Below are 288,358 nucleotides of genomic sequence, written 5' to 3' on the forward strand. Positions count from 1 at the left end.
TATGTTCAAAATTATGTGCAAGATTAAAGAAAAAAAAATTCTCCCCAAGAGAATAATACATGGCAGTGATGCACTATTGCACTGCTTTGAATCTTTCCTCATAATGAAAGTACAGAATATTTGGAAAATTGCTGCACAAGTCTGTATTTCCTAAGGATCCTGTTATTTTTCAGAGAATATTTAGCTTTGTAGATCTCCAGGAGAAATATAGAAGGCTTATAATGAAGTCATCTGACATTGTCTTCATTAATCAAATTACAAATTTTGATAAATTCTTCATTGATTCTGCTTTAACTTCAGATCATTTCCTTCATTCTCAGTGCTTTATTCTTAGCCAATTTATCACTGTTAAATTTATACAGTGATTAAGGGGTGGTAGCATACAAGGTTGAAATAGGTATTTCCCACCCCCTTCTCCCCTGCATGTCTTATATTTTCAGAATGGTATTATCAGAATATTTTCACTCAATACTACAAATAGACAAGCAAAAGTAAGTATTGTGAGGATAAGTTTTTTCGTATAAGGTCCACATATGCCATTCTTTATCAGTTAAGTAGTTCTTTTTACAGGTAGTTGGGATCATTTTTACAAACATTAAAAAAAAGGCAAGATATATAAAAATTAACTTTCTTCTCAAAAGTTAGTAGTTGTTGAAGTAATTTATTAGACTGCTGATTAAGAAATAAGAACTATTGTAATTGTAAATACCACAGCAAGAAATTAATTTTAGAGGGAAAAGAATAGCATCTTTCTATAGGAGTTGCCAAAGAAATCACAAAGTGTGAACTCAAATAGTAAAAAATGAATATAACAGTAAAAACACCACACACATTCATTTTCCTCAGAAATATTGTGATGAAAAAGATAGAAAGAGGCTTTTCAATTATTTCCTAGTCTTATATTTCATTAGGGTACCATAAAGTTTGTGCATGGTCGTCAGTTCAGGTCAGATGACAAGGACCATCAGACCGTTCAGACGTGGCTTTGTGAGCAAACAAAAACCTTCTTCCGGGACGGGATACAGAAGCTGATTGCACGATACCAAAAGTGCATTGCCGTGCAGAGGGCATAATTGGAAAAGTGACATGTGTAGTTCTTCTTCTTGTGCGGAAATAAAGATATTACGTGAAAATTGCCTTTACTTTTTGATTTACCAGTATATACTGAATTCACATCAATGTTTATCTACACAGAGAGACTGAAAATTATACAGATGACCACTGAAGTCTGGACAATGGTTATCAAGCTATATCTTTTGCATTTTTTAATCACACCTGACCTTGGAGCCATTTATCTGTAATAGTAGTGTATTTTAGAGTGTACGTGGCAATCTCAATTAGTAAATCAGATAGTGTAGCTAAACTAAAACTGGCTTCTCTAAGGCATCTTTGCAAAGCATTGGTCCTGAACTGCTATTTCCTCCTGCGCTCATGAGGGTTCAGGAGCTTTTCAGCCACCCTCGCAAGGAAGAAAATGATGCACTTGCAATAGCTTTGGACTAGTTTTGTTTCGTAATGCCACCAGTGACGTTTAGCACTTTGGGATACAAAAGTAGCCAAGTAGCCAAACACAATTGAAGTGATCACAGATTTGTTGATTGCCAGCTGCCAATTAAAAGTGTGGCAGGTGTAACTTGGCAAGTACTGAAAAGAAACTGAACAGAACACTGCTCCAAGTGGAAGGGATGGTATCCTCCAGCTAGGAAAATCTATACAAAGCACCCCCCCTCCCCCAGCTTACAATTTCTACTTTGAGTACTGGTAGCGAATGGGTATAAAATGCATATGTTGAGTTTAAAACCATGAAAATACATGAACTTTAGTCAATTTAAAGTGTAATCGGTTGTGCTATCAATTTATATTTGTCTCAACAAAAAACAAGATCAAGATTTCTTATGTGACACTAATAATAGTGATTGAACCCCACACTATCAAGATAAGTCAATATACAGATGTATCAGTGTATTAGTAAATTTTCAGATACTCAGGGACATATCTAGGCATGGACGTCCGCAAGATTTTTTCCAGGGAGGGGCAAGGAAGGTATTTTTCTTTCCAGGGGGGGCAAACGAAGGCAAATTTTCCCCCAAAATAGGGTTGTTCCCTAAAAAAACATTGCTTAAATTTGAATTTATGGTGTTCATCCAATAATAAACACATATTGGTGTGGCTAAAATGAAATTATATGTGTGAAATACATATTTTTTGGTTGACTTTCATTTTCCAGGGAGGGGGCACGGCCCTCCCTTGCCCCCTTCCGACGCCCATGTATCTAGGCTGACGTACTTGGTGGGAGAGAGCAAATTTGAATATTGTGTATGACTTATAAATTATATATTGTTTTCAAGAGCCTTTATTAATCATATTCATTACATAATAACCACACTTGCATGCAATTTCCGTCATATTAATATTTCATTAATATAGAGCAGTAACCGGTGGCAGCGATTAGGTGGGTCAAGGAGGTAGTTTCCTCCGACTTTTTGCTCCCACAATGTGGCCTCTTGATATTAAGCCTTTTTTCTACCTTCCTCCCCCCCCCAGTTTTTTGGCTCGCAATTGCCGCCACTGGTAGTAGTGCAATTCATGCAAAGTTTTCTAAAGACATAAAATTTTACAATTAAAATTTTTAGCCGCGGAAAGCTAGGGGGAAGTCAGTGTCTCCCCTTAACGATATCCCTGCAATTCTAACAGTTTGATAATTTCTAAAAATCACACACAACTTTGTGCAAATTCTGCCAGATTTTCCATTTTTGTGAATATAAAGGTACAGTGGGATCCATGAGTATTACCGTGCAAATTGTCCATGACTATTTTCATTAATTTTTCTCTTACATCCTATGTGTTTTTAAGCGATGGATTTTTATGTATGCTGGTGAAGAAGTTGTCAACAGCTTGTTTAGAGTTTTCTTTTAATTCTTGAACCTGTTATTGGGTCAAATAAAGTGCACGAACATGGTGATGGACAATTTGCAAGGTAATTCTCATGGATCCCACTGTACAATTCATTCACTCTTGTTCCAAGCTTACAACAATTTTCTGGGTCATTGGGGAGCAAAGTAAAACATTGAAACGCACTGGCGTACGCAGAGGGGGCTGAAGGGGCTACAGCCCCCCCGAAAAAATTTAGGGAATAAAAAAATTCAAACGAAAGCAGTAATGAAATCGGTAAAAAAAACTTAACATGACGCCAGATAACCATTTTTGTATTTGAATAACTTTTAAAATGAAGGGTTAAAATGGTAATTGGAGCTCATATCTCATGAAAAAACTACCAAGGCCGTGTCCGAAAGGTGTAAGACCGTACTTGAAGCGAGCATCGTCCGAGTATGGTCTTGTAGTGCGGTCTTCAAGTCGTGGACCAGAAGTGTTGTCTTTCGAATTGCACTTCAATCAATACGATCAGTAGATAAAACTGAGTACTCGTTGTTTTCCTCGCGTTTTAAACACTTATTTTTCACCATAGAAATCACATAGCATTTTCAAATGCTCGTACACATACATTTCCACACATTAGAAGAACAATTCGCGATTAAAATTACCACCTGAGCGCTAGTGTCGCTTCCAATATGGCCGCTCTACATAGGATAGATCTTTGTTTACATTCAGTAGTAGTACGTAATAGCAGCGTGTTGTCATTGCTGGTATGGAAGAAACGTTTAAATTACGCGTTATATTTAAATATTGCGGATGCCATGTGAATTCCAGGAACTATAACGAAGGTGAAGCTGTGCTGAGAGCGAAGCATTTAATTATGATAAAAATAACACGGAAAACGCACACGAAACTAATGTATACGCACTGGTTTTTCAAAGCGGTGCTGTTTCATCTGCACTGCACCTCGGTTTAACTGCCTAACTGGGGCTCTCAGAAATGATTTGAAAATAAAGCAATTCACCTGTATTGCAAAGCTTGGGAGGAAATAAATGAAAACATGCTATTTCAGTTTTTCCCCAAAGAGGCAGGCTGGTTTAATAACAACACCGGATAATGATAATAATAATAATAACAATAACAACAATTTCATTGAGGCTATTTTCAGTCTTCACTGAAAATTAACATACTGAATGAAACAGCAACATTAGCATGTCAATTATGTTTTTCTGACTTACCTTTATGATTACGGACATTAATTAATTCTCAAACTATTATCATCTTTGCACTTAATCGACTTGCACATGTTCCAAATTACATACATAATACATTGTTTCGAAAAAAAATGTTATATTCATAAAGAACAATTTAAAACTTACTTTCATGGCAATAAAATAATCTTTCCGAAAGATTATTTCGGAAAATAGAGTGAACAGACTCGTACATTCTTCGTAATTTCCTTGCCGCATTTCAGTTATGCCAATCTTGTCAATCAGTTGTTTTCTCTGATTTATTTAAACATTTCATTTTGTTGATTCCACGGGGTGGAAAACACATGTAAGCTTTCCACTTGTCCTGAACCATAAAACGATTTAGAGCAAAAAACTAAACAGTATACGCTACTTTTTCGCATGTTCCCCATGCTTTGAACGGCTTCAACACGGCGAAGTGCAGCGAGGTGTCCTACGTGGAGTGATTCTTGAAAATCTCGCCAGATGGCATATCGGATAATTTTAATCGCGAATAACCAACAACTTGCTGGCCCATAACGTATATCTACCTGTGTCGCTTGCTTTCTACCTCCGTGATCTTAAACAAATGAACAACGAGTGCGGAAACCACATGACCTAGTCACCAACCATCTGCACTGTGAGCTGTGCACTTGCGTGCTTCTGTTCTTGGCGCTTTCGAACGTTACTTCCGCCAAGACCATCTTCAAGTCTGTACTTTGTACCTTTCGGACAGAGCCCAAGAACAGCGTATCACCGAAATTGATTTACGGCTTTGTACGCGTATTATGATGATCCAAGCAAATATTTAATCTCACTCTGATCAGTAAAGGTTACATTCATTGGCACTGAACCTGCGTTCACATGGTACAATCTCCATTGAATTCACGTAATATTTGAGTGAGGTGCTAATGCGTTTTGGATTTTCTTGCTTGCACATATGCTTTACGGTACATTAAAGTTCACCTGACATGTCATCACAAAACACACGTTCATAATCATCTAAATGCCATGTGTGTGCATTTATTAGGACTACATGCGAAGAGAAACCTAAGCCTTCAAACCGGCCATTCATATTGTTCACCAAAGATTGAAGAAATTGTTTCGAACATGTGGTTTTCCTCTAACTCCTGAAGTACCGTCCTCCTACTCAGTGAATCAATCGTTTTCAATGTTTCAAGAGTATAGCCATGTGAATTTCTTTCTTTGCTCTAAGAACTCAAGGATTTCGGTTTTGCATATTCAATGATAGTGATTTCAGTACTTGTAGAGATTTTTAAAACATAGAAAATTCCATTATAAATAACTATTTTGTCAAATGTTTTATCAACCCTTCGAACTTAGACCTGCCACGAGTCGATCGACTTATTTAAGAAACAACAAAACGATATAGATCTCAACTAACGCTCGAACAGGATTAAACTTCGAAGCGACCCAACATACGTCAGAGACACAGCCCAGTTTTAGTATTCGATACAAAAGTATTTGTGAAGATGTCTGAAAAAAAAAATACCGAATACGTGGCATCTAAAAGAGAGACAGCCAAGGGTGCCAACTTTTCAAAAACATTAGGTTGGCTCGGACCCACATAAATTGGGGCCACTGTACACAGTCGCCATAAATTGGGTAAAAAAAAATTTGTATACTAGTAGCTATGGTGCGGTAAACTTAATTGAATTGGAACACCATGTACGATATAGTTTACAAGTGGGTTGGAAATAATGATTTCTGGGAGATGTGTCATTCATAACCAGAGATTTGATAGTTCAAAATATATTGGGGGAGGGGGGTCCCTAATATTGCTCCTTCAAATCACACTTTGCATTAAAATTAATAGATGCATGTTTGTTCGCTGCTTTCAAATTACAAACATCATATTTTCGTTCCATCACATGCAAAGTGAGCCCAAAATAAGGTCTAGAGCTTTACATGTTTTGGAATTATCTGTTTTTTAAATAACCATAAATTCTAAAAACTAAAGAAATTCAATTTATTTCAGTAAACTTTCCATTAAGAAACAGGAAATCCGTGTGTGCTCTTCTAAAATGGAATTTCCCATGCCCCCACATTATACCGCTTGAGGCACCTAAAAGTACCACCTGAAATAGCGAAGAAACCAGAAACAGTAGCGATGTGAGGTTTGCGGGAAACAATAATATCAAATGGGGCTCGTAAATCGGAGGTATGGGGTGGGTCGAAAAATATCGACAAATGGGGCATCTGGAGCAAAGTCATATTTTTTTTAATGTAACGATATACAACAACATGCATAATATAAAAGAGCGCACGCAGAGAAACACAACGCCGTTGGTCTCATGCATCTACTGCACATAGGAACGAAGATATGGCCATGTGAAAATATGTAAACAAACTAACAAGTGGCCCACTTGACCGTCAGTACCACGGCATGTAAGACTTCTCAGGTGCCTGACAGAACTGCCTTTACGCAGAGCAAGTTTTGATAGCAGGTCCACGAGATCGTGTTAGTTCATAGCAAGCAGTCGTAGTGGTAAGAGCGAAGATTATGGTGTTCACAAACATAGAAAAAGTGGACATGATCCTGATTTATGGGGAATGCCGAAAGAATGCCTCAGAAGCCTACCGTGTGTACGCAGAGAGATATCCGGACAGACGACAGCCATCTCGACGTCTGTTTGGTAAGTTATTTATTAAATTAAGAAACACCGGAAGTGTAACACCACGAGCACGTGTGCGGAACAAGCCAACTACAGGTGAGGCAGGTGCAACAAATGTTCTCGCCGCTGTTGCTGTGAATCCGCACGTTAGCTCCCGTGAAATTGCCAGGGATGCTGGGATGAGTCAGCGAAGTGTATTGCGCATTCTGCACACACACAAGTTTCACCCATATCATATTTCCCTCCATCAGGAACTTCACGGGAATGATTTTGTGGACCGTGCTCGGTTTTGCACATGGATGTTACGACACGACACACCCGATTTGTCACGTATCCTCTTCACTGACGAGGCAACTTTTACCAATCATGGAAATGTCAACCTAAGGAACATGCACTATTGGTCGGTGACAAATCCACATTGGCTTCGCCAAGTGGAACGCCAGCGCCCATGGAGTGTGAACGTGTGGTGTGGTATAGTGGGCGAACATCTCATTGGCCCTTTTTTTATACAAGGGACACTGAATGCTGACCGATACATACAGTTTTTACAACATGAACTGCCTGTACTATTGGAGGACATACCACTTCAGACAAGGAGGGAAATGTGGTACCAACATGACGGGTGCCCAGCTCACAGTGCAAGACGCGCTACAGCATGTGTGGAAAATACATTTCCAAATCGTTGGATTGGACGTGGAGGGCCTGTCAAATGGCCGGCTCGTTCCCCAGATTTAACACCGTTAGACTTTTTCCTGTGGGGAAAGCTGAAGGACATTGTCTACCGGGATGTGCCAACAACTCCAGAGGATATATAACACCGCATTACTGCTACATTCTGTGAAACGATCTTTGCGTGGGCACCTCGTTGCCTTTATCGCAGCTGACGGCCACCACTTTGAACACACACTTTGACAGATTTTCGCTTCTTACGCAGTGGTTCTTCGACATACTGTCATGGTCATTTTCATTATGCTGTAACACTGTCAAATACATGGTGCTGACGATGTCTACTGTATTTTTTCTTCCTTTAACACGTTCTGTCTTCATCTTGTCCATTGGCTTCCGACATCTCATACTTGTACATGCCGTGGTACAGACGGTCAAGTGGGATACTTGTTAGTTTGTTTACATATTTTCACATGGCCATATCTTCGTTCCTATGTTCAGTAGATGCATGAGACCAACGGCGTTGTGTTTCTCTGCGTGTGATCTTTTATATTATGCATGTTATTGTATATCGTTACATTTAAAATAAATATGACTTTGCTGCAGATGCCCCATTTGTCGATATTTTTCGACCCACCCCATACCTCCAATTTACGAGCCCCATTTGATATTATTGTTTCCCGCAAACCTCGCATCGCTACTGTTTCTGGTTTCTTCGCTATTTCAGGTGGTACTTTTAGGTGCCTCACGCGGTATACGTAGATATATACAGGGTGATTTCGAACTCCCATTACAAACTTAGGGGAGTGAATCTAGAAGGAAAAACAAGCCGAAAGTGCCATGTGGCAAAATTACGAAAACGGCACCGTGTGGCTGCCAGAGCCGTGAGAAAATCGGTTCACACCTCTTTCAAAGAGCAATAACGTCTGAACCACGAAAGATACGAAGATCGGCTCTGGCGGAAGTGGAGGAAGTCGTATCCAAACAATATCAGGGCGTTGAAATTGCGGCGCTTTTCGTAATGCGCAAGGGGAATCCCCAAAAGAAATGGGGAATCCCCACTGCATGTGAGCGGAAACTCGCGCAAAATGGAGAAAGACGACGAGGGAACATGCTGTCACAGGACGGTCGAAAAGTGACACATGGAGGGAGTCCCCAGAGGAGCGCATGAAGTGCGACAAATGGAACATGCTTGGACAGTGACTGTCGCGCATCCCAGATGGTACGCAAAACGGAGTGATGGATGTACACGTGCATGCTACGTGGAACGCAACATGCAATTACAATTGCGATATGAACCACTACGTGCCCCCTCCCACCGGGAATTCGTTGAACCCGGGACCTCGGGAGTACAAGGTCAGCCGGAAGTCGGCTCTCTGAGGAGCAGCACCAAATATCCACGTGCCCCACGAATGCAGGGACACCTCCCTAAAAGGCTCAGCCACAAAAAAAAAGGAAAGAAATTGGCACGTACGTGAAGGGTTTCACATTGGAATGTACAGTATCACTTTGGCGGAAGGAAAACAGAGAGTAGCACAAACAGATAAAAATCAGTAACACAGATATTGACCCTTTGTCCTGAAAAATAGGCAACTTGTGCTAAATCTTGAATCATTGCTGTTTGATGTTTCTGTTCATTACCGATGGTATGAAGGAACGACGATGAACTCGGAATGCAGCACGTAAGCACTGCGAAGGACAGTATGAAAACATCCTTTGGCGTGTGCAGAACGGAAACTCACAACAGGGGCTCAATATGACGACTACCAACATCGATGCACACATTGTACCTTCGAAGAATGTTCTCATACAGACGATTGAAGACCAGTGGATTCTCTCGAATGAAGTCCGCTGCTGCCACAATCCTAGCAACCAGGTCATGCTCAGACTCGATGGGGGTTTCATAAATGAGACTCTTCATGCGCCCCCATAGAAAAAAGTCCAGGGGCGTTAAGTCGGGAGATCGTGGGGGCCACGGCACGGGCCCGGCACGCCCTATCCATTGCCTGTCATATCTGTGGGTCAGATGGTCCCGTACGTCCCGTGCAAAGTGGGGTGGCGCCCCATCATGCTGGAACCACATGTTTGGCCTAATGGCCAATGGCACATTTTCCAACATCTCGGGTAACGTCTCTTGGAGAAAAATCAGATAAGTACGACCTGTGAGATTGGTGGGAAGTACGTATGGGCCAATTAAACGACCGGCCAGTATTCCTGCCCAGACGTTGATGCCCATTCGCTGCTGGAACCCACGAGCTTTCGTTGCGAATGGGTTCTCTTCATGGCTGTTGCGGGAATTAAAAACACCCTCTCTGGTGAATTTCGCCTCATCCGTGAAGAGCACCAACTGTGGAAACTGAGGCGTATTCACGCATCGACGCACAAACCATGTGCTGAAGCGAACACGTGGTTCAAAATCTGTGGGACCCATGGCGTGCACCTTCTGGGGGTGATATGGGTGCAGTTGTTGATCATGAAGGACATTCCACACTACAGACTGAGATACACCAACATCCCGCGCTACGATTCGGGTACTCGTACCAGGGTCTTCGTGCACAGCATGAAGAATTGCCTCCTCCACCGCAGGCGTGCGCCTCGTCCTTGGGGCACCTGTGTCCACTCTACTCACAACAAATGTTCCAGATTCACGAAGACGACGGTTCACTTTTTCGAATATGGTGTGTGATGGCGTCACACGTTCCGGGAAACGTTCCTGGTACATCGCACGGGCAGCCCTTCCATTGCATCTCGCTTCCCCGTAAATGAGCATCATGTCTGCATACTCCTCGAAACTGTATTGAACCATCGTGGGAGTTTTCACATGCACACACACCCACAACGTCGTAATGTTCCCAGAAGATACGTCGTGTGTACGTACTCAACCAATGTGTCACGTCCAGCGCTCTCTCCATACAGTCTTGCAATACCCAGAGGGCGCAAGGGTCAACTTCGACCAGGGATAGCGAGTGACTCCTAGTATGACGTCAGCGCACACCTTCATGCATCACAGAGGCTACGAACGGGAAGGAACGTCAGTAAGTACGGGTTGGTCGCTCCCGTTCCATGTCCTTCACGTGAGAACGTTAATGACTAACGTCGGACTCGCATGGGATACCTCTACACGCTCTGCAGTAATGTAGTACAGAACTATACGAACGTGTCCCAGCATTCGTGGGGCACGTGGATACGTATTTGGTGCTGCTCCTCAGAGAGCCGACTTCCGGTTGACCTTGTACTCCCGAGGTCCCGGGTTCAACGAATTCCCGGTGGGAGGGGGCACGTAGTGGTTCATATCGCAATTGTAATTGCACGTTGCGTTCCACGTAGCATGCACGTGTACATCCATCACTCCGTTTTGCGTACCATCTGGGATGCGCGACAGTCACTGTCCAAGCATGTTCCATTTGTCGCACTTCATGCGCTCCTCTGGGGACTCCCTCCATGTGTCACTTTTCGACCGTCCTGTGACAGCATGTTCCCTCGTCGTCTTTCTCCATTTTGCGCGAGTTTCCGCTCACATGCAGTGGGGATTCCCCATTTCTTTTGGGGATTCCCCTTGCGCATTACGAAAAGCGCCGCAATTTCAACGCCCTGATATTGTTTGGATACGACTTCCTCCACTTCCGCCAGAGCCGATCTTCGTATCTTTCGTGGTTCAGACGTTATTGCTCTTTGAAAGAGGTGTGAACCGATTTTCTCACGGCTCTGGCAGCCACACGGTGCCGTTTTCGTAATTTTGCCACATGGCACTTTCGGCTTGTTTTTCCTTCTAGATTCACTCCCCTAAGTTTGTAATGGGAGTTCGAAATCACCCTGTATATAAAGGGAGAACGAATTTTGTACCTCCGAGATAAAAAATGTTCCTGCGCCACTGCATGCATCTACGCACCATTCAATTTCAAAAGTTTACCCTCCCCGAAAAAAAAATCCTGTGTACGCCAGTGAGTGAAAGCAATTTCACGAAATATTTTGGGCTGAGTCGTGCATGCTGATAAAATAATTTCACCCATAATAAATGTTTGAATATGAACTGTTTGGAATAGTGAATAATGATTCAGTGAACAACTTTTAAAAAGAAGTGATTGTATTGTCGCATTGTTATCAAGGAGTGCCAGGTTCATTTCCCAGTGGAGGCAGATGATACAGTGATTCGGATTACACATTAAACTGTAGGTCCACTTCACATCAGCCTATATGGCCATAAGTGACTTTAACTGTGACAAATTTTTGGACTAACATAAGATAAATACCACTGTCAACTAACGAGCACTGATATAAATTTTCGACACGAAGTTAAATTGGTTTCCGCTGGGAGACGCTACTCTCCAGCTCGACGAGCGATACAGTGTGACACAGAGACATCTGTTGGAAATGTTTATAAACTACTAGCTCGTCTTTCTTCTACTGAGGAATTACTACACGAGGGGGGTTATCTTGTTACTATTGCATCCGTATCATTCTGGTTTCAAATATTTATCTCGGGGGGGGGGGGCGATATTTGGTGATGGTGAATAGAAACAACTGATCAATTATTCTGAAAGCAATAGTGTGAATCTCTTGCCTCTAAAGACAGAAAACATTGGCAATGGAACTCGATGAGCTGACCCAGTGATTTATCCTCAGCACCTAACACTTCAGTATAATTTCCTCAATACTCCCCTACAATTTTTTACAAGGCCCAATCTATGGCCATTTTGGCTCTAAATTTACACTCCCTAGATACAAACTTACACATCCCAGATGGAAAATTCTGGATTAATCCCTGCGCTGACCACGCGTCACTCAATGACAGAAACCGTGTTAGCATGCCGTGACTCTCAAGAGAGCTGTTCCGTTATGGAGTTTTATTATTTATAGCATTCCGTTGTGTTTCAATGCTTCAGGTGCAAACTAGGGATGGCCAAATCTGGATATCGGATATTCTGATATGCGGATATCCCAGTTGTCCGGATATATGGATTATCTGAAATGTTCGGAAATCCGTATGTGTGCATTGTACGGACAGTTTTATACGTTTACCTGTTTTACGACTATCCACATATTATTTCATTCGCCATGTTCATATTTTCACTGTACAGGTTCTCTACAAATCCTTCAACAACTCTGTGCTATCCGTATATTAGTATTATTATTACGTTGTAGAAATATTTTCATCCCTAAAATTCCAAAAACCAAAAATTTAAGAGCTGTCCGATTAATAGAATTTGTGATATGTATAATGAAATTATGATTAATAATTATTAATGATTATAATCATTCCATAGATTTTTCAATGCCATTCTTGACTTACAAGAAAACATTAGAGTCAATTCTGAAAGTACGAATATGTGATAGTTAATACATAATAACTGTATGTATACTCAAGATTATATGATCTATTATTTTTTTTCTTCATTTCATTTATAAACTGTTCTGTATGTTTTATGTTTATGTTTTGAATACAATTTGTGAGTGGATGGCATATGTAGGCTATCTATTGCAGTGGCGCAACCACAGGGGGACTTCGACGGAAGTCAATTCAAGAGGGGCAAACATTGACGGCCAAGGGCACCTGCAGGGGAGCACAGAGGGAATTGCCCCCTTCGATTTCAAATTTTAAGCAAATAAAAGTAGGGCTACATTTCGTAAAATTTTGTTGCTCGCTTCGCTCGCAAACACTCCTTTTCTCACTTTCGTCAAGTTCAGAGCCGTAGCTAGGTGGCGGCGCGAGTCGGCTATGGGTGCCAAATGATCTAAATGGAAAAAAGTTGTAAAAGAGATAATGCCATGGCGTCCAGTTAAATTATTTGTGTCCAATTAAATCAATATTGTTTTCAATTGCAAAAATTGGATCTAAAAATTTTCTTGATCGCTTCGCTCGCAATTTCATTGTTTTCTGTAAAGTGATTTATTTTAATAATGTGTGTTGCATATATGTATTGAATAAACTTTGAATACGTACACAATTAATGTTAGCATGTTCCATATGCATTTTCTTATTTTATGTCGCTCCATGTTGCATATTGTAAAACATATGTTGTAAATTATAGTTATACATGTTATATGTACAAAATGAATTATCTTCGGAATGCATTTATCATTCATTTCCTGCCATTCAAAACTACAGTTTTTGTGCTTGTTTTTCATTATTAGCTAATGTGAAATTGAACGTGTTGAAAAAATATTTCAAATAGTTTGTTCCAAACAAATGCTTCAGTACCGACTTCTATCCCCTCTTTGCATAATTTATGAGGATAATATCGTTTTTGATACTACTACAAGCCATTATTGTTATTATTGTTGTTGTTGTTGTTGTTGTTGGTACGTTTATCCTGGTACTTGCCCCCAGACAAAAATTCGTGGTTGCGCCTCTGATCTATTGTAATTGTATTATTCTGTAATTTTGAAATTACTATTCATTATTATTAGTATTATTATTATGTACGCTTTCTGCCATTGGAGGATGACAGGTAATGTTTAAGGTAATAATAAATAAATAGTACGGATACCCGGATAATCCACAGCATCCGAAATGGATATCTAATAATTTGAAATCCGGGTATTCGTTATCCGGAATTTGTAGCCAACCAAATAGTTAAGGGGGGGGGGGGGTTATCCGAACCTTGTGGTTAGGAAAAGGGATGCTTTACGCAAACTATCCTAGCAAGAGGGATAGAGTCCTTAGCAGCCTCCACTTCGAGCACTGATTCACTTTGTAATGAGCTCACTTTTCGAGCTCTTTGTTATTGTTTTCTTTTTATTGATTTGCTTTATTTTACTTCGCTTCTTGTGCCACTTTTGGCTAATTTTCGAAAATGGGGATGATTGATGATATGATGAAATTGATGACACTCACAAACATCCATGCCCAGGTCGGGAATCGAACCCGGAATCCCTGTCGTCGTACCGAGATATTCTAACCATTCCGCCACGGGGGCCGGCTCTCTTTGTTAATCGCGACGTTGAGAATGGATGAAGAAATGATCAAATTGATGAAAAAGCACTACCAAAGAAACATTTATGTGTTTCCAGAACCACTGGTTTCGTGGCACGATATGCTTACCGTCTGAGCCCAGAGATGTTCACCATCCGGAGGGCGGACTACGCGAGGGTAGGTCTCACCCTCACTCTCCGGAAGACTTGTGACCGTGAGGGATGGCGAGGGCTGTTGCGAGTCGTGTGGGTGAGGGCGTGAGAAGGTGAGGACGAGGGAAAATCGAAAGGGTGAGAAGATTGATTTAAAATAAACATCCCTGTGTGAACCACAATATGAAACACTACTTACTTCACTGAAACTTACAGCTTTTTTATTTTACTGCATACTTTTCCACGACTTGCGGCTTTTCATTGGGTGACATGGGTGGGTGCATGGAGTCACATCGTCGCTGTTTTCTGTCTTACTTCTTTTCAAGCAACTGTCCTCAAGACGCTGGGTCAACACAGATTTTTTGAAGGGGGAGGCCCCCGGGAATCGAACCCAGGACCGCTGGCACTAAAGGAGAGAGTGCTAACCATTTGGCTACGCGTAAAGTTGTCATTACTGTTTTCCTGGTTTTGAAACAGCAGGTTTTGGTTTTGAGCGTAGCAGATTTCTGGATTGGTTTTGTAGATGTCCAGATCTCTCTTCCTCTGGCAACACGGGAACGGAGCTTGAGGAGTCCGGGCCATCTCCCTCGAACAAGAAAATTAAACGAAGGATTTTTTTTTTGGGTAAATCGTGACAGAGAGGATTAATGATACAGTGACGAAATGGATGATGCTACAAACACGCAGACACTGCAGCATGTTACGATGACCACTCAGCAACGGCGACGAATTAAGGTACTATGTACATATATAGAGCGACCACAAGGGAAAAAAAACCTTCGACGAAAAGTCCCCGCGCAGCTTTCCCTTCTTCCGTTCAGCTCGGGCCATAAGGAAGCATGGTCCACGCTCTCCCTCCCCTCCACGCGGGAGTACGGTGCACAGGAGTCGCGGGTCTGCGCAGGTTTTTTTCCTTGTGGTTCCACTATAGGGACACTACCCGTTTGTAACGATCCCAATGCAGTTGTTGCAACCCAGATGCGACAGTGACTGTACACACACCGGCAATAAAGATGTGACACCTAGATCGTGAAATACTCGCTTCCCCCCTAAAGGTATTACGTGTGTTGCCTAAATCTACGGCGGTGGCAGAAATTGCTATTAAAATCCACTTATCGCCTTGGAGTTAGGCAACACACCTAACGCCTTGAAGGGAACCGACCATTTCAGGATCTAGTGTCCTATTTTTATTGCCGGTGACCGTACATAGAAACTTTTATATGACTATAAATAGCACAATAGCTACCTACAGAAAGATTTTCTTTCTATACGTGACTTCTGAAAAATCTTTAATGATCTACTCAATCAGTATCTCTAAAATATTTCTCTTCACGTCAGTTGGCACGTAGCACGTAGTCTCGAATGATCTGTCCCCCGAACCGTCTTTCTTACATACATTGTAAACACTACTTGGCTACTTGAATGAAGACCCCTAATAACAGGGTGTATCCGGGCCCCTTTTGAATTGAATTGTTGTTTTAAGTCCACTTTATGCACAGAAAGGCTAATCGGAACTGGACCTACAGTTTAAAGTGAAATCCGAACCACTGTGCAATGTGCCTACACCGGATATCGAACCAGGGACCCCTTGAGTACAAGGCGACGACGTTACCACTATGCCATCGGTGAGGCCCCTTTTGCCCCCTTATAAATCCGGCTCTTGTTACGACCGACCTATCCGCTCAAAGTGGATATATATAATCCGTGTAACAGTGTACCGACTAACACCTGTACCTTGTATTGTGATATTTTCAGGTGGACAAGACTTTCGGATCACTCTGTACATGTTAATGAAGATACTGAAAGGTTTGGTTTATGCATTCGACGTTCTGAGAGCAAGGAAGGAATCCCCCAAGCGTCGCCAACAGGAACTGTGTTTGCAAACCTCCGGAATTTCTGATGAAGACGTTTTTCTTCGAATGTCCATATCCTCATTCCTGATCACACCTGGATGCTACAACAGTGGCAGGAACGTGCTAGTTGGCATTAATGAGGATATTATTGGCAGTTTGAGAATTGTGATGAGCCGAAAACTGAAATGAAGGGACAGCTTCTGACAAGCGGATAGTGACAGCTACCGCAACTTGGGGATATAATTCTAACATGTAACGAACCTGAGAGTTTAAGGTTTTATATTTGTAAGAAGTTAAGATTTATAAAATGTTTGTTACTTCAAATAATGTGCAAGTTGTCACAGACAACTATAGTCAGATTGATACAGTTGTGTTTGGAACTTGTATATATGTTTATAAATACGTCATAATCTGTTCGTGTTGACGTCACTTTCTCATCTCAGCAGAGGAAGTGAACGCAACCTGAATGTTTTTCACCTGACGACAGACTCAGTTAGAAAACAGGTGAAGGTGGGAGATCAACAGAAACGTGGTAACGGTTAATGGAATGCCAAAATAGTGTAATTGGTAATTATTTTCGTTTCATTCTGGCTATACTCGAAAATAATAATTAAGTACATAAACGTACGTGTATTTACGTTTGTTTTGTCCAACGTTAATTCTATATGCAAGTGTGTTTAGTGATTGTGATGTGATTTAATATGCTATAGAATTGTTCCTCTTCAGGCAGAAACGTAAGCGAATCCGTACCTTGCTTGTAAGTCCACATACTATAGGAAATATAAGTGATTATAAAACTACGTTTAACTTTGAATACTGTGTTGTGCTTCTTTTCTACCCAGCAAGCCCTGATGATTTGCAAAGATTCTCATGTTCCCGACTAAAGGAGTAGCTTACTAACTTTCTGACGACTGGTGTACAAGCGAGGAACGTTGCAAACAGCACCAAACCTGACTTGCCTAAACTACTCATCTTATATCCGAAAGAACAAAATTCAACCTGTCCAACCTATTTACATGTTCATATCTGCTATTGCATGCATATGTGAGTAGGTTAGGCAGGTCAGCTTTGGTGCTGTTAGAATATATCTCGAAGCTGCTATAGCTGACGCTAGCCCCTCGTCAGCTCCTGTCCCCATATAGCACACACGCCACGGATACATCACAAATACAGACGTGTAATGTAACTGGAACATCATAAAAGATATATATGCTGATTGGCCTAAGCTGCTGCTCTTCATGCGCCTGCCGAACGTTAACCTTTCAAATAGAAACCGTGCGGTGTTCTCGTCATCTACTGCCAACGTCACGTTGGGGTGAAGCCAGGCTTCGAACAAGCTACTCGAGAATGCACAAAATGTATGCACAGCACACTAACCAATCACGTGAAACACTGTACAAAACTGGTTGCGTCAACAAGACAAAAAAGTGAGGATTAAACTACGAGGTGGCAACACCGCGTGCGTCAGCGCTTCTTCCCCGCTTCCTATTCGCTCCTCACCATCCAGCAGACACTTTCCTCGTTTCCGATTGGCTCAGGAACTGTCGAGCGACCGCTAGCGCGGGAAGGAAAAACAGATTGGGCCAAGCGCGGTTTGCGTCGGTTATACTTGTCGTCCTGATTCCAACCTCACTTTATTTCAAAGAAAGTTCCGAAAGATCAGTTTTCCCCCCTAACAACCACATGTTAGGTCCACGTGGGGTCCAATAAATCGTCCCTTGAAACCTTTCCCACCAATAGCGTTAGTCCAAGAAATGACAGCTCTCGTCAAGTCCACATGGACTAAATGAGATGTTGCTAATTTAGTTTCTTTAGAGATTTTTGAACGCGAAGTTTCGGTTGCGTTATCTTTACTAGGTTGTGTTATCGTATTGTGCTACTTTTTTATACAATATAAAGATCTTGGGAGTACAACCTGGCAGGGAATGAATGGATGTCAAAACACTGCAGGCAAAAGTGACAATATCGCTTTACAGAAAAACAGGTGTTGGCTCGAAACCAGATACGGTTCCGGTCAGCTTCCTCTGGGGTTGGGTCAAAGATGCCGAACTGGCACTACGTTCAAGACTTCAGCTATACCTGCTCCTGTTTCAAACACTTTAAGAATTACGAAGATGAAATTAAATGTGGACTTGATTAGAATCTTACTACAGTCTATATGCCAAATGGTATAGCTTTTGCTATCAGCATCAGAAATACTGCCTGCTATCCCAAATAGTATACCTAAAGGCTCCTTAGAAATTCTCGACTGGTATGTCTCGCTGTGCCGTCGTATCGTATAGGAAATATTACTTATGCATGCGTTTTTAAATTTACTGTACGAATGAAATGGGACATCCCGATGGCTTAATGCTAACGCTGTGCCGTTGTAATCAAGGTGTCTCGCGTTTGCAGCTCGGTGGAGGCACATAGTGGTCCGGTTCCACCTTAAACTGTAGGTTCCGTCCCGATTAGCGAATCAGAACATGAAGTGAACTTAAAAAAAAAGAAGAATTAAACTAATACACACACACATATACCTGTCCTTGGGGAAAAGGGTATAATAAGGTGTATAAAAGGTATATATAAACCCAAAATTAGTATTGTGCATTTTCTGGGTCATTGAAGTGCCCTGCGTAAATGAGAAATCTTATATCTAACCCACCCTAACCAGTGACGTGCCATAGACTATAAGTTTACGTCTACATGCGTTGTCTACACGTAATCTACGCGTAGATTACATTGGTTGTAGTTTACGTCGACTACGTAGACAATCTAAAGTGCATTAAAATTAATTTTCAAGGGTTTCATGAAAGGAAAGTGACATTTTCAACTGTATTGGTTCCTAACGAAATGAAAAGAATCCTATTTACAACTAAATTTATCTTCTCTTCTATTATCAACTATGGAGGAAGATAAATAGTATGCAAAAAACAACAACAGATGGCAGTCGTGAGGCAAGAGTGGTCATTTTCCCATAAAACACTATATTAGGTTTCTTCCTAGGTGAGAAATTGTTAGTATTTGGAAGAAAGAGTATGAAAAGTTCTCACACATCAGCAATTGATACGCAGTATAATTTTATTTTAATTCCACAGTGTCCTTCGCTAAGTTATCACCTTTCGCCATGTTGTATACATAGATTACGTAATCTACGTGTATAAAATAGTCTACGTGTAGAATGTAGACTATCGTTGTTTACGACTAGATGCACATCACTGACCCTAACCTAATGTCCTTTCCTTCTGTAAAAATCAACTTTTTGGACATACAACCTTTTCCGCCCATGACAGGGGGCATACAAACCTTATTTCCAGCGGAAGGGGTCAAATAACATTTTTTCTAGGACCGATAAACAATACTTTGCCAGGGAGGTCAATGATTTACTTGAAAAGTGAATAACATTTATTTTCTAAGTTTAAAGCATAATGAACACAATCAAATTTCCACTGCTTGCTTTCCCCCTTGCCTCTCGCTGGATATACTCCTGTATGTGCCCATGCGTCGACAGAGCAATAAGTGCTGAAATGGTTCCGCGAATCTCAATGTGTGGTCTGGGTATGTTGCAGGTCAACGACTCAACGTCTCACAAGCAATTCTGCTCTGCATACTTAGACATTTCTCGTACTACACTCTACGAGTAGGCGTTACTTTTCTCTGCACGCACTCGGTGCTCGACGTGTGTGTGCTACAAGCTGTAAACAACTTCGTTCCTTATCTCCAAACACGAAAACCGAACACTTCGCTTTGTGAATTCAAATTGCATGCAGTGGGAACCTTTCATTCCCACTGTCCATGTCTTCTAATGGTGAGAACAAGCGTGGTGACACTTTCAGGGTTGATCAAAGAGTACTCCATCTCGGCCTCCCCGATGGCGCAGTGGTAGCGCCGTCGCCTTGTAATCAAGGGATCCTGGGTTCGATACCCGGTGGAGGCACATAGGGGTTCGGATCTCACTTTAAACTGTAGGTCCAGTCCGATTAGCCTTACTGTGCATAAAGTGGACTTAAAACACCAAAATCAAAGTAGTCCATCTGGTCGCAAGACGTGTGTCGAATACAATCTTACCGTTCCGTAGTTAAGCGCTTTATGGGATGTGGTCTTTCATGCCCCTATCACATGCAGGGTTCAACAACTCGATATTTCTTCACGGCAGCTTACATTAAGTACCAGTAAAGGTAAAGCTAGCCATTGCGCATTGCTTGATGGATTTTACTTCACTTTTCTGCCACGCCTGGCTAATCGCGAAGATGAGGATGAGTGATGATATGATGAAATTGATGAAAGTACACTCACAGATTTGCTGCGATATAGTAGAATCGGCCATACATTAGAATGCATTATTTAGTTATTTTTGGTGTTATCGATAGCAAAATTAATTACTTTTAATCCAATCTTGTATTTAGAATAAATTTAATCTTTTAAGGTCACATTTCAAAATCTAAATTAGAATCATGTCCTTTTTAGACTATATTTACACAAAAAGAAAGCCTGGCTGCTGAGAGAAAGGGGCGCTGGCTCTTGAATAATTTTTAGTTTTGTCTACACCTGGCTACTACAATGAAATTGATGAAGGGTCACTCACAAAGAACACCCATGCCGAAATTCGAACCCGGGACCGCCGGCGTCGTAGTACAACTAAAGTACAAGGAATAAACTTCAGGAAACCTAGACTGTTTGCGTCCAGTTGTGGGAGTTTCAAGGGAGGAAAAGCGGTGTTGTTACAATCCTGCTCTCAGTGTTGCCACATGAAGGGAAATTTCCCTTTTGCAGGGAAATTCGTACCGAAATTTTAGCCAAAAGGGAAAAGGCAATTTCGATGAAAGATACCACAATTGCAGGGAACTTTTAAGGTCATCTGACTACATTATTACATTTTATGTTAATTTCGAATTTCATATCCACATTTTTATGTTATTTACTTATTTTGCTCTATCTACTTGTTTCTGCTCCTTTAAGTTTATTGTACGTTGCTTTTATGCATCTTTGGATAAATAGTAACAATGAGGATTAACTCTGAAATGGCATCCTGAACAGGATTCAAACATGGGACATCTGGTCAGGAAGTGATGAAACTGAAATGTGAAATTTCTAAAAAAATATTTTTTATTCAAACGAATAACGAATTGAACGGAATACTCAACTACGTACTACTACTGCTTCCACCACCACCCTAATAATGCTGCTAATACTACTACTACTACTACTTATTATTATTATTATATAATTTGCTTAGGGGAAGGGAAAAATTGGTCCAAAAAGGGAAATTTTGCCCCTTGGAAAGGGAAATTGTGCCCTCATATTGTGGCAACACTGCCTGCTCATTGTCCAGTCATACACGACACCTTTTGCTGTCAACATGCACCACCCTTCGCTCAGGGAGAGGCAGGGAATCGGAGACCCACTCATTCGCTTGCTACGCGGCTTCGCCGTGCTTGGCCTTGTTGCGGGTGCCACCCATGAAGGAAGTTAGTCTTTCCCCACCATGAGTGCCACCTGTTTCGAAAACTACTTGAAACGAAAAATTTGGCAACGCAGAATACCACGAGAATTTCCCCTCGTCACGGCAATTGGACCAAGCCGATTGGTTCAGCGGTTCACGTGACCCTCTTTGGCTTTCGACAGAAAGGACAAAAAGAGAATTTTGAAGTTTATTCTTTCGCCGAACAGGTTTTAATTCTAATCATCGTGATTTTGCCTATATGAGCAAGAAAAACCACGTTAAATGAGGAAATACAAAATTAATTTGCATGCAAGTCTAACGCTCGTGCAGTCCAAGAGTATTATAGAGCTAATGTCCACCAAACCTCCCCAGTGGTTCCGCCGTTAATGATAGTAAGGATGCAAATTTAGGGGGTTGTTGACACCCCACCCTTTCCTCTCGGCACAAAGTGACTCATCTTTCTTAATCACCGGAAATCGTGCTCAGGAAGGGAACCAGGTTTTCGAGTACGAAATCAACCTGGGAAATCGAGGATGTCGAACAGGTTAAGTCTGGTAGGAAAGGTAGAAAAAACATCTCATGTTCTTGCGGCAGATCGTACAAGAAGAAAAAGTGGGGGAGGGGGAGTGCAAGCACAGAGGAGACCGCCGCACCTGCTTGCAACGTTCTTTGGCGTCCAGAGCTCATTTGCAGCATGCAAGTGCATTGCAGAACTAGTGTCTGCATTGTTTTGTGGTTTGTTGTGCATCAGTGTTGCCAGAACCAATCTGTACAATATCCTCTTGAATAATGCAAATTTCCCTTTTTTCGGTCAAATGTCCCCTTGATCTAAGATTTCATTTAATTTAGTAGCACTTCTCTTTCTTCTTCCACCTTTGGCTAATCGCGACGATGTGGATGAATTGTGATAAGATGAAATGGCTGAAGGAACAATCATGAACACATGTGGGCATCACAACACAAACTCCCCGAGAGTATTGCCCTGACCGTAACCCGGGCGCCAGAGCCTCGTTAGCTTGCAAAGATGCAGCCAAGGGTCTACTACGTGGAAGAAAGACATTTGAGTAGCTTCACAGAAGGTTACTCCTTACCATCTTGATATAATAATAATAATTATTATATTATTATCATTATTATTATTATTATAGAAGGATAATTACTCACTATTGTGTCTGCTAAATATTAGAATTTATTGAATTAGAATCATAATTTCTTGAATGGATGATAAAGGGAATAATGAAGCACATTGATAGCAAATTGTACGTTGTGAAAAATATACGAAATGTCAAAATTTTCAGTAAGATTAGGTTCATACTGAGGAAATTATTACAATATTTCTTCATAATTGGAAGATATTAATATTCGCAAGTCCCAAGTTTAAAATATCTAATTACTTTGTAGTGTAAATTAAGTCAATCAGCTTTAACTTTAATGCAAGTCTTGGGTTTTCAAATTTCCTGCAATTCCAATATTTCCCGTGAAAATTCCCTTTTCACCAAATAAGCTACCCGAATTTCCCTACACCGAGGGAAATTCCCTTCGTGTGTCAACACTATAGAGTGTATCGCACCCGCTGACTTCTTGCAGTTAAAAACTTCATTAAGTGCTTTCTTTACCAACTCCGTTCTATAAAGCGCAGTAAAAGCATTTTAGCCGACACGTGACAATCACAATAGACGTGTCGCGATGCTGAAGGTGTACCATAAAAAGCAAATAAAAGCTTGTGCCAACAAAAATAGGCATTATAGTGGAACCACAAGCAAAGCAACCTGCGCAGACCCGCGACTCCTGTGCACCGTACTCTCGCGAGGTGGCAGAACGTAAGAAAAACAATGAAAACACAAAATAAGGTAATGGGGAGATATTATAACACAAAAAGGCTAACAATAAAGTAAAGGAAAATCAAAGAAAATGAAATCGCAAAAGTAAAGAGAAGGATACCAAACAAAGGAATCGAAGTGGCAAATTAAACAGTAATTGCTTATAAATACGAACTTTGCAGGCGTGTCCATTTTCCCCGCACACTGCAAGGTTTCTTCAAGTTTCCAGATACATATATACACAGTAATGTCTAACTAGTTAGTGAACCAATGTTATTGATGTAGCTCAGCGTCTGGTTAGTACAGTTCATAAACATGAATAGGAAACAAGTTATTAGAAAGAATGAAGTAAACATACCTTCTTCCATGGGCACTTGCTGAAGCATCATGAGTAGGTCTCGGAAGTTGAGGAAAAATCCTTTTTTCCTAGTGTCCGAAGACGAGGCCAAACATAATATATGTTCATTTTGGGTCATTGTAGGCCAGAAAATGGTGGGTTTTATTTGTCCTTTTTTGCCTTTTTCGGCTTTTTTTAGCTTATTGGTCCTTTTTTAGCCTTTTCTTAGGTCTTAACAGCTTTTTTTTTGCAACTTCACCTTCTTTCGATGACGTTTTTACTGCCCATTCTCAATTCGATTCATCATCAGTTCATCACCTCTTAAACATTCCTTCTGTAGTAAAGAAATAAAAAAAAAGAAAGAAATATATTTGAACCATCTCTGAAACGAGAGAAAAACATTTTTGGACTGAAAGAAGATGCATTTCATTCATATAGTTTTTTCGCACTGTGTGTTCCATACCACCAGATTTTTTAATTTTTTTATTCATTAAATATGTAATTAAAACTGAAGTTATTAATTAATTTGGATCACATTTATACGTCCTTTTTCCCGTCTTTAGGTCCTTTTTTATATTTTTAGGAATTTTATAGGTCTTTTTTTGGCAATTTATAGAACTTCAACTTTCGAGCCATAATCATGAGTATCTAGAAATACAAAGATAAAATAAAACGAAATTACATTTACGTGCAACTAATATATACTATAATGACAATTATTGTTATAGAAATTGGTTAATCTCTTTAGCAGTGACATCAAGTGTCACTTTCTTAAACTGCAATTATCCCCACATATACAGGTTATGTACGGGTGTATGTGTCGTCATGTGTGTGTGTGTGTGTGTGTGTGTATGTAAACTACTATGCATTTTGTTTTATTTTCACTTCTAGTAAACCTTATCTTCTCCCAACTTTCCTTATTTTACTACATAAAGTTTATTATTATTACTATTCTACCTTCTATCTGGATTTGAATATATGATTACTCTTCGTTGCTTTTATACATTTTCAACCTAATCACGACGATGAGAAAATGAATGGTGAATTGATACAATTACGTGAAGAAACAACCACGCCGAAACGTTTTACTCAAGGCCCCGGATTCCACTGCCGTATTTTGAGACGTGGTTGCACTGAAAGGGCACATATTAACTTCTGATTTTACACCAGACATCGTATTTTTACTAAATGGAGTAATTTTGGATTTTCGATGTTCTCCACTTAACTGCTCATATCAGTCCTTTCAAGACTAAACAGGTCTAAGCCAAAAAAATACACATGTGCTCTTTCAATAATAAATGCTTCAATTATATTATTTTACTTGTATGTGTATAGTAGTGAGTGAAAATATTCTGATAATGCTATTCTGATAATAGCGAAACTTGGAGAGGGGGAGGGGGCTTCAGCATAGGGCACTCTAGATCCTGGCCAGAAAAACTAAAACAAAATTTGCAATAGAACAAGGACAATAAACAAGGTACCTCAAATGCCTTTCCCGGTCATTCAAAACCTCTATTCATCAATAGTATTAGGTACATTAAACTATGGAGTAGAACTGTGGGGGTTAAGGGGGGAACAACACAATAATTGGCATACAAACAGAATTTTATAAGAGAATAATGGGCGTAAGCAGAAGCACGGCGAACTGTGGGATTCTCAAGGAATTGGGCCTGAACAGAGACGCGGTACAAGCACGGATGAGGGTTGTTAAATATTGGATGCGATTATCACAAGAGGGCCAAACTACGCTGAGGGGCCAATGTTTGGAAATACAGACAAGGGAGGAAAACGTTTACAGCTGAGGTCTGGAAGTGAAAAATATCTTATAGAATAGAATAGAATAGAATAGAATTTATTTCCAGTATGAGCCTTACAGCTATACATACCATACAAGTTAAAAATTTTCGTGCACTTTCCCTACACCCTTCCTCCTTTTAGACTGCTTCCACCTTCACACTGCTTGGGAGTTCACAAACACTATTTCACTTCAAATCTTTCCTTCCTCCCCCCTTTCACACATGTTCGCTATCCCCACTGAGCTTCTTTGATCTCATTACCCAGGCGTAGTGTAGGAAAGTTCCCAGATTCCTTATTTGCGCCTCCCCCCCTCTCGGTCTCTCCCTCCTAATAACGCTTGTCATTATATTCTCAATGTTATCTTCATTTATTTCCCTGATATATTTTTGTCTTGCCTCCCCTGTTTCTTTGCACTGGAAAAGAATGTGAAATTTCGTCTCGTCTTCGCCGCATAACGGGCATTCTACGCTCCCGTCCTCCCGTTTAAGTCTAACTTGTGCCCATCCCCCCAGTCTGAACCAGGCCAATCCTGACCTTTCTTTTGCCCCACACAAATCTACGTAGTTCCTCCTTCCCCATTCTCGATCCGTATCTACTATTTTCGCCGATGTTAACGATATTTTTGCGTCGCATTCTGCCAAAATTTTCTGTTTGGTAATATCTTCCAGCCTGGCACGTATGGCCCCTAGCATCTGCATATCAATTCTCCCCTCTATTCCCTCTTCCCACACCCATCCTAGCCCTATACTGTATAATTCCGTCTTTATTTTTGCTACCCATTGCCTCCCATTAACCCCCCCCCCCTTATCTGTGATTGTACACAGAGTTTCTTCAAATTTCCCCCCTCCATGATGATCAGTTTTGCCCAGTATTTAATGCTCCTCATTTTGGCATCCACTTCCTCTCTTAATTTTCCCATTTCCCTAAGTGCCCCACATGTTGCCGTACCCCTCCCTACTCCTAGCCCTTGTTTTAGGAATCTAGACTGTATGACGTTTACGGTTTCCCCTCCCTCCCAGACCCATAGTTCGATGCCATAAAATAGTGTTGCCTTAACTGTGGCCTCGTAGACCCCCTCCAGAATTTTGATTGGAATAAAAATATCTTATATAATAGCGGAATGGGTTGGGTATGGGAAGAGGGAATAAGGGTGGGCATCTTAACAGAAAATCAAATCAGAGACAGGTTACTGGACATAGACAGACAAGAAATAATAGCAGACTGCCAAACAAAGACCTCAATCAGGGAACAGCTAAGAGTAGGAGAATAGGGGAAAGCGAAATATATCCAGGTTGTCGAAAAAAAATGAAAGAGGCGCGATGGCATGGTTCAGATTAGGGGGGTGGAAACAACCAAGAAAGAGAAACGAAGCAGGAGAAACGATATGTCCTTTGTGCGGTGGGGAGGAGACGGAGAAGCATATCCTACTGAACTGCCCTTCTACACGTGACCTAAGGGACAAATGGATGAAAAACTTAACAGGGAGGGAGGTGATAGAAATGGTAGACGACAGAATAAAGATAAAGGAAGCGGGGCAGCAAGTGGGGGAAATACCTGGGAGAAGTAAGAGAACGGCGGGGGAAAGCTATTAGAGAAGACAGCGGAATGGGTGATCATGCTCCAGACGAGCCATCTTTATAGTGTAAGTGTGTGTAAAGTAAAATGTATGCGTTTTTTGGTGAGAGTGCAGGAAAAGAGGTGGGGCGAGGAAGAAGGAAGAAAGTCTGGAAGAAGTACTGTTGAGGTAGGGGAAGAATGTGTATATAAGGGACAAAGTAAGAGACAGCTTAAAAGAAAATTAAATGTAACAAAATATTGTATAAAAATCAAAACTATGTCGTGCGTACAGCCTATAGCTCGCACAAAAAAATAAATCTAAACCATACTAAAAGATCCCTGGCTACACTAACCACTCATCCATGGTTAGGTCTGTTACCTTCCGTTCTTCAAAGTATTCTTATTTCCAGGCTTGTTTGATTGATTTTTGATTTGATTGATTTAGTTTTCTAACTCGCTTTTCTGCCAATTTTGGCTAATTGCGAAGATGAGGATGAGTGATGATATGATGAAACTAATGAATGGGCACTCACAAACACCCATGACCAGGCCGGGATTCGAACCCGGGACCCATGTCGTCGTAACGCAATGTGCTAACCACTCCGCCACTGGGGGCCGGCTTACAGGCTTGTACTCGAAAGCGGAGATAAAGGGGAATTCCTCCCTCTGGGTTGCACATTTTTGACTCTTGCTTCCAGATATGTGACACCGCCCCCTTCCTTGGATTTTTTTTAAAAATACCACACCTCTTACTTCTATGCCCTTTCTTTTCTTCCATCCTTGACTTCAAGCAATCAGCTTCCTCACCTGAAACCCTTTCATTAGCAACCTAGTAGAACCAGAACTTGCGCATTTGGAAGAATACGGACTTCCTTTTGAATAATGCATTACGGGAGAACCATTATGGTATAACATCATGTGTTTCTATGAAAATAAAAATGAAAAATTCTTGCTTAATTCATGTTGCAAGCAATTCCTTGTTCCCTATCCAAGTAGGAATACGTATGAAAAATTTATAGTAGAGATAAGTTTAATTGAGTTTCACGGTGATTTCCGAAATTGTAACAGTAATCAAACACATTAATTTTAATTTCTCTTTCAGTTAAGTGGCTTTTAACTTATTAGTGAATTATCTCATTTTTTTTAGCGACGCTAATTGACCAAGATGAGGTAATCGTGACAATTAATTAACCTACCACGACACTGCCAGTTTTAAAAAAAATACTCGAGTTAAGTAAATGATATTTAGAACGAAGACAAGAGAGGCTGAGTTGTGTTTCAAGTTCACGTTATGCAGAGAAAAGCTAATGGATTATATGGGGATACCATTCACTAAATGCCTCCGTTGGGATCGAACCCTGGAGTCCTTTACTAAAAAGGCAACGACGTAATCACTACGCCAATGGGGAGGGTAAAGATTGATTGATTGATTTGGTTTAGTTTAGTTCTTTTTCTGCCACTCTTCGCCAATCGTAAAGACGAGGATGAGTAATGATATGATGAACACTCACAAATCCAGTCAGGGAACACTCCGAGCCCAGTCCGGGATTCGAACCCTGGGCCCCTGGCGTTGTAATGCGCTGTGCTAACCACTCCAACATGGATCTGCGAATTCCATTTTCGGTTCCTGATTCAGGTAAGCGAATCTTGGTTCCGGATCCGTGTATCCAATTTTCCTTTTATAACCATATGCAAGGTGTACGAGTGAAAAGAAATAAATGTTTAGTTCGTTTGCCACTAGATGGCTTTAATTTGAAAAAAGGGGCGAGGCTGAAATTCCGGAGGTCGGAGGAAAGCGAGCATCGTGTGGGAACTTTACTTCCCACTGATTAGCAGAGGTTTAAGCACCTGTCTTTTGGGGGGAAATTAATATTACAATGAAATTACTATAATCTCTTTTTGGTTAAATAACTTTAAAGGAAGTAGAAAGTCTAAATTATGTAAAGATTTAATTGGACAATTTAATTGTTTCTTTATTATTTATTGTATTTATATTGGGAGTTTATACTCTTATAATCATTATTTATGCAGTATCAAGCCCTTCAGGCATTTTGTTGTTAAATAAACCTCTATACTATCAAGCCTTTTATGTATAATTTCTAAACCTACAATTTTACGGCTTAAGCCTTCCACTGCCATATCTTTATATTTCTGCTAGGTTAATGTACCGACTTCAGTTGCAAGCCTTGTGTCTTAATGAAGGACGCTATTTCTTAGTGAATAATTGTAAAGGAAGTGCAGTAAGAAGCTGGTCATACTTTCCCTATCCGGATCAGGGTACCCGGATCACACCACATCCGGATATTTGCGGATCCGTTTAACCGGATCAGAACATATTTGACCACCCTTAGATTTAAAGTCGAAAGAATAATGAGACACATATTCGAGACGAGAGCTAACGAGAAAGTATTGTTTGGTTCAAGACTTTAGTAAATTAAAAAATAGCCTAAGGCAGAGGAAAATTTCGCTTTACATGTTACTTTATTTTATGGATCGGTTATGCGTACTTTTTACAAAAAAAAAAAAAAAATATTTTAATAAGTATTTTCGTTAACATTTTTGAACATGTTATCTCGAGACTCAAGACGAGATGAACACTTTCCATCTCCTCTTGTAAGTATTGCTTTTGCTTTTGGTTACTTTTTCTGCCACTTTTGGCTAATCCCGAAAATGAGGAGGATGGGTGAACCCTAGATCCTTGGCGTCGTAGCGCACTGTGCTAACCACTCCGCCACGGAGTCCGGCTGTTCCTTCATCAATTTTATCATATCACTAGACCTCGGACTTTTTGGTTCTAAAAAGTGTGCTTTTAGGTTCCTAGAAAAATTCTCTAAAAATCCTAAAATACGTAGGTTCGAAAAACCTTAAAGCAGGTTCTAAAAATCCCAAAATAGGTCCTAAAATCCCAAAATAGGTTCTAAAAATCCTTAAATAGGTCCTCAAAATCCCAAAATAGGTTCTAAAAATCCTTAAATAGGTCCTAAAAATCCCAAAATAGGTTCTAAAAATCCTTAAATAGGTCCTAAAAATCCCAAAATAGGTTCTAAAAATCCTTAAATAGGTCCTAGAATCCCAAAATAGGTTCTAAAAATCCCAAGAGAGGTTCTAAAAATCCTTAAATAGGTCCTAAAAATCCCAAAATAGGTTCTAAAAATCCTTAAATAGGTCCTAAAAATCCCAAAATAGGTTCTAAAAATCCTTAAATATTTCCTAGAATCCCAAAATAGGTTCTAAAAATCCCAAAAGAGGTTCTAAAAATCCTTAAATAGGTCCTAAAAATCCCAAAATAGGTTCTAAAAATCCTTAAATAGGTCCTAAAAATCCCAAAATAGGTCCTAGAAATCCTGAAATAGGTCCTAAAAATCCTGAAATAGGTCCTAAAAATCCTTAAATAGGTCCTAAAAATCTTGTTAGGCTCGAAAAATCTTGAAGTAGGTTAAAAAACTTAAAATAGTTCAAAATTCCTGAAAAATGCTGATTAGGTACAGTCACCGGCAATGAAAATGGGACACCTATGTCCTGAAATACGCACTATCTTGCATAACGTTATGTGTGTTGCATAACCCTACGCCGATGGCAGAATTTACCATTGGAAATTAGGCTATTAAAATTCACTCTTCGCCGTACAGTTAGGCAAAAAAAATAATTTCATGTTATCCACAGTCAAATTCCGCAATTTCGTCTGATGAAAATAATATTTCAACAAAACATCAATGCTGAAATGTTAGTTTGCAAGGCGTGAATGCCACAAAGTGACGCGAAAGTGAGCAAGACAACACAGATCAGAAGTATTCACTTTGGATTGTACAGGTAACAGTGGCACCAGACAATTTTGCTTTGTTTATAGCTTTGAAAAATCACTATGGACTTGGAGGAAGAGAAGTAGACAGACAGTTTGTTTGAAACACTTCGTCACTGATTTTTTTCGTGACCAAACAAAGCAAATGCCTCTGTGTGACATAAAAAGCCTGTAAAACCTTTAAAAATATATAAAAACCTAAAAAAGGGGCTTGATTTAGGCGCATAAACCTAAAATAGGTTCCAAAAAGCAAAATAGTTTTTTTTAGGTTCTATAAAATTTCATCAGTCGTTGAGTTTTTTAACGAAACGCTAACATAACTTATTATTTCTGACATACCTGTAAAGGAAAAAAATAGGTTAAAAACCTGAAATCCGAGGTTAGCGAAAAGTGGCAGAAAAGCGAAGTAAAATAAACCAAACCAATTAATCAACCAACCAAAATGAGACCGAGCACAGTACAAGCTTCTACCTTTATGAGACTGCTAAATCTCGAATCCTATAAGGATATTGACCACTGCGCTATCGGGAAGGCTGTGAAACCAGAAGTCCTGAATTCGAATCCCTGGATAGGCACAACGACATATGTGTTTCTTCTATCATCAGTTTATTAATAAGGTAGAAATGATGCGTGTCCTGGGTTCGAATCCCGGTCTGAGCATGCGTGTTCTTTATGAGTGTCCCTTCATCAATTCATCACTCATCTCCGCGATTAGCCAAAAATGGCAGAAAAGGGAAGTAAAATAAAGCAAATCAATCAATGAATAAAGTCTATACGTGCGAGGGACACCAAAAATGAATTCAGTGTCCATCAATATATTCCAGCTGTATCTTTATTTTCATGTAGTTCGAGCACATACCACTTGCTGGTAACAAGGAACTTTCCAACGACAACAGCTGCATACAGATGATTCATCAACGTCGCCATGTGTACACAGCCGTTTTGCTACCTGTAACGCCGATTGTGACGTCACTACTCACACACCTGACACAAGGAAACATGCAAACAAGCAGACGAAAATAAAAGAGCTTGTAAACAAGGTAAGATAATGACTGGGGCAACGTTCTCATAGGATTGCTAGCTAGTCTTCTAATACTTAACACAATGTGTTCTTTTCACTCCACCGATGACGTGTTTCGTTCCAGCTCTCTTCTCGAAACCTGAACTTCTGTCTCGATCTTAGGGTTGGCAGTGTCTCGGTCTCGTCTCGACCTGTGAATGCCAGTCTCGTTCTCGGTCTCGTATGGAGATTCAACACACACAGCAGGAGGCCATCACACAAATTTTCACAGCGTATTGAAATCATTAAGGCGAACTACCTTCCTGAATAAAGTAGTTTATGTTTGATGCCTCGTTCAGCAGACGCTACGAACTCTTGGTAAATGGATCTTCTTATCCTGAATATGCCTGGGTGTGTGTGTTTGAATTTGAATTTAAAATTTTGGATGCGTCAGCACTAAGACTATTTTGCACCCGTCACATTATACGGGGTCCAGCCCCTTATCGTTACACACAACAACCCTAACGTTGCATAACTAAAATCATAAAATATTCTGACTTTCGTTAAAAGCTGAGGCTGTAAAGGAGCACTCAGCACAAATAAGGACAAAACACAGGACAACACAAACAAAATTATACTGGCCATGGGGCCAGCCGCCAGAGCCTCGTTAGTCTGCAGTCCAGGGTGTACTACGTGCAAGTGAGGTTGACTATTGGGTGCACTACGTGGAAGCAGCACTCCTTACACCCCTGTGTGTGTGTGTGTGTGTGTGTGTGTGTGTAATCACAGAGCACTGCATTAACTTTGGAATTATTATAAACCAAATGCACGACTCGTCTATAAATATTAATGTAGATATCCGCTTGGTAAGCTAGTATGTCTGGATCACTCCCATAGTAAAGTAAATTTATTTGGTTTAGGTAATATTTTCAACATCGTACACAAGTATGAGACACAGAAGACGTGCCCGGAAGGTGCGAGACCGTTCTTGAAGCGAACAACCTTCAAGAATAGTCACAGTTCAGTCTTAAAACCTTGGACTGGAAGCGAAAATCTTTCAAATTACAGTTTGACTGCAGTATATAATACAGGGTGGCTCAATAAGTCACTTAACACCCCCAGTACAAGGCCACTGCAGCGCGCAACATGGAAATGGTGATGACCAATCGTTATCAGGTCAAGGGGGGACCACATTGACGCCACCCACACGGTCGGCGGCCATCTTGATGTCCGCCATCTTGAATTCAACTTCAGAATTTTAAATGGGAAGGGGGTCGTGCGACATATCAAAATGGGCTAGAATTTCACGAGAAATGCAATGGTGAAGGGTTTTTCCACGTATCTTTAACCAGTAAAAAGTTATGACTGAATTCTTGTACCAATTTGCTCCTTTTCGAGGTGTTAGAAAAATGCCTTAAAATTTGTTTAGCGCTTCGGTAATGCATCGAGATCAAAGTGACGTCTATGGAGAGACGTTCGCATGCCATTGCACATTATTTTAATCGGATACATCCATGAAGAGCTGTGCATTATGAATGGTTGTCGCGAACAATTTACAGTGTGACGCTTCCATTGAATTAAAAGTCCTTCACAGTGACAAGGCTAATGTTTATGTTCAAAAGGAAGTTTATAAACAGAATATGTGACCCTTGTCATCTGATAACTAACTTTGGACAAAAACTGGTTCATAACGTTCCCATAAGTGTTCTGGTGTTCTTCCCTATTGAAAAAACTCTGTAAAAAGTACCTTCTTCCATAAGCAAGGATGAAAAAAACTGTTTATTTAACAAATCCAAGTAGCCCTAAGCATTTAAGGTTCCGTTGATGGAAAATTGACTAACCAATCGTGTTCCACACAGCACGCCACACCATTAACTTACCAACACTAACCATTCAGCTTTGATCTGTCGAAAATGGGTTATCAGATAAAAATCATCGAATATTCTGTTTATGAACTTCCTTATGAACATAAACATTAGCCTTGTCACTGTGAAGGACTTTTAATTCAATGGAAGCGTCTCCACTGTAAATTGTTCGCGACAACCATTCATAATGCACAGCTCTTCATGGATGTATCCGATTAAAATAATGTGCAATGGCATGCGAACGTCTCTCCATAGACGTCACTTCGATCTCGATGCATTACCGAAGCGCTAAACAAATTTTAAGCCATTTTTCTAACACCTCGAAAAGGAGCAAATTGGTACAAGAATTCGGTCATAACTTTTACTGGTTAGAGATACGTCGAAAAAACCTTCACCATTGCATTTCTCGTGAAATTCTAGCCCATTTTGATATGTCGCACGACCCCCTTCCCGTTTAAAATTCTGAAGTTGAATTCAAGATGGCGGACATCAAGATGGCCGCCGACCGTGTGGGTGGCGTCAATGTGGTTCCCCCTTGGCCAGATAACGATTGGTCATCGCCAATTTCAAATTCCATGCCGCAGTGGCCTTGTACTGAGGGTGTTAAGTGACTTATTGAGCCACCCTGTATAATCAGTAGATGAAACTAACAACACATTGTTTTTCCCTTGTTATAAACATTTTTAACCATAGAAATTACATAACATTTTACAAACGTCCTAACTTACATTTCCACACAATAGAAGAACTACAACCGACTTCCATGATTTCAAACATGCTGACAAGTGAACGAGTGCAGTAAACGAGTGTGCATCGTCGCTTACTGCATGCTACGAGCTCGATTGTTCGTTTAATTGACGCTTTGGAACTTCAGTAGGTGACGTCACTTCCGACAAAACCATTCTTCAAGCTTACTTTTCGGACACAGCCTAAGTCTTGGTCTCGTCTCGTTCTCGGTCTAGTCCCGACAAATCTCGAAGTGTGTGGTCTCTTTCTTGTCTCGAATTTTACAGGTCGTCTCGATATTGTCTCTACTTGGAATAATCCCTACGCAAGGTTTGAAAGTAGGACTTGCTTCACGGCACCCTAATGTAACCGTTAGACAAAGCCGCGGATTAAAATGTTACACACCGTGGCACACTAAACACTTTTCCAGAAACATTGTCTTGTAGTATTACAAGTTCATCACGGACACCCATAGCCTTCACACATAAAAATCCATTGCGTGTGGTTAACACACTATAACAGTAAGATTATTCTATGTAAACCGTGTTGTAATCGTACTTACGTTGATATATGTTCCATTATGATAATTCCATTAATGCATATGTTCTTGTGAGGAAGCATGTACGTACAACGGCAGAAAGTCTGTCCCAATATTCAAATCTTATGCAGGAATGGCCTTGAAATATTCTCATTTTTTCACAAGATTAAACATTGCGTGACTAAATCTGATTGCTAAAAGTCAACGAAGCCATTAGGATTTAATGAAAGTTACTGCAAAAGAATGCGAAGAAACATTCTGATAATAAGTTTGACAGAAAGAAGTATTAGTGATAGTGTAGTAGCTTGTTCCATTAGATAAAAATCTCAGCTTGATGTCTTATTTGCTTTTGACGTTGACAGAAAAATATGTAACTTTTATGGATTCTTGAACCGTGTGAATGATGGTAATTCTCTTTTCACTAGATTATTACCAATAATACTTTCATGTTCATCAGTCCATCATATTCTTAAAATGTTTCCCCCCCCCCCTTGAAACATTTACAACATATTAGAATGTAATCTGTACCGAAAAATAACAGGTAAATTCAATAATCGTATATAATAAAGGTTCAGATTCTAGATTCAGTTTATCTCTGCAAAACCTTTTTGTGTAAACAAGAATATTGCAATGTTGACCTGAGTTGTAACTGGTGACTTCCCAATCTGAATTTATAAACGCACATGCTGAAAAACAATTGACAAACGTAAAAATGAACAGTTAGTAAATACTCATGTGCTTGAGATGTAAGAATGCTAAGATAAGGTGCGTTTTGTGGACTTTGGACAAACAACTAAGAGCCTTGTATGGCGCAGTAATCTGGGTCCTACGAAGAAGTGAGGAAAAGCTCTTAGAAGCTTTAGAAATGTGGCTATGGTGAAGAATGTAGCACGTGAAATGGGCAAACAAAGTAAGAAATAAAACAGTGTTGGAAAGACTTGATAAATTGATTTTAATATTATCTACTTGAGCCCGTCACGCAATATGGGGACAAGTCACTTAACTAAAACAAAGTGGAAGACAGGATCCTAACAAGAAAAATATGTCTGTCAAAAACTTTCTCAATGAATTTCTAAAACTACACCGTCATAGACTACTATCAACAACTTAAGCTATACTGTCTCTGAGGATAAAATCTCCATACCCTATTAAAAGTTGAGGCTTTAAAGGGGGACTCTGCACACAAAGATAAACACAGGACAATACGACCCCACAGAGGATTGTACTGGCCGTGGGTCCAGGCGCCAGTGCCTCGTTGGCCTGCGTTGGAAAGAGTTGGTAAAGAAGAGCAATGCTGGAAGTGATCAAGAAGAGAAAGAGAAATTGGTTGGTACACTGGCTAAGAAGGATCTGCCTGCTAAAAGAACCACGGGAAGATGATATTAAATTAAGTTGATCCTACGAGGACATGAAGGTAGGGCACAAGATTGGAAAGTCTGGATATTGCAGTAAAAAACCTACCTATTAGGGCAATGGTTGAACGAATGAATGAAAATTGGGTTCATGAAAAGATCCAGATAGGCTATGTACCGGGGGGCCAGAATTAAAGTTACCCAACTCAGAGCCCTCTGTAGCCTGTTTGAGGCATCGTAGAACTCTCAAATTTGGTGAATCCACTATGCAGAACATGGGGAAGATGATGACGATAAACAATAGTTCAATTTTCAGCCACCAGGTTGAAATGTGGCGCTGCACTTCCATGATGGGTTGTAATAATGACGTAAACTGCTCCAATTGGCTATGGATTTGCCTTTACCTTGCAATCTTGAAATAAACGAGAGATCATTTTCTCGCAACTTCCAGCCACTAACAAATGTATTTCTAATTAATAACTCAGCTAATTCACTTAACGTGATTATCTGTACAATCCATCATTGAAGAACAGCGCCACATTTAAACCTGGTGACGGAAAATTGAACTATTTTTTTTCTTTATTGCCATCCTCTTCCCCATGGTCTGCATAGTGGATTCACCAAATTTCAAGAGTTCTACGATGCCTCAAAGAGACTACAGAGGGCTCTGAGTTGGGTAACTTTAATTCTGGCTACCCGGTATAATATGTATCAAGTGTGGAGAATTATCTCAACGTGCTAGCATAAAAGATATTATTAGTAAATCTAATTACTTAAGTTCTTAACATTTTTGATTGATAATTACTTTAAGACTTGAGCGCTCATAAATTCACATTATACAGTCATAAGTTAATACAGGTTAGGGAACTGCACTAAATCTACATTGTAGGTGTTGAAAATTTTGTTCCACTATCCTCCCAGAATTGACAGTAATACTTGTCCACTCAAACTACGGCAGTGGGATCCATGAGTGTTACCGTGCAAATTGATTGATTGGTCGATTGATTTAGTTTATTTTACTTCGCTTTTCTGCCACTTTTGGCTAATTTGCAAAGATGGGGATGACTGATGATGTGATGAAATTGTTGAATGAACACTCACAAACACCCATTCGAACCCGGGACCCCTGATGTCGTAGCGCGATGTGTTAACCATTCCGCCACGGGAGCCGGCGTTACCGTGCAAATTGTCCATAACTATTTTCACTAATTTTTCTCTTACATCCTATGCATTTTTAAGCGACGGATTTTTATGTATGCTGGTGCAGAAGTTGACAACAGCTTGTTTTAAATTTTCTTTTATTCTTGATGCTCTTATTGGTTCAAATAAAGTGTACGAAAATGGTTATGGACAATTTGCACAATAATAGTCACGGATTTCAACGTACGAGCGTCTCCGGCGGAATTTCAAAATTTTCGTGTTGATCCAGCATGGTGAAGACATCGTGAGAAGATTGATTGATTGATTGATTGATCGAGTTGGTGTTTTAAGTCCACTTTATGCACTGTAAGTCTAATCCGGACTGGACCTACAGTTTAAAGTGGGATCCGAACCACTATGTGCCTCCACCGGGTATCGAACCCGGGATCCCTTGATTACAAGGCGACGACGCTACCACTGCCCCATCCGAGAGGCCATCGTGAGAAGAAAGCTATAAAACAGAGTGAATGCTATTCGAGGCAATGACCATGTGTCACCCAATGTTTGGAACGGTGGGATAAGATTCTTCCACTACATACTTAAACCTCTCCCGCCCCCTCCTTAAGTAGTGGCTACTACCCTGGTTGTTAGTATTACAAGGCAACAGACATCACTTCTTTATCAACGTTACGATCAATACTTCCAGAAGCTTACCAATGCCTATAAATTTAGTCCAATCTTTATTTTTTGTCAGCGCATTCTTCGCATAACTTTCGACCAACCAAGCAACAGCTGCTGTAGAAGACTTATTAGCATATAAAGCACGTGCGTTAACTGATAGAAGTTAGTTTTGGAAAGAAGCATTGCAAATGGACCATAGTCCATTCAAATTTTGAACTGTTGGAAAAGATAAAGTAGAGGCATAACGTTCAACAATAAATAACTAATATACCCAAAATGTTTCTTAGTGCTAGTTTAATTGACAACTCTTATATGGTCTTTGCTTCGAAGAAGAAAAAATAGAACCAGTTCTGACAGTGTTGTCATCCTCAATAAAATAATTCCAAGTCGACTTTCGAAAGAAGTTTAAATTGCAAAAGAACTCTTAATAATACCTTGAATAAACCAGAATGCCAAATTCCATCCTAGCACATGTAATACAACAGAGCATATTAGATTGATTAGAGCCATTCCCCGCCACTATGTTGTTACGTAAGGTTCTTAAATTCACAGAAAATTGCGTGTAACCTCTTTTATAATTCATAACGAAGTCTCTTTAATCATGTTGTTTTATCTTTTATTTATCCGCTCGATAAGTGCAGTGTATTGGCTTTCATTCAAATTAACCAGATTACACATTCCTATTTACAAACGTGTAGTTGTTAAGTTGTACAGAGGAAGAAAGAAATATAATCATGATGAGGCAGAGGGGAAGAAATAAAGGTAATAAGGAGAAGAAAGAAAAGTGAAATAGAGAGGAAGAAACAAGGATAATTATAAGAAGAAAGAGATAGAGACAATGAAAAAGAGATATAGAGAAAGAAGGAAGAAGTGACAAGGATTAAGAGAAAGGAAGGGTTAGAAACGGCGAAGAAAGATGGGATAGGAAGAAAGGAGGATAGTCAGAAGAAGGGGATAGAGGAGATAAAAACAATCATAATAAAGAAGAAAGAGGGAGAAATACGGAAAGGAATAGAGATAGAAAGAAGAGGCAAGGATAGTCAGAGAAAGTAAGATAGAAGGCATTGGAGCAGAAAGATGGAAAAGTGAAAGAAAGGTAGAAAGACCATCAGAAAACAGAACAAAGAAGGAAACACACAGACACAGATATATCCCACCCGTACAAATTTCTCTGAATATATGCTAGACTGTAATCCAATACGATACACCATTGTCTCCTCGTTTTCCTTCATCCTTATTTTGGTCTAACTAAAGTTATCCTCTGGCCATCCGAAGGCGGTACCATCCACATAGAGAACTGAGGATGTGGATCACTGCTTATCTCATTCTTGCAGTCTTTCTGTGGTGAAGATCAAGAAACGATGCCCTTTTATGGTTCACTGGAAATCATAACTAGCCGCGCCTAGGAACTTGTCTCATCAGATACAGAAAGTAACTAGCAGATGTATTTGGTAAGATCATAAGGTGCAAAGCCGTTTGTCACATGATCATTGCCTACAGTCTGTGAGGTTTCTCATTTTCGCTACCTGTGTTCGCGCCCTTTTCTCAAGGCCCTTCATCTAATGTCTACCGCCAAACAGTCATGGTGCACATATTGACAAGTATCTACTTTCTAGTTTACTGCTACGACTTGTAGCTGTCGAAATAGATTTCGAGATATGAGCATTTTCCATCGAGAGCGAGTTCCAAAGAGGGACAACAAGTCGAAATAAGGCATTGTTAAGTTCCTGACATAGGAAACTTATCTCCTCATACAAGCCACTATACATTAGGTTTGTGTGTACGACATATGAACAGGATTCGAAGCGAGTTGCAATATAATAAATCTATTTAGTTTTTATGAACGAATTTGTAGTCTCAGCTTGAAGTTAATATTGTAAAGATGTACAGAATGCCAAGATGTGTTCCGTAGAACCATGTATTTTGTATTTTTGTTACCTTACCATAATGCTACACTAACACAAGACGCTATAACTAAACTCCAATCGCATTGATTTGATCTGCTAGTATTTACCATACAAAGGTTGCATAACCATACGAAACTGTGTAAACGTATTATCGTGGAATGACACGCTATGAGCGCCACAGCGGCCAAGAAGTCTACTACATCCTGTTCGCGAGAATACACGGGGATCAGTGGAAGATGGAAGAGACAAAGTATAGGAGGAGGCGATGCTATGAAGGATGTTCAAATGATGCAATTGATGGAGAATAAGCAAGATTTCTCGAAAGGGGGGAAGGGGGCGGGTGATACTATCCCTCAATTAAGGAAATTTATGTAAAGCAACCCCCTCCCTAGCTGGGAAAAAATTGCGTAGGCTTCCTCTCATCTGCTTCACTGACTCCCTGTTAAAATATACAAGCATCCCCCACCTAAACTCAAACTCGCTGAAGCATCCTTCCACGTAGGAATCTCCATTTGGAGCATTGTTTACAGAAGTGTAGACAAAAGCCCCTCATGGACGAATGAAAAGTGGGTGCAACATGAGATAGAAATTGATAGAAAGTGATAGGTGTAGATGGAGAAACAGATAAGGAAAGAAATAGAGAAGGATATAAAGGCAGAGAGAAACAGAGGTAAGGAAGGAAGAAAAACAAGAGAAGGAAGAAAGATAAAAAGATATAGATTGCTAGAGGGAGAAATAGAGGAAAATAGAAATATAAAGAAACAGCACGAACAAGATAGAAAGAGAAAGATAAGAAATATAAAAACAGATTTAATGAGAGAGAGGGGGACAGAAAAATAGAGAAACAGAATAAGTAGAGAGAGAGAAGCAGATAGACAGTTAATGAAACAAGATAAAAGAGTGAAAGAGGAAGATTGAAAGATAAAGAAACAGCATTAAAGGGAGAAAAATATAGAAACAAAGAGATATAGAAATATGGTGAAAGAGATAACGAAGAAGATAAAAAATATAAAGAAGCAGAATGAAAGAGAGAGGGGGAAAGTAGAAAGAAGCTAAAGAAACAAGATGAAAGAGAGAAAGATGAAGATAGAAATATAACGAATCAGGATCCAAGAAAGAAAGAGGAAGATAGATAGATAGATAAAGGAACAGGATGAAATAGATACAGAAAGGAAGATAGAAACGTAAAGAATCAAGAGGAAAATGCGTGAGAAAGATAAAGAAAGTAGAGACAGGGAAACATAGGGAGAAATAATTTAAATATTTATACAGTAGTAAGAATAATATAGAAAATAGAAATGTACAGCAAAACATGAAGAAAGAGGGAGAGAAAGGGAGTACGAAAGGAAGAGAGAGGAAGAGAAAAGAGAGAGAGAAAATAATCTGGATAGCCATGACCATCATAACAGAACCAACACTTGAGTCCACTCAAACGAAATTTCTGGGGACGCCACAGTAGCCAACTAGAACGTGTCATATTTCTTGTTTTAGGACCGGAAGTCTTAAAAATGAGCATGCTAGTAGTAACTCTTCCTAATGAACTTGTGTCAGTTAAATGGATCGTAAATTAACACCGTCATAGTTTTCCAGGTTATTGCGCCTTGTGTGTTCCTCGCCTGCAATTTATCTTGAATAGTTCTGGCAAGATGACAGATATATCAGGAACTATGACAGCTTTGTCTTACAAATGAATGTTTTGGCAGCCTACTTCATGCCGACGGTTAAACGTTTGTGTCGTCTGCCGAGAAAGAATCAATTGCTGTGAATATTGGAAAGATGTCACCCTCTGTAATATTTCTTTAGAGGCATGTATGTTAATTATTGAACTTTGTGGAACACAGAATATTATAGGTGTATACGGGTCGGTCATAACTAGAGACCGGATTTTAAAGGGAAGTTCTCTTTTATTTTTCAACACGGATCATGGAATAAATAACTACAGTGTTGATAATTATCTTCCACCAACAAGAATACATGGTTTTTACTTCCCTTCCCCCCCCTTTTTCAGCCCACATTCTCATTTTTTCCCCTTTTTATGAAATATTTTCTTCTCTGATCCCTTTATTGACAAGCTTTTTCAGCCCATATTTCATTTTTTAAAAACATTTCTTTCGTTCCTTTATTGACAAGATATCAAAAACATTCTACGACTGTATTTTCCAGAAACAAACCATTCAACAATCGTCTATTTGGTGCAGCCCAGAGAATAGAAAGAACAAACGCCCTCTACCCTACCTTCCCTCCATGGGTGTTGGGATTACGTTCGCACCGATTGTTGCCAGAACAGGCGTGCCGCTTACACCGCGTTAAGTTGAAACTTGAATGTGTTCTTCTCTGATAGATTTAGACTTTTATTGTGATTTTTTTTTAATAGTGTTAACTTTACTGTGTGACAGTAAATGCGGTAAGCTGTTTCAAGGAAGATTTGCGCTTAAAATACCGGGTGTCCGAATTAAAACGCCCTAATTTCAAATACTTATATTAAACATAATATACAGGCAAGAAGAACAGTGTGGTAGGTGGTATATGGTAGCATAGCTGTGGAAGTTTTAAATGGGTAATGAATAGTAAGGGTTCGTTTATTTTGAATCGTTCCAGGGGGTGAATAGTGAAAATGACAACCAATGCTGAAAAAGCGCAAACTGTGTGGTGGGACGCAGAATTGGGATCCATTATTGCAAGAAATCCGTTCGTACACAAAATTTGGGAGAGCGATCTCACGTGACGCCGTACGAACGGATTTCTTGGGACTTCGTGCAAATGCATCTGCAATGCGCTGAACGTTTTCCTCTGATGTTGGTGATCGGCCACCACCATGCCTCTTAGCGACAGATTCTGTCTCTAGAAACGCTGCTTTCCACGCCTTGATTCTTTTGCCATCGGGAGGGTCTCTGCGATACTCTGCAATAAACCGTCGTTGAACTGCAATAATGAATCCCAATTTTGCGTACAACCACACAGTTTCAGCATTGGTTGTCATTTTCACTATTCACCCCCTGGAACGATACAAAATAAACGAATCCTTACTATTCATTACCTATTTAAAATTTCCACAGCTAAGCTACCATATACCACCTACCACACTGTTCTTGCCTGTATATTATGTTTAATATAAGTATTTGAAATTAGGGCGTTTCAATTCGGACACCCTGTATTATTTTAAATGAAAACGCAATATATACCATTCATATATATGAAGTAAAGTAAACAATTGCAATAAATTTAATGTATCCCATTTTTATATATGAATGGTGTATATTTAGTTTTCATTTAAAATGATAGACCATAGTCCTTTTTCATGCCCCTTTTTTTGGTCCTTTTTAGAGTACAAATTTTCCCTCTAAAATTCTGTCTCTAGTCATAGCTTTAAATGCTAATGTCGAGAAAGGTTCCGTTACAGAAATATGATAATCTTTTTCTTCCCCGGTATTTACTTCAATACTACAAAGCTACAGTAATGGATAGCTATAGCCTAACTTAAGCATTTTGAATAAAATAGATGAGATGTATGCATGTATGAATGCAAATGTGTGCGTTAAGCGTTATATACATGTGCCTGTGTGTATGGGGGAGGGGGGCTTTCCCGTGACTTAATGTGGCAATATTCTCGCCTTGAAATCAAGGTGTCCAGGATTCGATACCCGCTGCAGGTACGTAGTGGTTCGAATCCCACTTTAAATAGTAAGCCCAGTCCAGGTTAGCCTCTCTGTGCATAAAGTGGACTTAGACACAATCTCAAAAACAAGTTGGAGCTGTGCTTACTACCTAACCGTGATAAGCACTTTGGATACTAATCAGAATGTTGGCTTTATCGCTCACATATATTTTTAAGAAACTGCTGATGAGAAATTAATTAACATTTGAACATTTGAAACTGATTTAATTATGCAAGATTTTGTCTTTCTGGCATTCATAGTTTCCGAAATATGCAAACCTTAGATGATTATTGGATTATTAAGATGAATATATTATTGATAGTACTATTGAAAGGTAGGTATAATGCACATTGTTGTCAATTGTTTTGGTTCTCATTGACAGACACAACGACAGATGGATTGAGATATCTTATACTCTGTCTCGGGAATGTATGGAGCAAGGCCGCGCATATGGGGAGAAATCGAGTGAAGGGAGCAAAGCAGTACGCACTGCTGCTAACAGCTGGTAGCTACAGTCACATTTTCCTCTTCATGCACAATTTTTCACATTAATATTATATATATATATATAAGGGAATATATATATATATATATATATATATATATATATATATATATATATATATATATTCCCTTATGTGAATGGCAAATTTGCTGAATGCTGATTGGTGTAAGCTTGTGTCGCCACCGTCCTCTTGCGCCAGAAATAGTTGTTGTGTTCACTGAAGAAGGGACGCATTGCTGAAGTGGTGAAATTAGTTAGGAAAAAAAACACATCAGGTGATTTTCTTCTGCGGTCACGATAAGCTGTAAAATGGTCGATCGAGAAACTTGTTGGTGTGTTTTCAATTTTGAAACACATAAAAACCTTTCCACTTTCATAAAATGAAGGAATCTGACATTTTACTTCTCTTACCGTTATGGATACTTTCAAGGACATTCGCCTCAAGTCATAATTTTACACTTGAATAAATCTCGTGATTTACCAGTTTATTTTTATTTTCAGGAACACTTTTATTTTTCCTTGATCGTAAAGTTAATGTGATTTTTCATGACCATGAGAGTCGTTAGATTTGATTTGTTGAGGGACTCATACAGTGCACAATATGTTTTCTTCTTTCGCTTACTGATGCCTAGGGTAAAATGTCTCAGAACTCGAGACAAAACCAAAGGCATGGTAGGGAATAATGGTTTAGTGTGATGAGCAATAGCTCAATACCTTTTCTTAAAATTTTACATGTTTACTTTGGTTATGAGCCGTTGCTGTGTAGGGCACGCCAAAGTTTGATTCCAGAGGTGGATGATTTAAGGTGAGATTCCCCCCCCCCAGCATTGGATCGGTTTTTGGGTTCACTCAGCCCGTAAAAAATAGCCAACCCTCGGCGATAAAGGCGGCCGGAGCTGGGTGCTGATCACATCACATCCACGAATGACCGAGAGTGTGAAAGTATGGGGGCTCTACCTGCCTTCGCGGCATGTTTCTATCTGCAAGGACCTACCCGATTGCGTAGTGGTAACGTAATAAAGTGGTTCCGGGTTGGATAACCGGTGGGGGATCCAACTTTAGACCGTACATCTAGTCCCGATTAGCTTTTCTGTGCATATGGTGAACTTGAAGCAAATACTCAAAGAAGAACTCAATGTGCAGGGAGTACCTTTGCATTGAAGAGGGGCTACTGCCTCAGAAACCCCCCTTAACGACGTTCCTGAATATAACGGGTGCTTACACACTAGACTTCCGGTATCGAACCCGGAACCTTAGGAAACAATGCAGGTGAAAGTGCTGTCATGTTTATTCCAACAGCCAAGTCTCAATTGCAAGCTTCAAAGTGCACATAATGCTAATTAAAAGTTATTTGTCAGCGAGAGGAAGTTCTGCCTTCAAAATCAACATTAAATGCATTTTTTTATTTTACTGGCCAATTCTTGAAGTGGTGAGGGAAGCTCACAAATCACACGGAAAGAAATAAAAGCCATTAAGTTGCTAACGAATGCAGTAAAGTCACGCTTCCATATGCCACGAAGGTCATTCACTCGTATGAAATGGCGAGTCACATTAAAAAAAAAAAAAGTGCCTTTACAAGATTGGCAGAACTAGACTTGGGAGAACACGACTGCTGTTTCCGTGCTCATGTGCATGTGGACGATGGATTTATTATTGGAAGTGTGTAACTGTGTAATGTTACGCTGCATAGCTCCGACGTGCTACGCAGCTATCGTGAAGACGATTTTATGAAGCACAACGTGAGGCTTCATTGCAAACCGAGGTTTCTGGGCCAGTTGGGCATTTGTGCCACACACGCATGAAACTGGAAAAAAATAAATACTTTTTCCTTGTAAGAGCTTGTTTGTGGGAGACTTCATTCTTGGTTGGACCTTAGTTGGGAGTTAGTGTTTTTTTGATACCCGGTTATCTGTTAACAGTGGTTTAGTGACAATGGATATACTACACCCATGTCTCGGATGGTATGATATCCTTCTGGAAGAGGTAAGTACATATTTATTGATACGTTTGATAACTGGTTGTTTTTTTTACATACGCCTCGATTCTAATCGAGGTCATGTGGGTTCTTGGTTCGCATCCCGTTTGAGGGCAAGACTTTTGAAGGTTCGCCAAGGGCAGCACTGTTGGAAGATACGTGATTGATAAGAAGTGGCTCACCTTGAACTTGAAAATCAGGAACATTGCATGCAAGACAATATTCATATGGCATATGAGTGGTGCTTCTATTTGGTTCCATCGAGTTTAACATTTCGACAAGGAACTTGAGCTTCTTGGCCACCGAGTGGAGCTTCTTGGCCACCGAGTGGAGCTTCTTGACTACCGATCAAAGCTTTTTGTAACCGAGTAAAGCTTTTTGTTACCGAGTAAAGCTTATTGACCACCGAGTGGAGCTTCTTGGCAACTAAGTGGAGTTTCTTGATCATCGCATGGAGCTTCTGGACCATCGTGTGGAGTTTTTGTCCATCGAGTGGACCTTCTTGACCACCATGTGGAGTTTTTTAGCCAACGTGCGGAGCTTCTTGGTCACTGAGTGAAGGTTTCTTGACCTCCAAGTGGAGCTTCTTGACCACCAAGTGGAGTTTCTTGACCACCGAGTGGAGTTTCTTGACCACCGAGTGGAGTTTCTTGACCACCGAGTGGAGTTTCTTGACTACCGAGTGGAGTTTCTTGACTATCGAGTGGAGCTCGTTGGCCGCTGAATTGACCTTTTTTGGAACCGAGTGTAGTTTTTTGACCACCCAGTGACGGGTTTCTTCCACCAGCGTTCCGTGTGTGTGTGTGTGTAAACTTATATTTGACTCAACATTTCTCTAAGAAAACATAAACTAACAAAATCGCCTGAGCCCGACCCTGTGGCCGAGTGATGTCGACCTCCGTGGCGAAGTGGTTAGCAGAGCGCGCTACAACGCCAGGGGTTCTGGGTTCGAGTCCCGGGTAAGGTATGGGTATTTGTGTTCGTCCAGTTGATAAGAAACAAAGAAAAATGTAAGAATTGAAAAGTGTAAAAGTGAGAAAAAGAGTGAATGGTGGGGGTATTTCCTTAAAAAAAAAAAAAAAGTGGTTAGCACATCGCGCTGCGACGCCAAGGGTCCCGGGTTCGAATCCCGGTCGGGCTTGGTTGTTTGTGAATGTCCATTCATCAATTTCATCATTTCATCACTCATCCCCATCTTCGCAAATTAGCCAAGAGGCACAAAACGCGAAGTAAAATAAACTAAATCAAATCAAATCAAAAAATATCGCCTGACATTGCTTTTCCCAGAGAGGGACAGTGTACCTGCACCTTTCCTGCTCTTCCTTCGGACGTCCATGTATGCAAAATTGCTAATGGTGTTATAATTAGTACAATATTCACATGCAGCCGTGCAAGAAAACTGCAAAATATTGCAAGTATAATCAACAATCATATCGAGGTAGAATTCCGTAGATAGAAATTTGTACTCGTGACCTCTTTATAAAACTACATTCCAACCCAAACTCTTTGCACTGATGAACGATCATCCCGTGTTCTAACACTTTTAACCAGATGGCCCAGTTTCAAGGTCGCTTAGACAAGATCAAAGCTTTCCTTTTTACAAACCAGAAGATCTAGATAAGGTGTCACAGTATTTATGGGATACTGATTTGATAACATCACTAAAATGGCGATTCTGAGTCTCCTTCGGCATGGACTCTTGTTAGAATTCCTATCATATCAGGCACTTCGTCACAAAATCACTTCACACTTGTCAGAATGGCTTATCAGTTTTTGATGGTCATCGTATCATCATTAATTGGGTGTGTATCCGTGACGTCTCTTCGGGGTTTAGTCACGGTAAAAATAATCCTTCTATCCTTTACCTTGTGGTCATATTGGATCCGGTTTCGGCACTTGTACACTTCCGTGTTCTGCCGAATTCGATTTACGACGTTCTGGCGATGTGATGGTCATATTGCATCAGGAAAATCGTGAGTGTGCTAGTAGAGTTTCATGTGATGTATCGAAACGATGCAAGTGTTTGAAACCCTTTCATGAAAATAATATGCTGGCGAGGGGGAAACGGGATTGGTTAATGAGATTTCGGAAGATTTATATTATTTGTGCAAATTTTTCAGGGGCGTGCGGGATACCGAAAAGTCGATAACGTGAAGGGTTAGCGTCAGAAATTTCTTTAAATTAGCAGTTTTTGTACCCGAAATGCAAAATAATTACTTGAAAGGCGAATGCTGAGTAGAATTCAAGATTTGCACAGTGTCTGGAAATTTCAATCATTTCTGTCCCAAACGTCAGGATTTCAAACATTTCTCCTTCCTATCCCCATCCGTATCAACAATTTTTCGTCCCACACACCCCAGTATTTTCAGTACTCATACCTTAATTTTAAGTGTCAGTTTCTTGACTCCCTATAGTAATAGTTCTTGACTGATGTGTAAGAATTAGCTTTGTAAACCAAGTAAATATATTTTTTGTTGTCTGTCCAAAATTGTCACCCAGACAAAGCAAGAGGTCAAATATACAAGCGCAAAGCACTACACTTCCGGCGAATTCGACCGAGAAAAGCAAAATAATTTGGTTCCATTCGGTGGCCTGCACGTCGGCGCGAGTGTGAACGCCCGCACTTATATACATGGTGCTGTTCTTCCTGCCGTTTTCTGCTGTTGAGTTTCTGTTTCAAGTCCATCTTATGCACAGATGGCGTAATCGGGACTGGACCCTACAATTTAAAGTGAGATCCGAACCACTATGTGGTATCGAACCCAGGACCCCTTGATTATAAGGCGGCGTTTTCTGTCGTGTAAGCCAGTGTAAAGGTTCGGCAGAATCGGATCCAATGTGGCCATACCTTCGGCGGCCTAATCTGAGGTTCACTGCTTTTCCTCTTTTTACACAAACTCTGCTATCGCATTGAACTATCCGTACTTCGCACTTCTTTTAATAAACAACGTTTCATCCGCTGGTCAACATGATTCTTTTCACAAGAAAACTAAATGGTGAGTCTGGTGGTTTTTTTTCGCCCTGAATTCAAATATGTAATTAGAATTTTTCCATCAGGCACAGCTTTTCTGTGACAGTTACTTTTGAAATTGAATTGTACTCTTCTTTATGGCCTGCCATGGGATACTTTAACCTGTATTTACCTTACATGCAGTGTTTCGTTTCAAGATGTATAGGTGTTGTGCAGTGGCGGCTGGCCAAGTGCAACAAGTGCAGATGTTTTCACATAATTTTCAAATTAATATTGACATTTTTCATTTGCTTGTTAAATTAAACTATTTCCCAGCAGAACGCACACGATAATACTCAAGTAGTAGCTCGCTCGGCGCTACGCACGTGAAGAGTTCGTCGTAGCATAAACAAACCAAGAGCAGACGCCCCCAGGTTGCGGAAGACTTTAGCCGGTTGTCATGGCAACGGTGATGTCACCTAGCGTTGGAATTGAACGGGTGTCGCCATCTAGGTGCAGCAGTTCTCTCGTCGACAGAAAACATTGCATCCAGTGGTTGTGGCAAAATTGTTGCGTTCTCGCGAGATCTTGTTTCGCGTGTGTGTTTCGCGTTTCTTATCGTGTGTTGTGTTCATGTGTTGAGCTGTGGTTTGTACAATGAACCCAGTAAATGACTTAGTGTGTAATTTGTTGCAGACACCATTTTCCAGATGGACGGATGAAGACAAAAAAGACGTTTTAAATTTTGGGGGCCCACTGATATTTACTACTTGTTTTTCATTGCCTATAAATGTACTTCTTCACCTGTTATTTTAGGCACCAGCCGCTACTGGTGTTGTGTTATGCTGAAATCAGGAAGTTAAGTCTCTGTAGATTTATGGATGTTCTAACATGTTCAATAGTTGAAAAGAAAGGGGAACTGGAGAGTGGGGAATACGCCGCGGACCAGACAACACGTCGCCTAGCGGTGGCGCTGAGAGTTAAAACTATGTCAAATAGTCCCTTAGTGAATCCTAAAATATTCTATTTACTTCCGTAATAATGAGACATTTTGTGAAAGCAGTGGATAAAAACTCTGTTGCATTTATGTACTTGAAATCTAAATTTCCCAACGTCAGTGATGCGAAACTGAAAGAAGAAATTTTTATATGGCCACAAATAAGATCACTAATGGCTGACGAACATTTTGAGGAACTATTAAATCCACTGGAGAAAGCAGCCTGGCAGTCGTTCAAATATGTTGCAATTTTCTTGGAAATCATAAAGCAGAACACTACCGTGACGTAGTGACTGATTTTGTCAATTCATACAAAGCTATAGGATTCAACATTTCTTCACAAATTCACTACTTGGGACTCCCACCTAGACTTCTTCCCGGAAAATCTTGGGGCTGTCAGCAATGAGCATGGCAAGCGTTTCCACCAGCAGATTTCTACAATGGAAAAAATGTGCCAAGGCAAATGGAGTCCCCGTATGCTGACTGACTACTGCTGAACCATGAAGAGAGATATCTCAAATGAATAATATGCCAGGAAATCATTATCTTGAACGTGTTTGGTACGCTAGAATAACGTATTTCTTTATTATACAGGGTGTCCCAGAAATAGGTGGCATAACTTCAGGAGCGTGTTCCTTACTTGTAAACAATGAAAAACGTTTATATGGACATAGGTCCGGAAATGCTTGGTTTCCGAGTTATAGGCTGTCATCTGCCAAACCATACATGAAGTGCATATCTGCTCGTTCCTGATTGGTGTACTTGGTCTCAGCAAGGCCCACTCAGCATGTACCACTCATCAAATAGCTGGTTGTGTTACAGGAAACTACCTGTGGAAGATAGACAAATTCAAGTGAGCACATGTTGTGACAGCTTACAACTCGGAAACCAAACATTTCCGGACCTATGTTCATATAAACTTTTTTCATTGTTTACATGTAAGGAACACGCTCCTGAAGTTATGCCACCTATTTCTGGGACACCCTGTATAGATGTACGTAAAGTACTCATTTCATAAACCTTTATTCGTCTGTCACACAAAAACCCTGCCTGATGGAAAAATCGAAAAACATATTCGCATTCAGCATGAAAAATACTTCTAGATTCAGTAAATTTTGTTCTTGAGAGAGAAAAAAAGTTCATTTTTGTAGACCAGTGTTACAGTAGCTAAAAGTCCACATGCAAGAATACCGCACATGTACGTTGCTCAGTCTCCTACAGTTTAGTCAATAATCACTTTGTGAAATTATAAAATTGCGTCATCTAGTAGCATTGACACCATAACACACTAAAAGTACTCTGCTTTAATCCTTGTATTTTAAATGCCCAACTACTCAATTATGCATAGGCGTAACAACTGATTGGCAAATGCTTCAGTTTTTAACAAGATTTTTATCTAGAAGGCCAGATAAACCCAAGCATTACTGGCAACTTAGATAACTTTTAATATTTCTATCAGGAATAATCTTATCTCTACACAATAGTCACATTTGTAAAACGTATTCGCATTCAAAGCTTAAGGCTCTTTATGAAGCGAATCCAAACATAATTTATCGTCTCAATTAGCCAAAGTAACAGAAAAGCGACTAAACAATCACAAAAATAATAATACGTATTCAAATGATAATTGATTATAATATAAAATATTGTCATTAGCAGTTCGTTAAAATTATGTAACCAATAAACCAGCAAATATACCAATTGGGGCCAGGCCAAAAAATAAAGGTTTTTTATTTGGTTTATTTTACTTAGCTTCTATGCAGGACACGAAATTACTGAAGACTCCGGGAGAGGGGGATCTTAACTTCAAAAAGGAATTTACTTGTTACTTTTATATATTTCAAATCTTTATAAAAGTAACAAACTATTTTTTTACCAACTGGTTAAAATGTCAAATTGCAAAATGGTTGAAATGGTATCATTATGTTTAAGTTTTATGTTTAAATTTTACTTTTCACTAACATAAATCATTATTCATTATATTTGTCTTGCATTCCTGTTTTACTTTTATTGTGCATATATAAATTAATTTTATTGCTGTAGAGTACATGTATCTTGTATGTGTGTGTGTGTGAGGGAGAGAAAACATGCAGTACTCATAAACACAACATAATCCTTCGTTATTTGTATGTGTTTTGAATATTTCCCTTAGCGAAGGAAAATATTATTTGAATACATTTTGAGTATATTTGAATTCAAAACTAACTGCTTACGTTTACACTCAATTCTCTGAAGTATTCGAATAGTACTGTATTCCGCAAATGAACGGTATTTTCAAATTTCCATTAGTTTTTGTTTCACCAGTACTTTTGAACTGCCATGATAATTCTATGTTTATAAGATTATATATTTATAAATTAAATTATACAGAGCATTCCCTGACATTCGCTACGAGACTCGGCGGCAAGCGGCCCGGCATCAGCGCTTGTCTTTCCCGGTGAACGGGTCAGCGACAGTCGCTAGAGTCGGCTATTAAAAGTACAGTTTTCATATTGTGTACTAACCTTGACTACAGAAAGTGTTGAAAATGATGTCCCTCTGCTGCAACACATTCCTGGCATCTCCGAAGAAAATTGGCATTTACACGTGCAAGTTCGTCTACTGTAATTCTCCCGATTTTTAGTACAATACTCTCTTTTAACTCACGGATGGTGTGCGAATTGTCTATGTATACTTTTTTCCCCCATTTTCCTTTCCACTTTTATTCAGAACTGACCCTGTTACGCTAAACTTTTTTACGAGGTTTAATATAAGCGATTATGGCGGACCCGTTCACCGGGAAAGACAAGCGCTGATGCCGGGCCGCTTGCCGCCGAGTCTCGTAGCGAATGTCAGGGAATGCTCTGTATGTATTATCAATGATTCTTACAATGAAGAACTTGTTTGAATGTAAGTTAACCCAAAAAACCGGGACGTTTTTGTATCACGATTGCAGTTCGAAAAAGGTCTGGCCAGGATTAATCATGATGATTACATGAAATTGTTGGAAGGACACATACTCATGACCAGACTAGGAATCGAACCCAGATAGATTATTGAATACAACATTCAACGTATTCAACGACCAACGAGGTAGTTACGTCTTAAACTATTTCGAAAGCAACTCATTTGCTGAATAATTTCCACAATATACGCAATTGCACCATTATTTAGCATGCATTTTCCCAAGTTCCACGCGTACCCACATTTACCCTCCACGTTATTAGAAAAGCAGAGATGGTTGAACGCAATTTTAAAGAATTTACACTCATCAGCATTCTTTCATTCATATATTGCAACGTTATGTCCTACAAGCCTGCCATAGATTGGTCAGCAATAAATGGGCATTGTCAACAAATTTTATTAATTTCTTTACACTGTACATGTCGACACATACTTGTAAATAAGGTTTGTATTATTTCCAAATAAATCCCTAAGGAAAACTCTGGGAATGTAACAATTTTTAACGCAGAACCCCCTTTCAATATATTTTCTTGATGCTGACACCTATGACTTAATTCAATATTTAAATATTTATTTAATGTTGCTGATTAAGAGTCTTTTATTAAAGTTATACAATAACTTAGCAGTGTTAGTAATAATGCTCACAATAACAAACAACACAGTGCTTATCTATTGGGTAAGAAGTATAACTGTTACCTTAACGCTACTACAGTAGACGAAGTGAATACGTCGGCAACAGCGTTCCGTGGGCCTCCCCGATGGCGCAGTGGTAGTGTCGCCGCCTTGTAATCAAGGGGTCTCGGGTTCGATACCTGGTGGAGGCACATAGTGGCTCGGATCCCATTTTAAACTGTAGGTCCAGTCCCGATTAGCCTTACTGTGCATAAAGTGGACTTAAAACTTCAAATCATTTATTCATTCATTCAAACAGCGTTCCATGACGATTTGATATTATTTATAAAAGTATGAACTTTTTACCCCTAATAATCCGTGGAACATATTTTATTTTGGCGTGTTTTTATTTAAGAATAGACAGCTATGAAAGCAGTAGCAGGTGTAGACTTCGCAGATCAGCTGGGGTCTGTGGCCCAGGGTAAAATCCGCAGATATACAATATAAAAGAAAATAGTGTTTTCAATGTGTCCTAAAAGTACATTGCAAGTGTTCAGAGAAAGTGCTTCACAAACGGAATGTTCTAAAATTCAACAAAACGTAGTTTCTTGGGAACACTTTTGCACACTTGTGGAACACATTTGAATTGAGAACACTTTTACTGCATTTCTTTTGTGTACTAAAAGTGATCAAAAGTGGTTTCTAGAAAGGGTACAAAAAGTGTACCTTCTTTTACAGTGTAGATGTTAGTTGCTTTAATTTACTGGCCATCTCTAAAACGGAACTAAAGGTTCCCAATTAGCTACCTTTGATGTAAAAATAGCTGTAAAACCGTAACAATTAAAGGGAAGCCATTATTGCCGTCAAATGCTCCACTTCCTAATTTGTTGTGTCTGTAAGCATCCAGATAGAAGGTGTCGAGGGGGAGCGGGGAGGGGACGGGGGGGGGTGCATTTGACACGCTATGCGCCCTTGCGTTACAAGCTCGTTGCAAACTCTCCAGGAGGCAAAGATAATTGCTCTGCTAAGTAACTGTAACGCCGACATCTGTTGTCGAACTGCGTGCAGCTCTTAAAGCTTTCTGATAACAATAATAAGGATGTTTTTATCACGTACACAGTACGCACAGTAACGTCATTTACTCACTGGCATCAGGCTTGAAGATTCTTCCAAGTTTATATGTTGAGTTTATTTCTAAGCCCGCTTTATGGACAGATAGGCTAATCGGGACCAGACCTACAGTTTAAAGTGGTATCGGAACCATTATGTGCCTCCGCCAGGTATCGAACACGGGACCATTTGATTACCAGGAGGCGACGGGACCTCAACGACATCGGGTAATCACCACAAGTTGATGTGCATACTACGGCAATAAATGTAATGCGAATAGGCCCTGGATTTTGGTAGGAAATGCACTTTCTACTCTCCCGAAATACCTTAAGAAGGGGCGGAGGAAATTTTGCCCTCCCTTCCTCTCTAGGGATAATACCGAGACCGAGAAGGGCTCGTAAAAATCGAGAACGAGACCTTTTCGATATTTGTCGAGGGAGACCAAGACAGTGTCCGGGACACTCGGTCTCCTTTCCGCCTTGCAAGAATTTACCCAAGGAGGCAAGCAAGGCAATTTTAAAACACAAAATAATGATAACTGAATAGTGTCCTCATAATGTTCCATTGTAATAAAAAAATAAAATAAATTTCCCTGTTATATCCGTATCCTGACAGCAGATTCTTTTAACCGTTTATGAACCTCCCCGATGGCACAGTGGTAGCGTCGTCGCCTTGTAATCAAGGGGTCCCGTGTTAGATACCAGGTGGAGGCACATAGTGGTTCGATCCCACTTTAAACTGTAGGTCCAGTCTCGATTAGCCTTACCGTGCATGAAGTGGACTGAAAACACAAACTCAATCAATCAATCAATCTTTTAACTGTTCATGTATGATGCGAACTTTGCGTTCGCGTCACGTTTTGCCTCCTAGGGTTCGGTTCTGGACAATGTGTAGCATGTAGCTTAAGTACAGAGTTTTTTGGGCTTGCCCTCTACATTGTTCCATATCTCCATACTGAACCAAAACTCTATCTACAGTTTTAAATTGAACAGGAACCACTGCGCAATGTGCCTCACCGAGGATCGAACCAGCGACCTCATTATTACAAGGGGAGAGCGTTACCACTACGTCATCGGGCTGGGTGACGAGCTGATTACGCTGGACTTGTTTCCCGAATCGACTCAAACTAAGGAACCGTGACATTTTCAACCGAGATCAACGACGAAGATGCGTGCATCTCGAATGGAAAAAAATGCCGCCGCCCAATGATTATTTCCTGCGCAACGACAACTCCCGTTGAAGGCAACGGAAACGTCGGGAGAAAGGCGGCAGGAGGCGGGACGCTTCCTCACGTGCCGCGGCGTCCAATTTACTTTCTAGAGCGAGGAAGACCCTCGTGTCTTCGCCATGGACCATGAAGGAACGAAATGCGATGCGCGTCTCTGAACTCTGGGTGCTGTAAATTCCCTCTCGATCCGCTGGGAACCGCAAAGAAACAAGGAACTTGGAATGTGGACGCGCATTAATCTCGAGGGCGTGGAGCTTCAAAATCCTGAAGCCTTCACCTTCAACACATGGGGTGGTTCTGAGACGATAGAAACGAGACTGTCTCGTTCCCGGTTTCATCCTGATCTAAACTCCGGTCATATCTTTGCTCTCGTAAGTTTTAAGTTCACTTTATGCTCAGGCAGGCTAATCGGGACTGGACCTACAGTTTAAAGTGCGATCTGAAACACTACGCAATGTACCCTATCATGGATCGGGCAATTTGATCACAAGGCTACATTAGTCACTACTTGCAGTAGATAGAATGTGAAACATCTACGATGTTACAATATATTTGCATGTAGATATTCAATTTTGTTGATTGTAATACAGCACTACTCCGTCGGAAAGGTAGATTTTTCTCGACGTTGAAGGCACAGTCTCGAGTTACACAAGGTCTCGTCTTGATGCTCCTGTGTTCGAGTTCCGGTACGGCATGGGTGCATTTTATGATCTCGCGATTAACCTTGAGAGATACAAAGTTTCCTTAAACAGTCGAAAATAAGGCACTTGTCTAAATGTTGCTGACAATGGTTCTTTATTAGTAGGGACATTGAATTTTCACGATGCGCGAAATCGCGAAATGTGAACCAAAGATGCAACTTTGAACATTCTGCACATAACTACACCCACAATGATGAAATATGCATGAGTTTTATTCGCGAAGTAATGCGAAATGTGTGCTTTCCACGAAATGAACGCTTTTTGGCGAAATAACCGTGAAATATCATCAAATTAAGTAGAAAACACGCAAAAACCGGCAATCGAGGTTGTGAGCGCAAACTGTCGATTTGTAACGAAACGTTTGCCTAAAGTTTCCTACCACTTGCAGCTGAAGAACGTTTTATCTTCAATCACATCAGGAAGACGCTGCAAATTGGGATTTCCCATGCACTAAATCTCAGTTCGAAAACTTCGCTCCCTGTCAAGCTGCATTCCTTTCTTCCCTCGAATGTCTACTCAACTTCCAGTTTCATTGAACTTGCTAGCTGTAGCAGCGATAAGATTAGTCTGTTCCCGCACGTCAAGGAAAATAATGGTGTCATTTGTGTTCAGTCATGAATTAATTTTGTTTATCAATCATGTGATTTTCAACATGTGTTTGTGTATGTGCAGTAGTGATTATTTTATTTGTTGGACAGCAAGGATATCCTTTAAATACATACAATGAATAAATCGCTTGAGATATGCAATTTAGAAATGAAGTGATTTTGTGTTGTTGTTTTCTTTTTGGTTGGACAGCTAAGTACTTGTGTATGTGTACAGTATATAAAAATGAAGTAGTTTATCAATTTATAGCTCTTTTGTATGTTGTTTTCTCTCATAATGAAAAAGTGTGTGCCAATTTTTTTTTCCAGCGATGGTATATACCGCTGATCTAACATTTTATTTACCGCTCTCCTCAGTTTTTATTTACCATAAATTTGTCTCCCTATTTATTAGTATGCAATGTTAATGGAACATTATCCATTGTCCAGCGCTTTTTTCCATACTTATTCTAACACAAGGTATTCTAACAAGTATATTCTAACAGAATGTGTTAGAATAAGTATAAGGAAAAAACACTAGACAAACCAAATAAATTTTCCTTTCACGCTTTTAAGATGTTATGAAATGATGAATGGCGATATGCGTCTTACAACATTTCTGGCCTTGTCATTTCTCTTTACAGCGGCCTACGAACGGCCCCGTATACACTATAGAGATTATTCTCCGTTCATCTTAAGAATGAAGTGAATGTAAGTTAACAAAATAATCTGATTTGTACTGTTTACCTATTGGTTAATTTAGCTCGAACATAGATAGGCCTTACTTCGGCTATACAGTTCATGAAAATAGTGACCCAAGACCCACAAGGTTCTTTGTGAGCTTCCCTTCACCAATTTTACTAATACTCATCGTGCCGATTAGCCAAAAGTGGCAGAAAGGCGAACAAGAAGAATAAAACAAATATAACCTATTAAAAGCTAGCAAGTTCGCCACATCAATTTCTTAAATGGAATCTTGCATGTATTGTGACACTATCCATTGAAGCTATAGGGTTATAGAAGCATTCACGAAACTTATAGATACTCTTGTGGAGCATAGGAGACAGACGTAAAAGTACAATTTGAAAACACCAGGTATGAGATGGATTTCATATTTGAAAGTCAATGACCTTTATGTGGAGCTGAGGTAGTTATAAACTAATGTGAAAGTGCTCAGGCAGCAGGAGTTTTGCCGACCAAGGCGACAGACACCCTGAGGTGGACAATCTCTTTATTGCTTTTCCTCAGACAGGAAAGAATGCACGGGACGTGAGGGTTCAGAGGAAGCAGAGCAACGGATCTCACTAGCTACGGCTAATATGTTATCGTAATACTAGAGAAACGTATACTACCGCTCGTACAACTTCACCCAGAATGGTATTTCTTATTCGCTTATGCAATCTTACGATCAATTCATAATACATTAGGCGGGATATTAACATTGCCAATATCAATTATTGCTTGGTGATTTCAAGTGTGAATTTTCCCAGCAATTTTCCTGACTGGAGCGGCACTGGGGTTCACCCAGCCTCTGACAAAATATGTACCTATAGGGCAATCCTGAAGTGTAAAAGCGGACGGAGCTTGGTGCTGATGACAGCACCATTTTCACAAATAGACGAGATTGTGAATGTGTGGAGCCACATGTCAGTACCCCCTGTATGCCTTCATGGTATGTTGCAAAGTGTATGTAGTACTCTTACTTACTTACACACACACGCACGCACACACGCACGCAAACCCACACAATGTGATTTATTGATTGATTTCGTTTATTTTAGTTCGCTTTTCTGCCACTTTTGGCTAATTATGAATATGGGGATGCGTGATGACATGATGAAATTGGTGAATGGACACTCACAAATATCCATGCCCAGGCCGGGATTCGAACCCGGGACCCCTGGCTTCGTAGCACGATGTGTAACCACTCCGCCACGGGGATCGGCTACAATTTGGTATTTAAAAATGTCAAGTGGCAGAAATTCCAGTTAAGTACTTTTTAAAAATCGGGATATTAAGTTCATATAGTTGCCGGCCCCTGTGACGGAGTGGTTAGCACATCGCGACGCCAGGGGTCCCGGGTTCGAATCCTGGCCTGGGCATGGATATTTGTGAGTGTCCATTCACCAATTTCATCATATCTTCACTCATCCCCATCTACGCAAAATTAGCCAAAAGTGGCACAAAAAGCGAAGTAAAATAAAGCAAATTAGATCAAAGTTCATACAGTTCCCCCCAAAGCCCAAAATTAACTACAAGAGTGGGGATCCCAGCCTCATCCCCCTTTTACATAACATGCTGTACACATATAAACAAAGTGATGGGTGATATGTATGAATTTAACGACAGTGTTCCTGCATGCGGCGGAGCTCAGGTTTAACAGTTTCTAATACAATGAGTATCTAGGGGCAACTTTGGAGGGTAAGGCAGATGGAGCACGATGCTGCTCACACCACCTTCACAAATGAGTTAGATTCTGAACGCATGTGCCCTACCTCCACATCCCATTTATGCCTTCAAGGTTCGTTACATTGCACAGGGGGTAGATTTATCTCTTACCTTCGCCCGCGCGCACCCCCCCCCCCACACACACACACTGTGTTTAACCTATTTTTGTGCACTTATATGTATGTGCTTGAGTGAGGGAGAAAGCTTTTTACTCTACCATTCAAAATAGAGTAATAGAGTCCCTTCTTCTTTAAATTGCATGCTTTGAAAGGTGGCGATTTATGTTAACATATGATCGATCCTACCTGTATAATGGTGTTCCCCTGCAGGGGTGCCCACAGGGGAAATTCATGACGCGCCTGCGTCATGGGAATTTTTTGGGGAGGGGGACAAAATATTATAGTTTAGTTACCATCTTCACACAAAATGGGGGGTGTGTGGATTGATTGACTTGTTGATATTTAGTTGTTTTTTTGCAATGTTTATAACTTAGATGAAGTTCAAGTTTTGAGCTGCAAGCCTTATTTATGTCTAACGGTCACCATGGACCTAAGTGATATTGGAGTACGAAAGTTCGAAATGAAACAAAAATCAATAACAGTAATCTCTTTGAACAACTGCTTAAATGAGAGTGGACGTTCAGGTACAGACGACATGACGGGTTCTGAAGAAGTTATGGATCTGCAGAAATGGGTTAAGAATGGCTATCTTCAACTATAGCATGTTGTTGTCCAGTTTTCGACCTTTTCAAATTTACAGGTATTATATAAAATAAGTTGACAAATTGCTCTGCAGAACGCACAATGAGTGTCATAAGAATAATTAATTACAGACTACGTTCGTGCATGGCTGATGAGTGGTTAATGTCTACCTTAATTCCATTCTGTAAGTCCTATATTTTAAAAGTAGTGCAAAATGAGGAAATTATCAATAAGCGTGATGCAACAACTTTGTACCGTCAGATGCAGTGGCGGCGATTAAGTGGGGGCCGTTGCCCCCCACACTTTTCGCCACTTTTGTCCCCGCACTATGTTAAATCTTATATATACAAAGGGAAATATACTGTCTTTGCCCACCCAGTTTTGGCACCTTGCCCCCCCCCCCCTCCTTTCCGGTTTTGGAACCCAATCGCCGCCACTTTTCAGAAGTTATCATCATTTGTGTAAAGTGTTATTTCAATCAATGTCAAGTAATATACAATATACAGGTAAATGTCTATGTTGTGAACCATAGAGTGAACATATTGCTTAAATATGTGCATTATATTGTTCCGTAAATTTTGTCTGACCAAAGTAATTTCAGTAAATAATTCGGCATAAAGGAAGGGGGCGAGTTCTACCTTTTTGGGGGGGAGTGCATCATAGGCCTTGGGGGGGATGGGCACAGTCAGACTAACAGTAAACATTTCGGTCAACGTCAATCCGTCGACCTGACATTGTGTAAAAAAATTACTGTATTTGGTGATTGTGGTCATTTTACCCACTAAACATTCTGCGCCTGAGTCCGGGAATCGTTGGTTCTTTTATCAGTTTCATATAATCATCAATCATTCCCATCGTCACGATTAAAGAAAAGCACTGGAAAAATAATTGATTGATTGATGGATTGATTTGTTATTTGTTGTATTTGTATTTTGGCTAATAGCGAACACTGTAAAATAAGAAAATAACAAAAGAAGTAATGATTGCACCATTAATTGTCGGAAACCCTATAATTTTGTGAAGCTGATTTGTAAGAAATTCATTAATATTCATGCGGCCACTAACGCATACATGCTGCGCATGCGTTCACGAGACGCCTCTGCCACTAAGTATTTTCAAAACTATAAAGTGTCCTGTCCACGAGTCCGAGTTTGAGATCAGTTTGCGGCACCACCAGTGGCGGATTACCAATTAGGCCCACTAGGCACGTGCCTAGGGGCGGCAACTCTTGGGGGCGGCAAATCTTTTTTCCAGAATATCAAGAATAATAAAAAGTGTCTTACGTACACAGTGACAATTTAGACCTATGAAACCAATGTTTCAAATCAACGGTTTGCAACACTTACGCTTCATACGAAAGAAACCTTGATGTATCTGATTTATGTGTTATCAAGAAATGTTTCGTTGCTCTGCCTCCTTCAGGCCCCAATCAATTTGTTTTTAACCCGTGCTGCGGCTTTTATCGCTTACAATGACAATGCAAGCCGCCCAGCATTTGTTGATTTGTTTTTGTAAATACATACTCCTCGATCTTCCACTAAGCGTTTGTTAATGGCCAGGCAGGAAAGAAGACTGATTGTTTGAAACTTGCATCTGTAACAATGCCAGTCTTTCGCGTGGACCGCAACTAGTTTTTGTCTTACTGGATTCTCTGGCTGGTGCATTCAGTTTGTTGCTAAAAAAAAAAAAAGTGCGCGTCAAATCTCCTGCATATGACGATAGCCAATAGCAGCGTACTGCAGCGGTGCCATGTCGAAATCTCACACAGAAAAGAGACAGCGTGGTTGAGCGAAACGCCTTGTCACGGAGAGCACGGCAACGCTGCACGTCTGTGATTCGCTGGTGCTGTTTAGCCGTTCAAGGCCATATGCAGGAGATTTGACGCGCAGTTTTTTTTTATAGTGCGTGTGCGATTTGGTGTTGTTTTTTTATGCAGCAGGCAGCATGAAACGAACAAAGTTAAGTGGGGCGGCTTATGTAAACTTGCAAACGAAAAGCGAAAGAGAACAGAAAAAGCTTGGTACAGTGGACACGTTTTATAGGCTAAAGGAACAAGTGATTTCCGAAATCAGTCCAAAAATTGAAGTGGAAGCGGCTACATCGAGTGAACTCTGTGAAACGCAAAATGTCGAAAACATTGTGGGTTTAGTGGAGGAAGAAAGTGCACCTTAGGTAGTGTTCCCTCAGTTCGTAGGAGTTCCTGATTGTGACAGTGAGAGTGCAAATTTCGTTAGTGACGATCCTGCCGAGTGGTGTCTGAATGAGTCTACAATTGACATTCTTCTAAGACGTGGGATTAATCAGAATGCTGAAAACTATTTTTCTAAATCGCAAAGACACATAGCAGGTTTGGTTTCGTTTGAGTTGTTGTTTTAAGTCCACTTTTTGCACAGTAAGGCTAATCGAGACTGGACCTACAGTTTAAAGTGGGATCCGAACCACTTGTGCCTCCACCGGGTATCGAACCCGGGACCCCTTGATTACAAGGCAATGACGCTACCACTGCGCCATAGGGGAGGCTCATAGCAGGTAAGACAAGATTTTTAAATAATAGTGATTTTTTTCGTAAACATGTAAATGGAGAATCAATTTTGCGGAATTATTTGGTATATTCGTGCAGCACTGGTGCCGATTATTGTGCATCATGCAGGTTGTTCAAGGGCAAGACAAACATCGCAACTCACGGCATTTCAGACTGGAAAAACATTTCAAATATTCTAGCATCACACGAAAATTCTGAAGAACACAAAAACTGCGAGTTGGAACTCTTAACAAGGCAGAAATCTGTTGGGACCTTGGGGAACCATTTTCAATCACATATTCAGACGGAACTTACGTACTGGGTCAGTGCAAATAAGTTACTACTGTTCTTTTGAGAAGGGCGCACATTAAGTTTGTGCCTAGGGGCGGCGAGGAAGCTTAATCCGCCACTGGGCACCACAAATATTAGTTGTGGAATTCAGGTAGATAGTCATATTTAATGTCCTTTCTGGAATTGTACCGGGTGGCCAGAATTGAAGTTGCCATACTCAGAGCCCTCTGGGGGCCTTTTGAAGCAACGGATTGCGATGAAACTCGGTGTGTAGGCTATGGAGACCATGGTGAAGCGAATGCTGACGAAAAAAAAGTTCACATTTTAACCACCAGATGGAAATGTGACGTTCAAGTATCAACATCCAGAATCGGACATACACAACTTTATTTTTTGTTTATGTCAGTACAGAAGTTCTCAATGTGTACTTGGAAGTGTAAAGCGCCTTGTACACGTAATCATGAACAAGTCGTTGAATTGAACGCAATTGCAAAGTCATTGAACAGCGTTCCTATTGGAAATTAGTCTGAAATTGCTCATGTACACGATTAAGGAAAAACTGGACAAGTTCATATTTGACCAAGAGGTGGCAGTGTGTACGATATGGAAATAAATAAATAGACTAGCTATCAGCCGTAACAGAGATAATTTTATTTCCAAAAGAAAAAGTAGGATGTATTAGAAACGTAAAAGAAGCGTGACGTTGATGTATTTTCTCGAGTCCGCTCTAGACGGAAGCATTTCCTTAACATATTTGCTAGCATAAATGCTAAGTAAATGCTTCAAAAAATCTTATAGCAGGTGGTACTTTGCAGGAAAGCATTTAATGAAACATGTCGATTACCTCCTTTTGCGATTACAGTGTATAGTACATTCAGCACGAAAGGCACATCTAGTGACACCATCTATGGTGAGTGCACGGTGTTTACAAGTGAAAAAAAAAAACCTAAAATATTCTTCCATGCGCGTACAGTAAACGTTATAAAGTATAACACCATTAAGCCTTGTTTCCATGATTATGAAAAACTAAAATATGCTGACCAAGGCAGTAATTTATTTTATAAAAAACATAAACTAACGTAACGTTTCAACCTTCTAGCAAGGTCTTCTTCAGACTCTGTATCAAGTACAAAAGACTTTTGTACTTGATACAGAGTCTGAAGAAGACCTTGCTAGAAGGTTGAAACGTTACGTTAGTTTATGTTTTTTATAAAATAAATTACTGCCTTGGTCAGCATATTTTAGTTTTTGTTATAAAGTATGTATTTAAGCAGCACCATTCTTTTGTACCTAAAACCATTCAATACGAAACCGTATTCCTCTCGGTTGAATAGTTATCGTCTTTTAAAAATGTGAAGTGATACATTGTTCACATGTCACGCAGCCGCCATTATATCTGCATTCGTGACCTAGAGGTCGCTTTCCGATAATCGATTTCAGTAGCATGTGCTCTGATTGGTCAGCTTGGATGGTGTTATTTAGAACCGTTCCTATTTAGAAGTTCTTTAACAGAACCTTGGATCCAACGGGAAAAATGGCGTTGTCTCTGACGTCATTTCCTTTGAAGCGTTCAATTCAAGGGCTTGTTCGTGAATTATTGGATCGTGTACAAGGCGCTTAAGACAGTGTGATCAACGCAAGATGTTGTTCAACGTGCACGTTCGCTTCACCATGATCTCTAAGCTTTATACCAAGTTTCACCTGAATCAGTTGCTTCGAATGGGCTCCAGAGGGCTCTGTATGGCAACTTTAATTATGGTTATCCGGTGTAAGGGATCCTTGAGATAGAGGCGCCCATTATTATTATTATTATATTATTTATAAATTGATTATATTATTATTAATTGCATTTATGTTACTACTATTATCGGCTTGTAAATACGAAAGAAATTAATTCAAGAACCACACGTTGCAGAAAGATATAGAAATCATTTCTTGTATTTTGTTCTTAAATAAACTTGTATCTCGAAGATGGTTTACTAAAGGCGTAACTTAACATAAGTTTTTGGGATCACTATCAGCATAAACAATACTTTATACATGTAAATATACATACAATGTATCCTTCTACGTGAATTTTGGGGGCAGAAAGTGCCTTGCCCCCCCTCCAAAGTCGGTCCCTATAATGGCCACAACTACATTCTCTTCAGCAAACCCAACACAGAGATTAAGACAAGATTGCTCTGGCTCTGTTAAACGGTGAGTCACAAAGGAGAGCCGCAACAAAGGGCAACAATTATTTGTACAATGCAAATGGGACAACAATGTCCAAGAGGGGAAAAAAAGAGAATCATTATCAAAGAACAAGAAGACCGCACGCAAAGATGATAATCGAGGAATTTCACAATATTGTTTTTAAAAAAAGACTCCTTCATGCACCAGGATGGAAGATAAGTATCTTAAATGTTCTACTGCTGATTAAATCGTGTATGACAACTGCATTTTTCCCATGTATGTTGCACATGTCAACCGAAAGAACACAATGGGACCATTCTGCATGCTTGCATGCAACATTTCTATTTACACACACTTTCACTCAGCTGCCACGTCTAACCTTAGTGACGCGACAAGGATTCGACTCCGCATGAACATTTGACGCTTTCGTGGAGCCGGGACCTGACCTTGGAAGTACAGCATGTCCAGATATTATTCACCCCATAAATGTTGTCCATAAATAACTTTCTATGCAAGTGGAGGTTGTTAAGCCAGTCTCACACGGCAGTTAGGTACGTCATCACTTCGCCATCGTCTTCTAGATCGTGTGAGAGCTTTCTTTTATTCAGTTCCCGACAGAATTAGAAACCGTCTCTAAATCCATCGTTAATACCATAGAACTACCAATCGGAATTGAGGAGCACACTGGCCAGCTGAAGTAGGAAGTAGAAGAAGAAGAAAGGCAATATATGTTCGACTGTTTATTCAAGGCGGTATAAAGAAAAAAGATTCGACCAATACAGCGGTGTCGTGTCGTTTGCGCCGAGGCTTCTTATCGGTTCATTTCCGCCGCGACATATGTCAAGACCTTCCTCGGCTGGTTTTCCCATAATCCAGAGTGTCATCACCGCCGCGCTTACGTGTGTTTATGGCCACATGATGCATAGTGCATAAAGTGGACTTAAAACATAAAATCAAATGTATGTTTATGACGTTGCACAGCTGTGTTTACACTGAAATGTTAAACCTGTCCACAGAGTCAAATATGACTTTTCTTTACTTATTTCAAAAGACGTTACACAGGATTATTTTATTCCACAACACAAAATACATAAATCAGCATCAGCCTATTAACTGTTAATCATTTATCGTTAATCGTCAAAAAAACATTGTAAATACAGTGTTATTTTTTGCAAACGTTATATAAGTAATAGCTACGTATATACGTATAAACACAATATTTCGATACACTTGCACAAGAACAGTACAAACGTTATTTGAATTCTTGTAGGTATGCAAATGCTCGAAGGCATCCTCGAAGATCGCCTGAGCTTCTGTACTTCGAAAGAACACTCAACACATCTGTTCATTTCGATGTATTAATATTTTCATATTCTCAGCCATCTTGTCGTCTCTTACAAGTCTCAGTTTTACATAAATACTAATTTCCCAAAGTAGATCCCTCATACATACTTTCATCTTACATTCATTTACCAATCACCTTCCATTTCAATCGAATATAAACTAAGCTCCAGCTGGGCAACGTCATAGACGCACGTGCGCGCGGCGGTAATGACACTCCGGATTGTGGGAAAACCCACCAAGGAAGGTCTTGACATATGTCGCGGCGGAAATGAACCGATAAGAAGCCTCGGCGCAAGCGACACGGACTCCAATACAGCTATGATTCGGAGGAATATTTTATTTTATTTGTTGAGTGAAGAGTCTACTAATTATTATTGTTCTAAATAAATAATTCGTATGTCTAAATTTCGTACTGTGATAGTGTTATTTTACTTTCACAACTGACGCGAATACTATTTTGAAGTAAATATAAACACTGAACAGCCGCATACGTATGTATGTTGGCTGTAACAAATATACTGTGCTGTATGTAGCACCGCAGTAAATTAATCTCCTAGTGTTGTAATGATATATAAGTTATGAATTGTAATTAGTTCTTCATGGACTTCAATGTTAATTTCACAATAAATATTTTAGGAGTAAAGAAGTGTCAATGAAATATAAATATAATATGGTAACTTAATGTAAACAAAACACCACAATTTTCGCACTTTCAATGTCGTGAAGTTTATGTAATTTAATTGACTAGTTCGTATTGGGGAATATATTTCAAAACCATAATAGAAAATCCAGAATCTGGGAGGGTTTCATTAGAATATGCAACTTCTATCGTAATATACGGTTAATGCAACTTTATGCTAGTGTGTCCGTGAAGTGGTATATCAACTTGAAATAACATATGTTATATAGTCACATTCACTTCCAAGGGTTACATGTGTTGCATTTTTTCAACAGTGCCAATGTTATTCTCTTATTCTTTTAAGAAAAAAACATTATTTTCCCAAATCTTCAGCAGTTATTAGCATCTAAACTTGCGAAGTGGTATACCGTGTTTGTGTAGTCGCCATTTTTAAAGATGCGATTTTAAGGATCGTGTGAGACACCCCCCCCCCCCCTTGCTGCCTTGGCGAACTGAAGACCTAAAGAATCTTATGGTAGTTTCGAGTCTGAGGTAGGTCGGGAAGTGGGGACCTACTTAACCATCGTGTTAGACTGGCTTTAGTATTAACATGAAGAATATCTAAAAAATCTTTCATGTACCTACTTGGCAACACTTGGTACCACTATACATTGCGGCAAAACAGTAAAACAGTGAAAATGGCGACGGTGCAGGAAAAGGCAATGTGTGTGTTGTGGGAAACAAAATCTCCTGACGCCCCTAGATATCTTTATCTTAGGTTATGTGAAGGACCTCGTCTACAGCATGAAAGTTACAGACTTGGTGAAATTGAAGACCTGTGGAGCTGTCTGATTCTTGCACCAACAGATAGAGCATTTTTTTTTTCATGATAGATTACAGCAAAAAAACAAGTTCTACCAAAAAGTGGAGCTGTCTAGTTCTTGCACCGGGGTCTTCAATTGAAGTCCAGGATCGAGGAGGCTGTGGTATCAATCACCGTGGATATGATACCCATTAAGTGGAGTGAATTCGTCAATAGACTTGATATTGTGAAAGCCACTCAGGGTTTATTGACAATGAAAAGTATGTTCACGAAAATTATTTGAGCCAATGAATCTAATTCCATGACTGTTGTTTCCAATAAACGTTTTACAGTAAATATATTATGATCCGTTATAGGGTGAATAATTTATGGACACCCTGTATTATTTTAAAAGGACATCCCAAATTTTAACTTCTTCAATGTTTCGACAGAGCTTTTAAGGTTGAATGTTCTAATCATTTTGGAACATGCACATACCTCTACCAGCAACAGATGACCCTCGGACTCCTTGTACACTACAGATAGACCTTCAAATCCAAATCCAAAATTATCCGAATCCTGAATTCCGTATCGAAATCTCGGATCCAGGATTCTGAATAGTAATATTGGATCCTGAATTCTGGATACGAACCACTGAATCAGGATACAGGGAATTAACAACGGCTCCATAATTCAGAATACAGACCACGTATTCGAAAACGTGTTCTTAAAGAATTTAGCTGCTACATTCAGCTTTAAATATCTAAATTTACGACAGTTGGTACGGTACTAAAATAGTATCTAACTTTATCTGCCTTCCTCTCCCAGGCCCCCCTAAATCACACATTATATTTTTGCTCAAACTACGATAGCCTAATTGATGACTTCTGTAATCGTTCTCTAAGCACCATAAATATGATCCAGAGTTTTGAAATTGTTAAAAATAGAAAACAGGTGGCGGAACTACATAATATTCTACCCTGTTGTATGATAATGCAAAACCATTCGTTTAACAGAGTTAAATTTAGTTATGAATTATATCTATTAAAATTCACTTTTCAGCACTTCTTTTCGTTTAAGTAATTCAAGACGAATGAAAAACCAGAGATCAAACTACAACATCCTTTATAAAGATATAAGAAGAACAACTATAAGTTGTGTGCCAAAAGATATGTACTGTATTCTTTGTGTCTGCAATTTGGGAAGTGAAAGTTCTTCAGAATAATCAACCTAAAGAGCTCAAAGAAGATATCGTACGCAGTGATAATAGATTAAATTATGATTAAATGCTACAAAAGCGTGGTTTGCAATGTATTTGCAGAATACAATCTTACCACACGGTAGCATAGCATGACGTAATCTCATTGATACGTGGCAAGTCAATTCAAATTTTCTCATTCTAGTTCTGATAACCCTCTATCGCCCGCAGCAACAAGTTATATTTGTATTTTTGTTTATAGGCAGAGCTGATCTCCATTTTTGCCTAATTCAACGATGAGAATGAGTGATGACTAAATGAAATTAAGATAGTAACTTGTAATGGCGAATATTACACAGAACAGCAGCTAATAAAAGTACTATTTTATGCATTTTCGTGTTCACTTCTACGCAGGTTTATGAACTTTAATTCACTATACTTAAGTAAACATATTCTTGTCAATCGACGCATTTTGCGTCCTGTGTGCACTTACGGGATTTTTTTTTTTTGCACAAACACGAAGTATTTACACAGAAAACTATTCCAAATTATTAATAATTAATATGGGGTTTGCTTCAGTTGTTGACATTCACCCTACGTAGGTTGTCTTATCATTAAACAAACGAGAAAATGCCATATTGGTATTGAAGCAAACACGATGAGTTGTTCACATACGTAAGCTCCACGGAAGAAAAGAAGCTGCGGTGAAAGCCAGTACGAGAAGAGGTGACTATGGGCCTTTTGAGTCTGCGACACCTGTTGCATTCCATAAAACAGTTACGGCTGGATTTTAGCTTCCCCCTTTGACGAGTGCGATAACGGCTTTCGTCGCCCTACGAAGGAAACACCCAGACTAAAGTCTCACTGTTTACAACATGCTCTGACGAACCTTCTTCAGCCACTCTACAAAGATCGAGACGGCTGATTAAAGATCGAAACAAAACCAGAACGAGGTCAGACTTATCGAGACGAGACCGAGAACGAGGCAAGCACTCTCAGTAGCATTTCTAGTGACTAAAGTATTTGGGCCTATGCCCTTTAAATACACCATAATAAACGTGTTTTGTTGCTATAAACGGAGTTTTAATGCACTTTCTACTGTTCTTTTATGTTATTTAAGTTAATCCGGACTTTCGTTAATCCGGTCAACTTATCCCCCCTTTAGTCCGGATTAACGAGGTTTTACTGTATATGAAATAAAAGAAACATGCAATTAAATAATGATATACACAACAATAAGCCCCGTCAAGTTGGAACCCGACTTTATTCCTTTGTGTTCCACAAGGAAAAAATGTGCACCCCTTCAAAATCACGGTACATGACGATTCAAAATTTTGGTTTCAAGTTGACGTTGAATCGTGATTTACCGTAATTTCGGAGAGACGCAAAACCTTTTCTTTCTGGTACTAAAGGGCGCACAACTAGTGAAAATCTATGGGCTAGTCGGGGTGTAAGGGGTGATTTTCCACGTAGTACACCCAACTGTCAACCTCACTTCCACGTTAGTACACCCTGGACTAAAGACTAACGAGGCTCTGGCGACTGGCCCCATGGCCAGTATAATTATATTTGTGTTGTCCTGTGTTTTTGTCCTTATTTGTGCTGAGTGTTCTTTGCAGCCTCAGCTTTTAACGAAAGTCAGAACATTTTAATATTTTATGATTTTTATTAAGCAACGTTAGAGTTGTTATGTGTAAAGATAAGGGGCTGGACCCCGTATCGTGTGACGGGTGCAAAATAGCCTTAGTGCTGACGCACCCAAAATTATAAATTCAAATTCAAATTCAAATTCTATGGGCTAGTCAAAAACCTAAAATTGAAAAGTCGGCTTCTGGCGTTAAATTGGAATCCGACTTTTGAATTGTGATTTACCGTAATTGTGGAGAGTTTCATGGGGATTTTAAAATGGTTGATATGATTAAACATAATAGTTTCAATAATTAATACAATTCTTATTGATAGTGGGTAGTTTAATTTGGCTATAATTGACAGAGAAAGAAAAGGGTGCAAAACTAGAGGAAAACTATGAACTAGTAAAAAAAAATTAGTGTCGAGTTCTACTCGTAGTGTTAACTTGGAACGCAATTCAAAAGTTACCGTAATTTACGAAGGGTGCAACTTCCCTTTGTGGTACGTACAAGACAATGCAAAACTAGTACAAAAGTTTAAATAGTTGCTGGTAAGTTACAAAGTGGGGTTCCAATTTGGAACTGCAATAAGAGAAACAAATATTCCATGTGAAGGACAAAACTGTGACATGAAATTAGATCCTAAAATGCAAAGGAAAAAGCCATTAAAAAACTAATATACTCACTAAAAGTAGTAAATAAGCAATATTAAAGGAATATAGCTAATTAAAGTAAGAAATATGTACCACAAGATGAATATAGCCATGATAGTAGAAGATGAATATACCCATGATAATAAAAGATGAATATACCCATGACAGTAAAAGATGAACATAGCCATGATAGTAAAAGATGAATAAAGAAAATTAATTAAGTCGTTATAATACGGAATAACAAATTAGTCAATCAAGAACAGTAGGTGTTATGCAGTACAATATGAAAAGTACAACTACATATACGAAATAACAACATCAAGTCCAATAAAATAATTACTCCCCCCCCCCCCGAAAACATCTAACACATTTCATACCATCAACAGTTAGAAATAACTACTAAAATATAATCAAACACACTAAAATAGGAAAATATGTACTAAATATGCAACAAGACAGTGTTGTGGATGGTGAAGAGTTTTCGTACATTAGCTATTTTTTCGAGTTACGTGGTCTGTCGAACTACTTTATGCAGAAATAAATTATAATTTGTTATTTCCGTGCATCATACCTTGCATATCTTCTTTGAGTAATTTCTGACATTGATATCTACAATCATAACAACATATTGAATTTGTTTCATAAATTTAGTCGTATAGATGGCAGCACGTGCATTAGTAAGTGTAAAATTAACGATGTAACATTACATGAGGCTACATACTAAAACACATATAACACTTTAGTGATCACATCAACTTCCATTTCATAAGGTAAGCTATGAGATAAGATTCATGTTTTAATCAGCTGAATCACCGTTTCCTTAGGATTATCATATGAGTAGGACTTGGTTTTACTTTATGTAAAAAGTGGCATATGGACTGATTATTTCTTGGCCCACATTCCTTCTCTTTTTCCCACATTCTGATTTGTGGAATTGATGCTTCTTGGTTTCGCTGGAAGGAACAGTTAACACAGCACGTGTTTCACAAGAATTTCCCAAAGAATTAACGAATTCTTATCGGCGCGTGCTCAACTAGGTTCCCTGTATTACTGAGCATCACGTACACCCTCGGGATGCCGCGTTCGTGTCCCGAATTTTAGCCACGGGTTATCACGTAAGGACCACAAAGTACAACATACCGTCTGTAGGTGGTATTCGTGATCGATGTGAGGTTTTTGGAATAGTTTGCATACCTCAAGTATTACGTGTTTAACGTTCAGGCGACAAGTTGGCATAGCTAAAGGCATGAAGAAAGAAGGAAGCAGAGGATAAGGGGAATCAAGCAGAGGGAGATATCAAGATAAGGGAAAAGCACAGAGACAGAAAAGCAGAGAGAACATGGCATGAAGAAAGAAGGAAGTAGAGGGAGAGATCAAGATAAGGGAAAAGCACGGAGACAGAAAAGCAAAGAGAACATGGCATGAAGAAAGAAGGAAGCAGAGGGAGAGATCAAGATAAGGGGAATTAAGCAGGGGGAGAGATCAAGATAAGGGAAAAGTACAGAGACAGAAAAGCAGAGAGAACATGGCATGAAGAAAGAAGGAAGCAGAGGGAGAGCTCAAGATAAGGGGAATCAAGCAGAGGGAGAGATCAAGATAAGGGAAAAGTACAGAGACAGAAAAGCAGAGAGAACATGGCATGAAGAAAGAAGGAAGCAGAGGGAGAGATCAAGATAAGGGAAAAGCACAGAGACAGAAAAGCGGAGAGAACATGGCATGAAGAAAGAAGGAAGCAGAGGGAGAGAGATCAAGATAAGGGGAATCAAGCAGAGGGAGAGAGCAAGATAAGAGAAAAGCACAGAGACAGAAAGGCAAAGAGAACACTGAGAACTAGAGACAGAGAAACAAGAAGCGAAGAGAAAGAGTGAGGCAAGAGGAAAGAAACTAGGAGGGAAAAAGCAGAGAGGGGGTAAGGAAAGAAATGGAGGGAGTGAGAGGGAGGGAGATAAAGAGATAGAACAGAAAATTAGAGTAGTGAGGTAGAAAATGGGAAAAGAGAGGAGAGAAAAAGAGAGAAAATGAAAGAAGAGAAAGAGAGAAGAAGGAAGAGGAATAAATAGAGTGATAGAAAGTCACAGAGAAAGAGGGAAGATGAGAAATACGGAGACAGAAGCTGATAGAAATACCATATTTGCCGGCGTATAGGGACTATCCACGAGTAAACAAAAATAAATCGAATGGCACAATCGATTATGGAATAACTTCTGGTTCGATCTAAGTAAGTGTGTTACCGTAGGTTGGCAATTCAAGCGCGTATTTCGTCGCGATTAATCCACATAATTTGAACAACAAAATAACAAAAAAACGTAAATGAAAGAATCACCGCATTTCTGCTTCGCTTTTGTTATTACAATGATGAAGAAGAACGATGACGATGATATGAAAATTAAATATAGAACAAACACGGTGGAAGGTCCATTATCTTGATGCGACTCGAACCCAGAACCTAGGCAAGCTTTCACGTTGCTACCAAAGCAGCAAATAATATAGTGATATGACATAACAGGGTTAGAATGGATCACTACAGCAGTTAATGGAAAACAACTTGGTATTGAACTAGCGCATAACAAGCCATAAAAGGTCTCTCTGAATGTTCTGATTTCACCGCATGTCATTATGCTGATCAGAACGTTGACACTATAGCGGCCAAGGCAGGATGTAGTACGCAGGTATTGTGCGTATGCATACAAATAGGCCGGGTTCTCTCACAGAAGCTAGGAGTCGATATGTCACAACACAGAAACCGAAGGAAAAGACTGGCACTTTCACTGTAGGAACCTTCGTTCGCCACGCAACAGGTGGGTCACCGGGTATGCAGATTCCTTCGCGCAGTGGCACTATTTGTCGGTGCGTAGGCGTGAACGTTCATAGTCGCGGAAGTGAGACTGCTAACCTGAAGAACCGCTGTTGTCTATGCAGGCAGACGTAAGTGTTTTGACAGCACTTGGATCTCTACGTGACGGTATTCGTGTCGCTTTCTTCCATTGCAAAGGTCGCACTTGGCGAGAAAATTTTTGTCTGTTTGTTTTCCCATGCTGCTGGATGATTTCCGGAGAAATTGTGACTAGTTCATCTATTAATTCTTGTCAGCAGTGGCCTTAATTGTACTGTTTCTTCACCAGGTCGAAATAAATCTGGTACAATTACAGCTCCATTAATTTTGATTCGTCTTCGGAGAACAGTGGGGTGGCTATTTGATATATTTTCTCACTTTACCTTTCTGCTTTGCTACTTTAGGCTTATCACCAGAGATGTCACAACTTATTTTGGAAAGGAGCAGATTTTAAAATCAATCAATTTTTTCAACCAATATATATTTACTGTACTTGTTTATTTGTGTGTGTATGTATGTAATTGTTAATATAAAAAGGTCGTCTTAGCTTTGTCTGGAATATTTTTTCCACCTCGAACTACTATCAGATACGGCGGACGTTCACTGACCCCTCACGCCGGTTTGGAGCCCACGTATCCATGCAATGCAATTGAAAATAGAAAATGAGGAATTTAAACTTGTACTTTGCCTTATCACTCCTTACCTGGGGCACATGCGAGTGCACCTGTATAAAAACCTCATAGACTTCAAAAGAAAACTGGAAACAGAAGCAGTGAAAAGATTACATGCTTCACTTGATTTGCAGACACCTGACTGATATTGTCATCTGCTTATGGATCTTGAATGCAAACAACAAATCAAAATTTTCATCGCAACCAAAGATAATTCGGAAAAGACGTTGTTTCATTTTTTTTAGAACACGACTGGAGGGCAAGTGTCTACCCCCCCCCTCTTTCCCTCAGTTCCGATGTCCTTACTAATCTCAAGAATAAATGATGGTTTCTGAAATCGACGAAGGGACATTTAAAGTAACATCCGGCATTTTCTGTGTTATGTGAACTTCTCTCTGAAGGAGTTCCTAGGTTTAAATCTTGAGTAAGATATGTGCTTTGCTTACTTATATACAGTAAAAACTGCATATCCCGGAACCTCTATAAGAAGGAAACCTGTAAATACGGGAAAAAAAAGTCCCCAGAACGGACCGATTTTATACCTGAAAATGACCTGCTTAAGGCGGAAACCTCCTTAACGCGGAAACGGAACACCATTTAAAGACCAACGAGATGTTTTTATTCTCAGTAAGACGGAAATTTCTTCCTTTATTTTTTTCGCTCGCAAGAAAACAATGCAATACTGTAAGTGGAACACGCCTCTGTTGCCACTCGCTTATCGGTAACATTGTCGATATGAAAGAATGCGCTACAATACTCATAGCTGTTACGATTCCGTTTCTTTCTTTCATCTCTTACCCTCTTCTCCACCTTTCTTCGTCTATTTCTTCTCTGTTCTTTCGTCATCTTTGTATTTTTCTTGTTATCTCTCTTTCTTTCTTCCTTTTTTACTTCACTTTTATCTCAATCTTTCTTCACGTCTCTTATTCCATCTTTCAATCTTTCTCTTTCCCTCTATGCACATCGCGCTACGACGCCAGGGGTCCCGGGTTCGAAAAGATACATAAGTATGTACTGTACGTTCTTACAATATTGTAAAAAGTGTACCAACATGTGCAGTTACATCATTGTATTCTCTGCTATGCTTATTGCGACTGTATGGCATTTTTATTCATGTACGTACATGCATTAGTACTCTACATTATAAGTAATGCGAAATGTAAATATGTCTTTCCATTATTTCCTGCAGCGCTCTATACTGTATTTAAAGTCAACCCTGTATAAGAAGGAAAACTGTTAAGACGGAAAATCTTGCTCGGAACCATCACGTTCTTGGATAGACAGGTTTTACTGTATTATGTTTCACTCTAACAAATAATAACTTATCGTCGAAGTGTTTCATCTACAGAGGGCAAAGAAGTAGGGTTGGATCGGGAACCCAACACGTAGATATTAACTGCGTAAGTTTTGGTAACTTGCAAACTGGAGAAACAATTTGTTGCCGACAGAAGTGAAAGTGAGAACCAGCTGAAAATACCGACCGGTTTCTGGCTAAGTCTGAAGTGAAGACAATTTCCTGTTTAGCAGTTTTGTCGAAACTCACTATGAACGTTTTTCCGTGTTTCATTGCTCTTGCGGTCGATGACATAGCGTCCTCCTATCCTATCTTGTCGATACTACAATTAAAAGTCTATTTCATTGTTTATTAGATAGTGGTTCACATTCAAAATGCGACCGGAAGTAATGTGTTATCACTCAGTTCATTATTCAATCTCGTTATCGTGATTAACCGAAACAAATGTAGGAAAGGCACAAATATAAAACAAATTTGAAATTAACAAATTATAAACAAACAAAGGCTGGACGTACAAACTAAGTTTGTTATCTATTTGCCTTGCACTTGTGAATGGATATCACTTAACTCGGCACAATAGGCTCACCGAAGGTAACGGGGGGGGGGGCAGAATCCCATTGGACTTCATTAAAAAAAATCATTATAATTATTTTGCTCCATTTTCTACTCATAATGCCATTCCAACACTGTTTGGCTGCACCTACGTTCGGAATCAGTACGAAAACTCACATTCTATTATTTTTTATATATAAAAATGGATGTGTGGGTGTGTATATATATGTTTGTTCCGGCATAACTCTCGAACGCCTGGAGCAAATTTCAACCAAACTTGGTACACGTATCACTTGCAATCTGGAAAGAATATTTTGGGGGTAAGACACCCCTGGCACCCCTAGGGGTGGGTTTGGAAGGGGTGGCATATAAAAATAATCGAGATCGACCGATATTAAATTCCGCACAAACAGACATCCGTGACTCTATGCAATCCCGCACAACGATAGTGTTTCTCGGGTTGACTAACATTCAGGCTGTGTTTCGAAAACGACCGATATTAGTGTGTAGTCCATAGTTTTCGTGACACTCCCAATGCTGTTCAACATCGAGTTCATCACCTTTCGGCATGGGGGGTGAGAGGGGGTGAAAAATAAAATGCCACAAATGACCTAGATTAGTGTCGAATCCATAGTTTTAGGAGTCGCTAAGCTAATTGGTGACATTCACGATCACATTTAAAATTAGTTACATTTTACAGCCTGGTAATCAGCTAGTTATTTTATAAATAGATTTCCGAAAATAATCATATATTTGGTCCTTTATTTAACAAAGGATTCCAAATGCAGCATTAGCCACTTTACATTGAATGTACAGTCACCAGCAATAAAAATGGGACACTTAGATCCTGAAATACTCTCGTCCCCTGCAAGGGGTTGTGTGTGTTGCCTAATTCTACGGCTATGGTAAAAGTTGCCATTGAAAAAGCCCACTTATCGCCGTAGAGTTAGGCAACACACTTAACGCTTTGCGGGGAAGCGAGTATTTCAGGATATAGGTGTCCCATTTTTATTGGCGGTGAGTGTACCAACAAGAGAAAAATAACAACATAAAGTAACATTGCGTGCGGTGCGACTTACAAATTCTTGCTCATCAGTCTTTTTAGAAGGTGCCTGTATTTTAAAAATCTCTGTTTAATTTGGTAGATTATTGTACAGGCTGGATATTCTGTGGAACAGGGAACGCTGGATGGGGCATAACCTAGGCTTCTGACAAGCGAAGTTGAATGCTTCGGGTAGTGAGAGAAGGCGCTCAAAAGTTAATTTCATGTAATAGGAATCAGTGGCGGCCGGCGGCAAGTATAATGGGTAGTGCCAACGTGATCAAGAAATCGAAAAAAAAAAAAACCTCCGCAATGCCCCCGCTCCCTCCTTGAGGTTGCCCCACTGGCCAAGATGTTTATCCTCGTTTGGTAACGTGGAAAACACTGTGGGTTTAAGTAATAACACACTAATACGATTCATCTTCACTCACTAACCTATCTTTATACACTACAGGACACTTCACTAAAAACACAATTGCAAGAGGAAGGGAAAACAAATCTTCTCACCTTCTCCTCCCCCATGCACACGTATTCCAACTGGATGTTGAAAATATTCTAGACATTTGATGTAAAAATAAATTGTCGAAATGCCAAAGAAAACTCGCATCACCATAAGATTTTTTACTTTATTTTTTAAAAGTCTGGATGGCCCTCTAGGCGCATCTATCTATTATCAAAATGTTCATTTAACTTTGGAAAAACACTAGGTTCGTTTCTCCAAAAGTTGGCAGAAAAGTAGATAGTACCTTTTCAAGAATTACTTCCCCAACGGGTCTTACAAATCCGTCGTATTTAGCGACTTATCTCTGAAGATGGCAACTGTGTCAACACTGCGAAAGTTCCCTCGCTGTGCCAAAGCGAAAACGGGCACGGCTGGTGTCTTATGGGCTAACCCCATTGGCTAACACCACCCCCTGCCACCTTCTTCCCGGCTCATGGTGGAAATGTTACTCACTGAGACATCTCACGTGTTTCAACTTGGTTAGGCCAGCTCCTGGGTGGCGCGGACCGCTTCCTCGCCGAGGGTACGAAACAGCTGGCGATGCAGTGAGGAGGTTGGAGCTGTTCATCAGTGTTGCCAAGTTAGCCCTTTTGGGGCCAGAACTGGCCCTTTTGAGTACGTACTCAGCCCCAAAATTCAGCAAAAGCCCCAAGGGGCTTTTTAGCCCTACAGAGAGAAATCTTGCTACAAATCTAGCCCTTTCAGTAATGAAATGTTTTATGGTATTTTCAGTAAAGTAAACTGCAAAGAAGAATTCACTTAACCGACCCTCCTCTGCACCTGCAAGCTCGTCCTCCGACCCCTCTTAGGGAGCAGGTAGCAAGTGCACATTGTCACTTTATCCTCTTGTTTCTGGTTTTGATATGCTGTGTAGCCCGAGGCGAATTACGGATAGCGTCGATTCCAGAAAATGCGAATCTCTGTTCAGTTGTATTGCATCTGGTCCTTGAAAGTTCACAGAAATGCGATGCGGAATCGACGAATCGTTCGTAACAGTGAGGCTCGACCAGAGACTAGTTCGTGTGTGCGGCCGTGTGTGTGTGTGTGTGTGAGTGTGCGTGTGCATATATATGAAGGAGGAATATGCCGAAAATGTGTAATGCTTTTGTGTAATTTACTGCACCACAATTTATGGAAAATGAATTATTTAAGGTAAGAAAATTTAATTTACTTGAGCGTATGCCCCTCATCTTGACAGTTGATTAGTTTTGGTTCTTGAGTTTCAGAAATTTTGCACCAAAACACCCAAGATTTGTAAATCTAGCCCCTTGGATGTGATTTTTAGCTCCATTTTGGGTGCGATTTAGCCCTTTTTTCTCTCGTGCTGTTGGCAACACTGCTGTTCATATCTAGTCTGTGGTTGGGGCGGTCGTCACGTCAGCTTGACCGATTGCAAGATTCGAATCTCCTTGCCTGTAAACTATCAATGTATTAATTTAACAATACTTGGGCTATGTATACATTTCTTCTGAGGGTAGTGCCATGGCACGGCGGCTCTCCCCCTTGAGCCGCCGCTTGTAGGAATCACTTCTTGCTATTTCACGTAGGAATATGTGATCTACAAGTCTGTCTTTCGTTGGGAGCGTGGCTATTTAACATTTTTAAAATTATGTCTTTGCAGGATCTTGTAGATTGAATTCGGTGAAGACCAATCGCTAAATTTAGAACAACATTTAGTCTATTTAGATTCAGGGGTGCCCATCACCCCATCCCCCAAGGCCGTGGACGCATCATCCTAAAGTCGTTCATCAAAATCACCCCCAGAAGAATTGTTCATCATACCCCGCACCCCAATACACACACGAATATAGTTAAGATAAACACGCTGTTGCGGCTCCGGACTGTTGTGGTCCTTCACCGCTGAGGTTATGATAAAAAAACAACACTCGCGTAATGATTACACGTGGATATATTGTATAGAAATATAAGCGAACTGGAAACTATTTATGATAATGCAGAGCGTTATGAACAACGAACTTATGCAACGCAATTTGTCTCTGTTTTTCACTCGACGACGTTCTATTGTTTTTAGTAATTCTTAACGCCAAGAGATGGCGCTGGTTGGCCTTGTACATTGTTTTGCGATTGACGGAACACACGCAGTTATTGATTTTTGTTTAAATGTTTGATAATTGGATTTCATTTTTTAAAAAATAAATTTTCGAAATATGTAAGCTTTAGACTGACAGTATTTTACAATTATCCAGTCAGTCGTAGCACAAGAACACATACAATCGAAAATAATTGTACCTGAAATTATCCAAACCAAAACTGATAGAAAACACCAGGTATTGCTGGGCGAGATGCCAACAATTGAAAGGCACATGACATTCGAAACCTTTCATCGCAGTTGAAATTCAAAGACTAAAGGAAGAAAAAGTACAGCTCACTTTCATGTTTCCTACAGGAAATAGTATTTATTATTGTGGAAGTTGTTAAATAATCTAATAACCATAAATAAAAATCAATAACAAGTTAATCAAACAGAACATTTTTGTGTGAAGCTATGTAGAATTGGCAGGTAAACTATAAAATTTTGTTCCCCCCCAAAATTCCCATGACGCGGGCGCGTCATGAATCCTCCCCGTGGGAACCCCTGTTTAGATTTGAGTGAAATGCCACAGACCAGATCAGTGAACAATACTCAATGTCTATGTATCAATTTTATGCCGATTTTGGCACAAAAAAAACGAAAAACAACACAGAATTTCTGGGCAAACGAACAATGATGTTCAGCGACAAGTGAACGGGTAGCACCTGTCTGAGCTTGCAACCCTCTAGCTATGGAATTCATATCTGCTCAGCAGGTATTTCGTGTTTATGCTGAGAAAGGAAACAAAGTGTCTTTCAAAAGTCCACGTTCGGAGGCTACTTGAAAAGGTAGGAAGGTCAGTGTTTCCATATCCTGAGAGCAGAAATTTTCTATATGTTTTCGTTTTTATGCATATCTCCCATTTTACTATAGTTAATAGTTACTGAAATCAAACACACATATGCAATGGCATAATACTATCAGTTTTTTTGTGGAAAAAAATGGTGCATCAGTTTCGACAATGGGTGATGGCTAGACCTCGCATTTTTAGGTTCTAAAAAGTGTCCATTTAGGCTTCAAAAATCCTAATATAGGTTCGAAAAACCCTAAAATAGGTTCCAAAAATCCTAAAATAGGTCATAAAAATAAAATCTTGTTTGGCTCGAAAAATCCTGAAGTAGGTTAAAAAAAACAACTTAAAATAGTTCAAAATTCCAGAAAAATACTGATTAGGTATAGTCATCGGCAATGAAAATGGGACACCTATATCCTGAAATATGCACTATCTTGCATAACGTTATGTGTGTTGCCTAACACTACGGCGATGGCAGAACTACTATTGGAAATTTTATATTAAAATCCACTCTTCGACGTATAGTTAGACAACAATCGTTTTTCATGTTACCCACAGTCAAACTCCTCAATTTTGTCTCTGAGGATCATCGTATATGCTGAAAATAATCTTTCAACCAAAACGTAGTCAGTGGTGCAAACTTCAATGCTGAAATGTTAGTTTGCAGGGCATGAATGCCACAAAGCACCGAAGTGACGCGAAAGTGAGCAAGACCACACAGATCGGACCACTTTGGATTGTAGAGGTAACAGTGGCACCAGACATTTTGCTTTGTTTAGAGCTTTGAAAAACCACCATGGACTTGGAGAAAGGGAAATCGACAGAGAATACGTTTCAAACACGTTCGTCATTGAAGTTTTCCGTGACCAAACAAAGCAAATGCCTCTGTGTGACATAAAACCTTTAAAAATATATAAGACCCTAAAAAAAAAAGACTTCATTTAGGCGAAATAGGTTTTTTAGGCACTAAAAAACGTCATCACTTGTTGCGATTTTGGACGAAACGCTAACATAACTTATTATTTCTTACATACCTGTAAAGGGAAAAATAGGTTAAAAACCTAAAATCCGACGTCTAGTGATGACTCATCTTGATCATCATTAACAATCATTGCTTTTATCAATCAAAGACTGTTACAAAAAAAAGTCACACCGGGTGCTTGTTGAGTTCAATTGGTGCTACCCAGCGCCATCTATCATGTTTGGCTACACTAGATAAGATCTTATTGCCAGGATACCGGCTTGTAGTGAGTGCATAATAGTGAATAGAAAATTCATAGAATCCACACATTGAAATTACATAAATAATTCGGAACATACGTATAAAAATTAATTAAATCAGTAATTTTATATAATTTTGAAGATTCGGATTTCTGATCCTAATATATAATCGGATAATGAAGATTCGTATGTCATATCCAAGATTGGAGATAAGAGCCGATCTGCGCCAGCGAAGTTCTCTTTGAAAATTATCCTGCTTTCGAATAACCGCACTGATATTACAAGTACTGAAAAATTAGATCTCACTTCAATTTTTTTTGTGGATCATAAGTCCACTTTATGCATGGATAAGTTGATCGAGACTGGACCTACAGTTTAAAGTGGGATCCGACCCACTATGTGACTCCACTGGGGATGAAACCCGCGATCTCTTGATTACAAGGTCATTACACCATAGAGGAGACCCTACATCTATTTAGAATTAATTCCGGAACATTCAAGTGAATATTTTTGTTCTTGCTAAATCTGTGATACGAAACAGGCTTGCGGTATTAGGAACCTGTCTCACACCAAGGATCACTTGAATGCTCTAGACTAGAAGATATTCTAAACACGTGTAATTTTTAAGAATTTGGAATATCGTATGAGTTTCTCGAAAAATGGACGAATTTTCGAATTATTTCAATGTTCGAACTTTGCACCTCGGCACCGAAGTTCACGTATTCGAGTCCCGCCCTTGGCATGGATATTCCTTGTCCTTTCATCATTCTCATTTGACTCATTCTCATCATCGTGATTAGTCAAAAGTGTCAGGAAAGCAACGTATTTTTTTAAGGGTAATTCTGATTCGGATTTGAACGTCCATTCTTCGTTTAATCCCACCCCCATTAAAAAGAAAATTGTATGATACAGGAAGAGTTATCAAAGTAGAGACTTGCTGTTAAAGAAAAATATGTTATAGCTCTTCACTATCAGCAATATCACGTTTATTACATTTCTACATGCACCAATATTCCTAATTACAAGGTTTTGTTTATTAATTTAATGTAAAACAGACACCTAGAAAGTGATAGTAATCTGAGTTCCAACGAAGATCGAACTCTAGACCGCTTGCACGTAAGGCGCAAGACGTGTGGATGCATGAACATTTAGTACCGTCTTGAAATTACCTTCAAATTTACAAGAGACAATTATTTTAGGTGAATTTCACTCATTATTGATACACTGAGCCAAGCCTCCACCCTGCTTCCCATTCACAACCTCCCCTCCCCCCCCTGCTCACCTTTCCTCAAAGCCCCGACCTCACCTGAACCTACCCGCAGGGATTGGGTCGGTAACGGCGTGCTCAGAGAGGGGAGGTGAAAGAGAAAAAGGTGGGGGCGTGACGTCATGACTCAAGGAGCGGTTCGGATACCTTCATGGAAACTCGAGCTTCGGTTTTTATCCAGTCCTGTCTGGCGCGAACGAACGATAAGCCTTCGCGGGTTTCCATTGTTGACGACCGAACAGTTCTGGGTGCTTTCGCCTCACAGAAAACGCCTCGAGATCTGACAATCGGTTTGTGGCTTCGGCAAATTTCCCTACGATACGTTCTTTTTATGAGACGACCTGTTTGTGGTTTACCCCAGGAATTTCGAATATCAGTTTTTGTGTGGAAAATATAGTGCATCAGTTTCGACAATGGGTGATGACTCATCTTGATAATTTTTTAGAACAAATATTGATTTAGTCAATCAAAGACTGTTACAAGAAAGTCACACCGTGTGCTTCTTGAGTTCAATTAGTGCTACCCAGCGCCATCTATCAAGTTTGGCTACACTAGATAAGATTTTATTGCCAGGATACCGGTTTGATTAGCGAGTGCTGTGTTTGTATTGCCTTCTATCGCTGCAAGATTGCATTGATAGAGCAGAACATGTGTTCGTGGAAACATTGTGAGGTCAATCAGGAAATATTATGACTCAGTTTTGTGTGATTCATAGTGGAATTACTTTATCTTGGAATCTTCTTTAGACCAGGTAAGTTCCTTAATTGTTTAGTTTACTCTATTGCGAGTGCACGTGGTGTTGTTTTGTTGCCATCAAGTTGTTCAAGTAATCATCATTTACAGTTTATAAAGGTAAGTTTATGTTAATTGTGCCTCAGGGCCGTCTCTAAATAGGGGGCGACAGGGGCAGAGGCATTTCTGTTCCATGTGGTTTATCTTCCTGTATTCTCCCTTTTATGATTTTCGTCCTTCTTGTATCGTTGTCGCTTATCTTCCTGTTTTCGTTGTATATTTTACTTCCCTTTCCCCTCCATACTTCCCTTCTTTCTCCTCTTCTCCTTTCCCTGTTACTATCTCCGTGCTTCATTTTCTCTTTGTTTCTTTCTAGCTTCTCTCTTTCCACTTCTTTCCCCCATATCCTTCATTTTCTCCCTTGTTCATTGTCTCTTTAACTAGCTTCTCTTTCCCTATTTCTTTATCCTTTAACTTTAGTTTTATATCTCGTTGATCGTTTCCTTTTCTATCTCGTCTTTTCTACATTTCCTCGCTCTTTCCCGTTGATTGTTCCTTTTCCCGGTTACTCTCCTTACTGCTTACTCTCTTCATCTTCTCTTTCTATCCTCTCTCCCTATTGCTTTCCTCTTTACCTTTAATTTTCTCTATCGTTGCTTTCTTAGTTCCTCTCTCCCTACTTCTCTTTCCCCTATCCCTTCGTTGGTTGTTCCTTTTTCTAGTTCCTCTCCCTATTTCTATTCCCTTTACCATTCATTTTGTCTCTCACTCACTGTTACGTTTTCTACCTTCTCTCCCGATTGCTGTCCTCTTTATCATTAACTTTCTTTCTAGCGGATTCTCTTTCTGTCACGCAAGAATGTAAGTGCTGATGTTCCGGAAAGATGCGTAGGAAAGCATTTTATTTTTATTGCTGCACTGTACTTAACGTAGGTTTTTTACTTGGTGTAGGGGTTGGTGAAGGGATGACAAAATGTCAAAATCCTATCTTTTGGAAGAATTTTAGAAGGGCAGGTTGTTGAGGGAGATGGGACAGGTGTTGATCTAATGGCTCTTCTATATACACGCTACTTCAAAATAAACCTGTTATATACGAGAATGAGTGAAGGCTTGTCTTGTTTTGTGTGTGATCAATCTCGTCTCATTTTCGTCCATCCCTTCTCGTACTATGCCTGTCTCGCTCTCGGCTCGTCTCGATATCTACGTCTCAATTTCGTGTCAGTCTAGTTTTGAATGTCAAAGTACCAAACCTATTAAAATTTAATTAGACATGAACTTCCCTTTGTCTTATATTTGAATGTTGCATAATATAGCTACGCATCTTAATGCATACAAACTATTCACATACCTTACGATCTATTGTAGTGTACTGAAGTCTCGAACAAGATGAAATTCTGAGTCTGTGCTGCGTTGTTTCATACATTCAGGAAAAAAAATCTTAGGGTTGGTAGGGTTACACTACATTTACGTTTCGAGACTCGAGAGGGACCGAGAACGAGACATGTATATATGACTTGAGACGAGACTGCCAATTCTCGACTCGATATCTCTATCAAGCTGCGATACCTGTCCCTGCATTCTGAAAGTTGCAAGAATGAACAAGAAAAGAACGATCGCCTTTTAATTTCTCAGCGTCTGAAATGCGCAAACACTGCAACTTCAACGACCTGCTTATTCGCAAACGCAGCCACAAGCAATAGGAGCGTGGAATTCCTAAGGCATTTTATGGTTAGGAAGCAGATTTTTACTACCGATTCTTTCTTCACTTGTAATCAAAAGCCACGAAGGACATTCCTAGATGTCGCAGCAACGTTGAAAAATGCAAATGACTTGCCTCAGTCAGCAACTGCTACTTATGTCAGAATGAAAATGCACATTAAAGAAATAATGATACAGAGACTAAACAAGACTTGGCAGCACTTCGTTTCATCTTGTGTTACATGTTTTGTCTCATTCTCATCTGGATCTCGAAGGGAAAGTCCTGACTAACTCCTTTAAATGATATACTTCATGAATATCGGATATGTACATTCTAGTCGTTCTTTTAATAATTTTTTTAGGAATTTTGCCATTTTCTTGCACTTTATATAAAATATAAATACTATCATTCTCTTTAATTTGTATCACTTATGAACTAATGTAACTCTGGACTCGGAAGATAATGGAACCACAGTACTTGGCATTTTTAATATGCATTGTTATATGAGGCCTCCCCGATGGCTCAGGGTCCCGGGTTCGCTACCCGGTGAAGGCACGTGGTGGTTGCGATCACTTTAAACTGTAGGTCCAGTCCCGATTAGCCTTACTGTGCATAAAGTGGACTTAAAACACCAACTCAAACAAACAAAGATTGTTATATGTTACATATACGTACTACACCAACGTTTCAGAGACAAGTTCTGTCTCTCGTCTTCAAGGTAGTGTATATGCGTTAACTGGTTCTGTCCCCGTCTTCAGGGTAGTTAACTAGTTCTGTATTCACCTTCAGAATAAAATATGCTCTACCATGAAGATGGAGACAGAACCAGGTGTATGTACAAAGGAAACCAAGAACAGTGGTTAAAAGGTCAAACAGTTCATCACAAATCAACCACAATTGATGAGCTACAAACATAGGCGTAACTTGGTGGGGGGGGGGGGCAAGGGGGCGCTTGCCCCCCAAAAATTCAGGTTTTTTAAAATTTACAAGTTAAGATCTGAGGAGCTAAGTAATAAATAATAATATTTATGATTTCGCAAATGGAACAGTTATTTAGCAAATAATCCTGGACACTATTTTTATGGGATTAAAAAAATTTCGACTCTGCCCCCCCAAAACGTTAGCCTCAAGTTCGTACTTGTCCCCCCAAAGTTAAGTCCCAAGTTACGCCCATAGCTACAAATAATAAATATTACTTACTAAGGTGTTAAACAACGTAAAACCTATCTATAAATAGTTACAGCACTCTTGCCATGTCTTAGTAAATCCCAATAGAAGCAAATTCAAGATTTTGGCGAAATTCACATGTACGTTATGTTGTACAAACGTAGTACACAAAACTCGAAAGTGACGATACCCTTCCGTGGCGGCGATCGGGTTCCAAAACCGGGAGGGAGGGCATGGTGCCAAAAAGGGGGGGGGCAAAGACTGTATATTTTCCTTTGTAGATAAGATTTAGCATAGTGCGGGGGCAAAAGTGGCGAGCCCCATTCGCATTTATCTCGCAAACAGTTCGTTTGCGACCGCATGTTCACTGAGACTTCTTTGTTTCTACTATCGTGTAGTTTTTCACCGTTTCTGTTTGCGCTATCACTTGAGGTAAATACCCTGTATTTACCTCAAGTTTTATTTCCCTTTTTCGAATTGAATACATACATATCTAAGCTGTTCTTGAATAATCTTTTTTCGATGGTTTCTGTAAACCAAAAAGCTTAATCGAGTCCAGAAGTAGGATCTGAACCACTGTGTCCCATCTGAATGGTAGCCGAATGGACAAATAGATATGAGAACTACGTTAGTTTCTCTCTTTGAGAGTGACAGGGAAATTGAAATGATTCCAGAAGTGTAGAAAATAATGAGGCACAACAACAAGCGGTGAAGCGAGAAGGTGAAAGTAATCGGATAATGAAATTCTGACTCAGGATTTTTCTCCTTTCTTCACACCCAGAGGGTGAACACTCCTTAAAACTTTCTTTCTTCAAGAATTCGTTCTTCGTTGTCATTCGTTATCCATTTCTTCATGTTGCTACAAACAAGACTTTCAAAAGTGAATAAACTATCCAAAATTTGAAAATACTGTTTCCTGCTCTTAAATGGAGGACTAATTCCAATTTTCTTACGTTAACTTCAGTGAGTGGTTAATGCAGAGTCTGACTAAATTTGACATGCAATTTAACATTGATTTCCAACCGAGTAGATACACGAAATATTTCTCTGATATGTGTTTTCGCAGCAAAATTATTTTAGTTACTCTGTAATTCTTGGAGCATTTGAGAATGAATGCTATCGAAGGTCGTTAGACGTTGTTGGCTATGTGAAACGATAACACAGACTCGACAAAAAATGTTTTTTCACTAACAGCCTTGAAGATGTTGGCAAGGCAAAAAAAAGGGCACATTTTACAGAAAGGTGCAAGATGGTTTGATTAACAAATATGGCCGTGTTCTTATTTAACTTAGGTACCCATTTATTTGAGGCTGGGTGGACTTCAGAGTCGCTTTATGAAGGGCAAAGCCAAACGCCGGCCGAAAACTCCCGAGAATCGAACCTGGGTCTTCCGCGTGGCTCCCTATCGACTGGATCACTCGGCTCCCTCAAAATTCATATGGTTTTTCTTAATAATCTCCCTATTTTTGCACGACAGTTCATTTATCTGTCCCTCGATAGGAAGAGAATTGAATTCTGGCCCCGAGTTCGAATCCCGGCCTGGGCACGGGTGTTCTGTTCTTTGCGAATCTCCCTTTGTAAATTTCATCATATCATCACTCATTCTCATCTTCGCGATTAGCCAAAAGTGGCAGAAAAGTGAAGAATAATAGACCAAATTAATCAATCAAGAAATGTCAAAGGTAATTGTATAATCGTTAAGAAAAAGGAAGGAGAAAGTCATCAGGGACTGCACCCACATACTTCATATTCCTGCATGCAATCTCTTCTAAGCCAACCACGTTTCAGAAAGGACAAGGAGAAAGGTCACTTGATTGGGTTCGCAGCTGAATTATGGGATTGGTTCGGGGAAAATCACATGTTGCCAGAACGCAGGAACGCGGATGAAAGTGGATAGTGACGATTCGGCAGTGACTGAGTGGTCTTTCGATGATTGATTACTACGCTTCTCCCTGTAATCTTCTTCCATTCGGATGGGAGACGAGTTGTGCCGGGAGGACAACAGATGTAGCAGCATTTGCTCTTTGCTGCATTAGTGCTAATCGTGTGCTGTATGCTTGAGTACAGGTCGAGAATTTGATTGTAAGATTTCTCGTGAGACAACAAAGCATCGAATTGATGCAATGTCAAAATGGGAGTGATCTTACATTTCAAACTACCAACGCGCTGCATCTCTCAACGATGCCTTTATATTGTGTAGAGTTATTAACAGACTTAACTGCTCCTAATTTTATAAACAAAAAGAGTACAGGCCAATTGCAATCACTGCTGTATCCAAAGGCACTAACTTTGAGAGGGTTAAACCTTTTCTATCCATAAATCAGGGATACTTTTCCGAGATCGTAAATGTGTGAGGCCGTCCCCCCGCTCCCTCCTTCCCCATGTCTTTATAACATACAGTGTGCAGGGGATGGCTGGCTTTACTTCTATATTTTCGAATGATTTCCATAATTTAGAATGGTTTGAAGTTTAAGTCCACTTTATGCACAGATAAGAAAATTGGGACAGGACCTATGGGATCCGAACGCCTTCATTTTTTCCCCCTTCATTACAAGGCGACAACGTTACCACTACGCCATCAGGGAGTTGCGTTCCGGATGGACGTGTTCTGGGCAAGATTTGAAATTGATTTGGGTATCTTTTAGAAAGAAGGCCTTTTCTCTCTTTAAATTTACATAATTGTTTTGCAGATGTAAATACGTAGGCGTGGAAAGAATAGGAACAAGAGCAAGATTCTAAAGACCGAGAACCTGACGATATCAACTAGGTACAAATCTAGGGTTTAGTTTAATCTTTGCATGGGAACAAGCATGTAGTAGCTGAATTCGATTCCCGTAGGATCCGAAGTCCTGGATGCCATATCTTAATTAGGACTCTTTGCCTCCCCGATGGCGCAGTGGTAACGTCGACGCCTTGCAATCAAGGGGTCCCGGGTTCGATACCCGGTTGAGGCACATAGCGGTTCGGATCCCACTTTAAACTGTAGGTCCAGTCCCGATTAGCCTTACTGTGCATTAAAGTGGACTTAAAACAACAATTCAATCAATCAATTCAATTAATTCGGACTCCTGGATTCCATATCTGAATCCCAAATCCTAGATCTCATATCTATATGCAGAATTCTGGATCCCATATCTAAATCCAGATAGTGTTGCCCACGAGACGAGACTTTGGCCTGTCTCGTCTCGTGGAAATGTTGTCTGGTCTCGAAAATATTCGTTTGTCTCATGACACATGGTCAATCTCGTCTCGTCTCGAATTTTTAAAAGCCTGTCCCGTCTCGTCCCGTGGACAACACTATCTGGAACCCATATCTGATTCCGGTATTCTCAGTATGCGCTTAACAAGGGAGATGCCGGGGATTCCTGTACTCCCCCCACAAGAATTTTTATCCCCGGCAAAATAAAAAAAAATGTAATCTTTGCCAGGGATGTTCTTATCCCTGCCACAGGAAATTGAATTGTATACCATTTCGTAACTATGGAACCAAACACCACTGAAAAATTATTATTTGAAAACAGTTTGCAGCCTACTTCGCGTCTGAAGTTCTGTTTTCAAATAGTTCATTGTTTATTTCTTTATTGCCTTCGGGTGCAGAGGTTTTACAAAAAAGCTTCGAGTGCGACGCCGTTGCTCTGTCCATTGTCAAATAAACTACGAAAGCCTACCGCCATGACAAGAAGAGCTGATTTCGTCTGGAGGTACGTAGATTACATTTCTCGCCGTCATTGAGTTGGTCAAGTTTTCTTGGTGTTACTAGTTCAATAACAGGGCCTCCCCGATGGCGCAGTGGTAGCGTCGCCGCCTTGTAATCAAGGGGTCCCGGGTTCGATACCCGGTGTAGGCACAAGTGGTTCGGATCCCACTTTAAACTGTAGGTCCAGTCCCGATTAGCCTTACTGTGCATAAAGTGGACTTAAAACACCAACTCAACCCAACTAGTTCAATAACTCTTTTTGTGTTTTGGTTTTCTTAGAATGTAAAAATACTGTTTATAAATTACGTGTAAATGTTTTCACAAGATTTAATGTCCTAGGCCATTGATTCCCAAAGTGTGGTTGGCTTCAAGGGGCGCCGCGAAATGTTCCAATATTTTCACTGAAGTGACACTTATTTCAAATATGTGCTTATATAGTACTTTTTACACATAAAATGTTTCTGAATTTGAAATATGTGTTTATTTTTTAACTTAAGGCAAGCAACTTAACCATACTAACTGAGCGTTGCAAGTGTTAGGCCTACGTCCTGACTAGGGCGCCGCGGAAAAATCTTGAAACAGTAAGGGCGCTGTCAAACGATAAAGTTTTGGAACCCATGTCCTAGGTACTTAGTACTGAAGGCAACAATAGAGTTTAATGACTGGTAATATATATAACGTTGCACGACACTGAGTGAGCATCCCCCCCCCCCAAAAGAAAAAAACAAGAAGCTTAATTCGCACAGTGGGTATTCTAGATCTTATGTGTGCGAATCTTCGAATACTGGATCTGATATCCGAGTTTGCATTGCCCGAAAAAAAAGGGGGAACAACATGAAAAAGAGTTCTGAACCTCTGTACTACGTAGATGAAGTAGGTCGCCTCATGACGACAGAGTTATTGAAGCCGGGGTCCTTCACGGAGTGCCAGTCAAACGCATTAGGCATCATGATATTTCTCTCACGTTTTATTACACGAACATCTATAAAGAAACGACGTTCCGTAAAGAGCTCAGCGTTTCATGGCCACCACAAAGGAAATCCTTTCAGAGCAACCATTCTACTTTTTTTCTTCCGAACTTGACCTTTCCTCTTCACTTTCTTTTTTCCTCCCGTCACTACTAACTTTCATTGACTTGTGTGCTGCTGGGTGAGAGTACAATACTCCGTGTAATTGCAATACGAATGTGGGCGAAGTAATGTAAAATGCGACATGCTTAATGTGCTTAATCTGTGAGAAGAAACGTACTTCATTTTCATAAGTATAGATGGCGCATTCTGATTGCATACTCCCTCGCCCTGTTTTTCCAGCAAGCTCGTTTCCTGCGGTTTCTTGCCTCGTTGCACTTGAAGGAAGACTTAACAAGTGGGACTAAAACATAAAAAGGATCTGCGTATCTGTACGTTGTGGAAGAAAGGATGTATTCTAAAATGATCTCTCAGAGTATTGTAAATGGATGATTAGTACAAATTTCATTTATAACGCGTTTGCATCAAATCAACTGTTTCCAATGCTCAATTTAGTGTGATCATTGAATTAAAAGCTCCGGTACCCCTTTCTACATCCTCGATTTCAGGCAAATTTCAAATATTTTCGTGAAAATATTTAGTTCTCATAACAAACAATGTTTGCAAATAGCGCGGAAGTTAATTTTTTAGATCTACGTGCTACGAAACTTACGTTTTTTATGAAATTAAAATTCCTTGCGTAACATCAAAAATGTTTTTCAGAACTTCTATGATGGCGGATGATGGATTCATGTCACAGGCGCAAGTCTGAGGATTTCGGATCATGGATTCATGTCACAGGCGCATGTCTGATTTTTTTCTTTTTCTTCTTATGATTGACTTGTGCAATGGGAACATTTGCGATTGCGATATGTTATTTGTGAGATATATTGGCGGGTTGGACATTTCAGACATTGGATTTCATTTATGCGACTTCAGAAATTGGAAATAATAATTTCTTTTTGGCAACTGCAGGCCGTAAAGGGAAGGGTTGTTTTTTCTAAATGACTTGTGGGATGGGATAATTTGCGACTTCTTATTTTTATGATGGGAAGGGAGTGGAGGGTGGTATTCTGTGGAAAAGGACAACAAGGACTTTCAACGTAGGAGTTACTTCATTTTTGGAAAACAGTGAGAAATAGTGTTGGGAGCAGGTGACTCCGGCCAATTTCTAACATGCCTTTAAAAGGGACTATAGATAAAGGCGAGTAGCCGGAGCGTAGCGGAGCGGAGGCGGGGCCGCGGTAGCGAAAGGGGGCGGTAAATCAATTACCCCAGGGGAGGAGCCCGGAATCGGTGGGAAATGTGGACTCAATAATTTCAAACGACAAAATCTCAACTTTAAATGGCTATACAGTTGTAAATACTTCTTTCCGCGCTCCAATTTTTTTATTCACAATTAGGATCACATAATCTTCATAATGAAAAATACAATTTTGAAAATTCGAGGGTGCAGAATAGGGTACCCGACCCGAATTAAATTTACTTCCAGGAGGGACATGTGTACTTGGACGATTAAACAAATATCTAAGCCCGTAGTTCACAAATTGGGCGCCGTGGCTGGCTTACAGGGGCGCTGCGGAATGTTCCAATATGTTCATTTAGATACAAAATGTTTCTGATTTTGAAATATGTGTTTATATTTTAACTTAAGGCAAGCAACCTAACCACACTAACTGAGCGTTGTAAGATAGGACTACATTCTGACTTGGGCGCCGCGGAAAAATCTTGAAACACTAAGGGTGCAGTGAAAGGAAGACGTTTTGGAACCCCTTATCTAAACAATGACTCCTCAAGACGTCACAGAGAGTGGAGACTCTGGAAATGTAAGCACCCTATCTGATTTTCTGCTGAAGTAACTGAAGATATACATACCAGAAAAGACGATAACACAGTTATGTAGACATTTCTCGCAGTAAATTTTTTAATGCTGCTATTTTAAACAAAACCAGGCTTACCTGACGTCGAGACGTAAGAGCCATTTGCAAAAAAATTGCAATTGCCTTCCGTCTGACGTTCTTTACGACGGCCGAAGAAAATGATTACTTATCTTTTGGATTATAGAAACTTCCAACTATTATCCGCAGTGCTGGATCTATAAACCGCAAAACCCCACTGTGGGGGGGGGGGATATTATCAAGGCTTTAGGGGGTTCTTGTCGTGCTTATACGACAGGGTTCGTCGTACTCAAGTAGGTGTGTGTATAGTAAAACAATAAACGTACAGAAAATGCAATATACTAGTATACAGTATACATTCTGCCAGCTTACAATTTAAACTTAACGTTAGTTATTAATGACGCAGTTAAAAGTGTCAATGAGGTAGCAACATTTTTCAGGATTTGTATGTGGTTTTAGTTGGATATTCTTCCATCATTCACTGCGAATTCCCAGGTGACTAAAATAAAAAAAAGACTAAAATAAAAAATAATAATAATAAAAAAATAATTCCACTGGATCAGCATCAAGGTACCAATTCATACTTGCTCTCAGGCTCACGTGTACGGATATAATGAACAGTCTGAGAGAAATCTTGCAGAGATAATGAGTGCTTCACTATCGTAGGGAGAACTTTTCTTTCGGAGGGGTTGCGTTCTAGGGGGAGGGGGATACACAATAAAATATTTCGTAATTATCATTTAACAGTCGTTTTGAAAGTTGTTCAGAGACAAAAATCGGGGGTCATTTTGAGGAGTATTTCCATTTACCACAGACACTCTGGCGTCTGCACCCGTGGCCCCCATTCTGTGGAATTGTGTGTCGTCTCCCGTCAAAGTGTTCGTGATTGTCCTTTCATCTAATCGCCATTCATCCTCACCGCCGCGATTAGCCAAAAGTGGCAGAAAATCGAAGTTAAATAAAAGAAAACAAATAATATATCTTCATAAGTCGCGTATCCTTGTTTTCTGCCACTTGTCTAGTAAAATAAATTGCCGACCTCCGATACGGAGTGGCTAGCATTTTGGGAGTGTCCCTTCATCACTTTCATCATATCATCATTCATCCCCAACGTCACGATTACCCAAAAGTGACAGAAAAGCGACGCTAAATAACAAAAATGAAAACATAATCAAGTATATTAAATTGCGTTAGGTAGGTACCGGAGAATGTATGTGTATGTGTGTGTGTGTGTGTGTGTGTGTGTGTGTGTGTGTGTGTGCATATATTCTGCTGGCATATGAAGACGTAGAGGTTAAAGGTAAGCATCAAAGACACCGAGAATGAGAAGTTAAACCGCTATCTTCAGCACCCATCATAACAGTTTTCTCTCTGCCGAATTGTACGGTACTTTTTCTAAAGAAAATACTAACACACACGCAATGAAAATGCCAACATCTTCTGCGTGAAGTCAGCATCTTTCATCTAATCTCTGCCGGAGAAAGGAAGTGATGGGGAAAAAATGTCAAGGTTGGAACACCACAAGAAAAGACAACTTCTACTCTTGCTCTGAGGAAAAAAAAGAATGAAAAAAGGGCCTTGTTATTTGCAGAAAAACTTGCAAGCAGTGTTGCTAACCGGAATTTTGAATTATAAGGTTGCTTGGGTTTTGAAGATTTAGTTGTCTGGGTTTGCTTGGGTGGTTTCCAGCCTTACCTTACACCTGTTGTCCAACTACACTCATGATCTGAGGAAGGGGACGTCGCTATGTGTTGAGATGGTAGCGAGACGACCTCCTAAAAACGAAAACTGACCCTACGAGACAGACTTATGCAAAATTAAGACGAGACTGAGCCTTAGTGCACTTAGGAAACTGTCAGTTTCTTTAGGGACTTTGGTTTGATATTTGAAAATTTTATTTAAACCAATTTTCCATTGCTATGCAACTTCTCAAGACATGCCAAGCAGATGGTTTGTAGGGACGTTTTATGCGTATTTTGTTTAATGGTAACTGTTGAGTTTTGGGTTCTTTCAGTTCTTCAATTACACAAGAAATGGAGTCAGGAATAAAACAGTATCAGCAACACCAACGTAAATGTATAATTTAGGAACACAGTAACATAATCAGCACAATAACTTACATTGTGATATGAAGATACCAAGTTGCGTCGCACAGGACGGCTATATCATATTGGACATGTTTGACAGGAAGAACGCACAGACTAAACACAAACAACATTTAATAATCAGGTCTGGCGTTCAAGTTCAATCAGCATACGACAGTAACTTCCGTGGCGGGGGGCTATCCCAACGCAGCTACGACGCCAATCAAATGATTTGTAGTAGATTTCGATATATACATCTATCTTCACGATCGTTTTATGGCTAGGACTGTTCCACTTTCAATGAGGGCTGAGAGGGGGGGTAAATCGTAACGTAAGGGAGAGGGCCTTGTCCCCACAAGAGGATGAGGTTGAGAGAGATTGAGCCAGAATAATCACCTTTGCTTATGATGGACAATCTATAAACGAAATGCCTTGATCCAACAGCCCTTTCGAGCGCCAAAGGCCTTCAAGCATCTTTTTAGACGAGAACTCGCAACCGAGTGGCGTTCTCGGGATAAGAGGCCCTTGTTTTTTCAGGATGCTGGATCAACCTCCATTTTGAGCGCGCAATTGTTTCTTTTCGTATCTCTCCAGTTATCTTCACTATACATAAGAAAAACGTGTTTGACTTTTTGGCAAAAAAAAAGAAATTTGTACCCTTTGAAAAATTGACAATTTTGAACAAATTTTTTGGTAACTGTAGTGTTACTATGTCACGGTATCTAGTGACATGCTAAACGCAGTTCGATATAAATTATTTTTTGTTTATTGATTCATTTTATGCACAAACAAGAAAGTGTGATGTTTGATTTTATTTTTGTGAATAAACTTGTATCCGAGCCAGACGTCGGGAGTTGGGAGATGGGGTTTTTCTTGAGTGACAGCCGCCGCCTAGAACATGACATATTTGCACCAACGCGGAGATAAGGAAAGATTATTTTCGCCGCTACCGGGCTCGAGTCGCAGCAGGCGTTCGAACCCATGTTCACGGATGACCAGGAGAACCAGCTGGAGCCCAACTCTGCAAGGATCCAGGACGCGTCGCTGACCGCGCCTTTCAAGACAATGGACAGAGGTCATTTCCATCCCCTGAGAAAGCGAAGCCAAGCCACTAGAGCGTCCTGTTCAACGGAAGAATTCGAATCTCTTATATATAGGCAGTACTATGATTCCAGACACAGTTTTTGCCCGGATTTCATAGAGAGAGCATCTCCGCGCTACACTCTCGCGTGATCATTGCTTTGTGTCCGTGAACTTTGTTTCCTTACGTACTGTGAGCCACTTGCAGATAGAGAGTTACCAGTGTGCTCCTTATTTTGGTGAAGATTACGCGGTGATTTGTTTTTGCCAAGCGTGGACTACGTAAGGATGGAGGGCTAAAGAAGATAGAGAAGGGAGGCCGTCGCTTCCCTGACACCCGCAACGATGCATCGCCATCTTCCGACGAAGCCAGTCAGCCAACGCCAAAGACGACACCAAAGCCAACACTGCCCAAAGCCCGAAGGACGTTTTCAGAACGACGCCGATCGAAGCCCGTCACCGGAGAGAGAGATTGAAGGACGACTCCAGAACGACGCCGATCGAAGCCAGAGGGAGAGATTGAAGGACGACTCCAGAACGACGCCGATCGAAGCCAGAGGGAGAGATTGAAGGACGACTCCAGAACGACGCTTCCAGAACGACGCCGAATCGAAGCCCGCCACCAGAGAGATTCCTGACCGGCGCGTGACCACGTACACCCGACGCTAGTGACGAGATGAACGCCCGAAGTTCTGAGGAGGTGCAAGTGCAACAGATCGTCGCAATTATTCTTCGTCGCGATCGACCTTGGAGGACAATTTCGCCACAAAGGAACCGTGTGCAAGTCCCGCGTCCAGGAGAGATGAATGACCACGCCATGTAGCAGAGTCTGGTACAGTATACTTCAGAGGGTCTCATGTACATGTAAACGTGCGTCGTTAGTATCAACACCGTACAGTTAACGCCGAAGTCTCACTTATTCGCAAAGTTACTCAGGAAACCCCGAACCTGATCCCCGCGTCTGATAATTTGTGGTATTGTTATAAAAAAGGGTAATTTCATGTTCAGATGTTCTAATTTAATTGTCTGCATTCAGCGTTAGAAGCTCCATTTCATTTCTTTAATATTTAGTATAAATGGTCAAAGTGTGCTCCATTTCTTGTGTAACCGACCGCCCCGTCGCGCCATTTAATTTGTCAATAGTTGACTGATGAGTCCTTTTTAATTGTGGAAAGCGTAGTTGTTTTTATTGCAAAGTCGTGTGCGTGAAATAGTATTATTTGTTGCATAGTGGTTTTTGATGTAATTTTTGCTCGCGCCGACGATTGATTTGTGTATTTCCGGCAGCTGGAGCCAATTAAGTTTTTGCATCACTATGTAATTGAGTAGTTGTTCTCATTGGACGAGAGAGGCTGGTGTGTAATACCCCCGTCCGAGAAACTTGTATAATGTCGTTCTTACGAGTCAACGCATACGTTCATTCGAACGAAAGATTTAACCACGCCGACCCAATTGTCTTAGTTAACCGCTTTCCGAGGGCTGGCACTTAAGTTAATTTAAAAGAGCACAGGAGCTGGCAGACAAATAACCTAAATTCACATAAAGGTTTAAAAATTAAAAGGAATGATATGTTAATGAGATCCATGATTTGTATCCATACTTCACAGGTAAAAATACCTCATGTGTGTGAAAGAGAGATAGAATGAATGAGAGAGCGTTTGAGGAGGCTTTGTAAACAGTTGTTGATTGCAATATTTTTGTTGTTACAATATATATTCACTTTTTACCGTTCGTCAGTGTTGTTATTTGACGTTTTTCAGGTACCAGATATTATGCTATTAGTGTTTTATGATTGTTCGAATCTACATATCAAAGGTAAACAATACTTTTCAAGGTATAGCTTGAAAATAGTATGACAATAAACGACCGTCTCAGTACCGAACTTGATAACTGGACCGTGAGTCACGACCGGTTTCCCGTACACATAACGACGTTTGGCCCCGTGCCGGGGTATGATTGACACGTCATTTCGGGGACCGTGAGTGCACTCGTTACAACTACACAATTACTAAAATAATTTGGTTCTGGAAAACAATTGGTTTCTCGCTTATTTAAACAAATGTTTGCCGTGTACGCGAATTCAACCCTTCCCACAGCAACGTTGAAATAAAATCGTATGCATGCAGTCGCAATATTCGAACATCAATTGTGGGGTTTCCAGATTTTAATCTGAGCTTAAATATTGTTATGTAACGTAACTCGTACAATACCTAGGGTGTTGTTCAGATCAGTTTTGCCACTTTGCACAATACAGACCCATATTTGCTTTTGGCACATGTTGGAGGATGCACCTTTCATCCAAGGTCCCGAAGGCGCAGCAGTGTTTATTGCGTACTGTGATGTCATTCATGCAAGGAAGTCGCCTTGAAATTCCATTGCGACAGCATCAAGTATTATCACAGCTAGACAGGATGTGTGGTTTCGTGCCACAGTTAAGTAGTCATAGTTATGTACGTCCACTTCTGGGCTTTACAAGGCTCTCCCTTATGCATGTGGGCTGCATGACTTAGGCCATACTGATGTGATTCGCACCATGCTCCGGCTGTCTTTACCTCCCAGGCTTTCCATTGATTAGAGGCTGGGCAGTACCAGAGCTGCTTTGTGAAAAGTCCCACCTGAAATAAGCTACTCCGGGAATCAAACCTGGTCTCAATCTAAGGCGACTTCATTTATTATTGCGATTTTCTGACGTCTGTAAAATTAAAACTTGGAAGGCTGAGTGGTGAACGGTGGGTCAAAAGGGACTAATTACTAGACGAGAACTGGACTAGAGCCCTCGAAACAGAAAATGAGGCAAATATTTGGTAAATTGAGACGAGGCCTGGCTTAGTCTTTCCTCTCTTCCGGAACTTTACTGACATATTCAAATATAGTCTACATCAAAATTGCAAAGTAAGACGGACAAATGATATCATTTTAGACTTGGAGACAAGACACGTGCTTAGAAATCGAGAAAAAGACAAGCACCCTCAGTCACAGACGATACGAGAATGTGCAGAACGAACACAGTCACAACACAAGTCTCAGCTTGATTTGCTAACAAAATATAGTTGTTAGCTGCATATGATATTTTTGGCCATCAAGAAGTGTCTCTATTCTTCCTTCAGATACGCCTTTCAGTCATCTTGAGGTTTTTAAGCAAATATTTTCATATTCCGAGTTATTTTCTGTTGCTGTTATTATGGATCAATAGTAAGATGGACAGGATTCTTGTTGGGAAACCTGATGGTAAGAGACCTGTAGGAAGGCCAAGACGAAGATGGAGGGATAACGTTGAGATGGACCTAAAGGAAATCGGTAGGGATGGAAAAGAGTATATAGATCTTGCTCAAGATAGGGACAGATGGAAGGCCTGTGTTGCTGCAGCCATGAACCTTCAGGTTCAAGAAGGCTAGAGAGTTAGTTAGTAAGATGGATACTGTGTGCTGTATCTGAAGCTTTCTCGACAAATAAATAATTCTTGGCTCTTAAACTGTTATCATCAAGTTGCCAAGAGTGTGTGTGGTACAGTCGCCAGGTTTCTTGCCAATATATCTGCATTGTCCTGAGCTCCAAACCTTCCTCTGATGGTCACTTCAATGTCAATTTATTTGTTTACACCTCAGTCCAAAATCCTAAGTAGCTTCAAGTGCCTCCCAATGGGGTAGTGGTCAAGTCATCGCCTTGTAAGCAAGGGTCCGTGGTTCGAAACCCGATTGAAGCACATAGTGGTTATGATCCCATTTTAAACTGTTATTCAGTCCCGATTAGCATATCTGTGCATAAAGTGGACTTAAAAAAACAAACTCAAACAAGCTAAGTAGCTTCTTTGATTAGAATGTGTTCTTTACTGATGTCGTTGGATATATATAGAGCGAGATTTTTATTACATCGTCCAGGCGATATGAACTAGACGATATATCGTCACGATATTTTGCCGATACACACACACACACACACACACACATATATATGTATATATATATATATATATATATATATATATATATATATATCGTCTCAGCGATATATCGTAACGATATTTTAGCGATATATATCGTCTCAGCGATATATCGTCACGATATTTGGCGATATGTATCGTGGAGACGATATAGCGCCGATATCACGACACGGAAAAAAATATCGTATCGTCTGTGATGATATTTTCTTGACGATATATCGCGATATCAAATTTCCGATATCTTTCATCCCTACTCACTACCTGGACTCGTACAGCCATCGAACAGAAGCAGTTTCCCCGGGCGAAAGGTAGCCTCAGGATTGTCCACGTCCGATGTTCTGTAAATGCCAACATGATTAGAACCGGAGCAACTTTCCCTTTCGTGAGTCCGGAGCCGTCGAGTGTGTGCAACATCCAAACCACGAAATTGTGTCGCTCGTGCCAAGGCCTGACTGCGACGCATGCACGCCGTTGGTCTTTCGTTCATGGAAGCTCTTTTGTAGTCTTTCTCGCAAGTCGACGTCTCATTTACGTTTGTAGGTTCGTTAAGATCAAAACAAGGCATGTTGTCTTGCTTCGTGCAGCAGTGATCTTGTCCGAAGGACTGTGTTTTGCCAGTAGAAGGTCGTGGTTGAGATACATATCTGCGAACCTGTCCTGATTCCTTTGCTGATAGCGTGCGAGAGGGAAATATGGACGAGAGTGGTGACAGTAATGCCTTGTATTCATTCATGCAAGAGTTTTGTTAACGTTGATGTTCTTGGAGATCTAGGAACAGGATTTTGTCGTAAAAGTCTGAGCAAGGAGATGGGTTAGGTATTAAGCAGCTTGCAGAAAATAACCATTGGCAGGCGAGGCTACCGAGAGTAGAAATCACATTCTCGTTCCATGACAAGAACGGTTGCCCCATTCTTGATCTCTTTCAACATTGTAAGTCCAAACTTGAGTTCGCTCTGCAAGGTAACACCAAAGAATATGAAAGAATCTGCTGTTAAAATAATCGTGAAGGCTGCATGCAGTGGCGGCGATTGGGTTCCAAAACCGGGAGGGGGCAACTGGCCCCCCCATCGCTCCCCCTAATCGCCGCCACTGGCTGCATGGAGTGAATTGAAATTAATTTTAGTTGGAGGAATAACACACGCACACAAATATCGAAGAAAGAAGTCTTGTTCTACAAGACACCTCGTTCTCATCTTGAATTTTGGTTTTGATTTCGTTATCTGTCGTTCATGGTGCAGATTTTTTGAGCACATTCTAAGAGGGATTTTAAAGCAAAAGTTAGCATGGAAGCAGTGGCGTATACTGAGAACAAGATCTGGGCTATCTCACTTGTCACGTGGCCCTAGTCTATGAATAGAAATAATTTTAACTCATAAGAAATCAGGTTGCCAACTCATAGGAAATCAGGTTGCCAAGTCATAAGAAATCAGATTGCCAACTCATAAGAAATCAGGTTGTCAACTCATAAGAAATTAGGTTGCCAACTCATAAGAAATCAGGTTGTCAACTCATAAGAAATTAGGTTGCCAACTCATAAGAAATCAGGTTGCCAACTCATAAGAAATCAGGTTGCCAACTCATAAGAAATCAGGTTGCCAATTCATAAGAAATCAGGTTGCCAACTCCAGAACCAGCATCATCATCGCACTGATATGAATAATAATATTTACAATTTCTGATCTATTTTTCCTGTATTTTATTATCTATACTACAGGCTTCGCAGATAGCCTAGAATATACGCTCCTGCATGGAAGAATACATGAGACTTACTTGTCAGCCAGTTTGGGCTTGGTTTATTTCAACACAGCAGTTTCTGTAGTGCTCGTTCTTGATGCTTCCATGTTAATGCACTGGATGCAATTGTTTTCATTCGAGAAATGTATTAAAACAAGCACAAGTGATATACTTTGATAAACACCGTAATGCATAATTAAAAATCAGAAAGGAGGAGGCAGTATTGTGTCAATGTATGAAATAACGAGAGACAAAATGAAATTCAAATAGGTGTACGGAAGAAACTGATTCGTTTGAACAGTAGCAGCGCCAGACTTCCTGGTGGATGAGCCACGGCATGGCTGCCAAAGATTTAGTTGAGCCACACCTTCAATTGCCCCACTCTCGGCGCCGTCCCTGCGTTTGAATAGAGCAGAAATGTTTGGTTGAACTTTTAGGTAACCAATAACAAAAAAATGTATGGTAGTCTTTAATTAACCAATCCGTTTGGTTGAGTTTTATGCTAACCATAAACAACAACAACAACAAAAAAATGTATCATAGCCTTTCAATTAACCAGTATGTTTGGTTGAGCTTCTAGGTAACAATGAACAAAAATGTACGGTAGCCTTTGAGCTGACCAATACGCTTAGTCTAGCTTTTTGATTAGCATTTTCTAAAATAAGTAATCTTAACTAAATATTTGGTAATTCTAAACAAACAGGTCCGAAATTGTCAGAATTACTAAACAAAATTGCTGCTTGTGGAGAATCATTTCTTTTTTCCAATTTAAGTACTTGTTTGTCATCATTGGGGCTAGTAGAAAGATTTACGAATGAAGAAAATAAGAGAAGGAGGGATGAAGGTAAAGACTCAGTAGAGAATAAAGAGTTCTAATAAAGAAATGGAGCGTTAAGTGGACATCGAGAACAAACTGAAAACATGCTCACAGTAGATAGTGATACACTGCTTATCCTCCTTGATGTATACATTCAGTCACGAATGAAGCCTCATGTTATCGAGAATTTTACCTCAATTCCTTCATTTTATGATGGCCATCATTTCTCTTATCTCTTCAGTTCCAAGTGAAGGCCGAAAGAACAGTGCAAAAACGTACATTAAGTGTTCACCGGTGCATAACATGGAACTTCCAAAGCAAGTCACTTATACATCAGTGTTTGCAACTCGGTGGTCACTGCTTGGCGTGGTTACTGGCTCTGGAGTTGTTTTCGAGTTTTACTTTTGCAGCGAAACTTTGTAAAAGGTTAGGTTTCAACTTTTTTATGATGACTATTCTTCAAAACTTTTGAGAATTTGAGAGAATGTGGCTGTAGAGAATGAAGGAAATACTATATTTTTCTATGCAGAGAAAATGCGTTTTTCAGTCACATATTGCATTCCTTTCCGCTATATGCCTTCAAACATAAATAAGGTTTTCCTGGTTAATGAGAAATACGAGGAAACTTTAAGTACTGTGAAGACATTCACTAGTGCAAAACCCTTTCTTGGAAAATGTGTGACATTTTACGACCTATCCTCTACAAATAAAGTTAAGATTATTCTCGTAATATATCTGGTTGTTCTGCATTTGGAGCTTGAGAGCGAGCCATAACTCCGCAGTTACCAATCAGCAAGTGAGCCGCTCACGTCATCTTAACCCAGAACCGTTTTTCTCACGCTCTTCACTGTTGGTAGGCTCACTATTATTATATTATATTTATAGCTAAATTCATGCGGTCAGACGGAGATGTTTTTGGTTAAGCTTTTTGTTAACCATAAACAAAAAATGTATGATAGTCTTTTATACAATACGTTTGGTTAGACTTTTTAGTAACCATAAGCAAAAATAACTCAAATGAACTAACTTGGAAAAGTAATAATAGTCTTTTGAAAGATCAAAACAACGAACTTGTAAAAGTAATAATACTATGTTAAAATAATAGCAGTAATTACTCGCATAAATTTATTCTAAAAGATGACACCATACCTCCATTCTTACACTCACGTACCTGAAGTAATTGACACTCCTTTTTAAATGTGCATAGTTCTTTTGACCTTAAGACTCAAATCCAAGTGATTTAATGGCTTAAGATGACATCATAGTGACGCCAAGAGTCGTCACCGATAAAGGAGCAAAACAATAGCATTTGCCGCGGCCAGGACAGGAGTAATCATGGCGATTTTGCATTTTTGTTGAAGTTTTGGCAACATTAGTGCCCTGCCTTCTAGTTTTATTATTTGTGGCCTTTTCGCCCTGTCTTGGTTTGCTTTATTTTGATATTTTCTCCTTTCGCACTACTGTCTTGCTAATAGGGCATTTAACATTGTATTACATTGTAGGAGTTAGTTATATTGTACTCGAATTAAGCTAAGTAGTTAGACCTGATCATTTCTATTCTATTACATGGATTTGCTTTTGTCTTTCTTCTGCCCTTGTCCTAAGTGGCTTACTCAATTTAGTGTTGTATACTGAACTAACTTGATATTGCGACGGCCACTTATCCGAATATCCAGCGAAGACTCTGCGTGACTTGACTTGTGTTCCATTAACCCGTTTGCGGTATGTATTATCTTATGCGACTTGCTGTTTCATATATTTGTTATTTTCAAGTTAATCTAGTCTCGCTAAGTTATTTCCTGGGAAAGACCACTAAGCTTTCCTCTTCACCCTATAGCTATCTTGCTTGCTGTTCAACTACAAGAATTTGTTGCTCTGGAAAAACCTGTGCTCTTCTGGTCAAATGAGATACAAAATACGCTAAAATACCTTTCAACTTTCATGGAACTCCAGAAACCGAGAAAGACATTCTAGTATGGAATTTCCAGCTAAAAGGAAGTTCATGTCAACCTGCTCACGCCAGATTTCACCTGACATTGCGAAAGCAGAAGCCAATTACAATTCAGACGACTCAAGTCGATACAAATTCTCAACTGCATACCAGGACTTTAGAAAAAGATGTCCTGTTGCGGGTTTGAAATATTGACCACCGGAGTAGAAAGAAGACTCAGCTGCGCTTACATAAAAGCAACCTTGACTCGCAAGTAAATCACTCCCAGAAGCAATTAAAGCCGCAATTGTTGTCAGACGAACCTTTATGCTTGTCTTCCCTAAGAACAGGGTTACGTCGTCCTTGACTATGCAACCGCAGGAACTGACGTCTCCTTTCGAAACGGTTCCATGCCCTCAGAAGTAATTCTTGTTGGAGACGAAGCTGAGGACGGAAGGTTTTAGTGCTGTACCAGAGAGTTGACAATTTTTTTTCTTCTTGGCAAGGTGAACAAACTTCACAGCCTCGTCTGGTGAGGATTCATGGGGCGTGGCCCTAATGAAGGAGCTTTTATCTTACTCTTTATTTGTTTTTGGATCATCTATATGGTGCTGAATGATTATGGTGTCTCCTCTTTCGACTTTAATCTTGATGGTGTTATGTATGGTGGTAAATCTGAGGCTGGTGAGACATGGGGATCGCCAGATTTTGTTTGTAGGGAGGAGTCAAGTCATTGTATAAAATTCAGTGCGAGGAGTAATAATAAAGCCATTATGATTATAAACTAGTACTCAGATTATTTTCGGAACATCTGCAGCAGAGTTCGCGAGTCTAACTAGCGAGCCTGTCTCTCTCCCCCTTCTCTATTTATTTCTTTATCTCTCTCTCTACCGCTTCTCTGTGTATTCCTTGCTCTCTCTTTCTCGCTTCTTTTTAATTCTCTTTCTGTCTCTTTGCCGCGTCTTAAATTCTTTTTTCTCTTTCTGTAGCTTCCCCACTTCTTTCTCTGTCTCTTTGCCGCATCTTTATTTCTTTCTCTTTACCGCGTCTACATTTCTTTCTCTTGCTTTTCTACTTTTTTCTCTCTCTTTATCTAGCTTTCCAACTTCTTTCTCTGTCTCTTTGCCGTGTCTGTATTTCTTTCTATCTCTTTCTGTAGCTTTCCAACTTCTTTCTCTGTCTCTTTGGCGTGTCTGTATTTCTTTCTCTCTCTTTCTGTAGCTTTCCAATTTCTTCCTCTGTCTCTTTGCCGTGTCTGTATTTCTTTCTATCTCTTTCTGTAGCTTTCCAACTTCTTTCTCTGTCTCTTTGGCGTGTCTGTATTTCTTTCTCTCTCTTTCTGTAGCTTTCCAACTTCTTCCTCTGTCTCTTTGCCGTGTCTGTATTTCTTTCTATCTCTTTCTGTAGCTTTCCAACTTCTTCCTCTGTCTCTTTGCCGTGTCTGTATTTCTTTCTATCTCTTTCTGTAGCTTTCCAACTTCTTTCTCTGTCTCTTTGGCGTGTCTGTATTTCTTTCTCTCTCTTTCTGTAGCTTTCCAATTTCTTCCTCTGTCTCTTTGCCGTGTCTGTATTTCTTTCTATCTCTTTCTGTAGCTTTCCAACTTCTTTCTCTGTCTCTTTGGCGTGTCTGTATTTCTTTCTCTCTCTTTCTGTAGCTTTCCAACTTCTTCCTCTGTCTCTTTGCCGTGTCTGTATTTCTTTCTATCTCTTTCTGTAGCTTTCCAACTTCTTTCTCTGTCTCTTTGGCGTGTCTGTATTTCTTTCTCTCTCTTTCTGTAGCATTCCAACTTCTTCCTCTGTCTCTTTGCCGTGTCTGTATTTCTTCCTCTCTCTTTCTCTAGCTTTCCCACTTCTTCCTCTGTCTCTTCGCCGCATCTTTATTTCTTACTCTTTCTCTATCTTTTCTATTTCTTTCTCTCTCTATCCTTTCCACTACTTTCTCTGTCTCTTTTCCGCGTCTTCATTCATCTGCCCTCTCTCTGTGGGTTTCTCTCGCCTCTGTATTTCACTCATTTCTTATTGCGTTAAATTTACCACTTCGCACAGAGACTGGCTAGACATAAACTCTATTTTTACAACTGCATCAGCTCTAGAACTTTAAAAGATCTTGCTTATTCTTATTCAGAGTTCTGCGTAGCTGGAAGGGTAAACAATGATTCAAATATTTGCGGTCGGTTCCATTCGAGTTCACATCTCCGCTGGCGTGTTTCAATAAGCGATACTTCAATTATAGTCACGTGACGAATCTTTTGAGGTTCGCCAAGGAATTTCTGACGATTGCATAACCGAAATGCGCTTCGACCTCCGGAGTCTGTCTCCTTTTGGTTGTTTGGCGTCTGGCGCTTGTCTGGAGATAAGTAATGGACTTGGCGACAGCCTGGGAATCATTGTTGACTGCTGGCTTGTTACAGTGGACGATATGCTTTTGTTTATTTTATTTTTACATTGTTTTGTCTTGCCCTTAGACAAGCTTGTTAATGGATCATATGGGTAACAACTAGTGCGGTCAGAATTTTTTTACATCTAAAATCTGATTTTGAAAAAAAAAAACTGGTATTCTATAAAATTTGTTTTCGCCTTTCGATATTGAATACCGTTTTCCAGTTTCTGTTTTTGAGAAAAAAAAGATTCTCTTGAAAACCGAAAACCGGACCTGTTGAATAATTTTCATAGCATTACCGCAAACAGTGTCGTCAGTTTTTCACTATTACAGAAGGGCACAATTTCAGAAATTTCCTTTTCCACATTTATACATATTTTATGTGTTTAAAGAAATTTGACCAGCCCAGTGAAGTTGAATTGAAATTTGATCATTACGAATCGAGGCGTAGCGGTAACGTGGTTGTTTTGTAATCAATGGATACCGGGCTCGATATCCGGGGGAGGCACATTGTGGGTTCGGAATCCGTTTAAACTGTAGGTCCAGTCCCGATTAGCCTCTGTATAAAGTGGACTTAAACAAAAACCTATGAAAAAATCTTTCTTCCTACTGGTATTATACGCCAGAGGTCCCGGGTTCGAATCCCGGTCTGGGTAAGGGTGTTCATTGTGGGTGTCCATTCATCATATCATCACTCATCCTCATCTTCGCGATTAGCAAAACGTGGCAGAAATGCGAGGTAAGATGTACTGTATCAATCATCAATAAATATGGTATCCTGCCCCTGCGTTGCGAAAATGTGGGTCGTTCTGCAACACATTGTCGTCACCTTAGTTCAGTGCCAAGCCTTTGTATGATCGTGAAGGGGAAAACCAACACAGCGAAAAGCAGAGATGTAATGATTTGGTTAATTTAGTTGATTTGGTGTTTTGAGACCACTTTATGCACAGTAAGACTAATCGGGACTGGACCTACAGTTTAAAGTGGGATCCGAACCACTATGTGCCTCCACCGGGTATCGAATCCGCGACAAGGCGACGACGCTACCACTGCGCCATCGGGGAGTCCCTTAAATTGGTTGATGAATTCTTTGGACAACGAAGCAGGGAACGGGGAAACGAGAGGCGAAAACAAGTGACTGCCCACTTTAATTCGCGAGTTTGGCGGGTTTTTCCAATCTTCGTCGAGCTCTACCATAAAGAAAATGAAGTATTTCTCTGGTCACGTGGCTTTTGTTTACATAAACGTCGTTCTTGCATTGGACGGAGAATAGTTGCCAAACTCAAATCAGGGTGGTGCACAAGCACCCCTCACACCACCCTCAATATCCAACTAAAGCAAATACTGATTTGCTTGCACGGAAAGATGCGACTGATGCTCCTGGCAGAGTTCCAGCCATGTCCACGCCCACAAGCTGATCTTGACTGAGTGACCCATTCTGGTATCAGGTCGAATAGGGTGTCGCGTGTGGGCACATACCATACGGCGACCTTAGCCGCCTTCAGCACAGAATGCGATGATTTGTGGATTCGCCGTTCCTATCCATTTACAAGTGGGCGAAGTAGACCAGCGCATGACCGTGGCTACAGCGAACAATAAATCACACAATACTACAATTACTACGAGCAACCACCGTGCTGAGAGGCGAAAACTAAACACAAGGCGTGTGTTGAACGAATGTACAGTTCTGGGTTTCTTATAACGTTCTTCGTTTCCTCCGTCCGGGGGAAAACCACAGCGTAACTCTTTGGGTGTAGTGCACACTGACAAAGGACGGCTAATTCAGAATTACCTAAGCGTCTTGCTTCTCTTCCCCAATTAAACCGAACAGGGGTTCTAACGCGCTATGATGCCAGGGGTTCCGGGTTCGAATCTCGACCTACCTGGGCATGGGTGTTCTTTGTGACTGTCCCTAGATAAACTTCATATTATCACTCATCCGCATCGTTGCGATTAGCAAAAGTGGCAGAAAAGCGACGCTAAATAACAAAAATAAAAATCTTCCTGTTCTTTCTCACTCTAGGCTGTGGTTATTAACTCTGTTTTTTTAGACACCTCTTGGAGAGTGAGGGAAAAATCTGCCCTACTCTGCTCTTAACACGCTATTGTTGCCTGAAAAGTTAAGATGAAACACTAAGATAGTTATGTATTACTCTATATATGCCTTGAAAGCAGAGAAAGAAAAAGGAAAGAAAGAAGTATACAGAGAATGGCAGAAAAAGAGTAAGACAAATAAAGAAGGGCATGATAACAAAAATGGAAATGAACAGAGTAAGAATGGGAAAGAAAAAAGACAAGAGAAAGGAATAGAGAGAAAGAAAACGGAAGATGGCAAAAAGGGAGAAAGAAAGAAATCGAGAAACAGAAATGAAGAAAGATAGAATGAGTTAATAACAGGAAGGGGATAGAAGGAGAATAAGAGAGTGAATGAGAGAGAGAAGAGAACGACAGAAAATGAGAAAAAGGAGATAATGACAGGAAGGGTAAGAAAGAAAATAACGTAGGGATAGAAAGAAAGTGAGAGTGAGAGAGAGAGAGAGAAATTGAGATGAGGAAAGAAGGAGATAAAGACAGAGAAAGATATAACGAAAGAGGATTTAAGAAGATGAGAACTACAGAAAGAGAGATCTAAAACAGCAGAGAGAGAAAGAACACAAGAGACGTAGGACTAGGAAGCCAGTTCCTACGAGTTTCCATTGTGTTTGTTGCCAAGCCTTGTAAAGAGACATCCAATCATTAAAACATGACGATTGCATTTTTCGCGCACGGAATCGAGGCACACGTCACGAGATGAGACGTTCTGGGTGGATACCGGAACTTCTTTTCACGCATCTTTGCCTCCATTACGTCACATCAAGCGACCTTTTCCAATTGTCTCCCCGAAAGAAACATGGCAAAATAAATAACAAGGCGCAGAAATCACACTCCTATCGCTGGAAGAAACAGCTTAAAACATGAACAAGAGCTGGAAAAAACTGTTACTTATTGTCACACTCTAACGTTAGTTATTGCAGCCGTCTGAAGGTCGACATCAAAAGCGATATTCACTTCCTGGTATAGAGAGTCGATGAGGTGGTAACCTTGGCAACTTTTAGCAACAATGTGGCAAGTTAAGTATTGTTGGTAATGAAGTGTAGGGTGGTCGTGATTGCCACATTGTACCTTACGAAGGACTGCATTCGTTATGCCTGTCGAGGAGATCAACTTAATCAATTTATCAATTAGGATGTGCAATATTTTCAAATTAGCCTTCGATTCGTTTAACGTATAAGGAAAGTTGACGAGGCACATGCAAATCGTGGGTGTCTTAATTGCAGGCTTTATACGAGGTGCCAACATTTTATCAGTTTTAGTATCAAAATCTTACTTTATAATATCTTGCGGTAGGAATTCTACACTGCAGAAGCTGGCTCTGAAGAGGTGGTGCAAAGTTAAACAGGGACGGGAGGGCTTACCTCTACCTGTAGAAACGTTGTCGCCTTGTAATAAAAATATCCCGTGTTCGATACCCGGTGGAGGAGCATTCGAATCCCACACTTTAAAATTGTATTTCCAGTACTAATTTATTTTATGCATTGAAAAGATAAAGTCGAGTATGGGAGTTTTTTTTTTTTAATACAAAGTCATACTTGCCATTAACAGCTCGTGCACATGTATATGTTGCCCTCAGAGCATTATTTCAGTCAAAACTTAATTGATTGATAGAATGACTCGGTTACTTCGCTTCTTTGCTTCTCTGTCACTTTTGGCTAATAGCGAAGATGGCGAAGCGTGACATTTTTATGTAGTCATCGCAAGATTTGCCAAACGTCAGGGTCGATCTTTCAACGGAGAGTGGGGAGCACAATATTTCTCTGCGATAAACGCCAAGGTTCAATGTAAAAGCTCATACCACAGACCTTACGACTACAAAAGACACATAATTCTATCCCAAACGGCGAGAATTATTAAATATGATGGAAATTGAAATGCAAACACCTCAATTGTCGCGTTTAAAGGTAAGAAGAACCTTTATGGTTCGCCGTCAATTGTTGTTTTGAAAATGAAAAGCATCTATTCATATCGTTGAATGTGTGCTTTTCCTCTTAACAAGTCGAAATAGCAGACATTCGAGTGGTGAGCCCAGGATTGTCGAAGAGGGGGAGGGGGTTACGTGTACTTTTTAGTAGTCATTTCCGAAGTCCTCATTTTGCCATCTTTTCCTCCTTTTTTTTCAAAGAATATTGAGCCTAAGCAGAATTATGATCCTCACCACCCCTCCTTGAGCACGCCACTGGACACTCGGAAGAATCTTGATGACTCCAGACAAACCCTGCCGTGGCTGTAAACATGGGGATGGGGCTGAAAAAAGGGCCTGTTATGACCCAGACCTTCAAGAGTGGGGGAAAGTACAGGTCGTTGGGCCAGTCTGCCTGTTCGGAAGCATTCGGCACCTGCAGAGACCAGAGAGATTCGCACAATTCTGCGATGAGCTGGGCCGACGAACACCATTGCCTTCAATAGGAAACTTGGCGGGAGGGTTCGGCGCAAGGGGTAGTACTGGGGCCTCATTTCGATGCGCTAAGATTAGCGAATCTCATGCGTATTTCGAACTGTTTCATGCTGTCGTTTGGCTTATTTCGCACAAATATGCGAGTATTCTGACTTTACTTTTACTGCTTCTCTAAAATATATAAAATGCAAAAAATTTCATTATTTTGCTTGGTCATCATGGCATCTAACGATGACCGGACGCCTCGCCTCTGAGTATGAGGATGAGTGATGATATGATGAGATTGATGAGGTACACTCACAAAGAACATCCATGCCTAGATCTGTATTCCAATCCGGGATCCCTTGCGTCAGCTCGCTGTGCTAACCACTCCACCACGGAGTTCAGCTTAAAACGTAATTGTAAGTAGAGAAAACCAGATTTTGTCAATACCTGTAGGTGAGACGAGTTTTGAGTGGTTAACACTTGACTTGATTATATATGCTTTTCGTCGCTCTTCTGCCATTTTGGCTAATGGTGACGATATCTGGTTTCAACTAGTTTTAATTGATTGATTTTGTGTTTTAAGTCCACTTTATGCACTGTAAGGCTAATCGGGACTGGACCTACAGTTTAAAGTGGGATCCGATCCACTATGTGCCTCCACCGGATATCGAACCCGAAACCCCTTGATTACAAGGCGACGACGCTACCACTTCACTCAACTAGTTTTAACAAATGCTTGGAAATCTGTGTTTAATAGTGAAAAATAAATTAGGTTTCTAGTTAAAACTACTTTTAGCTAACTATCGATGTTAGACCTTAATTTCTCCAGTCAAATTTTTACAGTATAGGGAAGTGAGTGTTAGAATAGAAGCATGGACGGTGCAGGGATCTGGAAAGTAGATGTACTTATTTATTTATTTAGTCCATACTTAATAGCCAGCATTTATTACTATTGTTATATAGTACAGCTTTTAGCACCATAAAATCATCTTTAAGTTAATTTAAATTAAAATGGTTTGCAGAAGGAACACATTCATGTTTCTTTTTGTGTCTGTTATGAATATGGTAGCAGCCAGCTTTGGCCATACATACATAAGTAATTTAACATTTTAAAGTAGGCTGTATAAGCTTTGGGCTCCGACTGCGGGACGCGCGCAGGTTCAAGTCTCCTGGGGGGAGAGGCATAAAGACCTTTCTCTTCAGCTTGTATATGGGACCTGTGGCCACCCATCATCATGATGAAATTGGGGGAGCTACAAATGAGTAGCGAATAGTCACTGGGGTTCGTCGTGCTGACCACACGTCGCCCCGTTACAGGTTGGATCATCTCCCACATCTGCTAGGGAATGTGGGAGTGAGGCCGGTAGTCGGTAAGGCTGTTACGACACGGGTTATCTGCTAATATAACATTTTATATACGTTGTATTAGCATCATTTACAGAAAATGGCCAAATTGACCATGTTCGAAAGACCAAAGATATGAACACAATAGAATTTTTTTAATGCACTTAATAAATCTTATGTATTGCGAATAATTTGGACTGGGTGTACAGTTTGAATATGTTTGAGCCCATTAATTATAAAAGAGCTTCATTTGATCACAATAAGTAATATGTAACTTAATTTCGTAATAATACCAATAGTATTATCGCTTAAAGATTTTTTGAGGGTGCGGAAAGAATTGGTCAGAAATCCCTTTTATCACATTGGCGCCACCTATGAGTAGAAATTGACAATAACCTTACCATTTATATCGCAATGCAAAAACATCCCATCATCATGACACCACAAAAAAAAAAAAAAAAAAAAAAAAAACCTGCGAAAGCTGAACAACTTTCTTTACTCTTTTGCAAACATGGTTTTACCATCAACTTGGTGCTTTCAAGCTAGAAGGTTACTGGATAATCTTCCATCGACTCTATTTCTCTGAAAACATGAATTTCTTGTTATCCCTTTCGACATTATAGAGTAGTTTCTAAGTACAAACAACTTCCTGAAGAATTTTTTCTTTAGCATTGGGTGAGGGCGAGGGGAAGCAACAGGTGGGTTCAGGTTTCTTTGTGGATGGGTTTGGAAAATACCGGTGCTGCAAGATTGTTTTTCTTCGCTTGGGAATGTGTTCAGATTTTTCCTTTTCTTGGATCGCAACAGCCACAAAAACAGCAGCCAGAATTGACCATGAGGAAAAAAACAACTTGTTCTTTTCAGAACCTACCAAGTCTCCCCTGTCATCCACATACCCTCACGTAGAAGCACTTCTTGCTGTGTAAAAAATAAACTTTTACAAAAACGTTTCTTGTACTGAGCGATACGATGAGGAATTTCTTCTGGTAAGTTTCAATTAGCCACAAATTCGTTCTCAGTTACTCACTATGTAGCCGCCCACCGTGTTGCAGTAGTTAGCATACAGCACTTCGGTATGCGATTTGTACAATACAGTATCTGGATCCTTCGATTTTCATGTCTTTTCACTTACATCATCATATCTTTCTATTGTCTTACTGGGCCTCCCCGATGGCGTGCCGTCGCCTTGTAATCAAGAGGTCCTTGGTTCGATACCCGTTGGAGGCACATAGTAGTTCGGATCCCACTTTAAACTGTAGGTCCAGTCCCGATTAGCCTTACTGTGCATAAACTGGACTTAAAACACCAAATCAATCCAATGATATCTTAATTAAAATAGGAAGAAAATAGTTAATGGTCATATCAAATATATCATGGACGTGTCTAAAACTTCTTGTTACGCGATTTCTATTTTCCTGTTTGACATTCGTTTGGTCTATTCCTCCCACTGGCGTACGCTGGGGGTGGGGGGCGAGGGTATCTGATGGAACTACAGCCTCTTCCGAAATTTTGATAAATCAAAATTTTTAAAATTAAGCAAGGAAAACAAGAGTGGTAAATGCAATCCCCCACTTAAAATTACCACACCATGAAGCGTTGTTTCCATGATAATCAAAAACTTAATATGCTGACCAAGGCAGAATTTATTTTATTTTAAAACTTAAAACAAAATGTAACGTTTAATTTTAAGTTTTAAAATAAAATAAATCCTGCCTTGGTCAGCATTTTGAGTTTTTGATTAAAATTACCCCCAATTACTATTGTTGTCCTTGCACGATGGTTAAGAATACGAAATATTTTAATGTGTATCGTGCTCCTTCTAGAATGTCGCTATGTAATATCCACTTGCACAATTCCAACCCACTCCGAGAGAAAAAACCTGCTTACGTTTATGATTCCTCTTGTTATCCTTCCACACTGCTCTATGTTGTTATTCTGTAGTTTTCTAATTTATCCTCCTCTATCCCTCTCTTGCTCTTTAGGAGCACTTACTTCTCTCTCCTTTTATTTCTACATTCAATGATTGAAATAGCAATTTATACGCTGTCTTTTCTTTGGCTGGGTAGAAATATTTAGGTGTTTCTTCCTACCCTCCAGTATCTTAGAACTCTTGTTAAAATGCACCGACGTCTTCCAGCCCAGCTGTGTTGAAGTTGATGGATATCAAGCATCGTGATCCGAGAAATGAACCATTCGTTCTTTCAATACCAGTTAAACGAGGCTGAGAAGTTGCTGTTTTTGGTGAAACGTGAAGCGAGAGCAAATCAAGGACTCAGTTCAATGGTTTTCGATTCCCAGTTCACCTTGAAATTCGAGAAATTCCTTTCCCAGCATATTTTTCTCCTCTCTTTGATTTTTGTTTCTGTTTTCTTGCCTTGAACTTCCAAGTCGTGGATTGTTTCCTTCAGCCCCTTCACTCTAGTTCTTCCGGATTGTTCACATAACATCACACACATCAATGCACAGGGAATCCAAAACTTGTCAACTGACACGTATGTGTAAGCGCATAAAGTGCACATGATGCTCTTTTGATTGATTTAATTAGGTTATCTTCACGTCGCTTTTCTGCCACTTTTGGATAATCGCGACGATGAGGATGAGTGATAATATGATGAAATTTGTAAAGGGACACTAACAATGAACAACCATGCCCAAGCCAGGATTCGAACCCGTGACCCTCTGGAGTCGTAGCGCGCTGTGCTAGCCACTCCACCATGGAGGTCGGCTGATGATGCTCTTATGGGGCATCAAAATGCACAGAGAAATACATGAAAGGGTACTTTTAACAGCTGATGTACTGAAAATTCATCAGATCACTCACGATAACTTCAAATAACCCAACATTACACTTTTAACTGTGTCAATTGATGCATCGATGCATCAAAAGTACATAATCTAGATTTGATGCATTTAGAGTTCTGGTGTGTGGGTTTTGTTTATATTGCCTACCCTATAAAGTGAATCGAAACAATAAAGATGGTTGATCAATTCATGAAATAGGTGAAAAAATATACACAGAGCCGACACTCGAATCGGGAACCCCTATATTCGCATCGTGTTACACTAACCACTGCATCAAACTGGGAGACAGAATCATTATAAAGAAGACATCAAGTAAATGTTGAGATGAAGATATGAAAATGTTTTAAAGATAACTAAACTGTAATTAATTCCGCCCTAAATATTCTTCAACACAGGAGTTTTGAAGATAAGCAAACTCAGTCCACGATCGATCAATGTTTTCTGAGAAATCACATCCTCGTAGCGCAAAAAACGTTAAGTTCTTTTGAAAACGTGTTCTGGTGCTTAACCTATTCATATCTGTCGATTTATAGTTGTTGCTTACTTTTATCTGCTACTCTCCCCAATTATTCATCCTTTTACCTTGCACGTCGTCTTCTTCCTGTCAGCACATTCCTTATCTTCTTTACTAGCTTGGTAACTATCTCTGGAGAGCGCGTTGTTTCATTCCATCTTCTTGAACCCCCTTGCAGAACCAGCTTCTTATCATACGCGAGAGTGTTGGCTCGAACCAGTTCGTCTTCTTTAATCTAAATGCAGCAGGTTTTTTGCGTTTCTTTCCATCTTTTTGCTCCAGCTTCACAAGTGGAACTTTAATACAGTTCTTTTTTTAAATTCATCGGAACTCCCCTAAAAGCAAGAAATTGCGCCTATACTACTCACGCATGATGCAGATATTTTTATTTCTCGTTATGCTTAGCTTACTAAAGACATTCTCAAACTCTTTAATGCTTGTTAAATCTATGTTAAGGTGCATGTGTATCGTTTACAACTCTTCACATTTCGAAAAAACGCACAAAATGTGCGTCTACTGCTTCGTTTTTGTTAGTTTCTGCGGTAAATTCCTTTAGTGCCAATGCCGTCCAAAAATTAGAGCCATCTAGTGAAGCAAATCTACAACACTACATGTTTCGTAAAAGTGACGAATTACGTGGTTGAAGTATTTCAGTAGTAATGATTTTTAAGGCGAATATCAATATCAACTCTCTAATGTGTCAGGAACGATGGAAATGGAATTTCACCTGGTTTTATTGAGACACGAAGAGCTAACTTCGAGAACCTTCGTACATAGTCGTGAATATTAGTGGAAAATGAAAACTGAGGTTCATTATGAGAACTGCAAAGGAATTCCATGAAAATAAAGCGCTGTTATCATTATTTAACCTATATGTTAGGCCCAAATTAGAGTACTCATCTATAGTGTGGAGTCCACAAAGCAGTACACAAATACGTAGATCTTATTGAAAAAGTTCAAAATAAATTCACTCCCTATATAGTCTTTAGGATAGATTGTGCATATCCAAAGATAACACCTTATAACGAATTACTAATTAAATTACACATTACCTCCCTTGCAAACAGAAGAACCATACATCAGCTCCTTTTTCTTTTCAAACTTCTTAACGACAAATTGGATTCTTCCTCTCTGCTTTCAAAAATAGCTTTCTATGTCCCCCATCTAAAGTTGCGATCAAGAAAGCACCTCTTTGCAATTTCCCGCACCCGTACATAATCCGCAGAAATGGCTCCCCTGCGAAGAAACTGTAGCTTGCATAATGAATGGTTAGAGAGGGGTGTACACTTGGACATATTTGCTAAATTTTCTGAGTATAAACGCTATTTAATGGACAACATTCTTACTTAATTTTTAATTTTCTTCTTCTTCTTCTTCTTATTTTCCCTTCTTTATGTGTATTTATATACCCATACATATATGAATGTAATTGTGTAAGATTTTATTCATTTTTATCCACGGTAATGTATAAGGATGATATCTGTAACCTCGATATGTATTTTTTTATATCTGAAAATGTGTATAAATATTATTTTTATGTGTATAAATCCTCAAATGTAAGACATATACTGTGCACTGTAAAAGGGCAGATGCCTGTTGTGCGCAGGATATTACATAAATAAATAAATAAATGTTAACCATTTTGTGCTACTCAAACCTATGGGCCTCGATGCCATGGGCAATACCTGCATGTTTTCGTTAACTGCGCGGAGCAATAACAGATATTTTGGTGCAAGACAGGAGTTCGTTGCAGAGATCATATGAAGTGATAGCATATGCAGCCAAATTGAGAAATCAAAGAGTTTAAGCTTTTGTGCCAGCATTTCAATCCATTTATGACCAAATTAACGATGCAATACTTGTAAACTAGCCATACTTTCAATTTTATATTTATAGTAAAGTAACAAACTTCAATAGTGTTTCCATCTTGTGACAATTATTTCTTTTTTCCGCAGGTAAGACGAATTGCAGTTAACAATACTGATGTTATATATGTTGTAAGTACAACTGAATTTTGATCATTTACTGTGTATTTAGAGCAATATTAATTGTTTGATATTAAAATTTCGCTACGAACTGTATATAATGTATAAGCAGAATTAAGTATCACCTATTCCTATGACCGTTCAATTATTATTATATTTTCGAACTAGAATTTTAGTAATGCATACCTTGTTCATCTTTTGTTGTTGTGTATGTGTGTGTGTGTTTATATATATATACACTGCCCTCCAGAAATTAAGCAACAACAAGAAAATGTGAGGTAAAAGAGAAAACAGTTGGAGAAAAGAGAAGAAGAGTGGTGGGCAGGCTGAAAGAAAGCAACGAATGCGTTAGGGAAAACAGGTGAGTCATAAAGTGCGATCATCGTGCCTCGCACGGATTTCTGGCGTACCAGGTATTGGATTGTGTTTGATTCTATTGGATGATCACCATTTGTTGCTTAATTTATGGAGAGCAGTGTGTATATATATATATCTTCTTTCCATTTCTCTTTCTCTGTCTCCCTACATCTTGCTATGTTACATTCTCTATCACTCTCCCATTTATCTTTATTTCTTTCTACATCCCATTCTCTCTCTCTTTCTCTCTCTCCAGCTCTCTTCCATTCTCTCACACTTGCTCTCTCTCCCCCTTCCTATAATTTTCTGTTTCATGCAGTCATTCTTGCTTTCTCCCCTCACTTTCTTTCCCATATTTCATTCGTTTGCTTCTTCGTTCTCCTCCCTCGCTCACTCTCTCTTATTCCTTATCATTTTCTCTATTTTATTTTTCGTTCCTTCTATCTTTCTCCTTCGCGCTCTTTCTTTATTTCCCTATCGTTTCCTCTATTTCATGCAATCATTTATCCTTTTCTCTCTTTCTCTCTTGACTTCCCTAACTTTCTTTCTCTCTCTTAACCTTCCTATTTCTTTCGCTCTTCTTCATCTCTCTTTCCCTGTCTCTCTGTGCTGTCTCTACTATAAACAATCCTCGGATATAACCTCGTAACTAAAATACAGCACAACACTGAAAGCAGCTAACAAATCTTACGAGAAAAAACTTGCTTCTATTAAAATTTTTACAAGTCAAAAGTCGAAGTAGCTATATCTGAATTTATGATCCACACGATCGTGAAACCATTCTCCAAAGAAACGAGTTGACCGAAGCCAATCTTGAGACTTAGTTTACTCGATGCAATATAAACTTAATTTATAGCAAATTTCGCTTCGACATTTTTTATTACGTCTGCAAATAATATTATGGCACCCTGGAATAAAAACAGCAACATATATTTGCTTTATTGCGAGCTTTGTAGTCAAGAGTTCTTTAGGCATATAAAGTCACAACTTGTAGTCTCAAGAGCAACTTGATTTTAATTACGATCATAAAAATGTGCACAGACGTTTTGTCAGAGCAAGTGTGTGCTTCGTAATAGCTATAAACAGGCAAACAGGAGCCGTAAAAATAGAATTATTCGGTTCTTACGAATAAATTAAAGAGTGATTCGTGACTGTTCTGTTCCTTCACTTTTAAAAAGCAAACGTCCACGTTAGTAATAAGTAAAAATTTAATAAATTTCCCAACGTCCAACTTGAAGGGAAACAGTGTTAATAAAGAAAACTTGTCTGATACTTACGGGGAATGGATTAACTCCTTGGTGACACGCAGATGGAACATAAATCCTTGTAGTGTAGGAAAGTCCTGTAAAGATAAATATACACAGAAAAAACTGGTTTGTTTGGAATTATCAAAAAAGGTTGGTTGAGCTGATTGGTTATGCTTTTTGTTTCCGATAACCAAATGTTGCTTGTAATTACTAAATAATTTTGTTTAAGAATACCAAAAAATTTGGTCAGACGAAATATGGTACTCGTAAACAAAATGATACATATGTAAGTAAAGAGAAACAAAACGTTTGGTTAAATTTACCATCTATATGTACGTGAGCGTGCTTTCGAATTTGAAATAACGATTGTCCAGTTTCGTCGAGTGTAGTATGAAAATTCTTTGTCGAAAATTGAAACTCACGTAGATAGATAATTACTCGAAGCGAATCTTTATGTTGTTGTATAACCTAATATTCTGAAAAGAGCTCAGAATATACTTACTTTATACTGAGTTTCCTATACCGGCCGGTAGATGGTTCTGTCAAAATGTGTATAAGAAACAAGTTTTTGGACAACAAATAATGATACGTTTGATTGTAATCATAGTAAAAAAATGTGCTTTAACACTCTTCAAAAGATATGTGAACATCAAAGCTACAAATTAAAGAAGAAAATGTACAGCAGTGAATAAAATTGAATCTCTCATGAGCAACCTCTTTGATTCTGGACATATAAATAGAAGCTAAGTGTGGCATTGAAATATAAACACGCACCGAAGTCTAGAGTACACTTGTACTGTATATTCTGAATGTGTATTTTGAGATCAGTTAGTTTCTTAAAACTATACACTCTAGCTAAAACTAGCCAGATTATAACATAAGTAATTATGAAAAAATTATTTACCAAATCGTTTCGTAATTTTGACTAAATTATTTGGTTTCACTAAACAAATGGGCTACATTTTGTTACATTTACCAAAATAATATTTGGTTTTGGTAACCAAAAAATTGTTTACGACAAATAGAACTTGTCCAAATCTTTTGGTACTGGTGAACAATTGTTTGGTTGATGCCTATTTAAACAAATGATTTGTTCACCACTACCATTTTTTGGTTAATCCAAACAAACATTTTTCTCTGTGTAACTTATATTAATCTATCGAAAATTCATCGTAGGGTGTTCTGATCTACTACTAACTCCTCTAGTCTCATGTCTTTAAGGATTTATATTTATGCAAAAAGCAACATTTCTGTTTTAAACCCTCTTCTTTTGGCCAAAACCCGTCGTCTTTTGCCATGTTGCTAAATGTTGTTAGTTTTGTCCTGTTCATGTGTTTGTGAATGTCTTTTCATCAATTTCAGCTTAACCATTTATTATCTTCACGATTAGCCAAATATGGTCGAAAAGCGAAGTAAAATATATAAAATCAATTCATCTTCTCCTAACTTTGAATTTTCAATACTTGTATTTTGGTTATTTACCGTCGCTCTTCTTGCACTTTTGGCTAATCGCGACGATGAGGATGAGTGATGATATGATGACATTGATGAAGGGACACTCACATGTCCAAGGCCGGGAATCGAATTTGGGATTGTGAGTCAATGGCGGTGCACGACTTGCTGGAATGTATGTGCGTGACCCACTGGATGATGTTCACATTTTTATGCGTGACCCGAATAAGGATTTCTTATCAAATAATTGGAAGTTTAAATATTGGAATTCTGCAAATTGTGTTGAATTTAGGTTCAGACATCCATGATCTAGAGGTTAGTAGAGATATCCTGAGTTCCAACCTTCTAAGGTTTCTCGTCCTCTCATAAATAACGATATACTTTCATTTTAATGTAATCACTTAATTTGTCTATTACATTTTGACAGTGTTGCTAGCCTGATTAGGGTGGCCCAATGCCTGTCTGGCTTCTCCAATGTTGTGACTGAATCAAGCTAGAAATTTAAAACATGTAAAAGTAGCGATAAATCATTAATTAAACTTAGTTATTTGAATTGAAACTTCTGAAACTAACAATAAATAGTTTACTTGACATTTAAAATTATTTCCGAGACGTCTGAAATGAGCAATAACTATTCAGGTAAATGGTGATAACCGCTCTAAAATTTTGCTTCCGAGTCTTGTGTATAAAATTAAGTGACCACACCAACAACAAAACTTCTATGGACCTAATGAGAGACAGTAGAAGCAAAGGCCCATCCGCTTCCCACAAGCAGTGGCGTGCCCAAGGAATGCTTGGTGAGGGTCATAACCCCTCCTTTGGCCCATTTTTCCTATAAAATGAACGTCAAAGGCAGGAAAAGATGACAAGATGAGAACTGATTACTAACAAAAAGTATACGTAACACCCTCGTTTAAAAAATCCCGTTCATGCCACTGCCCACAAGAGGTCATTATTCCACCAATTTCTAGTTAAAACACGCTCCGTTCGCCTCCCATAAGAGGTCATTAATCCGCCAATGCTTTGTTGTATAAAAAATATATGATAGCTAATGGAGTTTGCATTGGAGTAGTGAGAAGAGTTCCTCAGTTTTCTTTCGAAAACTCTTGCATCGAAGTAGAAGTGTTCCAGTAGCGGCTGGTGCCTAAAATAACAGGTGAAGAAGTACATTTATAGGCAATGAAAAACAAGTAGTAAGTGTCAGTGGGCCCCCACAATTTAAGACGTCTTTTTTGTCTTCATCCGTCCATCTGGAAAATGGTGTCTGCAACAACACACTAAGTCATTTACTGGGTTCATTGTACAAACCACAGCTCAACACATGAACACAACACACGATAAGAAACGCGAAACACACACGCGGAACAAGATCTCGCGAGAACGCAACGATTTTGCCACAACCACTGGATGCAATGTTTTCTGTCGACGAGAGAACTGCTGCACCTAGATGGCGACACCCGTTCAATTCCAACGCTAGGTGACGTCACCGTTGCCATGACACACCGGCTAAAGTCTTCCGCAACCTGGGGGCGTCTGCTCTTGGTTTGTTTATGCTACAACGAACTCTTCACGTGCGTAGCGCCGAGCGAGCTATTACTTGAGTATTATGGTGTGCGTTCTGCTGGGAAATAGTTTAATTTAACAAGCAAATGAAAAATGTCAATATTAATTTGAAAATTACGTGAAAACATCTGCACTTGTTGCACTTGGCCAGCCGCCACTGTGTTCAACCCTGGACTGGCACTACGAAGAAGCCCTTGCACCATCTTTTGTTGGGGGGAATGATCACCCTTCTCACTGTATACCTGAGATTAACGGTATCCGCAAGATTTTCGTTCTGCTGAAAGCAAGGTAATGGTAATTACTTTCCTCCCACCCACCCTCCTGGAGCCACACACCTGCAAAACACCCTTTTATCTTTTCCCGACAATAGGAAGTAAAGGAAAGTGACACTCTTTGGGCACATTTTCTGGTTATAAAGGCTCAGATGCAGTGTTGACTCATGAAGGAAAATTTCCCTCAGCGCAGGGAAAATTTTAGGTGAGAAGGGAATTTTTATGAAATATAAAATATTGCAGGAAAAATTGCAGTTCCTTGTTCCTCACGTTAGATTCAAGGTCTTGGAAGTTGGAAAATATATTTTTATCTTTTCCTCGTCGGGTAATTTATCCTACCAAACGAAAACAAACCATAGCCTATACTCCGTCACGGGAATGTCTCGGGCGATCTAACGAAAGCCAGTCCTCTGTGCAAGTAGGACTCGACCGGACTCGACCAATGAACGCGTGAGAGAGGAAAAACGCGGCTGCAGCTACCAACCATTTGCTTCGCCCAATCGCTTTCTCCCCTTCTCTACTCTTACGCGCGCCCTTGCTCCTCAGACTCCCTAGACAGTGTGTAATTAAAAATGTAGATTTCGCAGTATAAACACAGCTAAGATAAACCTAAGAGATTGCGATGCAATTTATCGTATTTTTATTTTTCGCAAAATGTGCAATTTTATACTAATAATATTTTTGTTGTTGTTGTTATTCTTTTCTTTATTACCTTTACTCAATGAAATCCAATATTTCCTAAATTCATGTTTATGGGCCTAATAATTTCTTGTTGGAGTTTTGTGATTAGGGTCTGAACCACTGCGTAATGTTCCTCCACCAGGGATCGAATACTTAACCCCTTGGTTATAAGGCGACAACGTTACCACTTCGCCATAGAAGCTCGAGCATGAAGATGCTAGTAGCTGAAGATAAGGAAAATCTGTTCCTTTCGTAAAACTATGAAATTTCTTTACATATGGCAACACTGTTAACAGGTAAAAACTTTCCTCTTCCACCTGTTTCCCCCAGTTTCGCCGAGGACAATGGGGTTTCTGGCACTTGCGAAGACCTCCTCCTCTTGAACACCTGAGTATTTCTGCACACGGGCGTTGCCTTTCATGTGTGCGAATTCCAAAGTTTCTCACTTGAAGGTCCAAAGCGCTCGCTTCGACCTATCTTGCAGTTGAAGAAGTTATCTGCAACAATCAACTCTCGAATGTCAGAACTTGTTCAGCTGAAGGAATCCTTGAGCAATCATTTACACGTTGAAACATAGTGACTCGTTTTAGCACGTCTGGCTAGGAAGTTTTATTGTGTTGTGTTACCGCCTTACATAAAAATGTCTCGTGCTCTGAAGCACGACTCGAAGAACAAGAGACGATGAATGGTATCGTATCTGAGGAAGGGAGTGTGTGTAATTGATTGGGAAATGCACGCCACGTTCTTACCTCTTGCTGAAATACATCCAGTGGTATTCAAACGTTGTGAATTCACGAACCAGCTTTACAAAAGCAGCAGGTTTTCAAGCCTCTCTGGGTGTATATTTTTAACACTCAGAACATTGTTATAGTAATTCACTTCATTATTCAGTAAGACAGGGCCTTGCACTAAGATGTTGAGTGTGTGCTACAGAAATCGAGTAGTTGGAACAGGTTCATTTGTTGATCGTTGCGTATAGATATATACAGCAGGGTCGTTAAAGGTCCAGCAACCCATAAATTCTAATGGGTTCTATTGGGTTTATCTGCAGGACCGGAACCTAATTTCTCGCACAATTTAAATTCGGTCCAAGTAGCGTATTGTTTCATTGAAAAAAGGTTCCTGGACCGTATTATAATTGATCTGGTAAAAAGGTTCCTGGCCGAATTGAAATACTTTACAGATAAGAAGGTTCTTTACGGTCCAGAACCCATAAGCTTGCTTATTTCTCTACTGGACCGGAATTGAATTTATTTAAAATTCTTGGACTTTTAACAACCCTGATATACAGTATCATGTAACATGTTACTTTATATTACATTTGTTATTTATAACTTTTTGTTGATGGTGTCAGCCTGAACATTTGACTCTGTAACTAACACACGTCTCAAAAATATTTGTGACACTACTCTAAAATTGAAGGGTGCATGAAGTGGAATTAAAACAAAAACTCAAATTCAACGACTTTCATTTGAGATGTTCGTTAAAACTAGTTCTTCTGCAATCGAACCTCATACGAGACATACATGAACGAAGATAGGGATTGGGGACACTGGGAACAGAAAGCAATTAATTGATTATTAATCGTGGGACAAACGTCAAAGTAGTGAATGGACATGAATGTAAATCAAAACGAAAAGAAAAGTCACCATCAACTCCATTCTTAGCGTCGCTGAAAAAGGATGGGAGTCAAAACAGTTACGTCAATAACGATGGCGGAAGTAACATCAACAACAATTAAACAAAAACAAACGAGGGGGGGGGGATCTGCAACAAGACGGTATAGGTAGACAATTGAAAACAGATGAGCGGAGAATGCACAACGGCACCCGTGGGACATCTCGGTTCGTTTATCTCTCCGTGCTGACTGCGTGTGAGAGACATTCCACCGTCAGTGAATCTGCTGGGTCCCACGCTTATTGAAATATGAAATACTTTCCTTTTTTTTTCTTTGAGTCCCTGTGGGATAATTGTTTCTGGAATGATTCTTTCCCTGGTTGAATCACCCTCGGATTGGATGCAGACTACACGGACGCCGGGAAGACAATCGTGTGAGATCCTAAGAAGACTAACCGTATCCTTTTCTTCGAGAAACAGAATTAGAATGGGACATTGGGGTTGGAACAGTGTTGCCACATGAAGGGAAATTCGAACCAAATTTTGAACGACATGGGATGAAAAATACCAAAATTCTATGGAAATTTTAAGGCACCAAACTCAAAAATAGTAGATTAGTACAGATTATGTATTATTTATTACTATTATTTTTAAAGGTTTTTAGTGAAGGGAAATAGTGAGTGCAAGAAGGAAAAGTTTGTCCCTTGGAAAGGGAAATTATGCCCTCAGATTGTGGCAACACTGGGTTGGAATGGTACAATCTCGTCTCGTCTCGTGATTGAGCAACACGGTCTCGTCCACGGTCCAAGGGAGAAATTCTCGTCTCGTCTTGATATAATAGGTAACGCTGCACTCACAAATAATTTTTTGACGCTGGTTAAAATGTACACAGTGTCCCAAAATAGTGTTTACACTCTTTGAACGTTAATCCACAGGAACACTAAGAACAGCAAATATGAACTTTTTTTATGCCACATGCCTGATTTGAATTTTAATTTATTTGTATTTCTTTGTGCGAGTCGTTGGCTGTACGCAATGCATGATGATTCACATTGGTTATTCATTTGACACATGTATGAATAGTATGAAAACAAAAAAAAACAAAAAAAAAACGCATATATATTGCACAATGCTGGTTCCACAGAACACGTACTACAAGCTAGGGACACTTTGTGCCGTTTCCTCGTTTTTTTCGCTGTCCGTTATCGCCTTTCCTCGTCTTTCCCTCACTTCCCAAAAGTACCTCCCCACTCGTTGCACTATCTCACTTATGATTCCTCTTCTATCTTCTACCACTCTTCCATTATTTCCCTCCCTGTTACGTTCTTAACCCACTTGTCCCGCAAATCACGCGTAGAGAGGCAGGCAGAGAGCAGATGCTCGTCAGTCTGCCCCTCCCCGCCCCTGCTTTATTCTTCATTTTTCCAGCCCCCCAGTCTGAACCATGCTATCCCTCCCCTTCCTTTTTTGCCTACCAAATTTATGTATATTGCTTTCCCCTTTTTCCTTGATTTCTAATGATCCCTTAGTGAAGTCTTCGTCTGACAGTCGGCTAGTATTTCTTTTCTGTCTATGTCCAGTAGTCTCTCTCTGATTTGATTTTCAACTGATGTATCTATCCTCCCTCCCGCTTCCCACACCCACCCCATCCCAATAGAGTTCAACATGTTTTTTTATCCCTCCCCCAATTCCGTGTATTTTCTTCTCTTACTTGCATTATCAGACAATGACCCTTCAGTGTCGTGTTACCCTCCCTTGCTAGCTAAAGCTAATGCTTTAAAGCTCTCATCCGAGCTTGTCCTGTCTCTCTGTTTAGACCTAATTCCTTAAGTGCCCCACAATTGGCAGTGCTTCTACTTACACACATAACTTTTTTATAGAATTCTGTTTGGATGCTTCCGACTGTGCTCCCCAGGTCCGTGGATTTCTGGCGTACATATCATTATTCACAGTTCCCTGCAGGAACAAATCTAACGGTTCTGGAGATCTGGTGTATATTTGACATTTACGTTGCTCCAAAGAAACATTGCTCACCTCTGCCATTCTGTCTTCGCTAATGCCTACTGCCTGGCGGGCTGTGGCGGAACTAAAAACACCAGAATGAATACACGCGCTCACACACAATCATGTAAACACTGCAGCTTCAAATACAAAAAGTTCAGTCATGTCAACTTTAGTAGTTTCTCTGTTATATACGTTCAAAGAGTGTAAACACTATTTTGGGACACTCTGTATGTACCCATTTAACACGAAGCTGCTGGGCCAACATTGGCAAATTGTTGTCTTTTTGTGCAAGCAGCTGGGAAACTACTGGCGATGTCCGCCTTGCCATCCATCTCCCAACCAACCATATCCCAACGGTGGGCCAACAATAGTGGAATAATAACTTTGCCAACCATCTCACAACCAACCACGTCCCAACGGTCCCTACAATCTCCCAACGTTGGGCCAACAGCGTGTGCTACATGGGCACGGATTGATTTAGTTTATTTTACTTCGTTTTTCTCCCATTTTTTCACAAGCGGGAAGATGAGGATGAGTGATGATATGGAATTGATCAAGGGACACTCACAAAGAACAAACACCCATGCCCAGGGCGGGATTCGAATCTGGAGCCCCTGGGGATATATGCTGAGAATTGTGTGACATCCTGTATTCTGGTCATCGCAAAAGCAGTGTTTCAGTGTTTTGAAAGAGAGAGAGAGAGAGAGAGAGAGTGGAAAATATGGAAAACAGAAATAAAAAAAGAGAAACAGGGAGAAAGCGAGAAACAAACTTAAAAGAGCTAGAGACAGGCAGGAAAAGAAAAACAGCTGAAAGAAAAGGGGAAAAAATCCGAGTTAGAGAAAAAAGGCAGAAAAAGGTAGTTAGGTGCAAGGTTCACAGATTACCCAGACAGAATGAATCGCTTTTCTTCATTTCTTTGTAGCGTCCAGGTTTCCTTATACCAGGTGTAGAAGTATGAAACCGAAATTTGTTTGCAAGAACTAAACGGCTGGTGTTTGCAACTGAGAAACAATATTTTATTCAAAGTAAGCTCCATTGCTAGTTACACATTTCTCCCACCTTTGCTGCAGGTTATGAATGCCACACCAAAAAAAAACGTTCTTCTTTTGAAGCGAACCAGTCCGCGAGCCATGTTCGTACATATTCATATGAATTGAAGCGCTGTTCTGCAAGAGCGTGTCCCAGTGAAGCAAATAGATGATAATCTGAAGGAGCCAAGTCGGGAGAATACGCCGCATGCCCTAGTATCTCCCATTTGAACCCCTCGATCGTTTCCCGGACCCGTTTTGCTGTGTGTGGTGAGGCGTTGTCATGGAGCAGGATGACCTTGTGTTACCTTGCATCATATTCCGGCCGTTTGTCACATAATGCTCGATGTAAATTGATCATTTACTGTAGGTAGCGATCTGCGTTAACGGTTTCATCGGGTTTTTATCTTGCAATACGTTGTCTTCGAACTTTTTCGGAAGTTTCCCACGTTCCTCGTTTGCAAGTCAAAATCGCCACTTTTGAATTTTTTGAACCACTTGAAACACTGTGTTTTCCCGAGAGCATGTTCGCCGTAAGCTTCGACGCGATTCTGCGGCGGTTTTCTTCAAATGATAACAGAACACCAATGCTGTCCGCAAATCGTAGTTCGTAGGCACAAAACTCGACATGTTCCAGGTGTGCAACACCTTCCTCTGTCTGGCACTCGGGTTACTGTGTTCCGATATAACGTCCTCGGGAGTGGCGGGCAGCAGCTGGCGCTGCTTACGCAATCTTCCGCACCCTCCACTGCCGGCTAGCACCATCTATCGGCCAATTCCGGTTTCATACTTCTACACCTGTATTATGCACTTTTCTAAGTTTTGCAAGTTTTGACGCCAATCGTTATTAAACCGTAGTTACAGACATCCAGAATCAAAATTCTGCTTAACTTTTGACTGATTCGTTTAGTTTAATTAACGTCGCATTTCTGCCACTTTTGGCTAATCTCGACGATTAGAACCCAGGTTTTTACCTGGGAGGGTGACTTTACTCTGTACCGCATATTTTGACATCGAGTAGAATCTATGCACAGCACTGCCCTCTTCATCAGTATGAGTAGTCACGTATTTTCCTTGTTCGAAACAGGCTCAACAAGTTCCAAGAAATATATCGTATTCATTGTAATGTTGGCAAATGCCGCAACTGAGGAAAACCGTGTACTTCGGTCAAACACGTTGCGTAAGGAACGTGTCCCAGCTATAGAGAACGTGCTGCAATCACAAACTTAACGACGGAAGTCTTCTATTATCCTCGTTCAGTGAGCGTACTGTAGCAAATATGGAATTATGACCTTAGAAAGCAGGATCGCATTGTAAAGGCCTTCCAGAAATAAAATCTTGGCATGCTATTTTGCAGAAATCTTAATGGCAGTGCTGTTGTTATCGTGTGCTAATATTTTGGCTCGAGGAGATCGTAAGATGAAGAAAATATTTTGTCGATACTTCACACAATAGTGAGTCCATAAAATTCTAAAAACGTGTAGTAAAAGTTAAACCGTTTATCTAGCTGACTGCTTGTATAGGTGTATTTAGCGGTAAGGAAATACCGATGAAAAATTTTACTGTTTCTGACTAGAGTCCAATAATTCGATGTGGCTGAGACTAGCTCTCCTCAGAAGAGGAGAAAAAAACAATATATAAGCAAAAACTGCGGTGCGGTACGTGTGAAAAAGTGGTAGGATGCAGCAATGTTAATAACATTTTTTAATTAATTAAAATAATGTTATTAATACTGCTGTACCTTGTAAATACAAGAGTCAAAATCAGAAACAGTACAATAATGGAAAAGGTTACATTTACACTGTACACTAATGGTTAATATACATGTAATGTAATGTCACTCACGCAGTTCATGTCCTCTGTTCTGGATCCCAGAACAGATATCATATCACGTATTGTATGCACCAATTATGTTATGTATATATTCCTATGTATAGCATTGTAATTTATTATTATACTTATTATAAAATGCAATCAAATAAATAGAGAATATAAAGTCGGGGTAACCGTTACATTCCGAGCAACTGACGTCCTGGTATATTTTTAGGAACCAGGACAATAGTGTATGCGGGTGGAGGCGGGCTTACTTCGGCCCCCCCCCCCCCACCATACAGCAATGTTAGTCGGAACTGCCTTCATGGCACGACATTACTTATTAACGATTTGCCGGATTCATTTGAAAACTCACACAAATTGCTGTTTGCAGATGACCTGAAATTTTACAGGAAAATAAGCAAACAAGATGACAGTGTGCAACTTCAAAATGATGTTACAAAGTTAGAAACGTGGACAAAAATCAATGATTTAACACTAAATATCAGTAAATGTCATTATGTAATATATACTCGAAAGAAAAACCCAGTTGAATTTCAGTATCAAATATACAACAATACTCTAGCAAGAAATTTTACAGTCAAGGATTTAGGGGTTATTTTTGATTCAAATCTTACTTTTAATAAACATGTAGAACAAATAATTAGTGGAGCGTTCAAGAACCTTGGGTTTATTCTTAGAATGGGGAGGGATTTCAAGAGTATAGAGACACTAAAAGTTTTGTATTATTCATATGTAAGACCCAAACTCGAATATGCATCTGTTATATGGAATACAGACACAGCAAAGTACAGTGTAGCAATTGAAAGAGTCCAATCGAGATTTCTTAGATTTTTAAAATACAAATTTCAGAAAGTTTACCCCACATTTGAACACTACGACAACCTAATATATGAATGTCGGTTTACAAAGCTGTGTCACAGAAGAAGGTTGCATGAAATAGTATTCTTGTGGAAATTGTTAAATCACGAAATAGATGCTGAACATCTACTCTGCCTGATTAATTTTCGAATCCCGTCGTCGAAAACTAGACTAAAGAATGAAGTTTTTCTTATAAAGAAGGCTAGATCCGAAATTAAAAAGAAATCTCCATTGTGGAGAATGTGCACCAGTTACAATAACTTGCTAATCAAGAATAACACCATTGACATCTTTTCTATGAACCTAAGGGACTTCAGTAAAGCCAGTATTAACACAATGGCCTAAGCTTAAACACATAAGTTCGTATTTAAATTGTGTGATAAAGTGTATATATATAAAAATATTTTTAATATTTATATATATATATATATATATATATATATATATATATATAATTTCTATCTCTATATTACAGAAATATATGTAATTGTAATGACTATGTATCCTTCATATGGGCTCTGTAATTAGGTATGTACCTGTTGAGTTCAATAAATAAATAAATAAATAAATAAATGCTATATGTACTTTACCTTACCTTATAATACATATAAAATATACATAATTGCTTTAAATTATAAATATCTGTCTTTTCCTCCCATTTCACAGACATTATATTAAAAAAGAAAAACGATCCCCTTTACAATTGCATGTTACATTTTCTTTAAAATGTTAAACTATAACCCATCCGAACATTCTGGATTGGCAACCAAACACAACATATTTATTGGAAACTAAACCTTTGTTTCATATAAGATATTTCTCTCTCTATTTTGGGCATTCCAGTATTATGTTGCGCGTCTGCACTTTCCCAGCCGCATTCACATATCTTACTGTTCGATAAGCAATTTGAACTTACACTTTAAATAGTCAATTGTTTTCTGCTTCAGAACGTTGCATCGTTTCCAAGCACCAATGTTGCGTCATTGTCTGAGTAACAGATTGTTGGTGGTTGTTGTTCTACGTAGCGCATTACCGCCACTGTGTTTTGGGAAACATCAGATTATCGAGGTTTTACTGTGTAGGAAATACCAACATTATTGTGGCTTTCACTTTTTAAGTGCGCTTTTATGCACAGATAGACTAATCGAGACTGAACCTACGATTAAAAGTGTGTGCCTCCAGAGGGAATTGAATCTGCAACCTCATGATTACAAGACGAAATCGTTCACCACTTCGCTTTGTCTGCTATGAATGCATTCTACACAGACCGACATTCCATAGGTGCAGGAACATTTCGAACCTCTTGCCCTGTATCTCTATATACCTTGCCATTCACGAGTCCTCATACATATTCTCAAGGTCCATTGCTAAAGCAATAATGACTGTAATTCTAATATTGGGCTTGTCTTGTTGCAAGTGTTGCCTACTTCAGCGCTTCGAGTACAAAGGTCTTGCCTTTCATACTGCATATATGCTAAAGAAGGGGAGAGACCGAAGGACATATCAGTCGACATGTTTCTGGAACGTACAACGGCCATTGAATTGATCGTAAGGTCACAGCTATTGAATGACAGTTTTTTCGCCGTTCATAATTTCAGAGAATAAGATAGCAAAAAAGGATAATTTCCTGATTCCTTAGGAAAATTAGATTGCTAGAATGGCAGACAGTGGTGTGATATAAAAAAGAAATGAAGTAAGGCTTCAGTGCACAACGGAAACTTTCCCTATTCCAATTTCTTGATACACAAAGGACCAACACAATCTGACCCGATATTTGGAAGCATGTTAGAGGAAATGGTTGAGACAAATCATTAAAATAACTATAAAAATATAAAGCTTTCAAAACCATTGTAAACATTGAATTTTATTTCAAGTTACAAATAACAGGAATCTTGTTATTTTTATCGTAAATAACAGAAATAAAGTTCAGTTAGTATTCGATCATTATAACCAAAGAAATATATTATTACATAAAAAATAGTATAAATTACAGTATATAACAGGTTATATTTTTTCATATCATATCACTTAATCCTAAGAATAAATGATTGCACAGTTTTTGAAAATCCAAAAGTTTGAATTCTGTCTAAGAGAACAAATAACAAAAACTTTATGAGTAAAATTTTCCCGTGACTTTTAGAGCCTTGTCCTGAACGAGGTGTGCAAAAGTTAATAACAAAATAGAATAACCAGGCATTTCAGTACATGAAGTGAATAAAATGTAAGAAGACAATAAAAATATGATTATGCTGCATGTTCTTCCCTCTAGTGGATTAAAAATAAAAGTCTCACATTGAATATAATAGAGGTTTATTTTTATTACTTTATGATAATTATTATTATTGTGTAATAACCATAACTATAATAATAATTATTATATTTATTATATGTACTTTGCAAGTTTTATAAATGGCCTTGCTCCCCATCCCCCCCACAAAAATTTCTGGCGACACCCATATCGATGGTTGGATCGAAAGTCCAATCAGCCGGCTTGCAAACTGTTTACTAAACCAGAGGAAGGTGTTTCAGGACCAATTAAATCCCCCTCCCTTAAATTCGGCCATTGGGAGGGGGGCCAAGGACATTTCGAAGGAGACTCAAGCCCAAACAGCTGCATTTTATGTGACTACGGGCGCGATAAACTGGTGCAAGAAATCACATAATTCATTCGATCGACAGCCCAACATTCCAATCACCTAGTTTAACAGGACTCTATAACCGTACTTCGGTGGGGCACTACAAGAGGGTACTTTTTCAGGTGACCAGTGGCCACCAGATTCATATTTTTTCCCGCTGAAACTCCCCGAGGCACCGATGGGTCCTCCCTGAGCCATCCTGAACCCCTCGCCCAGATATCGCGGGAGCGTGACCACTCGGAACGGTGTCAAGTACGATACAGTTATGAGGAAGAGAGGCTTTGTCTCGTTGCCAATGGCAAGGCCCCTCCCCGCTCGCTTGTTTATTAGTTTCCCTTTTTGAACTTATCGCTTCTGAAGAAGCCGAGTGCAACAGTGCAGCACCAACGGAAGCCGAAGTTACCACGGTAATAATACGCCAATGGGTTGAACTCGGGTTACCGGCGAGTTTACTGCGGCTCAAGGCACGTCTTTATGGCAGGTATGGATTCAGACGCCTTCCTATCGTGAACACTTTCTTTTAGCAAGTTGGCAACACTTGTCCGTTGCTTCTGAACTTAACAAACCTATCCTAGTTGTTACTTGCATGTCGATTGTTGATCATCTTTGATGATTACCAAAATAAAAACCAATAATCATGTAACACTTATAATTTATTTATGTGTGTGTTGGTATAACATTCCAAGCCTATAGTTTCACACTTATGGACTTGACAACTCTGGATCCCGATGCTGTCGCATTTCAACTCGAGGTTCAGCACTTTCTAATTAGTCTAACTCTTCTTGATATAATTTCGATTTTGTCTCCATCATAACTTCCGTTATTTATAGATTTTTAAAATTTAATATTATTTCATTACTGCATTGCGAACACACTCATTCATTGATTCATAATGTGATGTAATTACCTTTACAAAGGGAGGAAGATACAAATACTGGAGATTATAACTTTTAATCGAGCAAGAAAGTCATTTCTTTTGCATTATACAAGACCGAGGATTGACGAGACGAGAACAAGACCGTGCTTTGCCTCGTGACTCTCCAGCTGATCGCATGAGTACAGCCAGTGAGCCTAGCAACAGTCTAGAGCGTGAGGAAGAGGGTTAGCGATAGGTGCTGGGTTGAGATGACGTCAACGGCTTGCTTGTTGATTGGATATTTCGGGAGTTGCGACTCGTTCCAAAGTTGCAAGTGCAGAACAGCCAGAGATGTTACGAAAGTAATGCTACTCTACCATTACGCAAGAACACAAACGCAGAAAGTAGTTTCCTGGACAGGAAAACCTTTTACTAACCAACGCGATAAGGCTCAATCGCACAAAAACAACCCAGAGAAAGTCACGTGATCAGCTACATCCAAACAAATGATTTGCAGTCATGAAAACAGGTCTTTGTCCTTCGCCTAGAAGTGGAAACAAATACTCCCAACGTTGAAACGCTAGTCACACACTCGGTTTAGGGCGGTTCTGGGACAAAGAACTCATTAGAATTCATTAAATGTTCATTAACAAACTCGATTTGCTAAGTGCATGTTACGAGCGGTCTTGTCTGCGGGTTTAATGATATGCACCTCCGCGCTTAGGCTAACTGTTGTTCTCGACTGCAAGAAAATAAAAGTTGTGGGAGATAAACAAAGCGCTTGTTTATGTGTTAACGTAATGAACATGAAGAAAAGAATTGCAGGTTTGGAGACAACGGCAGGTACTTATATGAAAAGAGGTGGGTACCCGTTGGCGGGCAGAATAATTGCTTCATTGTTCACAAGTATGCCAGTTGGGTGACCATCACATGCATTTACCAATATGGTATGGAGTATCTCAGTGTTATATGGACCTCGTGGGAGTTCGCGACCTACTTCTTGCAGAATTCATGTTTTTTTATCTGTACTTTGTTATTTCTCGTACGGTTTGGCGTTCAGGCTAATAATAAACTCAAAGATTCAGTGTATGGTTACTAAGAGCATTAGCGTGACTATTCTCTGTCCATTGCAAGAACGAAGTCAATGTAAACACATACATGGGCTTGTGAAAAACTCTACTGGTTATTCCAATGGCAGTTGTGCAGGAAATTTGCGCGTTGGAATATGGTGCAACATTGAACATAGCCATAAGGTTATGGAGCCTTGTACTATTATGAACTGTACAGCTACGACCAAAATGGACAAGTTAGAACACGAACTAAGAAGGGAACTAATGCTCAGAGATCACGTGATTTTGTTTACATCAACTTCGTTCTTACAGTGGATGGAGGATAGTAGTTCATTATCTGGGTAATAATAAAAACCTGTGGCGCAACAGCCCGTGATTGCCAGGGCCTACCTACAGAGTGCTGGCCTCACTCCAACCTGCCGAGGTGGGAGATCAATCAACCAGTTACGGAGTGACGTGTGGTCAGCACGACGAACCCCCAGTCCATGTTGTAGGTTTTCATGACCGGGTCACGCTACTCATTCGCAGCTCATTAAACAAAGCTTGCACCGTAGACCCCACGGCTACGGTGTCTGGCTATCCAGATTATTTACGTATGTGAAATTATGTGGGTCCAAAGAGAATTTTTAAAGCAGGACTCAGCCCACTGTGTGCCCACACTGGGAATTGCCTTCAAGAGGCATCAAACAAGCATTAATGTTAGGGTATTTACCACTGAAAAAGTCACGTATTTAATTGATTGGAAACCATGCCCCATTAAACTAATATGGTTCATTTTTGTAAACACGTGTAGTTTTTAGTCCATATATCTGTCCTGGGGGGAGTTCAATTTTGCCCAGAATAAGTTTTTCCCAGTTTCTGGATCATTGATGGCCCGCATAACTAGTAAATAGGATATACGTACATGTTAAATCTTATCTCTAAAATAATCTAAGCAAACCAACCTAACCTAACCTCAATTTTTTTTCCTTCTTCTGTAATATCAACTTTTGGATTTATTACCTTTTCCCCACCCATGATAGATATAATGATAGGTTCTGGAAAATGTATATACACCACAGGACACATGGTGCCCATAGGTATTGCGTCACAATATACATGAATATAATGATCAAACAAGTAAATCCACGCCTACTAAAAGCTACAGTTAAGAAACAAGGCTCTATTTCACCTTCCATACAACTCTTCTTCATTATTATACCATCAAAATTTAACAGAGTTCTGCAAGCTGTATAATGGTCTTTTTAATTTTTTTTTTACCTACTGCACTGTAAAAGGTATGGTGCAAATTTAAGACGAAGAATTGTTTCTTCTTTCTTTCACCAGTGTTTCATTTTATTTACGAAATTTGCCTACATTTTGAGTGGGTGGTTAAGTAGGTGGGTGAATTTGATTTCGGGTGGGCATGGTTCACTTTGACGCATTCTTGAAGCCACCCCTTATTCCTTATAGTGTCATACAACTCTGATCATAATTAGAATATCATGACTGATGCCTGCCACACTTTTTATACCTAGATTTAGTGCAGCCATTCAGATTGTAGGAGTAGGAATACCATCATTTCTAGTTGCATTTGTAGTATTTTTGACGTTGTGTGTTTCACGAGTACTGTCAAACTTGTTCCTCAGATATCAATAACTAGCACAGACAGACAGACACGTGAGATGCTTAGCATAGGCGTAACTAGCGAGGAGACGGGGGTTAGGGAATCCCTGATTTTTGGTTAATGCACTGGATCAGTCATCGGTTCGATCCCTCATCAGTAAAGAGAGAAAAAGTAATAGTTCATTTGAAGACTTGAGAAGATGTGCTCGCTCGTAATATGATATTAGGATATAAAAGGAAATGAGCCAACGAAGGAAAGGCCTAATTAAGATAATGCTAGTAATGTACATAAATACTCAGACAACTATTAAAGCAAACTTTACCAGTGAGCTCTGAAGGAATTGAGGTCCAAAAGGCTGAAAGTGGACGAATTCTAGTCACTACAAATCACGATCAATTGGTTTGTTGGAAGCACTTGCTCAGGCCAAGGCTACATACATTATACCAATACAGGTTTGTGTGTCCCAAGCCAGTAGCTAATTGGATCATCAGAGGCACCCTTGCTACCGCGTTGCTTGCTCTAACTTGTTTTGTGAATTGCAAATCCGCAAATATTTCTTTTTCTTTGCTTACACGACTTTGTAGGCCATGCTATTGGCCAACTAACAGTACAATTTTAGTTATACGGGCTGGTCACGTTGAGCTAAAATTGGTGGACGAGTATTTTTTTTTAAGAGTGAGGTGCACCAATATGTCTTTATAAATTCATAGCAAGAACAGCAAAAGAAAACTAAAAGATGTTACACAGATGGCGGAAGTGTAGCCTCAGTTATTTGGCCTAATTAATACGCCTGTTGCGAGATAAGTGCCTTTGATATTCATATGCGAACTAAAGATACTAAAGAATTCATAAAATTTGGACTTTGAAATCTTTAAACCAATGTCTAGAGCATGTGTGTAATGGTAATTCAAAATCTAGAACACAACATTGTATGACTGTTAACACGTAATTTATATTTTAAGTTTTCCTTGTTTTTCGTAATGAGATCTCTGTGCTCAAAGCCAAGCTGGTTTCAGCCTGATATATCTTATTCCCTGTAATGCGTTTTGTGTGTCGCGTAACCCTACAGCGGAGGCAGAACTTGCCATTGAAAATTTGCTATTAAAATCAACTTATCACCGTCGAGTAGACAACACACATAACGCCATTGCAGGAAAGCAGTTATATCCGGATATAGGTGTCCCATCTTTATTGCTTTCAGTTAAACAGACAGACAGGCAGAAGTCGCCATGGGATGACGAGAATCGAATACTGGTCTAGTCGATTACAATGCAACTACCACGCTATCAAGGAATGCATTCGGTTGTACAAAAGGATGTTGCTAGTGTTGTAGCTGTTTGTCACTTTTCTCGAATCCACTTAAGAGGTTCTATTGTATTTTTATTTTACGTCCCTTTTCTTCTATTTTTGGCTAGTCGCGACGATGAAGATGAGTGATAATTAGGTGGAATTAACGAAGGGACGCTCACAAAGAACATCCATGCCCAGGCTGGGATTCGGACGTTAGAAACTTCGGTGACGAGAGATCGAAAATCGACCTGCTGCTGACGTCATATTTTAAACCCATTCCAAAAAACAGTGCTCCATCTGCGTGCTTTCATGAAGTACTGCTTGTACTACAATGTATATTTGTTAACATGACAGCATTACAGTGAAATTCCAGTAGTATTTATAGTAGAATAATGAATTTATTACCGATGTATCTCGTCGATGTGCACATTTAAGCATACCGATACATCTCGTTGTCTGCATAGAAATAAAACACGAGATTTCTTGCAGACTCATCACCTATACGAATGTGAAACGTATCAGTTACAAAATATTCACATACATTTTACCAAGATAATACACCAGCATGGGAACATTGATGCTAATCGCATTGTCTTTTTCGTGGATTTTACTAGATATTTCACTTCTGGATGAAGTCCTCAAAAGATGGCGTTAGTAGTTATTAATCTCTTTGAAGCTAAGCGAGCGAAAACTTGATAATGTGAACGTAAAAGCACATACTAGAAAATTGGTAAAATTTAGGGAGGTAATTATAATCTGTGAACTTGCAGAGACGATAATAATATGTGTGGACAAAGCATTGGGTAATTAACCGATATCAAATTGGAAGTTATAATTTGTAGTATACGTAGATTCAACATTTTGAAAGTAATAATGAATATTATTTTATCCCGTTGGATGTTACATTCTCCCAGTGGAATATTTATGATTACTGAGATGTAGTTATTAAACTACGTACAGTTACCGGCAATTAAAATGGACATCTAGAGCCTGCTACATCTGCTTTCCTGCAATGCGTTTTGCGTGTTGCGTAACCCTACAACGGTGGGAGAACTTGCCATTGAAAATTTCCTATTAAAATCAACTTATCACCGTAGAGTTAGGCAACACACATAACGCTTTGCAAATAAACAACTATTTCAGGATCTAAGTGTCCCATTTTTATTGCTGGTGACTGTACATACAAAACTGTCACATACCAGCATGATGTTTCAGGAAATATAATGCGAAAAATCTGTCTACAGTCAAGATGCTAAAATCTAAATTGTGGAAACGCGTTCAAATGGTGGCTATTTACAATGCCAGGCTCACTTTATATCCTGAAGCACACCATGAACATCAATAAAGTGTATTGCTTCGGCATCAACTCATTCCTCCGACCACGTTCGTTCAAGATATAGGTCGGCATCCAAGCAATAGATGCCGTTACGGAAGAGACAGATGCTCGTGCAGCGTGGAAACACTTCTTGACGCTTCGTTTCGCCCATTCTTAGAGGCAATTTACACGGTCCGAAGAGATAGCGATCGAAATTGACCTGGAAAAAGGTGCCGAACGCTCTCCACTTCTTTCGGAGCTGCAGCGAACGACTTATCTCGATGCTGCGACTTTCTTGCAATAAATTCCTTCGTTCGCGTGTCTATTTAGCTGAGGTTTATGTTTTAAACTGCAAGAAATGTGTCTTGACAAATCACGAAGGGACTGAATCCAAGTCACGATTGAGTGAGTTTTCAATAACGCTACAATATTGACCAATTGAAGTCAACTACAATGCGGTTATGACAAGTTAGAAACGTGGGAGCTAGTATATCCACACAGGTCACCAAGTGTCGTAAGCCCATTCAAGACAGTTTTGTGAAAAAGGCACATTTAGATAGCTTAGTACTATGTTTACCTATTGGAGCACAAATATAGTGGAGCCTCTATGTGCAAGAATTTGAAACTTAGGAGATACTTACACGAGCGGCTAGGAACAGCATTAGCACCTTGGGAAATACATGCTAACAGCACCAAACTTGACTAGCCTAACCTATCGACGTATGCATATAATAGCTTAAATAAACAAAATATAACTTGCCAATCCTATTTACATGCTTATTTATGCTATTATATGCCTACGTGGATAGGTTTGGCAGGCAAAATTTGGTGCTGTTAGCATGTATTTCCCAAGGAGCTAATGCTGTCCCTATCCGCTCGTGATACTTACGTCTAGCACTAAAATATTGATACTTCTAAGTTATACATGAAAAGTTAAGTTAAGCCATTTCTGCTCTGAACCCCTCTTATACATGTATAAAACCAGTTTCATGATCAGCAACATGAAACCATTACCTGAGACGTTCGTTTTAAAAGCCCTTTGACTAAAAAGTTAAGGAAACAATATGGACCAAGCATTAGAAGTTGATGAGATGAATATTTGAAAATGTTTGCCCTCACTTACTCATCAACTCCCAAACCAAACCTAGGCACCTGATAGTTTCGGAGTGTCTTCTTCATATGACGTAAGCACGCACCAAGGGATATTCCGAAGTTCAACCCCTAAAAGGGGAAATGAGGTGTTAAAACTTTTTTTTAAAGGGTGTTAACCTTTATTTCATTTCGACATGTTTACAGCCCAAATTCCTGCACCTAGAAACCTGAAAGTTTAAGGGGTGCACTTAAAGTTTAAAGTGGGATCCGAACCATTATGTGCCTCCGCCGGAAATCGAACACGGAACCCCTTGATTACAATGCGACGACGTTACCATTACGACAAACCTCTATCGATATTAGTATCTCCCACTCCAAAACCGTGTATAAATTAATAGTACCATTGAATTAGATGTTTGTACAGCCAACGAATTCAGTAGTACCGTGTAATTTATACAGTACAATTTTGATCCACTCATTTCAACCTTTTGTAAAACTAATTGCACAGGTTTTCACCTTCACTAGGAAGAATTAAAGACTAATTACATGTAGCAAGAAAATTCTACTTAAAAACAATCGAATGATGTCGGTGGAACTGCACCTTTCAGAAAAATGCTGTAGAAGTTCTATAATATATAAAATGAATAAGTTCTATAAATCAAAACCAGCTATTACAGTTGATAAGTAGATTAATTGTCTTTAATGGTGCAAAATATCCCTGTTTCGATTCTCAGTTACATCATTTTCTTTGTTTAGAGGTGAGGGTGATTAACTGACGCTACAAACAGAAGAAGATTCAGAGATGAGGGTCGACCCGATGACCACCCAACTAAGAACCACTTGAACCTTGAAATCTCAAAGCATTATCAAACCAGAATCAAAGAATCAGACATTGTAGTGGATGATTTAATCAAAATGCAAATATCACAACCTGATTAATGTTGTTCTAATCTGTCAACGAAAAGAGACGGTTTACAGCGAAGCCAGCAGCAGTAAGTCTTATTGTTAGTAATCAACAATAATAATCTGATTCGCCATCTTATCAGTGAGGCTAAATTACAAACCTTCTCAAGCTGTAATTTTTAAGTCATTCTCTTTGTCTGTATGCAGTTGCAATCATAAATACACTGAACTGGCAATTAGAAGGCCTGAGGGGACCAATTATTATGCAATTAGAGCATTCGGTATCTTAATTGTCATCTAAAACACGTTGTGTTTTCACTCTTTCCATTCCCTCTACCTCACACCACACATTAAAAGAAGGAACTGCACTTTTAAGCTGTTTAGTTTGGACATTGGAAAATTGGTTCACGTGAATATTGAAACCGGACATGAAACATGTAGTAACAACCGCAAAATACGGAATCAAGTAAACATTTTGACACATTCTCTTTCGTCCAATCGCATGATTCAACCGTCCACGCTGCATGTCATATTTTAAGTTGCATTTCAAAAATATCCTGCGAGGACAACCTGTGAACGATAGGGGTAAGGTAACCGAATTTCTCATACTAAATTTTAAACGATAATTGTATTACCTAAATGCAAAGAAAATAATCTGTTAATGTGTTCATATATATTGTACATGTGTTTATTACTGTTTCCCAGAGTATCTTTTACATTCAAACAATATATTTGTGATATTTTCAAAAATAATTATTTGTATGCAAATTTTGGGTATGAAAAAAAGTTGCCTAATTTCGAATAGGGTTCTAATTATAAATTCCAGTTTTCAATACAAACAAAAATAGACTTACAAACTGATCTCAAATGTATATATATTATGTGCATATGCATATTAGAAAATATTAGAGAAATTTTCCTTCGCTGACAGTATTCGCATTTGAAAGTCTTCCACCATTTTCCTCTGTTCCTGCACACATCCCGTTAAATACTTTAGAAATCCCATTCTTTCTTCTTCGTTGCTTGAATAGCTTTTTCCATTGCTTCTGACGATCAGTTTTTTTTCTTTTTCGGCCAGGCATCCTAATATAAATAAGTACATAAGTATTTAGAAAGAGTGCACAATTTCGGATTGTCGAAAGTACACACACATTTGGTATCCGAAATTAGGCAACCCAGTCGTGTATTGAACATGCGGTTCTGTCAGTTCGCTTCCTGGAAGAACGTGATTATAACTAAGTAGTTATACGAAAAATGCAGGCTCGACCAGGACTCGGACCCGGGTCTCTGGCATACCTTGCCATTGCTCTAACCACTGAGCTACCGAGCCGGCCTGGCCTCGCCTGATTTTTCGCTATCGCTGTTTTACCTGCGTGGAATCGTCTCTGCCAGAGATCCTAAATCTCTTAAGATCATATGAAGTTTGAAAAGAAGTGAGTAAATACTAGTGTGAAATATTATGACAAAACTCGTGAAAAGTCAAAACCTACAGCCACAACGTAAAAACACAACGTTTAAGGTCAGGCACCAAGGATGCAATTGTTGGGCAAAGAAATGTGTCAGTTTGCATGAGCTACATTTCGGTGCTGCTGTTCTTGGGTGAAATATTGAGGTATCGGAAATTAGGCAATATCCGAAATTTTTGCACTTCACCCTATGAAAATTTGACGAAGTAGGCTTTGGGTGGATGTCGTCGGTTTGAAGCTTCTATAGACAAAACGCTTGATCAAGTAGGTTTCCTGAGTGTTATCCATGGCAAATTAAGCATCCCCTGAATGAGTAGTTACAAAATATCTCGCCAGATGTATAACCCTCTGCCCACAAATGTACTAAATGTGCTGGTAACACTGCAACTGATGTCATGCCTGGATTTGATTGGCTGTTATGCTCAGAGCCGCCAGGAGGAAACGAGCACGTTTTGTCTTGAGGCAACGGTCACTGGGAAAAGAGCGGTGTAGCTCTGACTGTAAACGTGTATGGTAAGTGTGGCGATATGATGGGGAATTTACGTAGTGTGGTTCCTTGAAAATTCTATAGTTTATTTGTTCATTTCTTTACACTATATTAGGTTTTTGTTATTCTAACTTCTAATTGAATTAATATTAGTTTGGGTATTGAGGAACCTATTCTTAGAATTCTCGGTCGTATGGCCGCATTCACTATACACGCATTGACCCCTAATTACTTGTCAATTTAAGTTGTAGAATATAAATTTCAGTTGCATATCATACAGTTGTGTGATTATGGATATATAAAGAAAGGGAATTTATTTACCTTTTGACTGTTACAATTCTATAAAAGTACTTTGCACTGTTAAAATAAAAAGGAAAAGATCTAAGTTTCTGGTTTTGAATTCGTAACTAATTTCCTAGAATAATGGACTCTGATAACAGCTTGCTTTCACTGTGCCTCTGTATGGTGGATCCTGCTTTATGCAGTTGAGGTTGAGCGTGTTGAATACGAGTAAATGGGCCTTTTTTACAGCTTAGTTGCAGATGTCATACCAGAGCTGGAATCGCGAATTTGCGGTGATATATGGGAGAATATAAGGGAACATTAAGGGAGGAGTTAGAATTAAACTGCTTCCCAAAACTTCTAAAACAAAATCTTTAATCTCCTACCTTGTTGATGTAACTTGCTCCTACAAAATGTACACGATCCAATTTTCACAGTATGTGGTACTTAGTGGAAGTTTAGATTCGCAGAAGGGTGTTCGTCTGTACATACATATTCATTCTTCATATCCGTTCTTCTGAATTCAATATATATTTTTTTTATTTTAAATAAGAAATTTTGACTCGATCATTTTTTGCACGGAAGAAACCTCATGCAAAAACATCTGACTCACTTGCCTCAAACCGGTCCACTGGAGAATAATTAACGTCTTCATTCACCTGGTGTCCATGAAACGAGAATTATCACGCACGAATGAGTGTATCCATTTCCGTCACTGCATACTGAGCTCCAAAGAGTTCCATGGCCTTCTATTGCTGTATGCGGTAACTGTAGACCTTTGTGTGAGCTTTACTCAGTTCTACTGACTTCCTTGTAATAAAACTGATTTTCATTTAGACGTAGTTGTGGCACATAGATGAACATTTATGTTTTGCTTAAATCCAGTTCACGCTCAGACAGGCTAATCATAACTGGACCTACAGTTTAAATTGGGATCCGAACCACTGTGAAATGTGTCTCCATCGTGAATCGAACCCGTGACATCTCTACTACAAAGCGACAGCGTTACTACGCTATCAGTACGTAGACGATAAGAGACTTTTCCTGTCTCGTGAGCGAGACACAAAAACTGCATTGTATATGGTTTGAGTCTCGTCTTGTGTCTTGAGGAAACTTCTCGATGTCTCGAAATAATAGATATTATCGAGACGGTGTCTCGCTCTCAATTGGTCTCGAAAATATGGTATGAACAACACACACGGCTCGTCACAGCACAAACTGTCACAGCGTTTCGACTCTACGATCCATCGAAAAAAAAAGTTATATTATCCTGATGAAATATGCAACCACGCAATGCAGGCTCAAAATTGCCACTAGTGGATTAACTTATTACAGTCTTACCAAGAGGTGTCGGGTTCGATACCCGGTGGAGGCACAAGTGGTTTGGATCCCACTTTAAATTGTAGGTCCAGTCTCGATTAGCCTTACTGTGCATAAAGTGGACTTCAAACAACAAATCAATCAAGTCTTACCAAGATGAGAATGACCCTGTGGCACTGCAATCGAATTTTTAACCGTAAGGGAGCGGAGGGAGAGCGGGCAATGCAATCAGCTAATTGCATTGTTCCTGCGTTGACAAATTCTGCAGCATTGTCAAAAGGCACAAGAAAAGGAGAAGCGAGGGAAAACAAATGACTGTCCACTTTGTCATTTCGCAAGAGGCATTCTCATCTTGGTTACGTTGTACTTTTCTTTAAAAACTTTCGTGTATATCTTGTTTGATGTCTTGAGATCAACAAGATGAAATTTAGTTTAGGAATTTTTTAAATATCATACAAAGTTTGTGTATTGTCTCGAGTTTTACAGATGTGTCTCATTCTTGCCTCGAAGTTTGTAAACCTGTCTCGCTACATTTTCTAAAAATGCATATTCGATTAAAATAAATATAATTTGTTTGTTATTAATCAACACATATCCTGTAACATACATACAGATAATTATTTATAGTTCATAAACCAACTGCCACCTCTCGTTCGAATAAGTCACAATAGTATGGCAATTTTGATTTAGACAAAGTTCAAGTCTCGTTTCGGTTTTGCAGACATGCCTCGTTCTCCGTCTCGTGTCGAAGCCATGTGTGTTCAAATATTGAACACATGGGAATATTTGACAAAATTTGCATTAAACCCATGTGATTATTTGAAAAACAAATCCTATGGAACACATAGAAATATTTGAAAAAATGATGGAAGTGACAAAGCAAGTGAAAAATCAATATCAAATTGGTTAATTGGTCGGTTAATTGTTGCACCTTCATTCATTCCATGAAGTTAATTAAGACGAGCAGGCGAGAAATGGAAGCAGAGAGAGAAGAGTCCATGAACTTCATGTATATCATCCAACCATTCGCCTGGAATGACTGAAGAAAACCAAGACAGAAACGCCAATCAGGAGAGTTAGTTAGTCGTGGAATGGAAACCTTGAGAACACGATCAAACTAAGAATAGGATTGAAGACATGAAGAGAAAATTGAAACTACGGACTCTGAAGACGTTTCGTAGTAAGAAGTATTTAGGCTTCTAGTTAAGCGTAAAGTCCTTGAACGAGAATTAGGTAGTACTGAAGAAGACCCTGAAAGAAAACCGTAGAAGAAATGGAATGAAAATCTTAATCGAAAGGTACCAGATAACATTAAAGAAAACAACCAATGGGTTAAAAATAAACAAATGCAGAATTCTGTGATAAATTCTAGTTTAGCATCTAAAATGGTAGATGTATCTGAGAGTTAGATCAAATTAGATGTTTGTTGAGGAACCAAATAAGTAGGCGTTTCAGATTTGCTTTAATATAATTTTAAGGTTTTCATGAATCGGAGAGCTTGAGTTAGTACAAACTATGTGCACATCATGCAACAAAGCAGTTAGGGTGATTTTTATGCACAAAACTGCGAATAAATTATACAGTTTGGGGTATTTATTTCCTTCAGCTTGTTAAATTATATATTACCATCTCCTCGGGAGCAAAAACCCGGACACCGAAAATTTCAAATTAATATTTCCAATTAATGAGAATTGTTGCGCAAATTATGTCGATGCCCGTCCATCGACCTCAAAATTTTGAGGCGGGAAGCCCTCGGTTACATCGTTAATTACTCACAGTCACTGTCGCAAGAGCATTTCGTATTATCGCAGTAGAAACCAATTTGATTTTTTTAATGTCGCTTTACTGTCACTTTTTTGGATAATCGCGACGATGAGGATGAGTGATATGATGGAATTTATGAAGGAACACTCACAAAGAACACTGACGTCGTAACGTGCTGTGCTAACCACCGCGCCACGGAGTAGACATACTCTAACTTGATTGATTGATTGAGTTTGTATTTTAAGTCTACTTTATGCACAGTAAGGCTAATCGGGACTGGACCTATAGTTTAAAGTGGGATCCGAACCACTACGTGCCTTCACCGGTAATCGAACCCGAGACCCCTTGATTACAAGGCGACGACGCTACCACGGGGACGACGGGGAGGCCTACACTCTGACTTGAAAATGTGGCTTGAATTTGACGATTTTGTTTCGGATTTTCTATTTATACGTTTTCTATTGCCTGATAGATTTATATCATCACATTTCTAGGTTTAATGAATATTTACGCTTAGCCTGAGGTTCGACCTCGGAGCTTCTGGCCTAGCTCCACTACGTTATGCGTGCGTTATGGTTTATGAATTAGAAATATTTACACAATATAGAGGATTATATCCTGCGCGTTACGTTGTATTGTACTTCAGCCATTCTCATACCTCGTTACCAATCGTGCTAATGGAACAGCTGAAGAGAGTATGCAAACATTTGATCATGTAACAAGGGAACCGACTTTCTAGGAAAAAAAAAACAGCGAGTCATTGTCTCCAGTTTCTCTCCTTTTCCTCAATGGTTTGCGTGTAAATCATTTTTAAGAGACAGCAAATTACATGATACCTACTGTAAGAGAAGCACCCACTTACACGTTGGCTATATTGAAAGGCGTGAATGCCAGAAGTGTACTCAGGTGTGGATATAATCTGGCGGCAAAGTATTTACTGCCCTATTAGCCCTGTGTCAATATTCCCTGCAAATTATACTCTACGCTCTATGCACACGTTCAAGCGAGCAGAAATTGAGACCTAGAGTTCGTATATCTGAGTTGAGGTTTTGGCCGATGTTATCCTTATGTGCAAAGATTAAGCGACACATGTGTGATTGACTGATTGATTAATTTGGTGTTTTAAGTCCACTTTATGCACATTAAGTCTAATCGGGACCGGACCTACAGTTTAAAGTGGGATCCGAACCACTGTGTCATGTGCCTCCACGTGGTATCGAACCCGGGACCTCTTGATTACAAGGTGACGACGCTACCACTGCTTCATCGGGGAGGCCCGACCCATGTGTGATATGAACTTACATCTCGAGGTATTGCCAACGATCGGTCTGGCATCTGTGAACATAAATATCATATTGATTATTTCAAATTTTAATTATTTAACGTCTCTTATCCACCACTTTTGATAATCACGGCGATGGAAGTGGGCAATAAATTGAAAATTGTTGTTACCATTGCTACTGCTACTAAAGTAAAGTGCTTCCCTGTGCTTTGCACCACACCATGAAGGCGTATGGGGAGTGTGGAGTTAGGGCCCCACACTCTCTTGATCACGGCCGCTGAAGGTGGGGGGGGGATGTGATCAGCAACACGCCCCTGATTGCCTTACCCTCCAGGTACCCACTTTATACGATGCTGGGTGGGCGCCGGAGCCGATTGAACAGGTGCTTCTACTACTAATAATAATAATCATAATAATATGCATTCCCCAAATTATTACGGCGTATACAAAAACTGTATATTACATTATTAGGCCAAATAGAACGTGTACTATACAGGAGAGGTGTCTCTAACCAGAATAGATCACATTCAAATTATTTTGAGTTTCAAACTCATAACTACGACTACAATATCAGTAATAGGGTACCTAATCCTAGGTTAAATCATCTTCATACAATAAATAAACATAAAAAACGTAATATAATTAATGATGTCACCTATAATTCAACTATAATTTATTACCATAATTTAATTTTCCCTACTATCTAATTTACATTGAAATAACACATAAAATTAAACAGTTCGAATCTCAACTTCCTCTCTCTTATAAATTCGTATGGAGAGACTAATTGAAGAAATTTATACCAGAGAAAAACAACTTTAACAGTAATTAAAGTGACAGGTACACTCAAATTATATATTAATTACTCGCGTACTTTCGACGTGGCCTTTGGCCACGTCTTGTACGCTCGCATGAGTGACCTTCGGCCACGTTGTGAACGCAATCATGTTTTAGATGGAGTTCCTTAATGATCTTAATGACTTTGAAAATATCTGCATGTTGTATTGGATGATGGGGAACATGAGTACAAGTTCGCTAATTTGAAAAGTTTAGAAAGTAACTTTATGTCTGTATAGGCTCTAATAAGGTACAAATATTCAAACTATTATTGTCTATTTTCTTAATAATGAACTGAGTAAGTAATAACCGTTTCAAGATAAGTAGTTAGATGTTTTGCATAAACGAATTGAATAGCGACTAAATTGAAAATGCAATATTTACGTATTTTGGTATTTTCACATTTTTGAACGTAATTGCATAATTACAGTTTTCCGTCATTCCCCTCAAATTCCTACCTTGCCTCTGCAATAAATTCTGATGCTCGTATTTTTAAATTCGAAAAGTCTAGCATAATTCCCTTACAGTAGTTTTCGGGGTGAAAATAAACTTTCTTTAAGTTCCCTAGCAACGTTCGTTTCCATGGAAAACAACTGGCACGGCAAGCTCTAAGGAATTGCATGTCATTATACCCCCTAAATATTTAGTTAAAACAAGCACGATGTAGATATTTACGCATTGAGTATAACAATATATACGTAATTGTATCTGGGCTGAAACTCCTTATTATGTAGATGTCACCCTTGTTTCAGTCACCTTTTCAAAACCATGAATTCATTCATCTGTGTGCTCTTGATCTGTGAGAAATATAATGTATCTCGACAATTAAGAATTGAAGGAAACAATGTGTGCAAAAGAAATGCCCGTGGCAATGGTTGCTAAGGACGTGAGAAAAGGGCATTTTCACCCTTAAGGAAGGGCCGATTGAGCGATTTTTTAATTTTCTCGGCCTTTTGGGACGATTTCATGGGGGGTCGTAATCGGGCGTTTTTCGCCTCCGGGGCTTCCTTCATGGAGAACATTTATGTCAGTGAGTGAGTGAGTGAGTGGTGGGATTGGGGCTATATATATATTGGACAAACCACCGCGAAAGTGTCTCCATCTATAAACTTTTCATTCCATCTCACAAGAGATTGTAGGCTTAATATGTTTTGCAGTGAAAACATATTGTGAATGTGAACAACAAATCAGAAGCAAACAGGCTTGTTCTTGGTTTTGTGTGATTTTGCTTCATTTGATTTCTGTTATTTAGCCTCGCTTTTCTGCCTGTTTTGGCTAATCGTGAGGATGAGTGATGCCCCGCCCGGGATTCGAACCCGAGACCCCTGCCGTCGTAGTGCGCTGTACTAACCACTCCTCCACGGAGTTCGGCGTGTGGATTTCATGTTGAAAAATCGAATGGTTTAGTGTTAGTACTTCACCTAATCCAAACCGCAATTCTCAAAGGCAGGCTCTTTCGTGCACATATACGCCCATGTGTGAATACATTTATTTTCCACTCAACACCATGCAGCGGAAGTAGGCGTGGCCTGTTTCCAAGGACATTTTTTTTTAATCTTTTATTCTACCGGCTTCATATTCACGTTTCACATCGTGTCGTGTCGTTTGAAATGGAGCAAGTTCTTCATGTGTCTTTACGATCTTGAAAGTCCACTTTAGGAAGGAAGCATTGTACGTGATGGCGTTTTGCGATTCGGCCGGGTCATCTTTGTCCTCACTGCTCAACGGGTGGTCACTGCAACATCCTCTCCTCTTGGCGTTTCCAGACTGATTCATAAATCTGCGCGAAAACTGGCCGTGCTCTGAATAGAGTAGAAAATCTGTTCCGTATCTTAAGCCGGCTTTAGACGAAAGCATTTCCTTCAACATTTTTGCTAGCATAAAGGCTTCCAAAAATCTTATAACAGATAGTACTTTCCACGAAAGCATTTCATGGAACATTTCGGTTAGCTGTTGAGATTACATACACCGTATATGGCGAGTGCACGGTGTTTACAATTGAAAAAACTAAAATATTCTTCCATACGTGTACAGTAAACGTTGTAAAGTATATATTTAATCAGCGCCATGCTTCTCTACCTAAAACCATTTAATACGAAGCGTAATTCATCTCGGTTGAATAATTATCGTGTTTTAAAAATGTGAAGTGATACGTTTACATCTCACGCGGCCGCCATTACAACTGCGCTCGTGACCTAGAGGTCGTTTCTGATTGGTTACGCTACGAAAAATGATTCGGACCGAGCCTATCCTTGAGAAATGCCATGAAATATGCCATGGCATCTGAAATGCCATAACATTTCTCACTTTACATGGTAGCATTTTGATCATGTCATAAATGTTAAGCAAGATGCTAAGGAAAATGCTTTCGTCTAAAGCGGGCCAAAGTCTTATAAGCTAATATTTCCTTCCAAGAATTGTTCAACTTTGATCGAATATTTGGAAACATTTGAAGGAGTTTTCTTCGTTCCACTGACTACATTGAAATTTTGTATTTCATGCATTGTGTTTTGAAAATGTATTAGTTTGCACCAGCGGTTCTCAAAGTTCATGAGACTGCGGACCAATAAGTACTTTCCATAAAAGTCGATGCTAAGATCTCAATAATAATACCTTTGATTCATTGATTGATATCGTTTACTTTACTTCGCTTTTTGCCATGATGATTGATTGAATTAGGTTTCTTACGTCACTTTCCTTCCACTTTTGGCTAATTGCGGCGATGAGGATGAGTGATGATATGATGAAACTGATGACGGGACACTCACAAAGAACACCCATGCCCAGGCGGAGATTCGAACCAGCGACCCTTGCCGTCGTAGCCCGCTATGCTAACCACTCCACCACGGAGGTTGACAATTGTCACGATGGGGATGAGTGATGACATGAAACTGATGAACGGACACTCACAGAAAATACCTAAATTCATGTCGGGACTCGAACCCAGGAACATCGGTGGCGAGATAGAAAGTAGAACACCGGATCTTATCGACACCACAGTGTGTTGCCTTATGCACAGCTCAAACTGATTTCAACCTCGAAATTTGTCTCTTGTGTTCCGAGCTCAGTAAGAATGCATCAGGTGAGGCACTGTTTGGAAGTTAACCAACAAACACCGCAATTCACATGACGCACAGGGACACAGGTGTCAGTGCCTGTCAAACTATTACACTTCTGTACTTATCAAACCAGAGCTTGTTTTGTTTGCGTGTGATGCATGCCGGCATAGGGTGCAGAGTGACGCATCTTGTTCCTCTTGTGATGAGCATATGTTACAGGGCTTCAACAATAGTAGCAACACGAACATTACATTAAGTCCTCCCCGCTCAGTCAAGTGTGAGGTGTGTAAGAAGTGGAACTGTTCTTCCATCAGCATTGGTAAGGAATCATTACTAGTTTGTGGTTAGAATTATTGTAACTACAGTTTTAACTCAGCTGATATTTTCATCTAGACATTCAACTGTTCCTCACGTATGTAAAAAATGTTCTCCTCACTTTCCTTTTAGATATTTCTTCAGCATACAGCAAGAAATCATACACGTTGATCATGTTAGCGTTTTGTATCTACTCACATATATGATGAGAGGATCTGGACGAAATTAAATCATTAAATTCATAATGATGACGCTATTTTGAACAAAATTCTGACCAGTTGTGTGCACAGGCGTGTTTGATAGGTGAAAACAAAAAGTAGAACAACATATTGGACCAAAGGCTTCAAAAAGAAGGCAATACGTCCCCCTTTTATTACGAAAAAGTAAGACACGTGACCAGGATGATATATGGAGGGGGGGAGGATGATTCGCCCCTCTGGTTCCTGCACCCCCATCTGGTTGTTAATTTTGGATACTTAAAGAGGATTACTGGAATTTTCTCCGCACTGGAAAATTTCCAAATGCCACGCTGATAGTGACTATAAGAGTTCCCTTTTTGACACCTTTACTCAACACAGTTTTCTTTGTAACTGTACAGTAACCTGCAATATAAATAAGATATCTGCTGTTTTTATAGTTACAGAATCAACGTAAAGTAAACTGTAAGCTTAAGTGTATAACCCTACTTCAAATAATAAATAATTATAATAATCTGCCTCATGAAATATGGGCTTCCCCGATATGCGTTGTGTGTTCCCTAACTCTACGGGGATGGCCGAACTTGCAATTAAGACTTCCTATTGGAGTTCACTCAGCGCCGTAAAATTAGGCATCACACATTACGCCATGCAGGAAAGCAAGTATTTCAGGATCTGCGTGTGCCATTTTTATTGCCGGTGACTGTACATTAAATACAGGGTGCCCCAAATATTCCACACCCTATAGGGTCGAGACTAAGTAGCGAAAATTCATCATAACGAACTATTAATAAATCAATAATGACACACCGTTTACACACACTAAAAAACGAATGTGTTAAAGCGACACATACAGTGATCCCAGGGGGTTCAAAACACATTTTGGCCAACGTTTAACCTCAGTGGTGTTAAAGATAACACAGCTAAATGGTTGTAATGAGCACCAATTTAACACCACACTGGGGTTAAACGTTGACCAAAATATTGTGAGAACATCCTGGGACCACAGTTTGTGTCGTGTCGCTTTAACATCAGTGTTTTTTTCAGTGCAGATACTATCACTTCCCGAAGATGAAGGACTTTTCAGACACCCTGTTGTTTTACTAATGCAAATACGCTTAATTTTATATGTTACAGTACACAATCTTCTTAGTCATTATGTACAATTGAAATTAAATCACCGATTACAATTATCATTACTTCGCGAATAGTGCTACTTGAGAGTATTTTGTCAACCTGAAAAATATTCAAACTTCTTTTCTTGAGACTGTCGTCAAGGTTCATGCTTCCTGAAGCGATAACAAATTACCTCGCGCAATCAGTACCATACCGGAGAGCACACACATACTTCAATGGATGGAATGTTTGTCGCTTGCGTGCATACATGCGTGCTGGTGGAAAAGAGGAGGAATGCATGTAGCTGAAATTTAGGCCAGTTCCCCTTGGGAATCTTTTGAGGTAAATATTTCACTCGTTTTCAGAATGGGTTCGTTGTCCTTCTGCAAGATTTTTACCCCGAGATGGAATTACTTGACCAGGACATTATTGCTCTGTGCTCCTCTTCAAATATTCCACTTGGTAGTGTTGCCAACTTAGCAAAAGTAAAAATAACCGTTTTTCTAGTGAGATGTGGGAGTAAATCGTTTCAAGAACGCATATAGATATATGCTCTCAGGCATGCGGCTCTAAGAACAAGTACTACCAGGTTTGATCCAGTGGCGTAGCTGCCGCCCCCGCAACCCCCGCAATGCGGGGAGCCCCGAGGTGTAGGGTCCCCGCAATGCTCTCTCTGTGTGCTCCTGAAGTTTTACATAATCCAAGAAATTCAACAGATAATTTCGCTTAATAAAAGAAATAGGATTTTGCGAAACAGAAATCTGCTTCCCATTAACGCATCATATGACGACGTATGCGATAACAAGCATCAGCGTATTGTCTCAGCCAGAGGGGCCCGGGCAACTTGACATATGGGTCTCTTCCGAAATACACAATTAACTTACTTGTTCGCAGTTGGCCATCGATAGGAAAATATTCCTCACCTCATATCTTCATAGCTACTCAGTTTGTCGTAAACATAGTGTAGTGTGCTGTAGTACAGTTATGAATTCAGTAGAAAGATTCAGTTGCTCAAGCAGTCGTTGCCTTATTGCTACACAATAAACAATCAAACTTGATAATTCATTACATTTTACAAGTAATATTAGTTTTACGTGTGATATTTAAAATAAAACTTCCCACCAAATATTTCCAAGGTGGCCCCAAGCCTCAATGTAAAATTGAAGTAAGATAGTAGACAAATATCCCACATTTTCCACACCAGTTACATTTTACTTAAAAAAAGAAGGTAAAAAAAGGTAAAGTGTTCCCCTGTGCATAGCACCACGCCATGAAGGCGTATAGGGTGTGTGGGGGTAACGCCCCACACTTTCTTGATCCGGTCGTGAGTGGGGGTGATGTGATCAGCATCAAGCCCCTGACCGCCTTTACCCCCCCAGGGTTTCCCACAGGTACCCATGTCATTCGACGCTGGGTGGGCGCCGGGGCCGCTTCCATCGGTAGAAAAGTTCCCGGATTTGAACCGGCCGGGGATCGAACCCGGGACCTTTAGCATGGTAGTCAGACGCGTTACCGACTGAGCCACCGCGGCCACCCATTTTACTTCAAAGGGGTCCAAAAATTCAGGAGTGGAGCCCAGGGGCAATTATCGCTTTATCCTTACGGCCAGTAGCCTCACTTCTGCCACGCAGGGTATACAGCGTGTGAGTTAAATGTCACCATTATTTTGGATGATTTTGTGAAGTTAATTTTTCTTACATATTGAAATTTATGGACATTTCTGTCGAACCGGTTCTTCTTTTCCAGTGTGTTACGATTTTGTGACCTACAGTGCCCAAAGTGAAAATTCCTAGATTTGAATTTGCTTGTTCAAGTTTGGGGATAGAAGGAACTGTGATTCTTATATGGATCAACTTGAGGACAATGCAGTAGGTGGAGAAGGATGCTTTTACAAATTATCGTAGCTGGCGGGATGCTATATGTATTTTTTTCTTAGCTGCGGGGGATATCATCCCCCCCACACACATACTTCAAGCACTGACGATCTATTAATAAGAAATGGCATTGTTAAAATTATGAATAATATTATTGAGGTCCATTAACACCAAAATTAAACACGGTGCCCGTGTGGCAACGACCATTTAGGGAGTCCAGTCCTTGAAATTGGCATTTCATTTAGTGACAAATTTTCAGTAAATAGAGTCCCATCGCCGTTTTATTATCTCTCTCAAGACTGCTGCTGATATTTCTTCCTAGCAGAATGCAATGGATTTTATGATGTTAGGTCACCACCGACAATCTAGAGGTCCAGTTCAATCCCCATAACTGAAATGATAAGTTTGCTTGAGTGCATTACTCACTATTAGTATTAGAAGCCTAATGTGAGCGGCTCTTACGTTGAATCTTGGCCTGGCGGATCCAGAGGATGGGTTTTGGAGCTGAAGACGCACCACCTCAAAGTCCTAAAAACAGTTTACTATCCTTTACACAATTTCCTCAAACAGTATTTTTTAAATATATGTGTATTATATATAACCTATTTTTATAAAATGTTACGAACAAAAATTGCAAAGAATCATGAACAAAATATTTGGCCTCCAAAAGAAGAATCCTGGCTGTGCCATTGCATTGAAGTAAGATAAAATATTTATAATTTCTTCCAGTTATTTATCAGAGATTCAGACCATTCTGATTTAGTTTCTACTAGTTTCTAAAAGCAACTACACTGATACATAAATATATGACAAAAAATGAGAAGCTAGAGTATTTGAGATAAAAGTTAATTTATTTTATACCTGGGGGGAGGACTTATCTAAATATTGTGTGCCCGTCTCACTGTGGCATCATCTCGAGTAAGGGGACCCCCAATATTTTACTTGCGGGGGGGGGGGGGGGCAGAGAACTGCGTTACGCCACTGGTTGGATCCCAAATTTTAAATAATGGTTTAACAATCAATTTGTCCTAATTTGAGAGAGTTTTAAACACGCTATGAACTGATATTCTGTAACCGTAATAGTTACAACTCAGAAATGTCCATGACCGTACACCTCTCTTCTGCTACTCTAATTCAATCGCTAAGGTGGAGAGGAATGATAAAGTACTGAGATATAAATCAAACATCCTTGTCTTGCCTGAAACTCGAACAAAGGATCTTTATCGTTAGGCTATCATCTGAATAAAACCTCCTTAATTTCTCATGCTGTGTACGTATCCTGAAAATTACAGAGAATGACGAAACTAAATTATTATATTTGTAAGGCGATTTGTTTACCTATATTAATGAGTAAATAACCACTTTTAAAATCGATTAACTAAAACTAACTAATAACCAACGGAACGAAAGATTGGAAAGTTTAGTGTAAATGTTTGAATATTCTTGGTATCGTTATCGTCTCTGTCTCGATATTTACACAAATATAAAATTGAATTTATGCTGACAATAACTTAACTTCCATGTTAAATCATGATACATTTCTTAGTTTTTATAATTTAAGCAAAATATTCATGTATTTTACATTTTTATGTTATAAAATCTCGAGCGAAACAAGTATCTTTGACAGTTAAAGTCCCATTCTCATTTCGAACTGCTGTGACAGAGCTCATACCTCAGTACCTACGATTAATCAAAATCCAGCGATGGATTTTGGGAAGCCTTTACAAACACACTCACATATTTAATTGTACTGGAATATATACCAAAAAGATATCTTGGTTCAAACATTTCTCTCAATATCAAATTGTATGTGTAAACAACAGGAACTTCTATGTTTAAAGAAAATATTGTAGATAAATAACAAAAGTATTCTAATTTTGTAATTAAATTTTAACTTTCCATCGTACTTTGTAAAATCACCCCATCTGTGAGCACAAAAATAATCTTGCAATCCTATATCAAGGAACGTACTTATAGAACTAAAGTAGTGATATCATGGCAACATTTGTTTTATTTGTGATCTAAACGTGTTAGCATCAATACAGAGATAGATATGAGAAGGGTTTGAACTTACTAAACTAATTATGGTATCGAGACGAGACAGGTCTTGGTTGTATCTCGGTCTCTTCTCGAGCTTTCAGTTTCTGTCATGTTCTTGGTCTCGAGTGTATAGTGTAAGCAACATTAACATCGTGTCACCCAACAAACCTTCACGCCGTGTGTTAGTTTTTAAGGGAAGCAACGTTTCTTAATGAAGTTTCTTTTCTGTGTAACGCCTCGTTTCGATGCTACGAACCGCCTAAAAATACTAAATGTATTAGAATGTATGCAACCACGCAGAACAGACATAATATTGAGTTGACTTTGGAATGACTATGAACAAAATATTTGGCTTATATATATATATATATATATATATATATATATATATATATATATATATATATATAACATTTTAAGTATATAGTCGCTTAGTATGTCCCGGTCCTGTATCCATTCCAATTAACTACACTCGGCACAATCATGGGCGTCGCCAGAAATTTGTGTAGAGGGGGGGGGTCAGTAATGGATGAAACTTGAATGCCAGAAATATAAGCAATAATAACAATAATATTATTATGTTTATGATTATAAAATAACAATTATTTTAAACTGATAAAACTTATTATTATTATTATTGTTATTGCTATTATTATTATTATTATTATTATATCCTTGGGGGAGACTTTTCTGCTCGGTGCACCAAATGAGTGAATATTCAGGACAACAGTTCTTTGTTATTTCATTTAAGTTTTGAAAACTGTGAAAACATTTACTCTTTGGTTCAAGATTTCTAAAAATATATATACTTGGTCCTGTGTTTTACTCTTATTTTTTCGATTTAACGATTTTTTTTAACTTCGTTATTCTGTTTGAATAATAACTAACTGAACCTTATTTCTGTTATTAACAATAGAACCCTTCCCGGTGCCCTGTAATCAAGGGGTCCCGGGTTCGATACTAGGTGGAGGCACATAGTGGTTCGGATCCCACTTTAAACTGTAGGCCCAGTCCCGATTAGCCTTACTGCGCATAAAGTGGACTTAAAACACCAAATCAATCAATCAAATGTTATTAACAATAAAAGTAATAAACTTTATGTTTTCTTGTAACTTGAAAATGAACGATGCCAGTTTCCTCCTTCCGACGCCCATGGCCACAATCTTCGCCTGCCATGAACAGAAAATATTACTAAAAATAGAGAATTTTACACGCTGCTGGTATCACTGCAGGTTCACTCGCTCTTCCTAAAGAATCTTCACCTTTCCGTGAACACCCAGGGGGCTCCAGAACTGGCTACGGAGGTACACAAAAGGTTGTGCCAGAAAGGTAAAGCCAGAAGCCGGGACATGCATTATCCCGCTCTTTGTTAAGGGGCCCACAACGTCTCCTCACTTTCAAACCAAGATATTTTTTTCTAAGTATAAGGCGGGGCAGGCCCACTCACTCACTGTAGCAGCGTGGGTCGTCTCTGCTGAAAGGCGCACTTAGCAGGATCGCACTTCTTATAAGCCTTCATTTCCTACGACTATTCAACACGACTCTTGCAGAATCATTCTTAGTTTTAACATATTCTTGTCAAGATGTACTCGGGATAAAAAAAAAAAAAAACTGGTTGATCATATTGTTTACTGATGAATTGATAGCAGTGGCGGCAATTGGGTTCCTAAACCAGGGGGGCAAAGTGCAAAACTGGGGGGCAAAGACAGTATATTTCCCCTTGTATATAAGGTTTAGCATAGTGCGGGGGCAAAAGTGGCGAAAAGTTTGGGAGGGCAACTGCCCCCCTCCCCCCTTCCCCCTAATCGCCGCCACTGATCGATAGCCTAAATTGGGCCTTGTCTCTGTGTTGTCAAACTTTTTATCTTTAGTCCAAAAAGGAAGAGAGCGCTCACCAACAGACGAAAATATCAAAACGCATTTTGGCCCACAAAATCCCTACTCATCTGGTACATCCAGTACAAAAGTTTCCCCAATGATACAAAGGTCGGTCAAAAAGTAAGGCACAATCCATTGTATCTCGGGAATGGTAAGGACTAAAGAAATGAAATTTTGTACGTAGAACCATTGGCCCTTTGGAAATGTCACTCAATGTATGATCCATGTGCTTCACTGCACTGCAGCCATCTTTGTCTCCATGACACGAATGCACGTTCGTAAAACTCTTGAGGTTTGTCTTTACACCACTTTTTCACTCTCTTTCACACACGTTGTCATCTTTAAACTGTTTCCCACGCAGATGAGCCTTCAGTCGTCCAAAAAGATAGAAATCCGATGGCGCTAAGTCAGGACTGTATGGGGGTTGTGTCACCACATCCCAGATGGCCAAACTTCTGAACTGTCATGATTGCAGAATACGGTCGTGCGTTATCGTGATGCAACTTGTATATCCCGATGTATTGGAGTCTTCTCGACATGGAAGTTAGGTGTTGGTTAGGTGGTAAAGGACCAATGCTTCTTCCTACAAAATTTAATTTACCTAGTCCTTACCATTCCCGAGGTACAGTGCATCGTGCGTTACTTTTTGACCGACCTTTGGATAATAATAATAATAATAAAAACTTGAATCAACATTAGATTGATTGATTGATATTATGGGCACATCAGCACATAGGCTATTTTTGTCTGTCACTCAATACGGAGATAAGCATCTTCACTAAAACAAAATTGTAGACAGGCCCTTAACAAGAAACTAAAATATATGTTAAAAGCTTCTGGAGTCCAAAGTTTTGAAGCTAATTCAACAATTCGCTAATAAACAAAAGCTAAAGCTATACTATATGTGATGACTAATAAGAATTAGAACCAGAGGCGTCTCGTGAACGCGTGCGGTGCATGCTGCGCATGCGTTCACGAGACGCCTCTGATTAGAACTATACTGTACGTGAGGACTACAATCATTTTACCTAAGCTAAAAGCTGAGGCTCTAAAGGGCCAGCCAGCACAGGACAAAACAGTGCTACAAAGGATCATACTGGCCTTAGATCCAGACGCCAGAGCCTCGTCGGCCTGCCAGAAGCAGTTGTTGGTAAATTCGATTGACTTTTGGCTGCTTTACCAGAAGGTCGCCCCTTACACTCCGGAATAACATGTCTATTTTTATTAGTGTATTATTGTTAAGTTATAATAATCATTTGCGTGATAATAATAATTACCATTTATTAATAACTAGCTGATTACCCGGCGTTGCCCGGGTATTTATTTATCCCAATCTTCTATTAGACAGGAAAATAATGAATTCTAACTATAGTGTAAAATGTAGAGGAAAAGGTCTAAATATGGGCCCCCCTTTTTATTTTGTCATTTTCGGAGGAAAAAAATTAATATATTAAGCACCTGCCTTTAAAATGCATATCTATGAAATATGTACTTAAATGTAATAGCATGCTAAAGTATAGAAGATCTCTATTTTTTTAAAAAACAAAAGCAATTTCCAGAAAATGGTAAAATGATGTATTTCAAAATTGTGATCTAAATATGGGCTACTAGTGGCAATATCACAAAAAGCAAATAAAATTTTAAAAAAACAGTCGTTTATCGCTAAAACATTATAATATTCATATTTATGAATAATCTGTTGTTTTGAAAATCACGCGGAATGGGAAAAATCGAAATAAAAAGAAATCCAAACATTTGTTGAAAATGTGATCTCAGCATTAGGCCTCATGTCATAGCACATATTTAGACCATCACGCTATTTTTCTTCTTCAATTTATTTTCGCTCTCTGTGGTACGTATTTCACAAACAAAGCATGGCATTATAAAAACCTACATTTGTTTTATGTACCGCTAATATCATAATCTATACAAAGCAGATGAGAATTCAGAAAACGCTGAGTTAAGACATACCTGCAAAAAGTTTTCGGAGGTCGCAATTCTATAACAGCGTCCAAGGCCAAAACTTTCCTACATTACGCCTGGGTAAAGAGGGCAAAGAAGCTCAGTGGGGATAGCGAACATGTGTGAAAGGGGGAGGGTTGCTAAATAAATAAATTAATTAATAAATAAATTTGAGAAAATTTAGGAATCACTCAGATAACAGTGCAAGTATAGGGAAAGATTTGAAATGAAATAGTGTTTGTGAACTCCCAAGCAGTGTGAATGAAGGGGGAAGCAGACTAAAAGGAGGAAGGGTCTAGGGAAAGTACACGAAAATTTCTCACTTGTATGGTATGTATAGCTGTAAAGGCTCATACGGGAAATAAATTCTATTCTATTCTATTCTAACTAACCACCACTTTCTCTTGCGAATTGGCGCCGCAACCTTTGTCCTTGACAGATAACCAGTTCCCATAGCCTCTGTCAGGCTGCAGCACCTGGAACGCTGATAACGCCAAAACCCATATTTAAACCTTCTCCCATATATAGACCTCCTCCTCTAACTAATTTCATTTACAGGTATTTAAAAAGTATAAGTACAGTATACAAATAAGTAAAATCTTTTACAAATTCACTATAATATTAATTTAACTCAAAACTTGATTATAAACAACATTTTTAGTTTCACCTCCAGGAGTAAGAATAAATAAATTTAACGGCATTTGGAGTGTCACTATTCATCTTAGCGACCCCGAAAGCGACGAATTGAACACGAATATCGGTCGTTTTCGATTATTTTTACATGTCACCTCCTTTCCACCCCACCTCTTTTGGTGCCAGGGGTGTCTTACCCCCACAGTATTGCTTTCGAGATTGCAAGTGTTACGTGTACCAAGTTTGGTTGAAATTGCTCCAGGCGTTCGAGAGTTATGCCGGAACAAACATACATATATGCACACATACATCCATTTTTATATATGTATATAAACAAATAATAAAAGAAGATAGATAGATTATTATTTCTGCTAATGATCTGACCTCTCCCATTCAAAAATTTCTGGCAATGCCAATGGATGGAGAATAGTTTTTTTTCGGAATTTCTAATATCCGAATGATTCCACAGAAAACACGTTTCTGAACATGCAAGAGAAGCTTAAACAATGCCGTCACTCCAGCACGTTAATGCACCAAACTCAGAAACGTTACTTAGCAGGAAGCGCCCGATATGAATCGTGTGAAGCTTTTGGATTGTATATTCTTCAACGCCATCGCCTCCTCAGCTGTCGACGATGCCAAAACCCGATAATTTACGACGATCTGTCTTGACGGGAGGCTGGGAATCCCTAACGGTAAGCTAAATGCTCAGGAAGCGAAGGAACAGAAGTTAAGTCATCCAAGTGCAACATGGCGCTGTGATTCTTTCCATACTTCACTTGTTTTCTTTCGCAGCGACTTCCGTTAACTTGTCATTCCCCGCGAGGTATCAGCCATTTCCTTCCTCCGAACAACTCTGCGAGGGGGAAAGTGCTTGGAGGCTGTGACAACATCTCGTCTGAGAACATTTCCACGGGAAGAACTCTTGGTATATGCATTGCACATGAACAGGCCGTAAAAACACAGTTCTGAGCATCTTGCTAACGTCTGCCTTAAATATTAAAAGGGATGGAAGTTAGTCTGTTTTCTTCAGAACGACCACATGGGCACTACGGCTTGAAATGAAGCAATGGTGCGTTGTCATCTATTTAGTTGTCCTTCCATGCTGTTTTATAGTGAACCTGTCTGTTCCACTACATCTCCATAATGAAGTCCTTGTGTCCTCTTGTCGCAGTTATGTCCACTGCAAAAACAGAAAGATGACTATGAAACTCACGGATAGATGGCAGTAATGTTGTCGGTATCTACTTTCGAGCAACCAAATGCCCATTTTAGCTAAAGAATAAAAAATTCGTCAGATAATAATCAAACGGAATTTAGAGTCAGAATCCATTAATATGAAATGAAGTTCAGTTTCTGATTGTTCCGCTATTTGACACATCATTTCTAGGTCTAAGAAAGATTTGTGTTTGAGGCAGACGGAAGTTGAATTCTGAAGCCTGTTCTGAGGTTTCTTGCAGATTTCAGTATGGCTACACTATATCTCACTTTAGGCGATTTTTTCGAAATAAAGGAACTAATTCATAACAAGCTGAAATGTGGTATATTATATTTTAGTAACATTAATAACACGATTAATGACACGCCAGAACATAGAGTTTTTTCCTGCCCCGCCTCTGATGAACAGATAATTTCGGCCAGAAGAGACCTGCCGAATAACAACATCTTCGAACTGATAAGGAGCGAACATGTAAAGAAGTTATGCGACCTCGCAGACTTAGGCTGTGTCCGAAAGCTGCAAGACCATACTTGAAGCGAGCATACTTCGAGAGCATACTCGCAGTGCGGTCTTGAAGCCTGGAAGCGGAAAGCTTTCGAACTGCACTTCGACTGCAGCGCCAACACAAGTGAGGAATACAACAAAAGTTGCTTCGAAACTAAAATTATCAAACATCGACTGTATGTGCCACTCTTGTTTTCCGTGAACAACACACACATGACTCGGCGTGCAGTTTATATAACACAGCACGTTATTAATTATAGAAATATGAAAGAAATTTGCTCTTTCAAATTAATTTTCACACATTCCGCAACATGGTTTACGATCGCGGGAAAAGAAATTGTTTTCTCACTTTTAAACACCTTCTCACTATAGAAGAAAGAAACCACGCATATATGAATAAAACCAATAAATAAAATTACATAGTATTTTAAAACTTGTTTACTTACATTTCCACACAATGGAAGAACTACAACTACCAGCTGATTGACTTCAGACGTCCATTTTTTTAACAAATGAAAAGCAAGCACAGATTGCGTCCTCTGGTCTTGTACACTCGTTTGCTTGGCGCTTTCGAACTGCACTAGCTGACGTCACTTCCGTCAAGACTGTACTTCAAGTATGTACTTTGTACCTTTTGGACACAGCCTCAGTGTCCAATATCGAGTTGCGGAGGTACCTGACGGAACCGGAAACCCGGTGCCCACCAGCCCCCCCCTCCTCAACAGGAGCCCCGCAGAAGCAGCAGGATACGAAACCAAGTCCCCACACTCCCTCCCCGGAGACCGTCACAATCGCGTCGGGAGCAGATACCAGAGGAAGAAGAGGAGTCGGCACCGGAAGATTCTTCCCAAAGGAGAAACTTCAGAGTGTCCACTGGGAGAAGAGGAGCCGCCGCCAGGAGAGGGTTACCCCCGTCAGCCTGGAGAGAGCCATGAAGGTTGCCTGGAGAGAAGTCGTCGAAGATGAAAATTACCTAAAAACCATCTCTAGGGATAAAATAATACAATAGCATAATAACGAAAAAAAAACAACTTTAAAAGTAATATCAGAACCCCACATTAAATCGTGACTAAATTTTCTTTAATAATACATCCAATATGAGGGACCATAAACTCTTAGAAATTTAACTTGAAAATTGCTAGACTTGGAATCTGCTGGAATCCAGTAGGCACCAAAGAGACTTAATATAAAAGGAAATTTCGAAAACACAAACAAATTAAATTTAAATTAATTTCTTAACAATGTAAGTGTAGTAAAAACCATGTACATTTATATACTTATTATTAATTAATATAATCTAATATAAAAGTTTGTTTATCTTTTCCCTTTTTTTAATTTTTATTATTATTATTATTATCAAGTTTACATATAATTATTTGCGTATTTTATGTCATATTTATTTATCTATTACATATCTAACAATTACAGTTTCCGCATAATTAGCATGCTATCAAAACTTAGTACCCTGTATTACTGATTCACGTTAAATTTTGCGGCTGTGATTTCATTCTGAGATCTCATAGCAGCCTCAGTCTACACGGACATTGAACCTCGCACGGCCACTGTCGCTAGCGTGGAATGCAGAGTCAGCTTCGTGTCGCATAACCAAGTTGACACGGAGTGCTGACGCCGGTATCTTATCGGGCGTGTGTCCTCAACACATAAATGCAACAACGGCGAAATAAATAAGAAACTACATAACCCCTTACAGTAAGTGTATATTAGGAATCGACATCCACTAAATTAATAAAGTAGCCCAGTATTTCAGTGCATTTAACTTTATCCAAATAGCAAATTCTCCCCACACACTACAATAAAGCCTGATCTGGAAACCAGACAGGGAACTTGCGTCCGTGCAGACTAATCCAAGCAATCATTCACCCCAATCTAAACTCTCACCCCATCATACTCTCCCCTCAAGCTTGAAACAGTTATGGATACCAGAATGGTTGTCCCTCCTGCAGATAGCATTTCCTATCGTACTATCTGTACGATAACTAAAACTAACCAATAAACTAACATAAATTAATCCATAACTACTATTAACAAGTTTAATTAATTACCAATCATACAAATGCACAGTAAATTTACAAGAAATCTTTAAGAATTGTTCCGGTCACCAGAACGGTCTATTAAAATAATACAAACTAAAAATTATTAAATGTAGCTATGTATAGAGTCTCCATGTATTTTTTTTTTTTGTACTTGTATTTTATGTATGAAAATAAAGACGAGAAGAAGTAGGATAAAAAGGCGGGGGAACCGTTTAAATTCAGGAAACTGACGTCCTGGTTTATTTAAAGGTACCAGGACATTAAGAGCATACCCTCGAAAGTACGTGGGTGGAGGCAGGCTACTTCGGGAGGTTTCCCCCCTTTAGATATGTATATGTGTTTCAAAAAGTATTATATTATAATGAGATGTAGTGAAAATGTAGTGATCCAATGAAATGTATGATAAAGTTATGAATGTATACATTCTAAAGGTCAATAAATGTCGTCATCATTAAAAAAAAAACATTAATAACAACACACTATTGACGCAATCTAAGTTTCTTCTTGTGATAAATGAGGCACCCATGTATACATTAAGTTCCTATGACAATTTTATAAACCAGTACTGTAACCAAAGCACATGGTATTGAAATAGTATGTGGGTAATGCAACAGAAGTAAATATGTTGCACAATGTAGCAAATTTTGTTTATGTGAAATGCAAATGCTACCAAAGTCTCTCCTGTCTCGTTCGAAAAGAAAAGAAAAGGCACAAAAAAAAGATTTATCTGTACTAACAAAACATGTTTGGCTACACTTTTTAGTAAATATGAACAAATATTTTGGTAGCCTTTATTAATTTGGACCAAATTTTTGTGCACGATTACTAAAGAATTTGGTTCTCGTGAACAATGGTTAGTTTGTCGCCTATTTAAACAAATGTTTAGTTGCTGGAAATATTTTTCTTTTTGTTATTCCAAACAAATCATCCATAAATTGCCACTTGAACTAGGTCCTAATAGTGAAAATAAGAGAAAGTTTACAGCGATAAGAAGGAAACTCTATAATTTATAGCTAAACCCTCAATTGAGAATTGCAAATAAGAGCTCAATAGTGGTTCTTAAGTTCCTTCTTCTTCGGGCCATGAAATCGGAGAATCGCGGTGACAACCACTTCACGTCTCTTGCCCCCCACTGCAACAAATGAGATAATACTCACTCTCGAGAACCAGCATTACTCAGACGAAATACGCTGACACCGAAAAGTGAAAGTTTGGTCAGGAGGTACCCTCGCTTTTTTTGTAGCGCGGGCAATCATCCATCGACCCACATTCTTGGACGATTCGTTTTTTTTCCTTTTTGTATATTGTTCCCAGGCTATTGGAGAATCTTCTCTGCCCGCAAGCCAGTCGTGCCTCGATACTTGTTAATTCACTTCTCCCGAAAGGTTCCTTGGAGAAGAAATCTCTCCACAGAACGTGACTTACGGAACCTCTACCAGTGAGGCTATTGAAGAGTCTAATCATCTTATTTTCTTCACGCCAAGATGGTACAGCGGATCGAATTTAATGGCCTTCTCATTTAATAAGACCCATAGCAGAAGCACGTAGCTAATGGTAGTGTTTGTCGGAGGCAGAGAGGACATTTATGATGCCCATTCACAGGATCGTGCAAAACATATTTTTTCGGCAACGTTAATATTGTATTGTGCAATATTTCACTCTGACCACCAGGTATTTTCAGTGCTACCCACACCCGTCCAGTATTCAAATGTATACATAGAACTTGGAATGCATCAAATCAAAGCTGATGCATTTTTTGACTGGTTTTATTTTACCTCGAATTACCGTCAATTTGGGCTAATCGCGAATATGATGGAATGGATGATGGACAGAACACGAACCTCACTGAGGCTATACTGGCTGCGAGTCCCAACGCCAGAGCCTCATTAGACTGGTTGAAAGTCCACTTAATGTACATATAGGCTAATCGGTACTGGACCTACAGTTTAAAGTAGAATCCGAAATACTGTGCAATGTGCCTCTACTGGGTATCTAACCCGAGACCTCTTGATTACAAGGCGACGAGTTACCACTATCGGGAGGCCACGGGCTCGCGTTCAGCCACCTTTGGCTAATTGCGAAGATGAGGATGAATGGTGATAAGTTTAAATGGATGCAGGGATAAACATAAACACAGATTGTCAGAACACAACACGGACTTCACTGTGGTCCAGGTGCCAGAGCCTCGTAAAGTCTGAATCACACGGAACTGGATTTCCAGTAGGAATGCCCTAGTTGGCGCTGGACTGGCTACCCATTTGCTAGTTTTCTCCTCTCACGTTACTTGTTACCACGTACTTGTCGATAGACTTTTGTTCCCATCAGACATTGCGCAGAGCAGACAATCTGTACTGGAAACATGGACGAGCAATTTGAATAATGTTGTAGGAGAATTACTGCTTTGTGCTTTTATTAAAAATTAAAAAATTAAAGTATGGACTAGAGATTAGCTCGAAAAAAATATAGTAATCAATGCGTACCGAACAAGCTTTTTAATTAACTCCGGTATGCATATTCAATATTCATACACGAGATTCGCAGGATTCATTCACAATTTTAAAAAAAATCAAACAATTAATTTAATACACATGTAATAATAAGGATTTTCATTTTCGGCTAATCATATTTGTCACGTACACATCTCATCGCTTTGCATAAATACCTGAATATTAATGAACTGAACACGAATGCACTCCACGCCATCTTGCTCCTTTTTTTTTATCGAGAGACAAATACAGCCAACACTCGGAAACCACAGACAAAAACTCCACTTTGCAAACTCACAGATTATCTTCACATGGCCAAACTTTGCTCTGATTGGCTGTTCCACAGAATCCAGTCGAGGAAAGCCAGTAGCAATTAGAACATGTCCTATTCCTCCAAACCAGTCAACCAGCCATCACATCCGGGCAGATAGCCAGTTCAGCGCCAACTAACTGGATATCCAGTTCCGTTTGATTCGACCATTAGTCTGTAAAATACAGTCCAGGTTGTATTACGTGGAAGAGAGGGTGACACATGGGTGTATCCGGAAAGAGTCGTCACCCCTTACACCCCGTATACACATTCGGTGCATCTACTGCCACAGTTAAACCTGTAATTTTGGTTTATCTGAAATGATCGTCTCTCTGATCTAATTTGATGCATTTTAGTGCATCACATCGAGCAGCAGCTGATAAAAGTACCCTTCGATGCATTTCTGTGTGCTTGGATGCACCAAAAGTGCATCATTGAACCAGTTTATGCAATTTAATGTGTTACTGGAGTGAAAAATATTTGTGTCACTTGACATTTTGGGTTCTGTATGTACAAACGTGTAGAGGAGAAGGCAATTCCAGATCTTTCTGTTTTCATGTTCTCAGGCTTTTAGAAAACAATAGTCAAACTAAAACTAAAATTCATGGTCAAACAGCCGTCTGAAACCCAGGGTCTGTTAAAGGACTTTTTAATTGGACGAACCATGATGAGCGCATCGAGTCCCATCACCGCTGTAGACCTAATTTGTTTTCTCGATTGGAGCCTGCTACTTCTTTTCGGGTAGCTCCCCAATTCCCCTCATGACGCCCGGTCAACACATCCTACCGGGATCGAACCCGGAATCTCCCACACTAAAGATAACGAAACGAACTTAATATAAGACACAACACATATTGTTTTATAACATTTATATCCTTCAGTATTTAATTTCCGCGTATGCAGATATATTTAAGGTATGATATTCTTACATTAATATATCTTCCGAATTTAAAGCGGTTCAAGCTTATATTTCAAAGATTGTTTCCTATTAAGTTGGATATTGCACAGCGTATTGAAACGTATCTGATTTGTTCACATGTACCTTTTAATAATTATTCTAAGTTTGTCTATAGCTGTGATAATGAAGATTTCAACTGAGTACGCCATCTGGAGGGCATATCAGATTCGAGTCCTCGATTTTTAAACTCATGTATCGATATCTATCAAATCTAATACCTCATCAATCGACCAAGGTATCTAACTGCTATGAAAATTTCAACTGAAGAGCTCGTAACTTCGTAGCAGCTGCTGAGATCATAAAACTTCCGTACCTTCCCTCCTAAGCTGTATTTTAATGTTTAAAGGTTTCATTGCAAATTTGTAGCCAAGCCATACCTACACTGTAGATAGGGTTTTGAAAATGTCAAACATGGGCAAAAGTGACCTAACGAAGATATTTCTAACGGCGTGTATCGGGTTCGGTGGCCGTAGTCGACCTTCGTGGTGGTCACACAGCACGATACGACGCCAGGGGTCCCGGGTTCGAATCCCGGTTCGGACATGGATGTTTGTGTTGTCTGTCTTGAAAGAAATTATATGGAGAATACAGTAAAAAGTTATATGAGTGAAAGAGAGAGACGGGTGAAGCTGCCACTTACGGTCTTACTTTTAAGTGAAAATAAAAAAAAAAAGCGTGTTGAGTGGTCGACTCTCGGTCACGCAACCTAAGTTCCTGGGTTCGATTGCCGGTCTGTACATGGTTCTTTGTGAATGTCCCTTCATCAATATCATGTAATCATCACTCATCTTCGCCGTTGCGATTAGTCAAAAGGTGCAGGAAAGCGATGCCGAATGACAAAAATACAAATATGAAACGCATGTAGGCTATAGTTGTAGTCTTGGTGGTTTCCTTTGGTAAATCGTAAATATGGAAGTTTTCATATCAACTAGTGCTTACAATTATGCAAGAAAAACAACAATTAAGAAAAAGTTCCTGATTATCACAAGAATTCCTTAACTATTTCCTCTTTCTTAAGAAAAATCTCACTTTTTGCACCAATGCCCTTAAATTGGGAAATTAAGAAGAACATGAAAACAAAAGCATAAAAACAATGTCGGAAAGAGGGGATAAAGCAGGAAAAGCATATCTAGAGCCCCGGGGTGAAAGGTGGGGCCATACTTTCTCTGCAGGGAGATGGTCTTTGCTCGATCAATCGCAAAACTTTCTCGCAATGATGCAATTTCACCGATTAGAAACAGGATAAGCCCCCTCCTGGTACTTGTCCTTTCGCGATCTGGTTCAGGAAGGAAAATAAGTATAATTTGCAGCTTCTCATTAAATAAACGATTTTCCTTTCATTGTTTCACTTGTCTGAATCTTTCCATCCAACCGTTTCCTTTCACTTCAATAATAGGTAATAATAATAATAATAATATACAAAATAATATTAATAATAATACATGTATGTTTTACTAGAATATGAAACCACGAAGATTACCGAGTTTTCTCGCCGCACGCTTGTCAAAAAATTGTATTAAAATGTAGAGAAAGTTAAAATAAATTATTATTATTATTATTATTATTAAAATAGTTCATTTATTAAAACCATCTCAGAGGAATTTTTAGATCTCGCACATAAGCACAGTTAACTATGAACGCTCTGAAGATTCCTTTTGAAAACATGATATAATAATATCGCGCTTAGAAAAATTGTTTCAAGGACTTGGGAATTAAATTCATGCATGTTTGTAGCCATGAACCACACACACATGCCCTATTCGCTAAGAACCTCCTGCTAGTAATTTGTTCAGGCTTCGCGAATTGCCTCAGAGGCTCGAAGATATAGTTTGTTCCGGTTTCCTGGATATAATTTTTTCAGGCTTTGTTCAGGGCCTCCCGGACATAGTTTGTTCATGGCCTCCTTGATATAGTTCGCCCAGCGCCTCGCGTTTTTAATAAAGAGTCCTAAGAAAGAAAATAAGAAGACTTATCCTGATCGAAACTATACTAATTATGCAGGCCTTATGAAGTGCAGTTCCTCATCAGCCATTTGTGAAAACAATCCATACGTAATTATGTAATAATTATATATAAACAATTTGCTACAAATCGGTGGTTCCTAAAGCGTGCATGGTAATGAACTATTATTATATGCTTATTTTCGTTAAATTATAATAATAACTTAATATTAGCATGATTGTACGTGGTGACTTGTCCTATAAATATCTTGGAGACAAAATTATTTCTTAGTGCTTAGTGGTAATTTTCTCGACATTTCACGTATCCGTCGGTTTTCAGTATGTCAGTCAGTTATGTGATGTTATATTAGTATGCGCCATCCTAATTGCACATTATGTATGATTTTTCTATTTTATTTTATGCTAGATTTCCGCATAGAGAAATATACTAGGTAAACTACAGTTTTATTTTATACAGGGTATTTCCGGGTTGATGATACAAACTTTCAGGGATGATGGAGAAAGGCTCATGTATCAATTTGAGATAAGGAACCCTGGGCCGGAAACGACTTAGTCGAAAGTTATAAGCGAAAATCGGTGGATGAAGCTGTTCCGTAGCCAGCTCGGTCACCTGATCTGACCCCACTTGATTTGTTCTTGTGGGGTCATGTGAAAAGTCTTGTGTACGAGACACCTGTAGTAGACTGGATAGGATCTCCTGGCAAGAATTCTCGCTGCCTGTGACATTGAACGACCCCGGGGTTGTTCCAACGGGTGCGCCAGAACTTTGTGCGACGATGTCATGCCTGCAGCGAAGCTGGGGGACGCCACTTTGAACAACCGTTGTGAATGTAGCAGCTTCTGAAACTTCTGCAGGTAATAAAAGTATTACATCTCCATCCACCGATTTTCGCTTATAAGTTTGGACTAAGTTGTTTCCGGACCAGGGTTCCTTATCTCAAATTGATACATGAGCCCTTCTCCATCATCCTTGTAAGTTTGTATCATCAGCCGGAAACATCCTGTATTTTCCCTTATATACGATCTTAGCATTACTGATGAAGATTAAAAGTTTAGCTTTCACGGGTCAGGTTTCGAACATGAGACCTTTTCATTCCGATAAGCACTACTAGGTAGACAAAGTTAGCAACTCTATTGATCTCCATCAGGAATCTAAAAGTCTCATGTTCAAATCCGATGAAGTAATTGATGATCCTAAATTACTCCATTTGAGAATTTACTTCAGTACCGTTGGACTAAACTTTATCCTTGGAACATAAATTATGAAAATTACAGACACCAAGATATTAAATGTCATAACACACAATTACTTCTAAATATACAACTGAAATCTTAACAATTTTATCTATTTCTTGCTCATTTAATTATATCTTAACAATCTGCGGTGTTCTTTTTCCAGGAGATAACGTGTGCCACCATGCGATGGTTTCGTAAAGCTTCAGACCCGTCTCCTAGATTACTCAGTCTATCGCCCCTTCGCTACGAAGAAGACGAACATGACGTCACGTCCGGTTCATACTGCACGCACCAGTCCATTTCCGATGTGTATGACGTCGTCGACAGCGATGTTACAGCTTTGTGTTATGACGAAATAGGTAAGTGGACGTGTTAATTGTATTTTTTTGTAATTTCCTTACACTAAAAATCGCTTCAGAGCATGCTAATATCAAGCGTCACATATGTGTGATCCCAATTAGAAATGATTAACACGAAATATAAACAGTTTAGCCTTTTAGAAATAATGAAAAGAAGTCACTGTTTCAAGCAGTTTGCACCTCATTACTGCTTCAAACATCTCTTATGGTTGGCCAACAGAGTTCATTTAACAGTTCATGGTTAATCAGCGAGCCTCCTCCTGTTGTCTCCTGCGCATGCGCAGCACAAAAAGTAAAGTTATAGTGGATGCGTGGTAGGATGCGCGTTAGTCTCTGCGCCTGCGCAGACAATCTTAAAGCAAGGAGTGGGAGGAGCCTTCTCTGCAACGTCAGATGCTAGCCTCGCTTCAAATTTGCACACAAAATATGAGCAAGGATTTTGCGAACAAAAACAAAACACTGATAAGCAACCCATTTGTTTAAATAGTAATGAAACAAAAAGGAGCAAGACGAAGGGTTACTGAAATATGAATAATTTATCTTGAGCTGCTTACGGTAAACTAACTTTTTGAAACCATTTCTGTGATCAGTTCAGAGAATCGAACATTTCGATCAAACGACGAAAGTAATACATGATATTTTGATTCCTAGTTACTAATTTTCACAACTGTAACCAAAATTCGTTACTACACGTCTTTATTATTTTGCACAAAGACACACATTAGTAATTAAAAATCGCTCAAATCAATAACTTAATATGCGCAGGGATACATATAGCAGGGATTACCCGAGTTAGGAATAAAGCAAGGGATACATTGGCTGTCTTTCTCTGCATAGGTGGATATCTCGTAAATTATAGTTATGCGCGTAAAGTTAGCAGCTTATGCATTATGTTGCATATGAAATGCCTCTACAGTGTAAAACAACACCCCCTGGAGTTTTTAAACCTGTTGTCAAGTATTCTCGGACGAGTCAACAATGACTATCTTCTATGTAAGAAACATATTGCTCTCTGAAGAGTGTTTTAAGTATTTTCACACGCACATTGGACAGTCGAAAGCGGCCCTTAGTACACTATTGGGCAATAAACACGGTTTTACCTTGTGTCGATAATATCCATTTGTGGTATCTCAATTTATTTATTTAATTTTTTTTACTTCGCGTTTTGTGCCTCTTGGCTAATTTGCGAAGATGAGGATGAGTGATGAAATGATGAAATTGATGTATGGACATTCACAAGCAACCAAGCCCGAGCGGGATTCGATCCCGGGGCCCTTAGCGTCGCAGCGCAATGTGCTAACCACTTGGCCACAGGGTCCGGCTTGTGGTATCTCAAGATCAAGTACAACTATACTAATGAATGGCAAAGAGTATATTAACTGGGATTAACTTGGGACCATACAGAACACAGCAAATGGTTATCTGTTGATCCTTCGAGTCTAGAGATGAATTCACTTTCACTACCCATATTTCTGGGATTAAGAAGGCTAAAGCAAGGCATAGACCAGTCGTGCTCAAGCTGTTTTATGCGTAGGGGTAGTATTTGTTTGAATGATAGTACGCAAAACATATTACGTACGTACACTAAGGGAATGTCTCAAAGTAAATTGTCATTGTATTTATGTTGTTTTACGTCTCATCTCTGTCGCTTTTTTGATAATCGTTAAGGATGAACAATAGATGAAATTCATGAAGGGACGATCACAAAAAAACATCATGCTCAGGCTGGGATTCGAACCCGAGAACTTCGAAGTCTACCGCCACAACGCAGCGCCTCAAAATAAAGTACTAGAGCGAGGTGGAATGTGGCCCACGGGCCTTAGTTTGGTCGACCCTGACACAGCCTCGTCTGTTCATCGATGCAACAATTGCTGTCATAGCAATACGCCAATCTTGGCAAATCCAATTGATTTTCCGAAGCTGGTCGGCAAACTAATGTGTCCGAAGGTAGTATTATAGTAGACGTATAGAGTCATTCCAATTTCTTCATCCATACCACCAGTGTCGGCGATAAGGGGGGCGAGGGAGGCAGTTGCCCCTCCACTTTTTGCCACTTTTGACCCCCCACACCATGCTAAATCTTACCTACAAAAGGAAATATACTGTCTTTGCCCCCCCCCCCCAGTTTTGGCACCTTGCCCTCCGGTTTTTGAACCCAATCGCCGCCACTGCATACCACCAATGCTTAAAATGAATGGTTACTAGTTTGGCCGAGCGCATTAAGTGGTCGACTTTCACTAGTCCCCGAGTTCGCAGTCCGGTCTAGGCAGCATGGGTGTCCATCTAATCATAGTCGCGATTAGTCAAAAAATTGAAGAAAAGCGATGTAAAATAACAGAATTACAATTACAATTTACTTGAAGTATTGTCTTTAGTGCAAGTATAATATAATATGACTCTCGATCTTATAGTTCAAGCAAGTCCTGCATACCAAACGGTTTAGACATGATTCGTCTCTGTCATTGCCTAGTCCTTTAAATTCCAGAAGTACGGATGGTGAAAGCGATATTATTTAGAGAATCTTAAGGACCAACAGATAGACCATTTGCTGCGTTCCCTACGGCCCCAAGCTAAACTCAGTTAAGACCTCCATTGCCATTCATTGTTATAGCTGTACTAGTTCCTGAGGTACCGCTTATGGACAATAACAAATAAATTAAACACATCATCGAGCTTTGGGTCGTAAAGAGTATGTGTGGTTTTCCTTGAAACTGAGATTGCTGTACTCATCCCTCTTAATCATCCATCTTTATATCCTTCCCACACGGGCCGTCGACATTGTAGAAAGTCGATGGTACGTGACGATAGACGCGAAAAGAGAAATAGTTTCTAGAAAAGAAAAAGAAGCGAAGTACGCTTCCATTAATAGGCCAGTTCAGCTAAGGAAGAGCAAACTGATTATCCGGGAGCCGAGCCAAGAGAGCCAGAGGATGTTGGTCTTTTTCGCGGAAAGAAAAGCGGATGCTACGTAACGTGGACGACGAGGTTTGCGGAGAGGGCGTGTGGTATTTTTCTGGTTACGTTAGAGCAGCCGTGATGACGTAGTGCTTTAAATGGATATGACTCAGGGCGAACATTCCAAGTCTCGGATGCCGAACGTGACCAGAAAGAAGAATCGGACTCAGGAGACAATTTCTAAGCCGTGCCCACCTATGCTAGCCAGGTTGCCTCGGGGCTCCCTTTCCTCATATCTGTTCAACTGGTCCGAGTGGATACGGCGCAGTAGGGTTTGTGCTCTCGCGCTTGCAACCAGTGTGTGTGTGTGTCTTGGAAGAAACAGTGTCCTCTTTTGTTGTTGGCCGTGTGTTAGTGTTCATTGGGGAAAATTATACGGTGCAGCGACAATGATCTTCACAAGTAAGTAGGAAATTCCTATTGTTGGCTGTTGAAGCATTCTTGTGACGTTTACCCCGTCGCGAACTGTTTCGGCATCGCCTGTTACACTGCAAGTACTGAAGGCCCAGAAGCTTTTTCATGTTTTCCAAAGGCTTATGTAAACTGGCATTGTTTATTTCCTGTACTATTTAGGTCGGTCTCTTTTGATCGTCTTCGTTTAATGCGTGAGAGTATACTCGCTTACGCAACGTCTTGTTTTCTGGGAGGGGTTGGTTGGCAAATCTTCCAGACACTGAAGATACTATAACACACACATGAGAGAAGAATAGTGAAATTATCTTCAATCAAAACAACTCCTTAAGAAAAAGTAGTTGATGCTTCATCAAATTTATCATCACTGAACTTTTTGCTCTGTTTTTGCGTGAATTTTTAAAGCTTTAGTCTATCTTATGTTTGTGTACATTTGAATTGAATTATTCGATGACAATGTAGATGGGATGACATGTGAAAGAACAAGCGTTAATATCGATGTCCAACTTAGATTTGAGCTTATGGTCTAGTGAGCAACACTTCACATTCCGTATTATTCCGCACATGATAACAGTGGCGAATACTCCATATACCCGAGATAGTGTCTAGGAGGTATTGACTAATTTTTGTCATCATAGTAAGTGTGGAAACAAAAATAGCATTATCCATTATGCATACATACATACTTGAAATATGGAGGGGTGGGTGGATATTTTGTAGCTCCCGATACCCCTGTTTCGAAGTGTGGTTGCACCTGTCTGCTAGTGTAGGGTTTTCAAATTTCTGTTTTGCCACCTACTTACCTTTTATTCTTGTCTGTTATTCGGCAGCTTATTGTAGTGCATTCAAATAGTAGTGCAAACAAATTCAACGGATCTGAAAAATCGGAAATCATAGTTTGTTACTCTGGAGTACCGATGTTCTATACGTATATTCATTAAGTAAACAATATGACAATTAATAAAAATAAACATTTACATATGGCAGGCATCGCTCCTTACACGCAGAGCTGGGAAAAGTACTACTTGCACACTGAATGTACTAAACTTTACACTTTTGGACTTGAGAAAATCTACTCAACATTAAATTGCATTAAATATTCAGGAATGGGCTATTTTTGACAACTTGAAAATAACAATTCTTTAAATTTCCTGCGTGAATGGTACAAGTAAAGGATAGAATTTCGTCAGTATTCAACCCTTTTCACAATTTTCCATTTTCTACCATTCTAGTGGTAGTGGTCAAGTCGGCAGGCCATCTACCTACCTCACGGGAGACCCGGGTTCAATCTCTAGGGTGGTGAACCTCAGCAGTTCTGAAGTCCACCCAGTCTCTATTAAATCCATACCTGGAGGCAGCCCTCAGGATAAACGCGACGAAAGCATGATGCTGACCCTATCACCTCCATACTGGCCGAGCTCGTGAATGTGTGGAGCCTTATCTTCAGATATCCTATGTGCCTTCATGGCACGGAGCAAAGAGCACTAGACGATGCGATTAGGAACACTAGCGCTTGTAATGAAGTTTCATTTGTCATATTCTCACTAACTTTGTTTCTGGGTTTGGTCTCACTTATCCCGTTCGCTCCACCCACACAGTCTCTAACACAGTTAATTTAATTTTCGCGTCTTTGTCTGCGTCTTCAAAAGATCATACGGTAGTATTTATGGGTTTACGATGTCTCACAGTAGCTCTACTACCCACGTTATACTGTTCGGGGAATTGCTTTAGTGGCAATGAGTGGAGGAATATCACCCGCTTTGTTGTCAAAGACCAATAACAAGTATGAACAGTGTTATCCTATGGGATCTGTAGCGAGATCAGCTGCAGTACTGCATTGTGTATCAGTTCTACTGATTTGAGGTTCGAATTCTGGAAAAGTCATGGATATGTCATCATATTTGTTCCATCACTTACCGTCGTCGCAAATTGGAATCTTCCTCCTTCAGTCACCCTAAAAGAAGCACTATGTCTCAAAAGTTTCACTTACTAATTGTAGTGTAAGTAAAAATAATTAAGACAGCCGCCATTTTCCAAGATGGCGGCCTATAGCCACCCTTCAAACATGACTTGCTGGCTAAATTTTATCCTCAGGACCTACACTAGCCGGACTGGACTAAAAAGAGATTTTTTTAAAAAAAATTGTGTGTACTGAAAACTGACAAAATAACGTGACAAGTTTAGGACCCCCATCAAACCCAAAAAGTACGCCACTTCCTTCCCAATCATAGAACGAGCGCTGCTCATACACACAAGAGTTTTTTGACTTCTCTGGAAGTTTTTTTTACACAGAAAATCCTGTTTTCGGTTGACCGTGCATGGATGAAGGTCGAAAACCCTTGTTTATATTGAAGCTTTCAAAAAAGCCGAACCTTTGTTACTTTCCTGGTCATGTCTGCACGCGAGATGGCTCTGATTCTTTTACCAGTTGTAATTTGATTTTTTTATTGTTGCTAACTAGGAATAATACCACATTCTTGAAGATTAGTTTCAGCATTTTGGTGAACCTGTTTAAAAAAGTTTGTATTGTATTAGTTTGAGCGTGAGGAGTAGACTTGCTCATTTAATAATTATACCCAGAACAGGAATTATTCGAAGTCGTAATATATACAAGGTGTACAACTTTGCTTCCGCCGTTTTTCCCCAAAAATATGACGCTGTAATGAAAAACATTGCTTACCCAGGCATTATTCAAAGTATTGTCAATCGCTGGCCACTACTTTCTCCCATCTTTCGGGCAGCGTACGAATGCAGCGTCTAAAAAATTGTTCATCTTTGGAGGCGATCCTCGAATCGATCCACTTTTTGACTTCTTCATAAGATCGGAAGTGTTGGTCAGCCAGTTCATGAGCCAATGATCTAAACAGGTGATAATCAGAGGGAGCGATGTCTGGAGAATAAGGCGGGTGGGGTAGGACGTCCCATCTTAATGTTTCCAAGTACGTTTTCACCACGTTGGCAACGTGGGGTCGTGCGTTGTCATGCTGCAAAATCACTTTGTCGTGCCTCTCGCTGTATTGCGGCCGTTTGTCCTTCACTGCTCGGCTCAAACGCATAAATTGCGTTCGATAACGAGCACCTGTGATTGTTTCACTTGAAGCCATGAATATTCGCTTTGGCCGTCGACGTGGAAGCATGGCCGGGATATCCCCATGATTTTGTGCGTTTTGGGTTATCGTAATGAACCCATTTTTCGTCCCCGGTCACAATCCGATGCAGAAATCCCTTCCGTTTTTGCCTCTGAAGCAACTGTTCACAAACACACAAACGCCGTTCAACGTCTCTTGGTTTCAGCTCATACGGGACCCAAGTTCCTTGTTTCTGAATCATACCCATGGCTTTCAGACGTTTTGACATGGCTTGCTGTGTCACTCCCAATGATCGTGCCAATTCTTCTTGAGTTTGACGCGAGTCTTCACTCAGCAATGTCTCCAATTCTGCATCTTCGAAAACTTTCTGTCTTCCACCACTATGCCGGGCTTCGACGTTAAAGTCACCGTTCTTGAAGCGTTGAAACCATTCACGACAGGTTCTCTCACTTATAGCGTCCTCACCATACGTAGTGGAGAGCATTCGATAAGCCTCAGCCGCAGTTTTCTTCATATTGAAACAAAAAAGTAGAACCTCCCGCAAATGGCGAGAATGTGGCTCGTACACTGACATTTTCAATCGCGAACAACTTCACGATGCACACACCACTCGACTAATGTTTGAATGGGGTTATCTTGACAGAGGTCCAAGCTAACTGCGTGACGTCTGCGATCTGCTTCTTTCGACCGCTACTTCCTGTTGTTGCCACCTGTCGGAAAACGGCGGACGCAAAGTTGTACACCTTGTATATGTCTGATTAAGATGCATGTGAAGAGCTAAGCAATATCTCCAAATTGGATGTTGTTCAATTTGTGTCTATTTATACGTTCGCCGCTAAAGTCGCAACAGTAGATGTAGGCATGCTGTGCCATTGTCAGATTTAAAATTATGTGCTCGTACCGGGGGCGCCGAAACCGGGGGAGAGACGTGGGGGCCGGGTCCCCCCCCCCCAGTTCTCGTTTGGGACCCCACTATAATGTGCCCAATGTATAACTTTCAACACGATTTTGTAACAAAATATTTTTTGTGAGATGGAAATTTCAAAATTTTTTTAAGGGCTCTGTGGAAAATTGCGCAGGATTCTACTCTGAAATGGCCATTTTACTCTATACCAGTATTTCCTTTTCCAAATTCACAATTAGTAATGAAAATGCATGGTATATTATGATTATATACGAGAATAGAGGAAGAAGCATGGAAATACTGTAGTCCTGGTGTTCTTGAGTGAGTCAATCCATCGAAAAATAGGTGCATTTGTTTTCCACACGAATGTAAGCTACTTTTAACGTCCATTGTCCGCGTCTGTTGTTGATATATCGGTTAACGTGTGGCGTAACCACAGGGAGACAGGAAGCATTCCCCTCCCACGTTGGACGGGAAAAAAAAATCGACGGGGGCAAATATTGAAATAAAAAAAGGCAAGGCTATCAGAACCTAATAGTAACAGGATAAAAGGATACTGAATATGGTATTAGTTTTCATGTATTTATTGCACTTTTTCCCTTCCAAACGGCCAAGGACACCTGCAGGAGGGGTACACAGGTCAATTGCCATCCTTGATGTCAATTTTTTTACAAATAAAAATACATTTCGTAAAATTTTCTTCCTCGCTTCGCTTGCAATTCATGCTTTCTTTGTTTTTTCTTAGTAGCATCAAGTCCAGAGCCATAAAAAAAAAACAAAGGAAAAAAAACGTGCTGCCCTCCCCCCCCCCCCCCCTGCAAACGAAAAGAGGTAGCTTTTTAACCTTTGCTTAGCTTTGGGGCCCCTTAAATATCTGAAAAATCAGCGCCTATGGCTCGTCCCTCACTGGTTTTTGCTGTAGAACCAGTCGCAAGCCGAGCACAATCTCGATACAGAAAATTTCAGGTTTGGCTTTTACTTTGCGAATGCCCCTCCTCATCATGAATGCAGAGGAATAATTGTTGTTTACTATAAGCCTTTTCTATTATTTCAGGTTAGAACGGATATATTACAAAAAGAAACTACCGTTCTGTATACGAATACTGCTTACATTAAATAAAAAAAATATACAATTACTGTACAATCCTCCGTATGTATTAGGAATTTACAGCCGTTAATGTTATGGAAGTATTGCGATTTAAGTTTTGTTATTTAGCGTCGCTTTTTTACACTTCTGGCTAATCGCGACGATGAGGATGCGCGATGATATGATGAAATTCATGAAGGGACGTCTGGAGTCGTAGCGCACACTGCTAACCACTCCGCCACGGTCTGAAATGTTACATTTTGGATGATAATTTTGGTTTGTAGCCTTTCATATTTATAATATTAAAATGGAATGGCTTTTTTAAAGTTGTTAGTGCTTATTTGTCTACTTATTAATAAGAATTCCTTATTCTTTCAGATTTATCACCGCTGAGACGACAACGCAGAGATGCCACCGTCAAGGAGAAACTTAGCCTCAGTGCCAGATGTCGCTACTGGTCACCACAACGTAAATCTTGTAACCAATCAAAAGAGAAAGAAAAGAGGAACCCACTCTTGGAGCGAGTCAGGAGCACTAAACTGTCCTGCTTCCGGTCAGACGCCAACAATCCAGAGACAGCAAGCGAAGCTGGAGGATCCAACAGAGTGGAATGGAGGGAAGACTGTCGGGAACTGTTGACATTCGAGTGTTGTGAGAATGGCGAAAGGACTCTGAGAATCGAGAGGAGAGCCTGCAGTGCCGGTGATATTTTAACAGAGGAGGAGTGTGACGTCAAAAGTGACGATGTCGAGGATGACGATGTGTTTCCGGATTCAAGTTACCATCATCACCATCATCATCATCACCATCACCATCATCACCACCATCACCACAAGAAGGGGGAGGAATGTGGATGCGAGAGAGGACGTGGTGGTGTCTTAAGCTTGTCCAAATCCAACGAGAATGTGTTTTACATGAACGAGGACGCTGGTGTCTGCGGGACCAAGCTGAGGGACGTGAAGTCTCCTCAACCGAGCGTTCAGTCCACGTCGTGCCTGGCAGCAAAGCTCAAGTCGATGTCGGAGAGGTATCTGAAGTCATCCACGAATCTCCTCTCCAGGAGACTCCTTGCCAAACTCTATCGGAGCAGCAGCGAGGGGAAGAAGGCCAAGTTGAGAAGCTTTTCTTACGGTGCACTGCCAGGCCTCGAAGATTTCAGCCAGAGGAACCCGTCTGTCAATCCACTGTACCAAGAAGAGGAGGTGCTGGATCACGTGTTCGTGGCCGAGCCAGTGGTTGTGGTCGGTGAAGACTCCGGTTACAGCAGCGATCCGAGGTCGCCGGCTGGAGAAACGGACGGTGACAGTGGAATCGTCAACGAAGGATCTGATTCCACCTCCATGCTAGACTGTGAAGCCGGATTCTCGTTGCCAAGCGACATCAACGGGAACAGATACATCCTGAAGAAGAGTTGTAGTGATACAAAGAGTGGTAATGTTAAAGAGTCGAGAGACAATCGCACGTATGCTCATCTACGTAGCGCTTCACACGATAGCAGCTATAATCAAAACTCCCCTCGTCCAAAGTCGCAACACGCTGTCGCTAAACTTAATGATGATGTGTGCAATGATGGTTTTAGTGACTGGCAGCGTAGACGCAGGCAGGGAAGTGCAATTTTTAGGGAGGATGTCGAAGGTAGAAGGTCTCGAATCAGTGATCATGGATCCAGAGCTTCTTCTTTGGACAGGCGGGAGGTGTTCCGAAAGTTCCAGCGCGAGAGATCCCCATCCAGAGGAGATACTCTTGAGCTCACGGCGAAGCAGAGGAGGCGACAGAGGACTGCTTCTGGAAACTCAATGCCTGCGGTAACTTCCAGGCCGCCTCCAGTTCCTCCTCATCGAAACGATACCGATTCCAGCGGCAAGAGAGAGTTCAAGCTCGTAAAGCTAACGAGGGAGGACGACGAGGAACTTGGAATTTATATTGCCAAAATGAGATTATCAGACCATGGATGTCTGGGATATCTCATAGCTCATATAGTCCCAGGAGGACTTGCTGATAGGTAGGTACTACTTAAAACTTCATTTTACTATACTAGAATTTCAAAGATAGCAATAGATGGCTCGACTAAAGATTTTCAAAGACAAAGTCTTTCCACGTACACGTTGCTTCGTACCATAGCACCAGTAATAAGTCAACATTAGTCGTCAATTATCGTCATGGCTTACGTACACTTTTTCAATTTAAAAAAATAACTTTGGTTTCAAAAAATTGGAATCTTTTCCCTTTCTCAAAACTTGTAATTTTGGAAATTATTTTAAATATATATTTAATTTAAAAAACTACATCTTTAGTGAATTCAAACTCGGGAGATTGATTGATTGATTTAGTTTATTTTACTTCGCGTTTTGTGCCTCTTGGCTAATTTGCGAAGATGAGGATGAGTGATGAAAGGATGAAATTGATGAATGGACATTCACAAACAACCAAGCCCGACCAGGATTCGAACCCGGGACCCTTGGCGTCGCAGCGCGATGTGCTAACCGCTCGGCCACAGGGTCGGGCTCAAACTCGGGAGACAACTCCGCATTATCTGCATCTACACACAAGAACAACTTTCAATAATATATTGCACATAATGAATTCAAATTTCTGGAGATAGGGGAAAGTAAAATTTCTCATGTCTCTGCACACAATTATCGTTATTATAATGATAAGAAAAATGTACGCTTATTTCATAATGTCATAAATTATACTTCATGTAATCAGATACCCACATATAACAACATATCTCAGTTTCTTCTTTTACATTTCAATTGCATATTTATAACATATATTCGCTTTCCCATCAGCAATACTCTATCTTAAGTTATAAGTTACAGAAACAATCAAGAGAATGCATCACTGCTCAGTACTGCACCATATTGTTGCTAAAGAGCAAAGGATCAAAACGCTAATAAGAGACAAGAAAGTGAATGGCATTCATATTTTGCAAATAATTTTGAAAACATGTCACCTGTAGAGTGGGAAGTCTCGATAATTACCTAAAATATACTATACCTTCATAATGATTTACTTACTATGCGAATATTCTTAACAAAAAAATTCAATTATTATTGTGTTTTTCTCAACTTGTTATTTGCAGTATTTTAAAAAGGTAAAGGGTTCCCCTGTGCATAGCACCACGCCATGAAGGCGTATAGGGGGTGTGGGGGTAACACCCCACACTTTTTTGATCCGGTCGTGAGTGGGGTGATGTGATCAGCATCACGCCCCTGACCGCTTTTACCCCCCAGGGTTTCCCCCAGGTACCCATGTTATTCGACGCTGGGTGGGCTTCCATCGGTAGAAAAGTTCCCGGATTTGAACCGGCCAGGGATCGAACCCGGGACCTTTAACATGGTAGTCAGACGCGTTACCGACTGAGCCACCGCGGTATTTGTCCTCATCTGGTTATTGTGAAAGTTAATATAGTGATACATTTAAGCAAGGGTAAAGATTCACGACAAGTAGGTATTGTAGAAAATTGTAAAACAAGCTTTTGAGTTGAGCATATTTAATATTTTTCACAAACTCGTTCTCGCTTCTCGCATTTTCTTCAGGCTAAATAAATTACTTTTCTGTGCAGTAAGTAAAAAGGCATATTTTTAAAGCCAATAATCATACGATAAAAATTTCAAACATAATTTCAACACCTTGCTTCCACAATCTGAATAGTACTTTTATAATGTACAGTGAACAATTTCCGTCAGTACAATTACACAAAAAAGTACTGTAGAATCAACAAACTATTTCTATGTGTTAGATTAACTTCAGAACGTGAAAAATGTACCCTTAAACTAATATAGTAATTTGTATTACTTTTGTAAAACATGTCTCTGCCAGTAGACGTCCTTAGTTCTTATTTGGGGATATGATTTCCTTGAAAGTCCAAGCAATTGATGATTGCCGTTGTCATTTCTGCTTTGTGGTGGTTGGTTATAAAATGTGGTTTTCGTTCCAGGGAGGGTACGCTGTGCATCGGCGACGAAATAGTGAACGTCAACGGCAGAAGACTGAGAGGACTGACAATGGCAGAGGCACGCGAGGTACTGAGATGCGGTCCTCGCATCGTGGACATGGTCATCGCCAGGACGCACCAGCAGGTCAAGTCATCCCCGCAGCCGCAGATGAGACGAAGCTTCAAGCTGGGACGTCGCGACATCTCCGTGAAGCAGCAGACCAGGAATCTCAAAGAGAGCTCCGTGGACTATGAGAATGTCCTTATGGAGTCCTCCACGCCGTCCTTGTGCAGCACGAGCAGCACCAGTTCTAGTCCGGAGCCTTCTTCCTCCAGCGTGGACACCAAGTCCTCGGATCAGGCAGAGACTTCCATGAGTTCCGCGGACAGCGGCGAGAAGAGGCGCCACTTCCAGAAGAACAAGATACGCAGGACCGTGGTCAGCTGCGCTGTCAGTCCTGGAACTGCCATCAGATCCATCCAGAAGGCAGGATCAGTCGATATCTGCGGTGACCAGCTGGATGAGACTTCAGCATCTTCATCTTCTTCCTTCTGCACTCTGCCTCGAAGACCCAGGTCCACCATCTCATCCTTCCACACCGTGATCTTCGAGAAGGGGCCCGGAAAGAAGCATCTAGGCTTCACGATCGTTGGGGGTAGAGATTCCCCACGAGGCGCTCTTGGCATTTTTATCAAGACCATCCTGCCCAATGGACAAGCATCGGAAGATGGCCGTCTCAAAGAAGGTGAGTGGTGCTTTTGTTAATCCTAGTCATCACTGGCGTGCGCAGAAGGGGAAGTTTTAAGAAAACACAAAATTTTCAAATGAAAACAGCAAAGAAGTCTGGAAAATGACGATCAATCATGATTTTTGTCTTTGAACAGCTTCTAAAACGAAGGCTAACAACTTTACTTACGATATATTTTATAATGTACCCTTTTTCCCTAACGCAGCTAGCTATATAATATTAACCTTTACAATTCCAGCCCTTTCCGAAAAAAAATATCCTGTGTACGATAGTGCTAGTCATACTTATATATTGTTTATCCACTCGGATATATTCTTGACGGAACCTACTGCAATAGTACTTTAACTGAAATACATTCTCAATTATATATTATTTTCTCGTTTCTATAATCAGGTGTTATGTATAGAATGAAGAGAATTCTCTTGTACACTTTACTGAAATACTGATTTTATTTTGTCTTTCTACTGGTTGCTGTAGTGGTGTTGTTAAGATGATGACGTTAATTGACATGTGTCGATTGGTTTATTTGATTACACATCATATTACAACAAACTGCCCACACGACGGACAGTAAAAGTCCAATGACAATAGAAGGGTCCCAGGTTCGATACCCGGTGGAGGGACATTGGTTCGGTTCCCACTTTATACTGTAGGTCCAGTCCCGATTAGCCTTACTGTGCATACATATAGTGAACTTAAAACACCAACTCAATCAATCAATCTAATGACAATAATACACTTCCAACATAGACAATGCAATAAGGTTAGTATCATGGTCTGTGCCGACATTAGAGGTAAGATTCAAAAATCAATAAGAAACACATAAATTTGGATATAATTGTAAAATATAGATGATACAATTAGAAATACACGCACATTTATTTTAAAATTTATGAGAATATTAACAACGATATAGCAGTTTTTGTTGTAGACTATCAATGCTGTAATTGACCTTTTTCGTTTATGTAAGAGTATTTTATGCTCGATGTATTCAAGTCTCTAGTGAGATTCGTTCATTTTTATTTCAAAACTGCCATCTGAACTTCGTTCGGTAAGTTCATGATCATAAAGCATGTACAATTTATGAATTGAAGGGCTCGGGTGGAAAACATGGTGACATTTTCAGGGACGTCGTTAGGAGGGGGCGGGGGGACACTGGCCCCCGAAAACGTCCACGTGGCCCCGGCAAATGTTTCTGTACTTTACTGGAAATTTTAATTTGATGGCAAATATTGCAAAATTGTCCTTCAGTAAATTTTGCTTACAGTTTGAGACACTGCTCCTTAATTTCCCGCGTCATGAACGCCAAAGCAAGACTTGTACTCATTTTTTTTTACATACATATATAGCCACATACATACATGTTGGTTGTTGTTAAATATCTTAATGATTTGATGGAGAAATTTCTGACATTTGGGCCCCCCAAACTGATCAACCTAGCTACTACCTACGTCCATGGACATTTTGTTCATTTCTGAGTTCATTAAGAAAAAAGTTATAGAAGCTATACTGTGGATAAATTGTTTTCCTCTTGTGTTTACCAATTTCACAAGGCTTCACTGAATCCAATGCAAATTGTATGACATGGCAATTTCACTCGAAAATTGAAGGATGGCGCATTTTACTTTGTAACTCAAAAATTACAAAAATTTCACTTACCATGTTTTGCACCTGAGCCCTTCAATTATATCCTGTGGCTCAATGACGATCTATAGTTTTAGGCGTTTCATAGACTTAATTTTGGATGTCAAGGGGGAGATGATGGATCGCTACCAATGATGTTTTACAGCAAATGCTTGTAAGACAACATAATTGGCGTTTTGGCACTTAGGTTTCATTACATCTGCGTATTTGAAACCCGACTCCTCGAGTTCTTTCCCACGATACTTACTTTACTGTGTATATAGCGAGGTTAACGAAATATCTTGTGTTCCAACAAGAAAAATTTCGTAAGATTTTAGGTTACTAAATTCAATTGTTTAATCAGTACCTGAGATGAAATTGATGTGAGGATACTAACAAAGGGAATTCCATGACCACGCCAAGATTGGAACTTGGGGCGTCCTTGCCCCCAACTCGACCACCGAAATGACGCAATCATAAGATTGACTCAACTTTGCACACCAATTGCATATATCAAGATATTGATGTATGGCTAATTTTTGTGTTATACGTGAATAATCAAATGTTATACAGAGTGTTTCAAAAGTCGCGCAATCCAAATTAAAAATTTATATCATGAAAACCGTAAGATATATTTACACCGGGTTTTCTGCATTATAAAGCCTCATCCATTGATATAATTTTCAACGCTTAACATTATCAGTTTATGCCACACAAAAAATTATATAAATTAATAACTGGCGGAAGGCAGTGTTTAAATTTTTCCAGAATGCCACTTTTCGGTGAGACAAATAGGCTATGTAAGAAATTATCGAAGGGTCATAATTGGGCGTATGATGATGTCTGTTGCCATGGCAATGTCATTTGTGACCAATCGGTCACGTACAGCATTTGATGGATTTATGACTGTCGATTAGAGGAGAACAGAATGGTCTTTATTTAAGCAGGCGAGTTTCGGCCTCGTGGGCCGTTCTTACAATCAACCCCTGTCAGAGATATAATAATTGAATAAAAACAAAGAGAAAACATAATGATCATGATACAATAAAGATAATATAAAAATTATGCAATGATAAAATAATACATTGAAGTGATTAGTATGTATACTGTGGAATAGAGATAAGTAATAAGTCTTCGGTAGTGTATTGTGGGGGGTGGGGGTGATAGGTATGTATTATATGATGTGTAAGTGCAGGTGCAATTAATATGATATGTAGGTTAATGTAGTTTTTGGAATAATAGTAAGTTCTTTAGTTCTTTCTTAAAACTATGATGGCAAATAATGTTAGTCAATGGGTTACATGGGTTAAGTGAAAAAGTGCCATTTTAGTGGCATGTCACCTTAGCTGGCAACACTTGCAGGTCGAAATTTTGTGAGCAAATAGTAAATAATCAGAAACACAAAATCCAGTCCTTTTCCTGCCCGTCTAGGTTCATCGCAACAGTGACCATGCATGATGAAACTTATACCAAGATTTTAAACCCAGAACACCTGTTCTTACTAACCGTTCCTTTTCGCTAAGATTGTTAATTTTCTTTTTACTTTAATTATCAGTTATCTTCCACCTGAAACTAATCTCTTATAACCACAAACAAGCTCATTGACATGACTCCTGTCCACAAACAGTATAATGATTTTTTTTCTAACCAGTTCTTTTCTTATCCTTTGTTGTGTATATTCTTTTTTCATAAGTTTACAACAGGTGTCTCTTCCGAAGATGCTCTCACTGATAACTAGTATTGCTTAATTCAATTAATTTTGAAAACTTTGTTTTCAGTTTAGAATTGTTATTAAACATATTACATGGTGTAGGTTAGGAATGTATTGTTTTCACTAGAGTTTGATACAAAAAATGGTATTGGAACCATCCCTGGTGTGAGGAATTTATTGCAATATAGTTTGTTATTAAATACAGAAGCCAACAAATGTCACAACGCAATTTTCAGTTCACATATTTCTATAAAATGTACATGAAAATATTCTTCATTCTTTACGGATAACTCTTGATTATAGAAAGGAGAAAATAACAGCATATAGTTGCAAATGCGTTTCAGTTAAAGGACTGTTGCAGTGGGTTCCGTCAAGAACTGGTGGATAGAAATTTAATTAACCAATACATGTAATACTATTTTTATGATTATCAAAATTCATAAAATGTGTCGACGACATTTGATGTGTCACGCTGTTAATCAGGCATATTATAAATATCATCAAGTACAGTCAACGGCAAATATAATGGTAGGCAAATTGTCCACCGCTATTTTCATTACTTCTTTATTCTACATCCTGCGTTGTTATAAGGAATGAAACTATGTTGGTTCGAAGCAGGCATTGTTCTCTGCTTATTGGTGTCATTATTTCAATTCATTGTCATCACATTGTGTAATACAGGCCGAATGAAAATGGTGGTGGACAATTCGCCTACTCTTTCTTTCGCCGTTGGGTGTACAGTGAGGAGAAAATAGCCGTTGTAACGGAATCTCTAAAAACACTTCCTAAAATAACCATTAAATTATATTCTTATTTAGAAGACAGGCCAGATCAGATCACATATCGATGCAAGACACGATTCAAGATTGTGTAGCAAGATAAGGTGTGAGTTGTAGGAAATACAGCATGTTTTTCAAAAAGTAACGACTACATTGCGCTGTATACTACCCATTGAATTCGCAGCGAAAACACAGCCCTTTGAAAACAGAACCTTAAGTTTGCCACTGATAACATTACTGGATCTAGACAAGATTATTGGTTGTTGTGAATGGTTGGGAATTACAGTGACGTTTTTGTTTTGAATTACAGGTGACGAGATTTTGGCCGTGAACGGGCAGGTGTGCCATGATCTAGCTCATTCGGAAGCAGTGGCCCTGTTCAAGAAGATCAAGGCAGGACCAGTGGCCTTGCACATCTGCAGGAGGGCAAAAGTCAAAACAAAGTAAGTGCAATTATAATTCTGTCCAATGTCTATAAACCCAATATGAAATGAGGAATGAAAAATAGTTGAAGGTTATGTAGTATTAAGGTCAGGGTGGATAAAAAATAATTATTTTTTATAAAAATATTTTTGATGATTTTTTAATTCAAATCGGATTTTTTTAAAAGAAAAAAAACATGGTCAAATTGTTTGCATGGTTTCAGGCACCATACATATAGACGTGTTTTTTATGGAATGGCTTTTGCTAGTAAACGCCCCTGTAAAGTATTTGAAAAGTTTGATTAAAACAAATAATTATATGTAAATATACATTTTTCTGTTTCTGATATTGTATATATAAACCTACTGTGGAAATGTTTGTTCAGTGTGTTAATTAAACCGTGATACATATTTTCAGTAAATTATCTTCCAGTGAAAATAAAGCATTTTGGATGTACTCTATAATTGTAACTTTTTTTTTTTTTTTTTTGCAGTCTTGGTAATTCTATTTTGGCAGTTTTTTAAATGATAGTTTGCAAAGTATCAGCTGCAATTTTTATTTACAGTTTAATAATAATGACACCATTTACGGTATAACATGATTAGTAACTTGTATACTTTCTTCACAAAATATTTGCTATTTTTGCCTAAAAAATGATTGAATTTTAAATCAAGCGAAATTGATGTGTGTTTCCAGTTTACATATTACATTTCCTTTCATATGAGCTTCACCCCAGCAGTACATATATTTTGTTTCTTTTACTTTCTTACAACCTAATTAATACAATTAAATGATTACGAGATGAATGTACTTTCACCAGAAGTGATTCTGATATCTACAAAATCCTTATATAGATAATTCTAAAAATTATTTATTTAAAGTGATAAATTTAAATCAACTTTATTTAAAATCAATCCACCTTGATTAAGGCATATCGCTATTACATTGTTGACTGACAGAACAAAGATGATCAGAGTGATCAGAGGCGTTTGATTCCCCGTGCAATGCTCCGAAAGGTCCGCCTTGAACGCCCACTACAGACTTCACTAAGGTTGCACAGTGAATGTAACACCTTGCCTAAGCAGTGGCAGGGGAGACCATAATTGCTTGAATTGTTTGATTCTGATTTGAATTTTTATTATTTAGCCTAGGCCGGGATTCTAAACCGGGACCCCTGGCGTCGTAGCGCGCTGCGATAACCACTCCGCTATGGAAGTGGGTTTCAATTGTTGTAAACAGAGGAAAATCAAATAAGTCATCCAAGTGAAGGATTCAATATCTCCTTAGATATTAGAAAAGGTAGCTTGCAGGGCAAAAAGTAATATGGGACTCCGGGGTGCGCACCACATTTGAAGTAAAACTCGCAGGTCTGTGGTTGGTTCGATCCCGACCACAGGAGAAACGAGGTTTGTTCACTTCAAGACTCGCTCTCTCGAAACTAAGTGTTAGAATAAGTATCGGTAAAAAGCACCAGGGGATGCCCAAGGGGGGGATTATGACGCAGGCTGCGCCATCGATATATTTTGGGGGATTTTTTTCCCTTCAAATTATATGAAATTCAATATTTATACATATTTCCAAAATATATAAAACAATTCACCTTAAATACACCATATTTAATCCATTATATGAAGAAAAGTAAATTTGTAAGGGTATTATCGAAGACTGGGGGGATATCCAAGTCTTACATATTAGGCCTTAATTGACACGTGGGTTCTGGGGGGATTCTGAATTAAACGTTGAGGGAGGGAAGTATCAAACTCTAGGTCTTAGATTCTAGCGGATATTTTAATTAAAGGGAGATGTATTACTATTGTCTTAGACTGTTGCGGAAATTCTTGTGTGGGACTGAGAATTAATTTTTTGGAGGAGGCAATATTCACTCTTCAATATCAACAGTAAGTCTAAAACTGACATAGGAATTTTGGTGATAGGATTGGGTATTAAATTTAAGGGGAAAGATAGGATAAAGTGTTAAATCTTAGATTCTCAAGGGATTTCTCTAGTAGAGAGAGAGTTCGAACATCAAATTATGGAGACTGTATTTGGCGATATGGTACCCACACGTTTTCGACCCCGAACGTGCCAAAAGAGAAGCTGGAAAAGACTAAATACCTCGGGATCCTAAGAAAGCATTGACACCCCATTAAGTGAATATTCTTGAAAGCCCGCAATGAAATACTAGTAGATGTAAAAATGTTCTTGCTCGCTTCGCTCGCAATTCTCTCTTGCAAGAATGCGTGTTTCATGCTTTTCTGAGGTGAATGTGAAGTTTTGTACTATAGCTACATTACAAGGCATAAGCGATATTCTCGATATTCATTAATAACATCACTTCTTGAAATATAATGCTTAGTGTTGGTACACTGCTTAATTTAAAGTAGGTGCATCATTTGGAACAAAAATAAGTATATCAAATCTGCATTTCTTACTTCTTGTCACAGGCAAATTTTACTTTATAAAAAGTTAAATTTGCACCGAAGATAAAATCCACGGAATTATTGTTATGGGTTACTAAAATAATTATATTTAACCCATGAGTTCTTTAAAGGAGGAACCGTATTTATTATATTATCACCCTGAGCTTAAGAATTTCTAGCTAGGGTTCTGTAATGTCTCGTGAAACAATAATTGAATCGGTCATAAGGCTGGAGCATGTTATTTGGTTTTCCAAGGTTGAATTTTCAATCTTTATCTTAAGTAGTGTAACAATTTGTGTTAAATACTCAAATTGTGAGTTTTATAAACCCACTCACAAACACTATTTATATGCATACTTATATAATTTAATTTACTACACTCAACCAATCAATGTGCAAAGTTCAAGTTTTTTCGAAAATCAAACAATTATAAAATATTGACAGTTTTAACATAGTATTTCATAATAGACATAAATTATTACGTATTCATCCAAACTATTTTGGGGTAATTATGATGAACGATTTTAGGGGCGGTCTTGAGTGATGGGTAGAGCAACTCTGTTTAGAAGGAGGGGCAGATGAAGTATAGTGTTCAGTACAGCTAAGAGAAAAGTTACTTTTAGTAGACACGCTGTCGTAATGAAATATTTTGTGGGGATTACGATATGATTTGAGGGCGCGAATGGTGGGGACGCATGACATGATTTGGGGAGGAGTGCGCCATTGGCCTTTGAGGGGATGGGCATCCCTAAAAAGTGGATAATGTTCAATTAACATTGCTTGCTATTGAAGTTCGGCAATCGCCTAGAGTTATGCAACACACATAACACACTCCAGGTAAGCGAGTCTTTCAGGATCAAGGTACATCTTTTTATTGTGGGTCACTGTACATATACAAAATCATAATGCAAAAATGTAAATATTGGTCAACTTCCTTAAATACGTAATACTACGCCGATGAGAATGCTTGCTTTTAGGAACTCGCTAACAGAATACATTAGTTCCATAATATTTCTACAAAAGCCAGTGAACAGATTATATGTTCTTTGTGACAGAAAACAAGGATACTACTATGAGCATATTCCAGTGTAAAATTGATCATTTGATTGCGAATACGTATATAATTTAGGAAGTTATCGGACAGGTTAATTCAGTGAGAAACACTATCGGACACTGGCAACACTGCAGCCAGGCACTGTATTTGGAAGGGAGGAATAAAGAAGGGAGACTTATTGGTGCAGGGTAGGGAGGTTGAAATTTGACCTTGAGATGCCTCTACTCGCGTAATAAAATACGGTTCCTGGAATGGAGACACGAAATTATTTAGCAGTGTTTGTTACAATGAAGTACTCCAGTATAATGGACTGTTAGTAATGTATTTTAAAATTGATCACTTTATTGACAGACTCTATACTTACTGAAGCACAAGTGAGTTTCGTTACTGTGCCACTGGCAACACTGCGAGGATGGAGAAGCAGCCTAGGATGAGAGGGTCACATTTTGACCTTGAACTGTTAATTCTGGTGTGGTAACATAGTCTAGCTTTAAGAAACCACTTGTGTAGGAATAACAGGAGAGGTGCTTGATCGAAACGGTACCTCCACATCTCACACTTGCTGACTTTTTCACCCGTTTTGTTTATGTGCCCTTGCTTTCTATGTACACAATTTACACTTTCATTTATATTATATCACTTCTTATTTGCAGGTCAGGCAAGGCGAAGTCATGCACGGATCTAGTCAGGGAATCAACGACAGAGGAATGATAAGGTTTTAATACTGGGAAGAATGTTCAACACTTCACTGTGGTATATAAAGACAGAATTTTAAGAACTTTTTTTACGTCACTTTTTAAAGAATTTGATATATACATATATGTTTATAGTTCTTTGTATATATGGTGTTATAAATAAAATAATTCTTCTATACAGTATTGATTTTTAATATTTTTAAAAAAATATAGTTAAGAAGGAAACTTTACTTGTGGATGGTATATCGAAACATATCTGTAACTGATGAACATTCTTGCATCATTTTCTCCAATTTTCATTAGATATGTAATTCTGAGGAAATGAAACTGTAATCAAGAAATGTTCCGTTCGCGTTGTTAATCATTAACGTTCTAGTGTGCCGCAAGAGGGCAACACTGTATAGAGTGATCTTAAAGACACTGATAATATCGTTCTCCAGGCAGCTAAATTAGGGAGAAATTACAAAATTGTAAAGAAATACAGTTAATCTCCATCTTGTACAATATCTAAGAAACGGAAGTGAAATATAATTATGTTTAATCTTAACCTCCTATACATGGAAACAATTAGTCTGCTTTCTTTATAACAATTTAAGATTGAAATAAATAGTCTGCATTCACTATAGTTCTGCTTCAAGAACAACAAAATGGGTAGAAATTTCAAGGTTTAATATGTGGAAACATTTCAATATTGATATTTATAAAATAGTATGTTTTCACAGTTCTCTTCGAAATATACGCATGTACAAATCTTCTAATCTCGCTTGTCTAAATATCGTATCGTATATTTTTTAATTTTTACATTGCCTTTTCTGTCACCTATGGCTAATCGCGACGATGATTATGAGCTGATATCAAGAAATTAATGAAGGAAAACTCACAAAAAAACGCCCATGTCCAAGCCGGGATTCGATTCCGGGACCACAAGCGTTGCAGCACTGTGATTGCTGTCAGAAGGAACACCCGTTCCCAGGCCAGGACCCGAAGCAGGGAAATTCGATATGATCGAAATGCAGTCTAAATATCGTATTCATAACTTCCATAGGTACACAAAACATTGTCTGAACTCCTTACATAAAGGTAGAACATTATAGAGTTTTCATGCATTTGGCAAATTTCAGTGATTTTCTGACGAAGTTGTAGAAAGAACACCTGCATAAACTGTTTTCAAATAGTTCATCTTCACTACTTTTTCCCGAAGCATAAATTGTTTTCAAATAGCTCATCTTCACAACTTTTCCCCAAGCATAAATTGTTTTAAAATAGTTCTTCTTCACAACTTTTTCCCCAAGCATAAAATGTTTTCAAATAGTTCATCTTCACTACTTTTTTCTCGAAGCATAAATTGATTACAAATAGTTCATCTTCACAACTTTTCCCCCAAGCATAAAATGTTTTCAAATAGTTCATCTTCACAACTTTTCCCCCAAGCATACATTGTTTTAAAATAGTTCATCTTCACAACTTTTTCCCTAAGCATAAAATGTTTTAAAATAGTTCATCTTCACTACTTTTTCCCAAAGCATAAATTGTTTTAAAATAGTTCATCTTCACAACTTTTTCCCAAGCATAAAATGTTTTCAAATAGTTCATCTTCACAACTTTTTCCCCAAGCATAAAATGTTTTCAAATAGTTCATCTTCGCAACTATGCCCCAAGCATAAAATGTTTGCAAATAGTTCATCATCACTACTTTTCCCCCAAACATAAATTGTTTTCAAATAATTCATCTTCACAACTTTTTCCCCAAGCATAAACTGTTTTCAAATAGTTCATCTTCGCAACTATGCCACAAGCATAAAATGTTTTCAAATACTTCATCTTCACTACTTTTCCCCCAAACATAAATTGTTTTCAAATAGATCATCCTCTCTACTTTTGCCCTAAGCATAAAATGTTTTCAAATAGTTCATCTTCACTACTTTTTCCCGAAGCATAAATTATTTTAAATAGTTCTTTACGACTTTTTCCCTAAGCATAAATTATTTTCAAATACTCTAGTTAATCTTCACTACTTTTGCCCTAAGTATAAAATGTGTTCAAATAGTTCATCTTCACTAATTTTACCTCAAGCATAAATTATTTTCAAATAGTTCAACTTCACTACTTTTGCCCCAAGCATAAATTGTTTTCAAATAGTTCATCTTCACTACTTTTGCCCCAATCATAAATTATTTTCAAATAGTTCATCTTCACTACTTTTGCCCTAAGTATAAAATGTTTTCAAATAGTTCATCATCACTACTTTTCTCCCAAACATAAATTGTTTTCAAATAGTTCATCTTCACAACTTTTTCCCCAAGAATAAATTATTTTCAAATAGATCATCCTCACTACTTTTGCCCCAAGCATAAAATGTTTTCAAATAGTTCATCTTCACTACTTTTTCCCGAAGCATAAATTATTTTTAAATAGTTCTTTACGACTTTTTCCCTAAGCATAAATTATTTTCAAATACTCTAGTTAATCTTCACTACTTTTGCCCTAAGTATAAAATGTGTTCAAATAGTTCATCTTCACTAATTTTACCTCAAGCATAAATTATTTTCAAATAGTTCAACTTCACTACTTTTGCCCCAAGCATAAATTGTTTTCAAATAGTTCATCTTCACTACTTTTGCCCCAATCATAAATTATTTTCAAATAGTTCATCTTCACTACTTTTGCCCTAAGTATAAAATGTTTTCAAATAGTTCATCATCACTACTTTTCTCCCAAACATAAATTGTTTTCAAATAGTTCATCTTCACAACTTTTTCCCCAAGAATAAATTATTTTCAAATAGATCATCCTCACTACTTTTGCCCCAAGCATAAAATGTTTACAAATAGTTTATCTTCACAACTTTTTCCCCAAGCATAAACTGTTTTCAAATAGTTCATCTTCGCAACTATGCCCCAAGCATAAAATGTTTTCAAATACTTCATCTTCACTACTTTTCCCCCAAACATAAATTGTTTTCAAATAGTTCATCTTCACAACTTTTTCCCCAAGAATAAATTATTTTCAAATAGATCATCCTCACTACTTTTGCCCCAAGCATAAAATGTTTTCAAATAGTTCATCTTCACTACTTTTTCCCGAAGCATAAATTATTTTTAAATAGTTCTTTACTACTTTTTCCCTAAGCATAAATTATTTTCAAATACTCTAGTTAATCTTCACTACTTTTGCCCTAAGTATAAAATGTGTTCAAATAGTTCATCTTCACTAATTTTACCTCAAGCATAAATTATTTTTAAATAGTTCAACTTCACTACTTTTGCCCCAAGCATAAATTGTTTTCAAATAGTTCATCTTCACTACTTTTGCCCAAAGCATAAATTAATTTCAAATAGTTCATCTTCACTACTTTTGCCCTAAGTATAAAATGTTTTCAAATAGTTCACCTTCACTACTTTTACCTCAAGCATAAATTATTTTCAAATAGTTCAACTTCACTACTTTTGCCCCTAGTATGAATTGTTTTCAAATAGTTCATCTTCACTACTTTTGAGTTACAAGATATATTATACTTACTTTGATTCTATTTTCTTTAAGTAGTTTATATTCTGAAATGTTAATTTTTACATAAATTCTCAATCAGCCATTTTCATTCGATCATCATTTACTAAGTTATCACGTAATGCGGAGTGTGTCCGCCAATATGCCATTTTTCTATATTGTTATGAAACATTTATTGTCTTTAGGTTAATTAAATCGATTCTGATTTATATCCTTTAGAGTAGGTATTCGTCTGGATATGTACTCGTAAAGGGAAAAAGAAACTAGAAGAGAATGTTGAAGATCAAATGGATAGGCCGAGTAGCAAACGAAGATGTTTTGAGACGTAGAGAAGATGAAGGATGCTAAACCATCCTGAGATGGAATAATAAAAACTGTAATTTGAGGAAGAATGTCCAGACGTGCGGGACACAGGCAGCTTGCAAGCTTGCAAGCGCCAAAACTAAATGCTTAAAACTCTAAACCTGGTCCTTCTACCTAAGAATTCCTGGCCTACAATTCCGCTCAAGCCTAATAATGCATATGTGATTTGGTTGGGTAGGACCTTTAGAGATCTTAGCAATTAGTTTTAGCGACTGTTAACAGCTGGATGCGCCCCGCACCAAACCCATAAACTACATTGGCTGGCCCAGGACAAAGTTTCAACACCAGATCTTCACTCGGCCCAGCGTGGGGAAGAGAAACCGTCGTCACAAGGAGTAAATTTAGGGTTATCTTTCTTACAAAGTGTAACGGGCAAGATTCTTTATTGTATTGGCAATAGTGACACCAGTCTCAAACATTAAGTTGCATTAAGTAAAATCCTTATTGTGCAGCCTTTCTGCCAAACAAGCCACAGAGATAGCGAGTCCGATACTTCCTCTAGGAAAAGTCAAAGGAAAGATACCATACCATCTTTCCCTTATTCTGGTAAACAACACAGTTGAATAACAGGATGTGGCCTAGCAAACGCAAGAGTGAGAATATGTCATTAGAGGAGACGAAGTCGGATAGCAGTGCACATGTGGTTCGCCCAACACCTTCACGTGTGTGAGATCGTGATCGCCCTGATAGCTTGTCCTCTGAAGGGCAAGACTGTAGGAAATGGACTTATGCGAAAATGGCCACTGGAATAGAGAAGGTTGCTTGAAGGTTAGGGCAAGTATCGAGACACGCTGACTGAAATGGTATAACCCCCCCCCCCCCCACTTTTAGGAAACAGCATCCTGTACCAGGAGAATTGCTACCTGACGCTGATGGTGTCGCTTCTGCCAATCTTAGGTAAAAAGGACTTTACTATATTCTTCTATAGTATGGCGCCTTAGATTATCTCCATTCAGTTACTCATAGGATTAGAACTTAGCTCTTAGGACTTAATAACTTAGAACATAGTTGGTCATTATGTTATATGTGTATTACTGGACTTATATATCCGAACTTACGGAACCTTGTGTGAATTAGAGAGATAATAAACATTAACAATGTATTACTGAGTATCCATTAGTGTTGTCCACGGGACGAGACGGGACAGGCTTTTAAAAATTCGAGACGAGACGAGATTGATCATGTGTCCCTTTGACAAACGAATATTTTCGAGACGAGACAGCATTTCCACGAGACGAGACAGGCCAAAGTCTCGTCTCGTGGGCAACACTAGTATCCATGAACCAAACTGAGCTATAACCCCAAGTGACGTCAAAGCCCCCTTGGCGTTGCATAAGTCTCGGGAGGAAGAAACTCATCTGAGAACATACAACAAATCGCTCAAGACGTGAAGTATGAAAACCATAGAGAAATGAAGACTTTAGTGGAAAACCAGAACCAATGGAGAACTGCAGCAAATTAAGAACGTGTTGTTTCACCGGCTTCCAAAACAATGATGCGTACATAGCCTACTACGAGACCATCTCAGAGTTGAGGCAAGCTATGGAACAATTGATAAAATATAAGTGTCAACACTAGAATATATATTTCCTGCTAACCAACATGAACACAACTTCCACTTCCAAAAAGGTAAAGTGCTCCCCTGTGCTATGCACCACGCCATGAAGGCGTATAGGGTGGTGTGGGATTAGGTCCCCACACTTCGATCACGACCGAATGTGGGGGTGATGTGATCAGCACCACGCCACTGGCCGCCTTTACCCCCAGAGTTTCCTCCAGGTACCCACTTTATACGACGATGGGTGAGAGCCGGAGCCGCTTGAACAGGTGGAAAAAATCTCGGTTCTCCCCCGCCGGGGATCAAACAACCTTTCTTCCATTTAATTTGCCAAATTTTCACAGAAACTATACCATCCATCTTTGAATCAGAATACACGTACGTCATAATCTCTAACAACAATCTAATGGCCGGAAAAACATTTGGGTTAGAAAATAACCATTTGGTAAGGCTACACAATTGCGTCATAAAGAATTGGCGCCTTAAAATAAAAGTATTTTGTTCTAAACCTAACATTCTAAATTTCCTCAATTATGCAGAGATGTAAGGGACATAATATAAATAAGTTCCGCAGCTCCCTGCGGCAAATACGAAGGCACGGGAAACAATGGAAGAAGAAAATAATATGTGCGCAGGGAAATAATGGGGAACTAAACAATTTTAAAAAGAATTTGAGTGAGCGAACCTTCCTGTCGGAGTGCTATGAAACCAGGAATTCCAGATTCGAAGGCATGCACGTCACTGAGCAGAGGCGCCAACTTAAGGCGAAAAGGGACAATTACGCACCAGTTTTGCACTTATTTTAATATCGTCGGATTGGGCACTGCTATTTAAAAAAAAGGGTTTAGTATGCAAGAGAGTATGAATTTCTCTCCATGTTGCAAGTGGAAACTGCTTTTCAAGTTGATTAATAAGCTAGACACGATGTTTGAAAAATATGATTAATAAGTATTTACAGAATCCCATGTATTCCTTATGGGAAATCAACCTCAACTTCAAATTACGGCTAATCAAATGGGAGTTTCGACTTTTCCTTCTACTATGACATAGTTCAACGTGCCCTTTTTCTGTCCATGTACTTTTCTACGTCATTGGATGTTTGATATTCCCGAGAGAACGAATAAAATAATGGTCCCATAAACCTATAGCATTTCTCCTTGCCTCCTACGGCCATCCTGGCAGTGTTGCCAAACCTGATGTGCATAAAAGAGCTAAATTTCACCATTAATAGAGCTAAGATGACTTTCAAGGAGCTAGATTAACGAAGGCATAAAGTGCCTCCTGGGGTAATTTTAGGTGTCAGAGGTGTGGAGGCGCTGTTATTACCGTTAGCTTTAAGTGATGGCAATTTATTCTCCATCTCAATAATCCAATGATGCTCATATGAAATCGAAAATAAAGGATTCCCGGATAACAATATTATCATTTTCAGCTTAGCCACCACGGCGCTATATAGAAGTAGCTGGGGAGGTAAGAGGGGGGGGGGGCGACACAGCCTATATATGAATATCACGTCACGTGCAAAATGTACACTCCTGGCAAAAGTTGGTCTTTATGGGCTGGAGCCAGTGGTGGCATCATAGCGGGGCAGAGGGCGGGTGACAAAGTTCACAGCCAAACGAGTGCACGAAAGAGCCAGATCTGGCTCCAAAAGAGCGAAGTTGGCAGCTGCCCCAGCGAGAAAGACCTGGGGGAAATTTTCCCTCTCCCCCTTAAGATAATTTTTTTGGGGATCAAGATCGGCATTAACAATACTTTATATATATATATACGTAAAATGTGTCCTTCTATGTGAATTTGGAAGGGGGGGAATTTGTCTTTAAGTCCACTGTAGGCACAGTTAGTCTAACGGGGTCTGGACCTACAGTTTTGAAGTGAGGCCGAACGACTATGAGCTCTTACAAAGTGACACACGATCGGCACACGATTCAAGTGGTATAAAATATCCAAATACAGAAATAGAAACAGCTGCTGTCGTGTGACTTGTAAGTGAGAGGGAAAAGAACAATTGATTTCCCATAATTATTATTGGCATTTACAAGATAAGTGGGATGTTTCATAAAAGAAATGAGCATCTATACTCAGTCGAACTTCTTACTAGAAGAGACAAGTGAAGTCAATGTCCTAAAACTTGCGACATCTATTGGCGATTTTGACATCCATCACCAAAGAAACGCATCGCTACTGGTTATCGAACAATGATGACTGCAGTCTTTGACAAGGGCAGCCATTACGCGTTATACGAAATTCACCTTCTCCGAGTGCATCCTTCGCTTTCGATCGCCCCAGGTTGTTTCTTTGTGTTGAAAAGATGACGTAAGAACTGGCTGCAGCCGTCCCATGGCCGGTTTCACATTCCTCCGCTAGCCCATTGCCCAGAGGAGTTGATCCGTTGGTTTGACCCGCAATCAAACGCCCGACACAATTTCTGGATCGGTCACGAAGTTATGAAGTTATTATTTTATGGGACAGGCGAAAGAGGAAGAGTGTGATTTTAATAGCAGGCTCATCACGACCTAAAATACTCGAACTGGCTTCTGGGAATGCAGGGGCGTGCCCAGGATTTTCGAAAGGGGGTTACGTTTCATTTCTAACAGCCAGTCCTCATTATCCCATAGGCCTCCCCGATGGCGCAGTGGTAGCGCCGTTGCCTTGTAATCAAGGGGTCCCGGCTTAGATACCCGGTGGAGGCACATAATTGTTCGGATCCCAATTTAAACTGTAGGTCCAATCCCGATTAGCCTTACTGTGCATAAAGTGGACTTAAAACTCCCAATCAATCATTATCTCATCTTTTCCCGACTTCGACATTATTTTTAGGAAAATGAGCCAAAGCGGAGATTATGACCCCCAGCAAACCCCCTTTGGTATGCCACCGTTGGGAACTGTCCCATGCAGTGCACAGACGCCCCAAAGATATCTCATGGCAGTCTAGGATCCATGGGGAGGGCAATAGGGGCGATAACCCCTCACAATTGTCAGGTTATTGGATATTATTATGCCTAATACTTTTGAAGGCTCAAATCTTCTGTTTTTATCGCTAAATTTAACAGCCTGGAGATTTTTTTTTAAAAAAATTGATAAAAGTACACTTTATGGTCAAGATAAACTGATCGGAATTGGGCCTACAGTTTGTAGGCCTAAATTTGTATCCGATCAGTGTGCAATAAGCCTCGAAAGGGGATCGACCCCAAGATCTCTTGAGAGAATTGGTTTCTGTTTCCTTTTATATTTACTTAAATCCTCATCTGATTGTGCGTTTCACCGTCGCAATGGGAGGAATTATGATAATGGCATAGTTGATGACCTAAAAAAATATAGGTATATGACCTAGAGAATGTCCTAAAGAATGGGAAAAAATGACGTAAAAATGCAAAAGATGACCATTAAATTTGTAAGTATCAGGTTACGTATAAATTGAAATTAAACAAAATGCAATCTTGCTTTACAAAGAAAGCGCCAAATGATACCACATCCAATGGAATCAACTGAATAATTTTAAAAAAATGTAATTTCCCGCATCTTTGCCTGGTGATGTAGTGTGGTGTGTTTCTGTGGCACTATAAAGAAAAAGAAATTATCACGATCCACGTAAGACAATTTTGTTTAGAAATTTAACAAATTGTATAAAAAATAGGGAAACCAAATCCAGGGACGCATCCGGGAAAGGGTTCATAGACACGCACTCCAGGAAAAAGTGCGTTGGAAAAGTAATTTTTAACATCAGAAATTGTTTGAAATATCAGAGTTTGACCCAGACGGGCACATGGTGGTTTCCCCCGACACAACAAAGACTGTCACCAGTTCAGCATTTCTTTTGCTCTTAAATTGCAATCCTGCGAGATCTATATAGGCCTGTGTTCACCTTGGTGAAAAGACTCAAGAAGATTACCAAAATGAAAGAAGTGACCAAATGTGACGAAACTATACATTGAATATTGCGAAAAATTACTGAAAAATGCCGAAAGTCGGGGAAAATGTCCTAAAACCCGAAAATTGGCAAAAAATGCAAAAAAAATGCACTTTAAAATTATCTTTTTGGGGTTCTAGACGAAGAGTAATATTATGTATTTTTAATGGGCATCGTGTTCGGAGATGTCAGAAAAAAGATGACATTTCATCAACCTCCGCTCCTTAATAATAACCATCTATTCCAGCACTAGACCTCCATTTTTGCAAAATAATAATGTCTTGTTCTTGTTTACAGGATTATATATTGTTTATGTGGAACAGTGCAGGTTAGAATTGATTCTCGGCCAGTTGAAGTACTCGAATGAAATTCGTCTCTTCCAACTGGAAATTTTGAATTGGATCCGCCATTGTCCGGTATTCGTGCTGGAAAGTCTGTATATATATCCAGGAACATGCAGTAGATATCTACTGCATATCCCCTAAGTATCTGTCCGTTCAGGAGATATCCATTGGGTATCCATCAAGGCTATACCATGGCTATTTATGAATCACTTTTGGATATGTTTTGAAAGCCAGTGAATGTTGAAAATATGGGTGGGGCACATCATCCGGACGCTTTACTCGATTCGGATATTTTGCCGATGGATATTTCTACACTGTTGGGCATTACCCGAATATTTATGAGATATCATTTAGCTCGTAAAGCTAATAAGAAAGAAAAATTTTGACCAGCACAAAATATTACTCGGTACTCAACCACTGCCCAAAGATCATTTTATTTATCTATTTATTTATTTATTCCAAGTTTCAGATACAGCACTTTTAAGGCCATTTTACACTGAAAACTCTAATAAATCACAAGAACAAGTCAAGATGGTTTTAGGTGAAAACAAGAAAGGTTAAATATAAACATAAGACATAAACAAGGAAACAAACAAAGATTTACATATTCATTTTAGGGAAGATCGGAAAATGCTTTCAGGGGCAAAAATGTCGATGTTTGTAGGTAGTTTATTATAGAACTGGGGCAGCCTGTGGATCAGAGAGCGCTGTATAAGGAAAAGCCTAGCGGTAGAGTTGTGGAACAATTCAGTGTTTCGGGTCGATCGAGAGGGAACTCTGAAGTTGAATTCTGTAAGTAGAAATTCAGATCTTAATTTTCCATTGATGATTTTATAGAAAAATTTCATATCGGCCATATTGCGTCGGGTTATTTTCAACCTGTATGCATAAACAACCAACTCTAATCGTTTCAGAAAGAAAGTACAAGATTTAATCTTAATGAACAAGTCGTATTATTTTTATTGCAAAGACAACAATTGAGCATTATCTCGTACGGCTAAGCAACAGGAATCAAGTAAAGTGAAACCATGTATTTTGCAAACACTTATCTGCCACAACGTATATTTCAACCTGTGTGCATGCTATTTTAGTATCGATTTGGGAATTGCGTATGTACACGTGTGTATGTGTGTGCGTGTGTGTTAATGTATCTGTCATTGTATTCTCTTATAATTTTATTATTTTTCATTTATGTCAAATTCGTTCATGTTATGTTATATATTTGATTTTAGTATTATAAATATATGCATCGTAACTTTTATTCACCAGAGTTAGGTGGTAGAGCAGCCCGAGGCTGAATCTCGCTCTGTAGTAAATAAAAAGACTTTTCAATTCAATTCAACAGTGGCAGAGTCATCGTATATACTGAAGGTATGTCCTTGAGTGAATTATTATTATTATTATTATTATTATTATTATTGTATCTCTTTCATTTGTATTTGTGTTGGGTGGGGTTAATTTTTTTGTGCGTCTGCATATATGGTCATGAAAGTATATGGGGAAAATACCCTTATCTAAAATTCTTACCTGATCGTTAGAAAAGGGGTGCAAAGAAACTCTTGAGAACAGTTAAAGCACAGACAAAGGTAATAGGTTAGGTTAGAGATTGTAAAGAGAGCTGCACAGGACATACGAGACATTGAAAATGTAAGGAGATATGAAACATTTCATCAGACAGAGTCATTGCAAAAAGTTTTTCAAAAAGTTAAAAATATTAGTTAAAATACTATCATCAGATCCCATCGTGGATGACAAACAGTTGGGAAGGTGAAAAGTTTTTCTCGGGATATTACAATTGGAGCATTCGATGAGAATGTGACGAACACCTGAAATAACCTGGAATAAACGACAGATTGGAGGGCCCAATCCTTGCAGCAAATGACGATGTGTGAGAAGACTGTGTAAAATGCGAAGTTATACAAGTATGTTTATTTAATTTTGATTTTGTATGTATGTGTGTGTGTCCAGAATCGCGGTGGTTTAGACAATATAGCTTCTGCCAACCACGCGGAAGATCCAGGTTCGATTTTAGGTAGGAACTTTTCAAGCAATGTTCCTGCATGAAGTGGCTCTGGGGTTCACCTAGCCTCTAATAAATATGTACCCGGGGAGCTGAGTGCGAGCCAATCCGTAATAGTTTTTCCTTACGTATAAAATTCAACAACATAACAAATACATTATAATTAAACATAGACACACAGAAACATAAAGAAAAATCTTAATTTTGTTTCCATTTATTTACATCAGAGTTTCGTTCGAAACATATCGAAAATAAATAGCATTGATAATTGGGAAACAAGAGAAAGGATTGAATCGAATTGCTGCTTAAGTCTACTTTTATGCACATTTTGGCTAATCGGTACTGGACCTACAGTTTAAAGTGGGAATCGAACCACTGTGCAATGAGCCTCCACCGGAAAGAAAGAATAAATCATTCTAGAAGACATTAATCCAGTACGGTGCATGGGCGGAGTTTGAGCTTTTGCTTTGGGGGGGGGGGCAGACTCTGGGAGAAGCATATGGTGTACCTGAGGGTTATTGAATTTGAATTTGAATTTGAATTTAAAATTGTGGGAGCGTCAGCACTTAGGCTATTTTGCTCCCGTCACATTATACGGGGGCCAGCCCCTTATCATTACAAAGAACAACTCTAACGTTGCATAATTAAAACTCTTAAAATGTTCTGACTTCTGTTAAAAGCTGAGGCTGTAAAGGGGCACTCAGTACACATAAGGACAAAAGAACAGGACAATACAAACAAAATTATACTGGCCATGGGGCCAGTCGCCAGAGCCTCGTTAGTCTTCAGTCTGAGGGTTATTGAATATCCCCTAGTTTAAAAAGGGTCCGGAGGCGTTCCCCGGAAAATTATGTAAAAAAAAACAACTTAAAAGCACTGAGTTTTAGGCCTTTTAGATTTGAAAATGTTAAATATCCTTGCTTAAGTAAACAAATATTAATTAGTATATTGGTTGTCAGTTTTAAAAGAAGCAAAACAGTACGATTATTGCATTTTGCATTTCATTAATTTTTTATTGATACAATACTCGTATTCCTTTAAAAAAGTTACGGTACAATAGTAAGCTTCTGAAACTTTAGAAAAATTAAATTGAAAAGTTCTTTTGATGCCTCAGCAGCAGTAACTGTTGACCCAACACAAAGTCATTTTACGTTTTTCTTTCTTCAAACTGTACACATCAATCAAATCGTCTAAGACCCGCTATTGCGGCGCAATTATCGCAGATGCCATCATGCCAAACGTCAAGATTTGCGGCATGGCTTCATAACAAAAATGTAGTAACTCAACTTAATCAGGTGTTATTTTTTTAGCCTTTATTAAATGGGGGGCCAGGCCCCCCCTGGCCCCTCCAGAACTCCGCCTATGGTACGGTGTAGTTTCTTGTAGTTGATAAAATGATCTGCAAAAAAATTGTCGGCCATCTGCCCTCTTCTTCAGGAAATTAAATATCCCTTGAGAACCATAATTCCCATCCCATCTGGGATAATCTCCACTTCCTTAAAAATATTTTATTATCTTTACGTTCTTGGGATCACAAAGAACAGTTACAAAACTGACTCCAATTATAAATACTATAATGAAATATTATTTCAAAATGGCCAAAAAGATAATAATAATAATAATAATTCCTTTATTTAGCGGGCAAGGTTCAGCCGTGGGCAGCTTCTTAGAAATGCGTTAGGAAGCATACAGGCCCTTAAAACACGAATGAAGAAATGCAGAAAAAAGAAACAATGGAATATATAGAGAAAAAAGACATAGGAATAAAGAGAGAGAGGGAGGGGCAGAAAAAGGAGCAAAAGACTGAAAACAACGGAAGAAACAAAGGTATCAGTGAACTCCAAAACAAAACCCTCCTCCGAGTTCAGCGAAAGCTCAACAGAGTGCAGCACCTATCTGCAAGTGTAGGCAGCGCGGTTGGCTTTAACGATGGAACTACTTGGAACGGAGGTACCACCATAAACTACGACACAATCAGTGATAAATTCTTTTTGAAAAAGTGGATGCCTCATTCCCAACAGTTTCATTCGTATGTACCTAAATTTTTAAAGACATTTAGGCATAAATTAATATGTATCCTTGAAATTAAATATTAATAAATTATGGCATAATCATAAAGAGTAATAGGACTTGCAAATACAGTAGAGCGTCGATTATCCGAACGTCGGTCAACCGAACGACCGCTTAACCGAACTGTGTACTCGCTCACTTTCAGATATCTGTAATTCAAAAAGTACGTGAATTAGCTGCTCGTAAGCGTGTAGGCTTGCTTAAACAGACCAAAATAAAGGATTTTTTTAAACGTTAATTTTGTGTACTGTGTGTATTGTTCATGCAAAATGCGTATGTAATATGTACATATTTTTGTTTAATAAACTGTACCACATACTATATATTCCTACTAAAGTTGCCTTTGTACGTTACTTTGTAATACATACTTAAAGAGATGCCTGTTTTTATGAATAAATTTACTGTACAGTACTTCTTTTTGGCAAATAAACATGTACAGTTCGATTATCCGAACAAACCAGTTTTCCGAACACCCATGTCCCCCAATTACTTCGGATAATCGACGCTCTACTGTATATGTAAATTAGGTTGAAATTAGTTGTTAACCAGTAGTTCTAATGAAATATTGTACTTTTTTCAGATCAATATCACTATACACATTGTTTGAGTTGGTGTTTTAAGCCCATTTTATGCACAATAAGGCTAATCTGGACTGGACCTACAGTTTAAAGTGGGTTTCGAACCGCTATGTGCCTCCACCGGGTACCGAACCCTGGACCCCTTGATTACAAGGCGACGACGCTACCACTGCGCCATCGAGGATTGCTAAATACATTTGGTACGTTCTCATTTTCATTAGAGAGTTACATTTTGAAGACCGACAAATTGCAATTTATCGAAATTTTTCACTAACCATCAAAGTACAAAGACTTATTTCTCCCTTATTAGTGCTTATTTCTCCCATACACTGGTACATTTCTTTTTTAACTGCGGTATAATGTCCCTAATAAGTTTTATTTGCTTACCAAGTTTTAGACTTTCAGATAATATTTAATGCATTGAGTCAAATGGTGTCTAACATTCCAAGTCCGGTTTCAAACACTGCCGCCAAAATAATGGCGTTGTGGTTAACGCCGGCTAGAGGCACAGTACAAGGCACTTTAATAACTTTTTTTTATTTTTATGAGCTCTTCTAAACATAATTATGGATTTTGGCAAAATTTCATGGACTGAGGGTAGCAACAAGTTCTTGTACCTAGATATAACCAAACATTTCATATCTGATTCAATCTGTCTAACTTTCAATATGAAATAGTAGGACACCAATCAAATTAATATTTTCGAATTTTATCCAAAAAATTAAGTTTGAAATATTTACACACCTACGTGGAGACTAGCTCAAACGTAATTAAATATTGAATTTGACTTTCTACTGTTATAAACTCACTGCGACATGATAACAAAATTATAAAGTAAACTAGGCCTCCCCGATGGTGCAGTGGCCAGTCGAAGTCTGGCTCGAGCAGTGGTCTGAGACGGTTGTGTTTGCGCGTCTCTCTAATAGCTCGAAGTCACGTAGCGCGTGTTACTCGCGAGTCCGGTTGAAGTGAAACACGGCGACGCTGCCAACATGGTAATCAAGAGATTGAATACACTAAAACTGAACTTCAGTCAAGTGCGAAGGAAACCAACTTCGACGGAAATACACAATTGGATCAGCAAGACCATGAAATTGAAACCGGAACAAGTAGTAAGTATTGAAGTAGACAATTATAGACGTTGTATCTTTCTGAAACTACTATGGAAAGTAGTGTGTGAACAGTTGTTGCTGCAGTCAAACGGAGAGTATAAATATAGTGACGAAGACGGGGATTGTCCAGTGCTTGTTACGTGGGCGGATGCAAATTACGTGATAGTTAGAGTGCACGTTGTACCGAGTGAACTGTCCGATGACGCTATTCGATCGGTGCTGAGTACGTACGGTCAGATAATATCCCTGGACGATGAACGGTATACCAGTGATCATATTTATCCGGTAAGAACTGGCCGTAAAATCGCCAAAATGAATCTAACTCGTGCGATTCCATCGTACGTCACAATCAGTGGCGGACGATACTGGGTGACATATAGCGGGCAAGACCGTACTTGCAGTTACTGTGACCTTAGTGACCATTTGTACGTTAAATGTCCGTCCCGACGTCGTCAAATGGAGAAACCCGAAGATACGTCCTATGCCGGGGCGGCGCGTCCTGTCCCGAGGAATGTGCCGGCTGCTGAGAAAATTATGACCCCGACACCCACTATACTACCTGTGCATCTGAAACGCTCCGGAGACCAGGAAAATGAGGGCAACGTACAAGCTTCACTACAGGATGTACCTAAAAATACCGTACCAGATTCCACTTTACCACCGAGCGTAGAAAACAAGACAACGGCAGACGTTCCTATCCCCGTCAGTGTGGACCAAGTTAATGTCAACCAAGCAGCCCACGTAGCAGAGAAGAATGGGGAAGAAACAATGGACGTTACCCTCGAGGTGCCCAATAGTCCGATGCAGCAGGCAGATGATGACCATGCAGGTGAAGGTGGGAACTCCGAGACGGCGTCCCCCGCATCAGGCGCTCTTCTGAAAACAACGAAGGAACCAAAAAAGAAGAAGAAACGCAGTCTCCCTACGAACGATACGGCGTCGACACGGCGGCAAGATGGCCCTCATCGTTCGGTGTCTCCAGTGTCTCGGCGACTGCGTAGAACGATGAGTGCGACAAGAGAACAAAGTGGGAAATCTAGTGGCGGCTCTGATTGGTCGCTTGACGTCAATGTGTGATATATGTCTACCATATCCTAGTTATGAAGTGTGTTGTCCGCGTTATAATGTTATTAGGGTTATGTTTGTCGCATGTCGTAGTGAAATTGAAAAAGGAAAATAGTTTAACGTCAGTAACTGCACATAACATTCCCACCGGGTACAATAGCACAGAATCCCACATGACGACCCCCATATATCATTTTGCAACAATAAACATTAACAAGATGAAATCTAGTGTCAAGCATCATGCATTCTTAGATTATATTAAGCAAAGTCACCTGGATGTAATTTTCCTGCAAGAAGTCGGGACCGATGATTTCTGTCTGGGCAGTGAATATACCGTGTATAACAATTTTACTCACAATTCTCTAGGAACCGCCATAGTTGTGAAAGAAGGCCTCCATATAACGGAAGTTTACCATCAGCCGTCTGGTCGTATCACATGTATCCAAATAGGAAACATATGGTTTTGTAATGTTTATGCACCATCAGGTACCAACGCTAGAAATACTCGGAACATATTTTACGCTACAGACGTGGCGAAGGCATTAGGTGGCTGGGTGATTTTAATTGTACTCTAAGAAGACAGGACCAATATCCAGGATTCCATACATCACCTAGCTTGCAGACGCTGGTTGAAGGGTTTAAACTACACGATGTTTGGGTGGCTGAAGGTCCGAATATAAACGGCTACACATACATACGTGCCGACACAGCGAGTCGGCTTGATCGTTTTTACGTTAGTGCACACATGATTAGCAAAATATCTGCGATTAGAATTTTCCCAACGTGCTTTAGTGATCATTTAAGTGTCCAACTCGACATGACTTTGGATGTACCTTCAGTTGGACGAGGGCGGGGATTTTGGAAGTTCAATGTACGGTTATTGGAAGATGAACAATTTCGTACCGAATTTAAACAAAACTGGAAGAAGTGGGAAGAAATGAGCGTACGTCAAACTGACATTATTATGTGGTGGGACACTTTTCTAAAACCCTCCATTAAATACTTCTGTTTAGCATATAGTCGTGAAAAATACTCAGATTTCAATAAGAAATATAACTTTTACTACAGAGTGCTTCACGAACTAACAACACAGCTAAGACAAGGGAAGCCAGTGCGTCAAGAAGTGAAACGAGTGCAAGCAGTGCTGCTGAGCATGCACAGAGAGCGTATGCAAGATTACAATGTTAGGAGTCGTCTTCCTATGTTTGATGCACAGGAAGAAGCCTTGTTGGTTCAGGTGTTAGAAGAGACGCAGTGCACAGCGAAAGAAAAAAAAAAACGTGTCTCGATACAGCCACGGGGAGACTAACCGAACCCAAGTTAATACGAAATTACTTACGGGACTTTTATGCAGATCAGTTTAAAGAGAAGGAAGATCAACGCTCCCATCGCACTCCACTGCAAGGGATGGACCTTCCCAAGTTAACGGAAGATGACCGTCGCTATTTAGAACAGCCATTCTCAAAGAAAGAAGTGTACGAGTCTGTTCACAGTTGAAAAAGAGGTAAAGCTCCGGGAATCGATGGTGTTCCGATAGAATTGTTCCAAACCTTTTGGTCAACGGTGGCTCCACTGTTCACACGCTGGCTCAATGCTGTGTTTACGAAGAAACGCCTTGGACGAACGAGTCTTACGGGTGTTATGGTTTTGATTCCCAAAATATCTCAGCCCAGAAAGCCAGAAGACTTCCGAACAAATCACATTACTATGTGCTGATTATAAAATCTTTGCACGTTTGATCACCCGAAGGTTGCAACAATTTGCGGATACTTTATTAGGGCCGTATCAATATGTATATGGTACAAGTGGTAAAATATTTCACATTCTAACTAGTGTACGTGACATCATCACTTCTATGCAAGATATTGAAGGTTCTCAAGCTGCTTTAGTGGCGTTAGATTTCAAAGGTGCCTTTGACTCCCTCAGACATGACTATCTTTTCCAATACTTTGGAAAAGTGGGATGTGGTGATTTCTTTGTACAATCTATACAGAGCTTATACAGAGAAGCTCGAGTTCAGTTATATATTGATGGTTTTGTGTTGCAAGCCTTTTCTATTCAGCGCTCTGTCTGTCAAGGATGTCCATTTTCCTTATTTGCATTCTGCGCAGCTCTGGCTCCATTTTTATGAATGATGCATGAAAAACTTCAGGGACTCAGGCTTCTTGGGAGAGACCACAAAATATGTGTGCATACGCAGATGATGTGACCGTAATCGTGAAAGATCGGCTAGACTTGACTCGTATGGAGGCAGTACTTGAAACGTTACGAAAGCAGACGGGACTTAGTTTGAACCAGAAGAAATCTAAAATCTTACCCCTTGGGTGTAATGCCACTCTGTGGACTGAACCTGTAACTATACCCATTGTTGATAAAGTGACAATTTTGGGAATAAACTTCACTACGACCATCACAGAGACTGTCTCCAGAACTTTTACAACTATTCTCCCAAAAATCCAGGCAGTGTTGAACATGAACCGTTACAGACAATTATCCTTACGCTCTAGAATACAGTATGTGAACATGTTTGCATTATCGAAGTTGTGGTATGCTGCGCAAGTTTTGCCTGTCCCTGCGAAAGACGCGGCGCAAGTACGAAAGATGATAACGCGCTTCATATGGCATGCACATTTGTTTCATGTCGCACATGAAACGTTATGCCTCCCAGCAAGTAAAGGAGGACTGAACTTGCGCCAAGTGGAGAGACAAGCCTCAGCCTTGTTTCTACAACGGAACATTGAGTTGCTTCTAAACTACCCTGATAGTTTAACAGCAAGATTACTACATACTCTGATAGATGAAGTGGAACTGCAAACACCCATTTATCCAGGGAAGATCCCTTCCCACTACCACTATTTGAGGACAACTCTTGTCGAGTATTGCTATCTCCTAATCGGTTCACCTCACATGGATGTCGATGGAATGACAGTGAAATTTTTCTATAACCAATTGACTTGCAGGTTACACCACCAGCCACGAATTGTGCTTCTCCGAAATAATGTAGTGTGGTCAAACGTATGGAGAAATATATGTGCCTCTCATCTTTCTAACCGCGTTCGATCTTTGTGGTAACTAGTAGTTCACGATGCCATTGCGACCGGTGCTCGAAAGTGGCGATACCAAATGACTGACAGTGCTGTATGTTCCAATTGTCATCAAGCTGAAGACACTTTACGACATCGCCTCGTAACATGTCCCGCAACGGTAGAGCAATGGAAGTATTTGTGTAAATGCCTTGGTACTATATGTAGAACATCGCCCGATACATTTACTGTAGATCATTTACTGTTACCAGATTTTGTGTTCTTCCCTCTTACTAAAGTAAGAGCGGTCCAGTTTTTAGTAGCTCAATATATTTATTATATTTTAGGACAGAATTAAGTGTCAATGCAAATTTCGCTGCAATATCACTACAGTGGGAATTATTACCAGATGGACCAAGCCAAAGGCAAAACACTCTATGCAAAATTTTTGCAGGCCCTTTTCTTGTAAGTACACCTAATTATGTAATATAGATCTGATATATGTGTAATGTTATCATAGGATCATGTAAGTAGTAACTACTGCATAAAATAAAGAATATTAAAAAAGAAAAAAAGTGGTAGCGTCGTCGCCTTGTAATCAAGGGGTCCCGGGTTCGATCCTGGTGGAGGCACATAGTGGTTCGGATCCCACTTTAAACAGTAAGTCCAGTGCCGATTAGTCTTACTGTGCATAAAGCGGACTTAAAACATCAAGTCAATAAAGTAATCTAAACGAGTGTTCGAAAATTTGAGCTGAAACTCTCAATTTTTTAAAAAAAATATCAGACTTGCTCTGTTTCATCCAGTGAAGTAATTAATACAAACTTGTTCGAAACTTCATCTTTTAAACACGACTTTCCAACTGCAAGACCAGCGAATTCGTGCCCATAGATTTGTTCACTCTGTCGGCGTTTCTATCTCTTTCATTCCTCAGATTCAAATTTTTGTCCCTCTTTCTAAATCTTCTTAGTCTTATTCTCTGTCTTTTACAATATTGTGTTTACTATTTATTTATTTCTACTCTCTCACCTAGCTCTTCTATTTCTGTTGCCTTTCCTTCTTCCATGCTCGGTGGCCGAACAGTGTGTTGCAAAAAATCTCTTGAGTTCGGGTTTCAACCTGGATGTTCCTTTGTGAGTGCAGGTATAGGTCACTTCACTCTTCCTCGCCGTCGCGATTAGCTATCAGTGGTAGAAAAGCAATGTAAAATAACAAAAATGCACTTCTTTTTTATCTGCCATCTTTACTTCTTCATCTCATTCCTCTTTTTTCTATGTTCTCTCTCCCTCTTCATTTCTTCTTCAGTATCTCTTCTCTCTTAATTCTCCCTCTCACCTTTTTCCTTCTTCTGTCTTTCCTTCATATTCTTTTTCCTTCTCTGCTCGTGTCTGTTCCTACTTTGCCTTCTATATTTGCTGTTCTTCTTCTTCCATTCGTTTCAATACATTTCTGCCACTTCCTTCTCTTTCCTCCCTATGCACTCTATTCTACTCCCCCTCTCCTCTCGACATATCTTCTTTCTCTCTGCTATCTCTTGTCTCTTAATTCTGCCCCTCTCGTCTGTCCTTCCGCTTCTGCTTACCGTTTCCTCTTCTTTTCCTTCCTATGCTCTTGCCTCTTCCTACTTCCTCTTTTTTATTTATCCTTCTTCTCCTTCCACTCCCTTCAATACATTTTTTCCCTTTCCTTCTGTATCCTATCTCCGCATTTCTACTCCCTTCTTCTCTCTTCATATCTTCTTCGGCTATCCTCTTTTCTCTCTCTTAACCTGTCCTTTCTTTCCCATTTCTATATAATCTCTATTTATCATCTCCCTCGTCCTTCCGCTAATGTTTCTTACTTCCTGGTTCTCTCTCTGTGTTCCAAGCACTCATTTATCTAAACACGACGAATGTTGTAATGACTTTCCAAGGGTGTTTATTTTCTAATTGCGACTTTCCACGCATCAGTGGTTTCGTCTTGGCTCGGGAAATTCAACTCAAATTAAACTGGACTTGTCTTATTTTCGCGGTACAAGGACGACACGTCGCATTCCTTAATCTAAACAGAGTAGCAAGTGGAAGTTTTGGAAAATTATGTCCGTTTTCATGTAGAGCTTAATTAGTGAAGAAGCAGGAATGATATATTTGCGGGTCGGGAATCTCAGACCACTTTTTTTAACTTCCGCAAAGCAGTAGATTTATTGCTGTACATCTTAGTTCATTTCTCTGCGTGTTGGAGCTACGTTTACGTTTACGCTTCAGGTTTCTCTATATCGTTAACTATCTTGTAACACGCATCTCTTTGAAATTGGTCTCAACCACGGAAAAATAAGTCGTTATTATGGTACTTACATTTGGAAAGGAATAAATTACTTCACAGTGCTTCATCAACCAAAGGAGACATAGTTAATTATGCAACGAACGAGTCCACAGTCTAAGAAATAGTAAGCATTTCGATGAACACAAAGTCAGAAGTATTAGTCGCGGACCTCCGTGACGGAGTAGTTATCACAGCGACTTCGACGACAGGGGTCCCAGGTTCGAATCCCGGCCTAGGTGTTCTTTGTGACTGTTCCTTCATCAAAATCATCATGCCATGACTCGCGCTCAACTTCGCGATTAGCCGAAAGTGGACGAGAGGTGATGTAAAATAAACCAGGTCAAACAATCAGAAATAATGGAAAACAAATAAAACAATAAAAATCAATAACACACACAGACACACATACACGCAGTACAGATTCGAAACTCAAACAGCAAAACATTACTAAGGAATATTATTCAGCTTGATTTCCTCTACCTCCCCCCCCCAGGATGGAGTAATGATTAAGCTGTCGTCTGCTAATCAAGAGTTCCTGGGTTCGTTACATAGCGGTTGGGATCCAAGTTTAAACTGTAGGTCCAGTTCCGAGTAACCTATCTGGGCACAAAGTGGACTGAAAACTGTCTTGATCTCTCCTATACTTTTGTCGTTGTCTTACTGGGCACCATGTGTACTTGCTTATTATAAGCGTGTGTGTATGTGTAATAGATTCCATCAAACTTTACTGTTTTAGGACCAGTACAGGTATTCCTATATAAATTGATACAAGCTACAGAACACGTCAATAAATTTCAGAATAACTTGGTAGTATTTCTGATTTTTCACTTCAAAATATTTCTTATCAATATTTTCACTCTAATATTTATACTTTTGAAACATATTGTGCAGTGAATTTTCTTCTGCACGATTTTGTTCCTATGCGTCTTTTACTGCTCAGTGGAAGAAGTTCCAGTTTCAGTCGCTAGATGGCACATGTAAGCAGTGCCCGAACTACATGACATTCTACAGGCATCCTGGAATACTACTGATGAACTGTATATTGGATTTTGATCAAAATGTTACATTAGATCAAAAGCTTTTGTAGATAGTGGACAAATTATTCTATATTTCAGTTAAAGAAGAACACATTCTTATTGTTCATACTTTAGAGAGGTAAATTGTATATTATATTGACATTGAAGTTCGATATTGTAATGAAAAACATTTATTGTTTGTCTATGTGCGAGTTCATTTGTTCTGAGCTGTGTTGCGAAAATCAGAGTAAAATTTCCCTCTTTACGCCCAATATTTCCCTTCATGTAAATGATTTAGTTTATTTCACGTCGCATTCTGCCAGTTAAGCTAATATGATGATGTGCATGAAAGGATATTCACAAACATTGTGGACGGCACAACACAAGCCCTACAGAGTAGGTTTCATACTTTTGTACATTATCAAGTTCCACTTCCAAACCGCTAATATATGTACGTGTACATAATATAGCATAATAATATCACAAACATGCTCATTAATCACATACATAGGCCTACTCATCGCTACCAAGTAAGATGCCTCAAGTTCGAACCTTGGGCAGGCATGTGTTTGTTCCATCATCCATTTCATGAGTTCTTCATTCATCGTCATCATCATTAACTGAAGATGTAATACTACAACATTTGCAACGTTAAATGTAAAAATAGACAACTTTTCCCACGATGTGAAGTCAATTCTGTTATGACGCAATTCTCCCATCTAATGGTCGGTTGCTAGGAGATGGTAGTCTGAGAAAGAGAAATATGATAGCAGACAGATATGCAAAAGAAGCTGCTCAGATGAAAGAAACCATCCAGTTACCAGATTACACAGATCTTTGGCCGACGGTTAAGAATACATTTTTTGAAGAATGGTTTATTTTAATTTATTTTACTTCGCGTTTTGTGCCTCTTCGCTAATTTGCGAAGATGGGGATGAGTGATGAAATGATGAAATTGATGAATGGACATTCACAAACAACCATGCCAGAGCGGGATTCGAACCCGGGACCTGGTGTAATAATTCACTAGAAAGTTGGTGAAAGCGATCGACTTCATGTTGATGACACTAGGAAAAACCTTGGTTTTATAATTGTAAAGGATCATGAAATGCAATTGCTTTAAAGAATAGACTCAGAAACGGTCATGCGAGAACATATCATTATTTATTTAAAATACACATTTCAAAATCTCCAAATTGTGACTGTAGTAATTTAAGGGGTGATGCTCAACATATTATTTCGGAATGTCCAATCCACTCAGAGAAAAGAAAGACTTTATGCAAAACATTAACAAAAAAAAATGTTCCGTTTCCTATTAATTTGACTTCAATCTTGTATACACCAGATATTCGAATTTCATTTGGCTCGGTGTAAAACATGGTAAGTGACATTAAGAAAAAAGGTTATTAGAAGCTATACTGAAGATAAATTGTTTTCCTGTTGTGTTTACCAATTTCAGAACGCTTCACCGAGTCCAATGCAAATTGTTCGACATGGCAATTTCATTCGAAAATTGAAGGATGTCACATTTTTCTTTGTAACGCAAAAATAACCAAAATATCACTTCCCATGTTTTACACCGGAGCCCTTCATATTGTACTTGCTTTTTTGAGACAAGCTGATATAAAATTGTAATTCATTTTTGTAAATGAATGAGTGAATATAGTTATATAAATAGGTAGGTATTTAAGAGAGTATTGGACTTTGTGTGTAAAATTTATGTTAAAATGTATCTTATGTATTTAAAATGTATGCTGGGCGTAAACAGCCACATCCAATACAATTTTGTTGAGGTGAGTTGATTTGATTTGTTTTATGCGATTGGATAATTTTAACGGAAGAAAAGTTTCTCAAATTTAACATTGTTATTACTTGGTTCAGCATTACAGTGGCAATGGACGAGATCTTGCTCACTCCTTGCTGTCGCGTTTACTCTTTGGCGTATACTGGCTGAGCAAGATGTCGTCCATTTCCACAATGCGTTCCAGGAAACCGTCAAAAACTGTATGCCAAAGGCGTCTCGTGAACGCATGCGGTGCATGCTGCGCATGCGTCAATTGTGGGAAAAGGACAGCTTGCTTTGCGACGACATTTATGAGCGTTTCTACATTCTAATGTCTTCATATAGGGGAAGTATTTATTTTACACGAGAGCGCTGAACTAAGCTTATATTACATTTCTTGGATCTGAAATGACGCATGCATCAATTGTGGGAAAATAATTATTACTTTCTCTCACTTTAGATCCAAGAAATGTAATATAAGCTTAGTTGAGCGCTCTCGTGTAAAATACATACTTCTCCTATATGAAGAAATTAGAATGTAGAAATGTTCATGAATGTCGTCGCAGAGCAAGCTGTCCTTTTTCCCATAATTGACGCATGCGCAGCATGCACCGCATGCGTTCACGAGACGCCTCTGACTGTATCACGGATCGCCGAGCCTCCTTTGTGGCAGTGTTGCCAATCTCCGAATGCATGATTTCCCTTTTACCAGTATAAAATTTCCCTTTTTCGATCTTAATTTCCCTCGATTTTCAAAACACATCTGAAGCTGTATCTTTGTATTACTATAAATGTTAATCGGGACCGTATATAAGGGGGTTTAGTGGGTTCAACCCCCCCCCATTGAATAAAATACTAGAAACTGATCATAGTTTCATAATATAATTATCCTAAAATAAACATTTGAATTTTAAAATAAAACACTAACGTATTGAAAAAATCCCCAAACCAAAAATATTTTCGTCTGCGCAGCAATGATTGTCGGTCTTTGAAACCCACCCATTGTCAAAGCTTAGCTAGGGGCCTGCTGTTAATATTTTTCTTTTCACGCCTGTTTTACCTGAGGAACAAACCTTATTATTATTATTATTAAATATTTATGAAAATCATAAAAGAGTGAAGTAATGGGCAGCCACTCAATATGATTTTTTTCACATGTTTCCCAGATATATTTTCATCCGCAGATAAATCCCCACGACGTTTTCTAACCTTTTTGGGAGTTCCTATCAGTCACCTCTTCCATTCTCCTTGCATCGACACAGGACACACAAAGTCACACACACAGCCACTAAGACACGTTCTGAAATGATGGATGGAACAAGAAAAAAAATTAAAATCGCGTCCCAAATTACTTCCAGGTGCAGCGCGGCTCGTGCTTTGAGGCCTTTCTAGGAAACGTGACAAATATAAGACTGACCGGTCAAGGTCATCTATAACAGGGAGAAAGAAAGCTTACGTTTACTGAAAAGTGCCACTGTTGCTAACTACTTATTTGGAAAAAGTACACGCTGAAAAAAATATTTTCGAACTTTTTAAAAGAATGAAACGAAAATGTGAGTTTAAATTTCCCTGATTTTTAGCTATTTTTCATTAAATTTCCCTTTTCCCTTTTCACCCTCAAATTTCCCTGTGCCGAGGGAAATTTCCCTGCTTTTGGCATCACTGCTTTGTGGCACCTGACACTGACGCCATGACTCACCTCACTGAATGACTGACTGGCGCCTTGGAGGCTATTTACATATACACAACCTCCCTTCCCTGCCAGTGCTGCCACCTAGCGATGCGGTCTGGAACTCGTCTCGCAGACATGTGGCGTACCCCAGCCTGGCCTACATATCTCGTAAGTTTCATCGCTGTTTCACTTTATTTCGCTTTTTCACGACATTAATCCTGTTATTTATTGACCGTACCAAATATTTTTTTATCAAATTCCCATATCACTTAAAATTTGGTCCGAATTTCCCTGCAAAAAAAAAAATCCATTCACGTGGATACACTGCTTATTGTGCTAATAGGAGGCAAAACTGGTGGGTCTGACCAAAGCAACAAACCTAACCAGTCTAGCTTACTCACATTTTTTATCAGTGGCGGCGATTAGGTTCCAAAACTAGGGGGGCGGGGCAAGGTGCCAAAGCTGGTGGGGGGCAAGGACAGTTTATTTTCCCTTGGTACATAAGGTTTAGCATAGTGCGGGGACAAAAGTGGCAAATGGTGTGGGGGCAACTGCCCTCCTCACCTTCTTAATTGCCGCCACTAATTATTGTTATCACACTCCTGGTAACCCTCAAGCAAGTGCTTTGCTCAAAGACAGAATCTAGTATTAACCAATTGAAGACTAAAATTGGTAAACGATGTAAGTGCCAAAATAATTCAAACACCGTTTGAATGTGCAATGTGACATGCTTTATAATGTGCTAAACGTGAAATGTGGCTGGTAGCCCTCTAAGTAGTTCAAAGGGCGTGTAAAGAGGTCACTAGTGTGAACGTTTGCGGAATGATGCGATTTCCCAAAACTTTCGCTTTTGGCACTTACAACGTTTACCACTTTTAGTCCTCAATTACACTAGAAACGTTTTCGTTACCACAACTTACTAACAAAACGAATATTATTAGTTTCTGTATATGAAAAGCGCTGCCATTTCCCCTTTTTTAACTTTGGTCATAATGGGTGCAACGTGTCATATCTCAAATTTTACCGAATGGAGCTTGTTCCTTCTACAAAACATTTTTCTGTGCCATACACTTCTGTGGGAATAAGAGGGAAATATACCTAAGTTCAATATCCTTCAAGAAAGAAAATGGAAGAAGTTAGTAAATTCTTTCATCATTAGAATGGCTTTGAAGAGAATAAAAAATAAGCTGCGTAGTCCAAATTCTAGTATTTGTTTTCAGTTCTCGAAAGGACAGAGAGAGAACGTAAAATATAAGAAAGCTCAGATTTTAAAAGAGAATTAAGTTTTCTCATCCTAACAAACGTTTTTATTGAAGTTACCGAAAAGGGAAGGGGAGATTCCTTTCGTCAAACTCATTTCAGATACTTAGAAAAAGACCTGTAGAGGACTCTGAAGTCGCTGCTAATTGTTACCGCCGAGATTTATCTGAGGAAAAAAAAGAGGCGGACAGAGAATGAGAGAAAAAAGCGGAACATCATAAGGAGAAAAAGGATAGAACTGAGGAAAAGGTATAGTGGCGTATTTTCTCTCCCTTTTGAATAGGAATTCTGTAGACACCGCATTGGAACAGTGTTAAACAGTGATGTTAAAGTGGGGAGGAAGTTGTCCCAAAGCAAATGGAAGAGTTCTTGGCTTCTTTTTTATGAGTAATTCATTTCAAAAGTTACCCATGACTGAGGGACAAAAGCAGATAATGAAGGAAATCGATTTGGGATTCGTTAAGGAAGAATCCCGAGGGAGACCACCCAGGCAGTGGAAATCAGCGGGTGGGACTTAATGAAAGGGGATAACGAGTCAACAGGAAGGTAGGCGTTTATTATGGACCTATTATCTCGAATTTAAGCCATTCTGTGGTGCGCTCTCTTGTTTTCGATTATTTCTTCACAGAAGTTGAATGGAGGTCTTAAGTATTCTCAGATTTTCACATATTTTCTCATTTTCGTGATTAATACGTAATAATTTGTCACGCGTGGTTACCGTGAAAATGTTTTCGATTGTGCCAGGACAGCAGAAATTGGATAGAGACAAGGCTTGACAAAAATAGCCTGTGACTTGGCATAGAGTTGAAAGTTAAGGTAGAGTACTTATGGTCGAGAATAACCAACTTTCTCCTTTGTGTTTAAAAGTGCCTAAGGGCCGTTTTTTCAATGTTCAGTTAAGGTTCATGTTAGCACGTAACTGGAAGTTAGTGAAAATTTCTGTTTTTCAATGTACAGTTAGCTCGTAACTGGAACTCTGGTGGCGATTATCTTTACTGGTGCTTCTTCTTGCAGTTACCAGCCTAACTGGAAGTTGCGAAGCAACATGGATGCCTGGTGCAGCTATCAAAGTTCCACACTCGCAACTTCACTGTCAGATTAAACAAGATATGATTCATAAAACTTTTAAATTGGTACAGAAAAAGACTCGTTTTGTTTGGCAGAGCTGACCAAGATCCATGCAAATATGGAAATTAAGCAGCATAGTTGCTAGAATTCGTTTGGTAAGGTTGTGTTAGAGAATTTGTGGTCACGATATCCGGTCTACTAGGCGGGACAATCTCCAATCGGTAATTTGGTGTAGTGGTTAGCGGTACTACCTTTCGGAGCGTGTTGTGTTTTGTAATACGAGTTCGAGTCCTGGTCACGGGTATTTTTTTTCTTGTCAATTATTTATTACGTGTGTTGCATTTAATTCACGCTTTATTGTTGAATGATCTTCTCCGATTAATATTAGAGTGAATTTTAAAAGTATTTTTACTCGTACCTTCATATTTTTAGAAGTTTAGAAAGCATGCTCATGTTTTTTCGCTCAACAACATGCATAGAGAGGTACAAAGCATGCAGTCAAATGTACAATATTTACATATAATAATAATAATAGTGTTTATATCAACAAACCGTTATTATTAATGTCTCGACTTTCGAGTTCTTCACGCTTCTTCTACAAGAAAGTATCTGCGCTTGCGCCTCATAACATCATTTCTCCCACGTGGAATTGGCCTTTATTAGAAGAAAACCAAATTTGTAGTGCTGTCTTTCGTTAATTTATTTCGTAAGCATACAAAATGGATGCGCAGCCATTGTTCCTATCGTTTCACAATGCAATAACGTGCTTTCGAGCGCGGCGTGCTTGTAGTTCTATATTTAAACGCCAGGCTGTGTGCCAGTCGACGCGGTTTGAAACTATACTAACAGATGGCGCGCAGATCGATTTCCTGTAATTTCCGTGCTTCAGAATTGCCAACACACTGTTTCGGAGAACGAACCATGGTTTAGTTAACTGGCAGTTACTTTCACATTGAAAAACCCGGTGCTGGTTAAGACTGGCTGTTATCTCCAACTGGCAGTTAGTTAACAGAAAGATTAACATGACATTGAAAAACTGGCCCTTAGTGTGATAGCCTGAGGTGAACCACGTCTGTTAGTGACACGTGACAGCAACAGTGTTGCCAGTGTCCCTCGTAATATTGTGAAAACATCGATTTTTGGAACAGCCCTTTATTCCCTTGTGCAATGTTTTTGAAACTTCGTCCAAGTTATTTTTCTGTCAAATTCAATAGATGGCCATCCAAATTGTTCGTTGGTATTGTGAAATGTTACAATAATATACCTCAGTGAGTTCTGTGCTTGCAAAAAAAAATTCCGCCTTTGGCAACACTTTGCTTATTTGTTATTAAAACATGCATGTCATTATGTTTGTCTCTCTAAATTTTCCCAATACACAGGGCATTCTCTTGGCAGAAAGCGTTTCTTCTCATTCCGTTTCGCTACTCCGTTATACGGTCGTCAACACAGGGTTGCGTGACTTTTCGGACACTCTGTATAAATGTGAATACGTAATAGTTTGTGTAAAGGAAGTGTGCACCGACAAACATTATGTTCGAAAGTTAAAAGTGCGAATACAAAAAGAGACAGGGAAGTGAAACTGGAGATTCATTGAATTATTTTACTTCGTTGCTTTGGAAGCAACATAAATGTGCCAGTCTATTACACTTAATTATTATACACTACATAAAATCGTCAAAAACATTATAAATACAGTGTAATTTTTTGCAGGCATTATATACGTAATAGCTACGTATATATAAACACAATATTTCGATACACTTGCACAACAACAATACAAATGTTATTTGAATTCTTGTAGGTATGCAAATGCTCGAAGGCATTGCAGGCGTTGTTTCCATCATTTCCATATTCTCAGCCATCTTCTCGTCTCTCTCAAGTTTCAGTTTTACATAAATACTGAATATATACTTTCATCTTACATTCATTTACCAATCACCTTCCTTTTCGATCGAAGATACACACTGCTGGAGCTGGGCAACGTCATAAACACACCTGTGCGCGGCGGTAATGACACTCCCGATTGTGGGAAAACCCACCAACAAAGATCTTGACATATGTCGCGGCGGAAATGAACTGATAAGAGCCCTCGGCGCAAACGACACGGGCTCCAGTGGGACAAGATTGCTGCCTATCACTAACGTTACTTTGAATGTAACTAGAAGAATTTGTAAAGATAAGAGAGATTGGTTATTTTACGTCGCTTTCCTTCCACTTTTAGCTAATCTCGACGATGAGAATGAGTGATGATATGAAATTGATGAAGGGATGCTCACAAAGAACACCCATGCCAAGGCCGAGGTTCGAATCAGTGACCAATGGCGTCGTAGCGCACTATGGTTGGCGATTGGCCGTTTACTAATTTGAAATTAACGATACAATTCCAGGGGGTTGTCAACTGAGAGTTTAGCCCCCTTGACGAGGTCCATGACCCTCATCAACCGCTCTGAGTAAGATAGTGTCTTGGACGTTCTTATGCATTCCCTTTAGGATGTGAAAAATTTAGTAGGTCTATAAGTATGACGTAATACCGTCATTCCATTGTCTAAATGAGAAATTTCGTTTAGAAAAAGAAAAGCCTGCTCTTTCTGTTGGCCAAAACTCCACCCAATCTCCGACTCGCAATTAAAATCGCTGCAGACTTCATTTAATTTTTCCCCCTATCTCGAGGTTCTGACATAACGGGTAATTTCCACAAAATGAGGATTGAATTCGCGGCAAAGAGAAGATGATGAATTCCATTGAAGCCCCTTGAATGGAAAACAGCAGCGGGGAAGGAAAGAATAAATTAAATTGGTCGGAAAGCAACAAAGGCTTTTGAACGGCCAGATATTGACGTGCGCTGGTTAAATTAAAACAGAGGCTCTTTCTGGCTACTTGCTGGGTTTTGCTGCTGCAGGTGGAAGCAAAACATTATACTGTCTCAGTTTTTAAGAGGTTGAGGTCTCGCTCAAGTTAAGATAAGAGTGTAGGTAAGAGTGGTGGCCGAGAATGCTGGCCTCGTTTTCGGACTTCTATAGGTAAGTTCATATTTGGAAAGGCATGGATTTGTTGCTCGAGCACAAAGTTTTCGTTTTAGATAAAGGTTCGTTGCTCAATATCGAAAATTACTGTTCGAGATTGAGAAATATCATTCAAGGTTCGCTTTTTTCACAAGATCTACAGTTCTAGGGGAAGAGAGAAAGAGAGCGAAGGAAACGGTGAGATAGAAGAAAGCGGAAAGCATTAAAGAGAGAGGAGGGAGGAAACAGAGCAAAGGAGAAAGATTGAAGAAAAGAGAGAAGAAATAAGAAATAGACAAACAAAACACTGAAAATGCTGAGCAAGGCATTCTTTATTATGTAAATGACCCACTATGTGCGGCGCAGTGTTTCCATCCTCTAACAGGGTCTTCTTCAGACAAAGATTCAAACTAAAATCTTAAGTGAAAGGTGGAAACGTTGCTTTCATAGTTTCTAATTATATAACAAAGACTGCTTTGGTCAGCAATTTTAGTTGTTTTTTTGTTAAACATGGAAACAAGGCTTATCAGTGTTACCACTAGAAATAGTGTAGAAGAGAAAGGAATAGGAAGATAGTCAAGGGAGAGAAGGGAACAGAGAAGAAAAAGTGATGGAAATGGAAAAGAGAGAAAAAGAGAGGGTGGAAGAGAGAAAGAGAGAAGAGGGAGAAAAAATAAGTGACAGAGGGGGGGGACGAGAAAGAGAAAGATGAAAGAGAAAAATATAAAAAGAGTGAAGGACAGAAAGAGCAAGAGAGAGTGAGCGAGATAAGAGACAGAGAGAGAAAAAGGAAAAAGAGAGAGAAACAGAAATAAAAAGGAGAAAGGGAGAGATGGAGAATAACTTGAAGTAAAACCAACATTTTAATTCAATTTTTAAAAAAATAATACAATGTAGTAGTTTTTTATAATTTCACATTTTTAATATTGATGTATATCACAACTAATTACGTTGGGTAATGCAAGAAGGCACTGACGGATTTAGAGGGAGGGGCACGTGCCCCTACCCTGTGCACTCTAAAAGAAAAGAATGGATAACAATATATTACAAAGATTAAAAAATGTTTGAGCAGTCCTTTTCCATGTGGTAAAAAAATAAAACAAAGTCCAGCAAAAATACATTAATCAGGTTTAAATTTATAGATACTTAAATAAGTCTGCACTGGAAACTGAATCCGTGACTTGCTGATTTCAAGACAATAGCATTAACTGATGGAAAAAAAACGAGAGGATTCTATAAGAGATGAAATATCCCATGCTTGTTACAGTTTTCTGTGAGGAAATTAACTCAAACTTCTCTCTTTCTTTCTGCACTCATTATTAATACAAATAATAAATAACTATTTGTATTTCACAAAAAAAATCTACTAATGCTATCTTCTTGTGATCAAGGGATCCTGAGTTAGATTCCTGGTGGAGGAGATACAGTGGTTAGGTTCCTTCTTTGAAGATCCAGTCTCTATTACTTTAACTCATCACACATTTGGCCCAAGAAGAACTCTTGGAATTGTATTGGTGTGAATTCTATATGTACCTATATACAAACACGCGCATACATTTAATGTGCCGAAAATTCTGCACATTATATTGCAAATGTAACATCTTATGATATGCTTAAACATAATTCTGTGCTTCTTCCAGAAAAATAAAAATCGAAAAGCAACTTCAATGCTCTAGAAGGCGCCGCAACCGAATTGCGCACACTTTACATCCAGAATTGCGCACAACAACTGACAGATACAGTTTTCATACCAATTTACTGAAATTCAAAAGTTAGGTTAGGTTAGGTTAATGACTGCACAACAAGATTTCAACGTGCACCTGGAAAATACATTAGTCAGGGAGATACACCGACCATTATATTCTAGTCCACCAATCAGGTTCATCCTCTATGCCTATCTAATGCTACCCTTCCAGCAAAAAAACACGTGCAAGTCCACACACACACACAAACAAACACAACAGAAGTGAGAACGGCTTGAGAACATTTTACATCTGACAACATCGCCTCATTCTTTTGTGCGCAATCCTGTACATTGTGACAGCTTGTCAACGGCTTATCAGAAACCACTTGTGTAGGAACAACAGGAGAGGTGCTTGATCGAAACGGCACCTCCACATCTCACACTTGCCGACTTTTTCGCCCGTTTTGCTTATGTGCCCTTGCTTAATATGTCCACAATTTACACTTTCATTTATATTATATCACTTCTTATTTGCAGGTCAGGCAAGGCGAAGTCATGCACGGATCTAGTCAGGGAATCAACGACAGAGGAATGATAAGGTTTTAATACTGGGAAGAATGTTCAACACTTCACTGTGGTATATAAAGACAGAATTTTAAGAACTTTTTTACGTCACTTTTTAAAGACTTTGATATATACATATATGTTTATAGTTCTTTGTATATATGGTGTTATAAATAAAATAATTCTTCTATACAGTATTGATTTTTAATTACCTAGCCTTATTTTTTAAAAAATATAGTTAAGAAGGAAAATTCACTTGTGGATGGTATATCGAAACATATCTGTAACTGATGAACATTCTTGCATCATTTTCTCCAATTTTTATTAGATATCTAATTCTGAGGAAATATAACTAATCAGGAAATGTTCCGTTCGCGTTGTTAATCATTAACGTTCTAGTGTGCCGCAAGAGGGCAACACTGTATAGAGTGATCTTAAAGATAATTATAATATCGTTCTCCAGTTAGCTAAATTAGGGAGAAATTACAAAATTGTAAAGAAATACAGTTAATCTCTATCTTGTACAATATCTAAGAAATGGAAGTGAAATATAATTATATTTAATCTTAACCTCCTATACATGGAAACAATAAGTTTGTTTTCTTTATAACAATTGAAGATTGAAATAAATAGTCTGCATTCACTATAGTTCTGCTTCTAGATCAAAATGGTTAGAAATTTCAAGCTTTAATATGTGGAAACATGTGAATACTGATATTTATAAAATATGTTTTTTTCACAGTCCTCTTCGAAAGTCAATATACGCATGTACAAATTTCCTAATCTCGCTTGTCTAAATATCGTTCGTATATTTTTTTATTTTTACATTGCCTTTTCTGTCACCTGTGGCTAATCGCGACGATGAGTATGAGCTGATATCAAGAAATTGATGGAGGAAAACTCACAAAAAACACCCATGTCCAAGCCGGGATTCGATTCCGGGACCCCAGGCGTTGCAGCACGCTGTGATTGCTGTCGGCAGGAACACCCGTTCCCAGGCCAGGACCCGAAGCAGGGAAATTCGATATGATCGAAAAGCTGTCTAAATATCGTATTCATAACTTCCATAGGTACACAAACATTGTCTGAACTCCTTACATAAAGGTAGAACATTATAGAGTTTTCATTCATTTGGCAAATTTCAGTGATTTTCTGACGAAGTTGTAGAAAGAACACCTGCATAGACTGTTTTCAAATAGTTCATCTTCACTACTTTTTCCCGAAGCATAAATTGTTTTCAAATAGTTCTTCTTCACAACTTTTTCCCCAAGCATAAAAAGTTTTCAAATAGTTCATCTTCACTACTTTTCCCCAAAACATAAATTGTTTTCAAATATTTGATCTACACAACTTTTTCCCCAAGAATAAATTATTTTCAAATAGTTCATCTTCACTACTTTTGCCCTAAGCATAAACTATTTGCAAATAGTTCATCTTCACTGCTTTTTCCCGAACCATAAATTATTTTTAAATAGTTCATCTTCACTAATTTTTCCCGAGGCATAAATTATTTTCAAATACCCTAGTTCATCTTCACTACTTTTGCCCAAAGTATACAATGTTTTCAAATAGTTCATCTTCACTGCTTTTACCTCAAGCATAAATTATTTTCAAATAGTTCAACTTCACTACTTTTGCCCCAAGTATAAATTGTTTTCAAATAGTTCATCTTCACTACTTTTGAGTTACAAGATATATTATACTTACTTTGATTCTATTTTCTTTAAGTAGTTTATATTTTGAAATGTTAATTTTTATATAAATTCTCAATCAGCCATTTTCTTTCTATCATAATTTTCTAAGTTATCACATAATCCGGAGTGTGTCCGCCAATATGCCATTTTTCTATATTGTTATGAAACATTTATTGTCTTTAGGTTAATTAAATCGATTCTAATTTATATCCTTTAGAGTAGGTATTCGTCTGGATATGGACTCGTAAAAGGCGAAAGAAACTAGAAACCTTCGACATGTGATACAAGAGAATGTTGAAGATCAAATGGATAGACCGAGCAGCAAACGAAGATGTTTTGAGACGTATAGAAGATGAAGGATGCTAAACCATCCTGAGATGAAATAATCAAAAATGTAATTGAAGGAAGAATGGAAGGGAAAATTACGGTCTGGTGCGGGACTCAGGCAGCTTGCAAGCGCCAAAAATGTTTAAAGCTCTAAACCTGGTCCTTCTACCTAAGAATTCCTGACCTACAATTCCGCTTAAGCCTAATAATGCATATGTGATTTCAGGACCTTTAGAGATCTTAGCAATTAGTTTTAGCGACTGTTAACAGCTGGATGCGCCCCGCACCAAACCCATATACTACATTGGCTGGCCCAGGACGAAGTTTCAACGCCAGATCTTCACTCGACCCAGCGTGGGGAAGAGAAACCGTCGTCACAAGGAGTAAATTTAGGGTTCTCTTTCTTACAAAGTGTAACGGGCAAAATTCTTTATTGTATTGGCAATAGTGACACCAGTCCCAAACATTAAGTTGCATTAAGTAAAATCCTTATTGTGCAGGCTTTCTGCCAAACAAGCCACAGAGATAGCGAGTCAGATAATTCCTCTAGGAAAAGTGTAAGGAGAGATACCATCTTTCCCTTATTCTGGTAAACAACACAGTTGAATAACAGGATGTGGCCTAGCAAACGCAAGAGTGAGATAATCTGTGATTAGAGGAGACGAAGTCGGATAGCAATCGCTAGTGTCCTCAACCAAGGTCTTCAAGTGCACATGTGGTTCACCCAACTCCTTCAGGTGCGTGAGATAGTGATCGCCCTGATAGCTTGTCCTCTGAAGGGCAAGACAGTAGGAAATGGACTTATGCGAAAATGGACACTGGAATAGAGAAGGTTGCTTGAAGGTTAGGGCAAGTATCGATACACGCTGACTGAAATGGTATAAAACCCCTCCCTTTTAGGAAACAGCATCCTGTACTAGGGGAATTGCTGCCTGACGCTGATGGTGTCACTTCTGCCAATCTTAGGTAAAAAGGACTTTACTATATTCTTCTACAGTATGGCGCCTTAGATTATCTCCATTCAGTTACTCATAGGATTAGAACTTAGCTCTTATGACTTAATAACTTAGAACATAGTTGGTCATTATGTTATATGTGTATTACTGGACTTATACCGTGCGTTCATTTCGATCTTCAGCCGAGAGATCGGGAAAAGCGTGGCGGGCGGCGCTGACGGAGATGCCGACATTTGCGACCTGTAATGCCCGCTTATTTTTATGGACATATGCAGACAGTTATATAAATATTGCAAAACGAGCACTAACCTGTGTTATAACACGCAAAAGTTATTCTGTAATTCATCCAAGTTCTGCCCTTATATACACAAATAAATACGCTTTAGAAACGATGTTAAGAGTCACACATAATAAAACATTTTAATCATAGTTTTGACCAGTAACGTCCTGCTTAAGTTTATATCCTTGAAAGAGTTTTGTGTCGATGGGGATCGTTTGGAGGTTTCGAATGTGCAACACTGTACCAAGATTACGCTGCAGACGAAACCGTTAAAAGTCCATGGTTTTCGTGACCTTCCTTGCAATCCGAAATCTCCGAGCTCGAGTTTTTTGTTCCATCGCGACTAGATGAAGACTGAGCTGTGAATATAGTGGCGAGCAGATGTAAACCAAGAGCGTTTTAATTTCATACTCTGTGCAAGAGTATTATTCTTGGTTACTTGCCGTTACTTGTTTGTGTTATTGCAGTGTGTATGTGTGTTGTGTCAGTGAGACGATTGGAATGCCAGCCGTAAGGTTGACGTTACAACAAAGAATTTTTATGTATGACACTTACGTGAAAACAGACTCGTGTCGAGACGTATGTAGGCAATTTGTACAGAAAATCCCAGGCGTTTCACCTCCACATAGAGATACGGTTAGACATCTTGTCCTTAAATTACGAGAAACTGTATCGTTAAATTTCAAAACACCTAAGCAAAAACGATGGATTCTAACCGAAGCAAAACTCGATGAAATTGGTGCAGCGTTAGAACGTTCTCCAAACAAACCTCTACGCCGTGTTTCACAGGAGATGGGCGTGTCAAAATCATCAGCACATACAGCCACTAAGCTACTAAAATTAAAACCGTACTCTTCTAACACAGGTTAGTGCTCGTTTTGCAATATTTATATAAATGTCTGCATATGTCCATAGGAATAAGCGGGCATTACAGGCCGCAAATGTCGGCATCTCCGTCAGCGCCGACCGCCACGCTTCTCCCGATCTCTCGGCTGAAGATCGAAACGAACGCATGGTATATCCTAACTTAAGGAACCTTGTGTGAATTAGAGAGATAATAAACATTAACAATATATTACTGAGTATCCATGAACCAAACTGAGCTATAACCCCAAGTGACGTCAAAGCCCCCTTGGCGTTGCATAAGCCTCGGAAGGAAGAAACTCATCTGAGAACATACAACAAATCGCTCAAGACGTGAAGTATGAAAACCATAGAGAAATGAAGACTTTAGTGGAAAACCAGAACCAATGGAGAACTGCAGCAAATTAAGAACGTGTTGTTTCACCGGCTTCCAAAACAATGATGCGTACATAGCCTACTACGAGACCATATCAGAGTTGGGGCAAGCTATGGAACAATTGATAAAATATAAGTGTCAACACTAGAATATATATTTCCTGCTAACCAACATGACACAACTTCCACTTCCAAAAATGTAAAGTGCTCCCCTGTGCTATGCACCACGCCATGAAGACGTATAGGGTGGTGTGTGATTAGGGCCCCACAGTTTCTTGATCACGACCGAAGGTGGGGGTGATGTGATCAGCACCACGCCACTGGCCGCCTTTACCCCCTCCTCCAGAGTTTCCTCCAGGTACCCACTTTATACTACGCTGGGTGTGAGCCGGAGCCGCTTGAACAGGTGGAAAAAATCCCGGTTCTCCCCCGCCGGGGATCAAACAACCTTTCTTCAATTTAATTTACCAAATTTTCATAAAAAGTATACCATCCATCTTTGAATCAGAATACACGTACTTCATAATCTCTAACAATTCTAATGGCCCGAAAAACATATGGATTAGAAAATAACCATTTGGTAAGGCTACACAATTGCGTCATAAAGAATTGGCGCCTTAAAATAAAAGTATTTTGTTCTAAACCTAAGATTCTAAATTTCCTCAATTATGCAGAGACGTAACGGACATAATATAAATAAGTTCCGCAGCTCCCTGCGGTAAATACGAAAGCACGGCAAACAATGGAAGTAGAAAATATGATGTGCGCAGGGAAATAATGGGGAACTAAACAATTATAAAAATAATTTCAGTCAGCGAACCTTCCTGTCGGAGTGCTACGAAACCAGGAATTTCAGATTCGAAGGCATGCACGTCATTGAGCAGAGGCGCCAACTTAAGGCGAAGAGGGACAATTACGCACCAGTTTTGCACTTATTTCAATATCGTCGGATTGGGCACTGCTATTTAAAAAAAAAGGGGCAGTATGCAAGAGAGTATGAATTTCTCTCCATGTTGAAAGTGGAAACTATTCCTCAAGTTGATTAGTAAGCTAGACATGATGTTTGGATTATATGATTAATAAGTATTTACAGAATCTCATGTATTCCTTATGGGAAATCAACTTCAACTTCAAGTTACGGCTAATCGAATGGGAGTTTCGTCTTTTCCTTCTACTATGACATAGTTTAACGTGTCCTTTTCCGTCCTGTACTTTTCTACGTCATTGGATGTTTGATATTCCCGAGAGAACGAATAAAATAATGGTCCCATAAACCAAATGCATTTCTCCTTGCCTCCTACGGCCATCCTGGCAGTGTTGCCAAACCTGATGTGCATAAGAGAGCTAAATTTCACCGTTAATAGAGCTAAGATGACTTTCAAGGAACTAGATTAACGAAGGCTGCATAAAGTGCCTCCTAGGGTAATTTTAGGTGTCAGAGGTGATGGGCGCTGTTATTACGGTTAGCTTTAAGTGACGGCAATTTATTCTCAATCTCAATAATCCAATGATGCTCATATGATATCGAAAATAAAGGATTCCAGGATAACAATATTATCATTTTCAGCTTAGCCACCACGGCGCTATATAAAAGTAGATGAGGAGGTAAGAGGGGGTGGGCGACACAGCCTATATATGAATATCACGTCACGTGCAAAATTTACACTCCTGGCAAAAGTTGGTCCTTATGGGCTGGAGCCAGTGGTGGCATCATAGCGGGGCAGAGGGCGGGTGACAAAGTTCACAGCCAAACGAGTGCACGAAAGAGCCAGATCTGGCTCCAAAAGATCGAAGTTGGCAACAGTGATCAGCAGCTGTCCCAGCGAGAAATACCTGGGGGAAATTGACCCTCTCTCCTTAAGATAATTTTTTTGGGGGTCAAGATCGGCATTAACAATACTTTATATATGTATATATACATAAAATGTATCCTACGTGAATTTGGGGCACAATTAGGCACTGTAAGCGCAATTAGGCTAACGGGGACTGGACCTACAGTTTTCAAGTGAGGCCGAACGACTATGAGCTCTTAGTTACAAAGCGACAACATTAAAGTAAACTATCCGTGAAGGCCAGACAGATATTAATTATTTGATTTCTTCTGATCGGCAGTTGACAGTTGAAATTTCTTGAAGTTTTTCTGTAGAAGCATCGTTTCCTTGACTCCCATCTGTTTTATAGTTGTGGTAATGGCGTAGTGCGATGAATTGGTTTCTATTACCTCTGCAACTGTCGCTCGAGGTTCGGTCTGTGATGACAGTTCAGTTACGAACTGAGTGTTGTGGTCCTTAAAAGGGCCGACAGAATTTTGGTCCTAAAAAGGGCCGTCAGAATTTTGGTCCTAAAAAGGGCCAATCATTATTTGTTGGTCCTAAAAGGGCCGTTTTGCTATGACATTTCGTGTTATATCTGAGTTGTTGATGGTTGTCTGTTTGGAATATATTTGTGACGAACTCGACGAGTGCCTGGAGGACTGCGACGGTTCTATCTGATTCGTTCTTCGTCTTTTCTATCTTGTCTTTCGCCGTTCTGATGAGCGTTCTTATTTTCTTGTCTTGCAGTTTTGCCAGTATCCATTTGATGATTTCATTTGTCTCTTTTTGCTCTTCAGTTGGAACCTGAAGTGTCTGGCTATAGTTCATGGTAGTCGGTGGTGTAGTCTTCGCAGGTGGCTTCTCTTGTGGTAAGCTGAATGGTAGTTGTTTCTTCTCATCATCTGGCTTGGATTTTGGTTTCATCTGATGTACTGATTGGAACATTTTACAGCCCCTGTAGTTGGCCGGATGGTTTCCTCCGCAGTTGCAGCATTTTGCAGGGAGTTTGTGGTCTTTCTTTTGGCATTCTGCTGTGAAATGATTGTTTGCACATTTCACACATCTTGGTTGAGCCTTGCATTGGCTCTGGGAATGCCCTATCCTCTGGCATCTATGGCATTGCAATATACCTGGAGAGCGGTATTGTTCCACTTTCATCTCATAGTTCAGGAGGTGATCTTCGCTGTATATTTTTCTTGTTGTCTCGCCTTTGTTCAATGTAACTAGGTACAGTGGCATCGGTGTTTTGGTGAAGGTCTTCGGATCTCTTCTCTTCAACTGCTGGACTTGTTGTACTTTGTAGTTCTGCGCTGCTAGCTCTGTCTGTATTTCTTTCGTTGATAGGTCGATTGGCAGATGTCGGAGTACTACTTTGACCGGCCTCTCTCGGCGTGGTTTATCAGTGGCGTAGCTGAGCGAGTGCTCTTTGCAATGGTTGATGAGCTTGTTGTAAGCTGGTCTGGTGTTGGTTTGTATCTTCATTCCATCATGTAGAATTCGGATCGTGGCTTGTTTGTCATCTATTACCTTTGTCACCGAAGTGACAAATTGATGGCTTCTATCTGCGTTGTAGATGTAGACTGCTGGTAACTTGGCTGTCAGTCGTTCGATTGTCTCTTCGTCATGATCTGAGAACGTTTGGTACGTGTTTGTTGTGTCAATTGGCTTGACTATCGGTGGTGTTCTAGCACGTACTGGCTTCTTAGGATGAATAAATGGCTCGTCCATGTCTTCTTCTTCATCGGAAGAATCGCAGGGGTATTCCCTTTTCTTGGTTTGCATCTCGCTTGGAGTGTCTGGTTTTAGTTGTTCTTCCTTGGACTTTGACATGAAGTTTTCTTCCTTCCCTCTAATAGGCTGGCCAGGTCTTGATATTGATTGTACCTGTTCTTTCTCTTCTTCTTCTCTCTTCCTCGCCTCCCCCTTCTCTCGGTCTCTCACTTTCTTCCTCTCCTGCTTCCAGAGTTCATGGGCTTCTCTTTGTTCATTGGTCAATGGCTTCCTTGAATTCCTTGGTCGGACGAATGGCGGTCCGCCTCCTCGGCGTTGCTCGTAAACGTTTCTCTGCATCTGGTTTCCTCTCTTCTTGCTGCCCTTGGCAAACAATACGTCTGTCAGGATTAGAATCCCAAAGAAGAATCTGATCGCCACACCATTCAAGTGGCATAAAATATCCAAATACAGAAATAGAAACAGCTGCTGTCGTGTGACTTGTAAGTGAGAGGAGAAAAAACAATTGATTACCTATAACTATTATTGTCATTTACAAGAAAAGTGGGATGTTCCATAAACGGAACGAGCATGCACACGTCAGTCGAACTTCTTACTAGAAGAGACAAGTGAAGTCAATATCCTAAAACCTGCGACATCTATTGGCGATTTTGACATCCATCACCAAACAAACTTAGGCATCGCTACTGGTTATCGAACAATGATGACTGCAGTCTCCGACAAGGGCAGCCATTACGCATCATACGAAATTCACCTTCTCCGAGTGCATGATCCTTCGCTTTCGATTGCCCCAGGTTGTTTCTTTGTGTTGAAAAGATGACGCAAGAACTGGCTGCAGCCGTCCCATGGCCGGTTTCACATTCCTCCGCTAGCCCATTGCCCAGAGGAGTTGGTCCGTTGGTTTGACCCGCAATCAAACGCCCGACACAATTTCTGGATCGGTCACGAAGTTATGAAGCTATTATTTTATGCGACAGGCGAAAGAGGAAGAGTGTGATTTTAATATCAGCCTCATCACGACCTAAAACACTCGAATTGGCTTCTGGGGATGCAGTGGCGTGCCCAGGATTTTCGAAAGGGGGTTACGTTTCATTTCTGGCAGCCTGACTTCGACATTATTTTTAAGAAAACTGAGCCAAAGGGGGGGCGATTATGACCCCCAGCAACCCCCCTTCGGTATGCGACTGTTGGGAACTGTCCCATGCAGTGCGCAGACGCCCCAAAGATATCTGATGGCAGTCGCGGATCCATGGGGAGGGCAATAGGGGCGATAACCCCTCACAATTGTCAGGTTATTGGATATACGGTATGCGCCAAAATATACAGTTCTGAAACTCGCGCACCTCGAACGCGCATGTGCGTTTGTCGATTGGGCATAGCTCCAGCCGCTCGTGTTCTCAGTACTGAAAAGGAAGTTATAACTCGCTAATAGTGTGTATGTAGTGTTTCTTTCAGGATAAATAAACTCACAGATGACAACAATGTAATGTTTTTTAATTTCAATACTGTTTATTTTGGCGCATACTGTATTATGCCTAATATTTTTCAAGGCTCAAATCTTCTGCTTTTTTATCGCTAAATTTAACAGCCTGGAGATTTTTTTTAAAAAATTTGATAAAAGTACACTTTATGCTCAAGGTAAACTGATCGGAATTGGGCCTACAGTTTAAATTTGTATCCGATGACTGTGCAATAAGCCTCGAAAGGGGATCGACCCCACGACCTCTTGAGAGAACTGGTTTTTACTTCCTTCTATATTTACTTAAATCCTCATCTGATCGTGCGTTTCTCCGTCGCAAAGGGAGGAATTATGATAACGACATACAATAATAACCATCTATTCCAGCACCTCTATTTTTACAAAACAATAATCTCTTGTTCTTGTTTACAGGATTATATATTGTCTATGTGGAACAGTGCAGGTTAGAATTAATTCTCGGCCAGCTGAAGTACCCGAAATAAATTCACCCCTTCAAACTGGATATTTTATATTGGATCCGCCACTGTCCGATATTCGTGCTGGAAAGTCTGTATACCAGTGGCGTACACTGAGTCCAATATATGGGCTATCTCACTATGTCACGTGGTCCTAGGCTATGAATGGAAATAAATTTACAAACTCCTAAGAAATCAGGTTGCCAACTCATAGGAAATCAGGTTGCTAACTTATTGGAAATCAGGTTGCCAACTCATAAGAAATCAGATTGCCAACTCATAGGAAATCAGGTTGCCAACTCATAGGAAATCAGGTTGCCAACTCATAGGAAATCAGGTTGCCAACTCCAGAATCACCATCATCATCTCACTGATATGAATAATATTTATTTACAATTTGTAATAGATTTTTCTCCTGAATTTTATTCTCTAAACTTCAAGCTTCGCAGATAGCCTAGAATATACGCTCCTGCTGTATATATATCCAGGAACATGCAGTAGATATCTACTGCATATCCCCTGAGTATTTGACCGTTCAGGAGATATCTATTGGGTATCCATCAAGGCTATACCATGGCTATTTATGAATCACTTTTGGATATGTTTTGAAAGCCAGTGAATGTTGAAAATATGGGTGGGGCACATCATCCGGACGCTTTACTCGATTCGGATATTTTGCCGATGGATATTTCTACGCTGTTGGGCATTACCCGGATATTTATGAGATATCATTTAGCTCGTAAAGCTAATAAGAAAGAAAAATTTTGACCAGCACAAAATATTACTCGGTACTCAACCACTGCCCAAAGATTATTTTTCTCATTTTCAACCTGTATGCATACACAACCAACTCTAATCGTTTCAGAAAATAAGTACAATATTTACTCTTAATGGAACAGTGACAAAGTCATGGTATGTACTGAATGTATGTCCTTGTGTGAATGAATATTATTATTATTGTATCTTTTGCATTTGTATTTGTGTTGGGTGGGCTTAATTTTTTTTGTGCGTCTGCATATATGGTTATCAAAGTATACGGGGAAAATACCCTTATCTAAAATTCTTACCTGATTGTTAGAAAAGGGGTGTAAAGAAACTCTTGAGAACAGTTAAAGCAGTTAGGTTAGAGATTGTAAAGAGACCTGCGCAGGACATACGACACATTAAAGATGTACGGAGATATGAAACATTCCATCAGAGACAGTCATTGCAAAAGTTTTTCAAAAAGTTAAAAATATTAGTTAAAATACAATCATCAGATCCCATCGTGGATGACAAACAGTTGGGAAGGTGAAAAGTTGTCTCGGGATATTGGAGCATTCGATAAGAATGTGACGAACACTTGAAATAGCCTGGAATAAACGACAGATTGGAGGGCCCAATCCTTGCAGCAAATGACGATGTGTGAGAAGACTGTGTAAAATGCGAAGTTATACAAGTATGTTTATTTAATTTTGATTTTGTATGTATGTGTGTGTGTCCAGAATCGCGGTGGTTTAGACAATATAGCTTCTGCCAACCACGCGGAAGATCCAGGTTCGATTTTAGGTAGGAACTTTTCAAGCAATGTTCCTGCATGAAGTGGCTCTGGGGTTCACCTAGCCTCTAATAAATATGTACCCGGGGAGCTGGGTGCGAGCCAATCCGTAATAGTTTTTCCTTACGTATAAAATTCAACAACATAACAAATACATTATAATTAAACATAGACACACAGAAACATAAAGAAAAATCTTAATTTTGTTTCCATTTATTTACATCAGAGTTTCGTTCGAAACATATCGAAAATAAATAGCATTGATAATTGGGAAACAAGAAGAAAGGATTGAATCGAATTGCTGCTTAAGTCTACTTTTATGCACATTTTGGCTAATCGGGACTGGACCTACAGTTTAAAGTGGGAATCGAACCACTGTGCAATGAGCCTCCACCGGAAAGAAAGAATAAATCATTCCAGAAGACATTAATCCAGTACGGTGCATGGGCGGAGTTTGAGCTTTTGCTTTGGGGGGGGGGGCAGACTCTGGGAGAAGCATATGGTGTACCTGAGGGTTATTGAATTTGAATTTGAATTTGAATTTAAAATTGTGGGAGCGTCAGCACTTAGGCTATTTTGCTCCCGTCACATTATACGGGGGCCAGCCCCTTATCATTACAAATAACAACTCTAACGTTGCATAACTAAAATCTTAAAATATTCTGACTTCAGTTAAAAGCTGAGGCTGCAAACCGGCACTCAGCACACACAAGGACAAAAAAACAGGACAACACACACAAAATTATACTGGCCATAGTGCCAGTCGCCAGAGCCTCGTTAGTCTTCAGTCTGAGGGTTATTGAATATCCCCTAGTTTAAAAAGGGTCCGGAGGCGTTCCCCGGAAAATTATGTAAAAAAAACAACTTAAAAGCACTGAGTTTTAGGCCTTTTAGATTTGAAAATGTTAAATTTCCTCGCTTAAGTAAACAAATATTAATTAGTATATTGGTTGTCAGTTTTAAAAGAAGCAAAACAGTACGATTATTGCATTTTGCATTTCATTAATTTTTTATTGATACAATACTCGTATTCCTTTAAAAAAGTTACGGTACAATAGTAAGCTTCTGAAACTTTAGAAAAATTAAATTGAAAAGTTCTTTTGATGCCTCAGCAGCAGTAACTGTTGACCCAACACAAAGTCATTTTACGTTTTTCTTTCTTCAAACTGTACACATCAATCAAATCGTCTAAGACCCGCTATTGCGGCGCAATTATCGCAGATGCCATCATGCCAAACGTCAAGATTTGCGGCATGGCTTCATAACAAAAATGTAGTAACTCAACTTAATCAGGTGTTATTTTTTAGCCTTTATTAAATGGGGGGCCAGGCCCCCCCTGAACTCCGCCTATGGTACGGTGTAGTTTCTTGTAGTTGATAAAATGATCTGCAAAAAAATTGTCGGCCATCTGCCCTCTTCTTCAGGAAATTAAATATCCCTTGAGAACCATAATTCCCATCCCATCTGGGATAATCTCCACTTCCTTAAAAATATTTTATTATCTTTACGTTCTTGGGATCACAAAGAACAGTTACAAAACTGACTCCAATTATAAATACTATAATGAAATATTATTTCAAAATGGCCAAAAAGATAATAATAATAATAATAATTCCTTTATTTAGCGGGCAAGGTTCAGCCGTGGGCAGCTTCTTAGAAATGCGTTAGGAAGCATACAGGCTCTTAAAACACGAATGAAGAAATGCAGAAAAAAGAAACAATGGAATATATAGAGAAAAAAGACATAGGAATAAAGAGAGAGAGGGAGGGGCAGAAAAAGGAGCAAAAGACTGAAAACAACGGAAGAAACAAAGGTATCAGTGAACTCGAAAACAAAACCCTCCTCCGAGTTCAGCGAAAGCTCAACAGAGTGCAGCACCTATCTGCAAGTGTAGGCAGCGCGGTTGGCTTTAACGATGGAACTACTTGGAACGGAGGTACCACCATAAACTACGACACAATCAGTGATAAATTCTTTTTGAAAAAGTGGATGCCTCATTCCCAACAGTTTCATTCGTATGTACCTAAATTTTTAAAGACATTTAGGCATAAATTAATATGTATCCTTGAAATTAAATATTAATAAATTATGGCATAATCATAAAGAGTAATAGGACTTGCAAATACAGTAGAGCGTCGATTATCCGAACGTCGGTCAACCGAACGACCGCTTAACCGAACTGTGTACTCGCTCACTTTCAGATATCTGTAATTCAAAAAGTACGTGAATTAGCTGCTCGTAAGCGTGTAGGCTTGCTTAAACAGACCAAAATAAAGGATTTTTTTAAACGTTAATTTTGTGTACTGTGTGTATTGTTCATGCAAAATGCGTGTGTAATATGTACATATTTTTGTTTAATAAACTGTACCACATACTATATATTCCTACTAAAGTTGCCTTTGTACGTTACTTTGTAATACATACTTAAAGAGATGCCTGTTTTTATGAATAAATTTACTGTACAGTACTTCTTTTTGGCAAATAAACATGTACAGTTCGATTATCCGAACAAACCAGTTTTCCGAACACCCATGTCCCCCAATTACTTCGGATAATCGACGCTCTACTGTATATGTAAATTAGGTTGAAATTAGTTGTTAACCAGTAGTTCTAATGAAATATTGTACTTTTTTCAGATCAATATCACTATACACATTGTTTGAGTTGGTGTTTTAAGCCCATTTTATGCACAATAAGGCTAATCTGGACTGGACCTACAGTTTAAAGTGGGTTTCGAACCGCTATGTGCCTCCACCGGGTACCGAACCCTGGACCCCTTGATTACAAGGCGACGACGCTACCACTGCGCCATCGAGGATTGCTAAATACATTTGGTACGTGCTCATTTTCATTAGAGAGTTACATTTTGAAGACCCACAAATTGCAGTTTATCGAAATTTTTCAGTAACTGCCAAAGTACAAAGACTTATTTCTCCCTTATTAGTGCTTATTTCTCCCATACACTGGTACATTTATTATCCAAAAAATGAAGTTTGAAATATTTACACACCTACGTGGAGACTAGCTCAAACGTAATTAAATATTGAATTTGACTTTCTACTGTTATAAACTCACTGCGACATGATAACAAAATTATAAAGTAAACTAGGCCTCCCCGATGGTGCAGTGGCCAGTCGAAGTCTGGCTCGAGCAGTGGTCTGAGACGGTTGTGTTTGCGCGTCTCTCTAATAGCTCGAAGTCACGTAGCGCGTGTTACTCGCGAGTCCGGTTGAAGTGAACCACGGCGACGCTGCCAACATGGTAATCAAGAGATTGAATACACTAAAACTGAACTTCAGTCAAGTGCGAAGGAAACCAACTTCGACGGAACTACACAATTGGATTAGCAAGACCATGAAATTGAAACCGGAACAAGTCGTAAGTATTGAAGTAGACAATTATAGACGTTGTATCTTTCTGAAACTACTATGGAAAGTAGTGTGTGAACAGTTGTTGCTGCAGTCAAACGGAGAGTATAAATATAGTGACGAAGACGGGGATTGTCCAGTGCTTGTTACGTGGGCGGATGCAAATTACGTGATAGTTAGAGTCCACGTTGTACCGAGTGAACTGTCCGATGACGCTATTCGATCGGTGCTGAGTACGTACGGTCAGATAATATCCTTGGACGATGAACGGTATTCCATTGATCATATTTATCCGGTAAGAACTGGCCGTAAAATCGCCAAAATGAATCTAACTCGTGCGATTCCATCGTACGTCACGATCAGTGGCGGACGATACTGGGTGACATATAGCGGGCAAGACCGTACTTGCAGTTACTGTGACCTTAGTGACCATTTTTACGTTAAATGTCCGTCCCGACGTCGTCAAATGGAGAAACCCGAAGATACGTCCTATGCCGGGGCGGCGCGTCCTGTCCCGAGGAATGTGCCGGCTGCTGAGAAAATTATGACCCCGACACCCACTATACTACCTGTGCATCTGAAACGCTCCGGAGACCAGGAAAATGAGGGCAACGTACAAGCTTCACTACAGGATGTACCTAAAAATACCGTACCAGATTCCACTTTACCACCCAGCGTAGAAAACAAGACAACGGCAGACGTTCCTATCCCCGTCAGTGTGGACCAAGTTAATGTCAACCAAGCAGCCCACGTAGCAGAGAAGAATGGGGAAGAAACAATGGACGTTACCCTAGAGGTGCCCAATAGTCCGATGCAGCAGGCAGATGATGACCATGCAGGTGAAGGTGGGAACTCCGAGACGGCGTCCCCCGCATCAGGCGCTCTTCTGAAAACAACGAAGGAACCAAAAAAGAAGAAGAAACGCAGTCTCCCTACGAACGATACGGCGTCGACACGGCGGCAAGATGGCCCTCATCGTTCGGTGTCTCCAGTGTCTCGGCGACTGCGTAGTAGTGATGGGTCGTTCGTGAACGAGTCGTTCAAAAGTAACGACTCTCTCTTGTGAGCGGTGAACGACTCGTTCACCAGAATTGAACGACACGTTCAAAGAGTCGTATGTGTGCCACGACTCCTCCGCCCGCCAAGCAACTATTATTCCATTATTCCCTCTCCTTTCCACGAATTTTGCGAGGAAGGCGCATGCGCAAGTGTATACTCGCCTGGCGGCCGGAATTTTTGAAAGAAAGCAAGTCGATTCTGCGGGCAGCAAATGGGGACTGGAGAGGAGAGGGAGGGGGGGTCCTCTCTGTTCCTTTTCCCGTAAAGCTGGCTGAAACGTGCCGTGTACGATGAGAGGGGAAGGAGCATGCTCGCGAGTCGACTCTTTCCTTCGTTCAAAGAGTCGTGGCACACCTTAGCGACTCTTTGAACGAAGGAAAGAGTCGACTCGCGAGCTCGCGACTCGCGAGTGTTGTTTGCAGAGAGAGAGCGCGCAACCTCAGCCCATGACGGGCAGCGAAGAACAGCCAACAAATTTGTCCTGTAGTTTCAAGTTCGGCCAAACCATTAGCGCTAAAATTACAAGAAATTAAATGTTAGTAAAAAATATTAGGGGAGTCTTGTAAAAATTTTGAGAAGGTGTTAGGCACAGACCTCTTGATTACAATATTCCGATTAGCCTTTATGTGCAGATAGGATAGTCGGGACTGGACCTACAGTTTAAAGGAGGATCCGAACCTCCACTTTGTATTGAACACGGTACCCCTTGATTACCGGCGACGTTATCACTACGCCATCGGGGAGACCCGATTAGCCTATTGGAGCATAAAAGTGGACTTTAAACATTGTCTGACAAAATCGTTTTCATATGACGTGAAATATTTCATTAACATTAACGTGTAAATATTTTACTAATGAAAACAGCATTAAAGAATAAATATAGAAGTTTAATCATAAATCTCATCGTACATGATACTGCAAAAAAGCTTTTATTGAATGACTGCAGAATTAGGAACAACTACGTAAGATGGACATGGGTCATGTTCACGAGTGATATAAACAGCTGTTGGCCATCTGCGGTGAGCCTACGTGTTAAGGTGTTTTACTAGTAGAAAGCAACATTAAAAAAAATACATACGTATAATTTGGCCCGCTTTATAGAAATTCGATCATACATTATGATATTGGCAGAAACTTATATTGAATGACTGTAGAACAACAAAAAGCTATGGATATGGGATGGACATGGATAATGTTCAAGAGCGATATATATTTCTTAAACACAGCTGTTAGCCATCCGCGGAGAGCGAGCGGGTGGATCCTACTTTAAACTGTAGATCCAGTCTGCTGGCGAGACTGCCGCCGCCGCGCCTTGTGTAAGAGAGCTCGCGACTCGCGAGCGAACGATGAGTGAGCAGAAGAGTCGCTAAGGCGAGCGAGTCGTTAAGGTGCTCCACGACTCTTCGTGCCGTCTCGAGAGTCGTGAACGATGAGTGAGCAGAAGAGTCGCTAAGGCGAGCGAGTCGTTAAGGTGCTTAATGACTCTTCGTGCCGTCTCGAGAGTCGTGAACGAATGATGGGGAAAGAGTCGTGGGACTGTGCTGTGACTCTTCGTGCTGTTTCAAGAGTCGTGAACGAGCGATGATGTGTCGCAGCGCAGATCTGGAGTGCATTTTGTTGACTCGCTTTCTCACATTTGTTGCGATATTAAAACCAGTGATCGAATGAAAAAAAGGAAGAATATGTAAATGCACGTTATTACTAATAAAAGGTTGATATAATTATATAGCATTTCTGTGTATGCTATCGTACTGCATAATTTGCATTATCCGCAGCATGAAATGTAAACTGAAACAAGATACAAATATAGAAAATCTCACTCATGAGGCAGAGTAATGAAAACAAGTATGTGCAATAAATTTTGTTTGTGCGTGTGTGTTTACTGTTTACACATATGTATATCCACACACACAGACTCGTATTTGTATTTTTCTTATTTTATGCCGCTTTTCTTCAAATTTTAAGTAATCGCGACGATGAGGATGATACGTGATGATATAGATGAAGGGACACTCATAAAGAATATCCTTGCCCAGACCGGGACTAGAACCCAGGAACTTCTGTGACAAGATCAAATGTCGATTACTTCAGAATCTTGGCCATCTAGTCGGCTACACGCACACACATATACACAAAAATGCAATACAATTTATTAATCTTGAAGGACGTACGTTGTGTTCGTTTACTTAAATACAATCATCTGCTTCAACACCTCCTACCCCCTTCCCCCTCTTCAGGCATGTGTTTCGAGAAAAAGAAGCTTGGCGACTCTTTTGAACGACTCATTTGAACGACTCTTCTCAGTGAGCGAGCGCTCATGAGTCGACTCGCACAAATGAACGGCTTGAACCCATCACTACTGCGTAGAACGATGAGTGCGACAAGAGAACAAAGTGCGAAATCTAGTGGCGGCTCTGATTGGTCGCTTGACGTCAATGTGTGATATATGTCTACCATATCCTTATGAAGTGTGTTGTCCGCGTTATAATGTTATTAGGGTTATGTTTGTCGCATGTCGTAGTGAAATTGAAAAAGGAAAATAGTTTAACGTCAGTAACTGCACATAACATTCCCACCGGGTACAATAGCACAGAATCCCACATGACGACCCCCATATATCATTTTGCAACAATAAACATTAACAAGATGAAATCTAGTGTCAAGCATCATGCATTCTTAGATTATATTAAGCAAAGTCACCTGGATGTAATTTTCCTGCAAGAAGTCGGGACCGATGATTTCTGTCTGGGCAGTGAATATACCGTGTATAACAATTTTACTCACAATTCTCTAGGAACCGCCATAGTTGTGAAAGAAGGCCTCCATATAACGGAAGTTTACCATCAGCCGTCTGGTCGTATCACATGTATCCAAATAGGAAACATATGGTTTTGTAATGTTTATGCACCATCAGGTACCAACGCTAGAAATACTCGGAACATATTTTACGCTACAGACGTGGCGAAGGCATTAGGTGGCTGGGTGATTTTAATTGTACTCTAAGAAGACAGGACCAATATCCAGGATTCCATACATCACCTAGCTTGCAGACGCTGGTTGAAGGGTTTAAACTACACGATGTTTGGGTGGCTGAAGGTCCGAATATAGACGGCTACACATACATACGTGCCGACACAGCGAGTCGGCTTGATCGTTTTTACGTTAGTGCACACATGATTAGCAAAATATCTGCGATTAGAATTTTCCCAACGTGCTTTAGTGATCATTTAAGTGTCCAACTCGACATGACTTTGGATGTACCTTCAGTTGGACGAGGGCGGGGATTTTGGAAGTTCAATGTACGGTTATTGGAAGATGAACAATTTCGTACCGAATTTAAACAAAACTGGAAGAAGTGGGAAGAAATGAGCGTACGTCAAACTGACATTATTACGTGGTGGGACACTTTTCTAAAACCCTCCATTAAATATTTCTGTTTAGCATATAGTCGTGAAAAATACTCAGATTTCAATAAGAAATATAACTTTTACTACAGAGTGCTTCACGAACTAACAAGACAGCTAACACAAGGGAAGCCAGTGCGTCAAGAAGTGAAACGGGTGCAAGCAGTGCTGCTGAGCATGCACAGAGAGCGTATGCAAGGTTACAATGTTAGGAGTCGTCTTCCTATGTTTGATGCACAGGAAGAAGCCTTGTTGGTTCAGGTGTTAGAAGAGACGCAGTGCACAGCGAAAGAGGATAACGTGTCTCGATACAGCCACGGGGAGACTAACCGAACCCAAGTTAATACGAAATTACTTACGGGACTTTTATGCAGATCAGTTTAAAGAGAAGGAAGATCAACGCTCCCATCGCACTCCACTGCAAGGGATGGACCTTCCCAAGTTAACGGAAGATGACCGTCGCTATTTAGAACAGCCATTCTCAAAGAAAGAAGTGTACGAGTCTGTTCACAGTTGAAAAAGAGGTAAAGCTCCGGGAATCGATGGTGTTCCGATAGAATTGTTCCAAACCTTTTGGTCAACGGTGGCTCCACTGTTCACACGCTGGCTCAATGCTGTGTTTACGAAGAAACGCCTTGGACGAACGAGTCTTACGGGTGTTATGGTTTTGATTCCCAAAATATCTCAGCCCAGAAAGCCAGAAGACTTCCGAACAAATCACATTACTATGTGCTGATTATAAAATCTTTGCACGTTTGATCACCCGAAGGTTGCAACAATTTGCGGATACTTTATTAGGGCCGTATCAATATGTATATGGTACAAGTGGTAAAATATTTCACATTCTAACTAGTGTACGTGACATCATCACTTCTATGCACGATATTGAAGGTTCTCAAGCTGCATTAGTGGCGTTAGATTTCAAAAGTGTCTTTGACTACCTCAGACATGACTATCTTTTCCAATACTTTGGAAAAGTGGGATGTGGTGATTTCTTTGTACAATCTATACAGAGCTTATACAGAGAAGCTCGAGTTCAGTTATATATTGATGGTTTTCTGTTGCAAGCCTTTTCTATTCAGCGCTCTGTCCGTCAAGGATGTCCATTTTCCTTATTTGCATTCTGCGCAACTCTGGCTCCATTTTTATGAATGATGCATGAAAAACTTCAGGGACTCAGGCTTCTTGGGAGAGACCACAAAATATGTGTGCATACGCAGATGATGTGACCGTAATCGTGAAAGATCGGCTAGACTTGACTCGTATGGAGGCAGTACTTGAAACGTTACGAAAGCAGACGGGACTTAGTTTGAACCAGAAGAAATCTAAAATCTTACCCCTAGGGTGTAATGCCACTCTGTGGACTGAACCTGTAACTATACCCATTGTTGATAAAGTGACAATTTTGGGAATAAACTTCACTACGACCATCACAGAGACTGTCTCCAGAACTTTTACAACTATTCTCCCAAAAATCCAGGCAGTGTTGAACATGAACCGTTACAGACAATTACCCTTACGCTCTAGAATACAGTATGTGAACATGTTTGTATTATCGAAGTTGTGGTATGCTGCGCAAGTTTTGCCTGTCCCTGCGAAAGACGCGGCGCAAGTACGAAAGATGATAACGCGCTTCATATGGCATGCACATTTGTTTCATGTCGCACATGAAACGTTATGCCTCCCAGCAAGTAAAGGAGGACTGAACTTGCGCCAAGTGGAGAGACAAGCCTCAGCCTTCTTTCTACAACGGAACATTGAGTTGCTTCTGAACTACCCTGATAGTTTAACAGCAAGATTACTACATACTCTGATAGATGAAGTGGAACTGCAAACATCCATTTATCCAGGGAAGATCCCTTCCCACTACCACTATTTGAGGACAACTCTTGTCGAGTATTGCTATCTCCTAATCGGTTCACCTCACATGGATGTCGATGGAATGACAGTGAAATTTTTCTATAACCAATTGACTTGCAGGTTACACCACCAGCCACGAATTGTGCTTCTCCGAAATAATGTAGTGTGGTCAAACGTATGGAGAAATATATGTGCCTCATCTTTCTAACCGCGTTCGATCTTTGTGGTAACTAGTAGTTCACGATGCCATTGCGACCGGTGCTCGAAAGTGGTGATACCAAATGACTGACAGTGCTGTATGTTCCAATTGTCATCAAGCTGAAGACACTTTACGACATCGCCTCGTAACATGTCCCGCAACGGTAGAGCAATGGAAGTATTTGTGTAAATGCCTTGGTACTATATATGTAGAACATCGCCCCATACATTTACTGTAGATCATTTACTGTTACCAGATTTTGTGTTCTTCCCTCTTACTAAAGTAAGAGCGGTCCAGTTTTTAGTAGCTCAATATATTTATTATATTTTAGGACAGAATTAAGTGTCAATGCAAATTTCGCTGCAATATCACTACAGTGGGAATTATTACCAGATGGACCAAGCCAAAGGCAAAACACTCTATGCAAATTTTTTGCAGGCCCTTTTCTTGTAAGTACACCTAATTATGTAATATAGATCTGATATATGTGTAATGTTATCATAGGATCATGTAAGTAGTAACTACTGCATAAAATAAAGAATATTAAAAAAGAAAAAAAGTGGTAGCGTCGTCGCCTTGTAATCAAGGGGTCCCGGGTTCGATCCTGGTGGAGGCACATAGTGGTTCGGATCCCACTTTAAACAGTAAGTCCAGTGCCGATTAGTCTTACTGTGCATAAAGCGGACTTAAAACATCAAGTCAATAAAGTAATCTAAACGAGTGTTCGAAAATTTGAGCTGAAACTCTCAATTTTTTAAAAAAAATATCAGACTTGCTCTGTTTCATCCAGTGAAGTAATTAATACAAACTTGTTCGAAACTTCATCTTTTAAACACGACTTTCCAACTGCAAGACCAGCGAATTCGTGCCCATAGATTTGTTCACTCTGTCGGCGTTTCTATCTCTTTCATTCCTCAGATTCAAATTTTTCTCCCTCTTTCTAAATCTTCTTAGTCTTATTCTCTGTCTTTTACAATATTGTGTTTACTATTTATTTATTTCTACTCTCTCACCTAGCTCTTCTATTTCTGTTGCCTTTCCTTCTTCCATGCTCGGTGGCCGAACAGTGTGTTGCCAAAAATCTCTTGAGTTCGGGTTTCAACCTGGATGTTCCTTTGTGAGTGCAGGTATAGGTCACTTCACTCTTCCTCGCCGTCGCGATTAGCTATCAGTGGTAGAAAAGCAATGTAAAATAACAAAAATGCACTTCTTTTTTATCTGCCATCTCTACTTCTTCATCTCATTCCTCTTTTTTCTATGTTCTCTCTCCCTCTTCATTTCTTCTTCAGTATCTCTTCTCTCTTAATTCTCCCTCTCACCTTTTTCCTTCTTCTGTCTTTCCTTCATATTCTTTGTCCTTCTCTGCTCGTGTCTGTTCCTACTTTGCCTTCTATATTTGCTGTTCTTCTTCTTCCATTCGTTTCAATACATTTCTGCCACTTCCTTCTCTTTCCTCCCTATGCACTCTATTCTACTCCCCCTCTCCTCTCGACATATCTTCTTTCTCTCTGCTATCTCTTGTCTCTTAATTCTGCCCCTCTCGTCTTTCCTTCCTTTCTGCTTACCGTTTCCTCTTCTTTTCCTTCCTATGCTCTTGCCTCTTCCTACTTCCTCTTTTTTATTTATCCTTCTTCTCCTTCCACTCCCTTCAATACATTTTTTCCCTTTCCTTCTGTATCCTATCTCCGCATTTCTACTCCCTTCTTCTCTCTTCATATCTTCTTCGGCTATCCTCTTTTCTCTCTCTTAACCTGTCCTTTCTTTCCCATTTCTATATAATCTCTATTTATCATCTCCCTCGTCCTTCCGCTAATGTTTCTTACTTCCTGGTTCTCTCTCTGTGTTCCAAGCACTCATTTATCTAAACACGACGAATGTTGTATTGACTTTCCAAGGGTGTTTATTTTCTAATTGCGACTTTCCACGCATCAGTGGTTTCGTCTTGGCTCGAGAAATTCAACTCAAATTAAACTGGACTTGTCTTATTTTCGCGGTACAAGGACGACACGTCGCATTCCTTAATCTAAACAGAGTAGCAAGTGGAAGTTTTGGGAAATTATGTCCGTTTTCATGTAGAGCTTAATTAGTGAAGAAGCAGGAATGATATATTTGCGGGTCGGGAATCTCAGACCACTTTTTTTTAGCTTCCGCAAAGCAGTAGATTTATTGCTGTACATCTTAGTTCATTTCTCTGCGTGTTGGAGCTACGTTTACGTTTACGCTTCAGGTTTCTCTATATCGTTAACTATCTTGTAACACGCATCTCTTTGAAATTGGTCTCAAAACGGAAAAATAAGTCGTTATTATGGTACTTACATTTGAAAAGGAATAAATTACTTCACAGTGCTTCATCAACCAAAGGAGACATAGTTAATTATGCAACGAACGAGTCCACAGTCTAAGAAATAGTAAGCATTTCGATGAACACAAAGTCAGAAGTATTAGTCGCGGACCTCTGTGACGGAGTAGTTATCACAGCGACTTCGACGACAGGGGTCCCGGGTTCGAATCCCGGCCTAGGTGTTCTTTGTGACTGTTCCTTCATCAAAATCATCATGCCATGACTCGCGCTCAACTTCGCGATTAGCCGAAAGTGGACGAGAGGTGATGTAAAATAAACCAGGTCAAACAATCAGAAATAATGGAAAACAAATAAAACAATAAAAATCAATAACACACACAGACACACATACACGCAGTACAGATTCGAAACTCAAACAGCAAAACATTACTAAGGAATATTATTCAGCTTGATTTCCTCTACCTCCCCCCCCAGGATGGAGTAATGATTAAGCTGTCGTCTGCTAATCAAGAGGTCCTTGGTTCGTTACATAGCGGTTGGGATCCAAGTTTAAACTGTAGGTCCAGTTCCGAGTAACCTATCTGGGCACAAAGTGGACTGAAAACTGACTTGATCTTCCCTATACTTTTGTCGTTGTCTTACTGGGCACCATGTGTACGTGCTTATTATAAGCGTGTGTGTATGTGTAATAGATTCCATCAAACTTTACTGTTTTAGGACCAGTACAGGTATTCCTATATAAATTGATACAAGCTACAGAACACGTCAATAAATTTCAGAATAACTTGGTAGTATTTCTGATTTTTCACTTCAAAATATTTCTTATCAATATTTTCACTCTAATATTTATACTTTTGAGACATATTGTGCAGTGAATTTTCTTCTGCACGATTTTGTTCCTATGCGTCTTTTACTGCTCAGTGGAAGAAGTTCCAGTTTCAGTCGTTAGATGGCACATGTAAGCAGTGCCCGAACTACATGACATTCTACAGGCATCCTGGAATACTACTGATGAACTGTATATTGGATTTTGATCAAAATGTTACATTAGATCAAAAGCTTTTGTAGAAAGTGGACAAATTATTCTATATTTCAGTTAAAGAAGAACACATTCTTATTGTTCATACTTTAGAGAGGTAAATTGTATATTATATTGACATTGAAGTTCGATATTGTAATGAAAAACATTTATTGTTTGTCTATGTGCGAGTTCATTTGTTCTGAGCAGTGTTGCCAAAATCAGAGTAAAATTTCCCTCTTTACGCCCAATATTTCCCTTCATGTAAATGATTTAGTTTATTTCACGTCGCATTCTGCCAGTTAAGCTAATATGATGATGTGCATGAAAGGCTATTCACAAACATTGTGGACGGCACAACACAAGCCCTACAGAGAATTTTACTAGCCATGGGTCCAGACGCCAGAGCCTCGTTGCCCTGCAGTTACCGGGGTGTTTTACGTGGAAGTGTGTCTCACTTTTGGGTGCTTTCTCAAAAGGTTACCGCTCACAGCTCCCTTCATCTAAAGAAAGTACATGATATAATATAATATAGGTTGGGAGTAAAAGTTGATAACCCACAGTCCTTTCAAAATTGAGTTACAATTGTATTCCGCTGCTACACAGTCTCCAGTTGCTGTAGAATAGTGAATGAAGCTTCTTCAGTAGCTGCTGATACCCAGACATGGTATCATCTGAGTACCCCACAAGCCACAATGCATGGATAAACTTTCACCTGCTTTATACCCGGTGGAGGCACTTAGTGGTTCAGATCCCACTTTAAACTGTAGGCCCAGTCCCGATTAGCCTTGCTGTGCATAAAGTGGACTTAAAACACCAACTCAATCAATCAAAACCTTCCCTATCTCGGTTTCATACTTTTGTACATTATCAAGTTCCACTTCCAAACCGCTAATATATGTACGTGTACATAATATAGCATAATAATATCACAAACATGCTCATTAATCACATACATAGGCCTACTCATCGCTACCAAGTAAGATGCCTCAAGTTCGAACCTTGGGCAGGCATGTGTTTGTTCCATCATCCATTTCATGAGTTCATCATTCATCGTCATCATCATTAACTGAAGATGTAATACTACAACATTTGCAACGTTAAATGTAAAAATAGACAACTTTTCCCACGATGTGAAGTCAATTCTGTTATGACGCAATTCTCCCATCTAATGGTCGGTTGCTAGGAGATGGTAGTCTGAGAAAGAGAAATATGATAGCAGACAGATATGCAAAAGAAGCTGCTCAGATGAAAGAAATCATCCAGTTACCAGACTACACAGATCTATGGCCGACGGTTAAGTATAAATTTTTTGAAGAATGGTTTATTTTGATTTATTTTACTTCGCGTTTTGTGCCTCTTCGCTAATTTGCGAAGATGGGGATGAGTGATGAAATGATGAAATTGATGAATGGACATTCACAAACAACCATGCCAGAGCGGGATTCGAACCCGGGACCTGGTGTAATAATTCACTAGAATGTTGGTGAAAGCAATTGCCTTTATGTTGATGACACTAGGAAAAACCTTGGTTTTATAATTGTAAAGGATCATGAAATGCAATTGCTTTAAAGAATAGACTCAGAAACGGTCATGCGAGAACATATCATCATTTATTTAAAATACACATTTCAAAATCTCCAAATTGTGACTGTAGTAATTTAAGGGGTGATGCTCAACATATTATTTCGGAATGTCCAATCCACTCAGAGAAAAGAAAGACTTTATGCAAAACATTATCAAAAAAAAAAAAAAAATGTTCCGTTTCCTATTAATTTGACTTCAATCTTGTATACACCAGATATTCGAATTGCATTTGGCTCGGTGTAAAACATGGTAAGTGACATTAAGAAAAAAGGTTATTAGAAGCTATACTGTAGATAAATTGTTTTCCTGTTGTGTTTACCAATTACAGAACGCTTCACCGAGTCCAATGCAAATTGTTCGACATGGCAATTTCATTCGAAAATTGAAGGATGTCACATTTTGCTTTGTAACTCAAAAATAACCAAAATATCACTTACCATGTTTTACACCGGAGCCCTTCATATTGTACTTGCTTTTTTGAGACAAGCTGATATAAAATTGTAATTCATTTTTGTAAATGAATGAGTGAATATAGTTATATAAATAGGTAGGTATTTAAGAGAGTATTGGACTTTGTGTGTAAAATTTATGTTAAAATGTATCTTATGTATTTAAAATGTATGCTGGGCGTAAACAGCCACATCCAATACAATTTTGTTGAGGTGAGTTGATTTGATTTGTTTTATGCGATTGGATAATTTTAACGGAAGAAAAGTTTCTCAAATTTAACATTGTTATTACTTGGTTCAGCATTACAGTGGCAATGGACGAGATCTTGCTCACTCCTTGCTGTCGCGTTTACTCTTTGGCGTATACTGGCTGAGCAAGATGTCGTCCATTTCCACAATGCGTTCCAGGAAACCGTCAAAAACTGTATGCCAAAGGCGTCTCGTGAACGCATGCGGTGCATGCTGCGCATGCGTCAATTGTGGGAAAAGGACAGCTTGCTCTGCGACGACATTCATGAGCGTTTCTACATTCTAATGTCTTCATATAGGGGAAGTATTTATTTTACACGAGAGCGCTGAACTAAGCTTATATTACATTTCTTGGATCTGAAATGACGCATGCATCAATTGTGGGAAAATAATTATTACTTTCTCTCACTTTAGATCCAAGAAATGTAATATAAGCTTAGTTGAGCGCTCTCGTGTAAAATACATACTTCTCCTATATGAAGAAATTAGAATGTAGAAATGTTCATGAATGTCGTCGCAGAGCAAGCTGTCCTTTTTCCCATAATTGACGCATGCGCAGCATGCACCGCATGCGTTCACGAGACGCCTCTGACTGTATCACGGATCGCCGAGCCTCCTTTGTGGCAGTGTTGCCAATCTCCGAATGCATGATTTCCCTTTTACCAGTATAAAATTTCCCTTTTTCGATCTTAATTTCCCTCGATTTTCAAAACACATCTGAAGCTGTATCTTTGTATTACTATAAATGTTAATCGGGACCGTATATAAGGGGGTTTAGTGGGTTCAACCCCCCCCCCATTGAATAAAATACTAGAAACTGATCATAGTTTCATAATATAATTATCCTAAAATAAACATTTGAATTTTAAAATAAAACACTAACGTATTGAAAAAATCCCCAAACCAAAAATATTTTCGTCTGCGCAGCAATGATTGTCGGACTTTGAAACCCACCCATTGTCAAAGCTTAGCTAGGGGCCTGCTGTTAATATTTTTCTTTTCACGCCTGTTTTACCTGAGGAACAAACCTTATTATTATTATTATTAAATATTTATGAAAATCATAAAAGAGTGAAGTAATGGGCAGCCACTCAATATGATTTTTTTTTCACATGTTTCCCAGATATATTTTCATCCGCAGATAAATCCCCACGACGTTTTCTAACCTTTTTGGGAGTTCCTATCAGTCACCTCTTCCATTCTCCTTGCATCGACACAGGACACACAAAGTCACACACACAGCCACTAAATGATGGATGGAACAAGAAAAAAAACTACTTCCCAAATTACTTCCAGGTGCAGCGCGGCTCGTGCTTTGAGGCCTTTCTAGGAAACGTGACAAATATAAGACTGACCGGTCAAGGTCATCTATAACAGGGAGAAAGAAAGCTTACGTTTACTGAAAAGTGCCACTGTTGCTAACTACTTATTTGGAAAAAGTACACGCTGAAAAAAATATTTTCGAACTTTTTAAAAGAATGAAACAAAAATGTGAGTTTAAATTTCCCTGATTTTTAGCTATTTTTCATTAAATTTCCCTTTTCCCTTTTCACCCTCAAATTTCCCTGTGCCGAGGGAAATTTCCCTGCTTTTGGCATCACTGCTTTGTGGCACCTGACACTGACGCCATGACTCACCTCACTGAATGACTGACTGGCGCCTTGGAGGCTATTTACATATACACAACCTCCCTTCCCTGCCAGTGCTGCCACCTAGCGATGCGGTCTGGAACTCGTCTCGCAGACATGTGGCGTACCCCAGCCTGGCCTACATATCTCGTAAGTTTCATCGCTGTTTCACTTTATTTCGCTTTTTCACGACATTAATCCTATTATTTATTGACCGTACCAAATATTTTTTTATCAAATTCCCATATCACTTAAAATTTGGTCCGAATTTCCCTGCAAAAAAAAAATCCATTCACGTGGATACACTGCTTATTGTGCTAATAGGAGGCAAAACTGGTGGGTCTGACCAAAGCAACAAACCTAACCAATCTAGCTTACTCACATTTTTTATCAGTGGCGGCGATTAGGTTCCAAAACTAGGGGGGCGGGGCAAGGTGCCAAAGCTGGTGGGGGGCAAGGACAGTTTATTTTCCCTTGGTACATAAGGTTTAGCATAGTGCGGGGACAAAAGTGGCAAATGGTGTGGGGGCAACTGCCCTCCTCACCTTCTTAATTGCCGCCACTAATTATTGTTATCACACTCCTGGTAACCCTCAAGCAAGTGCTTTGCTCAAAGACAGAATCTAGTATTAACCAATTGAAGACTAAAATTGGTAAACGATGTAAGTGCCAAAATAATTCAAACACCGTTTGAATGTGCAATGTGACATGCTTTATAATGTGCTAAACGTGAAATGTGGCTGGTAGCCCTCTAAGTAGTTCAAAGGGCGTGTAAAGAGGTCACTAGTGTGAACGTTTGCGGAATGATGCGATTTCCCAAAACTTTCGCTTTTGGCACTTACAACGTTTACCACTTTTAGTCCTCAATTACACTAGAAACGTTTTCGTTACCACAACTTACTAACAAAACGAATATTATTAGTTTCTGTATATGAAAAGCGCTGCCATTTCCCCTTTTTTAACTTTGGTCATAATGGGTGCAACGTGTCATATCTCAAATTTTACCGAATGGAGCTTGTTCCTTCTACAAAACATTTTTCTGTGCCATACACTTCTGTGGGAATAAGAGGGAAATATACCTAAGTTCAATATCCTTCAAGAAAGAAAATGGAAGAAGTTAGTAAATTCTTTCATCATTAGAATGGCTTTGAAGAGAATAAAAAATAAGCTGCGTAGTCCAAATTCTAGTATTTGTTTTCAGTTCTCGAAAGGACAGAGAGAGAACGTAAAATATAAGAAAGCTCAGATTTTAAAAGAGAATTAAGTTTTCTCATCCTAACAAACGTTTTTATTGAAGTTACCGAAAAGGGAAGGGGAGATTCCTTTCGTCAAACTCATTTCAGATACTTAGAAAAAGACCTGTAGAGGACTCTGAAGTCGCTGCTAATTGTTACCGCCGAGATTTATCTGAGGAAAAAAAAGAGGCGGACAGAGAATGAGAGAAAAAAGCGGAACATCATAAGGAGAAAAAGGATAGAATTGAGGAAAAGGTATAGTGGCGTATTTTCTCTCCCTTTTGAATAGGAATTCTGTAGACACCGCATTGGAACAGTGTTAAACAGTGATGTTAAAGTGGGGAGGAAGTTGTCCCAAAGCAAATGGAAGAGTTCTTGGCTTCTTTTTTATGAGTAATTCATTTCAAAAGTTACCCATGACTGAGGGACAAAAGCAGATAATGAAGGAAATCGATTTGGGATTCGTTAAGGAAGAATCCCGAGGGAGACCACCCAGGCAGTGGAAATCAGCGGGTGGGACTTAATGAAAGGGGATAACGAGTCAACAGGAAGGTAGGCGTTTATTATGGACCTATTATCTCGAATTTAAGCCATTCTGTGGTGCGCTCTCTTGTTTTCGATTATTTCTTCACAGAAGTTGAATGGAGGTCTTAAGTATTCTCAGATTTTCACATATTTTCTCATTTTCGTGATTAATACGTAATAATTTGTCACGCGTGGTTACCGTGAAAATGTTTTCGATTGTGCCAGGACAGCAGAAATTGGATAGAGACAAGGCTTGACAAAAATAGCCTGTGACTTGGCATAGAGTTGAAAGTTAAGGTAGAGTACTTATGGTCGAGAATAACCAACTTTCTCCTTTGTGTTTAAAAGTGCCTAAGGGCCGTTTTTTCAATGTTCAGTTAAGGTTCATGTTAGAACGTAACTGGAAGTTAGTGAAAATTTCTGTTTTTCAATGTACAGTTAGCTCGTAACTGGAACTCTGGTGGCGATTATCTTTACTGGTGCTTCTTCTTGCAGTTACCAGCCTAACTGGAAGTTGCGAAGCAACATGGATGCCTGGTGCAGCTATCAAAGTTCCACACTCGCAACTTCACTGTCAGATTAAACAAGATATGATTCATAAAACTTTTAAATTGGTACAGAAAAAGACTCGTTTTGTTTGGCAGAGCTGACCAAGATCCATGCAAATATGGAAATTAAGCAGCATAGTTGCTAGAATTCGTTTGGTAAGGTTGTGTTAGAGAATTTGTGGTCACGATATCCGGTCTACTAGGCGGGACAATCTCCAATCGGTAATTTGGTGTAGTGGTTAGCGGTACCACCTTTCGGAGCGTGTTGTGTTTTGTAATACGAGTTCGAGTCCTGGTCACGGGTATTTTTTTTCTTGTCAATTATTTATTACGTGTGTTGCATTTAATTCACGCTTTATTGTTGAATGATCTTCTCCGATTAATATTAGAGTGAATTTTAAAATTATTTTTACTCGTACCTTCATATTTTTAGAAGTTTAGAAAGCATGCTAGTAGATAATAAATGTGACTCCCACCCCAACTCTGATTTCTTGACCAAACGACTACAAAAAGTTGAAAAACTCACTTTCTCTCCCCGTTCCGCGCCTCATTTATTGCGCTGACGATGTTTCACGGACGCAAAAAGGCAGTGATGAGTGAAAGATGAGCTCTCATCTTCTCATCCCTCTCATCCATCTCATTCTCCTCTCATCCTCTTCTCATTCTCCTCTCATCCTCTTCTTATCCTTCTCTTATCCTCTCATCCTCCTCTCATCCTCTTCTTATCCTCCTCTCATCCTCTCATCTTCTTCTCATCCTCTTATTTTTTTATTTTCTCATCCTCTTATTTTTTGAAAGATGAGTGTAGCTTATCGTAATTTTCCAAGTCTGGGACCAAATGTTTATATATCGTGACCTTCGTAAACCTCTCCTCTCATCTTCTCATCTTCTCATCTTCTCATCCTCTTATTTTTTGAAGGATGAGTGCACCTTATCGTAATTTTCCAAGTCCGGGACCAAATGTTTATATATCGTGATCTTCGTAAACCTCTCCTCTCATTTTCTCATCCTCTTATTCTCTTATTCTCTTATTCTCTTATTTTTTCATCCTCTCATCCTCTTATTTTTTGAAAGATGAGCGCACCTTATTGTAATTTTCCAAGTCCGGGACCAAATGTTTATATATCGTGACCTACGTAAACCTCTCCTCTCATCCTCTCATCCTCTTATTTTTTGAAGGATGAGTGTACCTTATCGTAATTTTCCAAGTCTGGGACCAAATGTTTATATATATTGTGACCTTCGTAAACCTCTCTCTCGGGGGAGGGAACGATGTACCACACACACACACACACAGACGCGCGCGCGCGTATGCCTCTTATTATTTTCCGTATTGTGACGCAAGCAAACAAATAATAATTGTTGTTTTTTAGGATCCCTGGCCCCTATATAACCTCGCCAGGGGCGCGTGGTAACGGCGAAATCATCACGAGTTTAGATTTGTACTGCGAATGTTGTCAAAAATTTAATCAATGTTGTTTATTCTCGATGCTAGAATCTTACATAGATTATTCTCTAAAAACGAAAATCGATAATCCTATGCCAAGCCCCCAAGCTATTCAGGCAATTTCTAATGTTCGCGTGGATAGCGACGATCGGTAGAATTTTTCCTGTCCCTGTGGAGAAATTGTGTTTCGTCGCTCAATGTAACATTTTTATTACGGACCAAACTATCCACAGCAACCCCTCCCCAAACCCATTCATCTTGCATCCTCTTTCGCCCGAAGAGATTCTATTTTTTTCAGCTTTCCCACGGTTCTGAATGAAGAATCCATCACATCCCCGATAACAATAGAATCAGAAGCGGATGCGGCGGAAGCAAACACAGCAGCATCTTCCGCTTTTTGAGTTTTATACTGGGAATCGTCTGTTTCACACACCACACCCTGACGGGGCGTGGAATAGGGGCCGAGGGGAAATAATCGACAATACATGCATGGGTGGAACTATCAACGTCCCGTTTATTGTTATTTGTCCCCTACAGGATATTGTGCACATCACAAAAATCTTTTGTTGAAAAAAATATAACATGAGTAAATCAGCCAACAAGAGTTTTTATTTGCTAGAATATTAACTATAGCTCTCATTGTGTTTTCACCAAAGAGAGTCGCGTGGAGTAGGAAGGAGAGAAGGAGAAAAAAAAGAGGAGTTCCTATATAACGTACCAGTTTCTTCTTTTGTACATCATTATCATAGTGAACGTCAATTGTGGCAGTTCAGTATTTTTTAATTTGTTTGTCTGGCAGTATACATATATATCATCGTGGAAGTTTTAGTGAGCTACAAGTTTTATTTTGAAGTCTCTCTATCTCTCTTGAAAGGTGAACGTCAATCGTGGCAGTTCAGTATTCTTAATTGTTTATCTGGCAGTATACATATATATCATCGTGGAAGTTTTAGTGAGCTACAAGTTTTTATTTTGAAGTCTCTCTCTCTATCTCTCTTGAAAGGTAAGTTTTTATTTTTTCATGATATATTAATATTTTTTGTTTTGCGTCTGACACACACATATTCAGAGGAGTCATAAAAAATTGACACACACTTACATGTCGTATATTTTTAACCTCCTACAACAGTGCACACACACACATACATACATACATACTGTTCCCGTCTAATATATATGTGGAAGGAAAAAATGTCTAGCATTTTTTCAATTTTTTTTCCTTCTGTTTCAGTGTGCTTTCCACTATCACCACCACCATCACCACAACCCCCCCCAAAAAATTTCTCTGTATATATAAATAACAGAGAGAAAAAATGGAACCGCAACCAGGTCCCTCCGGTCTTTGCGGGAAAGTGGCATGTCGCAACTGTGGGATTTTGATTTCTAAACCTAACATTGCTAGGCATTTGAAAAAATGTCGTCTACCGGATCATGATGTCGTAGTCCCGCCGGCAAAAAAACCTCGCATTGATGCGCATGAAGGGGGTGCTTTGAATAAAAGTGCACGTATTATGACCTATAAATCTGGAAGCGATGAAAAATGTGACTCGAGCATCTTCCTCAACAATGTGAAATCTCTGGTAGTCGATAAATTACGTGATTGCCTCGTCAATGTTGCAATTAAAATTCATCTCGTCTTGACCCTGCTGTATGAGAAAGTTGTCTCGTCCGAGTCAAGCACTTTTAGCTTTTACGTAGGGTGTGAAGCCTTACACGATGACAATAACGAGGATCTTGACGAGATAGTGACACGGCTATTTGATCACCTGACACAAAAACAAGAAGAGTTTGAAGGTAGAGGAAGTGGATGGAGTCTTTGCGGTCGCAGCCACATGTTAGAACTTAGAGTCTGCAATTTCAAACCATTACGCAGCGCTCAAAAAAAACAAAAACAAAAAAATGTTGCACGAGACATTAAAAAAAAGCAAAATGCAGTGTTGAACATAGAAAGTAATGATCAGAAGAGTTTCCTATGGTCTGTCATCGCCGCATTACACCCAGCTAATAATAATAACCCCCAACGTCTGTCCAATTACAGAGGATATGAGGGGAGATACGAGAATATGATGAGAGGAATTTCCTATCCTGTGCCCCTGAATAAGATCAATCAATTTTTAAAAAACTATAGAGAGGAAAAAGGAGAAGATATCGATATTTCTGTGTTTGGGGTTGACGATTCCGGCAATATTCGTGTGTTAAGACCTGCTAGAAGCCAGAATAATGTAATTCGACTCTTGCTTGTAGATGGCCGTTACAGTTTGATACGGAATTTCTCACGATTAGTAGGAAGACAGATCACCAAGAATCGCGATAAGATGGAAATTTGCGATCGGTGTTTGAGAATTTTTCGCGGGGGTAAGAAGATGAGAGAACAGCACAAGTGTTTTGGCTCCGTGAATGCAGAACCCGAAGATGTCATGCCGGAACCCGGAACCAAGATGAAATTTCAGAAACACCAGGCTCTTCTCCACCATCCCGCTGTCCTTTATGCCGACTTTGAAAGCTTCCAAGTTCCCATGACGTCTTGCGACCCTGATCCTTCTACCTCAAGCACGATACAAATTTTTCACCACGAGCCTTGCAGTTTCTCCATCTACGGAGAAAAATTGAATGATGTCATCTTGTATTGCGGACCTGATGCGGCAAAACATTTTGTTAAGAAGATAGCGGAATGCGCGAGAGAACTTGCACCCAGCCTGAAAGGCTCTTACGTTTCTCCACCTGCTCTCACGACGGAACAACAACGGGGACATGATGCGGCGACAAGATGCGAGGAGTGTAACCAGGCTTTCACCGCCGAAAATTACAAGGTCGTCCACCATGACCACCAGAATGGATTATTCCTGAGCACCATCTGTAATTCGTGCAATCTCAAAATTAAGGAGTCGCATTTTGTTGCCGTGTTTCTGCATTACACGGAGAAGTACGATACGCATCTTTTTGTTAAAGAGCTCTACAACATAACTTCTCGAATCAGCATCATTCCGAGAACGAGTGAGAAGTATATTGCGGTAAGAATTTGGATCCCTCTCCAAGAAGGAGGAAGTGTGGAAGTGCGAATCCTGGACTCTTACAATTTCCTGTCCTCCAGCCTCGCAAGCCTTGCATCTCAACTTGGCGACGAAGATCTTGTGGCCACCAAGCAAAAATGTTTTTCGGGGAGAGATGAGAATTTGAATCTGTTGCGTCGCAAGGGCGTCTACCCCTACGAGTACGTCAACGATTTCGAGAAATTTGACGAGACGGAACTTCCACCCCGGGAGGCATTTTATTCTTGTCTCACGGAGGTCGTCTGTTCCGAAGAGGACTACGAACACGCTCGTAGTGTGTGGACGGCCTTCAATTGCCAAACTTTTCGCGATTATCACGATCTCTATCTGAAATTGGACGTGACTCTCCTCATGGATATTTTCGAATCGTTTCGTAAGAGATGCATCGCGATATACAAGTTGGATCCTGCGTATTTCTTCACGACGCCGGGGTTGACTTGGGAATCGATGATGAAATACACCAACGTGGAACTAGGACTCATCGCAGAGAAGGAACAGTATGCTTTCATGGAGAGTGCGATACGCGGTGGCATCGTCCAATGTCCCCGACGCTATGCTCAGGCAAACAATTCTCATACGCCTGGTTACGATGCATCGAAGCCCAACACCTACATTGTCTACTGGGATGTCAACAACCTGTACGGCCACTCCATGTCCCAGTGTCTTCCCATCAGCGACTACGCGTGGATGAGCGAAGAGGAACTCTCCTGCGAAGATTTTCTCAACTGGAGGGAAGATAATGAATGGGGCTGTTTCTTGGAAGTGGATCTCGATTATCCCGAAACGCTTCACGAGAAACATCACGGATTGGCCCTGGCCCCCACCAAAAAGAAGCCACCTGGAGGATCATCGGAGCCAAAACTCATACTAAGCATGGAGAACAAGCGGAATTACATTCTGCACTACCGACTCCTCCAATTTTACATAAGTCACGGCTTGCAGTTGAAGAAAGTTTATAGAGGATTGAAGTTCCGACAGAGCAGGTGGCTGGAACCCTACATAACCGAGAACACGCGACGCAGAGCACAATCGACATCGCCTGCAGACAAGGATCTGTACAAACTGTTCAATAACGCCATCTACGGCAAGACGATGGAGAACGTGCGTAATTACATCGATGCAACGTTGGTCACGGACGAAAAGAAATTTGAAAAGATCGTCGCGTCCCCCTACTTCAAAAACTTCACCAATTTCGACGAGAATCTAGTATACGTCGAGAGGAACAAGAAGCAAGTGATGCTCAACAAGCCGATTGCCATAGGTGCCACCGTCCTTGAACTATCAAAATTGCACATGTACCAATCGTACTACGATCAGTTTCAACCCTTTTATGAAGATAACATCCAAATATGTTACATTGACACGGATAGCTTCATTTTTCTAATCCAAACACAAAGCCTCGAACATGATCTGACTAAGATGAAGCATCTGTTTGATTTTAGCAACTTACCATCAGGCCATCACTTGCATTCGACAGAAAATAAAATGATCATAGGAAAGTTCAAAGATGAAGTTGGCGGGGAGTACAGCAGGGAATTTGCGGGGCTTCGTGCCAAAATGTACTGTGTAAAGATTGCAGAAGAAAAAGAGATCAAGAAAGCGAAGGGGGTGGGAAAAATAAGTACCAGCAAATTTAGCATGCAAGACTACAAGGAATGCCTTTTTCATGGTAAAAGGCAACTCAGCACAGATCATCGCATTGCAAGTAAATTGCATGATTTGTACACGACGCGCGTAACCAAGGTCGCATTGGATGGCAGAGACAACAAGTTACGTGTTCTCGATTGTCAAATCCACACGAGAGAGTGGGGCCACTACAATAAAAGCGATAAATGTGACGTGTGTTAACCGTAACCCCATAGCCATGAAGTCCGCTGTGTCTTTTGCCATTCTTCTTCAAAAACATACGGAGGAAAAGGGGAGCCCTCGGGCGATGAAAAATAAGAGTTGAATTTAATGAGCCTCGGTTTGGAGCGGGCTTAACAACATAATAACAGCTTGCAACTTTTCATCGCCCGAGGGCTCCTCTTTTCCTCCGTATGTTTTGAAGAATGGCAAAAAAAGCACAACGTGTTAAATAACTAACAAGGACAATGAATCTTTTTGGTTTCCGCAAACAAAGCAACATGGACACTCCATCACCAAATTCCAATAACCTCTTACCTTCCATGTTATCTAAACTCAATGGTCTACTAATTGTACATCTTAATAGTATATGGACAAAAATAAATGACGATGTGGGCAAGATGTTTTACGTCTTCAATAACAATTTACATTTCTATGAAATTCCGATCGACGGGAAACTTCAAATCACCGTGAATCCGGAGAACACAGGCGAAATCAAAATTTCTACCGGCAAAAACATTTTTCGAATGAAGCACGACAAGGTACTTTCTAACATGTCGTACGATGTGTCTGCAGGAGATTATCTTTACGTGGAACTCCTAGGAGATTACGACAAACTCGTTCCTCTCTTCGTAGAATTACGAATCGTCTATTCTATTATAAATAACCATTAACCAAAAAATGCCTAACGACATTTTCGGCAACACCAAGCGTGTAGACCATGCAGAAGAGATTCTCATGCTGGACGTTCGAGTTAAGAAGTTGAGGACCGATTTGATCGTTTTGCAGGAGACCTTAAACAAAAGTTTAGAGTCTGAGATCGCTACGCTCCAAACGCAATGTCTCGATCCCATTCTGAAAATCGATTCCGAACTGAAAACACTGATAAAAAATTATGTTGACGTACCTTCTTACGACAATATTCAAAATATACAGTTGAGCATGGATTCGCTTCAAAATGATTTGGCCAAATTACAGCAATTTCAATCGAAAAATGAAGATTTGGAAAAATTGAAACTCGAAATCGAAGAGCGAACTTCCGCAATAGAAAAGAATTTCTCTGAACTTCAAACCGTCGTGAATGATATTGATGTAGAACGCTTGCAGGTTGTTGTTTCCAAATTACAAGAAGAATTCACCGGCACGTTGGAAGAAATCAAATCCAAGTTGCAGACTTTGGAAGATACAATGACGAACCTACCATCGTCGGACGAACTGCAGGTCATCGGTAAAAGCGTCGCGAACATAAAAATTCAACTGGAGGCTTATCAAGATTTTGAACACATTCAAACCACCATCGCTACGCTTCAGGCGTCTCTGGAGTTGATCAACGAAGAAATTAAAAATATTCACGCTGAAGCAAGTGTGTTGACGAGTATTCAGGACACGTTAAGCACGGTTCAGCAGAAGATCCAATATTTGGAAAATTTGAACGTCGAATCCAATCTTACTCATTTTCATCACGTACTGGACAACATACAGGGTGACTTGGAATCGTTACGAACGAGCGTGCCTTCGAGCGAAGATTTGGAAAAATTGAAAACGGCGGTGACGGCACTATCAGATTCGAGTGACATCAAAAGTTCGTTGAGCGATCTCGAGAGTAGGGTGGCCAATCTCCCCACCTCCAAAGAATTACACGCTTTGAAAAGGAACATATCACGTATGCTGAAACGACTGGAAACTGAAACGGCGAACGTGGAACAGATTCGAGACGAACTTGCTTCGCTGGTGTCGACGCTGCCCACTTCGCAGAGCGTCGTCGACCTTCACACGCAGTTTACAGAGATGCGAATCATCGTGAATGATCTTACCGAGAAGAGCTCGAAATTGAATCAAATCGAGAACCTTCAGAACATTGTGGTCAACATCAGAGATCAAGTTGGAGTGCTGGAATCAACGCAGGAATCGACGCTGGCCTCTTTCGGTGCCAAGTTGCAAGAACTCAACGAAAGCTACAAGCAGTTGAACGTGGAAGTGAAAATCAAACCGTCATTTTCTACCGTAACGGATACCATAGTCGAGCATTTGGTGCCCGTACAAAACACACTGGGTCAGCTTCACAGCAACCTCGTTAGCATCGATACTAAATTCGCCAAACTGCATTCTCTGCAAGCCATCGAAATTAACAGCGTACCCAATCAACAGAGAATCTCCACGTTCGTCGAAGGTAACAAACTGTACATGCTGCATCCTTATCATCCGTACTACAAGTTTCTCCTCGATGGCACGATTCAGGTAAACGAATTTTCGTACTGGTCTCACGGCAGAAAAGCTAGTGTTCCCACCATGACTTTGATATCGAATCGTGGTGTCCAGAAAGCAGGAAACATTCCTCTGGCGCGTTGGAACGAAACGCGCAACATATATTAAATACAGGAAGACGAAGACCTTACCGTTTTCGACGTGAGTGCCGGCGATAAGCTGATCGTTCAAAACACGAGCGAGGTGCCACCCTCTTTGAATCCCATCACGCTGGTGCTTCTCTTCAAACGTAATCTCTAAAAAGAATGTCAAGGCAAGCCATTGTCCAAGAATTGCATAAACCTGCACGCCGCAACTACAAACGTTTGGCTGTGGTAACCAAGGGAATCGACGACCTCTGGGAAAGCGACCTCGTCGAAATGAGTAGCGGCAAGTTAAAAAACGTACATAAATTGAACAAGGGCAACAAGTACCTCCTCACCGTCATAGACACATTTTCGAAATTCGCATGGGCTCTACCTTTGAAGGCGAAAACGGGAACGTGCGTCACGGAAGCATTCAAGACAATTTTTCGCGAAAGCGGCGGCAGACGACCTCGGTTTCTGCACACGGACAAAGGGAAGGAATTTTACAATGCCGTATTCCAAAAGTTTATTCGGAAACACAACGTTCAACATTACTCGACCTTCAGTGACGTCAAGGCCAGCATCGTGGAAAGATTCAATCGCACTCTGAAATCGCGCATGTGGTCACGCTTCACGCTTCAGGGAAGCTACAAGTGGGTCACCATTCTTCCGGAACTTGTTAACAACTATAATCACACACGGCACGGAACGATAGGCATGAAGCCAGCTGACGTTACCAAGTCTGACGAGCAACGTTTAATTTCTAGCGTTTACTGTCCAAAGTACACGCCCACGACAAAAAAAGCTAAATACAAAATTGGAGAACAGGTGAGGGTCAGTAAATTGAAGCGAACGTTCGACAGGGGTTTCACACGAAACTGGAGCACTGAACTTTTTACCGTGGTTCGAGTTCTACCCGGGAACCGTCACACGTATATAATAAAAGACAGTGGCGGTGAAATTTTATTGGGGCGCTTCTACGAGGAGGAACTCTCTAAAACTAAATACCCCGACACGTACCTTATCGCAAAAGTTTTGCGCAAGAGAGGCAACAAACTTTTGGTGAAATGGCTGGGACTTCCGGAAACAAGTTGGATCGATTCAAACGAAGTGATTCTATGAGTACGTGGAATGTTGTGAAACGTTTACCTAATTCGGAAAGTGGAACGAAGAAAAAAAACGGTGAATTGCTCCCCGACAGCATCCGCTGTCTGATCGTAGGACCTTCGGGGTGTGGAAAAACGACACTGCTCGTGGACAATTTTCTCCTCGCACCGAATTGGTTAGATTGGAAGAATAGGCACCTGTACGTGTTCTCGAAAAGTTTAGAGCAATCCAAATACCAGCAACTGATGAAACTGTACGATGGTCTGGACATTGCAACGTTCGCCTCGGAAATAAAACCACTCGACGATTGTCGTGAAAATTCAGTCGTTGTGTTCGACGACGCCATCCTGGAAAATCAAAATGAAATTCGCAACTTTTTCACGCAAGGTCGTCACAAAGGAATGGATTGTTTTTACCTAGCTCAAACGTTTTCCAAAATTCCAAAACAGTTAGTACGCGACAACGCTAATTTCATATGTTTGTTTCGTCAAGATCACACCAACCTCAAGCACGCGTACGATGACTACGTAGGCGGAGACATGAACTACAATCAATTTTCGGAACGCTGCTGCTCTACTTGCTGGAACGGTGACGATTTCGGATTCGCTACGATCGACATGACGAGGAAACCCAACGACGGAAAATACAGAAACAAAATCAACGACTTTCTAAACGTTGCAACGTTGTGAGAAACGACGTGTATAAATAACGTCATGACGAAACGAAAAATCGAAGACGAAAATCTCAAGCTTCGCGATTACCTCGCGAAACGCTTCAAAGGTTGGAAATCCGAGAATCGCGGATTCTACGAAGAGAAGAAACGTCAGGATCAACCTGTGATCGATGCCATCAGCGGTCTAGGTAAAGAAATTAAAAGTGTCACGGAATAAAATAAAAATTTGATCAACGAACTCGTGCCGCTCGCAGCTAAAAGTTACGCCGTACCCACGCCCATTTCGAGCATTCCTTCGACACCGTTCGAACTGAAGGATGCACCGGCACGACGTCGAGCTATAGGTAGCACGTCGTCGTCTTCGGATAAAATCGAGTTGGGACCTTTGGCACGAGACTACCTGAGTACGGGGAAATTCGACAAGGATGAAGTGTTCGGATTGTATCCCAGCATGGAAACCAACGAAGGCGGTGGTGTGGTGTGGAAGATTGGGAAATCGAAGGTGACCTTCGAAGGCAACGACATTAAAGTCAATTTAGGCGACAAGGATAGTTGGACCAGGTATCCGGGTACGGTGGGGCTGTGGGAACTCGTCGCCAAAAAGCAGCCGAAAGATTACACCGACGAAGATTACCAAAGTTACAAGGAAATTCTGATCATGACGGATGCCTTGTACCAGAACAACGACGCCTCGCAGAATAGGGTGAAATCGAGCAGCGGCGAGAAGTACAGGAATCTCATCAAACCGATTTGGAACCAGGTCAAAACAGGCAGCGGCGTCAAACGCTACAACACGTTACCCAAAGAATTCGTTTGGGTGGACGACGTGAGGAAGCTCGTGGACCGATTGTTGGTGATAGCCGGCAAAGAGAATGCAGGCAACCGTAATTTCTACAACGAGAAGGTTGGCATCGTGGACATGATCAGCACGAAACTTTCCAACTTCATCGTGAACGACGACAAGGGCATAGGTTACCTCATCAAAATCATCAACACGCTGCCTCCGAAATTTTGGAACGTGGCCGAAGGAAAGGGGCTTGTGAACGACATCATCAACAAGTTACCTTTCGAGATGCATCTACCTGGCTACCAGTACTGCGGACCGGGTACCAAACTCGAGAAAAGATTGGAGAGAGGAGACAAGGGTGTGAATCTGTTGGACGCGGCATGCAAAGATCACGACATCGCTTACAACACCACGCAGACGGATCTGGATGCACGTCACGAAGCAGACAGAAAGTTAGAGCACGCAGCTTTCGAAAGATTCGTGAGCAGAGACGCATCGTTGGGTGAACGGGTCGCCGCACTGGGTACCACCATCGCCATGAACACAAAACAAAAATTGGGGTGGGGTATATAAATAACATACAGTAAAAAAAACAACTTGGCTTGCATAACTGATTTGCCGCACGAACTACTATCTAAAATATTCAAAAAGGTAGTTAACGGAGATGTTAATAAACTTGTGATCATAGCTAGAATGACGCCGGCATTTCGCATGGGATGCGAAATAGTTCTCAAGGACCGTCTTCGGGAGATCAGTGGAATGAGGTGCGGTGATCTCGACACTCTTCTGTCGGCCGCGGGGGAGAAATTGAACGAGAGGTTGGATGAACTGCACGAGGCGAGGCAGGGAAGAAGACGGTATACTGATGATTGGCGTAAGTCCAAACAGGAAACTGAAGAAATCATCACGCACATCATCGCATTCTCCGAAGCACGAACTTTCTTCCTTTGTTAAAAAAATCTTCGATACAAATCGTGAAAAAAAAAAAATATATATATATAAATAATACGCATCGTGAAAAAAAATAATCTTCGGTATATATAAATAACACACATCGTGAAAATAAAAAATTAAATTTATCTAACACACACACTGAAAATTTCTCTTCTTCGATATGACAACTGAAAAAATGAGTGACCTCCAAGCATTAAAACAAATGCTAAATTTGTCAGTTGAGTATGTAAAAATTCGGGAATTGGAAGTCGACAAACCTTACACGATAACTTCCGGTTCAATCGTTTCTACCCAGTATGGTCCCAAGGTACGCCTGTTGCTCAACGCACAATACAGTCTATTTTTACCAGATCGATACGCTAACATGTTATCGGACGAGAAGCTATCTATTTTAATCGAGAACAAAACTCGAATCGTGTACAAGGGGACAAAAAAAACTTCTTGGCAAGAAAACGAAGCACGTAATAGAATTTGTGTAACAACTGCGAGGCCGTAAAAAAAATCTCTGAACATTTATATATAAATAACATACCGTAAAAAACTACACGAGAAAAATCTCAGAACATTTATATATAAATAACATACCGTGAAAATAACACATAGAGCATCAACATGAAGCCCAAGGGTGTCGTGTACCAGATACCATACTCCAATCTTAAAAATCTAGGTGCCCTCGATGGGTTACTTACCAAGAAACAACGCGAGAAGAAACGTTCTTGCTTGTCGAAAGGACACGGAATGAAATTGCTGCTCAGCACACCTCAATTGAAAAGATTACAGCGTTCGCGGAAACAGCAAAAGATCGGAGGTTTCATATTCAGCATCCCGGCCATCCTGGCAGCATTGGGGGCCGTTGGAAGTTTGGCCGGCGGAAGTGCCGCCATCGCGAAAACCGTCATCGACTCGAAGAAGAACAAGGCCGAGTTGGAAGAACAGAAACGTCACAACCTGGCCATGGAGAAGAAAGGAGGAAAAGGCGTAATAAGAAAGTTTAAAAAAAAGAAACAGAAGCACTCACCAACCGAGACATTGAATCTCTGATCGAACCGTTACGAATCAAATACTTCAGAGGAGTTTTCATGTCCGACTCGTTACCTTCAACCGTCAAAAGAAGAGATTGTGGAGTAGTTAACTTGGACAATCAAAAAAATCCAGGCACGCATTGGATATGTTACCACAAAAACGATGACAATAACAAAGCATTTGTTTTCGATTCTTTCGGAGGTGTTCCACCTACAAATTTAATTCATTATCTGAAAACGAACAAAACCTCTATATACTACAACGACGAACGCATTCAAAATTTCGGAGACGTGAACTGCGGCCATCTCTGCCTCTCCGTGCTCGCGTTTCTCTCTAAAATAAATAACCCTACGATCGAGGATTTCCAGAAAGCATTGTGGAACCTCAAACAGCATCACTAGGATGGGCGTGTTCCATCTCACGAGCGAATCTTCAATCTTGAAACTCACGCTGCACGACGACATCGTCTATCCTAAATCCGTGGCTCTGCGTGCATTCTACAGCATGTACCTCATACCTAATGTTACGCAGCACAACAACAAAATTAGCGTCGGAAGCGAACACATCGTCGTCACGCCAGGACAATACAATCTTTCCACTTTGCAAGCTCAATTACCCAAAGGCACATACCTTTCTCAAAATTCGGTCACGCACAGAGTGGAAATCCTATCCGCGACGGAGACCGTGGACCTGGGCACCATGGGAGAACTTTTAGGTTTCGAGAACGACACCAAACTCGAAGCTGGCATCAAGCACGTAGCAACCAACATTCCTAAATTCTTGGCCATAGAGACTCTGAACGTACACTGTAACGTGGCCGAAGGTATGATCACGAAATCTTCGGACGGATTATTAGGAAGTCACAAGCAGACGGGAATCATAGCCACTTTCAAACCAAGTTCCGAGTTCATGGAACCGATCATCTACACGCCCTCTTCGCCGATCTATTTTCCAGTATGTCGCAACCGCATAGACGACATAGAGTTGGTGGTGACGAACGAGAAAGGAGACGTGGTGGATTTCGCAGGTGCCACTACGACGGCCATCGTGGAGATCAACGTATAATAAATAACCATACATGTAAAATGGAGCAAATCGAAAGTTACGAATTGCAATCTTTCCCTCCCAACCGTCGCACGTTCGCCAATCTCAACGAAGCGAACAGGGAGATCGAATACGACCTGGACGTAGGCGACGGGTTCATTCATCCTCACAGAGCGGACCTCTACCTTCAATTCGACGTGGTGAAGAAAGAAAGCGGAGACGCGTTTCCCCCAGCAGCAAACTTGATACTCGTGGACAACTTCGTGCCACACCTGTTCTCGCAGGTGGAGGTGAGGAAACACAACACCGTCATCGACAGAATAGATTATCCAGGCATCACGTCGACGGCAGTGGGAACATTAAAATTATCCAAAACGGACGCAGCGTACTACCAGGCCGGGGGATTCGAAGCGGGGACCAAAATATCGACGAGGAGTCACACGGTGCTCTTTCCCATGCGTCTGCTTCCGGGATTCTTCTCCGATTACAAGGAGATCATGTGGAAGGGAGGACTGAGAGTCACGTTTCGAAGAGCGGCCAACGACAACAACGCACTGATGCGATACGCTACTTTGGGTCCGGACGGCACCACGCCGATAGCCAACACTTTACCCGAAGCAGCCAAGTGCGTCATCCGGAGCATGGAATTGAGAATGCCGGTGGTGGAATACGAAACGAACTACGCCCTCAAGTACAAAGCGGAGATCTTGAAAAGTCCGCAGGTGGCGATTCACTTTCACGGTTACCAGTGCGTGCAGAAAATGGCGTCGGGAAGTCACATGGAATTCGACGTGACGACGCAGTTCAACAACATACAGTTCGACATGCCAGATTTCGTCGTAGTGCTTTTTCAGACCGGGAGGGACAAGAATCAGGAAAAAGATTCCAGCAAGTTCGACGACTGCAAGATCAAGAACGTTTATCTGAAGAACGGTAGGAACGAAGTGTTCCCGCGCGAGAATTACAACCTCGACGTGACCAAAAACGATTACCTCAAACTTTACGAAGCGTTCTCGGCTTACAAACGCGTGACCGAGGGAAGCGTGGACATGTACTACACGCCCAGCGAGTTCAAAGCACGGAGACCCATGACCGTCATCAATACCACAAAAAGAAAGCAGGTGGTGGTCAACGATCGAACCAACATCAAGGTCGTCTGCGAGTTCCACGATGCCTTGCCCGAGGATACCCTATGCAGTGTCATCCTGATTGCAGAGAAGTCCTTCGCCTACGACGTGAAGAATGAGAGGGTCACAGAGCAGTTTTAACAAGTTTTTAACATCTATTTTCTTGCACAAATAAGAAATTTTTTGTACTAGCACAATCAGTTATAATGGCACAATACGAATTTCACTAGTTCAGATCAGTTACAATGTCAATTTCATCAGTTATCAGTTACAATATCTTTTTTTTTGCACTATAGCACGAGAGACAATCAGAAAATTTGCACAAAAAAATTTGTTGTTGTTTTTACACGTGAAAATTAACAATAAAATTCTTTCTTTTTATCGTTTCAGATGCTGTCGAAACATCAAAAACACATACACACACACTAGAAAAAAAAAGCATGCAACTTTATTTGTAACACTCACATATTCTCCATCTTCATCAAGAAAATATTATAATAAACATAATTATTTTTATCTATATCTCACAATAAAACTCTATATCCAAAAATATCACAACATCAAATAACACTAGAGTCGTTAGTACACGTTGCATGCATTACGGAGGTCCTCTGTAGAGTTTCATGGAAGTTTGAGAGAAAAAAAAACAAACAAACACGTGAAACTCTACAGAGGTGCGGTAATCTATAACCGCAGCCGTTAGAAAACCTTTACTTTTTGGCTGGGCACCACGCACCCTGGCGAGGTTATAGGGGCCAGGTATCCTAAAAAACAACAATTATTATTTTGTTTGTTTGTTTGTGTTACAATACGGAAATAATAAAAGGCATACGCGCACGCGCGTGCGTGTGTATATGCCACATCCTTCCCCCAAAAGAGAGGTTTACGAAGGTCACGATATATAAACATTTGGTCCCAGACTTGGAAAATTACGATAAGGTGCACTCATCTTTCGAAAAATAAGAGGATGAGAGGATGAAAAAATAAGAAGATGAGAGGAGAGGTTTACGAAGATCACGATATATAAACATTTGGTCCCGTTGATTCCAGCACTCCAACTTCATCTCTAATATTGACGACAATATTCTAAAAGTAGAGAGGATGAGAAGATGAGAAGATGAGAGGATGAGAGGATGAGAAGATGAGAGGATGAAAAAATAAGAGAATAAGAGAATAAGAGAATAAGAGAATAAGAGGATGAGAAAATGAGAGGAGAGGTTTACGAAGATCACGATATATAAACATTTGGTCCCGGACTTGGAAAATTACGATAAGGTGCACTCATCCTTCAAAGAATAAGAGGATGAGAAGATGAGAAGATGAGAAGATGAGAGGAGAGGTTTACGAAGGTCACGATATATAAACATTTGGTCCCAGACTTGGAAAATTACGATAAGCTACACTCATCTTTCAAAAAATAAGAGGATGAGAAAATAAAAAAATAAGAGGATGAGAAGAAGATGAGAGGATGAGAGGAGGATAAGAAGAGGATGAGAGGAGGATGAGAGGATAAGAGAAGAATAAGAAGAGGATGAGAGGAGAATGAGAAGAGGATGAGAGGATGAGAGGAGAATGAGAGGGATGAGAGGGATGAGAAGATGAGAGCTCATCTTTCACTCATCACTGCCTTTTTGCGTCCGTGAAACATCGTCAGCGCAATAAATGAGGCGCGGAACGGGGAGAGAAAGTGAGTTTTTCAACTTTTTGTAGTCGTTTGGTCAAGAAATCAGAGTTGGGGTGGGAGTCACATTTATTATCTACTCATGCTCATGTTTTTTCGCTCAACAACATGCATAGAGAGGTACAAAGCATGCAGTCAAATGTACAATATTTACATATAATAATAATAATAGTGTTTATATCAACAAACCGTTATTATTAATGTCTCGACTTTCGAGTTCTTCACGCTTCTTCTACAAGAAAGTATCTGCGCTTGCGCCTCATAACATCATTTCTCCCACGTGGAATTGGCCTTTATTAGAAGAAAACCAAATTTGTAGTGCTGTCTTTCGTTAATTTATTTCGTAAGCATACAAAATGGATGCGCAGCCATTGTTCCTATCGTTTCACAATGCAATAACGTGCTTTCGAGCGCGGCGTGCTTGTAGTTCTATATTTAAACGCCAGGCTGTGTGCCAGTCGACGCGGTTTGAAACTATACTAACAGATGGCGCGCAGATCGATTTCCTGTAATTTCCGTGCTTCAGAATTGCCAACACACTGTTTCGGAGAACGAACCATGGTTTAGTTAACTGGCAGTTACTTTCACATTGAAAAACCCGGTGCTGGTTAAGACTGGCTGTTATCTCCAACTGGCAGTTAGTTAACAGAAAGATTAACATGACATTGAAAAACTGGCCCTTAGTGTGATAGCCTGAGGTAAACCACGTCTGTTAGTGACACGTGACAGCAACAGTGTTGCCAGTGTCCCTCGTAATATTGTGAAAACATCGATTTTTGGAACAGCCCTTTATTCCCTTGTGCAATGTTTTTGAAACTTCGTCCAAGTTATTTTTCTGTCAAATTCAATAGATGGCCATCCAAATTGTTCGTTGGTATTGTGAAATGTTACAATAATATACCTCAGTGAGTTCTGTGCTTGCAAAAAAAAAATTCCGCCTTTGGCAACACTTTGCTTATTTGTTATTAAAACATGCATGTCATTATGTTTGTCTCTCTAAATTTTCCCAATACACAGGGCATTCTCTTGGCAGAAAGCGTTTCTTCTCATTCCGTTTCGCTACTCCGTTATACGGTCGTCAACACAGGGTTGCGTGACTTTTCGGACACTCTGTATAAATGTGAATACGTAATAGTTTGTGTAAAGGAAGTGTGCACCGACAAACATTATGTTCGAAAGTTAAAAGTGCGAATACAAAAAGAGACAGGGAAGTGAAACTGGAGATTCATTGAATTATTTTACTTCGTTGCTTTGGAAGCAACATAAATGTGCCAGTCTATTACACTTAATTATTATACACTACATAAAATCGTCAAAAACATTATAAATACAGTGTAATTTTTTGCAGGCATTATATACGTAATAGCTACGTATATATAAACACAATATTTCGATACACTTGCACAACAACAATACAAATGTTATTTGAATTCTTGTAGGTATGCAAATGCTCGAAGGCATTGCAGGCGTTGTTTCCATCATTTCCATATTCTCAGCCATCTTCTCGTCTCTCTCAACTTTCAGTTTTACATAAATACTGAATATATACTTTCATCTTACATTCATTTACCAATCACCTTCCTTTTCGATCGAAGATACACACTGCTGGAGCTGGGCAACGTCATAAACACACCTGTGCGCGGCGGTAATGACACTCCGGATTGTGGGAAAACCCACCAACAAAGATCTTGACATATGTCGCGGCGGAAATGAACTGATAAGAGCCCTCGGCGCAAACGACACGGGCTCCAGTGGGACAAGATTGCTGCCTATCACTAACGTTAATTTGAATCTAACTAGAAGAATTTGTAAAGATAAGAGAGATTGGTTATTTTACGTCGCTTTCCTTCCACTTTTAGCTAATCTCGACGATGAGAATGAGTGATGATATGAAATTGATGAAGGGATGCTCACAAAGAACACCCATGCCCAGGCCGAGGTTCGAATCAGTGACCAATGGCGTCGTAGCGCACTATGGTTGGCAATTGGCCGTTTACTAATTTGAAATTAACGATACAATTCCAGGGGGTTGTCAACTGAGAGTTTAGCCCCCTTGACGAGGTCCATGACCCTCATCAACCGCTCTGAGTAAGATAGTGTCTTGGACGTTCTTATGCATTCCCTTTAGGATGTGAAAAATTTAGTAGGTCTATAAGTATGACGTAATACCGTCATTCCATTGTCTAAATGAGAAATTTCGTTTAGAAAAAGAAAAGCCTGCTCTTTCTGTTGGCCAAAACTCCACCCAATCTCCGACTCGCAATTAAAATCGCTGCAGACTTCATTTAATTTTTCCCCCTATCTCGAGGTTCTGACATAACGGGTAATTTCCACAAAATGAGGATTGAATTCGCGGCAAAGAGAAGATGATGAATTCCATTGAAGCCCCTTGAATGGAAAACAGCAGCGGGGAAGGAAAGAATAAATTAAATTGGTCGGAAAGCAACAAAGGCTTTTGAACGGCCAGGTATTGACGTGCGCTGGTTAAATTAAAACAGAGGCTCTTTCTGGCTACTTGCTGGGTTTTGCTGCTGCAGGTGGAAGCAAAACATTATACTGTCTCAGTTTTTAAGAGGTTGAGGTCTCGCTCAAGTTAAGATAAAGAGTGTAGGTAAGAGTGGTGGCCGAGAATGCTGGCCTCGTTTTCGGACTTCTATAGGTAAGTTCATATTTGGAAAGGCATGGATTTGTTGCTCGAGCACAAAGTTTTCGTTTTAGATAAAGGTTCGTTGCTCAATATCGAAAATTACTGTTCGAGATCGAGAAATATCATTCAAGGTTCGCTTTTTTCACAAGATCTACAGTTCTAGGGGAAGAGAGAAAGAGAGCGAAGGAAACGGTGAGATAGAAGAAAGCGGAAAGCATTAAAGAGAGAGGAGGGAGGAAACAGAGCAAAGGAGAAAGATTGAAGAAAAGAGAGAAGAAATAAGAAATAGACAAACAAAACACTGAAAATGCTGAGCAAGGCATTCTTTATTATGTAAATGACCCACTATGTGCGGCGTAGTGTTTCCATCCTCTAACAGGGTCTTCTTCAGACAAAGATTCAAACTAAAATCTTAAGTGAAAGGTGGAAACGTTGCTTTCATAGTTTCTAATTATATAACAAAGACTGCTTTGGTCAGCAATTTTAGTTGTTTTTTTGTTAAACATGGAAACAAGGCTTATCAGTGTTACCACTAGAAATAGTGTAGAAGAGAAAGGAATAGGAAGATAGTCAAGGGAGAGAAGGGAACAGAGAAGAAAAAGTGATGGAAATGGAAAAGAGAGAAAAAGAGAGGGTGGAAGAGAGAAAGAGAGAAGAGGGAGAAAAAATAAGTGACAGAGGGGGGGGGACGAGAAAGAGAAAGATGAAAGAGAAAAATATAAAAAGAGTGAAGGACAGAAAGAGCAAGAGAGAGTGAGCGAGATAAGAGACAGAGAGAGAAAAAGGAAAAAGAGAGAGAAACAGAAATAAAAAGGAGAAAGGGAGAGATGGAGAATAACTTGAAGTAAAACCAACATTTTAATTCAATTTTTAAAAAAATAATACAATGTAGTAGTTTTTTATAATTTCACATTTTTAATATTGATGTATATCACAACTAATTACGTTGGGTAATGCAAGAAGGCACTGACGGATTTAGAGGGAGGGGCACGTGCCCCTACCCTGTGCACTCTAAAAGAAAAGAATGGATAACAATATATTACAAAGATTAAAAAATGTTTGAGCAGTCCTTTTCCATGTGGTAAAAAAATAAAACAAAGTCCAGCAAAAATACATTAATCAGGTTTAAATTTATAGATACTTAAATAAGTCTGCACTGGAAACTGAATCCGTGACTTGCTGATTTCAAGACAATAGCATTAACTGATGGAAAAAAAAACGAGAGGATTCTATAAGAGATGAAATATCCCATGCTTGTTACAGTTTTCTGTGAGGAAATTAACTCAAACTTCTCTCTTTCTTTCTGCACTCATTATTAATACAAATAATAAATAACTATTTGTATTTCACAAAAAAAATCTACTAATGCTATCTTCTTGGGATCAAGGGATCCTGAGTTAGATTCCTGGTGGAGGAGATACAGTGGTTAGGTTCCTTCTTTGAAGATCCAGTCTCTATTACTTTAACTCATCACACATTTGGCCCAAGAAGAACTCTTGGAATTGTATTGGTGTGAATTCTATATGTACCTATATACAAACACGCGCACACATTTAATGTGCCGAAAATTCTGCACATTATATTGCAAATGTAACATCTTATGATATGCTTAAACATAATTCTGTGCTTCTTCCAGAAAAATAAAAATCGAAAAGCAACTTCAATGCTCTAGAAGGCGCCGCAACCGAATTGCGCACACTTTACATCCAGAATTGCGCACAAATCTCACTGGCCTGTTTTGCGCACAGATTTTGATCCAACGTTGCCACTTTGAAAGCTTCAAAGTCTGTGCGCAAAACTGTGTTTTTCTCAAGAAGAGCGAGAGAAATTAGAAATAAAATAGTAAATCCCTTAAGGATTAAATAAAAAATATAATTTGACCAGTAAATGTAGCAAGTCAAGATACCAATTTACATATCACTATTGATGTTTTCAAGATACAGTTTTCATACCAATTTACTGAAATTCAAAAGTTAGGTTAGGTTAGGTTAATGACTGCACAACAAGATTTCAACGTGCACCTGGAAAATACATTAGTCAGGGAGATACACCGACCATTATATTCTAGTCCACCAATCAGGTTCATCCTCTATGCCTATCTAATGCTACCCTTCCAGCAAAAAAACACGTGCAAGTCCACACACACACACAAACAAACACAACAGAAGTGAGAACGGCTTGAGAACATTTTACATCTGACAACATCGCCTCATTCTTTTGTGCGCAATCCTGTACATTGTGACAGCTTGTCAACGGCTTATCAGATACCACTCATAAAACTGGAAAAGTGTGCGCAATCCGGCTGTAGCCCTAGAAGGAACTGCAGGTTATTAATTTCTCAGAATTTGGAGTTTGAATGGAAAGGGGAGAAACTTTGGAATGTCTTTGCTGGGGTCAAGGTGACGTCAAAATAGCAGGCAGCAAGGGCGGACTTGGAGAACGTGCCCAAGGGGCCTAGATCATTAATGATGTATGGGGCGACAACAGGAAAGAATTTTACTACTTTGGGCCACTTTCTTGAGACGTCAAACCTTTTCTCCGTGCCAAAAGGTAGAGGTGCCTACAAAGGCACCAGCAACACTTTTCTTGAGCTTGTAGGAAGGCTATTGTAGCCACTGAAGAGTCAGTTCAAGGTTTGAGAGCACAGAAGTTCCCACCTGCAGCTTTTTTGTATACAGAAAACTGCTTCCTTCACCCACCTGATCTGAAACTTCCTGTAAATCTTTTCCCCCTTCCTTTCATCACGTGCTACCAAAAACGGAAGAACGCGAGGATTAAAACCGCATAAGTCAATATTTGCCCTGGCGTTCACGAAAGCTAAACGCCCCGTGTGCATGCGCCACCATCCCTCGTGGCCAAACAGAAGATCAAACACCTGAGAGTCCTCCAAGGCCATGCTGCTTTTTCCACCTTCCCCCTTTTTTGTACCCCCTCCCCTCCTCTGGTTCTTGTTCCTAGCTTCTATCAGCAGTCCGAAACTTTGGGTGACCTTGCTCGGGGCAAACCAGTAGCTTTGAAGAAAAAACTCGACTTGATCTGCTGCTTAAAAAAATACCACCAGAGGGGAGGCATTGGCTACCGTGCTGCGAGTCTCTTTCAGAAGCTTTTGGAGGTTCGCTGCTCTGCCGTTTACACGAATTAGCAGCTAGTAATTAAGAACTTGTCTTTTTTGGTAGTAATTATCGCCACTGCATAGAAGTATTTCGGAAATTGGAAGGACAAACTGGAGTACCCTGGTAAAAGGTAGCAGCTACTTAATTATAGTTATTAAAATAGGTTTCAGTAGTATATGAAGAGGTATTCTAATAAATGGAGATATATCCTTGAATTAGTCAAATTAAACCTTTTTAAGTTGCTTGGAATTTAAGTCTTGCTTGTTCTTGATCTCGCATGTTGTATAGATGTAGGACTGTGTATTTATGCGTTTACACCTAGCACCTTCAACATACATTTTAAAACATTGTCCATGGGTTCAAAAAACATGGAGAATCTGAAGTTCTGTGGAAATATAGCATTAACTATTGGCAATAGACAGGTATTTCTTCAAATTATAACATAACGCCCATTTCCCTTTTGATATATGCAGGTTTATTCATATGATGTTATTTACAAAAGTTAAAACTTGGCCGTTATTCGCAAAAATTTCCACGTCTCGGTGTACCCTGTCCCTCCCGTTCCGAAGAGAGTGTGTAGACTCGTGTAGCCACTGGCTTTACCAGTAAAAAAACAAAACAAAAAAACTTCAGTACCAAAAAAGGTGGCTGAAGGAATGTGTACGTGTGTACCCGGTTTCCCACATGAAATGAACTATTGAAATAATGTGAAAAGAGCAAGTGTGTGTACGTATTAGAAGAAACAAAGTTAATATCCTCGTCGGTTCATATAGTTAAGGAAAGAAAGCTCGCCCAGCCGCTCCCCTTAGAGAGGAAGATACCTCTTACATCGCTGCACTCCGCCAAACATCTGAGCGGCACTGCTCCCTTTCCTCCCTATTTATAGGCCCGATAATGACCTAACCCGTTACTGGAAACTTTCCGCCGGTCGGCTGTCCAGCGACACACCCACCCACCCCAACGGCCAAGAATTCAAACGTACAGGAATACATAGATATTCACAAAAGTTGCTCACACATTAACATAAATGCCACTAACATCACCAAAGCACATGAAACTAAAATCCGGGCAGTCTAATTAAATTAATTAATAAACATATAACATAAAAAGGATTCAGTGGTGATCGCATCATTACAATGTAGGTAGCTCAAAATAGTGTCATGTAAACAACAATAGCGTACGTTCAACATGCAGGTAATGTGGAGCATGCGGGTAGACAATGTAAACAAATGACAAGGGTAGGATTACCAATATGCGTTGTAGAGATGAAAAGGATTTTTCCTGCATTTCTGTTGGTGATGTGTAAAAAACATTTGCACTCGTTTTTACAATTACGACTTTCCAGTGCTTGGAAGTACAGGGCGTTTCAATAAAAAGGTAACTGAACATGGTTTGTTTTGAATACTTTTGTTAGCTTTTTATTGAAACACCCTGTAACAAGTTACTATAGTAACGCACGCCGACCTCCGTGGCGGAGTCGTTATTACAACGCCAGGGGTTCCAGGTTCGAACACAGATCTGGACATCAATTTCATCATATCATCCTCATCGTCGCGATTAGCCAAACCTGGCAGAAAAGCGACGTAAAATAACCTAATTCAATCAAACTAGTAACGCACTTACAAACAAAAGTTATTTTTTTTAAAGAATTCTAACTAGTTAATTCGAAAACTAAGTAACTCTAAAAGACTTACTTTTTTACAGTAGAAGTACCGTTGTCAACACTTACATCACGGCAAAATTGTTAACTTGTAAAATGTATAATGTTGCGGGAAAAGCTAAATTTGCCAACTCTGTTTGAAACTACTTATCTTCTGTGGAAGCTAAGGTGAAATTGATATTGGTTGGGGTAAGGAAGCTAGACTTCGTTACATGCTAAATTTACAACATCCAACTTCATTGCAATTTCTAATTTCTAAACTGCACTGTTAAGGCTTCAGTAAGTAGGCTCTGCTGTTTAGAGGCTAAATTTGGATTGATATAAAGGTTATTGCTTGTTTTATTTGGTTTATTTTACTTCAAGTTTCTGCCATTCTTGGCTAATCGCGAAGATGAGGATGAGTGACGGAATAATGAAACTGATTAAGGGCATTCACAAACACCACCCATGGCCAGGCACCATAATTCGAACCCGGGACTATATCTTATAGATATTATTATTATTATTTTTTACATAATACACATATAGGCCTACTGTAGTTTATGTGCCATATTAAGTTTTATTAATATGTAGTAGTAATTTTAATACATAACACACGGAAAATATGTGGACATGTGGAAGTTTTGGAAGGTCCCCCTTAATGACGTCCATGATTAGCAGTGTGCTTCAGCCTATTCTTCAGGGACGGAAATATGTGGCCTGTTGGCAACTCTGAGCCCACGCGTCCTTCTGGGAAGTACTGATTGCCCTTTGCGGCCGTAATGGGCACAATTTGCCGCTCTGGTTGTTTCGGGAATCGGCCTTCATGACAGGACTTCTTCCGCCGATGCAGGGGGTCGTTGTGGATTGACGAAGGAAGGAAGAAGAGGATTTTTATCTCTCTCGAGATGCAATTCTCGTGAAAGTCCTGGCATGTTCAAAACGAAAGAGACGTGAGGGGAAGGAAACAAACAGAAGGCGACGTGACCAAATTCAATCTTCCGGCGTGAAGACCAGAAGCGTCTCTTCAACGATAGGGCAGCTTCCTGCTTTAGATTTTGGATTTCTTCACCCTACAGACCGTTTACAAATACACTCAATCCTTGCTAGGTACAGGGAGATTATTTCCGTAACATATCTGGTTGTTATGCGTTTGCAGCTTGGAAGCGAGTCATAACTCCCGAATCCGCCAATCAAGAAGCGAGCCACTGACGTCATCTCAGCCTAGCACCTATCGCTAACCCTCTTGATCACGCTTTGCATTGTCGGTTGGCTCGCTAGCTAACTTGTAAGGTCAGCTAGGGACATTCCGAAAACAAGCTGACTCTAGCATAGTCATAACTCTTGTTGACAAACAGGTCAGTCAATGGACGTTAGAATTTCTTGCCTTCCTTGCGTATAGAGTTGGTGTTTCAATCAATCAATCAAACTCAATCGACAGAGTTTCAAATATAGTGGTTGATCTATATGCAAGCATTGGAGTTAGTGTCGCTAATTTGTTACGCGGACGAGTATAGTTCGCAAATATTACGAGGTTTCAGAATAGCTGTAGGCATTAATGTTTGAAGAAGAAAGCTCAAAATAGTAATATAAACTTGATTGGATTGGGGTGTCAAATGAACACTATAAAAAGCAAAAGCAATATAATGAGGCAAGGTTTACATATATACAACTGCACATATTCAGTTGCTATTTACAAAACATCCTCCAGGCTGTGAGGAGCAAAATAGTTTAAATGTTGTGTTATGTTGAGTTATGATGAGTTTATAATGTGCATTTATGAACGTACATGTTCAAAAAGAAACAAATGACTATCAAAAATAGTTAACAGTTTCTAAAACGTTATGTACCATTTATGAATATAAGAAATACTACTATTGGAATCTAGTCTTATGTTGACAAATGTGAAGGTTTCAAACCACACGAATGATCATTGCCCGTAACGAGCAAGTTGACACAGGGTGTCTCGTAAGTAAGGTGAATATTCACAAGTGAGCGTCAAATTGTAAAATTTATGCACACCAATGAAGAGAAGTGATTTCATGCGCTCTGAAAATTTAAAACCTTTAGGAGTTCCTTGCTGGATAAGAATAAATCATAATCACTTCCCACTGCCTATTATTCCAACAAGTTTTCGATCTGTTTCGTTTCCATAAAGTACATATTTCAGGTTGCAGAATTACAATGCACGACCTCATACTTCACATGCATTCTGTTGTAATAGTCAAGAATGTCGAGTCTCTTTCCACTAGACGCAACTTGTTACTTAAGGCCGTACTAAAGGCAATTTTGTGGTAATTTTTCGATAACAGATGGCAGCACCGTTTGCCATGGCAACCGAGGGCCATGTTGCCAGATCTTCGCGTAATCAAGGCAGATACATACAGGTTGGTCGATAAGGGTACTCGATGTGAGATGAAGCCATATCGGTTAGAGGTTGGTTAGTGGATTAAAAAGAAATAGTA

General features: G+C 39.7%; 2 protein-coding genes across 4 annotated transcripts; one reads left to right on the forward strand and one right to left on the reverse strand.

Annotated features, from left to right (window-relative positions):
• Positions 1-9,143: 9,143 nt before the first annotated feature.
• On the reverse strand, positions 9,144-10,211 carry LOC145994984 (uncharacterized). The gene has a single exon (XM_083131517.1). It carries the CDS (start codon positions 10,209-10,211, stop codon positions 9,144-9,146), a length of 1,068 nt encoding a protein of 355 aa, XP_082987643.1.
• Positions 10,212-46,302: 36,091 nt separating this feature from the next.
• LOC145994695 (uncharacterized) lies at positions 46,303-196,756 on the forward strand. 3 transcript variants are annotated; one of them, XM_083130859.1, is made up of 6 exons: positions 46,303-46,408; positions 174,549-174,744; positions 183,569-185,192; positions 187,134-187,876; positions 192,303-192,435; positions 196,543-196,756. In XM_083130859.1, the coding sequence occupies exons 1-6, from the start codon at positions 46,358-46,360 to the stop codon at positions 196,598-196,600; spliced, it is 2,805 nt and encodes a 934-aa protein (XP_082986985.1). In that variant the 5' UTR covers positions 46,303-46,357; the 3' UTR covers positions 196,601-196,756. The 3 variants fall into 3 exon arrangements, with proteins under 3 accessions (XP_082986985.1, XP_082986987.1, XP_082986986.1); XM_083130861.1 differs by lacking the exon at positions 46,303-46,408 and adding an exon at positions 84,369-84,923; XM_083130860.1 differs by lacking the exons at positions 46,303-46,408; positions 174,549-174,744 and adding an exon at positions 177,879-178,101.
• Positions 196,757-288,358: the final 91,602 nt, after the last annotated feature.

Source organism: Lepisma saccharinum, chromosome 11 (assembly GCF_977018435.1).
Source record: "Lepisma saccharinum chromosome 11, izLepSacc3.1, whole genome shotgun sequence".
Taxonomy (NCBI): Eukaryota; Metazoa; Arthropoda; class Insecta; order Zygentoma; family Lepismatidae; genus Lepisma; species Lepisma saccharinum.

Excerpts from the sequence above, each read along its gene's own strand:
- LOC145994984 (XM_083131517.1), bottom strand. The coding sequence starts at position 10,211 with ATGGTTCAATACAGTTTCGAGGAGTATGCAGACATGATGCTCATTTAC.
- LOC145994695 (XM_083130859.1), top strand. The coding sequence starts at position 46,358 with ATGGATATACTACACCCATGTCTCGGATGGTATGATATCCTTCTGGAA. Across the intron at positions 185,193-187,133 it reads CCAGGAGGACTTGCTGATAG|GGAGGGTACGCTGTGCATCG; the intron begins GTAGGTACTACT and ends TTTTCGTTCCAG. Across the intron at positions 187,877-192,302 it reads AGATGGCCGTCTCAAAGAAG|GTGACGAGATTTTGGCCGTG; the intron begins GTGAGTGGTGCT and ends TTTGAATTACAG.